This window comes from Anomaloglossus baeobatrachus, chromosome 10 (assembly GCF_048569485.1).
Source record: "Anomaloglossus baeobatrachus isolate aAnoBae1 chromosome 10, aAnoBae1.hap1, whole genome shotgun sequence".
NCBI lineage: Eukaryota > Metazoa > Chordata > Amphibia > Anura > Aromobatidae > Anomaloglossus > Anomaloglossus baeobatrachus.
Genome location: NC_134362.1, coordinates 61,419,120 through 61,707,477, shown reverse-complemented (window position 1 = coordinate 61,707,477; position 288,358 = coordinate 61,419,120). Strand labels below are relative to the sequence as shown.

At 47.8% G+C, this 288,358-nt stretch overlaps 4 protein-coding genes and 1 non-coding gene across 7 annotated transcripts in view; 1 reads left to right on the top strand and 4 right to left on the bottom strand.

Annotated features, from left to right (window-relative positions):
* Positions 1 to 8,975, bottom strand: part of CRACR2B (calcium release activated channel regulator 2B) — a 103,193-nt gene extending 94,218 nt beyond the window's left edge. The window contains exon 1 of the mRNA XM_075326376.1: positions 8,923 to 8,975. The gene's annotated coding sequence lies outside the window, so the exon portion shown is untranslated. The remainder of the gene's footprint in view (positions 1 to 8,922) is intronic.
* A 73,654-nt stretch (positions 8,976 to 82,629) lies between these two features.
* PNPLA2 (patatin like domain 2, triacylglycerol lipase) lies at positions 82,630 to 126,817 on the bottom strand. Its single transcript, XM_075326908.1, has 10 exons — positions 126,720 to 126,817; positions 126,432 to 126,644; positions 101,916 to 102,148; positions 100,254 to 100,319; positions 91,478 to 91,687; positions 89,680 to 89,740; positions 88,871 to 89,032; positions 87,318 to 87,450; positions 87,105 to 87,227; positions 82,630 to 85,656 (listed from the first exon to the last, which is right to left on the bottom strand). The coding sequence occupies exons 2-10, from the start codon at positions 126,616 to 126,618 to the stop codon at positions 85,365 to 85,367; spliced, it is 1,467 nt and encodes a 488-aa protein (XP_075183023.1). The 5' UTR covers positions 126,619 to 126,644; positions 126,720 to 126,817; the 3' UTR covers positions 82,630 to 85,364.
* Positions 126,818 to 141,040: 14,223 nt separating this feature from the next.
* On the bottom strand, positions 141,041 to 173,512 carry RPLP2 (ribosomal protein lateral stalk subunit P2). Its single transcript, XM_075326375.1, has 5 exons — positions 173,403 to 173,512; positions 170,355 to 170,478; positions 166,816 to 166,864; positions 142,468 to 142,566; positions 141,041 to 141,154 (listed from the first exon to the last, which is right to left on the bottom strand). Exons 2-5 carry the CDS (start codon positions 170,475 to 170,477, stop codon positions 141,078 to 141,080), a joined length of 348 nt encoding a protein of 115 aa, XP_075182490.1. The 5' UTR covers position 170,478; positions 173,403 to 173,512; the 3' UTR covers positions 141,041 to 141,077.
* LOC142255519 (small nucleolar RNA SNORA52) lies at positions 166,508 to 166,640 on the bottom strand. The gene has a single exon (XR_012727444.1). It is a non-coding gene; the product is annotated as a small nucleolar RNA SNORA52 (small nucleolar RNA).
* Positions 173,513 to 192,544: 19,032 nt separating the features above from the next.
* Positions 192,545 to 285,632, top strand: PIDD1 (p53-induced death domain protein 1). 3 transcript variants are annotated; one of them, XM_075326902.1, is made up of 16 exons: positions 192,545 to 192,653; positions 219,574 to 219,907; positions 225,811 to 226,224; positions 234,366 to 234,572; positions 235,355 to 235,409; positions 244,838 to 245,039; positions 249,078 to 249,212; positions 251,070 to 251,246; positions 251,525 to 251,672; positions 251,754 to 251,889; positions 253,588 to 253,738; positions 270,025 to 270,148; positions 272,276 to 272,394; positions 275,595 to 275,702; positions 276,831 to 277,036; positions 282,393 to 285,632. In XM_075326902.1, exons 2-16 carry the CDS (start codon positions 219,649 to 219,651, stop codon positions 282,634 to 282,636), a joined length of 2,685 nt encoding a protein of 894 aa, XP_075183017.1. In that variant the 5' UTR covers positions 192,545 to 192,653; positions 219,574 to 219,648; the 3' UTR covers positions 282,637 to 285,632. The 3 variants fall into 3 exon arrangements, with proteins under 3 accessions (XP_075183017.1, XP_075183018.1, XP_075183016.1); XM_075326903.1 differs by lacking the exon at positions 192,545 to 192,653 and adding an exon at positions 209,747 to 209,945 and having other exon boundaries at positions 219,574 to 219,796; XM_075326901.1 differs by lacking the exon at positions 192,545 to 192,653 and adding an exon at positions 209,747 to 209,945.
* The last annotated feature ends 2,726 nt before the right edge of the window (positions 285,633 to 288,358 follow it).

Genomic DNA, 288,358 nt, shown 5'->3' with positions numbered 1-288,358 from the left:
CGGATCCTGGATAATAAAGCCACATTTAAAAAGTCTGTTTTCCTCCAGCTGCAATCATTCAATAATGAGGAGGTCTTAAAAATATTTTTTATTTGCTGCAAAACATAATTAAAATCAGCACAGGCCTATGGGTTTGAGTGTAAAAAACAGTCTTAACCCTCTTTAATTTAAGAGCGTTTTTAAGCTTGAAACGCGTAGGCATGTGCAGATTTTAATTATGTTTTGCGCCCAATAAAATATATGCTTTTAAAACATCGTCAATATTTAATGTTTGAAGCTGGAGCAAAACAGACCTTTTCAAATTTGGCAGAAATAAATCTGCAACATGTCAAATCCTTCAGTGTTTTTGCACTCCAGGATGCATAGAAAAAATACATCAAAAAGTATAAAAAAAAAAAAAACAGGGTTTTTTTTCCTGCAAACAGATGGGGATTTGGAACAGATATGTCTGCAACCAAATACTCAGCGCACTTACACTGCCCTTGGAAGAAGTTCAGGCGAAACGTACGTCGGGTGTTTGATAAGGTAATATGGTATATGTCATAGCATTACATTTCAATATAGGTTTATTAATCTTTTTTTTTTCTGCTTTACGTTCACTTTTTGAGTAATAGGATTAGGTTTCCTGCTTTACACTATGAACACCATTATTTAATCTCATGAGGGTTTCATCTGGTTACTGCTGTTTGCACTGCAGTGTATATTGTACACTTATTTAACAATTCACACATTTCTATTTACCGTAATATGTAGTAGTCATATTTGCTTATGGTCACATCATAAGAAAGAAAAAAGATTTTGTTTTCTTTCCTATTCACAATTTAACAATTGGTATGTTGATCATGTTCTATAATATACTGTTTGGTGCATTCAGCCTTTGTCTTCATCCCTTCCCTTTTTATTGTTCACATGACAAATTTTGTATTGTTTTTATTATGTTTGAATAAAGACTTTTACCGAGATGTCATATTTTTGGGTATTATATTTGGCTGGTTTTTGACCACTCTGTTCATTTTTATCTACTGTTCTCGTCTGGCCCCTATGGTTCGCCTCCATATATATGTAGGTTTATAAATACTAGACATTTTTAACATTTTTGCCACCTTTGTTTAATGCACCTGTAATTAGCAGACGGCTGCCCTGACCTGAAAAAAATAATTACGGTATACATGTGAAGTCAAAATTAAAAGGTATCGCGAAAACATTGGCCAATTTAGTTTAAAACAGCATACAATGAGAATAAAACCCTATAAAATGTTAAGATCTTGCATGACCATGGTGGGATTTTTTCATGTCACTTGAAGGGTACCAATACTTAGTATATTTTTATTTAAAGGGAACCTGTCAGGTCCAATATGCACCCAGAACCACGAGCAGTTCTGGGTGTATATTGCTAATCACTGCCTAACTGTCCCTGTATACACTAGCATAGATTACAAATACTTTTTCTAAAGTTCTCTTAAAGATCATGTTATCATATGCTAATGAGCGAGGGGACTAGTCCCCTGGGCGTTAGTTCCACTGGCTAGTCGCCCCCATTAGCATGTTAGTACTCCCCTAAACATCAATTCAATACAAATCGACACCTTGCATACAGAAATGCTATGATTAGAACGTGTAAAACTCACAAGGCTGCTGACATGAAGCGCTACCTCATGAAGACCTTCCTACAAGTCATTGGGTATGGTGGCTGTGTGGAATGGCCTCCACACTCACTTGATGTGACCCCATTGGACTTCTTTCTGTGAGGTCACATCAAACAGCAGGTGTATGCGACCCCTCCACCAACATTACAGGACCTACGACGACGTATCACAGATGCTTGTGGAAACGTGTCACCTACCATATTGCACAACGTGCAGCAAGATGCAGTATGCTGTCCAGAGTCCAGATGTGCATTGCAGCTGACAGGGGACACTGAGCATCAAAGTTAAATGAGCGCCATATGCGTGACCAGCATTCAATGTTTTGGGGGGGGGGTCATGGGTTTCATATCACAGCATTTTTGCATGCAAGGTATTGATTTGCATTGAATAAAAAAAAAAAAAAAAAAATCACTTTTTTCTGTATCTCGTTCCGTTTGAGATAAAAAATGCTAAGTAACGCCGTTGTTTTACACCAGGTGGCGCTAAAGGTGGTTTCATAGTGCATGGCTACTTTACTATACCTAGACACCACATCTATGCCTATAGCTGCCGCCGTTTTCAAGTTAATGGCAGTGAACAGGATTTGGGTGGACACACTGAAATACATACTAATATATATATATATACACATATATATATATACACACACATATACATGCATACATATACATACATACTAACACACACACACATATATATACACCAGTATACAGGTGACTTGTGCTGCCTCTTCCTGCACTATGCCCTTATCGATAACTTGCCCCAGATATGAAGCAGCTTATGCTATTTTTTCAGATTCGTTTTTACAATGTTTTCTTTGCTGTGTCCATGGCATGTGTCTATTTATTAACATCTATAGACAATATTTTGTATCAGACGTAAATATTGCTGCCAGTGTGTAACAGTTATCAGATGCGTTGTCAGGGTGAGATGGAGGGGGGCTGCAACTGCTGAGAGCCCCCACTAAACAAAATATTAAAACTTTTTCCAACTATATTATTAGAATACAAAAGAGAAAAGATCTTGTGTTGCAGAACAGCTGGATGTCATTATTACCTGTCAATGCAGGTGCTGTACTGCAAATGTGACTAGTGCATATGATCCAAGCATCTGTAATACGGATCAATGATAAGTGCAGCAACAATAATTTTCAGAAACTATAAGAAATTTAAGACAAATAAGATCTGATATTTTAGAGCCGCTGTTAATCAGTAGGTATCAGAGAATGGGGCAATAAAAGTCTATGGATCCACTGCTCTGCTTGCACTTGGGCATAAGCTGTGCATATCTGCCCCTTGATTTCAAATATCAGCGGAGTTCTCATGATACCCCACCCCCATACCAAACAATAGTACTTAAAAATGACCCATAACATAAGAAATTATTAAAGTTTAGTTACCCAACATTTTTCTACTGGAATGACAGTGCCAACAAAACAAGTCCTTATTCAACCTCCTCACTAAAGTTGACAAAAAAAAACCCCCAAACTGTTTACTGCCATTACTGCAAAATTTGGGTGACAACCAATATAGTCCGCATTACAGTGCCCATAAGGATTGTCCCTCAGTTTACCCAAGTGCCGAATGCCTCTTAGGCTACTTTCACACTTGCGTTGTTTTCCTTCCGTTACAATCCGCCCTTTTGGAAAACAGCGGAATCCGTTAACGGATTCCGCTGTTTCCCATAGACTTGTATGGTTGACGGATTGTGCCAAAAGGACCTGCGTTGCTTCCGCTGGGTGACGCTCCGTTGCTTCCGCCCAGCGGGAGGAACGCAGCATGTAACGTTGTTTTGAGCAGCGGAATCCTCAGGATTTCACTGCGCATGTTTTTTTTTTTTTTTTTTTAAATCACAAACTTTATTTTGTCTCGCGGTGACCGAATGTTCAGCTGAGCGCCCGGCCGCCGGCAAGTGACAGCGCTCAGCTGAGCGCCCGGCCGCCGGCAAGTGACAGCGCTCAGCTGAGCGCCCGGCCGCCGGCAAGTGACAGCGCTCAGCTGATCGTTCATAATAGTCTGCTGCCGGTAAAACTGAAAGGAAAAAAAAAAAGCTTTCCGTTGTTTTGCTTCCGTCACACAACGCAATGCTACAGATCCCGTCCAACGCAAGTGTGAAACTAGCCTTAATCTCTTCCTTACCAGGACGAAAGATCTACTGATCCTCTACTCCTCCTACAGTTGGGGAATTACCAGTTTGGTCCCAAAGAAATCTGACAAGTTGGACTATCCTATTTAAAACACTTTGAAGAAAAAAAAACATATGTAAAAATCTGACTGAGAAATGTCAAAGGATTTCTAAATATTGGCATTATTTTCCCCTTTAGGTTGAAATATTTTTGGAGTTTTTTTTTTTAAGATACAGTTCTAAGGCTGTGTCATTTTGGACTATTTTGTTTTTAGTAACAGACACATGGAATTAAAGGGGTTCTCTGATCAAAGCACGTTATCACCTATCCGTTGGGATTTGTTGATTGGTGGAGGGTCCGAGTGTTGAAACTTGCACCGATCAACAGAACAAAAGACTTTAAGCCCCCTTATAATGGAGGAGTGCAAATGCTTAAAGGGAATCAGTCACCAGGTTTTTCCCTCTAATCTGAGAGCAGCATAACGTAGGGGCAGAGATCCTGATTCCAGCGATGTCACTTACTGGGCTGCTTAGTGTAGTATTGATAAAATCACTGATTAATCAGCTGTAGATTATCATTACAGGACTACTTGGCGTGCTGCAGGTAGTCCAGCATTTTCATGAGCTCTGTATAACTGCTAGATCTGCAGCAGAGAAAACAGTGATTTTTATCAAAATGACAGCAAACAGCTCAGTAAGTGACACATCGCTGGAATCAGGGTCTCTGTCTCTACATTATCCTGCTTTCAGATGGGAGGGGGGGGGGGCAGAAACTGGGTGACAGATTCCCTTTAACCGACGCTCCACTGATTCCCTATGGGGTTGCTGAACGCCAGTCGGCTTCCCAATCTGCTGCTCTGTTTTGTGACTGGGATATAAATGTGCTGATGGGTGTGAGTGTCCCACTGGCTCAAAGTGCAGATAGGATTTAATTTTTCATTGGACAATCCCTTTAAAAAAGATAAAAAATTGATCCATTGCATAACTGATTTGAATGAAACCAGAGGGGCCCATCAATTATGTTGTTTGTTTTTAGGGTGGGGGAAAAAAAAAGAAAAAAGAAAAGTTCTGTACTTTTGTTCTAAAAATAGACATATTGGAGCCCAGATGGACCCCTCCAAGAAGAAAAAAAAAAAAAGAAAGAAATCAATGGAGGTGTCTCTGTTTCCATTTCCATTTGTTGGGCGGCACGGTGGCTCAGTGGGTAGCACTGCAGTCTTGCAGCGCTGGGGAACTAGGTTCGAATCCCAGCAAGGACGACATGTACAAGGAGTTTATATGTTCTCCCAGTGTTTGCGTGGGTTTCCTCCGGGTTCTCCAGTTTCCTCCCACACTCCAAAGACATACTGATAGGGAGTTTAGATTGTGAGCCCCAATGGAGACAGTGTTTCTGATGTACGTACAGCACTGCGGAATACATTAGCGCTAAATAAAAATAAAAAATAAGATTAGTTATTTAACGGATATGTTTTTTGCCGCCGGTTGCATTTTTTCCGCATAGACTTTCATTAGTGCCGGATTGTGCCGCATGGCCTTGCGTTCGGTCCGGTTTTTGCCGGATGCGGCATATTTAGCTCATGCTGCGGCCGGAACAGTGCCTGGCACGTTTTTTGTCCGGCAAAAAAAACCTGCATCGCGCCGCATCCAGCCGATGCGGCGCTTTTTTCAATGCATGCCTATGGATGCCGGATGTGGCAAAAACCGCATACGGCTGCCGCATGCGGTTTCTTGCACTGCGCATGCTCAGTAGCGTGCCGTAACCGGCAAAAAACGGACGGGCCGCATGTAAAAACTTATGCAAAGGATGCATTTTTTTCGCCGCATCCGTTGCATAGGTTTTAGAGCCGGATTTAGCCGCACTGCTAAAACCGGATGTGTGAAAGCAGCCTTCGTGAGATCAGATTCTCCCCGATGAAAGAATCGGAGCACAGAAGATTGAGATTTATTTTTTTTTCTCCATTGCACCAGTGCGTGGGAATCGGACTGCACTCTGATGTCATCCAAGTGCAGTCTGATCTTTTCCATGCACCCATATAATTGAATGGGCGAGTAATCTGATTTCGGAGTGCAATTACAGCATGTTGCTTGTCAGTGACCATAAAAAAAAAAATAAAAAAACAAAAAAAAACTAATCAGCACTGTCCCATTGAATAACATTGGCCCGAGTGCAATTCTATAGAAATTCCGATGGCATTCGTCCGTTTCTAAAGTGGTGTGAGTGAGCCGGCTGGGTCCACACTCGCTGTGACCTTGTGTATTCCATTTTTAGGAACAGAGAAACAAAATAGAAGAACATGACAATCACAGTGTATGATCCTAATCTAACACCCCATGCAATCTCACACTGGCACCGGTCGCACATGAACGGAGGCTCTAGCTGGTTCCAGTCGCTTTACTAGAATATTTTATTACATTCAATGTTATGCCACATTTTGTGGAATCCAGAGCAAATAGCAACAATGAAAAATGGTTACAAGGCGCCAATACATGGAGTGACCACATACAGCCCTGGGGAGGAACCAGAAATGGAGCGTTTTTCAGCCACAGAGTTCTCCACATTGGATTAGGATTTGTGGCAATTCCACACCAAAATCACCGTATAAGTTTATGTGCATACAGTGCATTATTATTGCATTTCTTAGTGCACTTTTGACACAAATCTGCATGCAAATCCTTATGTCAGAAAAGTCAATGAGAATTCTGAAGTTTTGTGTACGTTGCTTTTTTTTCCCCATGCAGAAATAAATCTGCAGCATCCTTTCTGCATTTTTCCACACCAGCATGCATAGAAAACGCATGCAAAAAATGCACCAAACACGTCAAAACTGCACTTTAAGATATATTGATTTGGAGAACAAATTTCTGCAACCAAATACTCAGTATGCACAGAATCCATAGACACCGAGTCCTGGACGCAGTGACAGCCAAGTGTTGCCACAGGCGAATGCAGCGTCCATGTCCACGATCAGGATTCTGAGTGCAGCGTATTTTTGCTGCGCTAACCTGCATCTCCGCATGCATAAACTGACACGCTGCGGCTCGGAAAGACACGCCGCAGGACAGTTTACACTATGTAGAAAATAAGCCCAGTGGGCAGGAGATTTCTATAAATACGTCCATTGTGCTTGTACTGTACAACGCAGCATTTTTGATGTTGGCAAAACACACTACGTCCAAAACACTGCTACTCCTGATCGTGGGCACGCACTCAGCCTCTGGTAACAGCTGTGACACTGATATTTGGCAGGAAGAAAGGTGAAGCATGTAGTGCTATTCTGCCCATCAAACATAACAACAGACCCCATTATATCTCAGTTGGATTTGGTTGGTGTCCATCGTGCAACATCTCATTATCCATTAAAAGCAGAAATCAGGACGCAGATGGGATGAGAGAGAACACCTGGATTCTGCAGTGCACCTTGCAGGAGCCCACGCTTACTGAAAAGTGCATTATATATATATATTCACTATATGAAATAACAAGTCCCATCTCCTGTCATTAATCTTTTAAGTTACAGGCTCACAGTAGATCTGAAGCCCCCCCCCATAGAATGACTCCCTAGCACTCACAGAAGCTTCCCCCATACAATGAGTCCCCCAGCACGCACAGAAGCTTCCCCCATACAATGAGTCCCCCAGCACGCACAGAAGCTTCCCCCATACAATGAGTCCCCCAGCACGCACAGAAGCTTCCCCCATACAATGAGTCCCCCAGCACGCACAGAAGCTTCTCCATACAATGAGCCCCCCAGAAAGCACAAAAGCCCCCCCGAGAAAGCACAGAAGCCCCCCCATTCACAGAGCCCCCCAGAAAGCATAGAAGCTCCCCATACACTGAGCCCCCAGCACCCAGTGAGCCCACCAAACATAGAACCTCCAGCATGCACAGAAGCCCCCCATAAAATGAACCCTCCAGTATTCACAGAAGTCTCCCCCATAGAGAGCCCCCTGCACATTTAGAAGCCCCCCCAGCACTCACAGAAGCTTCCCCATACAATGAGCCCCCCAGCACTCACAGAAGCTTCCCCATACAATGAGTCCCCCAGCACGCACAGAAGCTTCTCCATACAATGAGCCCCCCAGAAAGCACAAAAGCCCCCCCGAGAAAGCACAGAAGCCAACCCCATTCACAGAGCCCCCCAGAAAGCATAGAAGCTCCCCATACACTGAGCCCCCAGCACCCAGTGAGCCCACCAAACATAGAACCTCCAGCATGCACAGAAGCCCCCCATAAAATGAACCCTCCAGTATTCACAGAAGTCTCCCCCATAGAGAGCCCCCTGCACATTTAGAAGCCCCCCCAGCACTCACAGAAGCTTCCCCATACAATGAGCCCCCCAGCACTCACAGAAGCTTCCCCATACAATGAGCCCCCCAGCACTCACAGAAGCTTCCCCATACAATGAGCCCCCGAGAAAGCACAGAAGCCCCCCCATACAGAACCCCCAGGAAAGCACAGAAGCCCCCCCATACACAGAGCCCCCCCATACAGAGCCCCCCAGAAAGCATAGAAGCTCCCCCATACACAGAGCCCCCCCATACAGAGCCCCCCAGAAAGCATAGAAGCTCCCCCATACACAGAGCCCCCCAGAAAGCATAGAAGCTCCCCCATACACAGAGCCCCCCCCATACACAGAGCCCCCCCAGAAAGCATAGAAGCTCCCCATACACAGAGCCCCCCAGAAAGCATAGAAGCTCCCCCATACACAAAGCCCCCCCCATACACAGAGCCCCCCAGAAAGCACAGAAGCCCCCCCCCCATACACAGAGACCCCCAGAAAACATAGAAGCTCCCCATACACTGAGCCCCCAGCACCCAGTGAGCCCACCAAACATAGAACCTCCAGCATGCACAGAAGCCCCCCATAAGATGATCCCTCCAGTATTCACAGAAGTCTCCCCCATAGAGAGCCCCCTGCACATTTAGAAGCCCCCCCCCCCCCCCAGCACTCACAAAAGCCTCCTCATACACAGAGACCCCATCAAGCACAGAAGCCCACCATACAATGAGCCCCAAGCACAAAATAAGCCCCCAAACATAGAACCTCCACCACGTACAGAGCCCCCCTCCGTACACAGAGCCCCCCTCCGTACACAGAGCCCCCCTCCGTACACAGAGCCCCCCTCCGTACACAGAGCCCCGCGCACTCACCTGAGAGCTGCACCTGCTGCTATCACCAGCTCCGCTCCCGGATCCAGCAGAGCACACACGGGGCGTGGCCTCCGGACGGGGCGGTGACTGCGGCCCCTCCCACCTGGTAGGTTTTTAACCTGTGCTGTACTGGATGGTTCTATCCCGGGACCCTGAAGGCGGCGATCATTCCCGCTCGGTGCAGACTGTGCTGTAGATCAGTGACACTGTGCAAGCCGCAGGAACACATTACAGCTGGTGACAGGGTAATGATGATACAGAAGAAGACGCTTACAATGTCTCCTGGACTTAACTTTGTGTTGCCTTCAAGCAGCAAATCTACAGAATGTGTCGCTGTTTATGGTAGCATGAGTGTGAGCTATGATTAGTGATGAGCGGAGCCATGGATGTTCTGCTTCGCTGGATTCGGCCGAACTGTAGTAAAAAATGTGGTTCGGTACCTGAACTTGAGTCCGATCCCCATAGACGTCAAAGGACCTGAACTTTAGTGCTGTAAAATGGGTCGTAGTAGGGTTAGGGGCTGCAAAATGTGGCAAGAGTAGGAAAATTGCCCTGCAAACAAATGTGGATAGGGAATGACTAAATTACATGCCCCCACAGAGCCTGTTTCAGAGCTCCCCAAAGAACAAAAAAAAAAATGTTTTTTGATGCGTATTTGACCCATACATTGCTGGATGCAAATGTTTTTGTGTCTGTAACCTTGAAGGGGCTGTCCCTTTTCAGAAAAATGTCATCCATGGCTGCAGTTTGTTCTAAAAACAAACAAGCCATGCTTTACTCACCGTCCCCAGGTCCAGTGCTGAGTCTCCTCTGCGGTACTGTGTGCGGCACCGAAATGCCGCCAATTATTGAGCCCAGCAGCTCTAAGGTGGTGTTCTGTTCACATGGGCAGAACCGCTGAGCTCAATTATTGGCGGCCCCGCAGTTGACGCTGCAGCCGAGACCAGGCATCGAGAGCAGCGGCAGAGACTCAGCTACACCAGGGGACCATGATCTGCTGATAGGGGACAACCCCTTTGAGGCCAGGTTAAGACGAGCATATGAAAAATCATCTAATTTACACCCAGAAAAAATGTATGATTTGCATCCATGTGTCTGCTTTTTACATCCATGTGTCTGCTTGTGACATCTGTTAAAAAATAACAAAATTTGCAAGACCAAAAATAGTTTTTCATGTTTAATAATCAGATTTTTTTTTTTTTGCACATCCATAGCTGTGAAAGAGCGAGTCCGATCTAATATACAGAAGAAACAGATAAACCCAACTGAATGAGGCACCTCCCATGATGGACCAGGAGACCGCTGCCCCTATTAACCAAATCCCTGTAATACCTGGGCAACCCTACCAACCCTAGGTAGTCCTCTTTAATCGAGGAGCTGCTTCGCAGCCTGACCCCTCACCGCGGATCTGTATCCAGATTCGCAGTGTCTCGAGGGGCGTCCGAACCTGTGGGTCGTGCGGCCACTCGAATTAAGGGGATAGTTACAGGGAACGGTGTATTTACAGTTTGTGACGCCACCCGTGGTGTGTGGTAATGTGGAGTACCATCGCTGCAGCTGGGGAGTACCCGGTGGTGATGGTGTGGGCAGCCAGGTGTTTAACCCCTCCACGGGTAGGGGGAATGCCCCGGGACTCGGTGATGGTGGCGAGGATGTGCCGTTGGGGAGGTAGGGGTCACTTGTGTACTCACTCAGTCCAATAATGCTGACACCGACAACTTAGTAAACCAAAGTTCTGGACAACGCTGCCGCTGAGGGGGGCACGTTTGGGTCCCGTTCCCACTGGTGTTGCCTGTTGATCTGTGACCTTTCCCTTGGCACCTTGTTTGTCTCTGGTTGGTCCCTGTAGCTTGAAACTAGTCGGGTCCCGCTCCCCAGTGTGGCTAACTGAGGGAGCTTGGTCTCAGGGTTCACGCTTGGGATTTCCTGGACCGTATGTGTGGAAAGTCCTATCCCCCTCATAGCACTAGTACCCCGATTTTGGAGCGGGTTGAGAGTGGCTCTTGAAGGCTCCATTCTCGTTGGATAAAGTGTCAGGTTGTCTGAAGCTACTCCCTGACCTAGGGTCCACGTACCCTGTCGTGCCCTGGTCCCAGCCCGGTGATGGTACAAGGCCGCCGGCTTTCCTCCACGACAATGCCGTGCCCCTTGTCACGATCCCCTGCGACCGGGGGTCCAGCTCCTACCAGGCCCAGACCAACGTCTGCCACCTAGTAACTCCAAGGAGCCCAGCTCCTGACCTCCTCTCTCCTTCACTTCCAACACTACACTGGCCTACTCCTGACACTCCTGACCTCCCCTTAACCAATCCCCCAAGTGGGCGACCCTATTCCACTCAGGCCGTCCACTGGTGTGTCTGGTGGGTGTGGTGCAGAGTGTTCCTAGGATTTTGATTAGCTGGTTTTGGCAACACCATTTATTAGGGACCCGTAACCAAGGAGGAGGTGGATATTGCACAGAAGGGCAGATTGCACAATACCCTGTGACTACCTGATAGGCCAGGGCGTCACAAGCACACCCTTAAACTTGCTTCACGTTTCCGAAATTCACAGTCCAAGTGCGGGCCTTCTGGCCTAGAAGCAGTAGGTGTATATGAGGCTGATGGTAGTAGCAGCTGAGATGTTTCTGCTCCCCACAGGTGGAGCGGGCCCCAGAGAGGATGATGAGGGGAGTACTAATGGCGCGCGCTGAAGCGCGAGGCGCCGGCAAGGACAGACGGACACAGTCTCTGCGGGTTCAAAGTTTTCTTTACTCACAGTCCTGGTTTTACCCGGAAGATGCCGGTCACCGCCGTGATGGGCCCCACCCAATCCCGAGCAATTAGAGGTCACCGTCGGTGTTCCCATTGTGAGTCCTTTCTGGTTGGGGTCCCTCCAATCCTGGTGTTTGTGGATTGTGGAACGGGCCGCGGGTGTTTCCTGCACTCACCGTAGACTTTGGAATCCTGTGTAGCTGTAGAGAACCTGGGCTGAGCTGTAAGTGTGTCGCCCAGGATTATGGGGTACTCGGTCGCTGGCAGTGTATAACTGGGAACGTCACTTTGGTGGCCGTTGCCCGGTCCCGTGTCCTGGGTGCTTTTTGAAAAGGGGAATATTTACAGGGGATTAGAATAATGTTCACACGTGACGCCACTTGCGGTGTTGCAGCTATGTAGATGGATAGATGGAGCCGCTGCTGCACAATGTTCCCTACTGGGGCTGGTGTTAATGGCCGCCTGGATTGTAGGCCCTCCGCAAGCAGGGCCGGTTCCCAGAGGGTAGGAGGTGTGACAGGTGTTGGAAGAAGGTAGTCCACACAAGGGTTCAGTGCAACTGGTTCTTTACTCACTTTCTGGTGGTAACTGGTCACCCGAGGCCAGCTGGTTTCACCTTCAGGTCCCCTTAGTCCCAGTGCCAGTTTAGTAATCTGGTGCCTTCTTCCCCTGCATCTGTCTCTTGTTGGTGGGTCCCCGTGGTGTAGAGCAGCTGGGTTCCCTTTCTGGTGGTCTTCCACAGCAGTCCGTATGACGGTAGCGTGAACCCTGTGGGGTTGGAGTCTCTGGTCCTGTCCCCGGTTCTCGCTTTGCTACTGAGTCCTGAACTTCAAGGTCAGTGAGGACCTTGATGGTCCCCTCACTGTGCAGGTGTTATCAGGCATGCCTGGGGCTTCTGCCTGACCTAGGGTCCTGTACCCCGTTGGTGCGTAGTTCCGGGAGTACTCCACTGTACTCCACCGGCAACTAACCGCCTGGGCACTCAGATTACTGTTCACTCCTGGTCAGTGAGTCTGCTGACTTCCACTGTCTCCTCACACTGTCTGACACTGACTCTCCACTGTCTGCCCCTCCCACCTGGTCAACTAGTGGACTGGATTGGCTCCACCTCTAGGCGGCAATCCATTGGTCCGACCCTAGCCTTGTACCATTCTATGGGGGATTGTTGGGGAAAACTGGGATTACCTGGAGTGATTGTGTGTTACCGGCACTGGTCGTCTGGGTCCCTAGGGGATAGGCCCTGCATCCCGGTGGGGATGCAGTACCTTGTAGCTCCCTGATGGCTTCATGGGTGCTACATAAGCTCCAAGCCACAGGTCCTATGGTGCTCCCAGAAGTGTGAGTCAAAAGAAGATTGGACCAAGGTCCTGACTGTCTCTCTCACTGTAAGCTGTGTTCGGGGCTAACTGACTATGTGTGAAGATGCTCCTTCCCTTTTTCCCAAGTGGTGCCCGCCCCCCCAGGTTGTTGTCCCAGTGACCGGGAAAGTCCCATGCTTCGTGATGGCCACCCCCTATCTACCCCAGGCCATCTCCCTGGTGGGAAAGCACCTAACTGTATTTTGTGTGTTAATGTGAGAAACCAAAGGGCGATTAACCTCTCCTTACCCAGGATGAATACTACATCTTAAGCGAGATGCAGTACCCTGTGGCGACTGAAGCCTCAGGGGCGCCACACATGCGTCCTCCATAGGGAGAACACAAACGAGAGACCGCAGCGCACTGAACCCTGATCGTGGGTACGAGACGCTGCGGTCTCCTGTGTTCTCCTGCGGAGGAGACTTGCAGCCCCGCAGGTCAGGGATGCAAAGAGTCCTGATCGTGGGCACATAACCTTAGACATCTGGTTTTTTTCATGTATGTGAAAAAAAACGGACAACATCAGAGGCTATATTCCCATGATGAGCATTTGGTGAGTTTTTTTCTGTTGCAGAATCTCTGCACCTGTTATATAAATTAGATTACTTGTGTTTTTATCACATTTTTGACTGTGTTTTTTGTCATGTTGTGTATTATGTCACGCTATAATCAAAGCTTCTTTGTTTTTGATACTGCCTGTTATTTGGCTTTAACAAAACCTAATTGATATACTTATGTGGGTTATATACTTTTTTTATCCGTTTCCGCTAAAAATATAAGTGTATTTTTTACTTGCATATTTTCTGCACCTAAGGGTACGCTCACACAAGCGTTAAAAACGGATGAGTGCAATGAGAGAAAATCTCGCATTACACTCTGACCAATGTTAGTCAATGAGGGCGAGCAGTTGGTCAGATTTTCTTGCATCCAGATTCTGGTTGAGAGAAAAGTCACAACATGCTGCGATTTTCTGCGAGTCTCGGATCACTGGCACCCATTCAAGTGTATGGGTGCGAGAGAAACATCGGACTGCACTCGGATGTTATGCAAGTGCAGTGCGATATAGGCTGACAATGGAGGGGATGGGGGGATTAACCCCTCCCTCTCCTCCGCAGCGCCCGCCCTCAGCTTCGCAGCTGTGACCCGATCGCCAGATCGGGTCACAGTTGCATGACACTCGGCTCAAGCTCACAGCAGAGCCAGAGCCGGGGGTCAATAGCATATCGCATCCGATGCCATATGTTCGTGTGATTCCAGCCTAATACAAATCTATGAGAAAAATCTGCACAGAAAACTCAGTGTACCTGCAGGAATGATCGACATGTTGCTGATTTGAAACCCGCACCGCAGGTCAGTTTATACAGAGTAAAAAAAAGCACAGTGCGCAGGGGATTTCTATAAATCCCATCCACCTTGCTGGAACTGTAAGATACTGCGTTTTTTACTAAGGGACAATACGGAGCATCAAAAACTCACTAAAATCTGATCATGTGCACACAACCTTAACCAGTGTTTCTAATCAGATTTTCACCAGTGTTTGGTTAGAGTTCGTTTTTACCATCAGTAATTTTCTTATATGCAAAAAAATAAATAAATAAATTGCTTACCATCCCCCAGTGGCATAACTAGAGTTTGATGGGCTCCAGTGCAAAGTTCGGACCTGGGCCCCCCCTCTCTACGTACACCGACACTTGGGGTACGGGACAATAACACTCGGGGTACAGGATAATGACGCTGATACTTGGCTCTTTCCCTTAGCACCCAGCTTCCCTATGCTCTGCTATACATCTTTCCTTCAGCACTCAGTTTTCCCATATCAGAGCATGGGAAAGCTGGGTGATGAGAGATGTATAGCAAAGCATGGGAAAGCCGGGTGCTGAGGGAAAGAGCCTTTTTCCCTCAGCACACAACGTTCCCATCCCCTGCTTGTATCTATGTCCCCGCTTGTATATAGTTCTCCAAATACTATAATGGCCCCCACATAGCCTTCCATGTTGTATAAAGGGTCCCACATAACCCTTCATATTAGAATGCAGCTCCATAGTCCTCCATGTATTATATATATTATAATGCATTTCCCATAGTTCTCCATGTATTATAATTCACCCCATAGTACTCCATATATTATACTGCACCACATAGTCCTCTATATATTATACTGCGCCCCATAGTCCTCCATATATTATACTGCGCCCCATAGTCCTCCATATATTATAATTCACCCCAGGCCTCCATGTATGATGCAGCCAGGCCCCCATGCTCCATGTATACTGCAGCCAGCCCCCCATGCTTCATGTATAATGCTGGGAGCCCCCCCATGCTCCATGTATAATGCTCGCACCCCCCCCATGCTCCCCCGGCCATCGTGTACGCACTGATTTTTTTAAAAAAAAAAACAAACAAACAAGTTTTTACCTCTCTCCTCGTTCCCCTGCTGCTGTCCTCAGGTCTCCTCATTCCCCTGCTGCTCCGTCCTCACCTCTTCTCCGTTCCCCTGCAGCTGCGGTCGGCGTCCTCCCGCCCTGCGCTCTGTGCTCTCAGTACAGCAGTCGCACAGGAGTGACATCACCGCTCAGGCTCAGAGGGAGAATGATGGAGCATGGAGCTGCACGGGCCGCTCCACGCTTCTTCATTGTTGCTGTGCGTGATGACGGGGTCCGGTGCCGCCGCTATATGGCCCGATGCCGCCGCCGCTGACAACGGGTAGGGGGGCCCGGTGTCAGCGGCGGCGGCATCGGGTCATATAGCAGCCGCATGGTCTGTGCCAGAACAGCGCAGCTCCTCTCTCAGAAAGGAGCTGCATGCTGATCTGCAGAGCAGGCCCCTAAGCTGCCGAGCCCGGTCGCAGCCGCGACCTCTGCGACCGCGGTAGTTACGCCCATGCCCCTATCCAATGCATTTTTATAGAATGGATAGCACTCAAATTGCATACAGTTCCATGTGCTGCCCGTGATTTTCACGGACCTGTAGCCTTGGATGGCCGATTTTGATTGTCCTGTCGTTAGTGAAAAAATACGGACGTGTGAATAGCACCGTAGACTATACCGGGCATGTGTTCTATCCGTAGAAAATAGACATCTGAATGAGGCATTCGTCTGCTAGAACCTCACCCACCTTCATATTTTTTTTTTAATTGTATTCCACCGCTTTATATCACCTCTATAAACTGGAGGATGCGGGGGTCTTTTTTTAGTGGTCATGTCTAGCCTTCTAGTGAATAAATTATTAACCATAAAAGCAGCTATATTCTTTTATTGAGCTCTCCAGTCCTAGATCTGGTTGACCCTGAGTTATGTTTCATCGCCACATTATTTTGTATACTTCTCCCAGAGATGTAGTTACACAGGAGCCCGGACTGTGGTTTATTAACCTGCTATTTTTAGTCAACACGTGCGTGGAGGCAAGCTGGATATTTTAGGATCTGGGAGGATCCAAATTTGCTCCCATAACAAATTAGTGGTTTGGTAATAATATTGAGCTGCCCTCGCCCACAGCAACTACTCATTTCCTTCTAACGTTCAGCTTTCACTGACTATTAAAATATTGAATTAGTAACAGTGAAACTTCAACATATGGGGGATGTCTAAAGGTGGTCACGATCAGACTCGGAGTGTGTTCACAGGTGGAATATTTCTTGTAGAAATTTTTGGCAACTCTATAAGCCTGTCCCGTATATCTGCATGCAGTTTTCTGCAGGAACAATGTATGGAACATATTTTTGTACTTGCAAAAAATTGCAATTATGAACATACCTTATGGAGGACCTGTCCCCTGCGCAAACAATTTGAGTCAAATGCCTTGAAAACATCCTTGAGCTCACCCCCTTTGACTTACCCATGAATAAGCGACCATAATCCTTTGCGAAACATACGTCGGGTCCTCCTCGCAGAGCTCCTCTTCCACGGCAAGCTGTGTGTACTGGCGCCTTAGGTAATAATCCTGCTGCCTCCAACCCCCTCCTGATATTTAATGCTAATCGCTGTAAAACCCGGGTACCTCTCTGATACGGGTCGTGCCAGGATAGGGTGTATATCCAGCCACTACTCTTTGCCTACCTACTGTACTTCTATACCTATATTTAATCTATATATCAACTAATTGTCGTGTTATGTTCAAATTGCACTTTATTATGTAATCTTTTTTTAAAAATACATGCCATAATAAAATTGTATTTTAACTTTTGTACCGTTAATACTCCATTGTTCCTCCTTTTTCTTATGGAGGACCTGTCCCTTGCGTAAACAATTTGAGTGAAATGCCTTGAAGACATCCTTGAGCTCCACTGATTCTGCCACTCTTTTCTGTTTCATGGTGCGTCGCTCCATCATAGAAATATTCACATTTGTTATTGTTTTTAAAGTGCGATATGTGAAATCTCTGCTTGTAGTCCAACTTGGAGTTTCATCCGAGTCTTCTCTGGGATGTGCGCTTTTACCCTTCTGTCCCAGACACTGCTGAGCTGTGACTGGTAGTGTCAGGAAGAGTGCATGCACCCAGAGAAGTCTCTGAAAATAATGACTACAAGCAGAGATTTCACATATTGCACTCCAAAAGCAACAAATGTGAATATCTCTGGAATGGAGTGCCACAATGCAAAATGGAAAAAAAAGCAGCAGAATTAGGGATGCTCAGAATTTTACAAGACATTTAATTCATTTTTTTTTAAGCAAGTGACAGTTCTTATGTGCAATAAATGGAAATTGTCCACACCTAGCAGGCACTTCTACATGTCAGATCCTTTGTTCCCACTAGTAAGTCACTGTCAGAGGAGTCTGGCAGCATCCTGTTTCCCTCTCCCTACTGAAAACACATGCATGTTCAGCAGAGTAATCACCTTCATACATGTACAGATACAGTATGGACCCCCATGCATTAGTGTTTAGAGAAAAAGTGCAAGCGATGGTGTACACTAAGTGCCATTAACCCCCTAACGACCACGGGTAGTAAAATTACGTCCTAAGCGGTCATAGTGTAATCCACACCGACTTCTGCCGGTAGCCGTCGGGGATCCGAGCACATGTCACCTGATTTGTACAGCTGACATTTGTGCCTTGTAGACAAGATTGGATCAGCTTTCCACCCGTACCTGCTAACCCCATAAATGGCGCTGTAAAAATGTGACAGAGCCATTTAATTCCCCACCGCGGTAAATCTTTACTCACTCGGCTCCATCAGCGTTGCAAGTGATGTGATCCCTGTAAGCCGATGATTGTCATGGTAGCACAGAGTCATGTAATGACTCCTGTAGCTAGCATGAGTCACTTCTTGTTTCACTCGGCCGAGTGCTGCCAGTGACATGAGTGTTTCTGGTGATCACAGCTGTGTAGCTGTGATCACCAGAAATTAATGAGCGATCAGACAGCTGATCCTTATAGTGCCCTAGGAGAACTTGTAAAATAAAAAAAAAAGTTTACATTTTTTTTTTTTAAAAAATATGTTTTGTCCTATTGATAATTAAACGGTTAAAAAAATAAAAAATATACACACATTTGGTATCGCCGCATTCAGAAATGCCCGATCTATCAAAATATAAACTCAATTAATCTGATTGCTAAACGGCGTAGCAGCAAAAAAAATCCGAACGCCAATATTACGTTTTTTTGGTCGCCACAAATTTTCTACAAAATGCAAGGTGATCAAAAAGTAGCATCTGCACAAAAAGGGTACCATGAAAAACGTCAACTCAAGGTGCAAAAAATAAGCCATCACTGAGCCATAGATCCCGAAAAATGAGAAGGCTACAGATTTCGGAAAATGGGGCAAAAAAGACACCACTTTTTTTTTTATAAACTTGATTTTTTAACCCCTTAGATAAAAGTAAACCTATACATGTTTGGTGTCTACTAACGCATACCGACCTGAGGCATCATACTGACATGTCAGTTTTACCATATAGTGAATACGGTGAATAAAATATCCCAAAAACAATCATGAAATAGCACTTTTTTTTCCAATTTTTCCGCACTTGGAATTTATTTGCTCTTTTCTAGTACACTATATGGTTTAGTTTAAAAGAACAACTCGTCCTGCAAAAAACAAGCACTCACATGGCAAGACTGAGAGAAAAATAAAAAAAAGTTACGGCTCTCGGAAGAAGGGGAGCAAAAAAACCCCCAGTAAAACAAAAAACGGAGTAAAATCGGCCGGGGGTGAAGGGGTTAAACATTTTTTAATAGAGATTGCTTGTCGGTGAAAGGTTAAGTCCTATAAGTGTTGAATGTTGCAGATCAATCATGCAGGAGCTGCCGACTATTTATATCTACTAGTCTGCTTTGTACACAGGATCAGATTAGTGCGTGCAGTGATTTGTTCCAGGTGGACCCATGGACACCAGCAGATAATACTGGCCCATGTGCGGTCCGTACACAAGACAGCAAACGGACCCCCCACCCCCCAAAATAAAAGTTCTTATGAATGTATCCAAAAGAGTTATTTCCGTCATTTGCATTGTATAGATTGTAACACAATTAAGAATATTTGTTATTTACATGGTGTTAAATAATTCAGTGAAGAGGCATGACATTCTCTTCTACAGTATAGCGCCACCTAGTTTTCAAAGTGTACATTACTGTGTAGACCTATTTAATGAGCTGAATGCTGCTCCATGATTTCTGCCCTGAGTGGTGAACTGACTGTGGTATGTGCCTGAGCATGTAGTTGCAGCACCCAGGGATATGGGGTACTCGGTTCCGGGCAGAGTCTCTACTGGAAATGTCACGGTGGTGGCCGTTACCTGGTTCCGTGCCCTGGGCCCTTTTTATAATGGGGATATTTACAGGGGAGATTTGGATAATGTTCACTTGTGACGCCACTTGCGGTGTTGCGGCTAAGTATAGGGAGCCGCGGCTGCAGTGTCTCTACTGGGGCTGATGGTATTAGCAGCTAGTATGGTAGTCCCTCCACAAGTAGGGTTTTGCCCAAGAGGGTGTATAGTGCAGTGGGAGTTGGAAGCAGGTAGTCCACACAGATGTTCAGTGCAACTGGTTTACTCATTGCTGAAGATGTTAACTGGTTGCCCGAGGCCGGCTGGTTTGGCCTCGAGGTTCCCTTTGTCCCAGTGCCAGTCTGGTTCTCTGGTACCTTCTATCTCTGCACTTGTCTCTAGAACAACTGGGGGTCAATGTTCTGTGGTTTGTCCACTTCTGTCCGCCTGACGGTAGCGTGAACCCTGTGGGGTTGGATTCTCTGGTCCTGTCCCCGGTTTTCCCTTTGCTACCGAGTCTTCGGATTCTTTAAGGTCAGCAAGGTCCTTCATGGTCCCCTTGCTGTGCAGGTGTTGGCTTGAAGCTCTTTTCTGTCCTAGGGTCCTATAACCCATCGGTTCGTAGTTCCGGGAGTACTCCACCGGCAACCACTTCTCCTGGGTACCAGGTCACTGTTAACCAGAGTCAGGATGTCACTTTGCTTTCACCTTCACACCTCTTCAGTCACTGCAGCTCTGACTACTGACTTCCTGTGTTCTCTCTGTCCACAGTCTGCCTCTCCCACCTGGTCAACTAGTGGACTGGATTGGCTCCACCTCTAGGCAGCCATCCATTGGTACCACTCTAGCTGGGTGCCATTTGTATGGGGGTTTGTCGGGGAAAACTGGGATTACCTGGGCTTTTGGTGGTACCAACACTGGGGTTCTGGGTCCCTAAGGGGGTAGACCCTGCATCCTGATGGGGATGCAGAACCTCGTAGCACCCTGATGGTTTCAGGGGTGCTACATAGTCTTATTAGATGGATCTGCATATTGTCCTAAGGGCTCTTTCACCCATCTGTGCAATGGATGGACTTGCTGCAGATCTCCTGACCACAGTGTGATAGCTTCATATATATCTATGACGTTGTCATGCTCAGATTAGGGGAGCCATGGCCAGTCCATGCATTGCAATCTGATATTGGGACGAATTGTATGGTCGTGTGAAAGAGCCCTAAAGGATGCAACTCATCTCCTTAGGCCGGAGTCATACTTGTGAGTGACTCGGTGAGTCTCGCATCGGCATCACTCGGTGCGGCCGCACACTCTCCAGACAAGAGCGTTTCAGCTGCATAGAAATACATGCAGCCGACCCGCTCTTGTCAGAAGAGAAGCCAGCCGCGCCGGATGATACGATACGATAATCGTGCGAGTCACACGTTCGTGTGAGCGCACCCTTAGGGCAATATTCTGTCCAATTGATAAGATGAAGGGGTGTTTTCTTGGATCTTCTTCCAATCAAACATGTGTAGACAATTTAGTGACTGAGGTTGGCTTGTGCTTCATCGAAAACGGGAAGGGAAATATAGAAAAATCGGTTATAGAGGTGGCCAATGGCCATGTAACCATCATAATCTGCTTTCCTTGGGATGGACTGACGAAACATTGAGGAAGCTTGAAAGAGTGATCCTTTAGATTAAAGGACAGCTTGAACAACCCCTTCTTAAATATGATTTCACTTTCATAAAAGTGGACCCCAAACACTGTAAAATACCAAGAATAACAAACAGAGCAGGTACTCACCCCCACAAGGTCCATTTACCCTCCTGCAACTCAGGTCTTTGGCTATGTATGAGCCAACCACCGCTGCAGTTGTGACGCCCTGGACTAGTCAGGTCGTCCCAGGCAGTCCCATGCACACACACCCCCTCCCTGAAAAGGTGACAGCAGCCAACCGAGAAACCCTTGTCGCCACCCTCCAGGTTTGATGTCCACACCAGGGGGTGGAGCCAGGTGGTTGGCTCCGCCCACCGAGGAATTCACGGGCCTGGAAGCGGGAAAAACACAAGTTCTAGGACACAAGTAGATGAGTCTTGACAGTGAAGGAGAGAGGTTGAGTTCAAGGGCAGACCTGTGACCAGGCCTGCCAATAGTCTACTCAGGTGGCCGGGTCGGAGCCCAGTCACCTCTGGCAAGGAGGCAGACGGTGGTGGCCGCCTGCAGGAGCTGGGATTACAGCCGGTGGAACCGTAGGAACCGGGGTCAGGCGGTGGCCTGCCGGTAGCAAACCGGGGAACCGATTGGAAACCGGAGCACCAGGAGGGGTACTCAGACCCAGTACAAAGCCCCGAACCGACAGGGCCGAGTCAAATCAACTGATTGAGGACTGGACTTAAGGACATATCCCACACAAGACTCGTTAGAAGACAACAGCCCAACCATACAGGGTAAAGCCACCGCCAAGACATAGAGGCCCAAAGGGCAAGCATCTGCGGGCACACAGGGCTTTTCCGACAACCAGCAAGCCGGGGAGCGGACTACTATTGCTTAGGCATAGGAGTTAAACATTCATATAAAAAGGTGCAGGAGAAAGGCGGAAACCACCAACCCGTTCAGGGAGAATCTGCAGCCGGCTGCGGGCCCCGTTCATCATCCCGTTTGGTTTACCAGAGACTCCAGTGTATTGTGTCATAGTGAGTACACCAGTGCCTCCGGGCCGCGCGCCGCACCTCGCCAGCATCCAGCCCGCACCCGCTCCCACGCCTCAGCACCTCCCTTGGGCCCCCGGGACCATCACTCCCCTACCCACGGAGGGGTCAACACCAAGCTGCGCAACACCGTCCCCGGGAGGCCTAGTTAACGGCAGTGGTGGTGTCCATCCATTCACCACAACCCATGGGTGGCGTCACGAACTTACATCCCTTCCAAACCACCGCGGCCCCCGGCCGTGGAACTCCCCACCGAAGTCCCTGCGTGTAGCGCCAACCCCCCTTGTAGAGCGACGTGACCCCAGCTCAAGCCACCACCCACCGTACGAGCACGGATCCGAGCGGCTCGGCGGTCGCAGCCGAGCCCGCGGGGCGGTACACAGTGACAATGCACCAGCAGAGCAGGTGACCTGGTACCTCACAACACCCATGCTGCAAGGCAGAGCCCCCATGACTCCAGGCCACACTGCCCAACCGACACAAAACCGCCACAGCAATAGCCACTACAGAGCACCAACACTCTGTGAAAGGAGCTGTACACTCCCCTTCCACAAGCTCCCAGTGTGTGAACTGAGAGCAAAAAAGGCAGAACCGCTCTTTGCAGTATCCTGCTAATTAAAACCAAGTGTGCCAAATGGGAGGAGTCCTGTTTCAAGTAACAAACAAAGGGGGATAGAATGCAAAATAGCACAACTGGAGAAGTAGAAATGAACCACACATCCCAAAATCACACTTTGATCTAAAGCCGCTAGGCAAAAATGAAACACCTGAACATGAGGTTCTTGGTTTAACATTCTGATCAGACTGTATGAAGCCCACTGCCACGTCACGGTGAACCTCTTGAATGGGTCCCTAATCTGGTGCTGTGCGGCGGCCATTGCTGAGGTAGTTTTGTATCGGTGGGGCAGTGGGGCCAGCATGGTTTTATGAGGCACCAGGTCACCTGCCCTGTTGGCGCACTGTTGCTTTCAGCAGTGGTTGGTGTACGGCGCTGCACCTTTAAGGCTTAAAAAATGTTACAGACCCACTCAAGACGTTCACCGTGACGTGGCAGTGGGCTTTATACAGTATGATCAGAATTTTAAACCAAGTACCTCATATTCAGGTATATACATTTTTGCCTAGATCAAAGTATGATGTTTGGATGTGCGGTTTCATGTCTTTTTCTTCAACTATTGCAGATTCACAGATATAGTTTCTGGTGATATTTTCCTTTATACTGTATAGGTCTTTGGAAGAAAAAGAGGAAATAGAATTATATGACTTTGGTATTTAGGTGGTAAGCCAGCCAGAGGAAAATGGTAAAGATCAAGTGAATAAAAGGCAAACAAGAGGAACCTCAACGAGCAAGTTGATCAAATGATCATTCGATATATGGGGAATGTAGTCAAAGCCAGGGAAACTAAGAGAGCACAGAGCAACTAGAAAGGTGAATCAGATTCTTGAAAAAAAAAACCTTGAAAATCCAGAGTGACAGGAACCAACAGCTTGTTTTCAAGGTAAGGAAGTGTCCCCTCAACCTTACTAGGCTATGCATGATGAACAGGAGAGTTGGCACACACGTTATTTTTGGCCACCATAAAGACATGAACATGGGTTTAAACAATAATTCCTTTCTTTCGGGAAAAAGGATATGCAACCCATCTGCATGTGAGCTTTTGTTACTGTGGTGGTGGTGTAGGAGGTGGTCAGGAACCCACGACCCCCTACTCTTTTATGCTATTTGTTTGTGTTGTAAAGATAATGTGTTTTAGGTGCCAAGTATGCTGGTAATGTATTTGATAAAATCACTACTGCTGCTAGTGAAGTGCGGGTGCCCGATGTAGCAGAGGAGGGTCTGTGCAGTGGCTGGCACCACCTAGCGGTCAGGCAATAGTAGTGGTGGATTGGATGTGTGCCACCCCAGCGCGGACTGGGGTGCTCAGATCCGGCGTGGTCGTGGCTCGAGGGGTCCGGACCCGAGCTCAGCAAACACTCTGATCCTTGAAAGGGTATTATTTACAGGGGAGAAATTTGTGACGCCAACTGCGGGTTGCGGTAATGGGAGTACCTCCGCTGCTGGAAGGAGTACCAGGGCAGATGGAGTGGAGCAGCAAGGTGTGAGTCCCTCCACAGGTAGGGAAGGCCCCGGGCTCAGGGGTGTTCGTGGTTACTTAGGAGCGCAGGGTGCAGGGGACAAAAAGTACTCACTGTGGGGAGTCGTGGTGCTGGATGAGGTTTATAAAGTAGACACACACACTGTAGGTAAACAAAAGTCTATGTCACTGCGGGGAGCCCGTCCAGGTACCCCGCCCCCACCGGTATCACTGAGTAATCCGGAGCCCACCTCCGTGCACAATTTAGTTGTCTGTTGTGGCCCCTTGGCTTGAAGCTGTTAGGGCCCCGCTCACTAGGTTTTGTGTAGCTGTGCTCTTGATGGCTGGCACTTGGGATTTTAGTTGGCTGCTTTACTGGAAAGCCCTATCCCCTGCAGTGTGCTGACACCTTCAATCTCTGAGCTCTTAGGGAAGTTCATGAAGAGACTCTCCCTCCCAGGTTAATTATCAGGATGTTGAATCGATTCCTGACCTAGGGTCCTGTACCCCGTTGTGCTCCGCACCGGTCAGTTCTTTTGGGTTTCTGATGCCGACAGTCCTCCTAGACTATGTCCGTCGCACCCTTTTCCAATGTCCCTGCCACCGGTCCCCGACTCCTCTGGTCTTGGACCACCGTCTGCGACCCAACCTTGGTCTAGCTCCCCGGGAGCTACTACTCCAACTCCTCACTCTTTGAGGGCTCTCACTACTCTGCTTACTTCCTCCCACCAGTCTGCCTGACCCCTAGGTGGGTGGTCCTATTCCAGCTTGACCAACCCACTGGTGTGTCTGACAGGTGATGATGTGAGGTGTGGTTGGGATTTGTGGTGCTGATGGTAGTGACACCGGTTGTTGGGAACCTGGAACCATGGGGAGTAGGTCCTGCACCCTGGGTGAAAGGATGCAATTCCCTGTGGCACCCTGATATATTCAAGGGCGCCACAGATGTGAGATAAGTTAGAGGAGGAGTAACAGATGGCCAGTGGGATGGTTAGAAAAATGGGCCTTGTGAGGGCAGTTCTGCAGAAGGTTTAAATAGTTAAGATGTGGCACAGTGTCAGGAGCCAATCAGGGAACCCTGAGGTAATCTCTTAAAGGTCAGGAGCCTACGGCTCACCCTGACGGGCTAAGGGAAGTCATATGACTGGACAGCCGTCGGGGCCCAGAAGCGGACAGCAGTGAGAAGCATGGGGGAATGGAGACACAGGTGCCTGGCAGCTTGCGGACGAGATCCAAAATAGCGGGGATAGGTCCAGTGAGAGTACCCCAAAAACACAGTAAAAGCAGAACCGTCAGGAGTGAGGCCATGCCTGTCATATTGTGGAAAGAATAAACTGTTCAAGTTTTGGTCTGCCAAGGGTACTCTGTGTCACGTGTTTGTCTACTGCATCTATGATGGGAACCAGCTGCAGGGTGATGGACACCGCCCTGAAGAGAACAGTAAGTGTCGCACACCCTGCCCGAAGTCATACATACACTGAAGGAGTGCAGAGACCCCACGGCCCGGCGTTCGTACCATCCTTCAGTAGTACAAATATTAAAGATGACAGTCAAGTGAGGATGCTAGCGGGTAAATTTGCCTTCTTGAGACTTTTCCAAAAAATTGAAATCAGCTCTGGTTATGAGAGAAATCATAACTTACTAATTCATCCTTGATGTGGCTGGACAGTATTTCAGTGAAAGCTACCACTAAATCCTCATTGACTCATGCCAACTTGATGATCTATTAACCAATTGTGAAATTCCCTTGTTTTATAAGACTTGTGATCACCATCAAATTATAGACGTGTTTGAAGATAAAGTGAAAAGACCGCAGCAGGTCGGAGAGCCTGGATGATAGCCTGTTGGACCATGTGTCTAGCCAGTTCTTAGACATCCATATTTCCAGAATAGTTATGGATTTAAAGGGGTATTGCAAACAGAGAGAGAACAGTGGCAGCAGAAGATGGATGTAGAAGAGAAAGCGTCCGGTTGCCTAGCAAGTGTATTCCATCATTGGCACCGGCGGCTTGCTGAAATGTAGGGCTGGAAACAGGTGGGGTAAGTACTGCAACAATAAGGGCTAAGCTGAGCTTAACTCTTGTTACTGTAAACTGTTTGGGTCTCGAAACCCGGACCTCTACAATTTTTCAATATGATAGCTATCTTGTGGACTTGAAAGGTGCTACACACTTTTGACACGTGGGTAAAACTGAGGATGAAAGTGTCTCTGCTTTTTGCCCAAATTCTCCTAACATGCAGATTTACTAAGATCTTTTTTAAAAGGCTAATTTCATATTATACGATTGTGCCAAAATGTTTAGGCTCTGTTCCATTTATGGTTAGTCTACTTTTTGTTGGGCTTTGGTTGCTTTTTTTTTTGGTGGCAAGAAAATGTAGTCTGTTGAGCCCTCAAAATAAAGCAGAAACACAATGGAACACTGATGGAGCCCATTATAAGGATGATTCATTGGGATCCCTTTCCGAACAGATCCGTCAAAGCTATCATAGCTTTGTTATTATTGGGGGCCGTGACAAAAATGTGAACAGAGCCTTCACTGGCCTGCAGAAGAATTGACTGTATGCGGTCTCTGACTTATCCCAAATGAAATGAAAATAGTGGATTTTGAGAAGGAAATATAGTATCCCATGAAGTGACAGTGTCATGCAGTGTTCGGTTCCACATTTGCAGGGTGTCGCTACAGTGTCGGTCTCTGTTAACATTTTGGCAACCTTAGGTCTTCTAGTTGCTCAGCCTGAGCCGTGCATCAGCTGATTAATTTCCATTCCCAGCCCTGCAGGAGTTAAATCTTGTGGATTTGTGTGCAGCTCCTAGGAGCAGGTTTCTAATTGTCACCCCACAGCTATCCCTTTCCAATTTAAGGTTCTAAGCTGATAATAGTTCAGTGTTGCTGCAGTGATACCGGGCCCATTGTAGTGATCCAGAACCTGGTGATCTGTTGTTTGCTTTCCTTTGTAGAGATATTCCTGTTGATAGTTTATTTCCTCCCTTTGTTTTATTTCAACTTGGGCACTTATTGTCTCTTCCCTGTGTCTGATAGCAGTGTACATGTGTCGCGGGCGGAGGAGGGGACGCTGCGCTCACCCACTGCTCGGGTCCGGCCGCTGCTGCTGCTCGGTGGTGGCTCGAGCGGTGGGCCAGATCCTGGGGACTTGAGCGGCGCTCCTCGCCCGTGAGTGAAAAGGGTGGGGATTTCATTGTGGGGATTTGGATATTGTCCGTGACGCCACCCACGGTTGTGGTGATATTGGTGACACCACCACTGCTCTGGACGGAGATCCTGGGAGCGGTGACAGGGAGCAGCTTTGTTGTTAGTGCTCCCCTCCGTGGGTAGGGGGTTGGTTGTCCCGGGGCCCGGTGATGGGGTAGGGATGGATGGCAGGCGGGTTACAGGGCCTGGTGAGGTGCAGGGTCGCGGGGGCAGCGCTGTGCCCCACGGCACGGTGGTACTTGTCGCGGGCAGAGGAGGGGACGCCGCGCTCTCCCACTTCTCGGGTCCGGCTGCCGCTGCGGCTGCTGCGGCCTGCTGCTGCCGCTGCTTGGTGGCTCGAGCGATGGGCCGGATCCCGGGGACTCGAGCGGCGCTCCTCGCCCGTGAGTGAAAGGGGATTGGGATTTGGGATAGTTTATTGTCCGTGACGCCACCCACGGTTGTGGTGATGGAGTGGACACCACCGCTGCTCTGTTTGGGGGAGCCCGGGAGTGATGGTACGGAGCAGCCAGTTGTTGATTTGCCCCTCCGTGGGTAGGGGTCTTGGTGCTCCCGGGGCCCGGTGATGGGATTGGAATGGTGGACAGGCGGGGATGGGGCCTGTGGAGGTGCAGGGGCGCAGGGGCAGCGCTGTGCCGCACGGTACGGAGGTACTCACTCAGCCAGTAAACACGACACAGTTCTCGGTAAACAAACGGCTGGTTGGACGGGTCCCTCGGACGGTTCACGGTGCTGATGTTCCCTTCAGTTAGCGGTGACGGTCTCTTCCCTGTACCTATGAAAGTCTCTTTGGTAGCGATGGGTCCCCACCGGTAACCCGCTCCCCAGCTTGGATATGAGCCGGAGGAGCTCCACTCTTGCCCGCAGGCGCTGGCCCTGGGAAACTGGTGCCTTGGCGGTGGCGGTGTCTTCCCTTAACGGTTGGACTGTTGCCTTCAACGGGACTTGGTTGTTGGGAGACAGTCGTCCCCTTTACTGACGGATTTGGCAAATTCGGCGACTCCAAGCCTTGCCGGGATCCGAAAGGCCCCTGCCCTGGTGCTGACTAATCTTCGTATACCGCTCCGGTACCGCCGGGTCACCACCTGTCCACGGTCCTTTCGGCAACCTCCAATCAGTCTCAACTGCAGACGGTCACCGCCGTCTGCCAACCTTGCTGTCTCAGTCCGGGGCACACACCCGGACCAACTTCAGGCTTGCTTAACTGTTTCTTTTTACTTCTTTACTCCTCTTACAAGCTCCTCTCCTTTGCTCCACTACCACTTCACTTCCTTCTACCTCTTCCTCCTAAACTGCACTGCCTGGTTCTCCCGCCTCCAGGGCTGTGAACGCCTCGGTGGGCGGAGCCAACCGCCTGGCCCACCCCCTGGTGTGGACACCAGCCCCTGGAGGAAGGCAACAAGGATTTTAGTTTTGACCTTGTGTGTACCTGCAGGGAATGTGGGGTGCGTGTGGCGTTGTGACCTGTGACCCCTGGCTTGCCCAGGGCGTCACAGTACTCACTCAGCCAATGATAAGGACACAGTTCTCGGTAAAACACACGGCTGGATGGACGGGTCCCACAGACGGCTGCGGTGTTGTTTCTCCCGGCAGGTTGATGGTGACTGCCTTTCCCTGCACCTATGTACTGTAAACGGTTCCAATGGGTTCCCACCAGTAACCCGCTCCCCAGCTTTGGATATGGGCTGGAGGAGCCCCTTTTGCCCGCAGGCGCTGGCCCTGGGAACTTTAGCCTTGGCGGTGACTGTGTTTCCCTCTCTCGATTGGACGGTTGCCTTCTGTCGGGACGTCGCTGCTGGGAAACCCAGGAGGTTCCCTTCGCTAACGAATTTGGCAAATTCACGGCGACTCCTAGCCTTGCCGGGGTCCGTAAGCCCCTGCCAGATGGTGCTGGCTTCTCCTAGCGTACCGGTCCGGTACCACCGGGCCACCGCCCGTCCACGGTCCTTACAGTAAACTCCGATAGGCCACTCCTGCAGATGGTCACCACCGTCTGCCAACCTTGCTGTACCGCCCGGGCCACACACCCGGACGCTGTCAGTTAGTTGCTCCACTACCACTTTCCTTCCTCTCACTTTCCACTCTCAAACTGATCTCTCTGCTTTTCCCGCCTCCAGGACTGTGAACTCCTCGGTTGGCGGGGCCAACCGCCTGGCCCACCCCCTGGTGTGAACGTCAGCCCCTGGAGGAAGGCAACAAGGGTTTGTGTCTGACTTCGGTGTGCCTGACCGGGAGTGTGGGGTGTGTGGGTGTTGTTCTCTGTGGCCCCTGGCTTGTCCAGGGCGCCACATTCCCCCTTAGTAAAATACAGACCGTCCGCGGGCTGCCCGTCCATCACCGGTTTTATTTTCACAAACTGAAAAGATAGAAAAACGGTAACACATTACAATTAAAATAACATCTTCCCACATCGGGAGGTACTCTTACTTTATTGTTCCGTAACGGTTACGGCTTCCGCTCTCTCCCACCCAAGCAACCTGGCCCTTATGCTGTTGTCGCGGGCGGAGAAGGGGACGCCACGCTCTCCCACCGCTGCTCGGGTCCGGCCGCCGCGGCTGCTGCAGCCTGCTGCTGCTCGGTGGCTCGAGCGATGAGCCGGATCCTGGGGACTCTGGCGGCGCTCCTCGCCCGTGAGTGAAAGGGGGTTGTTGGGTGTGGGGATGGTTTATTGTCCGTGACGCCACCCACGGTTGTGGTGATTTGTAGCACCACCGCTGCTCAATATGGGGATCCCGGGAGTGGTGATGCGGAGCAGCCAGGTGTTGTGTTGCCCCTCTGTGGGTAGGGGTTGGTGATCCCGGGACCCAGTGATGGTGTGGAAGGTGCAGGGCCTGGTGGGCGCAGGGACGCGGGGGCAGCGCTGTGCCTTGCGGCACTGTGGTACTCACTCAGCCTGAGACGTTGACACAGTTTTACGGTAAACCACACGGCTGGAAAGACGGTTCCCACGGACGGCTGCACTTGCTCTCCCAGTAGGTAACGGTGATGTCCCTTTGACCTGCACCTAGTGTTTCTGTGTTGGTAGCGATGGGTTCCCACCGGTAACCCGCTCCCCGGCTTGGATATGGGCCGGAGGAGCCCTCTCTTGCCCGCAGACGCTGGCCCTGAGGAACTGGTGCCCTGGCGGTGGCGGTGTTCCTCCTTAATGGTTGGACTTTTGCCTTCAGTCGGGACTTGGTTGTTGGGGGATCGACGTCCCCTTCACTGACGGATTCGGCAAATTATGGCGACTCCTAGCCTTACCGGGGTCCGAGAGGCCCCTGCCCTGGTGCTGACTGTCCTTCGTATACTGCTCCAGACCGCCGGGCCACTACCCGTCCGCGGTCCTTCCAGCAACCTCCGAGCAGTCCCCCTCCAGACGATCACCGCTGTTGCTGACCTTGCTGACCTGTCCTGCACTTAGCTGGACTAACTTCAGGTCTTTCTACGCTCACTTTTGCTCCTTCTCTTCTTTGCTCCACTACCACTTCACTTTCACTTAGCTCCTCTACTACTTCCTTCTACTTTCACTTCGCTCACTTTTCTGACTGGTTCTTCCCGCCTCCAGAGCTGTGAACTCCTCGGTGGGCGTAGCCAACCGCCTGGCCCACCCCCTGGTGTGAACATCAGCCCCTGGAGGAAGGCAACAAGGATTTTAGTAACTTTGGTGTTCCTAACTGGGGTGTAGGGTGTGGTGGTGTGATGACCTGTGACCCCTGGCTTGCCCAGGGCGTCACACTGCCCCTAAGCAAACAGGCAGCACCCCTTGACCCCAGTCCAGCACAAGTTGCCCGAGCGGGTTCTGTGCTTTTCATGGGACCCACGTCCATGGGGAACCCCTGAAACCCCCAGAGGATCGCCACCGGTGGTGGCTGGGCCCCAGCCTGCTCCACTGCGGGCCCTTCCTCCAATCTGCCTCTCCGGAGGCGGTAACGGTGAAAGCCACAACAACATTATTTACATGACACAAGTTTGTGGTTGCCCTGCTAGTTCTCGGGCCTGTTCGTAGTAGTTTCTACGCATAATTTGAAAAAGGGGGTCCCAACGGGGACCAGTTGCCGGCAACGACCGGTTCTAATCAAGCAGCAAATCAAGGCTTCAATCAGGTGACTCTCAGTTGATTATTCTTATCATTCTCTTAAACGGTACTCTGGTGGTCCCAACGGGGACAACTTCAACGGGACTCCGCTGCCATTATTCCGATTCTTCAGATGAGGCGGCCCCATCCTCCGCCACCAGCATATCAAACATGCAGTGACATGCCTGCTGTGACAGGGGTGCCCGGTATCCGTTCCCACCATTGCGCGCGGTGTAATAAACTACCGGTTCTCCCACGTAGCGGAGACGCTCACTTGCCTCCTCACTTTCAAGGGTGGGCTCAGCACCGGAGCTGGAGTCACTATCACTTGTCTCTGCGTCAGGCGGGTTGCCGCCAGCTGCCGCAGCCTCCCGGCTCCCAGTAGCCAACACCTCAGAGTCTTCTGCGGGAGTGTGGGGCAGTAGGTCAGGTGGATTCACGCTGAGGCGCCCCATAAGTAATTGTAAAGGCGATGCGTGGTTCGAGACTGGGCCGGGCCCCTCAGCCGCAGTGGCGGTCCTGGTAGGACATAGGGACGTGGGTCACCTGTCGGCTCCGTCAAATCTCTTCCCATCCCGTACATCGGGGCAGTCGCAATCAGCATCTCCACCTCATGGGTCCACTGCTCCATCATAAGGCATATCTGGTTCTGCTGGCGTTGGTTGAACTCAATTATTCTGGCCTTCTTCCACTCCACGGTCCCGGGCTCTGGGTCTGGCGCAATCACTGCCGGGACTTCTGGCACATTTTCGTTAAGGGGCCGCGGTCCCAGCGGCTCTCACGGGAGCGATTCAGGGGGGTCCTGAGCGTCTGCAGCCGGTTGGTCCGCCGGGGCGGGTTGGCAGGGTATCGCTACCGGTTGGACAGGTAGCGGGCCTAGTGGCGGGGCGGGAGCAGCTAACACGGGTAGCGGGGAGGGAGGCAGGTTGAGCGGGTGCAGGCCGGGCTCCTCAGCCGCAGTGGCCGATCCCTCGGGAATACAGGGGCGTGGGTCTCTTACCCGCTCCTCCAAATCCTCTTCCACCTCGCGTCTCCGCATAGCAGCCACCACGTCCGCCATGTCGGTCTCCCACTCCTCCAGGAGGAGCTGCATGTGGGCTTGCAGATGGTTATTCAGTGGGGCAGTCATACAAGGCGCACTTCCACCAGTTGGTAGAACGGTAGGATCCTGTTCGTGACGCCAAGTTGTCGCGGGCGGAGGAGGGGACGCAGCACTCTTCCACTGCTCGGGTCCGGCCGCTGCTGCTGCTGCGGCTGCTGCTCGGTGGTGGCTCGAGCGGTGGGCCGGATCCTGGGGACTCAAGCGGTGCTCCTCGCCCGTGAGTGAAAAGGGTGGGGATTTGATTGTGGGGATTTGGATATTGTCCGTGACGCCACCCACGGTTGTGGTGATATTGGTGACACCACCGCTGCTCTGGACGGGGATCCCGGGAGCGGTGGCAGGGAGCAGCTTTGTTGTTAGTTCTCCCCTCCGTGGGTAGGGGGTTGGTTGTCCCGGGACCCGGTGATGGGGTAGGGATGGATGGCAGGCGGGTTACAGGGCCTGGTGAGGTGCAGGGTCGCGGGGGCAGTGCTGTGCCGCACGGCACGGTGGTACTCACTCAGTCAATGATGAGGACACAGTTCTCGGTAAAACACACGGCTGCATGGACGGGTGCCACAGACGGCTGCGGTGTTGTTTCTCCCGGCAGGTTGATGGTGACTGCCTTTCCCTGCACCTATGTACTGTAAACGGTTCCAATGGGTTCCCACCGGTAACCCGCTCCCCAGCTTTGGATATGGGCTGGAGGAGCCCCTTTTGCCCGCAGGCGCTGGCCCTGGGAACTTTAGCCTTGGTGGTGACTGTGTTTCCCTCTCTCGGTTGGACGGTTGCCTTCTGTCGGGACTTGGCTGCTGGGAAACCCAGGAGGTTCCCTTTGCTAACGAATTTGGCAAATTCACGGCGACTTCTAGCCTTGCCGGGGTCCGTAAGCCCCTGCCAGATGGTGCTGGCTTCTCTTTGCGTACCGGTCTGGTACCACCGGGCCACCGCCCGTCCACGGTCCTTATGGTAAACTCTGATAGGCCACTCCTGCAGACAGTCACCACCGTCTTCCAACCTTGCTGTACCGCCCGGGCCACACAACCGGACGCTGTCAGTTAGTTGCTCCACTACCACTTTCCTTCCTCTCACTTTCCACTCTCAAACTGATCTCTCTGCTTTTCCCACCTCCAGGACTGTGAACTCCTCGGTGGGCGGGGCCAACCGCCTGGCCCACCCCCTGGTGTGAACGTCAGCCCCTGGAGGAAGGCAACAAGGGTTTGTGTCTGACTTCGTTGTGCCTGACCGGGAGTGTGGGGTGTGTGGGTGTTGTTCTCTGTGGCCCCTGGCTTGTCCAGGGCGCCACACATGTATTTTATTTTTTTCCATCTGTGTTATTTGTGGGGTTTGCTTCTCCGGTCCCGGCCCTTTCCTGGGATGGAGAAGAGGGGTTCGGACAGGAGTTAGGGTCATGTTGGCGGTCCAGACCTGGCTACCATCAAGCCTACCTCTGGGATAAGGGACAGCGCATTACACTCCTGTGATACCCAGTGCATTACTCCTGTGATGATCTTTCATATGACTATTCACAAAAAGCGGTCATGTCTCTTAAGTGTGTTCATGAGAAACACTATTTCTGGCCATTATATGATGTGGCTTTGTCTCTAATGTTCAGTTTGCTCTGAGCTAGTAGGTGGAGCATAGCTGTGGTATGATGAGTGTCCAATACACAGGGTAGGGATTCCTGCTCCTCTTTTTCTACATAGTACATGTTCACAAGCAGCAGCATGATAAACATTATACAGATGTACTGAGCAGTGTGACTGTGAATCCAACAATAGGGTGAATTAAAATGCCATAGTCTCCCATTTCGGTAGACTATAATAAGCAGTTGCAATCTCATCCCTCATTTCGGCTGGCTGTCTTGTCTTGTCTTGAGCATGACATGCTTTAGCCGTTTTTCAGATATTGATGACTTCAAGAGCCAAATAGAAGAAATTACATTAGTCATGAGAAATGAAAATAGTGTATTTCTCTGATTATTTATACTACTAAATTTCTTCTTCATTGCTTGTACTTTTGATTTATGCACAGTTTCTTGACCATTTAAGTCTTGTATGTGAATATTTTTGCATCTGGGCTATTTTACATAGCTTAATGTGTGAAACTAGAGTGGAACGCGGAAGTAACAGGGGGAATCTAACATGTCGACATATGGCGAGAGGTAGGAACATAATTAGGATATCTCTTTGATTATTGGATGAGATTTGGATCTGAGGACACCTATGGGGCTATAAGGCAATTTCATCAGCCTGGTGGCCCCCTAGCACCATGAAAATCTGGCAGCATGGTGGCTGCTCCTTGATGTATCTTGCCACATAAACTGGCCTCCTGATGAACCAAGCTTGGAGAAACGTGTCGAGGCATGAGGCGGATTAAGATAAGTGGTATTTAGTTGTCCCTGCTATAGGTTCTCTTTGAGAACACCGATTACCTCCTGAAAATTTAGGAGGTATATGTGAATCCAGATATCGCACTTTATATTTATGTGCGCTGCACTTTATCTTTGGTTATAGGGGTTTACAGGGTAATAGCAGGGATAGCCATTGGTGAGTGGGGGTGCCATATCGTAATATTAGGGTGCCAACCTCCACGGCCAGGTAGGGCACAGGAGGGAGTGTACATTGTAGGGATTGTTTTTCCCTCTCTCTGCTGTGCACCGGATTGTATTATTGAAAATTATTGTGGTTTGCATTTTTAACAGTATCAATTAATGTTATGTTTTAGTTGGGGTTCTATGCTTGTTCTGTTATATACCTAATAACCAGTGTTACCATTTCATATAATGCAAGAATTATTTTATTTCTGTAGTGCAGTTGTTTTTTCCTCTCTAGGTTGGACTTACTATATACACTGAACAAAAAATATAAAACCAACACTATTAGTTTTGCTCCCATTTTTCATGAGCTGAAATCAAAGATAGAAAAAGTTTTCAATCTACACAAAAGGCCTTTCTCTCAAAAGTTGTTCACAAATTTGTCTAAATCTGTTTTAGTGAGCATTTATCCTTTGCCAAGATAATCCACCCACCTCACAGGTGTGTCATATCAAGATGCTGATCAGACAGCATGATTATTGCACAGGTGTGCCTTAAGCTGGCCACAATAAAAGACCACTCTGAAATGTGCAAAGCAGTCTGATAGAGCATGGACATGCAGAGCAGTCTCTGAGAGAGGGAGGACTATGTGGAGCAGTCTCAGAGAGGGAGGACTATGTGGAGCAGTCTCAGAGAGGGAGGAGTAGATAGAAACTCCAGCAGCAAAGTCCAATGGATAATAAAATCAAATTTTCTTTATTAATTCATTTTAAAAAAACATAAATAAAATATCCAGACAGGGTCCTATGCAAGAGAGGACGCGTTTCGAACCAGATGGTTCTTAGTCAGTCTCTAGGGAATGAATGAGACGTGGGTTGATTTAAATAAGCTAAGAACCCAGTAAGGACAAGATGGGCGGAGAGAGAACACCAGGAGGAAAAGGAGGGGCAAGAAGAAAGAGAGAGGAAAAAAAACAAAAAAACAACCGGATTTCATACATATATGTTCAATAAATAAAATACAAATCACTCTTGCGATTCATACCTAATGGAAATCTAGTATTCATAGTAAAAATCCAAAAAGTCTCTCTATGCAACAATAATTCTTTCAAATTGCCCCCACTTTTAGGCAATCTAACTTTTTCTAGTGCAATAACCTGCAGTGTATCCGTATTACCGGCATGTTTGGAGAAAAAATGGTGTGATGCTCCAGATAAATTTCTAGTGGTTGTAGTATGACCAGAATCATACACATGTTCTGATATCCTTCGTCTTAGGGGCCGGGTCGTACTACCAATATATTGGAGGCAACATTCACTGCAAGAAATACAGTAAATTACATGATCGGTGCCACAATTAATCATATTATTGATTTTAAAAATCTTTCCATTTACAAAAGAAGAAAATTCTTGCGCACCGATCATGAATTTACAAAGACCGCAGGATCTACTACCACATTTATATGAGCCACATGTAGGGAGCCAATTTGAACCTCCACTAAGAGTAATATTTTTCCGAGCTGGAATGGTATGATCGCTAGGGGACAGTTGGTTGCCTAGAGATGCATTTTTCTTTGGCACAAACTTTACACCTTGGTCAAGAATTTTATGCAATATTTCGTCTGAAAAAAGGATAGGGAGAAATCTTTTAATCACACCTATCACCTGAGGGTAATTCCTGCTGTATTTGGTAGAAAAAAACACTGCAGATTTTTTGTCAAAGGCAAGGGGATTTTTTCTCCCTTTTACTGGCATTTTGAGATATTGTTCTCTATTTTTGAGAACAACTCTGTCCTTAGATTGATCCAAATGGGCTTGGGAGTAACCCCTTGCCCTGAATCTCTCATCAATAGTGGTGAATTCATTAGCCAAATCGACAGCAGTATTACAGCATCTAATGGCCCTGACATATTCACCCGACGGTATGTTACGTATTACATGACGGGGATGGCAACTTTTAGCATGCAATAATGAGTTTCCAGAGCAAGATTTGCGATATAATTTACTCTCAATAACACCCGTGATGGAATTGCCGTATAGGGACATATCAAGGAAACTGATCTCCACAGTATGGTGTTGGTATGTAAATGAAAGATTATGTGCATTATTGCTGATATAATCAACAAAATCCACAGCTGTCTCCTGAGTTCCCTGCCATATAACCAAGACATCGTCCAGATATCTCAGATATATGGCAATGTCAGACAAAAAGGGATTAGAAGAACAGAATATATATTGTTCCTCCCACCAGTGCATGAATATACATGCTAATGAGGGTGAAAATTTTGCACCCATCGAGCATCCTTGCAACTGGAGATAAAAAACCCCTAAAAATGAAAAATAATTATTTTTCAAAAGGAACTCTGTCACCTCAAGGATGAACAGCTGTAGATCCGATGAGTAACCAGTATATTTCTCAAGTAGACTCCTGAGAGCCAAAAGAGCCAGATGGTGTGGAATACTGGTATATAAGGTCTGCACATCGCAGGAAATCCAACTAAATTCATTACACCATCTAATACCAGAAATGATATTCAAAACATGTTTGCTGTTGTGGCGCCCCTGACCTGGTCAGGCACCACTGAGTACTGCACCCATGCTGGGGACAGTACAATACAGGTAATCCAGAAGGCTGACCGAGGTGTGACTACACAGGCGCATAGTGATCAGGTCTCACACATGTACCTTTGGGAGGACCCCTGGGGATCCCAGGAGGGGGCAAAGCCTTCACCTCCACTTGAGGAGTGGAGGGGGCGAAGCCTCCATCTCCACTCAAGGGGTGTGGTAGAGAGCCTGGTTGCTAGGTGGCGTAGGCAGGCACAAAGGGAAAAGAGGAGGAGGAGTAAACAGTCTGAAGCAGAGTGTGGAGGAGTGAGGAGCATGGAAGTGGAGCTCAGACAGGAGCAGCAGTGCAGGTCCCACGAGTGAGCCGGTTTAGTGTGCAGCTCAGGAAGAGCAGAAGCAGACCCTGGAGCTGTTGCAGTCTAACAGCGTCCGCGCAGTGACTACCGACGGGGGAGAACGGTCACCTGGTAGTGCTGCCCGAACCCCACACACAGCTAGAGAGAGCAGCGTAGTGGAAAGTACGGAGACTGTCAGGGAGTACCAGGCCCAAACGGGCGGCAGATCCCGGTGCGGGGATAGATCCACCTTTCCTTGCTAAACCTGCCGGTGTGGGGCCCTTAAAGCCCACGCCACAACACCACAAAAGCCGCAGCCACGTAGCCACAGTTAGGGCCCATAGTTCACAGGAGGCAAGCAGCTGGAGTGATCTGGTCCAGGCGACAAGCAAACGGCAAACAAACGAGGGGAGCAGTTACTTCCCTGGGTGACCCCCATAGGGACTAAAAGTCGGGGTTACCACAAACCACAGAAGGGCTAAGGAAGGCGAGTCGGTAGCCACCCTCATCAGTCAGCCTGAAGGATACCTGGTTCCAGCCTGGTTCATCCCAGCTACGCCCGGGTTACTCACCCTGCCATCAACAGTGAGTAAAACCCCTGAAAGACATTCTGCTTGTGTAGAGTTATTCTGCGCCTTGTGGTTCTACACACCTACACAGGTCCCTGGGGCTTGCCTCACTCTCAGGAGGCTATTACAACCGACTGCACCCACCATCAGCCCCAGGCATCCCTTAATCTGCAGTGGCGGTCCCCACTGACCGCAATTCTGAGAGTGGCGTCACGACAATCCTAGAAGAAGATCTCCTACCTGTGACAAGATCCAGCTACGTGGAGTCCCTGAAGGTAATGCACCGACACAACACTGGAGGGGCTACATTTCTGGCGTCACGAACAGGATAAGGACTAGACCTGTTCAGACAGGTGACCATGTGCCTGGGCGGTCCGCTTGGAAAATTGGAAGCGCCGCCATATTGCCACCATGAAAAGCGCGCTGAAAAACAACAGCAGCCCGCGCTGGGAGAAGTTACCGCCCACAAAGAGGTGTGGCTACCCAGAGATCCCCTGCAGAGTCCTGACCTCGCAAGTGAAGAGAGCGGAGGCGTTCAGAGACGTCGGGACAGAAAGGGAGCCAGAAGCCTGCTGTTGGAAGAGGCAGAGCAGAAACTGAAGAGCCTGCTACTGGAGGCAACGACGAGTCCACTGCTGGGAAATCGTGCAGAAGAAGGCGCAGAGGAAATGGCGTCTGAACGCAGAAACCCAGAACCAGGCTCCGCTGCCTGGTGGTATCGGGAGCTTGCCCAGTTCTGCGACCGACTGGAGACCCGGGTCGTGGAGCAGATCAGAGAGGAACGCATGGAGCTTCTGGAGATGGCTGCCGCGGTGCAGGCCTATGAGGAAAAAGCTGCGCGACGAGTGCCAGACCGAGCGGCGACGACTCAGACCCCGATGGTGCCACCGATGGGTGAGTCCAGTGTTGCCCCTGCCAGCGCAAGTGCCCCGACCCCTGCTGCCACGCCCGCGGTCCCTGAAGAGGCGCCCGGCGCGGCGACGCTGGACCACGCCGCAGCAGCGATGCCCTGCCCGGCCCGCCAAGCCCAGGCCGCCGCAGCGATGCCCTGCCCGGCCCGCAAAGATCCGGCTGCCACCGCGACCCTCATCCACACCGCAGGCGAGGTGCTGAACCAGGCCGCAGCCACGCCAGGTGCGGCCCGCCAAGCTCCGATCGCTGCAGCGACGCCCAGCCCAGCCTGCACAGATCCCATCGCAGCTGCGACGCCAATTCAGGCCGCCGCAGCGATGCCCTGCCCGGTCCGCCAAGAACCGGCCACAGTAGCGATGCCCGCTAAGACTGCGACAGCGACGCTGATCCAGGCCGCCGCCATGCAGGGCGCGGCCCGCCAAGACCAGGCTGCCGCCATGTCGGGCGCGGCCCGCCAAGACCAGGCCGCCGCCATGCAGGGCGCGGCCCGCCAAGACCAGGCCGCCGCCATGTCAGGCGCGGCCCGCCAAGACAAGAATGTACCTCTGTTTACCCCGGCCTGCAAGGCCAGAGCAGACACCGCTCCCCAGTCTAAGGAAGTCCCTGCTAGGAGGTCCCTGATAGGAGAGGACCCCGAATACTGGAAGCTGAAGGCTGACCTAGAGGCCCAGTTCCCACAGGAGATGGTGGATCGGTACCTGCTCCCTCCGCACACCCCCAAGGCGACTTCTGCAGTAACCACGCCAAAGAGTCCTCCGCCAGGGCCTGCTGATGACCACCCATCCCCGGCGCTGCCACAACAGGAGTGCTCAGAAGAACTAAGGGGGAGAGGAGGCCAGGAAGCTGAGAAGCTGACCCCGGAGCCATCAGCAGTGGATCCATGCCCAGAGCCAGAGATGTTGCCATACTCCCGCTGGGAGGAAGATTTGTCCAGAAACCTCACCTGGGGGCCTGCAAACAGTGAAGCCGCAACCCAGCAGAACCCAGCCCGTAGGACACGGCGCCGTAGCAGAACCAAGCTTTCCCCTGCACCGCAGTCTCCAGAGCAGAAAGACGAAGTCATGGCCAGAGACTTGGAAGAGAAACGGTTCCTGAGAAGGGCCAAATCCCAGGTTAGAGGTCCACTTTGTCGTGGTGTAGTAGAAGACTTCAGCTTGAAATCAGGATATGGCTTCATAGTAGCTCCTGGTATGAAGGAAGGCATCTTTGTTAATAGAAGAGACGTTAGAGCCCATTTGCCCAGAGGACATCCAGGAAGGAACTTACAGATGGGGGATACAGTGGAATTCACCATGCACCAAGGAGAAAGAGGATGGTATGCACTTGACGTTACGCCATGTACCAGAGATTCCTATAGAAACCCAGTTGTCTCCATACCACAAGAAAAAGAAACAGATACAGAACAAGAAACAGATGTAGAAGAAGAAGGAAAAGACAAGGATGGAGAAAACAACAGGTGCCGCAGCCCTACAGGCCCAAGCCCTGGTAAGGAGGAATCTGCAGAAAGTAAAGTCAGAAGTACAACAAGTTACTGTTTTGACCAGTTTGAAGTTTTTTGCAACGTTTATAAGTTTAAGTATGTGCCCACATAAACTAATGTGAGAAATGAACCTTAAGGCTATGAACTGGCTATAGCCACAAACTCTCGCAGTGTAAATAGTTACACCAGAGGGTACCACCACCAGGGCCAGCCTGTTTAGGGGCCTGGCTCGCCTGCAACCAGGGAGCACGTCCGTTATGGGGCCTTGGCTTACCTGCAACCAGAGAGCATGCCTGTTTATGGGGCCTGGCTCTCCACCACAAAGAGGGTACCTGGTCAGCACCAACTGTGGAGGCCGCCTCTACATCCTGCCAGAAGAGGCTGAAGGCGCGGATCTACCAGGCCAGGTATACCCTGAAAACCACCAGACCCTGGAAGCCGCCTCTACATCCTGCCAGAAGTGGCTGAAGGCGCGGCCAACGGGAGAGGCAGATTGGAGGAAAGGTCTGGGGAAGTAGATGGCCCAGATCTGGTTACCAAAAGGACCGGTGACCTGCCTCCTGAAAGGGTTTGGGTGGGTTAACGGACTTGTGGGTGGAGGGTGGTGATGTATGGTACCTGGTGGTTTTAAAATGTTTTACCATGTTTTAATGTTTTATGCATTTTAAAATGTTGTCTTGCAGCCCGAGGACGTGCTGGTGATAACTAAGGGGGAATGTGGCGCCCCTGACCTGGTCAGGCACCACTGAGTACTGCACCCATGCTGGGGACAGTACAATACAGGTAATCCAGAAGGCTGACCGAGGTGTGACTACACAGGCGCATAGTGATCAGGTCTCACACATGTACCTTTGGGAGGACCCCTGGGGATCCCAGGAGGGGGCAAAGCCTTCACCTCCACTTGAGGAGTGGAGGGGGCGAAGCCTCCATCTCCACTCAAGGGGTGTGGTAGAGAGCCTGGTTGCTAGGTGGCGTAGGCAGGCACAAAGGGAAAAGAGGAGGAGGAGTAAACAGTCTGAAGCAGAGTGTGGAGGAGTGAGGAGCATGGAAGTGGAGCTCAGACAGGAGCAGCAGTGCAGGTCCCACGAGTGAGCCGGTTTAGTGTGCAGCTCAGGAAGAGCAGAAGCAGACCCTGGAGCTGTTGCAGTCTAACAGCGTCCGCGCAGTGACTACCGACGGGGGAGAACGGTCACCTGGTAGTGCTGCCCGAACCCCACACACAGCTAGAGAGAGCAGCGTAGTGGAAAGTACGGAGACTGTCAGGGAGTACCAGGCCCAAACGGGCGGCAGATCCCGGTGCGGGGATAGATCCACCTTTCCTTGCTAAACCTGCCGGTGTGGGGCCCTTAAAGCCCACGCCACACCACAAAAGCCGCAGCCACGTAGCCACAGTTAGGGCCCATAGTTCACAGGAGGCAAGCAGCTGGAGTGATCTGGTCCAGGCGACAAGCAAACGGCAAACAAACGAGGGGAGCAGTTACTTCCCTGGGTGACCCCCATAGGGACTAAAAGTCGGGGTTACCACAAACCACAGAAGGGCTAAGGAAGGCGAGTCGGTAGCCACCCTCATCAGTCAGCCTGAAGGATACCTGGTTCCAGCCTGGTTCATCCCAGCTACGCCCGGGTTACTCACCCTGCCATCAACAGTGAGTAAAACCCCTGAAAGACATTCTGCTTGTGTGGAGTTATTCTGCGCCTTGTGGTTCTACACACCTACACAGGGCCCTGGCGCTTGCCTCACTCTCAGGAGGCTATTACAACCGACTGCGCCCACCATCAGCCCCAGGCATCCCTTAATCTGCAGTGGCGGTCCCCACTGACCGCAATTCTGAGAGTGGCGTCACGACAATCCTAGAAGAAGATCTCCTACCTGTGACAAGATCCAGCTACGTGGAGTCCCTGAAGGTAATGCACCGACACAACACTGGAGGGGCTACACTGTCAATTACATGGCTTGGAGAAGCCTTGGCCAATTCCTGCAGGTGATCATCTAACCATTCTGATAGATGTTCTGTGATTGACCCAATACCAGAAACAATGGGACGAAATTTTGGGGGGAAGGAATTCTTGTGGGATTTGGGGAGCGCATGTAATAGCGGGGTCAATGGGCAAGATGGAAGAAAATACTCCTGCTGCTTCTCATTGAAAAATCCCATATATAAACCTTCCTGTATCAATTGCTCCAAGGAATTTCTAATATCCTGTACAGGATCCTTATGAAGCCTTTTATATACATTCTCATCATTAAGCATTTGGCACAATTCTGACTCATATAGACCAACATCTAACACTACCACAGCGCCCCCCTTGTCCGCATTTCTAATAATGATGTTAGGATTATTTTTTAATGACTGTATAGCAATTTTCTCCTGTTTAGAAAGATTAGTAGAATAGCTTTTCGGCTGCTGCTGCAGTTTAGTTAGCTCCCTCTCTACCACCATTTGAAAGTCAGACATTTGTTCACAACGAGATTGCATGGGGTAGAAGGAAGGATTAGGAATCCTTCTGGAAATAGATGAATCATCAACCAATTTACATGTATTTTGAGAAAGATCCCGTAAATTTTGTAATGTTATTTGTTCCTGGAAAGATGACAGAAAAAGGGGGGTCTGTTCAGAGAGGGAGGACTATGTGGAGCAGTCTCAGAGAGGGAGGACTATGTGGAGCGGAGCAGTCTGTGAGAGAGGGAGGACTATGTGGAGCGGAGCAGTCTGTGAGAGAGGGAGGACTATGTGGAGCAGAGCAGTCTGTGAGAGAGGGAGGACTATGTGGAGCGGAGCAGTCTGTGAGAGAGGGAGGACTATGTGGAGCGGAGCAGTCTGTGAGAGAGGGAGGACTATGTGGAGCGGAGCAGTCTGTGAGAGAGGGAGGACTATGTGGAGTGGAGCAGTCTGTGAGAGAGGGAGGACTATGTGGAGTGGAGCAGTCTGTGAGAGAGGGAGGACTATGTGGAGCAGTCTGTGAGAGAGGGAGGACTATGTGGAGCAGTCTGTGAGAGAGGGAGGACTATGTGGAGCAGTCTGTGAGAGAGGGAGGACTATGTGGAGCAGTCTGTGAGAGAGGGAGGACTATGTGGAGCAGTCTGTGAGAGAGGGAGGACTATGTGGAGCAGTCTGTGAGAGAGGGAGGACTATGTGGAGCAGTCTGTGAGAGAGGGAGGACTATGTGGAGCAGTCTGTGAGAGAGGGAGGACTATGTGGAGCAGTCTGTGAGAGAGAAGGATCCATGTGTATCAGTCTGAGAGAGATGAGACCATATTGAGCAGTCTATGCAAGTGGGAGACAATATGGAGCAGTATGAGAAAGGGGAACCATACAGAGCACTCTGTGAGAGAGGAAGGACCACACGGAGAAGTCTGACAGGGGATCAAGCGGAACAGTCTGTGAATGAGGAGAGACTATGCAGAGCAGTCTATGAGAAAGGGGGACCATATGGAGCAGTCTATCAGATAGGGGAGACCATATAGAGAAGTTATGAGATAGGGTGGAACATATAGTGCAGGCTATGAGATAGGGGGACCATAGAGAGCAGTATATGAGATAGGGGGTACCATATGGATCAGACAGAGATGGGGGACCATATGGAGCAGTCTGTGAGATAGTAGGAACCATATAGAGCAGTCCATGAGATAGGTGGGACCATATGGCTCAGTCTGTGAGAGAGGGAAGACCATATAGAGCAGTATGAAATAGGGGGACCATATGGATCAGACTGAGAGAAGACAATATGGCGCAGTCTGTGACAGGGGGAACGATGCGGTGCAGTCTGTGAGGCAGAAGGGACTATACAGAGCAGTCTGTAATGGAGGAGGGACCATGTGGAACAGTCTATTTTTAAAAAAGGTTATTAAACGCTTTCACTGTAATTTTTAAACAACTTAATGAAGACATTGCAGTTGCACGTGGTTGTAAAACTTGTGGGTGATTAATTATGGTTGTGGAGCCACAGTTTATAAACCAGGTTTATATTACAGTATCATCACAGGAACGTCTAACGTCATTCAGCTGAGATGTAACATTGTGAATCACTGTCAGCAGCTGCTCATAGAATCTTACCCGATGTCATACATTTCTGGGACATCATCCTCTGCCATTATATACTATATACTGTACAATAATATATGGGATATCCCGGTAGAGATCAAATAATTCCATAACCTCATGGATGAGGTAAGTAATTTTCATCCAAGAGGTTGTCTCTACACCAATTATGGTTAAAATTGCAAAGTCCTTGCAAAAACAAGATATTTTACATTAATCTCATTAAAAATCAATTCATTTCTCAAAAATGAATCTTTATTTGTATTCTTTACTGATCATTGTTTAGAATACCTGCCACTGTTCCAGCCTCCTGCATTTGCAGTGCTTACAAGCTCTATTCCTGGAGCTTGTAAGCACTGATCTATAGCATGCCGGATCACTAAAGCGCACAATCCAGCTTTCTTAAGGCCACCATTCTTTTAATCAAAACAGATGGAGGCAGACATAAGAAAAACCTGTGTGAGTAATGGTGCATTGTTGCTAGTTCACATCAAGGGGTCCATATTTTCATACTTGATCAAATAATATTTACTGGAGAACGGAGGAGTTGATTAGAAAACTAAAGGTATTATTTTATAGATTGCGGCATCCTGGTCTCAATGGTGTAGTGTAGGCTGCTGGAGCAAGGCAAATATTCTGTGTCCTGTAATCAGTAGATCGTTATAAAATAATTTTCAAAAGTAACACATACACGATTATATATTTTTTTCACTTGAATATTTAATACATTTTTGTGTTTGCTTTTTTATATAACTACTTTATTACCTTAGCCATAAACATAACCCTAGTCCTAACTCTAATCCTTTTTTAACTTATAAAAAGTATGTAAAAAAGTAAAATGTCTGACTGTGAGGCAAATCCTGGGATATGAAGAGGAATTATGATTTCCAGTCATAATCGCTCTCATCACTCCATGGCCGTGCCCCCTCCCTTCTTGTTCTCAATGTCCAACATCTTGGAAGGTGTCACATCCTAGCAACACATCCCATGGCCATCTCCTGTGATATGGAGATTAGATGATGTGGGAACAATGGACACAGGATGACTCCCTGCCGTGACCCTGTGGTAGGGGCTGCTATCTAATTAGCAAGGCTATGGAAGTATCCAGACAGGACGACTCCAGTAAAATATGGTTCATATCTCGCAAGCCATATTTCCGATAAATATGGCAACCATAAAAATGGTGTTTGCGCATGCGGACGATGTTGGCACACCTTTTTTTATGGAAGTGGGAGCTTGGGAAGTACCCCAGGCGTGATATCAGCCAATGGGGAACTAGTAGACAAGGCATGAGTCCTCTCGTTCTGTAGCTAAATTCATAACTGTCACAATGAGAGCGTTGGCGTCCGTCTACGACGCTCCCAGGCAAAGTTATGGCCAATATCCCCTTTCTGGATAGTTCTGACTCAAAGCGGGGGGAGTGGCAGTGCTTCCCTGTGAGGTCACTAAGGTAGGAGGGGACCTGGATTTGCCCAGGTTGATAACCCTACTTCGGCCATTTTCCAGTGTTCTTTCGCCAGGGGTCACGTGTAGGAAACATCTGTGGGAAGGATCCTAGAAACCTGGTCCACGGCGCCCCCCTGTGGCCAGACGCACAAGGTAACTGCTGGAACTGTGTATGCCTGTTTGTAAACCATGCTTTATCTGTAACTGTACTCTGACATATGTATATTCTGTAGATTCCCTATTGTATATATTGTAGTTTCTAGTGTGCTTTAGGCTGATTAAATTATATAATTAATCTTGGGCTGTTCTGTTATCTCGATCTTGAACCCCACGTTTGTGTGTTCGGCTAATAGTTACCGTGAAGCGGTTGGTGGCAGCGAGTTGTGCCAAGGATTATTGTGGGGAGGCCAGTGAGATTCGGGGAGGTTTTATATATTCCGCCCGCGGAGGTCGGGGGAATATATACCCTACTCTCACCGGGGAACCTTCAATAATCGGCATAAGTAGTATAGCGGCCTCCTTGCTTATTGTCGGGCAATTCCATAATTGGCCTGACTATAAGAGGGGCGCTAGAGAGCGCGTCACGTGCTCTGTCTGTCGGTCGGGAGGTATAAAGGAGGGGTGACCCCCACTTGTTACCCCCCGATTGTGACGTACTGGTAGCCAGCGCGGGGGATTTTTGAGTGACCCCCCCCGGTGGTTCGTGACATATTGGTGGCAAGCGGTGGGATCGAGATAATAGTGTGTGTGAGTGTGAGACCCATACTCCCAGACACTAAAGACTGCCTGCAGCAGCTGTGGCTGCTGGGGTCTTCAGACTAGCTCAACACTAGAGTGTCAGAGTGCAGATACTGTAAGGTGTGTGGAGGCATCAGGTGGCAGTTCTGTGTCAGTGACCAAAAGTCTGCAAGAATGGCTGATGGCACCAGGAGCAGAGCTATGCAACTGGCCAATGCTAAGGCAGGAGCCGAAGAGAGGGAGGACGGTGCTGTGGACAGCAATGAGGAGGTTGACCACGAGTCCTCCAGGAGCCCGACGCCAGAGAACCGTGCTGCAGAGGACAGCGCACAACCTGGCAATTATGGACAAGATGAGGAGGAGCTCGCCCAAGGGTCCTCAACGAGCCAGATGCCAGTCCTCCGCTCTGAAAGGGACAGTGAATCGCCTAGCTCTGCAGCGTGCCGCAGATCACCACGTGCCATTCCACCGAGCCTGGGAGGCTCGGATAGCCTTCTTCAAATGGCTATGGCCCTACTCCAGGCTGGAGACCGGGAGAGCTACAAGGAACTCATGGCAGAGCGCAGGGCAGCGTTTGAGGCTGAGGCTGCGGAGCGGCAGGCAGAGCGTGAGGCTGCGGAGCGAGAGCGGCAGGCAGCGCGTGAAGAGCGAGAGCGACAGGCAGACCGTGACCACCAGCTGCATCTAGCCAAGCTCTAGCCCTCATCAGCCACACGTGACCTTCAAGACACCAAACTTCCAAAGGTCCGTGTTGAGGACTTCCCAGTGCTGGAGAAGGATGGAGACTTGGACTCTTTCCTGACTGCTTTTGAACGGACTTGCCTGCAGCACCATCTGGACAAGGATCAGTGGGCCAAATACCTGACCCCCCGTCTAAGGGGTAAGGCCCTGGATATCCTTGGGGACTTGCCTGCTGAGGCAGATCAGGACTACGACACCATCAAGCGGGCCCTGATCCAACAGTACAACCTCACTCCGGAGTCCTACCGCAAGAAGTTCCGGACCCTGCAAAAGGGACCAAAGGACTCCTGGGCTGACCACCGGCGGGCACTTGCCCGAGCTGCCGACCACTGGACCCAAGGCCTGCAGCTTTCCACCGGACCGGAGATCCTGGACTTGTTCATCACGGAGCAACTCTTGTGGAACTGCCCTGAGGATCTCCGCCATTTCATCCGAGACCAGAAGCCAAAGGGGTCCACGGCTACAGCTGCCCTGGCCGATGACTACACCAACAATCGGGCTCCTGAGGCCAGGAGAGCAGCCACCAGCAGCACCTGGAGAGGGGGTAAGATGAACTCTGCGACTGCCCCACCTGCCCCTAGACTGCAGGGGGTGTCCCCCTCAACTCCCCTCTCCAGGCCCGTGGCAGAACCAAGACGGTGCCACCAGTGCAACCTACCTGGACACTTCAAGGCCATGTGCCCTCAGCGTCCCAAGGCCCCGGCTCCGTCCCCGTCCCAAGGGCCGCCCAAGGTGTATTGTGTGGGTGGGGGTGGTGGTAGGTCCCTGGACAGCTTCCAACCTGTCACCGTCGGCCGGTCTGTGACCATAGGACTGCGAGACAGCGCCTCGGAGGTGACTCTGGTGCGGCCTGAGATGGTGTCCCCCCAAGACTTGATCCCTGGAAAAACCCTCGCTGTCTCCGGGATTGGAGGCATTGACCCGGCGCTGCCTGTTGCTGGCATTTATGTGGACTGGGGCGCAGGGCGAGGGGTGAGAGAGGTGGGGGTAACTGATCGGATCCCTGCAAACGTGCTACTTGGGACAGATTTGGGGCAGATAACCTCCCAGTTTGGGCCCCCCCCCAAGGGCTGAACCTTCAGCCAGTACTGACAGGCCTCCGGACAATGTTAATGTGTTATCTATGAATGATGTAAGGGAGGAGGGAGTGAACTCTGATACTTCTGCTTGCATAGACACCATAGACACACACACAGCTGCAGCTGTGACAGGGGAGGGGGTCAGAGAAAGGTGTGACCATGCCTCTACAAGTGATCAGCCAGTGAGCTGGGATCTGCTGCCCTCTGCAGGGATAAGCAGAGAGCAGGGTGCTGCAGGGGGAGGACCAGTGTGTGGGGTGGGGGCTACCACAGCCAATGTGGGGTCCCCAGAGATTTCACAGCGGGGTTCTGTTGCTGCAGGGGGGGAACAGGCAGGTGAGATTGGGGCCGGTCCAGGAGCGGAAGTGCTCCCAGGTAAGATCTCGGTACATGGTTCCCCCACAACCGGGGTGTCAGGAAGCCAGGTAGGTCTGCCTGAACCGGCGACTTGGTCAGGAACGGAGGAGGAGCAGGCACGACCCACGGTCGCAGCGGCTGTGGCCGCTGTCACCCGCAGTGGGAGTGCTGGAAGCCAAGGGGCCTCCCGGAGGTCCGATAGCTCTTCCCCTTCTGACCAAGTGGCAGCCGAGTCAGGTGGAGGCCAGGACACAGGTCCCGGGGTACTGACCGAAGATGTGACAGTCTCGTCGATTCTGGCCACATCTAGTCAGGGGTTTCAGGCAGCGTTAGAAGCTGACGACAGCCTGAAAGCTCTAAAGGTGCAGGCGGCACAGCCTCCCTCGGACTCGGACCCGGAGCGAGTGGTCTGGGACCAAGGACGGCTGTACCGGGTCACGGTCCAGCAGGGTTCACCGGAGGCGTGGCCCAGGGACCGACAGTTAGTGGTACCCTATCCGTTCCGGACGGATGTGTTGCGGATCGCACATGAGATTCCGATGGCCGGACACCTAGGGATCGCTAAGACCAAGGCCAGGTTAACCCAGCATTTCTACTGGCCAAAAATGGGGGCCGATGTGGCTGCCTACTGCCGTTCGTGTGAAACCTGTCAGAGAGTGGAGAAGGCGGGGCCACACCCCAAAGCCCCACTGGTATCTCTGCCCATCATCGATGAGCCTTTCAGGAGGGTGGCTGTGGATCTGGTCGGCCCGCTGGCCATCCCCAGCAGCTCCGGGAAACGCTTCATACTGACGGTAGTGGACTATGCCACCCGGTACCCTATAAGCAGTGGCCTTGTCGTCCATTCGGGCTGACAAGGTGGCCACCGCATTGCTGGAGATTTTCTCCCGAGTGGGTTTTCCCCAGGAAATGCTCACTGACCGGGGGACCCAATTCATGTCCCAGCTGATGGAGGCCCTCTGTAAGCAAGTCCAGGTGCGACATCTGGTGGCCAGCCCGTACCATCCACAGACTAATGGCCTGTGCGAGCGGTTTAATGGCACCTTAAAGCAGATGCTTAAGATGTTGGTCGACTCCCATGGGCGTGACTGGGAGCGGTATCTCCCACACCTGTTATTTGCTTACCGGGAGGTTCCACAGGCCTCAACAGGATTCTCACCGTTTGAGCTCCTGTACGGGCGACGTGTGCGGGGCCCCCTGGCTCTGGTGAAAGAGGCTTGGGAAGGGGATTTGGCCACCCCTGGAGTGTCGGTTATCGAGTATGTCATGCGCTTCCGGGACAAAATGCAGGCCTTGACGCAACTGGTACACGACAATATGGCTCAAGCCCAGGCCGATCAGAAGCGTTGGTACGACCAGAACGCTTGTGAGAGGACCTACCAAGTGGGTCAAAAGGTGTGGGTACTGGTCCCCGTACCACAGGACAAGCTTCAGGCAGCCTGGGAAGGCCCATACCTCGTGTACCAGCAGCTCAACCCGGTGACGTACCTGGTCACCCTGGACCCTGCCCGTGGAAGGCGGAAGCCCTTCCATGTGAACATGATGAAGACACATCATGAGCGGGAGGCATGTGCGCTCCCCGTGTGCAACCTGCCCGAGGAGGGAGAAGCGGAAACCCTCTTGGATATGCTAGCCCAGGTTAGGGCAGGCGGATCCATTGAGGATGTGGAGGCCACCAGCTCTTGGAGGACCAACGGTCCCAGCTGTGGGCCACCCTACACCCCTTCCGGGGGTTGTTTACCAACCAGCCCGGAAGGACTGACTGGGCTGTCCATCACGTGGACACTGGGGATCATCCCCCGATCTGGCGTTCAGCATATCGGGTCTCCCTGGAGGTGCAGCAACACATGCGCCAGGAGATTGACGAGATGCTGAAGCTGGGGGTGATCCAGGCATCCCACAGCGCTTGGGCCTCGCCTGTAGTCCTCGTCCCTAAGAAGGACCAAACCACTCGGTTCTGCGTGTACTACATGGGGCTCAATGCTGTCACGGTCGCCGATGCGTACCCAATGCCACGCATCGATGACCTGCTCGATCAGTTGGCCGGGGCTCAGTACCTGACCATCATGGATCTGAGCCGGGGATATTGGCAGATCCCCCTGACTCGCAAGGCCAGGGAACGCTCTGCCTTTATTACCCCATTTGGGCTGTACGAGTCCACGGTGATGCCATTCGGGATGAGGAATGCCCCTGCCACTTTCCAGCGGATGGTCAACACCCTGCTCAAGGGACTTGAAGGGTACGCGGCCGCGTACCTGGATGACATTGCCGTCTTCAGTCCCACCTGGGAAGATCACCTAGAGCATCTAGCACAGGTGCTCAGGCGGGTCCACCAGGCAGGTTTGACCATCAAGCCGGGAAAGTGTCAGCTGGCCATGAGCGAGGTCCAGTACCTCGGTCACTGGGTAGGCGGGAGAACACTGAAGCCCGAGCCTGAGAAAGTGGAGGCCATCGCATCCTGGCCCACCCCCAGGACCAAGAAGCAGGTGATGTCCTTCTTGGGGACCGCTGGGTACTATAGGAGGTTTGTTCCATGCTATAGTAGCCTGGCAAAGCCCTTGACGGACCTCACCAAGAAGAAGCTGCCCTCTGCAGTCGATTGGACAATGGACTGTGAGACAGCCTTCCGGGCCCTAAAGGACGCCCTGTCCAGCCCGCCCGTGCTACAGGCAGCCGACTTCACGCGGCCGTTTGTAGTACAGACCGACGCCAGTGACTTCGGCCTCGGTGCGGTGCTCAGCCAGGTGGACTCTGCGAGCCAAGAGCACCCAGTCTTGTACCTGAGCAGGAAGCTGTTACCGAGGGAAGTGGCCTATTCCACGATGGAAAAGGAATGCCTGGCCATAGTGTGGGCCCTGTAGCGTCTGCAACCCTATCTATACGGGCGCCACTTCATCGTGGAGACGGACCACAATCCCCTCAGCTGGTTGCACACCGTCTCTCGGACGAATGGACGGTTGTTGCGATGGAGCCTTGCGCTCCAGCAATACAACTTCACCATTCGCCACAAAAGGGGCCGGGACCACGGTAACGCAGACGGGCTGTCCCGACAAGGAGAGGTCGCGGACGGGCGCACGGGGGAACACCGGAGTGTGCTGCCCCCTAGCGCCCTCAAAAGGGGGGAGGTGTGAGGCAAATCCTGGGATATGAAGAGGAATTATGATTTCCAGTCATAATCGCTCTCATCACTCCATGGCCGTGCCCCCTCCCTTCTTGTTCTCAATGTCCAACATCTTGGAAGGTGTCACATCCTAGCAACACATCCCATGGCCATCTCCTGTGATATGGAGATTAGATGATGTGGGAACAATGGACACAGGATGACTCCCTGCCGTGACCCTGTGGTAGGGGCTGCTATCTAATTAGCAAGGCTATGGAAGTATCCAGACAGGACGACTCCAGTAAAATATGGTTCATATTTCGCAAGCCATATTTCCGATAAATATGGCAACCATAAAAATGGTGTTTGCGCATGCGGACGATGCTGGCACACCTTTTTTATGGAAGTGGGAGCTTGGGAAGTACCCCAGGCGTGATATCAGCCAATGGGGAACTAGTAGACAAGGCATGAGTCCTCTCGTTCTGTAGCTAAATTCATAACTGTCACAATGAGAGCGTTGGCGTCCGTCTACGACGCTCCCAGGCAAAGTTATGGCCAATATCCCCTTTCTGGATAATTCTGACTCAAAGCGGGGGGAGTGGCAGCGCTTCCCTGTGAGGTCACTAAGGTAGGAGGGGACCTGGATTTGCCCAGGTTGATAACCCTACTTCGGCCATTTTCCAGTGTTCTTGCACGGGGCACTAGTGCAATGCTCACATGACACTCGGCTCGCGCGGGCAGCACAGCAGGAGCCGAGTGTCATGCTAGTGTCCCTGCGACTGAGGTCCGACTGTACAAGCGGACCTCTGCTGCGGGAGACGGGTTGGCACGGAGGAGGGGCGGGAGGGATTTCTCTCCCTCTCTCCTCCGTAGCTTGCTATTGCGATTCTTGCTCTGCACGCACGGTACACCGGTGTACCGCGACTGCAGTGCGATTTTTCTCTTTCCCCATTCACTTGAATGGGTGCGAGAGAAAAGAGTCTCGCATTACACTCTCAGCATTCTGCTATTATTTTCTCGGTCCGATTAGGGCTGAGAAAATAATCGCTCATGTGTGCTGATGTAACGGGGGCAGGGGGCGCCTCAGGGGGTGTAGTCGGGTCCCCTCGCCTTGTGGGCCGCAGGCTGAACCCCGGCCCGGCCGTCACTTGCAAAACAGGTGTGTTGTTGGGGCAGAGTGTGGATGCATGGGGCCCATTCATGACAGCATTCTTTCTGTGCTCTCCAGCTCCTTCTTCACTTTCAGGAAAGAGACAATTGCAGGCAGCAGATAAACCAAACACCGATTTATTAAACAAAGCTTCCATCTTTTTATTTGCAGCAGGTTTACTTTAGTACGTTACAAGTTACAGGTCCTTTTCTACAAAAACGGTTTCCTTTTTCTCTACGGGCACTTTCCTTTGCCTGCAGGGGACATACGTTAACCCCCTAGTAGCTGCGCTCTAACCCGGATTTACTGTAGGGCAGATCCAGCACACACTACCAGCTCTGGATAAGTTCTCAGCTCTCCACTTCTTTGTCAGGGCACTAACCTTCGCCTGCAGGGGCCACTTGTTATCCCCCTGATAGCTGCACTCCACTCTAGTCAGGGCCGGATTATAGGCGGGGCAGGCGGGGCTTCAGCCCCGGGGCCCCCACCATAAGAGCTTCCAAGGGGGCCCCCACCACCAGGGCCATACTTGCCACCCGTCAGAATTTTTTTTTTTTTTTCACACCCTCTCCCCCTCCGTAAAGACAGTCTAATACATCAGCTGTGTTTTCGGGGGGGGGAAGGGGGGGGGTGTGCACACCTACATTTATTTGTATCTGCGTCTCTAAGACGCAAAAACAAACTGCGGGCGCAGGACGCTGATTGACCCCGGAAGTAGTTTGTACTTCCGGGGTCAGAGGTATGCCTGCTCCCTGCTCTGCTGCGGGGTCCAATGCCGCGGCCGTCACAGCAGGACGCCGCCCAGGCCGCGGATGAGAAGACCGGCGCCGCGGCCGCGGATGAGAAGACCGGCGCCGCGGCCGCGGATGAGAAGACCGGCGCCGCGGCCGCGGATGAGAAGACCGGCGCCGCGGCCGCGGATGAGAAGACCGGCGCCGCGGCCGCGGATGAGAAGACCGGCGCCGCGGATGAGAAGACCGGCACCGCGGCCGCGGATGAGAAGACCGGCGCCGCGGCCAGGAGAGGAGACTCACCGGAGCAGGAGGATGGCCGCGGCACCGGAACAGCAGCAGGAGGACGGCGGCCTATACCGGAGCAGCAGGAGGATGGCATCAGAGCAGGTAAGGGCAGAGCTGAAGAAAAATGTGTGGTGTGTGAAGCAGAGCTGTGTGTGTGTGTGAAGCAGAGCTGAAGAAAGATGTGTGGTGTGAAGCAGAGCGGTGTGTGTGTGAAGCAGAGCTGTGTGTGAAGCAGAGCTGTGTGTGAAGCAGAGCTGTGTGTGAAGCAGAGCTGTGTGTGTGTGAAGCAGAGCTGTGTGTGTGTGTGAAGCAGAGCTGTGTGTGTGTGAAGCAGAGCTGTGTGTGTGAAGCAGAGCTGTGTGTGTGTGAAGCAGAGCTGTGTGTGTGTGAAGCAGAGCTGTGTGTGTGTGAAGCAGAGCTGTGTGTGTGTGTGAAGCAGAGCTGTGTGTGTGTGAAGCAGAGCTGTGTGTGTGTGTGTGTAGCAGAGCTGTGTGTGTGTGAAGCAGAGCTGAAGAAAGATGTGTAGTGTGAAGCAGATCTGTGTGTGTGTGTGTGTGTGTGTGTGAAGCAGAGCTGAAGAAAGATGTGTGGTGTGAAGCAGAGCTGTGTGTGTGTGAAGCAGAGCTGTGTGTGTGTGAAGCAGAGCTGTGTGTGTGAAGCAGAGCTGTGTGTGTGAGAAGCAGAGCTGTGTGTGTGAGAAGCAGAGCTGTGTGTGTGAGAAGCAGAGCTGTGTGTGTGTGAAGCAGAGCTGTGTGTGTGTGAAGCAGAGCTGTGTGTGTGTGTGAAGCAGAGCTGTGTGTGTGTGTGAAGCAGAGCTGTGTGTGTGAAGTAGAGCTGTGTGTGTGTGTGTGTGTGTGTGAAGCAGAGCTGTGTGTGTGTGTAGCAGAGCTGTGTGTGTGTGAAGCAGAGCTGAAGAAAGATGTGTAGTGTGAAGCAGAGCTGTGTGTGTGAGAAGCAGAGCTGTGTGTGTGTGTGTGTGTGTGAAGCAGAGCTGAAGAAAGATGTGTGGTGTGAAGCAGAGCTGTGTGTGTGTGTGAAGCAGAGCTGTGTGTGTGTGAAGCAGAGCTGTGTGTGTGTGAAGCAGAGCTGTGTGTGTGAAGCAGAGCTGTGTGTGTGAAGCAGAGCTGTGTGTGTGAAGCAGAGCTGTGTGTGTGTCAAGCAGAGCTGTGTGTGTGTAGCAGAGTGTGTGTGTGTGTGTGTGTGAAGCAAAGCTGTGTGTGTGAAGCAGCTGTGTGTGGGAGAAGCAGAGCTGTGTGTGTGTGTGTGTGTGTGTGTGTGAAGCAGAGCTGTGTGTGAAGCAGAGCTGTGTGTGAAGCAGAGCTGTGTGTGAAGCAGAGCTGTGTGTGTGAAGCAGCTGTGTGTGTGTGTGTGTCTGTGTGTGAAGCAGCTGTGTGTGTGTGTAGCAGAGCTGTGTGTGTAGCAGAGCTGTGTGTGTAGCAGAGCTGTGTGTGTAGCAGAGCTGTGTGTGTGTGTGTGAAGCAGAGCTGTGTGTGTGTGTGTGAAGCAGAGCTGTGTGTGTATATGTGAATCAGAGCAGTCAGTGCGGCACCCCAGAGCGCTAAGCCACCCATCCCAGTAATGTGTACGCCACCAGAGCTGTTTGCCACTCCAGTAACATCTATGTCCCCTCCTGTAATGTATATATTGTAGGCCCTAGCCCCTCCTGTGATGTATATACAGCAGTGCTGTGTCAGTGTGCATGGTGTGCAGTCATGTTAGTGATGGCCATCATGCAACACAGCCACATGTCCTGGAGGAGCTGGACGGAAACAAGCGGGGGAGGTGAGTGATGCTGCTTGTGACTTCTCCATATTAACACCTGTAATGCGTCTGTGTCTGCATGTGTGTCAGTGTATATGACTGTGCATATATTTGTCTGTTTAAATGTATTTTTGTGAATTTGTCTTCAAATATGTATATGTACGTATGCCTGTATGTGTATGTGCGTGTCTGTGTGTGGATGGGGCCCACTAAGACTCAACCGGGGACCACAAAAACCTGGAGCCGGCCCTGGCTGCCTTAACATTGGGATGAATAAAAAAATATGTGAGCAACTCTACTTTCTGTGTATAAGTGATGGCTGTGAGTGATCCTGGACTGTGTCTGTATTGTACTGTGTATAAGTGACAGCTGTGAGTGATCGTGGACTGTATCTGTATTGTACTGTGTGTATAACTGACAGCTGTGAGTGATCCTGGACTGTATCTGTATTGTAGCACTGTAAATCTGAATGTGGCAGAACAGGAGAAGATAAATGTTCATTAAATTTATATCTAAATGCTACAGTTCGCGCTCTACTGTTATGGCTAAAAATGTTAACGTTTATGGGGCCCCCACCAGATTTTCTGCCCAGGGGCCCCCACCAACCTTAATCCGGCCCTGACTCTAGTACACACCACCGGCTCCGGACTAGTCCCAATTCTTCCACCGTTTCTCATGGGTTTCCTCTGCTTTCTAGCCAAGAGTACTCACTCAGGCTGACTGCCTCGTCTCACTCCCACACTCTGCCCCGTCAACTCAGACCGAGCTTGCTCGCCTCTCACATCTCACTGCACACTGGACTCTGCATTCAGAACCCTTCCTTCCCCACCTAGGCTGCCCTGCCCCTTCCTTCCCTGCCACTGTTACCAGGGGAACCACTGCTCTACACTGGCACCTAGTGGGGAAACAGTTTATGACAGGTAACATTTTACCATCAACATTTACAATTTGCCACCATACTACTGTGGCGTTTTCAGGGGGGAAAATACGCTCCTTTACTACCAGGGGTCCGAATACCCCTTACATTCCTCCCCTCTTTAACCTCAGCCTCCTGGCGAGGTTCGTAACTGCAAAACAACACATGTAGGAAAACACAATACTTAAAACACACAGACTGGCACACAAGTTTGGTGCCCGGAGTCCCTCCAGGGAAGCTCCCGGTCTTAGTCGCACATCTTCCCGGAGGCCCTCCTCAGGCGCTCCCGGTCTTAGCTGACCTTCTGCCCGGAGGCTATTTCCAAGCGCTCCCGGTCTTTGGGTGGGCAGAAAACAACAGGACAACAAGATTCCTTCTTAACAGTCACGGAAGGAGTCCACGCACAGTTCTGCATTAAGCTCCTCCCGGGTTCAGTACTTTTAACGTTGCTTGAGCTGTAACATTCGCTGGCTCCTAACAGCAAACAGACGTCTCTTCCGGATGACCACCTCTTCACGCTGGGTGGTATGCACGCAGCCATTCGGCCCGCTGGGCCCTCACATGGTCGGAGACGGACTGTCCAGGTAAGCGGGGTAGCCTACGAAACGGCTCATAACCCGGTGGCTCCGGTACTTCCTTCTCCGGTTCAGGCCCTTCAGCCTCCTGCGGGGGTGAGGGGGTAGCTGGACGGGACCGCAGTGGGCTGCCGACAACAACTACCGGGTGCGACACCATACTCTGATGTATCACCAGTAATGCCAATGCTTCTCTTGGCTTGTCTCCAGCCGTAGGTTCGGCGGCCGCTTTTGGCGCGACCGTCGGGGTACTCTTCAGCCCACAGGCTTCAGCGAGCGCTTGCTTATGCTGAGCGCGCCACGCTCTGTTCTCCATTCTGCTTGGTCCAGGTATTGGAGTTTGCTTCTTCTTCCACTGCCGGGGTTGCAATCGCGCCGGGGAAGGTGGAGGCGGTTCTTCTTTTCCCGCTTCTGCCCATACTCCGCCCCCGGCCTCACCCACCAGGTTGGCACAGCGTTTGTGACGCCTCTTCTTTCTTGCGGCGCCGCCCACGTCTCTAGACCTCTGCAGTATCTCGGGGCAAGCACCTCCCCTCTTTGGGCGGTGCACTCCGGGCTTCTTCCTTACAGGCCAGCCCAGCGCTTTTCGTTTGGCGCCCACTTTTCGCGCCTTCACTAAATCCATGAGGACGGCCGCCATCTTGCCGCCATCTTGTGGCCTGTTCAGTACATCAGGCACCACTTGGTCTCTGCTCGGGGTTTCTCTTCTGCGGGCTTGATCCTGCCGACTACTCCAAAATGTAACGGGGGCAGGGGGCGCCTCAGGGGGTGTAGTCGGGTCCCCTCGCCTTGTGGGCCGCAGGCTGAACCCCGGCCCGTCCGTCACTTGCAAAACAGGTGTGTTGTTGGGGGGAGTGTGGATGCATGGGGCCCATTCATGACAGCATTCTTTCTGTGCTCTCCAGCTCCTTCTTCACTTTCAGGAAAGAGACAATTGCAGGCAGCAGATAAACCAAACACCGATTTATTAAACAAAGCTTCCATCTTTTTGTTTGCAGCAGGTTTACTTTAGTACGTTACAAGTTACAGGTCCTTTTCTACAAAAACGGTTTCCTTTTTCTCTACGGGCACTTTCCTTTGCCTGCAGGGGACATACGTTAACCCCCTAGTAGCTGCGCTCTAACCTGGATTTACTGTAGGGCAGATCCAGCACACACTACCGGCTCTGGATAAGTTCTCAGCTCTCCACTTCTTTGTCAGGGCACTAACCTTCGCCTGCAGGGGCCACTTGTTATCCCCTCGATAGCTGCACTCCACTCTAGTACACACCACCGGCTCCGGACTAGTCCCAATTCTTCCACCGTTTCTCATGGGTTTCCTCTGCTTTCTAGCCAAGAGTACTCACTCAGGCTGACTGCCTCGTCTCACTCCCACACTCTGCCCCGTCACCTCAGACCGAGCTTGCTCGCCTCTCACATCTCACTGCACACTGGACTCTGCATTCAGAACCCTTCCTTCCCCACCTAGGCTGCCCTGCCCCTTCCTTCCCTGCCACTGTTACCAGGGGAACCACTGCTCTACACTGGCACCTAGTGGGGAAACAGTTTATGACAGGTAACATTTTACCATCAACATTTACAATTTGCCACCATACTACTGTGGCGTTTTCAGGGGGGAAAAACCGCTCCTTTACTACCAGGGGTCCGAATACCCCTTGCACTGACACACAGGCTAGAATTGGTCCGAGTGGAATGTGATGTTTTATCGCACTCCACTCGCACAGATTTTCTCACCATGTGGCTTAGGCCTAACCCTTGATTCTGCTCTCTCCTTTAAGCCACATATCCAAGCCCTTTCTACCTCCTCTCAGTTAAAACGCAAATATGCGCAGGATCCGTACATTCCTTGGACCTGAGGAAGGCGTCCCGCCAAAACGCGTAGTGGTATACATTTGCCATTCATCAGTGTGAACAAGCCGGTGTCTTTACTTGAGAAATGGATATATATTTTTAATCGAATTGATACAAATAAAGAAGCATTTTTATTTATCCCTTTGGAGTCCAGCTGGATCCTGTCTATTGTTTTGTTCTAGTACATTCCTTAAGGATTCCCCAAAAACACTACTGCATGCCCTCATCTTCTCCAACCTCGACTACAGCAACCTCCTGCTCTGTGGTCTCCCTTCCAAAACTTTTTCACCCTTCCAATCTAACCTAAATGCTGCCGCCGGATTAATCCTCATCTCCCGTGGCTTCTTCTCTTTGCCAACCCCTTCATTGGTTTCACATTGCCCAAAGACTCCAGTTCAAAACTGTATCCATAACATACAAAGCCAGCCACAACCTGTCTCCTCCCTACATCTGTGACCTAGTCTCCCGGTACTTACCTGCACGTAACCTCCGATCCTCACAAGATCTCCTACTCTACTGCCCTCATCTCCTCTTCCCATAATAGCATACAAGATTTCTCCCGTGCCTCCCCCATACTCAGGAACGCTCTACCTCAGCATATCAGACTCTCACTACCATGGAAACCTTCAAAAGGAATCTGAAGACCCACCTCTTCTGACAAGCCCAAAATCTGAAGTAACCCTCAGTCCTCTATAGCGCTACCCGACCAGCTCTGCCCTTATCTACTGTATCCTCACCCATCCCTTGTAGACTCAGCCCTCGCGTGTAGGGACCTCTCTCCTCCTGTACCTGTGTGTCTTGTACTGTTCATGATTATTGTACTTGTTTTTTATGTATACCTTTTTCACTTGTAAAGCGCCATGTAATAAATGGTGCTATAATAAATACAAATTCATTTTGACTGTTGGCTCTGCATAGGAACTTTTGGCACAGACCTATATGTCAAGGCTGCCCCTGGCTGCTTTAATCAGTTTGTTGTCTACTGTATGAGCACTCACTGTGCCCCTGCACTGCTCGAAGCAGATGCAGCAGTGGATGGATTTAACGTTTTTGCTCCCACACAATTTGTAGCCGTGGACCCCTGTGCCCCCCATACTAAGCCACTGCGTTGTCCAAAATTCACATCAGTAGCCAGGGACGGAACGATCGCGGTCGCAGGGGTTAACACTACGACCAGGCTGGGGGTTCAGGAGGCCCGAGGAACTCAGCTCTTGGTTTGGCTGAATGTGAATTTGCGTGTGACATCAGCTGAAAAAGTATTGCAGCAGAGACCTGCGCTGAAAATTACAGCATCACAGGAGCCATCTCTGGAGCTAACATGTCCCAGCTACTTAAGAAAGCGCATATTCACTATTCTCCACTCCCATATTCCCACCCACCTCTTTCCACTGAAGCCGCCACTGAGAGGTGGGCGGGCTTATGGGCGGGGTGAGTAGTAATAGCAGCACAGTGATCACCGGCCGTCAGCTTTGTGCATCTGCTGGGCAATGGTGTCCAACCATCTGTGAATCCCCCGCTGGGCCCCTGACTGATAGTCTCTCCTCCCACACAGATACTCTGCCCCTCCCTGTCCATCAGAAGAGGGGAGAAATGCTGAGCGTATGCCTATCCTCAGCACAACTGTCCCCTGCACTCACTGCTCCAGAGACCCACTGGAGTAAGCCCCGCCAACCAGCATGGACCGAGTGCTGCAGAAATAGAAGACACTCCTGAGAAGATGGTGTCCCCCCCTCTCCTGCACCGCCATAGCTCTGTAGTTGGCATTAGCAGGAGGGGGAGCACAGTGTGACCTGAATGATGCCTGTAGCTCCCTGAATGATGCCTGTAGCTCCACTCCCCTCTTCCAGCTTCCTATTTGCCCTCAGCTGCATTCTCCTGCCTCTCCCCAACTGCCCTGTAGCGGATTTATCTTGTCTCACTGCTGTCCTTTGATGGTGGCCAGATCTCCTCATCTTCATAGAGTTTTCTATCAGACATTCAATTTTCTTATTTCTTGTGTATAAAGTGTGTACAAAATGCAGACATTATCTCTAATATATATATATATATAAACAAAAATCATACATGAACTACACAATACGTAAATTCTAGAATACCCGATGCGTAGAATCGGGCCACCTTTTTATTTATATATATATATAAAATGTTGTTGTGTACAGTTACCAAGTGTTTGTGTAGGGCGCTGTACATGTTCTGGGTGTTGTCTGGGTGTGGCGGGGGGTGTAGCGGTGGGTGTGTGTGTGTTGCGCGGTTTGTGTGGGTGTGGTGTGTTTTGGGGGGAGGTATGTTTTGTGTAATGTGTGTGTGTTGTGCAGTATGTGCGTATATGTATGCCGTGGTGTTTGTGTGTTGGGTGTGTGTGCGGCGTTGTCTGTGTATGGCGGTGTGTGTGTGTGTGTGTTGGGGGGAGGTGTGTGTGTGTTGGGGGGAGGTGTGTGTGTGTGTTGGGGGGAGGTGTGTGTGTGTGTTGGGGGGAGGTGTGTGTGTGTGTTGGGGGGAGGTGTGTGTGTGTTGGGGGGAGGTGTGTGTGTGTGTTGGGGGGAGGTGTGTGTTGGGGGGAGGTGTGTGTTGGGGGAGGTGTGTGTGTGTGTTGGGGGGAGGTGTGTGTGTGTGTGTGTTGGGGGGAGGTGTGTGTGTGTTGGGGGGAGGTGTGTGTGTGTGTGTTGGGGGGAGGTGTGTGTGTGTGTGTTGGGGGGAGGTGTGTGTGTGTGTGTGTTGGGGGGGAGGTGTGTGTGTGTGTGTTGGGGGGAGGTGTGTGTGTGTGTGTTGGGGGGAGGTGTGTGTGTGTGTGTGTTGGGGGGAGGTGTGTGTGTGTGTGTTGGGGGGAGGTGTGTGTGTGTGTGTTGGGGGGAGGTGTGTGTGTGTTGGGGGGAGGTGTGTGTGTGTTGGGGGGAGGTGTGTGTTGGGGGGAGGTGTGCACCTCCCATTGTGCTCCATCCCCCATGCTGCGCACCCCCCATCGTGCGCCATCCCCCATGCTGCGCACCCCCCATCGTGCTCCATCCCCGATGCTGCCCACCCCCCATCGTGCTCCATCCCCGATGCTGCGCACCCCCCATCGTGCTCCATCCCCCATATCGTGCTCCATCCCCTATGCTGTGCATTCCCCATCATGCTCCATCCCCGATGCTGCCCACCCCCCATCGTGCTCCATCCCCGATGCTGCGCACCCCCCATCGTGCTCCATCCCCCATTCTGCGCACTCCCCATGCTGCGCACCCCCCATCGTGCTACATCCCCCATCGTGCTCCATCCCCCATACTATAATAGTTCTCCTATTATACTCCGAGAGGAGTATAATAGGAGGACTATAATAGGAGTAGTAGTCCTGGGGGGAGAGGAGTATAATGCCGGCTCCCTGCACATGCGTACCGGGAGCCGGTGTACGCTGGTAACTATGATACACATCGGGTAATTAAGGGACCTTAGTTACCCGATGTGTATAATGGTTACCAGCGTTCACCAGCTCCGTCACGATCCCAGCAGCGCAAGGTTATGTCTGGCGATGCGTGCGGAGGGCCGGGGCAAGTGGCCAATCCATGCGGAGGGCGGGGCCAGGCCGAGGCAAGCGACCAATCCGTGGGGGGGGGCGGAGCCGAGGCGAGCCCAGCGGCCAATCAGCTTTGTGTCACCGTAAGGACACAATTTTGGAGACAGACAGACAGACAGACTGACTAAGGCAATTATATATATATATATATATATATATATATTATATATATATATATATATATATATATATATATATATATATATAGATTATTGTATAAAAATAAAATCTAGTGCATGTCTGCATTTGTGTGAATGTATACATGTGACATTTTTAGTGATAAAATTCAGACACTAAAAATTACTAAAAGTGCCAAAAAAGCCTTCTTAAAAATACTAAACATGTGTACAATAAAAAAAAAAAAAATTTTTATGCAAAATAAATCTATAATGCTGTTAAAATCACAAATATACAAAGAAAAAAATTGATGCGGCTATATACCAAGATGGCGGACAAAGATACAAACATGGGATGGGAAAGATGGGTACTGAGGGAAAGAGACCCTTTCCCTCAGCACCCAGCTTTCCCATGCTCCGATATCCCTCAGCACCCAGAATTCCTGTATTCGGATATCCATCTTGTCCTCAGCATCCAGCTTTCCCATACTCTGCTATGCATCTTTCCTTCAGCACCCAGCGTTCCCATGTTCCGACATCAAGGGCAAGGAAGAAAGGGAAGGATGTATAGCAGAGCATTGGAAACATGGATACTGAGGACAAGATGGATAACAGAGCAAGTGAAAGCTGGGTTCTGAGGGAAAGAGCCAAGCATCAGCGTAATCATCCTGTACCCGGAGTGCGGGTGGCGTGGGGGGGGGGGGGGTGTCGGTCCAAGTTTTGCACCAGGACCCAATCGAACTCTAATTATGCCACTGCCCACATCTTAAACAGATTAGGACAGGGAACTGATTAGTGCTCTCCTGAATCTGCAGGATTAGGAATACAATTGAAAATATGCACACTATGTTAAAAGATGCAAACAGAATTGAATGTAAGAAGCTGAGAACAATAGACCGCAATGAACCATATCGGCATCCTGCAATTCTACTGGCTTGCCAAACTAGCTTCCATTTTAACAATGTGGTGAATCTGTGGGGACAATTTTCATCCCTACTAAAACTACCGTAATTAGCCACTTTGTGTCAAATGAAAAGTGTGCATTTATGACACTGTATGCCCTTAGCTGAATGTACAGTCCGAGCAGCAGCAGCTCTCCCTCTGGATGAAACTGATCCTGAAGAATGTAGCAAGAGTAAAGTGGTCCATTATGGCTGCTGGCTGAGCGCAGGCTCATAGCACCCATTACACCAGCGGTGGATGTCACAGTCTGCACATAGCACCCGACCATCCTGATGCCAATAATTAAACATGTCCCTACACTGATGAAGGTCGCCTGACCGAAACGTTTGTGCCTGTGTAATTTCTGCATAATTAAAATACCACTGAAAAGACCCAACATCACTGGGAAGGTGCTGGCATCGGAGGGTAGTATGGGCAGTTTTCTTTCCAATTTAAGATTTTATTAAGTTTCAAAGGAATTACAAAATTAAAACATACATCCATATTGTACCAAATGATACAAATCAGAAATCCCAAGTCACTGCTATACCATGCCTTCGCAGGCTTCGTGATATTCTATGGATAGTAGAAATAATACCTGGGTAAACATTTAAAACCTTAGATGAAAATGTAACAAGACGAAGAGATTAAGTTGAGTGATAGTCACAGAATCCAAAGAAGGAGAGGTAAGTCAGAGGAAAGCGGGGAGAAATAGAAAGCAGGGTGGGGCGACCGGGGCTGATACCTCATCTATGGAGCTAAAATTTGTCGAGAGGATGGTGTGTACTGTCTAAAAGAGAAAAAGCCAGGGTGCCCCCAATCCGGAGATTAAATTAGTTCAGGAAATTTCTCACTGGACAGGAAAGACTCCCACTGGAACCACTTAGTGGCTGTCTCCACTGATTGCCCTCGTGATTGGGCCATCACCATCTCCATGCGATGGATCACATTTACCTCTGTTACCCACTCATCAAATGTCGGGGGGGTAGAGTCTTTCCATCGCCGTGGGACCACTGTCTTGGCGGCCTGAAGAAGGTGACCCAAGATAGATTTTTTAAAAACCTTTTCCGGTACGTTAAAGATATACAGTAAAGCTGCCTCCGGGCGGCTGGGTACTACGATCCCTGTAACCTCTTTTATGGCTACCAGTACTTTGTTCCAAAAGATCGACAAGCCCGGGCAGTGCCACCAGATGTGAGACATGGTGCCTCCTGAGGCCCCGCAACGCCAGCACGTGTCCGGTATTTCGGGGCACCACGCATGGAGAGACGCCGGTACCCTGTACCACCTGGAAAGTATTTTATAGCTGGTTTCTTGCATCCTAGTGGCAACTACCGACCTGTGGGTCAAGCGGAAACAACGCTCCCATAGCTTCCTGGGAATCGTTTGGTTGAGTTCCAACTCCCAAGCTCTACAAAAGCGAGGAAGCGACCCCTCTGCTGCACTAGTCATAAGCTTATACACCCTTGATATTGCATGACGCGTGTCGGAAGGCCCAGTGCAAAGGTTTTCAAAAGGAGTTTGGGGTAGGGAAAGAGCCCTGGTAGAGTCCTGAGAGGTTAGGAAATGCTTGAGTTGAGCATACTCAAAGTTAAATCGCATTTTGAAATTCCGGCCCTCCACTATCTCCAGGAGTGGGATGAGAGACCCGCCCGGAGCCACCCGATTTAATCTTAAAGGAGTCAGTTTCGTGCTTCCCAGGAAATTATTAGATGACGCTCCCGGTAAAAACCCCGGGTTATCGGTTAGTGGCATAAGGGGCCCTCCCGGCTGAATCATGAGATTGCGTGATGACACAGAGTGGACCGTTTTCAATGTTTGTTTAGTACTATAAGACATCTCAATCTTATGTCTGGTGAGGAGCGGCCAGGTCCATGGTAGGGTCAGTAACGATAAGGGGCACATATCCTGTGCCATGCAGACCCAAAGCTTAGAACCAGTATTATGTAAAAGGTCCAGGATCCTGGCATAAGCGGCTGCTAAGTAGTACCGCCTACAGTCAGGTAGTCCTGTCCCTCCCGTATTCTTGGTCCTAGTCAGGACGCTACTCCCTATACGGGCACGCCTTCCGGACCAAACAAATTGATTGAATATGCGCTGCATCTTGGCCCAATAGGATGCTGGAACATAAACCGGAGCTGTCTGTATCAAGTACAGCAATCTCGGCAGCGCCGTCATCCTGAGTGCGCTGATCCTGCCGAACCATGAAAGAGTGCCTCTATGCCACCGGGCTAAATCACTCTCGAGTCGTGACAGGAAACTTTGGTAGTTTAATTGAAAGAGCTTGGACAAGTCAGATGGGATCTTGATGCCCAAGTACCCAATACTACCATGGGGTGGCCATCTAAAGGGAAAGTTTGGTTTTATAACATTCACAGTTGTTTGGGGTAGAGAAATATTTAAGGCTTCTGATTTATCAAAATTGATTTTAAAATTGGACCATTTGCTAAAGCGGTTCAGCTCCACCATTAAGGATGGGAGAGAGGTGATGGGGTTACATAGATAAATAAGGAGATCATCAGCAAAGGCAGCACATTTATGCTCCCGGTTGGCGATTTTAATTCCCTTTATGTCCGGATTGGCCCGGATGGCTGACAACAAGTGTTCCATGACTAAAACATACAATAAAGGTGACAAGGGGCATCCCTGTCGAGTCCCGTTACGAATGGAAAAGGGTTTCGATAGAGTGCCATTGATCTTAAGGTGAGCAGTCGGGGCATGGTATAAAGCCATAATTTTGGATGAGAAAACCGGTCCCAAGCCTATGTGGTCCAAGGTCTGTGCAATTGACTGCCAGGAGACTCTATCGAAAGCCTTTTCAGCGTCCAAAGATAGCAACATCATCGGCAGTTGTTTAGTATGTGCGTGTTGAATTAAATCCAAGGTTTTTATGGTGTTGTCCCTAGCCTCTCTACCCGGGACAAACCCGACCTGGTCCAAATGGATCAAGTCAGGAAGCAAAGGACCAAGTCTATTTGCCAAAAGCTTGGCATAAATTTTTAAATCTACATTAAGAAGTGATATTGGTCTAAAACTACCACACACCGTGGGGTCCTTTCCAGCCTTACTGAGTAATGAGATGTGTGCTGTGGTGGAATGGGGTGGAAAGTGGACAGAGTCCGAAATCGAATTAAAGGAAAGGAGCATTAGGGGTGCTAACTGATCCGAAAAGGATTTATAAAATTTGGCGGGGAATCCGTCGGGGCCAGGGCTCTTGTTTCCAGGTGTGTCGCGAATCACTGCCAGCAAGTCCTCCAGTGTAAATAGGCTTTCCAAGTTGTCAATTATAGAGCTATCGAGACGTCCAAAAGGTGAGGGCACTAGAGGGCCCTCATCACTCGACCTAGGGGGCTCAACCGGTAAATTATATAACTTGGAATAATAGTCGTGAAAAGTATTCGAGATTTCTGGGGTGGCATAAAGTATTTCGTCGCGTGGGTTCTTGATGCAAGGTATGAGGGTATGAGCTCTTTCTTCTCTCAGCGCGTTGGCCAACAATCTGCCGGGTTTATCCCCAAACTCGTAAAACCTCCCCCTTCCCACCTGAATTAGACGCTGGTATGAGGAATCGAGCAGTTTTTTAACCTGGAACCTAGCTTGTAAAAGGGCTTGTAGATTTGTGGCCGATAAGGCTCGCTTGTGGATGAGCTCCAGTTCAGAGACCTTCTGGAGAGCTTTTACTATGCTTTGGGCCTTTTCTTTCTTGATTCGGGACCCGTGTTTAATAAAAATGCCTCGTAGGACACATTTCAGTGCTTCCCACTTATATGTGGGGGCTGTGTCATCTACTGAGTGGTCCTCCATGAACCTAGTAATAGAGGTCTGAATGTCAGTGACACAAAGCTCATCCAGTAGCAACGACTCATTCAGCCGCCACGACCCCCTAGGAGCCGAAAGAGAGGGGATCTCTATTGTGCAATACACCGGCGCGTGGTCTGACCACAATATATTATCCATTCCCGTATGTTGGATCCATGGGAGAGCGCTATGTTGAATTAATATGTAGTCAAGACGACTATAAGAGTCCTGAGTGTGTGAATAAAAACTATAGTCTCTGTCCGAGGGGTGCTGTATTCTCCAAGCATCAAACAATTGAATGCGCAGTAGAGCTTTTTTGATCCGTTTAATGGTGGTGTATGCAATACTAGATTTTCCTTTGGAATTATCTAATGTGGGGTCGAGGGTGACATTTAGGTCGCCACATAAAATCACCGTGCCCTGCAGCAAGGGGATCGCGACGTCAATCAGACGGGAAACAAAGCTGTCCTGTTTTTGATTTGGGGCGTAAGCATTAATTATTGTGAAAATGTGGGTTCCCACCCTCAGTGAGAGTATAATATATCTTCCAAGACTATCTGTCGTGCACTTTAAGATTTGCATATGTCTCACTGTCTTACAACCCCACTGGTGAATTCATGGCTGAATTGGTTGGTGTGCTGGATATGGCTTTATCCCGGGGAATTATTACCAAAAGAGTGTATGAGGGGCTCCACATCAAATTTCCAGTAACTCCAACTTTTTATCTGCTGCCCAAGATACATAAGAACCCCCGTTGTCCCCCTGGACGTCCTATTGTCTCTGGCATAGGAGGGCTATGCGACCCAATTTGTAAATTTATTGAATATTATCTCCATCCATTGGTTGAAACGCTCCCCTCCTATGTCAGAGACACGTCGGACGTCCTGAGGCGGATTGACGGATTGTATCTTGATCCTGGTTCTATCTTGGTGGCAGCTGATGTGGAGTCCCTTTATTCCTGTATCCAGCACAAGGATGGGCTGTTGGCAGCTAAGTTTTTCCTGCGAATGAGCCGCTGGGAGACATCTATGCAGGATTTGGTCCTCGAACTCCTGGAGTTCATCTTGACACGGAATTTTTTTCTTTTCAAGGATCGGTTCTTCCTCCAGAAGCGTGGCACTGCGATGGGCGCGGCGTGCGCGCCGTCGTACGCAAATCTCTTTCTCGGCTATTGGGAGAGGGAGATTTTCGGCGACGGCGCCTGCGCCGCTTCCCATTTGCAGTGCTGGCTAAGATACATCGATGACGTGTTCATCATCTGGGGGGGAACCGACCTTGAATTATCTTCTTTTATTTCCGTTTTGAATTCTAATGATCGCAATGTCAGGATGACCTTCAGGAGTAATTCGGAGTCCATGGACTTTTTGGATATTAACATCTCGATTCAAACTGATAGGTCTGTTCAGACTGATGTCTTCCGGAAGGAGACGTCGGTGAACAGTCTACTACATGCATCATCCTCCCATTTGTCCTCAACCATCAGGGCTATTCCTGTGGGACAGTTTTTGAGGATTAGGAGGATATGCTCTTCTAATGAGTCCTTTGCTATACAGTCCGGAGATCTGTCCCAGCGGTTCAGGGACAGGGGATACAGTGCTCGGAATGTGAAACGAGCTCACTCCAGGGCCAGAGCCACTTCTAGACACCAACTTTTATCTATATCCAAGAAAACGGAGCCTAGCGTTGGACCAATACGGTTCATATCCACCTTTAATAACCAGTGGGGTGAGATAAGACGCATTCTTGATAAGCACTGGTCTGTTTTGAAAACGGAACCTTCGTTGGCGAAGGCTCTCTCTGACCGTCCCCTCATGACGGCAAGGAGGGGTAGGAATCTGCGTGACATCCTGGTGCACAGTCATTATGTGCATCATGATGTCCTTCCATTTAACATCGGGAAACCAAGATGGGGTTGTTTCCCCTGTGGTGCGTGTATGGCCTGTAAAAACATTGATAGGGCCTCCTCTTTTTTGTCGGCGGATGGTACGAAAGAGTTCATAATTAGGCATTACATCTCGTGTAGTACCGACCATGTAATCTATGTGGCAAAATGTGGATGCAATTTGTTGTATGTCGGTTTAACAACTCGGCAGTTTCGGGTGCGTACACGCGAACATGTCAGAGACATTGTGGCGGCAAAGGATGTTGAAGATTTGAACTCTCTTCGTACCATCCCTCGACATTACAAGACACATCACGATTGCAATCCGGCATCCTTCAGAGTGAAGGCTATCGACAAATTACATCTTGGTTCAAGGGGCGGCAATTACCAGCAGGCATTGTCGCGCCTTGAATGCAGATGGATTGTCATTTTGGGCACCATGACACCTGGGGGACTCAATGAGAAGTTGTCCTTCGCCCCCTTTCTATGAGGTCGGGCTCCGTTAGCGTTTAGAAATCGTTTCCACCCGACTCAGTTTTTTCTGATTCATTCATCTGTGATGTTTTAGTCACTTGCCTCAGTGTCTTTGGTTTTAAAACTGTGTTTATTCATGTTGGTGTTTGTCTCTTGTTTTTTGATTTGTTCTTTCTACAGGCTTATTTTGTCTGCGTTTGGAATTTTGCCGTTCCCCCTTCTGCTAATGGGAACATGGATGTATCTATTAGTGCATGAAATATCTTGGTCACATTGAAAATATTCACATCTATGGACCCATACTGTGGACGGATATACTCCATCTCTAACTAATGTTTGGCATTAAAAGATGAAGTTGGCATGAAGGAGGAGGGCATTGAAGATTGAATCGTGCATGCCCCCCACTTATGGATTGCTGATATACATATCTGGATCTTATCCATAACTCTATCTTACGGACTAGACTGGTGTGTTTAAATTATTAGGGTTGCTGTTTATTTGATATCACCATGGGTACTGTAAAGTGACCATGATATGGTTATCTCTTTTACTATCTATTATTACAATAGCGGCTGCCCTGGAATGTATATCTGGGTCTGTGCTGGTGTATGATTATATTCGCTGGTTTTAGCGGACTCTTTGATGTTGCCCGGTTATGTATGTAGGCTTGGGGTAATGTAGGAGGAGATTGTCTCCTGCTCTATATTCAGCCCCCAAATATCGGGATCTATGGTCTTAGACGCGCATATGTATATCGCCAGCCCCTTTTGCCCTTTTCCTTGCCCTCTCCTCTAATGGCCGCGGCTGTGGAGCGCGTGCGCGCTGTGAATCCGGGCATGTTCGCGTTGGCCGGCTTCCGTACGGAGTGACGCGTGCGCTCTGTGTGACGACACAGGAAGCGCCCGCGTCAGTTCCGGGAATGCCCGATGACGCGGCCCACTGCCGGATCCCCACCCCGCACGCGACCAATCGCTGCCCGGCTGACATGGGAGCGGTATATTTAAACGCAGTTTTGTTATGTGACAGCACACCACGGCCCCCCGAAGAAGACATCGAAACGTGCGCGTCGGGGCACGTTTTACTCGGGACCCTCCTTCCTTATTATGGGTGAGTGCAGCACAGGGACTTTGTGTATGATAATGTGATGTATTTTGATTAATGCCTGTCTCTGCTATTATTGTGGTGTGGTAAATGGTCTGACTCTTTGGATATTGGGCCCCCTATGTATGTTGATCCCTTTTGGTGCACACTATAATAGGTGTGCACACTCTGGATCATGGATGGTTATTCGGGCCCAGTGTCCAATGTTTTTTCTGGCCATGTCCCACCTATCACTTTGGTGATCCTGCTTCCCCAATGAAGGGTGGACTCCTGGTTCTTTTGTGTCAGTGACACCTCCTTGCTCTAGCCTGATCTCTATTTAATGTTGTTGTCATTATGTCATGTCACTTTTTTGCTATTTATTATATTAATAAAACACTTGTTATATTTTTGCAAAAAAGCAGTAATTGTTGTCATTTTGAATTGGTCATTTTATGACCTCCTGACTACTATTCCCACAGTCCTCTTGTCTCTATATCAAACAAAAGGGTGTAGTCTTTGTTGATGCCTTAACTATTGGTCACATTTTGCCCTCATCCTCCTATATTCATGTCTCTTTTCTGTGTTTTTCACAGCAGTTTCTAGAGGGCAGATGGACTCAGGGGCACGTGAACTTGCATGGCTCCAAAAAATTGATCAGGTCTTCAAGGAGGGTCCTGTCGCTGGTTTTAATCCAGACACTGAGGCAACTATTCCACTGACGAATAAATTGAAATCACTATTGAATCAGAAAACGAGAGTCTGGTGGAATAAGACTTTTATGGAGCGGTATGTGGAGAAGGGCTTGATTCCCCGTGGATTGCGGATCCAATTGTGCCCCTCTTTTGAGATTGAGGAGGCAACCTTTAAGGAAAAATGGGAAGCAGCCTCCAATATATGCTCTGTAACATACATGAAATTGCTGATTGAGCATAACATGAGTACTCTTAGCAAATTGGAGTTGGAGATTAACTCAATCTATGAGAAACTCACTCTGGTGCTATCTAATGAGGGGCTCTCCTCTTTGAATGAGGACTTAGAGAGAGATTTCGCCAAATGGGAGAAGGAGATAATTGGAGTTAAGACCAAAAAATATCAGAGAGATGCATCCGACTATAGCAGTGGTTATGTATACAGATGGAGACATAATCGTCCATTAAAGAAACAAGGCACACGCTCTCGCTCTGGCTCCTTCTCTTCAATCTCCTCAACTGAAGAGATGCAGCCGGTGGGGAACAAGGCTAACAAATTTCTTGAAAGATTCCATTTACCACTGAGAACGGAGAGTCGGGGGGGAAAAGGCCCCAACCAGAAACGGAAGTTGACCCCTCCACAATCACTTGACAAGAAGAGTAAAAACGATCTCCAGGTGATAAATTTATCTAATATTTCTCTGAGTAAAGAGCAGGTGGAAGTTCTTAAGTTGGGGCTTACTTTCTCCCCCGACTCTAATGTTGATCTCTTTACAGTGATTAAAGATCTTCACTTATTTTCAAGAAAGCTAGTCCTCCACAAGCTGCATTCACGAGGCAATGGTGACTCCCAACAGTTAACATCTAGAGAATTGGAGGCAATTGCCACGTTGGAGGAATTGGAGGAGGAGTCTATGAGCACCTTAACAGGTAAATTTCCACCTAAGGTGTATTCTAAATCAACCACGTTCCCCCCTATTGCCCTCTGCCCGCAGGTGGAGATTTTTAACAAACTTGTGATGGAAGATCTGAAAAAACTTGATCGATCGGGGTACCATCACAACCTCTCCATGAAACAGAGAAACGCTTTAAGCGAATTGAAGTCCATGGAGGGGATTGTAATCAAACCTGCGGACAAAGGCGGGAACGTGGTCATCTGGCCAGTCCAGATGTATGAGCGTGAAGCCTTTAAACAATTGAGAAATCAGGATGCATATGTCTCACTGTCTTACAACCCCACTGGTGAATTCATGGCTGAATTGGTTGGTGTGCTGGATATGGCTTTATCCCGGGGAATTATTACCAAAAGAGTGTATGAGGGGCTCCACATCAAATTTCCAGTAACTCCAACTTTTTATCTGCTGCCCAAGATACATAAGAACCCCCGTTGTCCCCCTGGACGTCCTATTGTCTCTGGCATAGGAGGGCTATGCGACCCAATTTGTAAATTTATTGAATATTATCTCCATCCATTGGTTGAAACGCTCCCCTCTTATGTCAGAGACACGTCGGACGTCCTGAGGCGGATTGACGGATTGTATCTTGATCCTGGTTCTATCTTGGTGGCAGCTGATGTGGAGTCCCTTTATTCCTGTATCCAGCACAAGGATGGGCTGTTGGCAGCTAAGTTTTTCCTGCGAATGAGCCGCTGGGAGACATCTATGCAGGATTTGGTCCTCGAACTCCTGGAGTTCATCTTGACACGGAATTTTTTTCTTTTCAAGGATCGGTTCTTCCTCCAGAAGCGTGGCACTGCGATGGGCGCGGCGTGCGCGCCGTCGTACGCAAATCTCTTTCTCGGCTATTGGGAGAGGGAGATTTTCGGCGACGGCGCCTGCGCCGCTTCCCATTTGCAGTGCTGGCTAAGATACATCGATGACGTGTTCATCATCTGGGGGGGAACCGACCTTGAATTATCTTCTTTTATTTCCGTTTTGAATTCTAATGATCGCAATGTCAGGATGACCTTCAGGAGTAATTCGGAGTCCATGGACTTTTTGGATATTAACATCTCGATTCAAACTGATAGGTCTGTTCAGACTGATGTCTTCCGGAAGGAGACGTCGGTGAACAGTCTACTACATGCATCATCCTCCCATTTGTCCTCAACCATCAGGGCTATTCCTGTGGGACAGTTTTTGAGGATTAGGAGGATATGCTCTTCTAATGAGTCCTTTGCTATACAGTCCGGAGATCTGTCCCAGCGGTTCAGGGACAGGGGATACAGTGCTCGGAATGTGAAACGAGCTCACTCCAGGGCCAGAGCCACTTCTAGACACCAACTTTTATCTATATCCAAGAAAACGGAGCCTAGCGTTGGACCAATACGGTTCATATCCACCTTTAATAACCAGTGGGGTGAGATAAGACGCATTCTTGATAAGCACTGGTCTGTTTTGAAAACGGAACCTTCGTTGGCGAAGGCTCTCTCTGACCGTCCCCTCATGACGGCAAGGAGGGGTAGGAATCTGCGTGACATCCTGGTGCACAGTCATTATGTGCATCATGATGTCCTTCCATTTAACATCGGGAAACCAAGATGGGGTTGTTTCCCCTGTGGTGCGTGTATGGCCTGTAAAAACATTGATAGGGCCTCCTCTTTTTTGTCGGCGGATGGTACGAAAGAGTTCATAATTAGGCATTACATCTCGTGTAGTACCGACCATGTAATCTATGTGGCAAAATGTGGATGCAATTTGTTGTATGTCGGTTTAACAACTCGGCAGTTTCGGGTGCGTACACGCGAACATGTCAGAGACATTGTGGCGGCAAAGGATGTTGAAGATTTGAACTCTCTTCGTACCATCCCTCGACATTACAAGACACATCACGATTGCAATCCGGCATCCTTCAGAGTGAAGGCTATCGACAAATTACATCTTGGTTCAAGGGGCGGCAATTACCAGCAGGCATTGTCGCGCCTTGAATGCAGATGGATTGTCATTTTGGGCACCATGACACCTGGGGGACTCAATGAGAAGTTGTCCTTCGCCCCCTTTCTATGAGGTCGGGCTCCGTTAGCGTTTAGAAATCGTTTCCACCCGACTCAGTTTTTTCTGATTCATTCATCTGTGATGTTTTAGTCACTTGCCTCAGTGTCTTTGGTTTTAAAACTGTGTTTATTCATGTTGGTGTTTGTCTCTTGTTTTTTGATTTGTTCTTTCTACAGGCTTATTTTGTCTGCGTTTGGAATTTTGCCGTTCCCCCTTCTGCTAATGGGAACATGGATGTATCTATTAGTGCATGAAATATCTTGGTCACATTGAAAATATTCACATCTATGGACCCATACTGTGGACGGATATACTCCATCTCTAACTAATGTTTGGCATTAAAAGATGAAGTTGGCATGAAGGAGGAGGGCATTGAAGATTGAATCGTGCATGCCCCCCACTTATGGATTGCTGATATACATATCTGGATCTTATCCATAACTCTATCTTACGGACTAGACTGGTGTGTTTAAATTATTAGGGTTGCTGTTTATTTGATATCACCATGGGTACTGTAAAGTGACCATGATATGGTTATCTCTTTTACTATCTATTATTACAATAGCGGCTGCCCTGGAATGTATATCTGGGTCTGTGCTGGTGTATGATTATATTCGCTGGTTTTAGCGGACTCTTTGATGTTGCCCGGTTATGTATGTAGGCTTGGGGTAATGTAGGAGGAGATTGTCTCCTGCTCTATATTCAGCCCCCAAATATCGGGATCTATGGTCTTAGACGCGCATATGTATATCGCCAGCCCCTTTTGCCCTTTTCCTTGCCCTCTCCTCTAATGGCCGCGGCTGTGGAGCGCGTGCGCGCTGTGAATCCGGGCATGTTCGCGTTGGCCGGCTTCCGTACGGAGTGACGCGTGCGCTCTGTGTGACGACACAGGAAGCGCCCGCGTCAGTTCCGGGAATGCCCGATGACGCGGCCCACTGCCGGATCCCCACCCCGCACGCGACCAATCGCTGCCCGGCTGACATGGGAGCGGTATATTTAAACGCAGTTTTGTTATGTGACAGCACACCACGGCCCCCCGAAGAAGACATCGAAACGTGCGCGTCGGGGCACGTTTTACTCGGGACCCTCCTTCCTTATTATGGGTGAGTGCAGCACAGGGACTTTGTGTATGATAATGTGATGTATTTTGATTAATGCCTGTCTCTGCTATTATTGTGGTGTGGTAAATGGTCTGACTCTTTGGATATTGGGCCCCCTATGTATGTTGATCCCTTTTGGTGCACACTATAATAGGTGTGCACACTCTGGATCATGGATGGTTATTCGGGCCCAGTGTCCAATGTTTTTTCTGGCCATGTCCCACCTATCACTTTGGTGATCCTGCTTCCCCAATGAAGGGTGGACTCCTGGTTCTTTTGTGTCAGTGACACCTCCTTGCTCTAGCCTGATCTCTATTTAATGTTGTTGTCATTATGTCATGTCACTTTTTTGCTATTTATTATATTAATAAAACACTTGTTATATTTTTGCAAAAAAGCAGTAATTGTTGTCATTTTGAATTGGTCATTTTATGACCTCCTGACTACTATTCCCACAGTCCTCTTGTCTCTCTATAAAATCACCGTGCCCTGCAGCAAGGGGATCGCGACGTCAATCAGACGGGAAACAAAGCTGTCCTGTTTTTGATTTGGGGCGTAAGCATTAATTATTGTGAAAATGTGGGTTCCCACCCTCAGTGAGAGTATAATATATCTTCCAAGACTATCTGTCGTGCACTTTAAGATTTGATGTGGGAGGGATTTATGAATGGCTATTGCCACGCCTTTAGAACGGGAGTCCGGGTTGTCTGAGGAAACCCATGTCTGGTAATACTTATTTTTAAGAATAGGGGCATGTCCTTGTTTGAAGTGTGTCTCCTGGAGGCACGCTATGCTCACCTTCCGTTTATGAAGATGATACAGTATCTGTGTCCTTTTCTCCGGAACATTGAGGCCCCTGGCATTGAAAGAGGCAATGGTTAGATCCGCCATCTATAAAAGAGTAGTACATTAGAGATATATAAGAGAGGGTAACGAACCCTATCAGCCCGGCCGCTGAGAATAGAAAGAAGGGAAGACTGGAGGTAGGTAGGATATAGTGAGGAGAAGAGGAAAAGAGCAACGAAAACAGGGAGAACAGCAGGCAAAAAAAACCTTGTACAGTAAACTAAATCCGAACAATTGTTCCTAGGGAACATATCCGCCTGATCTAGGCAGGACAGAGGATCCCGGCCTATTTGGGGAAAAAGGATGTCAGACATAACCAAGCCGAGCTCCGTGCATGCAAGAAAAACATTAAAGATAACCACAGGAACCGGCAACAATATCAAATGTTCATGTAGTACGGGCGATGAATAAACTTAAAGGCAGCATACATTCCGCCACTGAGCACATCTATATTGGTCACCGAGGACGACCCGTCCCCCGACCCCGCCTTTCTCTCGGGGGCAGCCCCCTGCCGGACACATGAGGTGTAGACCGTCCAGAAGAGGCCTGCCGTCCCCTAGGTACCCACTGCTGGAGTAGGGTAATCGGCCAGGTTGCAATAGTGATTGTAGGTAAATTCAGGCTCTTAGTAAAGGCCGGGAGGTCTTCTGGGGATCGCAAGACCATCCATCGGGAGTCCTTCCGCACCGACAGGGAGAATGGAAATCCCCATCGAAACGGTAGACCCCTCTCCTTCAAGGCATCAAGGAGGGGCTTAAGGGTCGCACGTTGGGCCAGGGTGTGGCGTGAGAGATCCGGCATTATGCGTATGGTAGAGCCATTAAACGACAAGTTTTGTTTCCCCCTGGCTGCTTGTAGGATGGCCTCTTTTACAGCGAAAAAATGCACTCTGCACACGATATCCCTCGGGCGGGGGTCCTCTGGATCCGGGGGACGTAGGGCTCTATGGGCTCTATCGAGCTCGAGGGGGGCCCCTGGTGGCCTCTTTAGCAGATTGTTGAAGATAGAACGGAGAGCATTAGGTATATCAGGAGCGGCAATAGATTCCGGGATACCTCTAATACGTAAATTGTTCCTTCTATTTCTATTCTCTAAGTCGTCTACATGTTGTTGAAGGGCAAATAGTTGCTTGGATTGGTTTTCTACAGTCTCTTGAATAGATTGAATAGACGTCTGAGAATTCGATTGTTTCTCTGTCAGGGAATCGACTCTGTGAGTAAGTGAGGAGAGATCTTGCCGTAGTTGGATAAACTCTTGTTTACATTCCGCCACCACTTGATTAGCCAGTGCTGCAATGTCGTTCTTGGTGGGGATCGCTTGCAACAGTGACCGCAGGTCTGCCAGGGAGGCCGGGCGATCCTCGCCCATCGAGGTGACAGCGTGAGACGTATTGGGGTATGAATAGAAAGAGTCCTGTATAGCTGGACCGTATATTAGTGTTTGCGTTTGCATGCTTTGGGTCCATTGCATTATGGAACTAAAGACACTTCTGAAGAAACGCGCACAACTGGACAGCGACATATTTTTCTTATCCAAATGCAAAAATTTCCAGACCCCCCACTTCTGTGTTTTAGACAGCCCCCAAATCTAAGAAGCATCATTGTCAGAAGCTCCCTGTCCTCTCCAACACCAACAGGAACATTTCCCTGCAACCAGAAAAAATGCAAGACCTGTGCATTAATATTGACAACGGACAAGATAAAGATTCCCAGATCACATCAGGACTACAAGATCCCAGGTACGTTCAGCTGCACCACAACCAATGTGGTGTACTTAATTATATGTACCAAATGTCCAACTGGGGGTCTGTATGTAGGGGAGACAGGACAACAGCTCAGGACAAGGATGAATTCTCACCGCCACACAATTAGAGAAAAAAGGATGGATCTACCTGTGGCCAAACATTTTTGTAACCCAGACCACAGCATCATGGACATGAAATTGCTGGTATTGAAAGGAAACTTCAAGTCCCAGAGAGACAGGAGACTATGGGAGTACAAACTTATGATGACCTTTGACACATTCAGAGAAGGAATGAATGTGTCTCATGGATTCATGTCTTTTTACATCAGTTAAAAGATGTGCTCCTCTGACCATCCGAGCATGTCACAGCCCTGGACCAGACCCTTATCAAAGGACAATAAAACTTTCACACTGAACTGCAGCAGTATTTATGGCTAGAACAGCTTGTCCCCCTGCCATAGAGATAGTTCTGTTTCATATAACTTGTTCTTTTTTTTTTTTTTTTTTTACTGCACTATTCTAAGTCCTGTTGTGTATAAATATGTGACTCTTCAGATTTTGTGTTATACCATGCCTGATGAAGAGACCTGAGTAGTCTCGAAAGCTTGCAATTATTACCATCTTTTCAGTTAGCCATTAAAAGGTATCAACCACTGAGGACTCTCTGTTCTTTTAAACAATTTTTTTTGCATGCTTTGGGGGTTTTTCATATCGTCCCATATTAGTGGCATGGACATATGGCGCATTGGGGGTGTTCCCACTGCTCTTGGCCCTCCATCTCTGGGAATCAAGATGCCCTTTTCTCTGTCCGAGACTGTCGGGCTCTCACCCCAGGAAGAGCCAGTGGACCATCGATCTGGAGAGGGAGGGGTTGCTTCCCTCTGAGGTGTCCCCCAGGATTTGTTGGCTGCTACCCAGGATTCAGATGACTCCCCTGCATTTCCAGCTTCCCCTGCAGGTCTTTTAACCCCTGGTGCATACGCCTGGCTGGTTACTTCACCTCCCTCTCTGGCTGGAGTCCCGCTCCCCAGGCCTTCCTGCGGTCCCCGTACCTGTGTCCTTTCTCCCAGCAGACCTTCTGGGCAAATCGCTGCTCCCTCCTTTCCTCTGGCTGCCGGGCCATTGTATGCAGACAGGGGCAGTAGTGCCTGCAGCGCGGCTTCCCCGTGCAGCGCCTGCTTCTCCCGTGCCCGGGCCTGCCACGGTGATGCTTCTTCTGGGCCCAGGCACACGTGCACTCCGTGCACGCACGCCGCATTACTCTCCGCTCCCCTGATGCCGGCCGCCGGTGAGTCATCCGGATTACCCGGCTCCAGCAGAGATGTCGCGGGACGTGAGGCAGGTAGGACGCCTGCTGCGGCCGGCCCATCTTCCTTTCCCAGTCTGCTGGATGGCGTCTCCGTGGCGCGGCCGCCATCTTGGAATGGCGCCGCAGATGATGCCGCTTCCTCCACCGCAGGGGGTCCACTGATTCCCGCCGTCCCCGGGTGTGCTTTGGGAGGTCCGTCCTCGTCATGTGAGGACCCTGCCGCCTCACCCCTTCTCTGGGTCTTCGGGCCCATCGCCCCAGCGGACACCGGTGCAGGGGCCCCTTCAGGCTGTAGTTCTCTCCCAGGCTGAGAGGCAGTCCCAGGCTCCCGGGAACGGGTGAGGTACACCCCAATCGTGCCCTGAGATGCAGAAAGTTGCCCTGATGTGTTGGGCTTGTTTTTCTTGGAGGATTTGCCCATTATATATATAGTAAACCGGCCCTTTGGAAGGATATTTAGAGGAGCTCAAACAAACAGCTTCCTCACTCGGCCATGTCCAGCTCCGCCCCCCGTATGGGCAGTTTTCATTTTACATGGGGGTGGTATGGGAGATATATTAATGGAGAGGAGGTTGTCCAAGCAGTGCATACAACTATTTTTTGTGTATAACTGAAAACAGAGTGATTCTCCTGACCTGCACGTGACAGCACTTCCGGCATAGAAGAGGCCATCATGGTTCTGGTCAGGGGACCTACATACTCATACCATGTGGATGTGACCGTTTGGATGACTAACAAAGCTGAATGAGTGAGTGTGTCCGCAAAAGGAATCCGCACTGTCGCATGTATAAATCACAAAATTTTGTACAGACACCGCATGTGACTCAGGGATTGTCATAGATCATATTTTGAAGGGGAAATTTTAACACCGCGCTTTAGTCATTTGCCAAAAAACCTGCCTTCATTAAAAAGTCAATGGAGCTGGGAGCTACAATGCAGCCAGAACTTAAGAATGTTGTCATGTCACAATGCAGCCAGGGAAAACAAGAGGATAGATACTATCCCAGGCAATGCCAAGTACTACAGCTAGATGTAAATATATTGGCTCTTGAAAGCATGGTATTGGCAAAGGAAAGCCTAAAACATTAGTAAGCGTGCCCATAACTGGACATTTAGGGTTTGTTCACATTGGGGTTTTTTTGTCACTTTCCTCATGCAGTTTTCCTGCAAAGAGACTTTGAAGCAGAAACTTCTGCAAATACTTAAGTACTCACTGGTGGACACACAAGACCCAAAAACGGCCCCTGTGGAATAAAAAGTACATTGGCTCTTTATAGGTCAAAGACACAAAATGCACAATCTCTCCTGCTTTGACGGTAGTTGTGCCCCCCCCACCCACCCCCACCCCTACTCCTGGGCCCCTGTATGACTGCACAGGTTGCACCAATGATATGTCCATCACTGTATATACTCATACCCATACAGTGGGAAACCAGGTAAATGTAGTAGAGCCGGGTTACTTGCGGCCCAGGTTTTAATCTGATCGGTGGTAAATACAGCTTCTTCCCTTTTCTTAAGAAATCAGTTCTACTTCCTGGGTTTTAATCTGTAGTGTGAGAATTTACCAATGAATTTCAGTAATTTAGATTTATAATCAATAACTCCAGATAAGATTGTACACAAAGGAGCTTTGCTGGTACTTTGACATATCACATACCATGCACGGCCCTTACTCATTGAGCCGCAGCCATGAGTCATTATTTTTACAGATTTGGACTATATCTCTGCAGATTGTACATGGGAGATACCAGGACAAGGAGGATTGTGTAATATCTGGAGGAAATGCTTGAATATGGGCTCTGAGGATGGATGGTAATGTGATGGCCACAGCAATGCATATGCGAAGAGTTCAAATCAGGGTCTCTTCAATATTATTCATCAGTGTTTGATGGGATAACACAGCCAGCATGTGATTTACATAGATGTCACCCATTTTGCTGGATTATGTGAAATATGCTTTTTTTTGGCGACCTGTGCATAAAAATATGGCAGAAGCACTCATTTATGTGCACATGTACCATCAGTAGTCCATCATCCATGCAATGCAGCCACAGATGACCTGACCTCGAGTGACAAGTCTGAGGCAGTGATCTTATGCAATCATAAATCCTTTTATTATACATATATAAAGCGGTTATAGTTACATTTCACCAACCGTCAGTGCCAGCAAGAAAATAGTAGAAAGAAAAAAAAAAGTGCAGTAAATGCCATATCTATGTACAAACATAATACAAAAGGGCCATTTCAATGTATGTAGGTGCATCAGGATTAAGGGTAGTAATTTCCTATGGTAAGATTGTATCCGGCAGTAATGGGCTAAGAAAGGCTGGGTGGCAATCATAACTAGCAAGAAACACTGTAGTCTGTTAATTGAAATCTTAATATGATGCAACATTATGAGCATCATAAGTGTGTTGAGATTGTTGGCCAGTAGTGCCAAGGTCCCGAAGTGTGAGATTTTGTCCTTAGGCCCCCTTCTAACGTCCATGATAAAAACACATTTTTTCATGGTCTGAAGTGGGTGCGTATGTGCGCACGTTTTGCATCTGTGATAGCACACGACAGCAGGAACTTTATACTCACCTGTCCCCGCTGCTGCTGTTGCTGTGAATATTCATGAGCATAATGAGCGGGCCCAGAAGCAATTGACAGCAGCGCTGGAGACAGGCAAGTATAGAAAAATCATTGTATTTCAAAGAAATGGTTCTCTCATGTACATGTTACACTTATCACATCAGTGTGTGGTCCGTGTGACACCTGTGCTGCCAGAGAAAAATGGACATGTCACCTTGTGGAGCACATGGACACGCGTCTGGGAGAAAAACAATGATTTGTGCACAGACCCATTGATTTTAATGGGTCTGCATATGTCCGTGTCTGGTACGTATGAAAACGAACATCATAGGTACCGGAAGCACAAACATGTGAAGGGGTTCTTATGAAGTTTTGTGCCATAAATCTAAATGTTACATCAATGCAAGCTTTCTTTTTTTGCAAAAACTGGAGTTAGACTGAAAAGATTCTGGAAGCTACTTTCCCACCAGAAGGGAAATAATTTGTATTAAATCAACATCACTCAAGATACAAGATATATTATGTAGAAAGCAGCATAGGTCAGAAAGTACTAAAAGCTTACAGAAGCCCGGACAGCTGAGCACAAGATAAAAGCTAGATACAAAAGTAATAAATTAATAGGGAAACCATGTGTGCTCAGGGTACGGATCCTGCAGGTATCGAGCCGTCGCTCCAGGAAGCACAAGCCACGCGATGTACGTCCGTGAGGTACAATGCGATTTCTACTGAGCGGTGGAGACAGCATGGACTTCACATCCCAGGACGACAACAACCCTGTCTATGTCCTATAGGCATATGAACAAATATTACAGTCTCCCCTATATGGGCTAGGAGAGGGGATCTGAATGAGCAGCTGTAGATATGGCGATTCCATAGACCGCCATGAAAAAAAGTGAAAAATAAAAATGCAGTTTCACCCAGTGGATGGGTGCTGATCAGATGATCCCTGCACTAGCTTCTTATCAAAGACATACTTCGTAAGAGAATAGGAACGACTGCGACCAACACACCAGGCACCGGAACCGGACCTGGTGCCACAAGTCCCCAATACGTTGCATAAGATTTGGCAACTTCTCACTCTCGATTTCTCAGCCAAATTCAGCACTTACCAACCAAAATCTCAGCAGTAATCGCTCGACAACTAGGAGCTTAGGTAGTAGGTGCTTTATGCCAGGAGGAGCAAGCGACTCCTGCCCAACTAAAAATTACACCCCAGCAAAAGAAATAAGACCAAATTAGATTCAGCCTTCAGTTTGCTATTCCTAGTCATCCCTCGATGCCGCACATGTACTTACCATCAATAATCACTTACAATCCCTTCCTCCATTGTTAAAGTATACTCCCCACTTACTCCTTCCACTCCCAGTGATGGATCCTCTTCCAGTCTACAAGAGCCCTCAATGGCAACGTGCCATAACCCATCTGTGGTCGCTGCTACAAACTATTAGTTGATTTTTATACTCTACTGATCAAAAAGATATTAAACTGATTCTTCTACACTCAGTAAAAATCGGTACAAGTCTATAAAATCAAGTGGTAAACTGTATTAATCCGGTGAGATGATGATTGTCTCACCATGTCTATATAGCTACAAGTACACTCTGGAAATACTACAGGTCATCCCACTCACTAATAGGTTTTTGGTTGAATAGCTTCCCCCATCTCCCTCCCTCCCAGTTATACAAAAGCACTCTGCTTCCGTCTTATGGGATAATACGAACTCAATATTGACCCTGTGGTAGGGGATATATAGGCAGCCGTCCAGGAAATGAGGTCTCGGACCCAGCAGCTTCATGTTTGTCTACACCATCTATGGTCTGGATGGCAATTATGATTGAAGCCTTTATATGCGGAAGTATTTTTTTGCAGGTTTCTCTGGAAGGAGAGGAGAAGCCGATCTATGACGATATACTGATCACTTCTCAGGTATTTGTTGAGTACCATCTTTCATCACTTGCAGCTTTCAGTCCTCCACTTACAAAGAAAAGTGTCCTATTTCCCATTACCTCCTCCCAATAACACTGCTACTCAGGAGTATCCCATTCTGGTACATCCATTGGTTTTATAGGCTCTACAGATGGACATTCGAGCCCCATTATGAGTTGGTCAGACAGGAGTAGCATGTATTTATAGTATTCATAATACATGTACAGAGGACCATGACCACCCGTCATTATCACTCGGACAGAAGATCCTATACCAAACAATAACTGGTTCTAGGCAGCGGAATTTTTTTCTAAAGGTATTGTGTTCATGAGGTCTTTGAGACATCAGCTTTGGTCGCCTCCAGCATAAGAAGGCTGTTCGGGTCCATGGAGATCTGGGGCTGCTGTGGTTGCTGATGGTGGTAGAGCGTGGCCTGCATGTCAACATTAATACAGAAAAGTCCAGGCATCAAATGCCTTTGATAGTCCTCCCATTTTTGCACCATGTCCATTAAGGAGGCATTACTCCTAATCCACCTGGGCAAAGACTCGCTGGTGCTAAAAACTAATGGAACAGGTAGGCTTTGTGATCTCCGCAGCTCCAAGTGGTAGTAGAGCCTGAAACAAAAGCAAAGCAGTTTAAGGGCAGTGGTCTCCAACTTGTAGCAACACTACACTCACTTTAGGCTGCAAGTTGTGATAGCTGTTCTAGAAAATAGAGTCCAAGGCTGGAGTTACATTAGCATATGGCATCCGATGCAAGAGCATTGGATGCAATATGTTTAACGACCCTCGGCTCAGGCTCTGCTGTGAGCATGAGCAGAGTGTCATACTGTGATCTGATCTTGCGTTCGGATCACAGCTGCAGAGGAGAGGGCGAGCGCTCTCGGTCTCCTCCATTGTCAGTCTATGTGCATATTGCACTGCACTCTGATGTCATCAGAGTGCAGCACGAGGTTTCACTCACACCCATAGACTTGTATGGGTGCGAGTGATCTGAGACTCACAGACAATCAAAGCATGCTGTGATTTCCTCAGTTCAATTAGGGCTGAGGAAAAACTTGCAGATGTGAGCTGCAGCATTAAATAGGGCCAAGTGCAATGCCAGATTTTCTCACACTGCACTTGTGGGAATCATACACCAGTGTGACTCTGCCTTACTCACTCCCCAAGTCCAGTGCAGAGACTGCCGCTGCCTGTCTGCGGTGCTGTTGTCATGTTGACAGTACTTACTACAGCCACTATTGAGGTGATGTCAGCAATGCAGGCAAACTAAGGCTATGTGCCCACGGGACAATGTACCTGCAGAAAATCTGCAGATTTATCTGGATTTTCTAGATAAATCCGCAGGTTTTAGCAAGCACAGTCACTCCCGATGTTATCCTATAGGACATGGGGAGTGTGTGTCCATGCTGCGGTATGTGCGGCTGCGGAATATGCTGCGGATGTCCCGCAGCCGCACATAACTGCATGTCAATTATTCCTGCAGAATGCCCAGTCCTCAACTATGGAGATAGAGGCCGGGACGTCCGCAGGTAAGTTGCACGAATGTCCGCAAGTTTACTGCAGATATTTCACTGGCAACACAAAGCAATGGATAGCTGCGGGAAGCCTGCGGATATTTCCGCGGGTACATTGTCCCGTAGGCACATAGCCTTAGGCAGTGGAGACTTTGTATTGGATCTGGGGAGGTGAGCAACACCGCCATGAAAACGTTCTTTGAAAAGAGGACTACTGATGAGAGCACTACCACGATAGAGTACTCATTAACAGCAGTTGGATGCTTGGATGGGTGAGACTCGATTTTCATTAAACCCGGGTACCCAATGCGAGATTCAAGCATTTCTCTGGAAAAATGCTTGAGTCCTCATTGATTTCCATTATACTAGGATACTCGAGTCTCACTCAATCCAACTGCTCTTAAAAAGTACCTGAGCATGGTGGTGTTTGTGCATCACTAATGATAACCCCTTTAAAAAAAAGTTGCTAAATGCAACTTATGCATGTTCTAGTAATACTAATGGAGAAAAGGTAAAAACTAAAGAGATCATCACACAAGTGTGTACCTGGCAGATATTTGGCTCCCCAGCTTCTTCTTCGCTTTCCTCAGAACATAGCGACATATTTTTCGGGTTTGATCCTTAATCCATCGGATATCCTCTGGAACGTCAGGAAGCCATTCCAGAAGCCTGAAGCACAGAACAGGAAATTTGAAAAGTTTTAAAACACAAATACATTACATAGTGATGCCAGGTTTAACCCTCGGGCCCATTTCATACCTGACTGTGAAGGATACTGCAGATTCCAGTGGTAAAGTGTATGGCAGCATTAATACAGATGCCAGACGCACAGGCAGCAGGTTGGCTATGGAGAGGTATACGCTGCGCTTCTCCGTACAGGCCTCCAGAAGAGCTGATGAGGGAAGGGAGCTTGTGAGTGGTCTGGTCCAAGACATTTTATAATATGGGGCGGGCGCTACAGAGCCGCCATCTGCACCTAGAAATGACATGTCGCATCGACACATCCAATGCAGTTACCACCTCACACATGGAATATACGAGGGGCTGCTGAGAAGTCTGATCTTTTTTGTGTCTGTGGTAATGAATGTTATATTACACAAAGCTTTCATGTGATGTACGTTTTCAAAATTTTGTGTTTGTTGCTTATGGCCAGCACCACACGTCGGGGAAAAAAAAAATAAAAAAATGGTTGAGTCTAATGCAATATTCACAGAAACTGAACAGAGGAGGGATAAAAATTCTTGTTTCTGCAAGGAACGTCCGCAAAGGATAGTCATGGTGATATGTTGCAGACATTTGGGAGGGGGGAATTAATGCCCTTCATATTCCACAGTTAAGAACTGGGTTGCCAAATTTAAAACTGGCCACTTCAGCACCAATGATGAGGAACGTCCTGGACGACCGGGAGTGGTTGTTCCAGAAATAGTCGATGCTGTGCACAACCTCATACTGGAGAAATCAACAGATTTCAGCTAAAGCAATAACAGACGACATGGGGATTTCCTGTCAAAATGTTTGTCATTATCCATGAACGTTTGGACATGAGGAAGCTATCTGCAAAGTGGGTCCCCAAATGTTTGACAACAGAAGCATGCGAGTGAAAACTTCCCTGTCCATTTGTCAGCGTTTCCGGACTGATAACTTCCTGGATCGACTGGTCACTATGGATGAGACCTGGATTTATTTGTAGGACCCTGAAAACAAGCAGTCAAAAGAAGTGGAGGCATAGTGGTTCTCCTCATCCAAAGAAGTTCAGTGTGCAAAAATCAGCCACTAAAGGTGATGGCATCTGTGTTCTGGGACATTGAGGGCATGCTGCTAGTGGACTACCTTCAAAAGGGTTGCAACATCAATGCAAGGTATTACATTGAACTTTTGGACCAACTGAAGGCAGCTCTGAAGGCCAAAAAGGTGCAGCAAGCTGTCCAAAGGAATCTTATTCCCGCAAGACAACATCTCCGCTCAGACTGCCTAAGTGACCACGGCAAAACTGGCAGAGCTGATCTTCCAGCTGGTTGACCACCACCTTATTCAGTAGATCTCGCTCCCTCCAAATATCATCAGTTTCCAAAATGTGAAGAAACACCTCAACGGTACCAAATTTCACACCATTTCTGATGCCATGGCTGCTACGGATACCTGGTTTGAGGCACAACCGAAATCCTTTTTGCTAGGCTTACAGAACTTTGAATACTGATGTAAGAAGTGTGTGGAATAAATGTAAAGTTTCCTCATCCTCTCGTTTCTTTCTGGGTAAAGCCAAAGACTTATCAGCTGCCCCTCGTAGCAGAGATTTTGTGGAGTCATCTTACCTTGGTTCAGTCTCTGAGGAAGATGCTCGAATACATGTTGTTCGGCCTCCTCGGCCGCAGCGCTCTCTGCCACCTGATCCTCTTTCTCACTGGCCTCTTCATTCTGATTGTCAGGCGCTGGCAGGGCCAGGCACCTCATAGCCCGTGGCCGGTTCAGCAGCCCTATGGTCAAAGAAGAGCCATAAGGAATTTAAGTTAATACAAGTATACGACAAAAAAAAACAAAAAAAAAAAAAAACCCCAAACATTTGTCATATTACCACATGCATATTCTCTTTATAAAAGCAGGAAATTGCTAGACTCCCCCAGTTTTTCCTCCCCAAGAGCCATAACTAAAATTTTACTCTTACAGTAAGTGCTGGTTAAGGAGGGAGGAGGAAGGGGGGGGGGGATTTTAGTGTCGTTATTTTTAATGACCGTTCACTTTAAAACTAGTTTACTGAAAAATAAGTAAAATAAAAAGTTTTGTGACGCACATGTACCTAGCCATGCAGTAGTCTCTAGCCCCCTTCTTGGGGGTCATGACCAGCAAGACCCACAATGGAAGCACAAATGTTCTAGATGCTTGCATCTGTCATTTCTAGACATCAGTGCTGAGCTCATTGATTTAGGGATCATTAAAATAAAATAAAAAAAGTGTTCTTTACCGTTCGAGCAGTCCGACTGAGGAATGCCCCAAGGCAAGAATTACTAACAGCAGAATGTGTTTTACAATAAGCCACTTGTTGCATGCTGCTATAGTAAGTATTCTAAATCTAGTAAGAAATATTGTATAATTGATATGTGCATTGAAATGCACCAACACATACCATTCTTCTTTAAGAAACATAGAGCATCCCTGTATCCCTGCTTGCACATGTCTTTCAAAACCTACAGAAGTAGTAAATAAATTGTTAAAGATCAGCTATTTTATTTTTAGCGATTTTACTACACGTCAGCTTGTGACCGAGACCCATTACGAATTCCTAGCAAATGGTTCTCTCTAAAACTTAAAAAAAAAACAAAAAAAAAAAAAAAAAACCCCTAAACCCAGTATTCGAATTTTACAACACAAACCTGAATTACCCCTTTTCTACCACTAGGTGGCAGTACAGGACAGCAGTGTTTCAGGATAGCCTTAGGCTACTTTCACACATCCGGCTTGAGGTCTGCGGCTCAATCCGGCTGTGCAAGCTATGTAACGGATGCGGTGAAAACACCGCATCCTTTGCATAAGTTTTTCCTTTGCGGCCAGTCTGGTTTTTGCCGCTTGCGGCATGCTACTGAGCATGCGCAGTGGCAAAAACCGCATGCGGCAGCCGGAAGCGTTTTTTGCCGCATCGCGCCGCATCCGGCCGCCATAGGCATGCATTGAAAAATGCGCCGCATCGGCCGAATGCGGCGCGATGCGGTTTTTTTTTGCCGCACGAAAAAAACGTGCCAGGCAACGTTCCATCCGGCCGCCGCATCGGCTAAATCTGCCGCATGCGGTAAAAACCGGACGGAACGCAAGGCCATGCGGCACAATGCGGCACTAATTAAAGTCTATGCAGGAAAATCGCAACCGGCAGCAAAAAAAACGGTTGCGATTTTCCTGCAAAGTGCCGGATTGTGCCGCATAGCAAAAACCGGAGGTGTGAAAGCAGCCTTAGCAGAGCAAAGAATGTGATACCAAACCCAGGCTTCTAGCTGGGTTTTACATTGGTCGGCCACAGTGTGCACAGAAAGATCACCATTATATTCTATAGGCACAGAATGATCGAATTAGCACAGTATCACCTGTCTATCAGGGGCAATAGGCTGCTAATTTAGACAAACAAAAAAAAATAAAAAAAATGCACCCAAATACACATTTGGAGTGCTGACCAGGCAATTACCAGCATGTTTAGATGTTTGACAGCTATTGGCTAGTCTAAAGTGGCCATTACATTACTCAAGCAAAACTAGGTCTAATAGACTAACAAGCTTTCCAGTGTACGAAAATTTTAAAGGGAACCTGTCACCAGTTTTTTGCTCAATAAGCTGTGGTAACAACCACTGGGCTCTTATATACAGCATTCTGCGCGGCTCAGGGTAGATCAAAGTGCGCCTGCGCACCTCAATGCTGGCGCATGTGTATGACGTAGACTCGTCATGCACCGCGGCTTCAGAATAAAGGAAGTCCAAGATGGCTGAAAGGGGAGGCACCAGTCCTGGAGAACAGCACCACCCATCCGACCGTTGTGCACCGGAGCAACCTTCTAGGTGAGTATTATAAAGTGTTTATGTTATACCCAGCGGCCTGGGCTCCTATATACAGCATGTTAGCATGCTGTACTTAAGAGCCCTGTGGTGGTGGCTGCAGCAGCTTATAGAGCAAAAAAACAAAAAAAAAAAAACAAAAAAACAAAACTGGTGACAGGATACCTTTAATTTTGATAAAATTGTTAAAAACACATACATATACATATACATATATACACATATACATACACATACATATAAAAACCAAACCCCAAAAAGAAAAAACAAAACAAAAACAGGAATTATACAAATGCCCATCCCAATACAAAACCCCTTGAATCTCAGCCTGGTTCCATGCACCAAATAGATATTGGACATGGCAGTGTCTTATCAGTGTCCACGTACCTGCGGTTCTGGAGGGAACAGGGCTTTAGACAGGCGGTACAAGTTACTGAGGTTAAACTGGATGCTTGTGTTGGTGACCCTGAGCTCGTGGATGTTGGTGCAGCCATCACGGGGACAAATGTCACTCTCACCGGAGAAGGGAGAGACGGTAATTGTGTTCTTCAGCTCATACTGGGGGAGGTTATCAGAAATGCCACCATCAACATACCTCTGAAACAAAGAGGAAACTGGTTAGAAATGAGTACATCTGTAAGTTTACGGACCATAATAAACGTGTGACCTAATCCATCACCGACCAGCCACCAATTCTGGCAAACCACCACAAGTGCCACCAACAGAAGAAGTACTGGTCGATGTTAGCGCACATTTACTTTACAAGCCAAGATAGAACGTTAACCAAACTATTCAAAAATAAAAAAAAAGTTTTTGATCTATGACGAAGGGGGAAGAATGTGTAGAGAATTGCTGGCAGGAGGCATATTATATAGTTAACAGGCATGCAAAATGTGGGTTTATGAAAATTGTTTTAAAGCGAATGACAGTTTTTATACACTTTATGGCTGAATTTACACGAGAAAAAAAAATAAATAAATAAAAAAAAAAAAAAAAAAAAAAGGCGGTGGCTCGTTGGGACTAGCTTGAAAGTCTTCATCAGAATCCTGCTCCTCATGTTCTGAATCCAGTGCATCTTCAAGTTTCTCTGGAGATGAAGTCACAGGTATTCCTGGACAGTGAGGCACAGGGCGAGTCACTGATGGGAGGTTCAGGTATATAAATTCTTATTTTTAAAAAGGTTGAATCCCTGCACATATAAAAGTGGTCATCAACACGAAGATTTTACAGTTCCCTCTAGATAATAGGCACAGCAACACAAAAGTTTGCCTTCTTCCATTTAGACCACTGTCAGTTCCTCTACACAAACCAAATACTCTACATGTGGAGCCCATGACTTGTCCCGATCACCTAGTTTTACACCCTAGTAATTAGCAAAGTCCAAAACTAACGAAGTCAATAATGTTCCTTCAATACAAAACAACTAGAAGAGTAGCAAAACGTTGTTGGGTAAAATACAACACCCCTTTGTAGCCATTTTAATCATGCTGTTAGAAACAGAAGCTTAAAAGCATGGTGGCTCAGTGGTTCGCACATGGCTCAGTGGTTAGCACTGCAATCTTGCAGTGCTAGGGTCCTGGATTCAAATTCCAAGAAGGACAACATCTGCAGGGAGTTTGTATGTTCTCCCTTTGTTTTGAGTGTGGGAGGAAACTAGAGAACCCGGAGGAAACCCACACTGATAAGGAGATTTTGATTCTGAGCCTCATGAGGGCAGTGTTTCTGATGTATGTAAAGTGCTGTGGAATTAATGGTGCTATATAAAATAAATAAAATATATATTAGTCCACCCCAAACACTAAATACAGAAAGGAATCATGGGAACCACACTCTTATGAACTCAGTCTAAAGAAAATCTGCCTTTGCTTCCCATAGCAACCACAGTGCAGCTTCCAGTCCTTCTGCTAAGGTAAAATGAAAGCAGCGATCTGAGGTAAAATGAAAGCAGCGATCTGAGGCTACTTTCACACTTGCGCTGAACGGTATCCGTTGCATTGCGTTGTGTGATGGATGCAATGGATGTGTTGCATTTAGTGGCACAAAAGATCGTACAAAACGGAATCTTTTTTTTCTTCTTCTTTAGTTTTACCTGTGGCAGACTATTGTGAACGATCAGCCGATCGCTCACAGCAGCCGGTTGCTGGGTGATCAGCTGATCGTTCGGCCGCCGAGAATGTGTGAGGGGGCGGAGTGCGGGGTTGGTGGAGCCGAGCAGGACCATGGCGCTGAGGACGTTAGTGCAGCAAGGAATGCAAGGCTGGGGACAGGTAAGTGTGTACGTACGTGTGAAGTGGAGTGCGGGAGGGGGCGGAGCCGAGCGGGAAAGTGTCAGGCTCCCTGCACCCATAGCCAGGGTAAATATCGGGTAACTAGGCAAAGCACTTTGCTTGGTTACCTGATATTTACCTTGGTTACCAGCGTACACCGCTTAGCGCTGGCTCCTTGCACCCGTAGCCAGGGTAAATATCGGGTAAGTAGGCAAAGCGCATTGCTTTGCAACCCGATCTTTACCCTGGTTACGTGTGCTGGGAGCCGGAGAGCATGCGCAACGAAATCCTACGGATTGCGCTGCTCAAAAAAAAAAAACAAAAAAAACCAAAAAAACAACAAACACAAAAAACGCTACATGCAGCGTTCCCTCCGCCCGGCGCAGCGTCAAAACAACAACGCTGCGTCGTGCAGCGGACGCAACGCAAGACCATCCGTAGCTATCCGTAGCTAATAGAAGTCTATGAGGATATAACAGTTTCCTTCAACGGTTACCGTAATTCCTCAAAGCTGCGGATAGCAACGGAAGTGTGAAAGTAGCCTGAGGTAAAATGAAAGCAGCGATCTGATTGGTTGCTATGGACGGCACCACACTTCTGAACTGTGGTGACAAAAATATAAATCTGTCTCTACTGCACATAGCCAATCACAGTGCAGCTTAAGTTCTTATACTACTGAGGTAAAGTGAAAGCTGTGTTCCGAGCATGGACACCACCACACTCCTTGGAAACTGGGTTAAGAATATATTCTCTACCCACAGCAGCTAATCACAGCATCCATTAATTTCTAACCAATCTAATCACAACAAATCATCCAAAGGGGTCAAACTATGATGCAAGGAAAAGCCTACAGTGTGAAGCTTTGGGGGAGGTTACTCTTACAAACCTGTGTAATCCCAGGGACAGCACCAATAAACCCTGACAGCATTATCTACCATTGTAAATGTTGTTGTGGCGCCCCTGACCTGGTCAGGCACCACTGAGTACTGCACCCATGCTGGGGACAGTACAATACAGGTAATCCAGATGGCTGACTGGGGTGTGGAACACAGGCGCATAGTGATCAGGCCTCACACATGTACCTAAGAGAGGACCCCTGGGGAACCCAGGAGGGGGCAGAGCCTACGCCTTCACTGGAATAGTGGAGGGGGTGAGAGCTTCCATCTCCTCTCAAGGGGTGTGGTAAGAGAGTCTGGTTGCTAGGTGGCGTAGGCAGACACAAGTGGGGAAGGAAAGAGAGATAGGAGGAGTTAGTTAGAGCTTGGAGCTCGGACTGAGGAGATGTCAGCAGAAAGAGTAGAGATGGGATAACCCACCAGTGAGTCAGTTAGAGCAGAACTCCATAGGGCTCAGTGAGGAGCAGACCTGTGGGGCTGTTGCTGTCTAACAGCGCCCGCGCAGTGGCTATCGACGGGGGAGAACGGTCAACTAGGAGTGCTGCCTGAAAGCCAGCTTCAGCTAGAGAGTGCACGGAGTGGGAAGTAAGGAGACTGCTAGAGAGCACCAGGCCCAACCGGGCGGCAGATCCCGAAGCGGGGATAGATTCAACTTTCTTCTGCTAAACCTGCCGGTGTGGGGCTCTTAAAGCCCACACCACAACACTACAAAAGCCGCAGCCACGTAACCGCAGTGAGGGCCCATAGGTCATAGGAGGCAAGAGGCTGGAGTGGCCTGGTCCGGGGAACAAGCACACGGCAAACAACAAGGGGAGAGAGGCTTGGAGCATCTTCCCTGGGTGACCCCCATAGGGACTCAAAGTCGGGGTTACCCCAAACCACCAAGGGCTAAGGAAGGCGAGTCAGTAGTCACCCTCATAAAGTCAGCCTGAAGGATACCTGGTTCCCATCTGGTTCATCTCAGCTACGCCCGGGCTACTCACCCTGCCATCAAATGTGAGTAAAGCCCTTGAAAGACATTCCTGCCTGTGTGGTCATTCTGCGCCTTGTGGTACTACAAACCTACACCGGGCCCTGGGGCTTGCCTCACTCTCAGGAGGCTACTACATCCGACTGCACCCACCATCAGCCCCAGGCGTCCCCTAACCTGCAGTGGCGGTCCCCACTGACCGCAATACTGAGAGTGGCGTCACGATCAAACAAGAAGATTTCCTACCAGTGACGGAGATCCAGCAACGTGGAGTCCCTGAAGGTAATGCACCGACACCGACACAACACCTGCGGGGCTTCACATCTGGCGTCACGAACAGGATAAGGACTAGACCTGTTCAGACAGGTGACCATGTGCCTGGGCGGTCCGCTTGAAAAATTGGAAGCGCCGCCATATTGCCACCATGAAAAGCGCGCTGAAAAACAACAGCAGCCCGCGCTGGAAGAAGTTACCGCCCACGAAGAGGTGTGGCTACCCAGAGATCCCCTGCAGAGTTCTGACCTTGCCAGCTATGAGAGTGGAAGCGTCGAGAAACGGCGGAGCAGAAGGGGAGCCACAAGCCTGCTGCTGGGAGAGGAGCTGCTGAAAGAGGCAGAACAGAAGCTGGACAGCTTGCTACAGGAGGCAGCGACGAGGCCACCGCTGGGAGATCGTGCGGAAGACGGCGCAGAAGGAATGGCGTCTGACAGCGGGAACCCAGCACCAGGCTCCGCTGCCTGGTGGTATCGGGAGCTGGCCCAGTTCTGTGATCGACTGGAGACCCGGGTCATAGAGCAGGTCAGAGAAGAGTACGCGGAGTTCCTGGGGATGGCTGCGGCGGTGCGGACCTACGAGGAGGGAGCCGCGCGACGCATGTCAGACCGAGCGGCGACGACGCAGACCCCGATGCTGCCACCGGTGGGTGAGTCAAGTGATGCCCCGGCCAGCGCGAGTGCCCCGACCCCTGCAGCCACGCCCGCGGTCCCCGAAGAGGCGCCCGGCGCGGCGATGCTGGACCAGGCCGCAGCCACGCTAGAAGCAGCCCGCCAAGCCCAGGCCGCTGCAGCGATGCCCCGCCTGTCCCGCAGGGCTCCGACCACCACGGCAGTGCTCATCCGTGCTGCAGGTGTGACGCTGACCCAGGCTGCCACCCTGCTGAACCCAGCCCGCCAAGACTCCAACGCAGCAGCGACGCTCGTCCGCGCCGCAGGTGATATGCTGAACCAGGCCGCAGCCCCGCCGGGTGCGGTCCGCCAAGCTCCGACCACCGCAGCGATGCCCTGCCCGGCCCGCACAGACCAGGCCGCCGCAGCGATGCCCTGCCCGGCCCGCACAGATCAGGCCGCCGCAGCGATGTCCTGCCCGGCCCGCACAGACCAGGCCGCCGCAGCGATGCCCTGCCCGGCCCGCCAAGACCAGGCCGCCGCCATACAGGGCGCGGCCCGCCAAGATAAAAGAGACATACCATTTACCCCGGCCTGCAAGGCCAGAGCTGATACCGCTCCCCAATCCACGGAGGTCTCTGATAGGAAGCCCACGCTGGAGGAAGAATACTGGCAGATGAGGGCTGACATGGAGGCCAAGTTTCCCCAGTGGTTGGTGGATCTGTACCTGCGCCCCCCATGCACCCCTGAGGAGATTCAGGCAACCCCTGCAGCCGCGCCGGAGAGTCCCCCGCCCGGGCCAGCAGAAGAAAGTCCATCCCCAGTCCTGCCACCAGAGGAGTGCCAGGAAGAACTAAGGGGGAGAGGAGGCCAGGAAGCAGAAGGGCTAACTCCGACGCCAGCCGCAGCAGACCCCTACCCAGAGCCGGAGATGCTGCCCTATTCCCGCTGGGAGGAGGAAGACTTGACACCGTCAGCAGACGAAGATCAGCCCAAAGACCTCACCTGGGAGCCTGCAGGCATGAACCCAGCCCGCAAGACACGGCGCAGCAGATCAAAGCGTCCTCCGACACCACAGTCCCCAGAACAGAAAGAGGTTACAGCCAGAGATCTGGAGGAGAAAAGGTGCCTAAGAAGGTCCAAAGCCCAGGCTAGAGGACCCCTTTACAGAGGAATAGTAGAGGACTTCAACCTGAAAAGTGGATACGGCTTCATTGTAGCGAAAGGAATAAAAGAGGGCATATTTGTTAACAGGAGAGATGTTCAAGCCCACCTGCCCAGAGGACATTCCGGCAGAAATTTGAAAATTGGAGAAGCAGTACAGTTCACTCTGCATGAAGGTGAAAGGGGATTGTATGCGCTCGATGTAGCACCATGTCCAAGACAAGAAAGACAAGAAAGACAAGAAAGACAAGAAAGACAAGAAAGACAAGAAAGACAAGAAAGACAAGAAAGACAAGAAAGACAAGAAAGACAAGACAGAGATAAAGAAACAGATACAGAAAAGGAATCAGATGAAGACCAAGAAAGGAAAGACACAGAACCTATAGATGAGGCAACCACAGATGAAGAAAGAGACAAGGAGCAGGAAAGTCACAGGTGCCAGTGCCCAACGTGCCCTCGCCCTAGTGAAAAAGAGGAGTAAAGTAAAGTACAGAAAAGAAGTTTTTGATCAGTTAAAGTTTGAAAGTTTTGTTTTGCAACGTTTAAGCATGTGCCCACAAAAACTATTGTGAGAAACAAACTTAAGGCTATGAACTTGCTATAGCCACAAACTCTCGCAGTGTAAATAGTTACACCAGTGGCACCACCACCAGGGCCAGCCTGTTTAGGGGCTTGGCTCGTCTGCAACCAGGTGGGCCCGTCCGTAGAAAAGGGCCTTGGCTCACCTGCGACCAGAGAGCACGCCTGTTTATGGGGCCTTGGCTCACCACCACAAAGAGGGTACCTGGTCAGCACCAACTGTGGAGTCCGCCTCTGCATCCTGCCAGAAGAGGCTGACGGCGCGGATCCACCAGGCCAGGTATACCCTGAAACCATCAGCCCATGAAAGCCGCCTATACATCCTGCCAGAAGTGGCTGAAGTCGCGGCCAACGTGAGAGGGTTTTGGGTGGGTTAACGGACTTGTGGGTGGAGGGTGGTGATGTCTGATACCTGGTGCTTTTAAAAATGTTTTACATGTTTTAATGTTTTATGCATTTTAAAATGTTGTCTTGCAGCCCGAGGACGTGCTGGTGATAACTAAGGGGGAATGTGGCGCCCCTGACCTGGTCAGGCACCACTGAGTACTGCACCCATGCTGGGGACAGTACAATACAGGTAATCCAGATGGCTGACTGGGGTGTGGAACACAGGCGCATAGTGATCAGGCCTCACACATGTACCTAAGAGAGGACCCCTGGGGAACCCAGGAGGGGGCAGAGCCTACGCCTTCACTGGAATAGTGGAGGGGGTGAGAGCTTCCATCTCCTCTCAAGGGGTGTGGTAAGAGAGTCTGGTTGCTAGGTGGCGTAGGCAGACACAAGTGGGGAAGGAAAGAGAGATAGGAGGAGTTAGTTAGAGCTTGGAGCTCGGACTGAGGAGATGTCAGCAGAAAGAGTAGAGATGGGATAACCCACCAGTGAGTCAGTTAGAGCAGAACTCCATAGGGCTCAGTGAGGAGCAGACCTGTGGGGCTGTTGCTGTCTAACAGCGCCCGCGCAGTGGCTATCGACGGGGGAGAACGGTCAACTAGGAGTGCTGCCTGAAAGCCAGCTTCAGCTAGAGAGTGCACGGAGTGGGAAGTAAGGAGACTGCTAGAGAGCACCAGGCCCAACCGGGCGGCAGATCCCGAAGCGGGGATAGATTCAACTTTCTTCTGCTAAACCTGCCGGTGTGGGGCTCTTAAAGCCCACACCACAACACTACAAAAGCCGCAGCCACGTAACCGCAGTGAGGGCCCATAGGTCATAGGAGGCAAGAGGCTGGAGTGGCCTGGTCCGGGGAACAAGCACACGGCAAACAACAAGGGGAGAGAGGCTTGGAGCATCTTCCCTGGGTGACCCCCATAGGGACTCAAAGTCGGGGTTACCCCAAACCACCAAGGGCTAAGGAAGGCGAGTCAGTAGTCACCCTCATAAAGTCAGCCTGAAGGATACCTGGTTCCCATCTGGTTCATCTCAGCTACGCCCGGGCTACTCACCCTGCCATCAAATGTGAGTAAAGCCCTTGAAAGACATTCCTGCCTGTGTGGTCATTCTGCGCCTTGTGGTACTACAAACCTACACCGGGCCCTGGGGCTTGCCTCACTCTCAGGAGGCTACTACATCCGACTGCACCCACCATCAGCCCCAGGCGTCCCCTAACCTGCAGTGGCGGTCCCCACTGACCGCAATACTGAGAGTGGCGTCACGATCAAACAAGAAGATTTCCTACCAGTGACGGAGATCCAGCAACGTGGAGTCCCTGAAGGTAATGCACCGACACCGACACAACACCTGCGGGGCTTCACATTGTCATCCTGGAGTTTCCATTTTTCCTCAAAAGGAAGCCTGAAAACGCAAAGTGTCCTTCTCATGTACAACAACTGCTAATAGTTTTTAGGGAATTTCACCCTCTTTTCATGTGGAAATGACTAGATATGACAGTAATGGCCGGCAAACCACGATGAAGCAATAACTTGTCAAACTACATTCCATCAGCCGTGCACAGAACCATCAATGACACGGTGCAGTAATGGAGCCGGGACAGCCATGTTCACATTGTTTCATCACTGACCATGATTATTGGGAAGCTGCAAATACAATTGACTTTTAACTGGGTCATGAACATTTTACCAGGGACATCAAGGAAGACAAAGCAATCCAGCCTGCACAATGTCCGCTCTAATATTAGTCAGTCTGTGCCCAGCATTCATCAAGAAAGCTGCCAGTTTAGAAAGCTGCAGCTGGCACATTCACTAAACCTCATGGCTGCACATGGTCCATCAATAACATCCAGATCTGGCACCATCGCAGACTGGACCTCAGCTTTTGGTTTTCCGGGCAGAGTACAATAGAGGCATTTATCAGTGGGTTCTCGTAAACATGGACAAACAAACAAACAAACAAAAACACAAAAACAAAACAAAAAAAACACACACACACACACACACACTTTATACTCACCACTCCTTGTAGGCACGGAGGGATGAGTCCGCAGTACACAGGTATAAAGGTGCTGCACACACAGGCCTGAAAGACAGGATTAATGCAAATAAATAAAAACATCAGCTCATCCAGTGTAAGTGGAAATTGTATGAAGTTGCGGTGCATGAAGGCTACCTGGGCTGGCTACCAGGCAGGGTAAGAAAACAGTGCATCCATCTTCCACAGAAAAAAAAAAAATATGAGAGCACTTCTATAAAACCATCTTTTATTGGTACATTAGAAAAGGCCGTGAAAAAAAAAAATATTTTAATCTGCACCTCAAAATGCATTAGCCAGGTCTCAGAATTTTTAATGTACCAATAAAGGCTGTTTTTATAGAACTCTTGTGGAAGCTGGATACACCCTTTTCCTTTCCTGAAAGACAGGATACATTAGTGAACGTTACTAAAAAAAATGAAAGATTCTGGTTGGTAGGTGTTTTTACACTTTTACCCCCTCTATACAAGATGAAGAGAAAAAAAAAACCAAAACAAAATTAAACTCAGGAAGTGCAGCCTAGAAACAATACCTAAAGCACCTAAGCTGTCAGTTCAATGGGTGCTACTGAGGTCACAGAATCCTCCGCGTCGCACACCAGTCACTTCTGGTAATATGAAGGGTCTGGGTACACAGTTTACAAGGAAACCTAGACATAGACTATAAGCACAGGTCCTCAAGTCACCTGAATTGATAAAACCGTATTGCGAAAGTACACCGATAGGAGTCCTACAGCGCAGCTATTCTCGCCAATGTATGCCTCCAATGACAGAGTGCACAGAGCCCAAGACTATTGCTACATTTTCAACATGGAAGAATTTTAGACCTAAAGACTTTTGTGAATCATTAACAGGAAAATGTAGTGGAAAGGAAAAAAAAAAAAACAAAAAAAAAACAAAAAAAAACAAAAACACCAAAACAACAAACACCTTCACCACACACAAACTTTATAATCTATAGGAGAACACCATTTATATTGTAGTTTTTGCACTGATGCCAAACTTTGCAGAGACATTAGGTTCACCCTCAAATTCTAACTTGACAGGTGTAAATGCAGAGCTCAGCAGGGTTTTAAAGAATGTCACCAGGTGAAAAGAGGCCAGTTTTCTCATTTATGTTTGTTTTAAGTCCCTCGTACTGTTCCTGAGATCTGGGCCTTTTTAGCACAAATTCTTGTGGTGTGTGCTCAGTAGATAATACAGTAAGTCTAAAGATACGCCCCTGAGGATCCCATGAGCTACACCCACAGGGGAAACCACCTAGCATCAAAACACACGCTAAAAACTGGCCCCATTTAACTGCCAGTTTTAAATCAGAAGCACTGGAACAACTGCCTCTGAATAAGCGTCTTACTACAGGGGTATTATCTTAGTGATGGCACAGTCTCCTGATTTGATGTAAAGCGGACACCCACCACCAACCTAGCCATCTCTTGTGCAGGGAGAATGTAGAAAGCATTGCGGTTCAGAATTTTCCATTGTTCCCGAAGTGATGATATGGTCTAGAATTTTATAAGATTGGAATGGCCAATTAATAAGTATTACTCTACATTGTGACTGGAGGAAGCAGAGAGGAGAAACCCCATAATACAGAAGGCGGATCCTACGTTCACATCTGAATGAATCACATCGGACAGGCAATTACCTGTATAAGCTCTTCTTTGGTGTTGAATTGAGTCAGCAGCACATTCTCCCCATCGGACACCCGTGTCAGAGATATCCCTAATCTTCCACAGGAGTGCTCATGTGCATCGTCCGGTAAGGTCTTGTATAGGCAGTTCCGTATAATCTTCACCAGATTAAACGATGGATGCAGGGGGCCGAGGAACCGCTTTCTCGCCTCCTTGGAGACCTCAATTATGTTAGCACCCGCCTCTCCTAGGAGGTAAAAAAGTATTGCCACATTCAGTACACATTTTAAACAGGTTAACCAAATATTTGGACATTAAAACATATACTCCTTAGTCGTCACGCCATAATGGTACTTTTTTGGTAAAGAAACCATGACAGCTCCCACATAATCTAGATGCATAAAAGGAAATGGTCCAGAAACAAAAGGATGTATAAAACTGTATACCCAGGCAGATCTGCCATTCAGGGACAACCCACGAGGGAGCCAAGATCGGAGAACTGTGGTTCAAATACTTACTGGAGAATTGCGGTTCATCTTGGAAGGCAGAAAACACATGACTGGTTTCCTGGATAATGCTACGCTTGTCAATGGTGAAACGCTAAGGGAATAGTTCACATTGGCTTTGGCAAACAACAAGGTTCTGGCATTATGATAAATGGTTTCACATTGTTCTTGGGAACTTTTGCACACTTTTTATACAGTTTCTCTGAAAAGAGAATGTTCTTTAACTGTCTGATTTCCACAACTTCTATTTACTGAGGAAGTGGGTCTCTTGCACAATAGATTTCTAGCGCTATGGTCGGGTTTTACAGTAGAAACATCCAAATGGATTTTTTTTTTTTTAAGTTCCACATCCTAGTCACATGTATGAACAAATGGAGACTTTATAAAAGTAAAACCTTAAAAATCCAAATATTTCCGAGAAAAACCCGCAAATCCAGCTTAACATCAAGATAAAACAAACTTCCCTTTTAGTAGCAACCGCTTAAGAAAAAAATATTTTCTATATATTTTTTTTTTCTTTTATGACAATTTATAAATACACCTCAGAATCAACAAAGTTTTACAGGTATGCCATTGAAAAGCTAAAGAAACCCAAAGAGGGAGGGGGAAAAAAAAAAAAAAAAAAGTGGCAATTAGTAAGAGGTAGACTGGATTTTCAATTTGGATACAAGAAGTTCAAGATTTAAGATGGGACATTGTCCGATTCCTGGAATAGACTTGCTGCAATGTGAATAGGAGCAGTTGCAATCAAGTGATCAGTCTTGATAGGTTGATATACCTTAACTAGCAAATTGGGTGATCTGATGCTTTAACAAGAGTTTTATATCCAATCACACAGTAAAGTCAGTTTTCAGTAAAAAAAAAATAAAAAAATAAATAAATAAATAAATAGTGTAAGATGTTCAAGACTTGGCAGCAAAAATGAAGGGTAGTATATTTAGCAAATGAAAGCAGATGAGTGATAGAACCCCAATTCTGAAACAATGCCATGAATTGCACACAACACCCTCCATCAATAGTTGGCCAATATGAGACATAAGGCCGCTTTACACGCTGCGACATCGCTCAAGCGATCTCGTTGGGGTCACGGAATATGTGACGCACATCCGGTCACTTTAGCGATGCCGTTGCGTGTGACACCTTTGAGTGATTTTGCATCGTTGCAAAAAAAAAAAAAAAAAAAAAAAAAAAAAAAAAAAAAAATCGCTCATCTGTGACATGGGAGTCCAATCTCTAATATTGTTGCTGCAGCAGTAACGAAGTGGTTCCTCGTTCCTGCGGCAGCACACATCGGTACATGTGACACCGCAGGAATGAGGAACCTCTCCTTACCTGCCTCCCGCCCGCAATGCGGAAGGAAGGAGGTGGGCGGGATGTTCGTCCCGCTCATCTCCACCCCTCCGCTTCTATTGGGCGGCGGTTCAGTGACGCAGCTGTGACGCTGAATGACCCGCCGCCTTAGAAAGGAGGCGGTTCGCCGGTCACAGCAACGTCGCAGGGCAAGTAAGTAGTGTGACGGGTCTGGGCGATGTGCACCACGGGCAGCGATTTGCCAGTGTCGCACAACCGATGGGGGCGGGTACCCACGCTAGCGATATCGGTCACAATATCGCAGCGTGTAAAGCGGCCTTTAGTCCTGGTAGCAGACTGTACCCACCCAAACAAGGTATTTATATAAAACTTGTTTTCTGCGCCTTATTCCTATGATTGTCAGACTATGTAGTATGAGGTTTGGTTTTATCCAGATATTGGGACACTTTTTGCCAAGTGTTGGCAGGAACAGTGTCTGTGCCTCCAGTGATGAAACCATCCACCTGGTCTAACCTGTTGTCCTTTTATTACCCCTTACAAATATCCCATCTCAAAAAAGGAGATTGTCAATAGGTGCACATCTACCCTGCTCTACATTAAAGGAGTGCGATTAGCTTTCCAATGGCCAAGATCAGAGTGATCTCTGCCGTAAAAACAGTTTTATTGCCTCAGCGAAGAGTGACCACAAAATGATCTAAAAGGGAGTTTTATTAGTTTGTAAATAATTGCTAGTAGAAAATATCACAGAAGAGTTGAAACTGGGACACAATACATTATACCAGTGCATGTTCACCTTAGAGCTCTATTAGATTGCATGCAAATAGAGATCAGATGCTGCAGAATCACGACTTGCTGGGGAAGAAAAAAAAAGTCAGACTTTGAAACGCGTACGCCCTAATAAAAATCACTTATTTCACAAAACTGCATGGTTTGATCTCCCGCACCAGCACAGGACTATACCACACCATTCCCTCTACTAAAGTTTAATAAGTTACATTTGGTAAAATGCTGAAAGGCAAAAAACAAACCACTTATAAAGTAAGACACTCAAGTGGTTAAGGCTACTTTCACATCTGGTTTTTGCAGTGCGGCTCAATCCAGCTCAAAAACCTATGCAACGGCGAAAAAAAAACAACAAAAAACGGATCTGTTTCATAAGTTTTTCCATGTGGCCCGTCCATTTTGACAGATGCGGATTGATACTGAGCATGCGCAGTGCAAAACAAAAAAAAAAAAAAACCACGTGCCAAGCAACGTTCCATCCGGCCGCCGCATGGGCTAAATATGCCGCATCCGGCAAAAACCGGACGCAACGCAAGGCCATGTGACACAATACGGCGCTAATGCAAGTCTATGCGGAAAAAAAAACGCAACCGGCGGAAAAAAAAAAAAAGCCTAAGAGATGGAAGAATAATAACTTAGTGTTTTGATAATGCATACCGAATATTCCAATGTCACAAGAAAAACATTCGCGTTCCCCATTGACATTGCATTAGGTTGGTTATTCGTGACGAATACCGGAATGGTACTTTAGGATTCGTTATGAATAATCCAAACACAAATCATTACTATTCGCCCATCACTAGTGCTTAGATCCCCAAAGTAGTTACTGTCAATACCAAGAATATCTAGATTAACATTACTATTCTTAGGAAACATGCTGGATGAGCTTGTTCGGCATTTCAGAGGATGCGAGACAGAATATACTGGTGACACCTCATTATATAACACGCCTGGACTTGTTCATAGAAGACTAGGCTGAAGGCCAGCAATGTCCCCGTGCTCCGAGCGGCTGTAAATGTGACAACTCTGCAATGTGCACTGCCCTTTTCAACAATCAGGCTGATGTCCCCATCATGTGAAAGACTGTTTTTCCCCTCCTGAATGACATGTGACCTAGAGGATATGGCCACAGATCTACACCATATGCACAAAGGTTTTGGCACATCCCTTATCCTCGAATTCATAATCTCTCCATTCAGTCACATCGACCCCGGTGTATAGCACCAGCCCCCCACCCCCATGCCATCTGCCTTTACCAATATGTGAGAATGGCTGGTGGTAAAGAGCTCAGCGATACCAGAGTAATCCTACAATAAGGAACCACCGGTGTAACAAGCCAGTTGCACAAATTGTGCTCCGGGAGCTTCATGCCATGGTTGTCAACGGGTAAGAAGGTGCATGCAGCATCATCACAAGCCGATAGGCAACGTGGTGGCTAAACCGGTTAACCTTCTGTAGGACAAAATGCAAGAGGTATGTATATATAAAAAAAAAAAAAAAAAAAAAAAAAAAAAAAAAAAAAAAGGGGTAGGCATAAAGAATGCTGAAGAGCAAAGTAGAAGGGCTTGGTGCGTTGCCCAAATCCACATATGGACCGCTTAGAACGATCCCACAAAATGTCAGTTAACAGTAAAAGGTAAATATGCCAAGATTTTAGACAATTTGCCAAAGTTTTAAATCATGTACCCTTTACGCTCAGCTTGTAATGCGATGTGCTAGGGAACTGGCTCTGCTCCATGTGTGAGCAAAGGGCAGGCAGCTTTCCAGCGTTCGCCCCTGTGACAGCGCATCATACCGGTCATGGTGGAAAAGCGATCTGGAGAATAGACTCCAGGATATTTAGGAAAAGCCTGCAAGTGCTAGAGAGTAAGTTACAGTGTGCCCTAGCACAGGACAGCAGCATGATCAGGGTATGGAAATATCAAGCATGGCTGTACTGTACCGCAGACTTCATGATAAGAGGTTAAGTGGAGAAAATACTTTATACAATTGCTCAGACTGGGGTCCAAGATGTAACCACTGGCAAACAGATGGAAAAGGGACCCTGTGCAAAAACTGTAAATGGGACCTTTTCAGTCCAATCACTCAAACAGTACAATTCCACCGACTAGGTAGAAATAGGATTCCTAACTCTTGTGACACTTGTGCAGCTGCACCGATTATGTCTGCACCTGGAGGTAACGCTTCTCCTTGTTTGGTGTCATGCCTGTGTAAGTAGGTTTATGAGCCATGCAATGCTCCTCTGGGAAACAATCTGCAAATTGCTTCTTCAGAGAGGAAGAGGACTTTTGCTACTTCCAACTGGTGGCACTAGCGTTAAAGGGAACCTGCCACCACTTTCTTGGACTATAAGTGTGGCGCCCTGGCCTAGCCAGGTCATCACAGATAACACACAAACACCCCCACCCCTAGGACAGCAACATTAGTCAAACAAAACCCTTGTTGCCTCCATCCAGGGTCTGATGTCCACACCAGGTGGGGCGGAGCCAGGCGGTTGGCCCCACCCACCGAGGAGTTCACAGGCCTGGGAGGCGGGAAAAGTGAGAGATAGCGTTTGGAGGTCAAAGTGAGAGGAGAAAACACTTGTCTGGGTCGGAGCCCAGGCACTGACAGCAAGGTTGGCAGACAGTGGTGGCCGTCTGCAGGAGTGGTGGAGCAACGCGGAACCGTAGGACGGGGTTAGGTGTTGGCCCGCCGGTACCGACCGGGGAGCGAAGTGAAGCCAGCACACACAGGCAGGGCCATCGGACCCCGACCAGGCTTGGAGCCGCCGACAACAGTCAAATCCGAATGTGACTGGAACCCCAGGGGTTTCCTAACAGCAAAAGTCCCGATTGAAGGCAACCGTCCACACTGTGAGGGTATACAGCCACCACCAACAGCTAGAGACCCAAAGGCCAGCGCCTGCGGGCACAACGGGCTCCTCCGGCACTCATACACCGGGGAGCAAACTACCGCTGGGAAGCCACAGTCGTCAAACAAGAACACTAAAAGGTGCAGGGAGAGACAGCCATCATCACCTGTCCAGGGAGAGATACAGCAGCCGGCTGCAGGACCCGTCCATCCAGCCGTTTGGTTTACCGGAGACTTTGTGCCTAATTTGCTGAGTGAGTACATCTGTGCCATCCGGCACTGAACCATGCTGCCCCTGCAACCCTGCACCTCACCGGCCCTGCAGCCCCATTACCTCATCGGGCCCCATGACCACTCACCCCTACCCACGGAGGGGGAAAACAACATCCCAGCTGCTCCCCACCATCGCTCCCGGGATCCCCGTTACCAGCAGCTGCGGTGCCCATCTTCACTGCAACCCGTGGGTGGCGTCACGGACTAAATCCCTCAAACCAACCACCCCTTTCACTCACGGGTGAGGAGCGCCGTTCGAGTCCCCGGATCCGGCCCACCAAGGAGCAGCCGCAGCAGCGCCGGACCCGAGCGTTAGCGAGCGCAGCGGCGTCCCCTCCTCCGCCCGCGACATAAGCTGCAGCCACCACCGGTCTCTTATATACAGCACGTTATATACAGCATTCTAAGCCCAGGCCGCTGTGACAACAAACACTTTATAATACTTACATAACGGTCGCTCTGCGGTGGATGAGGGCCTAATGGGAGTCTCCGTTTTCCGGTGCGGGCACCTCCCCTTTCGGCCATCTTCGGCTTCTTTCTGAAGCCTGTGTGCATGACGCGGCTACGTCATACACACTCGCTGGTCCTGTGCAGGCGCACTACAATACTTTGATCTGCCCTGCTCAGGACCGGAATGCCGGCGAGTGTGGATGATGTCGGACACGTCATGCACCGCGGCTAGAGGAGACCAAAGATGGCCGAAAGAGGCGGCTCCGGCACCGGACACGCCCATTAGGCCCTTATCCACCACAGCGCGATCGTTATGTAAATATTATAAAGTGTTTGTTGTCACAGCGGCCTGGGCTCTTATATACAGCATGTTAGAATGCTGTATATAAGAGCCCGGTGGTGGTGGCCGCACCTTATAGTCCAAAAACGTGGTGACAGGTTCCCTATAAAGTCAATAGTGACCCTTTAACAAGTCTTGACAATATGACTTTGGATACAAAGCTAAATCAGAATCTCAATTTGCAGACATTGTTTCAGGGCATTTTCCCTCATCAGTGCAAAGTAAGAGACTTCTGACTAGAAACAATGTCTGCAAATTGAGATTCTGATTTGGCTTTTATCCTAAGTCATACTGCCAAGGTTTGTGGTACGGTAGATATTGACTGAGGATTGCTACTGCCAATAGGTGGCCCTAGAGTTAAACTAAAACAGCTGCACTCAGACGCTAAGGTATACAAAATATTGAAAATAGGAATTTTGACAGTCGTTACCGCTAAGGAAATATGTTTAAAAATGTAAGACACTTCGGTCAGAAAATAGGCCAGTTTTCTGAGCCCAGAAGCCAGCATCAAGGCGTATCTCTTTGCTGGGTTCCTACCTAAATGCTACTTCCAGATCTGAAAAGCCTACAGTTTTATGGGCGGTCAAACCTGCTCACAGAAAATTAAAGATAGCTTCTTCAAAAGAGACTTCAGGCTATTTGCATATTTAATTAAACATAAAATGGCAAGGTTGCGAAGAAGCTTGTTTATATTGGTGGCTGTGCCTGGTACAGTGCTGTTTCTATTGTCTCTGCTTCTCCTCTCCCAGCTGCTGTGAATATCAGAGGTTAGATCCTAAATATTTTGTGGAAAAAGTTTCTTTAAAATGTTTATCAACTATGCACAAACTAGGGTCCCCGACACCCCCATTGTGGATGAATTAGGCAGCATAGTACGAGAGTCAGCACGAGACAACCCCATTTATAAAAGAGCATTCCCAACAACCTGCATGTTCCAGTACAGAGGGGAATACTATTAATACGGAGTCTCATTGTGCCAATGTGTTTACATTCTAAAATTATATAATATGCAAGTAAACAGATATGTAGCTGTTGGCATTGTATAAAAGGCAGTAATGCGAGGTAAAGGTCCTCATTCCAGGCGAAATCTTCTGTCCCGTAAACATTTCTAGGAAGCACATTTCCAAGAAAATGTCCAAGTGTGCTGGCCGAGTGCCAGGAGCGGGCGGTATATACACCCACGAGCGGGATCTCGCCCCCAGACAAGTGTAACCTATAGCTCACATACACGTCAGAGCCACACTAGTTTTCCAGAAAGCTCTGGGTAAATATATTGCTCTCCAATACCAGAGTCAACCCCGCTTATATAGGATTAATCCTCAGAACAAAGGAATCTATTATGAATGAGGAGTATATTTTCAGCCGATTTTGTATTAAGCCAATAAGCCAGATCTGCAGACCCAGCAGCTCATAATGGGAGAGCTGAAAAAGCGCTGTGGGGGGGGGGGGGTAACATATCTGCTCCATAATATCATTAGACAACGTCCATATTACAAACATTAGCTCTTGTACAAAAGGCATTAGATAATGTGCATCCCCCCCCAACAAACCTCATCACCCCCCCAACAAACCTCACCCCCCCCCCCCCCCCCCAACAAACCTCATAAGTGCTCCAAGACTGGGGACTTCAGAAAGTAATTAGATGGAAGAGTTGTGGTCATGCGACCAAAGGCTTTTTTTTGACACTTGTTATGTTGCAGGTTTGCTGCATAATCCTCCCCCAAGACAAGATTGGGTCCCATGCAACTTGCATTGAGTCCATCTCAGAAAAACACTTCAGCATTGTTGTATTGCAACTTAGGTAAATAGATATCATGTTGCCAATTAATACAACTGTTGAGGATGGCTTTTCCATCAAATACTTAACCTCTTGACATAGGGGATTGTGGTAAGGGCCGTTTCAGATCAGCGGTATTCTGCCGCACTCGCAGATCCGGCATAAGGGCAGTACAGTACTTTACAGTTCACTGGCAAGCTCCGGGCACATAGGGTCATGTGACCGGGGCTTGCCGCACTGTCTGTGAACTGTAAAGTACTCTACTGCCCTTGTGCCGGATCCGCGAGTGCGGCAGAATACCGCTGATCTGAAACGGCCCTTAGTGTGTCAATTTGCCTTACATAAGTCAGAGAACCCAAGATGGCCGCCGATTGCCATAGACCCTCCCTTCAGTATCACCGCAGATCGGACCAGAGGACATCATAGACCTGCTCATCAGCATCACCACAGATCCCGCTGATTAAGTCATAGACCCTCCCATCAGCATCACAGATCCACCCATTGACTGTCCCACTGACCAATGGGCATGATCGAACATGCCTACGCCCTTAGTCTATATAAAATGCCACATGTCTAATAAAAGCTCTTCAGTGCCATTTTTCTCTGATCGAGAGTTCACATCTGACCCTTTGTCCGGTGTAAATTCTTTTAAGCATTAGTGATGGGCAGTCCGGCTCTTTTTGGTGATCCAGTTCCTATGGCTCCGTTCACCAAAAAGAGCCGGATCTTTCAGCTCGTTCTTGGCTCCTTATTAAATATGTGTTCACTGCAGTGAACACATTTAAGATTATAATAATGCCGAGAAAAGCCCCACCCACCCGTGGCTAAGCCCCGCCCAATTACAAGCACCCAGATTGCTGAGTAAGCGGAGTTTAGCCGTGGGTGGGCGGGGTTTTGAAGGCGAAAACAGCCTTTTAGATATTTTAGCGGCTCACAGTGGTGATCCGGCTCCTGTCGTTCACAGCAGGGAGCCGGATCTTTGTGTCGGATCGTTCACGACCGACATCACTATTAAGCATTTACTTTATCATTAATTAGAATCCGGCAGTAGGCAACATGAGTGAACCCTGGTTAAGTGTTCACCTTAACACAACAAATCAGCGACACACAGCTAGGACCCAACTGATCACCAATGGCGCACATTTGATTTTACCGAAGGAAGATGCTACTACAGGGCATATGAGTGTAATATACCAGCAGAGCTTCCTGCTGGCTCCGAGAGGACTCCTAAAGTAGCGAACCCCCTAGAAAGTTGTCAAAAAGGGATAACTAGGACACCATGACTGCAAGGCTGAAATTTCAGATCAGTCCAGCCCAGCTAGAAGAGTATTCAGTATCTGATAAACATATAGTACAATGTGTTCATATACTGGATATTTGGCAAGACAGCACTGCATGCCTAAGGGGAGATAACAGAAATATGACCAAAGTGCCTCTGCTCATTTGACAGATGAACGCCTCATTTAGAAGTATGCTTGTTATTTATTAACCTTCTCCCCACCGCCTACCTCAGGAATTCGGGAGAGGGATGTAAATAGAAGCCACGTGATCATGACAAAGATCTACAAAAACTGTACAAGTCATAATAAAAGCTTTGAGAAATCCATGCCCTATAGAAGGGGCAGATGCTATAAGAGTGCAAAGCAGAGGTGCCACCACCGCACATCACCAATGTAAAGAACAGAAGAAAGCTGCTCACCTGATGGGGTCATACTAGGTGCAGGACAACCGTAGAGAGATGAGAAATGGTAATTGAGTGTTGTAGCCTATGGTCCCTTTCACAATCCAGCCATTGGATGGAGTCTCAAGAAGTATGAATGCAACAGTGACCACCTTGCTTTGTGCAACCTTCCAGAAATGTAAAAAGTCACTGGTAGTGGTGTCCAAAATAGAGAATCGTTTATTGACGTGTCACATTTCGGAGTTGGACCAGCTCTGATCAAGCCTATATAGAAGAGTCAGGGGCTTGTAATGTGTGTGCAGACAGGCCAACTGGAACATTATAACCACCAGTTTCATATGGTACAAGTCCATGCTGCAAGAGGTCTTCTGGAGTCTCCATGAGCATCTGTGCCACCCCCGTGTCAGCAGCCGCGCTGCGCAGATCCGGATCCACGGAGGCTCGAGGGGCATCCGTCTCATGGCAACTCGAATGAAGGGCGGTATTTACAGGGGATGGTGTATTGAATGTTTGTGATGCCACCCGTAGTGTGTGGTAAGGTGTAGTACCACCGCTGCAGCTGGGAGTACCCGGAAGAGATGGTGTGGGTAGCCAGGTGTATAACCCCTCCACGGGTGTGGGAAGGGGGGAGGGGGTAAAGCCCCGGGACTCAGTGATGGTGACAGGAACGTGCCGTTGGGGAGGTAAGGGTCACTTGCGTACTCAGTCCAATAACGCTGACACCAACAGCTGAAGTAAACCAAAGTTCTGGACACCGCTGCCGCTGAGCGGGGGGGGGGGGGGGGGAAAGCACGCCTGGGTCCCGGTTCCGTTGGTGTTGCCTGTTGATCTGTGACCTTTTCCCATGGCACCTTGTTTTATCTCTGGTTGGTCCCTGTAGCCTCAAACTAGTCAGGTCTCGATCCCCAGTGTGGCTAACTGAGGGAGCTTGCTCTCAGGGTTCACGCTTGGGATTTCTTGGACCGTATTGGTGGTCATATACCTCTCGTTGAGCTAGTACCCAGATTTTGGAGCGGGTGGAGAGCGGATCTTGAAGGCTCTGTTCTTGTTGGGTAAATTGTCAGGTTGCCTGAAGCTACTCCCTGACCTAGGGTCACGTACCCAGCTGTGCCCTGGCCCCTGCCCGGTGATGGTACAAGGCCGCCAGTTGTCCTCCACGACAATGCTGTGACTCTTGTTACGATCCCCTGGGATCGGGGGGGTCCAGCTCCTACCAGGCCCAGACCACCATCTGCCACCTAGTAGTTCCAAGGAGCGCAGCTCCTGACCTCCTCTCACTTCCAACACTACTCTCGCTCTGACCGACTCACCTGACCGCCCCTTAACCAACCCCCCACGTGGGCGACCCTATTCCACTCAGGCCGTCCACTGGTGTGTCTGGTGGGTGTAGTGCAGGGTGTTCCTAGGATTTGATTAGCTTATTCTTGGCAACACCAATTGGTTAGGGACCCATAACCAAGGAGGAGGTGGATATTGCACAGAAGGGCAGATTGCACAATACCCTGTGACGACCTGATAGGCCAGGGAGTCACACATCCACCAGACTTCCTTGGAGCAATTTTGGTAGGGAGACACTCTTGTAAACTATCAATGACTAGGCTTTTCTGACAGAGTTGCAATAATGATCAATTTCCCATATAATATATCTATCTATCCATCTATATATATAAAAAAAAAAAAAAAAAAAAAGAAGAAGAAGGACACCGTAAGGAAGCGTCGTCGGGTTTGGTAAAATAATGGGCATCCTAAAAGAAACCAGACTGACCTCAGTCAACATAGCAGATCCAGTTTCTCTGTTCCTGGAATATTCACATCTGCATTTCACTGTTACAGGGCCCAACATTAGTCAGACCTAGTGGCTTGTCACACGACTATCCATACTAGGCTATCCATTTATAAGGAGGGTTCAAAGAGGGACCTAAAACAGGTCAGTCTGTAGCCAGCAAATTTGTAATGTTGAGTGTGATGACCATGAAGTAGGTTAATACAAGGTCTGGTTTTGTGCATTTTTTTGTTACCATGTTATGTTAGGGCCAAGTCACACAGGATTGTAGAATGTTAACCAAGAATGGTGAAGCTGTGATGAAAAGGCTCCGCGTAGGAGTGGCTTGGAAGGAACAATCCCTTGCAACAAGAAGTTTTATAACTGGAAGCTTCCTTCATTGCGAGGTCAGACCTACAGTCAAGTGAGCGAGAAGAGTGGAAGGATCATTGGTGCTGAACAAAGCGGGGCTTCGCAATGGGCAGTCTGCCTCCGCTTAAGGTTTTGAGCTGGCATGGCACCTGACTCAGGTGAGGGACTAGGAAGCTCCACCTGTGAGCAACAAACTACCCGGTGAGGAGGGTTGAGACAGTGGAACCACGCAAGTGCAGACCCAGAATGAGGCCTATGGGTAAGGGTTCAGGGAGAGAACAGTTTTACTGCACCACAAGTTAGAAAGTCCCCAAAAGAAGCCAGTAACTGGTTTTGCCAAACCATCAGGTTTAGTCATGGACGGCTCTCCATCTTCTGCATGTGATGTTTGCTCTCCCACAATTCCCTCTGCATTTTCGAACAGATCATTACACTGCTAATTGAGGGGTTCTGACTACACAAGTTGTAATTATGATATGGCACATAATAAACATCTATACAATGTTTTGTAAGTTTACACACTATTGGAAAAGTTGAACCCTGAGATAATCATACTATGACCCAGGAGAACCCTGAACAGACCAGAGAGAGGTCTTCAGAATATGATCAAGTATATACATACGGAAGTGGATTATGCTTCATGTATAGGAGACGGATTATTACGGCTGGTGCAGTGTCGCATGGACTTCGCTACTAAAGCTGGGTTCACACTAAGCGACAGCGACAACGACGTCGCTGTTACGTCACCATTTTCTGTGACGTAACAGCGACCTTGTAAGTCGCTGTTATGATCGCTGTCAAACACAGCAGAAGCAGCGATCATAACGTTGCTGTGCTACATGTGCAGAGAGCAGGGAGCCGCGCTTAGCGCTGGCTCCTTGCTCTCCTAGGTACAGTACACATCGGGTTAATTAACCCGATGTGTACTGCAGCTACATGTCACAGTGCAGAGAGCAGGGAGCCGCGCACACTGCTTAGCGCTGGCTCCTTGCTCTCCTTGCTACAGTATACATCGGGTTAATTACCCGATGTGTACTGCAGCCACATGTGCACAGAGCAGGAGCCAGCACTAGCAGCAAGAGCGGAGGCTGGTAACGAAGGTAAATATCGGGTAACCAGGGAAAGGCCTTCCCTTGGTTACCCGATGTTTACGCTGGTTACAGCTCACCGCAGCTGCCAGACGCCGGCTCCTGCTCCCTGCTCGCTTCATTTCGTTGCTCTCTCGCTGTCACACACAGCGATGTGTGTGTCACAGCGGGAGAGTGACGACCAAAAAATGAAGCTGGACATTCAGCAACGACCGGCGACCTCACAGCAGGGGCCAGGTCGTTGCTGGATGTCACACACAGCGACAGCGACGGGACGTCGCTGCAACGTCACAGAAAATGGTGACGTAGCAGCGACGTCGTTGTCGTTGTGTGTGACACCAGCTTAAGACTTGGTAGAGCCAATACTGAATATAAACAATAACTACGGTACATACATGAAATCAACAAGATTCCAAAAATCCATTCCCATTTGAATACATCCAGCCTCCAGTACATTTGATCAATAAACGCATTGATATTGATGCAGTTTGGCATTGCAGGGGTTACATTGCCTCATTTGCTGTTCCATTAATGGCATAATACTGCTTGTTCCAAAACACGGTGTTCTAGAGAGCAGAGACTTCACATGTTCCCCGCATGTGCTGCTGCCCCCTGCCAATAATACCGCAGGGTCACAATGCTATTCTCAGCTGCTTCTACGACGCCAGGCACAGGGGGGCGCCAACAAATCACTAAAATAAAGAGTCAAAAACACTTTAGGGCTTCATTAGTGTCCACAGAGAGACTCCCAACTTTCCAGGTTAGATTAAGACAGTCTACAGGTTTCTTGTAGTTCAGCCCCAATAACTGCAATAGGACCAAGATGCAATACCATGCGCAGCACAGATCATGGATTTCTATTCAGATAGACAACCAACTTTCCTAACCCTGATGATCACCAAGTAGTTACAAAAAAAAAAATAAATAATTGACTCACCGATATGGATCGTAAGCCAGCCCCTCTTGTCTGATCCTACAGAAAAACTACTGTGGCACAACGTACTTAATACATAACCCTAGCTCTAGTGAAAAGATGTCAGAACATACAGGGCATTATGGTGGAGGCCTGTAGTGACCACTCCTTACCCCCCTCCCCCCATGCAGAAAACTATTACCTGACTTCAACTGTGAAATAACCACATGCCTTCACCAATACCAGTCATTTCATTCATTGAAAGGTCCCTCTGGCACATTAGTACATTGTGTCCCAAGAACTGTACTAAGTTAAAGTCCACTTGCATGATGACTACTCGGCAGATAAGACCCGCGTCCTTGGATGGAATACTATTTAAACTGCCTGGAACAGATTGTGTCTTATAAAATAGTAACAGGGCCGCTGAAGGTGGAGGTATCCCAATTGACGTAGGACTAGTTGGCAAAACTACTCAACGGCAAGCAAAGTGTGTGATTCAGAGGTGAGGAATGACTGAAGAGCACTTATATATGGAGAGTAGTATGTGTAACCATGCCAGAGAGTCACATCGTGCGGCCATCGAGTGCCTCTCCTCAATCACCAGTCCTGACATGCAACATTAATGGCAACATACACCACTATGCTATTCTTCATACTTCAAGAAGAATTGCATGGTCATGCCAACATAGGTCTCAACCACATGACCGTGTGGCGTACCTTGAAGGTCATGGATCTCAATGCAAAAAGCTTCAAGGCAGTCCTCAATTATTGCACATCTAATAGGATTGGTCTTTTCTTATAAACCTAAAAAGGTACTTTTTGGACCCTTTAGGTTCCAGGTGCAATTGAAACCCCAGCACCTATTATTATTATTACTACACACCACCTTTGGCGAGGCCTATCAATTTTGGTACAATCCTGCAGTCAGACGCAACGTTACCCAGTGTAGCGGTTTAGGGTCAGATCTTAATAGAAGACGATACAAAGAAAAAATGTCTGCATACACACTATGGACCAGGAAAAAAAGCCCCAAACACCTTATATTATTATTATTATTATTAAGTCTACATCTCAGCCATACTTTGTATATACATGGAGGATATAACTCAGGATGTGTTTCCTCCGTTAACAGGAAATCTGCATAGAAGTGTTAGAAAGTAACCGAACAAAAGACGTGAGTGAAAGCTAAATTTGGTGTCACCACCCTCTGCCTTCAAATAGCAGATACTTATCCCATCATCTAACAATATCAGAGGTGTTTCATCAGGGGCAGTATATATTAAAGAGTCAAACATACAGCCAGTTTCATGTGTAAGGATTGGAACAAGTGGATTCGGTCCCCAAGAGCCCCTGGATCTAGACAACGCATCTTTATGAAACTACCTGAAGACACAGAAGGATCTGCAAAAGCAACAGAAGATCTGTGGTCAGTTCTCAAAGATGTTTGGAACAACCTCTCTGCAGAGCTCCTTCAAAAAGCTGTGTTAGGGTACTTTCACACTTGCGTTTTTTTTTTTGCGCAATCCGCAATTCCGTTGTTTCCCATAGACTTGCATTGATGACGGATTGTACCAAAAGTACCTGCGTTGCTTCCGTTGGCCGATGCTCCGTTGCTTCCGCCGAGTGGAAGCAACACAGACTAACGTTGAATGCTGGCGTCAAAATGACGCCAACCAACGGATTCCGTTGGTTCCGTTAAAATTTATAATGGTTCCCTATGATAGCGGATTCCGTTGCTAAGTGCTTAACAACGGAATCCGCTGCTGGATTCCGCTAATTTCTACTGAGCATGCCCAGAATGAAAAAAAATGAAAAAAGAAATAAAACAGAGCCGATGGATTCCGTTAGACGGACGCCAAACGGATGCAACGGTCCGTTATTTCACAGGAATCAGCTAACGGATTCCTGTGAAATAACGGACCCGTTGCATCCATTTACACCACAAAAATAACGGATGCGTCAAAACGACGCAGCAACGGACCCAGCGGATTCAACCCAACGCAAGTGTGAAACTAGCCTTAGCCTAGAAGAATTGATGGTTTGGGAGGAAAAAGGGTGATCACACCAAAAAAAATTGAAGGTTTATGAGATTCCAAAATCCAAACTATAAACGCTTACTTTGCAGCATTCCGATTCCCCCACACACTTTACCTGCCTAAAACGTATTCACAGTACTGTATTTGTAAAAGTTTCAGTGGTTGTTTTGGCCAATGCTGATGATTAGGGCAAGAATAAATGAACGACAAGGAGCCGAGTGATCTGCCTTGTGCATGCCGCAGCCATATTGACTGGAGTGCACAGCAGGGCTCAGCCTGGTTATATAGCACCCTGCCTAAGCACTTAGGTTACTCAAGTTTAGTGCCTTGTAATGACCTTCCATATAGATAAGACAGCAGGGCCCCAGTCTACACACAAACACTGCGTTGGCCCCACACAGCCTGAAAAAACAAGCCGGCATTGCTCGCTCAGAGCAGCAATGTAGAAATCCACATTAAAATTAAAGTGTAAAGCTCCGGATAGGGGGGGTGGGGGGGGGCCTTTTTTTTTTTTTTTTTAGAGAAAAGCACTTCAGGACGCCAGGTGGTTTACAGATGAAAACATACGGCAATCCAGATGGACAGTATTTAGAGAGGTTTCTCACAAAGTGGATATCTCCCACACACATTCGGATACACTTAAAATGAGTGACATACACATATCAAAAAAAAAATAAATAAAAATTAAAATATATTTATTTTATTTCTTTTTTTTAGTCCTTATGAATAGAAAAGTGATTTCCCCATGGCAAGGAACCAAAAGGTTTCCAAGTTCTTTTTTTTGTGGGATTAGGGACTACATAGGTAAGGATTGTTGACCTCGGAGAGAACCATCGTTACCTATGTAGTCTTTTACTAGGCATTGCTCCCACTAGCCAGATTCCTACTCCACACTGATGAGGGGCAAATACCCCAAAGCAGCTGTCTGAGGATGGATACCATGTTTGGCATAGGTGGTCTCCTTGACTGGAGGCTGCCCTTCTCTTGGTTGCTCCTTCCCGGTGAAAGACCTGGCTAGTTTCCTGCCAGCGTTGAGAAACACGTGATGGTGTCTCCGCGGCATTCTTGCTCTGATGCAAAAGTAGAGAAGTAGTCGTCAGCTGCAGTGGGCTCATACCCAACCTGAACAGATAATGAAAATTAAATACAATTTGAGGGGGGGGGGCAACCTCTAAGCATGGCCTTGCGGGGGAAGCTTCTCAGGTCCAGAAGCAGACAAGTAAAGTAGTGAGGGTGTGCTCAAAGATACATATGGTTTAGCTTTATGGATCCATAGAGCCAACATGAGGATCTTAAAGATCAGACTGCCCCTTATGGAAACCACGCACAGGAATGCCTCTTCAGGCCAGGAAACATGGGACACTTGCAACATTGCAGTTCAATGGTATACAATACTGATCACACAATAGGTTATCAATATAAGATGGTGAGAATCTAGAGATCGGCACAGCTCTGTACATTGTGTAGTGGCCGCTGCCGTGTACTGCAGAACAGATCAGCAGTGCTGAGGAACAGCCACTGGACACTGCAAAGGTGAAGCCAGAATGAGGGTGCACGGATGTCACTGGAGCCTGTAGATCATCAGTGGGGGAGAGGTGGCAAATGTCAGACCCCATTGATTGGTCATTATCATATGACCCAAAAAGAACCCGTTTAATCGCTTTACCCTTCATGTATTGTAACGGGTAACAAAAGCTCCACATTTGTATCATGCAGACTGTGTGGATTTAATCATCTGCAGGAAATCTGTTACATGTGATCTTGGCTCAATGGATCCATGGCTCACTTTGCTTTGAAAGTAGTCAGATCATTGTTGCAGGGAAGTGGTTACAAACAAAGAACTTGTTGTGCTCTGCGTTTGGTTCCTTTCCTTCCTCTTTTTGACCCTGGCAAAGAACAAATTCAGACACTGGCAACAACTTGCAACTTCTTCAAACAAATCTTGCCAATGAGTAGCTGCAAGAGGGGCTGCAAATCCTTCCACTGACGAGACTAAAGAGGTTCAAAAGCAAAACTTATGCAATTTGGAAGTTGATTTTTAATCGCCACACGTCACATCAGCTCAGTTTCTCACCATTTACATGTGGCCTTACACTTCACCCCCTTTTCTGGTTGCATGGTGGTCATCAGCCATGCAAACACCTCCTGTTAGAGGAAGGCTTTGTGTGTTTTGCAGGAGTTAATCCACCAGTCAAGGCCACATAATGCAAATCATCTGAGGTCATGTTGTGGTCGGAGGACGTTTTTAGCCGCACTTGTCACCTGGCTTCTAGGAACAGGCAGGTGTAGGTTACAGGCAGGTGACAACCGAGATTAGGGACTGTGTCCAGCTACCACCTGTTCCTCTTCATCGACCAGCAAAGCCTGCAGGTTACTGGTGCACAATGCCGATCTGACAGTATTGATTGCTGCATTAACCCATCTGTTGCCATGTGATTAGATGGTAAAATAATGGGAAATGCTGGACCACCAAATATAACTCAATAAATGAGATTTTTTCCTGTACTTTGCACCATGTTCCAGTCCATTCTGGAGCTGTAAAATCTGCAGGTGAGTGTCCTCACTTGTGGTGTCAGCAAGTAATATACAGTGGCAATGGAGATTAAGAGATAGAACACAACACTAGTTTAGGGGTTTTTTACCCCTCTCCCCCGACTCGATTTGGGTCACTCTCCCAATCCTACGTTATGTGACGTCACTACAGGAGTGTCTTCTGCATATGTTTTGCAGGTTACATCAGCTGCAAGTTCTGCAACTGGAAAATACTCCCAATATGTTTCAACAAGTCACTTGTGAGTGAGTATTGTCCACATTATTATAAAGACATGTTCGCCCGTGCAGGTTCTCCCCACTATTCTTCATTGCACATTAACGTTCTGGCTTCTACTGAACTCTGATCCTACACGTCTCTACACCACAGTGCCCTATTAGTCATAGTCATAATGTAGCACAATTACCTTGTAGCATGAATGCCACAGCTCTGCAAGTACGGATGCCGGTCATTTACGATAGTTGTACATTTAAAGGGGTTCTCCACTAAATCAGACAACCCCCTTGTCGTCAATCACCGTTTCCACCTTGTAAAAAGAATAAACAACACTTATCCCCTCCAGCAAGGCCAGCACTGCCTCTCCTGGGGATCGCATGACATTGTGCCAGCAGAGAGTGCAAGTTATTTTATAAAAAGGGAGGAGGAAGCTGATTGGGAAGGGGTTGGCCGAGATGTGAACAAGGGTTCAAGAATCAAGTAGTTTTAACCAGAACATGTCAGCTAGGAAGACTTCCCCCAACAATAGGTGATCAAATTGGCTCAAACAGCAAAACAGTATCAAACTGAAAAATTGGCAAAGTTACAGGTCCGTTTTAGTCAGAGGCTTCCGGACAACTGCCACCTCCTCCTCCTCCTCCTGCCTCTTCTGATTAGCAAGCTCAGTAGAAGGAGGTATGGCAGCCATGGACCAAGGGTGGACATATCATTGGTGCAAAGATCAGGGGCCCATTTCTACTTCCAAAATAGGTGGAATTGTGAATTTTGATGAGTTATTGGACCAAAAAGGTCCCCTAGTGTGTTCTTGCACAGGGGCCCTTTTCTGTTTGTAACCACTGGTGTCATGGACCATCAAAGATCAGGATTCTGCAAAGCTTTTGCCCAACTCTTGCCCGTAGCCAGATACTGCAAGTTAAAATATGAAAATTCTGTAGGGAATCAAGAACTAATTTTGGAATACACATGCTGTGTGCCACATTTATGAAGGCTTTTCGGTCCCTCCTAACTGTGTAGATGCCCATTTATATTAATAGTGTTCCTGCCATGATGTGAATCCTTTTATCGGCCCATATATTGGGTCATTTAGTTTATCTGTTTACAAAACAAAACCCAGCAAGTTTCCGTCTAACGTATTGACAGTACAGGGAGCCTTGTAAATTGGCTGCAAAGAAATCTGCTGCGTGAAGCATTTGACTAATCACAAAAGCAATTCCGGACAAACCTGTCACATAGATGCATCACAAGTTCAATAACAGCGACTATGATGGACGTCTGGTCCCAACGCCCCACCTAGGACTGTAATAAGACCTGACTCAGCCCTTGTAGGAGCACCACACTCATTGTGACACTGGCGGTGGGAAGTGGAGTATTATGAGATGTAAGGAATCGCACGGCATGTGCAGCCGGTATATAGATACATCTGCTTAGGCAGCAGGCCGCACGGTCACATGCTCCATAGACTTCAGTCTACAATGCAAACAGAATACAGGCAGCGTTAACAGATGGCTGATACATACACACCGCATAGGAAAACAATAGATAGAATAATAGAAAAATGGCTCAGCAGCCGGAGCGCAGAGGTCATGGCGCTGTGCACACTTCTGTCCCATAGACATTTCTGTTCAATGCTGGTATCACATAAGCCGAAATGTATCATTGTTTACAGCCATTTACAAAACACACTACTGTTAATTGGCCAAATCAAGAGTCTAAAAAGAGGGTTCTCTGCTCTGCACAATCCTTTTGCTAGAAGATTGCCTCTAGAATATTAGAACAAAAGTGTTTTGTAGTGGAAATCTATAAAACTTAAAAAAAAACAAAAAAAAAAAACAAACAAAAACACCCACAAAACTACAAGTAATGTCAGTACACAATAAAAGAAGCGTTGTACAGTCCCCATTGAAATCAATAGGTGCCTGTCCCTCCATGTGATCACGCTGGACCGGTGGATTCATCAGCTCCTGAACGAGTCACTATCCATGTTTGAGAGGAAAATAAAAAAAAGATAGATTGATAGATAGATCTATCTATCTATCAATAAATGACTGAAGAAGGCGGCTTTCACCACCGAAACGCATTGTCCGTGATGTATTCGTCCTGCAATTACTTTATGTCCTCAGCTCTGTTATATCTTTTTTTAATTTATTCTACAAATAAATTTACAAGTTTTATGTCACCTGGATTCACCGATTTTTTTTGCTAGATCTCTTCTATACAATATATTTTTTTTTTTTTCTCTTCATAGCAGTTTTAACAAGGACATGTTTAGTATAAGAGATGTAGATCTATCCCCTATATCTATCCCCTATATCCCCAAAAAAAAAAGAAAAAATCCCTCCCATCCCCACCTATGCCATATCTAAAACATGCATTTTTGTGGGTAGCTTGTAGTTGTTCAGCTCAGGACAAGGTCTGAACTCAAGTTTACTGCCAAGACGACCTTTGGATTTTGCTAAAGTTGCAAAATCTTGTTAGGAGACCTCAGCATAAGGAAGAAGAAAAAAAAAAAACAGTTTGAAGATTACAAGATGTGAAAGGCAATTTCCCAGTGACTGGTTGCAGATCCATCCAGCCAGGGGCCATTTAATAAATCAATAATACGCTTATGCCAGACAGACCTCGCCACAACTCCTGGGCAGAGCTCAGTGGACAGGAGTGGGCCACACTAATGCCAACAAGTTTACACCACTTTCCACATACATTATGTGCCCCTGACAGCCCTCAGCAGTCACTGATCTGATTTTCTGATGCCCACACGGGGTAAAGCAAGTCTGAGCCTCATCTAAACTAAAGAATAGAAAACCTGCATTCGTTGCCCACAGCAGCCAATCACAGCAGCTTTCATTTTTTATTATAAACCGCTCTAGCAACAAAAGCTGCTCTGTGATTGGCTGCTACAAGTAGAGGTTTTCTTAGGCTAGATTCATATTGCCGTCAATTTGTATCAGTCACAATCCGCGGCTCTGGTAAACAACGGAATCAGTTTGGCGGATTCTGTTGTTTCCCATAGACTTTTATGAGTGGCGGATGGTGACTGATGAACTTGCTTTGCATCCGCTGCGCGGCGCATCAGTTGTCTTTGGACTGACCGCCAGGTGATACAACGCAGAATGCAACGTCTTTTTGGGATGTCAAAATTAACACACCACGCAGGAATCCGGCAAACTTGTAATGTTTGTCTATGGTGCTGGATTCAGTCATGCTCTACTGAGCATGCCCAGCATGTTTGGCTCACCCACTGGGCTGTCCCAAACACAAACAGATCACGATGGATCCGTCAAAAAACGGACTCACAGCGGATGTAATGGACGCAACAGATCCGTTTTTCACAGGATTCCTGTGAACAGAATCCTGTGAAAAACACATCCGTTGAGTCAGTTGACATCTAAAAAACGACTGATCTATCCCTGACGGATTTAAAACAATGGAAATGCGAACCTAGCCTTACAGTTTTTCATAATCATAATTTATCAGCAGACATCAGTGAGGACGGTGTGTGGACTTGGTTTTGCTCCTGTGGTGCAGTAATGCTTGGGGGTTGTGCCTCTTTTTAATCACACAGAAGCCTGTTAATATGACAGAGTGGGTAGAGTGCAGACACTGCAGAGTGCCCACCACCTGCACACTACAGCCACCATACACACCGCAGCACTCACCCAGACTCAGCTTTCCCTGTATACACAGGGGTGCAGTCGCTCAGACTCCGCTGTATACAGTATACACCGTGGTGCACTCACCTAGGCAGGCTCCGCTGTATACAGTATACACCGTGGTGCACTCACCCAGGCAGGCTCCGCTGTATACAGTATACACCGTGGTGTACTCACCCAGGCAGGCTCTGCTGTATACAGTATACACCGTGGTGCACTCACCCAGGCAGGCTCTGCTGTATACAGTATACACCGTGGTGCACTCACCCAGGCAGGCTCTGCTGTATACAGTATACACCGTGGTGCACTCACCCAGGCAGGCTCTGCTGTATACAGTATACACCGTGGTGCACTCACCCAGGCAGGCTCCACTGTATACAGTATACACTGTGGTGCACTCACCCAGGCAGCCTCCGCTGTATACAGTATACACTGTGGTGCACTCACCCAGGCAGCCTCCGCTGTATACAGTATACACTGTGGTGTACTCACCCAGGCAGCCTCCGCTGTATACAGTATACACTGTGGTGTACTCACCCAGGCAGCCTCTGCTGTATACAGTATACACTGTGGTGCACTCACCCAGGCAGCCTCCGCTGTATACAGTATACACTGTGGTGCACTCACCCAGGCAGCCTCCGCTGTATACAGTATACACTGTGGTGTACTCACCCAGGCAGCCTCCGCTGTATACAGTATACACTGTGGTGTACTCACCCAGGCAGCCTCCGCTGTATACAGTATACACTGTGGTGCACTCACCCAGGCAGCCTCCGCTGTATACAGTATACACTGTGGTGCACTCACCCAGGCAGGCTCTGCTATATACAGTATACACTGTGGTGTACTCACCCAGGCAGCCTCTGCTGTATACAGTATACACTGTGGTGTACTCACCCAGGTAGCCTCTGCTGTATACAGTATACACTGTTGTACACTCACCCAGGCAGCCTCTGCTGTATACAGTATACACCGTGGTGTACTCACCCAGGCAGGCTCTGCTGTATACAGTCTACACCGTGGTGCACTCACCCAGGCAGGCTCTGCTATATACAGTATACACTGTGGTGCACTCACCCAGGCAGGCTCTGCTATATACAGTATACACTGTGGTGTACTCACCCAGGCAGCCTCTGCTGTATACAGTATACACTGTGGTGCACTCACCCAGGCAGCCTCTGCTGTATACAGTCACCCAGGCAGGCTCTGCTGTATACAGTCACCCAGGCAGGCTCTGCTGTATACAGTCACCCAGGCAGGCTCTGCTGTATACAGTCACCCAGGCAGGCTCTGCTGTATACAGTCACCCAGGCAGGCTCTGCTGTATACAGTCACCCAGGCAGGCTCTGCTGTATACAGTCACCCAGGCAGGCTCTGCTGTATACAGTCACCCAGGCAGGCTCTGCTGTATACAGTCACCCAGGCAGGCTCTGCTGTATACAGTCACCCAGGCAGGCTCTGCTGTATACAGTCACCCAGGCAGGCTCTGCTGTATACAGTCACCCAGGCAGGCTCTGCTGTATACAGTCACCCAGGCAGGCTCTGCTGTATACAGTCACCCAGGCAGGCTCTGCTGTATACAGTCACCCAGGCAGGCTCTGCTGTATACAGTCACCCAGGCAGGCTCTGCTGTATACAGTCACCCAGGCAGGCTCTGCTGTATACAGTCACCCAGGCAGGCTCTGCTGTATACAGTCACCCAGGCAGGCTCTGCTGTATACAGTCACCCAGGCAGGCTCTGCTGTATACAGTCACCCAGGCAGGCTCTGCTGTATACAGTCACCCAGGCAGGCTCTGCTGTATACAGTCACCCAGGCAGGCTCTGCTGTATACAGTCACCCAGGCAGGCTCTGCTGTATACAGTCACCCAGGCAGGCTCTGCTGTATACAGTCACCCAGGCAGGCTCTGCTGTATACAGTCACCCAGGCAGGCTCTGCTGTATACAGTCTACACCGTGGTGCACTCACCCAGGCAGGCTCCGCTCACCAGCGCGGTGGCAGTCAGGGCACCGGCGGACGCTCCATAGATGTTTCTGGCATTCTCTACCAGGAATGGTGCGTGCTCCTTCAGACAACTGGCGACTCCGATGTGGTAGATTCCCAGGAACCCACAGCCCGCAAAGGAGATGTTCCAGGGGGAGTCCAGGGGGAACATGTCCGCCCGCGCTGCTGTCCGCTATTCTGCACAGGAGAGAAGCCACAGATCAGCCCCGTCCTCAGCCCCCGCTGTGCCGCGCTCCGGCTCCGCGCCGTTACCTCTGTCAGTGTCCGCAGCCGCCGCGTCCTGTCCGTTCCCGTCTCCGACACTTTATCTTCCGTCCAATTCCTGCTATTATGTTATTATAGGCGGCAGTTCTGACGTCACTCCGCTCAGACACCAATCAGTGCGCATTGCCGGTGGAAATGTCAGAGCAGATAGAGAGCAGCCTGACCAATGAGCGGCGGAGTTGGAGCTACACCCTCTGGTGTGGGCGGAGCGCTGCCTCCTGATCTGCCGCCGGCCCGCACTGACCTCTGCTGTCACTGAGCGGACAGTTCTACAAGGCGGCCGGGAGGGGGCGCTCACTAGCCTGAAGTGCACGTGTCTGCAGACGGAAATAAGAGATAAAAGGACAGCCTCAGCTTCCTCCAGCAGTCCCATAGACAATGACTGGAGAAGAAGCCGAGCTCCCACCTCTCCTCCATTCAGGACAATGTGGCAGAACTTGCACCTCACTGGGAGGTGGAGCGCTGTATCCAATCCAGCCAGTATCGCAGCAATATGTCAGGCAGAACATTAGGTGCACTATTGGGTTTTTAGCGCCATTCTCTGTGGCAAAAGTATTGGGACATCTACACATTACACCTGAAGGAGACTTTATAATATCCAATACTAAACATAAAGGCAATTATGGGCAGCCCCTTAAAGCTTGAAAGGATAGGGGATAACTTTTGTATGCTGGGGGTCTGATGGCCGTAGCCCCCCCAACAATGATGAGTGAAGAGTGGAGATTTACTATGTCCAAGGCCTCTCTGAAGATCAGCCTAGCCCTAATCTCCAGTCACTGGGTCAGTAGGATCTATCCTCCTAAGGCTAGGTTCACATTTCCGTTAAATGTATCAGTCACAATCCGCGGCTCTGGTAAACAACGCAATCCGTTTAGCAGATTCCGTTGTGTCCCATAGACTTGTATTAGTGGCGGATTGCGACTGATTACCTTGCATTGCATCCGCTGTGCGGCGGTCAGTCGTTTTTGGACTGACCGCGGGGCGGAAACAACACAGAATGTAACATTTTTCTGGCCGTCAAAATTGACACACCGCGCAGGAATCCGTCACAGTCCATCACGCTTGTAATGTATGTCTATGGTGCTGGATTCCGTCGTAATTCGTCTTACGACAGAATCCAGCGCTGGATTCCGTCATGCTCTACTGAGCATGCCCAGCATGTTTGGCACACCCACTGGGCTGTCCCAAAAACAAACGGATCGTGACTGAGCCCTCAAAAAACGGACGCACAGCAAATGTAACAGACGCGACGGATCAGTTTTTTCACAAGATTCCTGTGAAAGGAATCTTGTGAAAAAACACATCAGTTGCGTCGGTTGACAACTAAAAAACGACTGATCCATGGCTGACGGACCTGACGCATTTAAAACAACGGAAATGTGAACCTAGCCTAAACCATCTATATGGGCATGTAGGTCATAGGAAGCTAAATAAAGTGCGATCTGATGTTTTATTATCAAGAAATCCAGGTTTTGCTTATAGGTTAATGAGCTGTTAAGATCTATGGGCCAGATACTAAATCACCTCCAGAGATTACTGCAAATAAAAGGGGACGTTACCAGTTTGAGACATGTAATGACTGACAGTCTGCTGTCATAATCTACATGTCTCATACTGGTAATGTCCCCTTTTATTTAAAATAAGCCCTGGACGCCGATTCTTGGTGAGATCTATGTCCGGCCCATAGCACTTAACAGCTCATTTACATATTAAGAATAACATGGATTTATGTGGAATAAAACTGCGGATAACAGATCTCAATATAGAATTTTATTCAACTTCATGCCCACATGGACGTCTTAGGGAGGGTTCATCCCATTGACGGATCCTTTTAAGAATGAATGGAGTGGTAGTGAACATGGTCGACCTCCACTCTATTACACCAGAGCTTTTCGAACGCCCATTTTCATTGTGCACCGTTTTCAGGCATATGTGCCTATTGGAGGCACACACTCAGATATAGTAGACTACGTCCAGGTGTCTATTTCCAGTAAGCGTATACCCCCAAAAATGGTGCATGATAGAGCACACAGTGACTCCGTCTGCTCCATTATAGTCAGTGGCCCCTTTGGCGCAAACATCCGACTCCCCTCTTTGGCAAGGGTTTCGGAAGGAAGACCTGACGGGGCCACTGAACGGGGAGAGGAACGCAGTGTTTGGCTGAGTGTACAATCCGTCTCATCTGGCAGGAACTTGTCTGGCTAGAGAAGAGCACTGGCCTTTTGGATTCAAGCTGCCAGACCGTTATCCCCATGGACATCACCTATAGGGAGAGAGTTGACCGATCCCACCGACTCCAATTAAGTGTGTATGTAGGTCAATAGAGGACATTTAAAGGAATTGTCCATAACTAAAGCTGGTGTCACACATAACGACGACGACAACGACGTCGCTGCTACGTCACCATTTTCTGTGACGTTGCAGCGACGTCCCGTCGCTGTCGCTGTGTGTGACATCCAGCAACGACCTGGCCCCTGCTGTGAGGTCGCCGGTCGTTGCTGAATGTCCAGCTTCATTTTTTGGTCGTCACTCTCCCGCTGTGACACACACATCGCTGTGTGTGACAGCGAGAGAGCGACGAAATGAAGCGATCAGGAGCCGGCACTGGCAGCTGCGGTAAGCTGTAACCAGCGTAAACATCGGGTAACCAAGGGAAGACCTTTCCCTGGTTACCCGATGTTTACGCTGGTTACCAGCCTCCGCTCTTGCTGCCAGTGCCGGCTCCTGCACTGTGACATGTGGCTGCAGTATGCATCGGGTAATTAACCCGATGCATACTGTAGCAAGGAGAGCAAGGAGCCAGCGCTAAGCAGTGTGCGCGGCTCCCTGCTCTCTGCACTGTGACATGTAGCTGCAGCACACATTGGGTTAATTAACCCGATGTGTACTGTACCTAGGAGAGCAAGGAGCCAGCGCTAAGCGCGGCTCCTTGCTCTCTGCACATGTAGCGACGTTATGATCGCTGCTTCTGCTGTGTTTGACAGCTAAGCAGCGATCTTAACAGCGACTTACAAGGTCGCTGTTACGTCACCGAAAATGGTGACGTAACAGCGACGTCGTTGTCGCTGTCGCTTAGTGTGACACCAGCTTAAGACAACGACTACTGATTCCACGTTTCCCTCAAGTAAAATAATAAAGCATATACTCACCACCCGTGCAGGCGCTGTTCCAGCGGTGCTGGTGTCGTGTTTCCAGGGCGGGGAGACAGAAGCTGGTGGTGATTCGATGCAGGGCTCACAAGCAATCACAACATCAATGAGCCCTAGCATTGAGAGTCACGACACAGCTGGAATGGCACCAGCAGTGGATGTGAGTACAGGCTTTTCTTTATTTTACCTGGGGGAAACAGGTGTCCTAGTAGTGGGCAATCCCTATAAAGGATGTACGTTTCTACAATCAGGAGCACACCACTCTTCAGCCTGCGTGAAGATTGACAACTGCCCACTCTTTCATACTGCAAGCTGCGGCCACTATCAGAAGATGGAGCAGCTCCAGAGCTGAGCATTTCCGGCTGCCTGCTGCTGCCGACACTGGGACCAAAAACAGCTGATCAGGTGTTGGACTTCAGCCGATTAGAGATTGATGACCTATCCTAAGGATAGGCTATCAATGTAAAAGTAGTGGACAACCCCTTTAAATGTTGTCAATCCCAGGTCAAGTGTTTGTCAATCACTGGAGCCTGCCCAATACTAATAATGTGTGAAAAACCTCAATGTAAGGATTTAGCTCTGATTATTAATTGAAGCGTTTGTCACATGAATGCAAGTATGTTCTTTTGAGCGAAGCTAGTCGTCACATGACCACAAGCAAAGCCAAATCCTAACAGTGTAAATATTACGCACTGTTAGAATGTGACAAGCTGCAGTGCTTGCTGAAAACTTGCAGTGGGCAGATCCATCCCTTTAAAGAGAACCTGCAGCATGTAACATCCACTCTATGAGCTGCATTGTACACTCGTTGGCCAGGAGAGTCCCCAGCGGCTTCTCCCATCCGCAGCCCTGGATGGACAAGACTCCGCCTATTAGGCCCATAGGCAGAGACCAGTCAATGTCAGTGTGGCGCCCCTTACCTGGTCAGGCACCACTGAGTACTGCACCCATGCTGGGGGCAGTACAATACAGGTGATCCAGAAGGCTGACCGAGGTGTGACTACACAGGCGCATAGTAATCAGGTCTCACACATCTATATTTGATAGGGACCCCTGGGGAATCCAGGAGGGGGCATGGCATCCATGTCCACTCAAGGGGTGTGGTGGAGAGCCTGGTTGCTAGGTTGCGTAGGCAAGAACAGGAGAGGAGGAGTAGTGAGCCAGTTAGTAAGTGCAGCTCAGGGAGAGCAGACGTGAGGAGCAGACCCTGCAGGCTGTTACAAGCTGACAGCGTACCCGCAGTGACTACCGACGGGGGCGATCGGTCACCTGGTAGTGCCACCCGAAATCCACCCAAGGCTAGAGAGAGCAACGGAGTGGCAGAGTAAGGGGACTGCCAGGGAGGTACCAGGCCCGCAAGGGTAACAGGTCCCAGTGCAGAGATAGATTCACCTTTCTTCTGCCAAACCTACCGGTGAGGGCACTTCAGACCCACACCACACCACCACAGAGTCCGCAGCCACGTAGCAAAGAGAGGGCCCATAGTTCACAGGAGGCAAGCAGCCGGAGTGACCTGGTCCAGGCTACAAGCAAACGGGCCGAATTGAGGGGAGAACAGGCAGCAGCAACTTCCCTGGGTGACCCCCGTAGGGACTTCAAGTCGGAATCATCACAAAAACACACAGGGCTAAGGAAGGCGAGTTGGTAGTCACCCTCATCAGCCAGCCAGAAGGATACCTGGTTCAAGCCTGGTTCATCCCAGCTACGCCCGGGTTACTCACCCTGCCATCTACTGTGAGTAAAAACCCTGAAAGACTGTCTGGACTGTGCCTGAGTCATTCTGCGACCTGTGGTTTCACACACCTACACAGGGCCCTGGGGCTTGCCTCACTCTCAGGGGGCCACTACAACTGACTGCACCCACCATCAGCCCCAGGCATTCCTTAATGTGCAGTGTCGGTCACCCTGACCGCAATACCGAGAGTGGCGCCACGAAAATCCTAAAAGAAGTTTCCCTACCTGTGACCAGACTGTTCCTCCACGTGGAGTCCCTGAAGGTAATGCACCGACACAACACCTGTGGGGCTTCACATCAGTGGGTGGAGAGAAGCCATTGGGGACCCTCCTGTCCGACTATTGTACAACGAGGCTCTGTCCCGCAGCTATTAATGAAACACTGCAGACACAACTTTTCTTGCCTGTTTTTATACAACTGATTTCAGCTGGATCTGTTTTTTTAACATTGGAGTCTATGGAAACCGGATTCGTTAACGGATGGCTATTGATCTTCCATTTAAATCTGATCCAGTAAGCAAAAAACGGATCCTTTACAAATGAAAGAAAAACAGATGGCTAAGTAATGAATCCGTTTTCCATAGACTTCAGTGTTAAAAAAAGAACGGATCCAGCTGAAACTGATTATTTAAATATTGGTAAAATTTGGGTCTGCACAATTTTAGGGGCCATTGGATTACTGCTGGATCCTAATGGATGATCCTGGATTCTATTGGATGATTACTGGACATGTGAACTCAGCCCTAGCCTGTTTGCTTACTGAATTAAATAGCCCACAATGACAATGGGTGACTATGGGCTTTGATCTTCGATTGCAGTAAACACAACATATAGGTTGGCAAGTGTGGTGCTGTTTACTTGGTGTTGGGGTTTGTGCGCTCAGACTGCCCATCCATACACTGTTTGTGCCAACTAAGGGGTCTCTCCTGTGTCCTAGGTAATAATTATACTGAATTACATTAGATCACCATTGTTCAGGTCGTATACAGGGCAGGTGTGAGCTGGTAATGACCCCATAAACCTGGCAGGAGCCATCTGCCTATATTTGCTCACACGCACTTTTACCGATGGATCAATCCTAGTTTTATGCTTGTTCTGCCAATGCCGGGATACAGTACTCCATCTCATATCATGGTAAAGCCGACCTTGATGTTACATTTCACTTTGGACTAATTACTGCACGGTGGATTACTAGAATCAGGCCTGAAAATAATAATCCAACAGCATTGCAAGGGTTAACCCGATAATTATAGGGGTTATAATTACAGGTAGGCTATTAGCCCCTAGGCATTGTCACAACCGTGACCTCAAAGTTTACATGTGAAAGAATAAAGTCACAAGCTGCCTGCAACAATTCTTTGTGATTCTCGCAGCATTTTCTCTTTAGGTGGAATTACTAATCCAGAGCAATAGAGATGGGATGAATTTAGGTGTTAGGGAGGGGGGGGGATTCAAAAGTTGACTTTTTTTTTTTTTTTTTTTTGCACACAGTCAAGTAGGAGGCACCTTACTTAGTTTGGTGCAACCTACTCCAACCAGACCCCTGGATCAGTACTGGTGCATAAACATCAGTCTTGAAAAATATTTCCCATAATGGGAATCCATCTGCAGTAGTGATGAGCGAGCACGATCATGCTCAGTACAAGCAATGAGCGGGCACTACAATGCTCGGTACTCGTAACTAGTGATGACCGAGCACTACCATGCTCGGAAGCTCGGTACTAGCAACTAGTGATGAGCGAACACTACCATGCTCGGGTGCTCAGTACTCATAACTAGTGCTGAGCGGGCACTAACATGCTCAGGTGCTCGTAACTAGTGATGATCAGGCACTACCATGCTTGGTACTAGTAACTAGTGATGAGCGGGCACTACCATGCTTGGATGCTTGGTACTAGTAACTATTGATGAGCGAGCACTACTATGCTCAGGTGCTCGTAAATAGTGATGAGCGGGCATGACCATGCTGAGGTGCCCTGCACTCATAACTAGTGATGATGATTAGAGGGTACTACCATGCTCGGTATTTGAAAGGAGTGGGTAGACACTCGCAACTTGGGTGCTGAGCATAATGGATGTCAATGGCAAGATCATCAGAAAAATACTTGAGTTTCCCATTGACTTCTATTTTACTCAGTACTCAAGACGAGCCTGTCCAACCTACTTGTTTCAAGTACTGAAAATAGTAGTACTCGTTCACCACTAGTCGGGCAGGATTTCACCCCCCAAACTATTTATATGTGCCTGTAGCTCTTTCAAAGACAAGTCCAGCAATACTTTTACATGACCAGGCTGTTCCTCTGTTAGTAAGAAATCAGGATTTACATTAATATGCAAATAGCACTAAAGGACTATGGTACATCTGAAGCCTCAGTCACTCCAGCTCTATGCCCCACCCAGCCCTGCCCTCTCCTCCAGTTTGACCAGTCATTCATGATTATCATGGTGTATATGCCCCTTTAGATTGGATAGTCTTAAAACACATCAAGCTTATCATGGTGGTTCATGCTGGGTAATAAACTGAGCTCATTTTTTACACATTTGTCTTACCCAGGGTTCCCAAACTCCAGTCCTCGAGGGCCGCCAACAGTGCATGTTTTCAGGATTTCCCTAGCATTGCATGGGTGTTGGAATCAACTGTGCAGGTGATTAAATTATCACATGTGCAATACTAAGGAAATCCTGAAAACATGCACTGTTGGCGGCCCTTGAGGACTGGAATTGGGGACCCATGGTCTAACCTTAAAGAACCTTTTGGTTGGCTCAGAATAGATACATACTGCATCTGTACTAAATGGTGGACACATACATTCAGGAGGTATTCACCCGACAGTGACCAGTCAGGATGGAGTGAGGACAAAGCATCTGTCCACCATAGGAACCCATTGTTATAAAACACACACAGAACTATGCATTTATTTACAATGACCCTCTACATAGGAAAGCATACACCGTGTGCACTTAGCCTCATTTATCTACTTCTTTGTTACCACATTTTAAGCCATGACCATTTTTCGTACCAGTGATTCTAAGATCCAATAGGTTCTCTGGTGACCCAAGTTCAGGCTCCATAAAGTCACACACGCCATTATCTTAAGTTACTAAAAATTTGCTGTAAAATCCAATCCAAGCTCTTGTTATGTTATCTGAAACCAGCATGATATAGGCACACAGAACTGGATTCCAGCGGTGTGTCACTAACTGAGCTGCTTGCTCTAGTTTTGATAAAACTCACCATTTTCTATTTTGCAGATCTAGCAGTTCTCTGAATGCTGAGCTCTGTATACCACTGATTTGTACACTCAGAATCATAGAATGGTAGAGTTGGAAGGGACCTCAAGGGCCATCGCGTCCAACCCCCTGTGAGTGCAGGCTTTCCTAAATCATCCCAGCTATATTTATCCAGCTTCCGCTTGAAGTTTTCCATTGATGGAGACATCACTACCTCCCGTGGTAGCCTGTTCCACTCTCTGACTACCCTGTCAGAAAGTTTTTCCTAATGTCTAATCTGAATCTCCTTCCTTTTAGTTTCATCCCATTGCTTCTTGTACTTCCCTGTGCTAATGAGAATAGGGTAGTTCCCTCTGCACTGTGACTTCCTTTCAGATATTTGTAGATCGCTATTAAGTCTCCTCTCAGCCTTCTCTTTTCCAAACTAAACATCCCTAGTTCTTTTAGGCTACTTTCACACATCCGGTTTGAGCACTGTGGCTCAATCCGGCTGTGAAAACTATGCAACGGATGCGGCGAAAACACCGCATCCTTTGCATAAGTTTTTACATGCGGCCCGTCCGTTTTTTTCCGGTTGCGGCATGCTACTGAGCATGCGCAGTGGAAAAAAACGCATGCGGCGGCCGGATGCGTTTTTTTCCGCATCGCGCCGCATCCGGCCTCCATAGGTATGCATTGAAAAATGCGCTGCAGCGGCCGGATGCGGTGTTTTTTGCCGGAGCAAAAAACGTTGCAGGGAACGTTCGATCCGGCCGCGGCATCGGCTAAATCTGACGCATGCAAAAACCGGACCGAACGCAAGCCCCTCCGGCACAATACGGCACTAATGTAAGTATATGCAAAAAAAAACCCGCAACCGGCATTACAAAAGCCGGTTGCGGTTTTTCTGCAGAACGCCGTATTGTGCCGCAGAGCAAAAATCCGGATGTGTGAAAGTACCCTTAGCTGTTCTTCATATGACATGGTTTGCAGACCTTCTCCCATCTTGGTTGCTCTTCTCTGGACTTGCTTCAATATATCGATGATATATTGGAGCAAGTCCCATCAGAAGAAAGCTGCTTATCAGTGGTGAGGGCCAGTTTACACAGAGCAGGACTACATGGCACAAGACAACTAGTCCTCTAGTTATGGTCTGCTTATAAAACACTAGTTTGGAATATTCACACGGTATCAGCTGGTATTGGAAATAACGTCCATTTATATGAAGGTGACTATTACTACGGAGTGTGCACAGAATGTTAACATCACTATTCACATGAATGAGGTGGTCATACATGTCAACACTTGTCTGGATTAATAGATTGCACAAGTCTCAGCATTCACCTTTGATAGATTTATTCATAGTTACTAGGTCAGTCCTAAGCCACTGTCCAGGGTCTTCTATTACACAAACAAACTTCTGAAACATTAGTAGAGCAGATATTTATTTCTGCAGACAAAAAAAAAAATTGTACCCCTTGTACAAGATAACAACTTTAAGGGGGGAGGGGGTGAGCAATAAAGGATCTTGGAAAAAAAAAATTATACTAGAAAGTGGTATGTAAAAGCAAATTGGGAATAACAGACCTGAGTAGGGAGCTAGTATTATTTGGGCTCGCTCACATTGGCGTATAATACAGAGAAGCGGAACGTCAGAAAATCTCACATTGCACCCAGACCAATGTTAGGCAATGACGCAGGTCAGATCTGAGATTTGCCTCCGCTCTCAATGGACTGAGGGAAAACACAAAAAAAAACAAAAAAAAAACCACAACATGCTGCGATTAGCAGCTTGCAAATCAAAAAAGGTCCATGGAGCCCCTGTTAGGAGTCTCGACACAGAAAATAGCCAGATATCCCTCCGTGAAGGACCTAGCCAAGAAGTGGCTCTTTTTAAGGAAACCACCATAACCACCATATGCAATTAGCAGCTTATCTCAGATAATCTCATGCGTATCTATACAAGTGTAGGAGTACGTGTTAAAAATCGGACTGCACCAATGTAATCTGATATACGCAGAGAAAGGCAACAGAGAAGATTGAGAAAATAGGAATTACCACCTACCGACAAGGTTTCCAGGAGCCCATCATGACAGCACCACCGGAGTTTCCCTTTGACCTCTACAGGGACAGGAAACACACAGAAGAGGTTAAAAAGGTTATAGTCTCCAGTGACCTCATTACCCTACCACAACCGGAGCTGCTGCCTCACCACCGTGCGGAGCTGCCGCCCAATCTACACCCCACCTACTGTCTCCTCCCCAAAATCCTATAGAATGTAAGCCCGCAAGGGCAGGGGTCCTCTTCCCTCTGTACCAGTCTTGTCTATTGTAACTTGTATATGTATTCTGTATGTAACCCCTTCTCATGTACAGCGCCATGGAATCAATGGTACTCTATAAATTAATAATAATAATAATAATAATAATAATAATAATAATAAAAGCCCCTCTCACCCCAACCTCCACAGTGACTTTTCAAATACCAGACCATGATGGGTGCAACACAATTTTATTTTCCGTCTTCTTCATATAAATGTTAACTTCACACAGGCATAAAGAAGCATTAGGGGGGATAGACTGATGCGGTCATGATGGGCTCCTGGAAACATCATTACCGGCAGGTAGTAATTCCTACTTTCCAGGACACCACCACCGGAGAATACCAAAGAAATCAGCACTAGGGTGGGATTACAGCCTGAAGGACCGTCCTACTATAGGTGGTCTGGTGATTGGATAGGACATTAAATTTATAGTGTCTATGAAATGTATTTGGTCCAATCCAAGTGGCTGCTCTATAGAGGCCCCTGCTTTCTCTGCCCATGAGGTAGATAACGCTCTAGTGGAGTGAGCCCTAATTTCTACTGGGGGAGCCTGATCTGCTAGAACGTAGGTTGACTGGATGGCGGACTTGAAGCATCTGGCTAAGGTTGATTTTGAAGCTTTTCTGCCCCTGTTCCTACCTCTATATTGAACAAAGAGATTAGGATCCAGCCTCCAGTTCAGAGTAGTATGCTAGCACTGTCCTTCTGACATCCAGGGAACGAAGGCAACTATCTTTCTGATATCTGTAATCCTGGCAGAAAGAGGGCAGGATGATCTCTTGCTCCAGATTCATACACTAGACCACTTTGGGGCAGAACGCTGGATCCAACCTTAAGACTATACAGTCCTCCAAGATCCGGTGATATGGGTCCTTTGTAGAGAAGGCCTGAATTTCTCCGACCCGTTTTGCGTTATTGCTACCAGGAATACGGTCTTGGCAGATAGTTTTCCAATTGAGATCTGGTCCTATGGTTTAAATGGGGAATCACAGACTATTGAGGACCAGCCCAAGGTCCCATGGAGGTACAGAAGCCCTCAGGGTAGGTCTTAGGCTCTGGGTGGCTTTCACAAACCTCACAATCCAGGGGTGAGATGTGAGCAAGACGTCAAAAGGTGGTGCTGAGAGCCACAATCTGAACCTTCAAAGTGTTTGTTTTTAGGCCTTTATCAAACCCTGCTCGCAAGAAATCCAGAATTCTTGGAATATCTGGATGCGCAATGTCTGTTGGGTCCGTGCCTAGAAAAGTAAAGAATTTCCTCCAGGCCTTCTTGTAGGTGGACCTCATAACCGGCTTCCTGTTTGCCTGGAGAATAGAGCTCACCTCATACAACAGGCCCTTTTGTCTCAGGAATTTCCCCTCAGCATCCAGGCTGAGTGGTACAGCTGTTTTATGTCCTGGTGTACTAATGGACTCTGGTGTAGGCGATCTGGTACTAGAGGGAGGAAGATTGGTGCTTTCCAAGCTAGGCTCTTCAGCAGGGAAAACCAGCTTTGTCTGGGCCAAGAAGGAACGATCATCAACACCTTGCATCTGTCCTCCTTGATCTTCCTGAGCACTCTGGGAATCAGAAAATGGAGGGAATGCACAAGGGCACTCCATGTTCCAGGGCTGTGACATTGCATCCAACGCTATGGGGTTGTCCCAAGGATTCAGGGAAAAGAACCTAAGTTTGTGTTGCTCCTTGAAGCGAATAGATCCACTTGCGGAAGGCTCAATCTTCTGACCACCTCCTTGAATAAATTCTTGTTTAGTTGTCACTCTAATTGGTCTATCCTTTGCTGAGATAGTCTGCCACTTCGTTGTCTGCTCCTTTTAGGTGCACTGCTGTGATAGTCGAGACTGACGTTTCTGCCCAACGAAAGATCTCTACTGCTAGCGATTGTAGTGGGGGATGTCTTGACCCAGCTTGATTGCTTATGAAGGATACTACTGTACTGTTGTCTGAGAAAATCCTGAGGTGATACTTTTGTAAAAGATCAGTTTCTCTTGAGGGTTTCACAAATGGCTCTGATCTCCCTGTAGTTTGAAGATCTGCCTTGTATTTCTACTGGCCAAGAGCCCTGAAAGAATCTGCTGTCCATGTGAGCACCCAATCCTGACTTGCTTGCGTCGGTAGTGAGAGTAATACATTGTGAACAGTCCCAAGGAACCTACCCAAAGATAATTACCACCATCAAAGGGATTCACTGAGGAAGGAAGATCTAGTTTAAAGACAACCAGGAGCTGATTGTGACCGACTGGACCAACTTCTGGAGGTCCCTGAAGTGGGCCTGACTCCACCTGTCAGGACGCAAGATGTCATCAGCACCAGGACGCTCATTGCTTCACAGACTATGGTCCTTTGGTTTGTCCTGAAAGTACATATATTATGGATCACTAAGGAGGTTGGGAGTAGGAGGGCCTTTTAACTTCTTGTGTGTTTCCTGTCCCTGTAGAGGTCAAAGGGCAACTCCGGTGGTGTTGTCATGTGGCATCCTGGAAAATATGTCCTCCTTACCCATGCTCAGATTCTGCTCTCATACTCATAGCAGGATTTTGAGGAAAGTGTCATTAGCATATAACATCTGATTTTCTTGCATTGGATGCTGTACACTAGTGTGACCCCGGCCTAACGTGAAGACTATTCACTGGACTCAGTTTGTTGGCCATAACCGTGATCTGTAGAATGGGAACCCTGAATATTGCCCACCCCACTACCTGATGGCATGTGCAGCTCAAGGCGATGTCACATGTGTATCACAGCAGGCCACCAAAATAGAAACCACAGCTGTTCGACCAAAAGATAAGCCAGGAGTGTCACCAGGTAACAGGCCATTCTCACAGTTCCCATGCAATGGCTGATGGACTAGGTCTGTTCAATTGATTCACACCAACTCTAGTCTCTACCTATACCATAAACAGGAGTGTCAAACTCATTTCTACCAAGGGCCACATGAGCATTATGGCTTCCTTCAAAAGGGCCACTTGTAATTGTAAGGGCTCATGTTACTCTCTATGCAACACCGCACACGTATGGACTGCAATGTACAAATGAGCCAGGGGCTGTGCAAGAACCGTCCCCCGGGGTATAAATATCACCACAAACTTTCCCCACCCCAGGCATCTCCAGCTTCACACCCACCCCTCAAACTGCCATGACAGACATCACAACATAGAGTAGTAGAGAAGGGTTTTTTTAGCCACGCTATTCACCAGGCATCAGGACAAGAAGATATTCAATGTTCCTTTATTGTAGCTTGTGTCTACGCGTTTCAGGAGCCCTGCTCCCTTCATCAAGACATATAGCACAAAAAAAACACCTCAGATGTTTTTTTGTGCTATATGTCTTGATGAAGGGAGCAGGGCTCCTGAAACGCGTAGACACAAGCTACAATAAAGGAACATTGAATATCTTCTCGTCCTGATGCCTGGTGAATAGCGCGGCTAAAAAAAACCCTTCTCTACTACTCTGTTAACTACCACGGGGGCTGCAGCAGAATTCACCTATATACCACATGCTTATACAGGAGTTGTGACTGGCACAACTCCTTGAGGCGAGTGTAAATCTTCTACTTCTCTCGGTATAAACCGGGTAAGACCCTATTGCACTTTCTATTCCCACAGTTTAGACATCACAACATAGCATAGCATACAAAATGATGTGATGGGCCAGATTTAACCCGCTGGCCTTTAGTTTGACACCCTTGCAAGGAAAGCTAGCATGAACCACCAACCAAATTGGCCAAAGTGGAGTAGAACAAGGTATATAAAAAAAAAAAAATATATACACTGCTATATTAGGGAGATACGTACCAATTCTGGGCCCAAGGTTGCATATTACACCGTTCACAGATTAAAATGTATCACTTTTTTTCCCTATGTCAAACCCAAATTCCAGAAAACCACCACAATTTAAATAAAGATATTTTATTTAATCCGCCACAAGTTCTAATCAAAGAGACCGAATCCCATGTCTTCATCGGATTCCTCAGACTCTTCCTTCTTTTCTTCCTTCTTCTCTTCAGCTGAAAAACAAACAGTGATCACATTTAGACATTGGGTAATCACATGTGTAACTATGATCTCTCCAGTCCGCGAATAACATGACAGATATACGACAACTGTTTTTACTATCTAGGCAATTGAAAACAAGATCACAAGAGCTCATCAGTGCCACGGAGGCCGTCCATGTGATACCAATGAGCCGCACAGCAAACAATATATAAATTTAGATATGGAGTGACACACAAGATTAAATGTTTTTAAACCTGACAACCCCTTACCATTGATCCACAGGACAGGTGATAAGTAATCGATCGGTGTGGATCAGCCTGCTGTGAGCTGTACAGCTTAGCAAAAAGGGACACTTATGCTCTGAGAGTGGAGCGACCGCGACTTATTTATTTCCAATGGGGCTGCGCAGTGCTGTCCTCTGGTTTTTCCAGCAGTCCCATAGAGAAGAAATAAGAGGTGGTTGTGTCTGCAACAGTCACTGCCTCTAGGTGTTTTTTCTTCATCCCGCTATATAAGTTTTGCACTGGCCAAGCTTTGTGCTGCGGTTGCGCAGATACGGGGTGGTACGGTGGCTCAGTGGTTAGCACTGGAATCTGAGTTCAAATATCCCCCACGACAACTGCAAGGAGTTTGTATGTTCACCCCCGTGCTTGCGTGGGTTTCCTCCAGGTACTCCACTTTCCTCCCACACTCCAAAGACACAGATAGGGAATTTAAGATTGGGAGTCCCAATGGGGGACAGTGTTGCTGATCTTATGTAAAGTGCTGCGGAATAGGTTAGCGCTTTTTTTTTTTTTTAAAAAAAAGAAAAATCATATTGCAGACTTCAGTAAAATGGCACTAATCAATCTGTGCATGCGCAGCCGCCATTTTCCAGAAGACTGACCTTATCAATCTGTGCCAGCACCCCCCACAGTAAGGACAGCGTCGGTGCGATAATTAAATAAGGATGGGCGGTGCTTGCGCAGAGTAATCTCTCAGCAGTTTCCAGGAAAATGGTGCCTGCCGCTGTGCATGCGCAGATAACTCAATGATACTGGTGCCATTTTACTGAAGTCCACCATGAGATTAATCCTCGTAAATGCAACCATGAGATTTGGGTGCCTTTATTGCATCCTTACAGGGAACGGGATTCTGGATGAGCATTAACCCTTTGCCTGCTACAGTAAACCACCATGGATTTTACCTTTGTAAAATCTGTAGCAATGGTGTCAGCCTGTGGCATTGTCATTCAGGCACATTAATCACAAATATCCTATAATTGGTACATGTTCTATGGGACAGTTCATATATATTTTGTTTTTCCCCCGCAGGTGAAACTTACCTGGTGCAGCAGATCCTCCAGCGGTGGGAGCACCTGATCCACCTGAGGCGGCAACAGCAACGGCTCCTCCAGCAGGCATACTTGCCAGTTTGGTGTTACCTACAGAAAAACAAAAACATTGAGTATTAACATGACATGGGAACAAATCCTCTGTTTACAGAACAGTACATAAGAATTACATAAAGACTGGCATCTAAAGCTCCGAGAACAGAGATCCCCCGGGAGCCTTCTCAGAAAAACTCAGCTCCTTAGGAACATTATCAAGGCTTGAGCTGAAAAGCTTTGTAGCCTTGACCTAGAAACGATGTGAAAGGGTAAATCAGTGACTGTACTACTGGCTGTATTTAGTGAGCATTCACAGCAGGCGTTATATAAAAAGGGAGGTAAACTTTACACAGAATACGGAAAAGTGATGAGCTGCAAAAAAAAAAAAAAAAAAATAAGATTTTCCTTATCAATTCTTTTCTTGGAAGGAGCCAGGGAAATGCTGATACAACACGTACTCAGATAAGTGCGGAGATCGATGCTCTCTACCCCGAGAGTACAAACCAGAACACCCACGGAAAAGGCACCGCAGCGTTCAGAAAACACCATGTGTGAAAGCTTTCCTTGCTTTTAGTGCAGCATTAACTGTTGGTTACAGGCTTTCTTAACACCGGCAGGTCATAGGTGACAGCTTTAGAGAAATTAAACTATGACTACCTAATTCAGTAGTTATGAGGACCCAATGATGCCGGATTAAAGCAATATTATGTATATGGTTAATATATCCATTAGCCTTTACATTGGAGCGATCACCAGATTCCATAAAACAAAATGCAGACCTGATGAGGCTGGTGTACTTAAAGGGAACCTGTCATCAGAAATTTAGCTTGAAACCTAAATGTTTCCGCCTCTGCAGCTCCTGGGCTGCATTCTAGCAGGTTCCTGTACTTTTTGTGGCCCCTTTTAAACCAAATTAAATACTTTATAAACCTGTACCTTTTGCTATGCAAATTTTGTAAATTATCCATGGGGGCGGGCTGCCTGGTGTCCATTACTGTCCTCCTGCCGATTTACGCCGCCCCCAATGCTGAATTTCATACCTCAGGATGCCGCCCCTGGGCGCCCGATGTCCCGCGCATGCGCTGACTGTGCAGTGTGTGCACGTGTGACCGCTGGTGACGTTTTGCGCAGGCACGAGGTTATGGGCGACGCTGTGATTTGTCCTCAGCAAGTGCCGCCCATAACCTCGTGACTGCACTTTCCCCTCTTCCTCCAGCGTTCTGCACAAGCGCTCGCTGGCCAGATGACCCGACGTCACCTCTTTCCCATCTTGCCCTGCTTCAGGGTAAGATGGGAAGGAGGTGACGTCTGGTCATCTGGCCAGCGTGCGCTTGCGCAGAACGCTGGAGGCAGTGGGGGAAAGCGCGTCCACGAGATTATGGGTGGGCACACGTCACCAGCAGTCCTGGCGTGGGCGGCACCTCGGGCGCAGTGGGCGGTGTCCTGATGTACGAAATGGAGCGTGGGGGGACGGCGTCAATGTGCAGGAGGGACGGCGTCAATGTGCAGGAGGGAGAGCAACGGACACCAGAGGGCCCGCCCCCATGGATAATTTACAAGATTTTCATACCAAAAAGGTACAGGCTTATAAAGTATTTAATTTGGTTTAAAAGGGGCCACAAAAAGTACAGGAACCTGCTAGAATGCAGCCCAGGAGCTGCAGAGGGGGAAACTTTTAGGTTTCAAGCTAAATCTCTGCTGACAGGTTTCCTTTAAAGAACCTCTGCAGAATGGCTATATATTTAACTAGTCTGATTTGATTGTCAGCTCCTCAGTGTGCCTCCTCCCGATTGAATCTCACACTGCTCAGTACAAGCTGCAGCTGGTAGTCAGGCTGCAGACACTGTCTCATGAGCCAATTTGTTCTTTTAACTGGATTCTTTCGAAAGAACGTATAATTTGAGTTAGGATGAGGGTTTTTTTTACATAGAATTTCAATGTACATACACCGTCCTCTTCGTTACCAAGAGATCTATGTAATAACTCTACAGCTCATACTGCGAAATATGGTGACAGATCCATTTAAAGGGAATCTGTCACCAGGTTTTTGCTCCCCCAACTGAGAGCAGCACAATGTAGAGACAGAGACACGGATTCCAGTGATGTGTCACTTGCTGAGCGGTTTGCTGTAATTTTGATAAAAAAAATAAATAAAATCGATGTTTTCTCTGCTGCAGATCTAGCAGTTCTACAGAGCTGATGAATATGCTGGACTACTTGGCAGCATGCCAAGTAGTTAGGGCTGTGGAGTCGATAAGCCAAACCTGTGACTGACTCCATGACCCCCACATATAATGCTTATATTTAAGTGAAAAATTTATTGTAGTACAATGTGAACATGACATGTAATCATTTTTATGATGCAATAATCAAGATATTTCGATAGAACAAAATATATTTATTGGATACAACTTTAGAACCCAAGTCCTCTTGCGCCTGGCAGTCCTGTAGCCGCTCATCCTAACTGCTACCTCAGTCAGAGCTTCTTTTCCTTAAGCTGTTGATCATCTAGCAGTATACGATGACTTGGGTCCACAAACAGCTGCCAGAAGAATTTTATTTTCCAATAGTTGTGTCTCTCTCCGTTTCATTGAAGCAGAAATGCCATCTGCGATTAAACCTCCTCTTTGGGACAGGCAAAATAGCAAGTTCTTCCACGCGCTTATAAAAATGCCCGGAGTTAAATCCTCAGCTTGTAACTTTTTAGGCACGGTAAATGGGTGATTAAGCAATTCCTTCAATTCAGCCACCTGTGTCCATTGACCTTCATTTAGGGTTACCTTAGGGTTCGCCATATCTGTAGAAACAGTTTTAGTTCAAGTAATCGCTCAATCATTAAACAAGTGCTGCCTCACCGAGTGGCGTGATCGACAATTGCCCCTTTCCTAGCACGTCTCTTCAAAATGGAATCAATTTTAGGGGTTCTGGCAGCAATAACCAATTTTCTCACTTTTCCAGTCAGATTTTCAGCATGTCCCTCTTGCAGACTCTCTCTTATTGCCAGCTGCAGCATGTGCACAACAACACATGTGATGAATATGAAAGTGTTTTGAAGCAGCTTCAACAAGATCATCTAATCCTAAAGTATCATTTTGCTGTTCTTCTGTTGTAATATCTATTTGTTCCTCAGTTACATGAACAGCGCTGTGGCCTTCCATCTCACACATACTGAATCCTAAATTTTCTTCTAGCTGTTGTTCATTACTCTCATTCATGAGTTTAATTCTACTTATGTTTGAAGCATTGTCTGTTACAATAGCAAGAACCTGTTCTTTTTTGAGTTCGTAGTCTTGCAAAACATTTTCCACTGGAGAAACTGGAGGCCTCAAAAACGGATCCTCACAAAGATTGAGCATGTCAGTTTGGCGTATGGCGTTTTTCTAATCTGCCTTTGAAAACATTTATGAGCTCAAAAACCTTTCAGGTGATGCGTTTTTTTAAAAAGCTAATCTGCTTTTGCAGCTGACAAACGTATCCTCAAAAAAATGCAGCAAAAACGCCGTGTGTGAATGTAGCCTTACATCAGGAATAGAACAGACATTTAAAGGACATTTCATAACTTTCCCAAATTCCTATGAAAAAATATTCAGCACATTCTGCATTGAACTACTGGACCCAATTGTCGTTTTCGCTTTATAAAAGACACACCTGATTATAAGACGCACCCCCAAATTTGGTGAAGAAATAGAGAATTTTTTAATAAATGGGGTCCGTCTTATAATGCCAGTGTCCCTCTAACAAATCATATAGGGTATATGTCCCTCATAGCCCCCCATCCTAAAATTAGCCCCCTTAATCTGGATATGGCCACCTTATATTTAATATAGCCCCCCTTGGGCTGGCATACGGCCCACTGTGTTAGATATCGCCCCCAGGCTGCTGCTTTTAGTAAAAAACTCTTTCCTTACCTTCTGCAGCGGTGTCTTCCTCCTTGTGGTTGAGCTCCTCCTCCACTTCCTGGTTCTCGGCCGGTCATGTGATCGGCACAGCAGAGTGATATCTCTGCGTGCATGATCACAGCAGCAGGAGGGAAACTGGGAGATCAGTGCTGGAGGAGGTGAGTAGTGTTTATTTTACTATGGGCGGCAGCATGGGGCCATATCTAACACAGGTGGGCATGTGTCATCAAAGGAGGGTGCAGGCAGATACAGTTAGGTCCAGAAATATTTGGACAGTGACACAATTTTCGCGAGTTGGGCTCTGCATGCCACCAGATTGGATTTGAAATGAAACCTCTACAACAGAATTCAAGTGCAGATTGTAACGTTTAATTTGAAGGTTTGAACAAAAATATCTGATAGAAATTGTAGGAATTGTACACATTTCTTTACAAACACTCCACATTTTAGGAGGTCAAAAGTAATTGGACAAATAAACCAAACCCAAACAAAATATTTTTATTTTCAATATTTTGTTGCGAATCCTTTGGAGGCAATCACTGCCTTAAGTCTGGAACCCATGGACATCACCAAACGCTGGGTTTCCTCCTTCTTAATGCTTTGCCAGGCCTTTACAGCCGCAGCCTTCAGGTCTTGCTTGTTTGTGGGTCTTTCCATCTTCAGTCTGGATTTGAGCAAGTGAAATGCATGCTCAAATCAATTGGGTTAAGATCTGGTGATTGACTTGGCCAGTGCAGAATGTTCCACCTTTTTGCACTCATGAACTCCTGGGTAGCTTTGGCTGTATGCTTGGGGTCATTGTCCATCTGTACTATGAAGCGCCGTCCGATCAACTTTGCGGCATTTGGCTGAATCTGGGCTGAAAGTATATCCCGGTACACTTCAGAATTCATCCGGCTACTCTTGTCTGCTGTTATGTCATCAATAAACACAAGTGACCCAGTGCCATTGAAAGCCATGCATGCCCATGCCATCACGTTGCCTCCACCATGTTTTACAGAGGATGTGGTGTGCCTTGGATCATGTGCCGTTCCCTTTCTTCTCCAAACTTTTTTCTTCCCATCATTCTGGTACAGGTTGATCTTTGTCTCATCTGTCCATAGAATACTTTTCCAGAACTGAGCTGGCTTCATGAGGTGTTTTTCAGCAAATTTAACTCTGGCCTGTCTATTTTTGGAATTGATGAATGGTTTGCATCTAGATGTGAACCCTTTGTATTTACTTTCATGGAGTCTTCTCTTTACTGTTGACTTAGAGACAGATACACCTACTTCACTGAGAGTGTTCTGGACTTCAGTTGATGTTGTGAACGGGTTCTTCTTCACCAAAGAAAGTATGCGGCGATCATCCACCACTGTTGTCATCTGTGGACGCCCAGGCCTTTTTGAGTTCCCAAGCTCACCAGTCAATTCCTTTTTTCTCAGAATGTACCCGACTGTTGATTTTGCTACTCCAAGCATGTCTGCTATCTCTCTGATGGATTTTTTTCAGCCTCAGGATGTTCTGCTTCACCTCAATTGAGAGTTCCTTAGACCGCATGTTGTCTGGTCACAGCAACAGCTTCCAAATGAAAAACCACACACCTGTAATCAACCCCAGACCTTTTAACTACTTCATTGATTACAGGTTAACGAGGGAGACGCCTTCAGAGTTAATTGCAGCCCTTAGAGTCCCTTGTCCAATTACTTTTGGTCCCTTGAAAAAGAGGAGGCTATGCATTACAGAGCTATGATTCCTAAACCCTTTCTCCGATTTGGATGTGAAAACTCTCATATTGCAGCTGGGAGTGTGCACTTTCAGCCCATATTATATATATATAATTGTATTTCTGAACATGTTTTTGTAAACAGCTAAAATAACAAAACTTGTGTCACTGTCCAAATATTTCTGGACCTAACTGTATAATATGCACCGCTCCCCCAGCCCATCGCCGCGGTTTCAGAACCACGGTGATGGACAGCGGCAGTGCATATTATATATGAGCGGGAGCAGGAGATCTAACGCAGCCGCCCGCAGCCATCACCTGCCCCCAGCACCGCTCCAGAGCTGCCCCCACCTCCCCTGGACTCTGTAGTGTAGTGTAGTGTAATAATATACACACACACACACACACACACACACACACACACACACTTGGATTGTAAGACGCACCCCCTACTTTCCCCCAAAATTTGGGGGAACAAAAGTGCGTTTTATAAAGCGAAAAATACGGTATATATTTTAGGAGTCGGTCCATTTTATACCGACTCCACCAAAATGAACACCGACTAACTCCACAGCCCTGCAAGTAGTCCTGTAATGATAATCTACTGCTGATTAAACAGTGATTTTATCAAAACTACGCTAAGCAGCCCGGTAAGTGACATCCCTGGAATCAGGATCTCAGCCCCTACGTTATGCTGCTGTCAGATTAGGTGGCAATACAAAAGCCTGGTGACAGATTCCCTTTAAACCGCAGGACAATTTTTTTTTTTTTTTTCCAAAACGTTTTTTATTGATTTTTCAAATTTGTAAAAACATGACAAGTATCATTGCAAAAAAAGAACATTCGTCTGACAAAATGTGACATAGAGGTGGGTGATACCCCAATTTGGAGTTCCATGTTGCTGTTCGATTTAAGATAGTATACAGTAACATTAAACCAAAACAGAGGTAATGAAATATAATATAACATATGCAATACAATTCGTTAAATCTCTGTGTCGTCCCTGAATGATTTAAATTTTGCTAGCGTGTCTTGGTATTCCCAACCGTCTCGTCTCCCCCTCCCGCCAGAGCCCCCTCCTAGGTGATTCTCAGTTTACCCAGGCTGTCCTGGATATCGCTCAGGATATACCACTCCGAGTGAACAAAAGGTGCCATCAGGTTAATTATTTCTCCCTGTGTGAATTGGCTTTCAATAAAATGTCTCCATCTCACAAAAAACTTGGATGTCAACCCATCTTTATCCCTCTCCGCTTCTAGTTTTTCCCACTTCAGAAGGTTGTGTAATTCGCCCACAACCTCCTTTATGGATGGGCCCTCCCTTTGAATCCAGTGTTTTAAGATGCAACGCTTAGCTATCATGGCTATGTCATGCGTTATTGCGTATTTCCTCTTTTCCTGCGTGCTCGGTCCTCCTCCTACTCCTCCCTCAAAGGAGTGGAAAATCCACACCATTAAGTCTAGTTTGCTGAAAATTCCCCATGTTGACTGGGCAAATAGTCTGACTTGGTTCCAGAACCTAGCGATTGTCTCACATTCCCATAGCCCATGCAGCATATCCGTTTTTTCTTTTTGACACTTAGGACACCACCTATCCCTACCTGGTATGTTGAAACCTATAATGGCCCTATGTAGAATTCTGAATTGAGTGTCTCTCCATCTCTCATTGGTAATATGTTTCCGCACTTGTACCCATCCTCTCAGTATATCATCCACCACTTCTTCCCTTCCCAATTGTTTCCCCCACGCTTTTAAAGTCCGACTATCCTCCCGTGAGATAAGCACCCCCCTTAGCGATCGATATATTTTAGAGACATTTATACTTGTTACATCACATTCCAGTAACTCATCAATCGAACTTCTGTTCAGCTCTCTTCCAACCACACCCAGGTCTCCTATTATTCCATGTTTCAATTGTTCATACTGGATGACATGTGAGCTATTAAGGTTGTACTTATCCAACACTTCCCGACCTGTCATCCACCTCCTGTCCTCCACATTCATAACATCTATCATTCTCCTGACTCCCCTCTCTTTCCATCTAGTAAATAGCTTGTTTTCTCGTCCCAGGGGAAAATTTGGGAATGCCCAGGGGTTCAAGTACTTGGACACTTTCCATGAGAGCCCCAGTTTTTTCCTTACCGACTTCCATGTTAGCATGGTGTCTCGGAATATAATTGAGTTCCTTATGTGCCCTTCAACCCTGGATAGTGGGGAGTGCAGAATGGACGTCAGATCCCACGGTGACGCATATTTAGTTTCCATCGCATGATCTGAGTGCCTACTCGTTCCTCTCACACAATCAATTACATGCCTCATGATACATACAAGATTATACCCTTGGACATCTGGAAAGTTTAGACCTCCCTCCTCTGCTGACTTCATCAGCGTACGCAGCTTTATTCTGGGTTTCCTTCCCCTCCACAGAAATTCTGTATACGCGGAGTTGAGCTTATTCACATCCTTTAGTTTTAGCAATAGCGGGATTGTCTGGAAGGGATACAGCAGCCTAGGAAAGCTCATCATTTTTATCAGGTGACATCTTGCCAGTAATGGAAGTGGCAGACCTTTCCATCCCTTTAATTGAACTATAATTTTCCTGATTAGCGGTCCATAATTCAAGTTATAGATTGTTTCCACCGATCTTCCTATATGCACTCCCAGGTATTTAATTGAAGATTGTGCTATAGGAATTCCACATAGACAGCCATCCCTTATTTGTCCCCCCATTGTCCCATGATGCCCCTTTAGGAACATGATCTCGCATTTTTTTTTGTTCAGTTTGAAACCGGAGAATGAGCCAAATTTTTCAATCAAGGCAAGAGTCTGTGGCAAATCCGCACCGGGGTCCCCCATATAAAGTATGATGTCATCAGCAAAAAGCGCTGTCTTTACTTCTGAACCCCTTATCTTGATTCCTTTAAAGCTATTTTGTCCCTGTAGTATTCTTGACAACGGCTCGATTGCCAGGTTGAATAAAAGAGGAGATAATGGGCAGCCCTGTCTTGTTCCCTTCATCAAAGGGAACACGTCTGATAGAAAGCCCGGAGTGTGTACCCTAGCTCCCGAGTTGGCATAAAGGTTTCTAATGTAAAGTCTCATCTTGCCTACAATCCCTATGGCCTCCATTACCCTGTCTAACCACCCCCAATTTACATTATCAAACGCTTTTTCTGCGTCAAGTGTAACTAGGGCAGGTCTAGCCCCTCCCTCAGTGAGACCCAGTCTAACCGCGTCTACCACTAGAATTGTCTTTCGGATATTGGTAACGGCATTTCTCCCCTTAATAAACCCCACCTGGTGATTCGTAATGATCCTAGGTAAGATCTCGGCCAGTCTATTAGCCATGATCTTGGACATAATTTTTAAATCCTGATTTATGAGCGATATAGGTCTATAACTAGAGGGATCATCCAGGTCCTTGGTTCCCTTGGGGAGTAATTTAATATATGCTATGTTGGAATTTTTGGGTATTTCCGCCCCTCCCAGGAAAGCATTAAAGACTGAGGTTAGATCCGGCGAGATCAGATCCTTCAGAGCCTTATAGAATTCACTATTGAAACCGTCAGGTCCCGGTGCCTTGTTGGTGTTAAGCTCCCCAATTGTTCTCGTCACCTCCTCTACTGTGATATCTGCGTTTAAGGCACTCAAATCTTCCTCCGTCAAGCTAGGCATTTGGGCTTGTCTTAGCCACTCTGCCTCATCAGTCATGTCGTTATTCCCTGACCCATATAGTTTTCTATAGTAATCTCCCAACAGTTTATTAATGTCCTTAGGATCCGTAGTCACCTCTCCCCCCTTTGTTTTCAGTTTAGAGATCACTGTCATCTTTCTGCTGCCCCTTGCCAGATTGACCAACATCCTTCCCGCCTTGTTGCCAAACCTATGTAAGTCAACCTCCTTGTGCGACCAGAATAGTTGTTCCTTTTTTTTGGCCCATTCGTCAAATCCCTCTTTTGCCTCCAGCCATCTGCCTTTTGTCATGGGAGATCTATTTGTCACATAATTTGTATATGCTACCCGTACTGCTTCACTATGGAAATTATAATTCTCATTGGTTTTCCGTTTGATCATGGCTGCGTACCCCACCAGACGGCCCCTTAGGACCGCTTTTGCCGTTTCCCAAAATATCACTGGGGACTCTCTATGTTCCTTATTGTCCTCTGCGAATTCTCCCCACCACTCCTGTAGCACCTTATGGAAATTATCTTGCCTGAGAAGGAACGATGGGAATCTCCATATGATATCTGTACCTCTCCTGAATTTCTCTCTAATGCCCAATCTCACCGGACTATGATCAGAGATCACCATATTCTCTATCACACAATCTTGCGTACCACTCAGTAAGTCTTGCGAGATCCAGAACTGATCAATACGTGACCAGCTATCATGAGGGTGAGAGAAGTGTGTATACTCTCTGTCATGTGGGTGAGTTAGTCTCCAGATGTCTTTCAGTCCTACGTCTTCTAATGTTACATCCCTATTGTCTAAACTCCTGCCCACATTAGCTGTCCCCTCCTCGCCCCTCCTCCTATCTTCAGCTGAGTCTGGGACGGTGTTAAAATCGCCTCCCACTATAATGTTAGCCTCCCCATCTGCTAATATGATGGCCTTTATGTCATCATGAAATGTGATTTGTTGTGAATTTGGGCCATAGACATTATAAATACTGAGTTTACCCGCTGGACTAACGATTGTTAAGTGCTGCCACCTTCCATGGTCGTCTGCCTCATGTGCCACTACCTCATGACTGAATTGTTTATTTATTAGAATCATAGTGCCCGCTTTTCTACCTTGTGCCGCTGCCCCGTAAACGGTGCCCACCCAATGTTTCTTCATGCGGAAAAAGTCCTCCCCCCCCAAGTGGGTTTCCTGTAATAAGGCAATGTCTGTCTTTAGTCTTTTCAGATGTCTCAATATCATTGCTCGTTTGTTAGGTGATCTCAGCCCTTTAACATTCCACGTAGTTATCTGTATCATGTTTACCTGTGTATTCTGCTTTTACTACTCCCTCCCCTATGGGCCCCTGCATCAAGGAAGACGAGATGTTCGACACTAGAATCACAGTTGGTACCCCAAAATCGACACTCCCTTTCCCCACCTTGCAAATATAACAAATACAACAAAAAGCATGTAACTGTAAAACATATTTTCCCTTCCGAGAAATCCACGGCGCTTCCCGCCACGTTGGTGAGCTCCCCTATTCCTAGCCAAAATATGTAGCTCCCTAATCACCCCCCAAAAAATATATGTTCTATCCCCGGACAAACTTGAATAAGCCTTTGAAAATTATGCAAAAATTAGCACAGTATGTCAAAACCTCAGCAAGATTCTCCAGTCCTACTTATCTCTGACTCCAGGTAGCCATCAGTCCGCCCAGAACAGGCCCACTTCATTTGAATTTGGATGATGTTCCTGGACAAAGGAGAAAAAGAAAAAAAAAGACCAAGGGGAGAGAAGATGGAGAAAGAAAGAAGAAAAAAAAAAAAAAAAAAAAAGAAGAGGGGGGGGGGGAAGAGGACCCAGACTTTGGGATGTTTTCCTCTCTTTTCTCCCTTCCCCCTCCTCCTCTCACCTCCCCAACCCTCTCTCCGTAATGCATCCTCCTCAACGCCTCTCCCTGTTTGGGAAGAGAAAAAAAAATAAAAAAAAAAAAATAAAAAAACAGGCAAAAAAAGAAAAAACAATGAGCGAGTTCCAGTTCAGGTATCATGGTTTCTCTCCAAGGGTTGGTTCCTGTGTTCCAGGCGAGAATTATGCTGTCGACCCGGGCTTGGCCTCCTTTCCTCCCTGGTCTCGACTTGCTTTTGTCCCCCAAGACGTCCCACACCTCTTCCTGAGCTTGTGGGGGATCCTCTTCTATTATTCCCTTCTCCACTAGCTCCTTTTTCTTGCCTTTCTGACCTGGTCTTGTTGAGCTCTGCCATGAGAATGTTTTCTGCTTCTTTGTAGTCCTTGTAGTATACAAACGAGCCATTGGGGTTTCTAACTTTCAGTGTAGCAGGGTATAATAGCTGGCACTTTACTTTTTTGTTGTACAGAAATGAGCAAATTTTGGTAAATTCTTTTCTCCTTCTGGATACTTCCGCTGAATAATCCCCAAAAATTAGCAGTCTGTTGCCTTGATATTGTAGTGGACGCTTTCGTTCTCTAAAGGCCCTCAATATTTCCTCCTTATGCTTATAATCAAGGTACTTGACAATCACCTGCCTGGCTCTTATCGGGGTATTCTTGTTTGAGTTTTGGCCCTCTCCCTTATTCGCCTCCTGGTGTCTCAGTGGACCCACTCTGTGGGCTCTTTCAACTCTGAATTTCGCCTTTATGCCCAGGGCCTGCGGTAGCTCCAACTCGCATATATTATCCAACTGTCCAATCGACACAGACTCTGGCAACCCGACTATACGTAGGTTGTTTCGTCTCGATCTGTTTTCCAAATCGTCTGCTTTATCCTTCAAGTATTCATTAGATTTTGCTAGAGCTGCTATTTGTGCTTGCATAGCCAGTATTGTCTCCTCGGAGTCAGATATTCTCTGCTCTGATTCTGCCAGTCTAGAGGCATGGGCATTTATCTGTTCTTGCATATTAGCTAATGATGTTTGTATGGCTGCCTCAATAGCCACTTTAACCTCTTTTGACAAGTGTGATGTCACTTCTTCAGCGAGTTTTTTATAGTCCACATTAAGCTTTTGTGTGTACTTGTCTTGGCCTGCAGGTGGTGCTGTTTTCTTAGTTCTCTTTGTCTGGACTGGGCCACCACCTCCATCCCCCAATAGCTTGCAGGCTTGTGATGTTGGTGTAGTAGGCTGCTTTTTGTTTCCTTTGGAAGGGGTACTATGAATTCTTGCCTTTGACTTCCTGTGAGTCTGAGTGGGATTAATCTCCCTGTGCTGTTTGTCAGTTTCATCCTCCAACACTGCTGTGTCTCTGAGCTGCCCTGCTTTGTCTGCATCTTCTCTCCCCTCTGCCTCCATATCTCCTTCATCCTCCCATTGCGATCCACCGTCATCAGTCCCCTGCATCCACCTCTCTCCTGCTGTGTCCTCCTGTGACTCCTAGCTCATATCTTCCTTATCTCCTGTCTCCTTGCTCATATCTCCCTTATCTCTCCCCTTCCAGCTCTGTGTTTGCTTTTCTGTGTCTCTCACCATGCGTTCAGGCTCCTCCCCCATCAGGCTCGGCGCCATTATCTTATCTTCTCCCCTGTCCATATCAAAGCTTCTCCAGGCTGACTCACCGCTCCCAGAGCTTCTCAGGAGGTACCTTTCCATAGCTGTCTGCTTTAGGTAACCTCCTGTGCTGCTCTCTGTTTGGTGGCTCGTCCGGGGGGGTCTGTTTTTAGTCGGTTTCTGTGAGGGGTGGCAGGAGATTCTCCTCTAAGCTTCCACCTCAGCCAGGACAGGAACAGGAAGTCAGGACAATTTTTCTTTGCACTTTTTCTACTCTTGTTCCAGGAGTCATAATTCCTTATTAACCTATGCATATGAGGCATAAAAAAAACAAACCACACACACAAAAAAAAGGAATTACGGAATTAAATCCTCCAATAGCTAAGCAATTACTCATAAAAATGGCAGTAGATATAAACTGCCCAGGCCAAAACAACGAATGCACTACAAGGATGCAGCAAGACCTCCAATAAATGGAGGCATCACAGGTGCAAGAGGAGTGAATCACTACGGTTTCCAATGATGGAGGGGAGCGATTGCTTGATGGTAAAATTGTACACTTATGGCTTGCATAGGGTACCGTGTAAGGGTATGTGCGCACGTTGCTTTTTACCTGCTTTTTTGCTGCTTTTTCTTCTGCGCTGTTTAATGCCAAAATGGATGGGTTCTTCTAATCAAGCAAAGTCTATGGGAATTTGGGCTTCTTGTTCACACTATGTTGTTCAAAATGCTGCCTTTTTGTGGCAGAACTTTGGTCAAAAACTCAGCTTTTCAAAGAAGCAACATGTCAATTGTTTTTGCCATTTGGGTTTTGCACTGCAAAGCTGAGTTTTTGACCAAAGTTCTGCCACAAAAAGGCAGCATTTTGAACAACATAGTGTGAACAAGAAACCCAAATTCCCATAGACTTTGCTTGAATAGAAGAACACATCCATTTTGGCATTGAACAGCGCAGAAGAAAAAGCAGCAAAAAAGCAGGTAAAAAGCAGGTAAAAAGCAACGTGCGCACATACCCTAAGATTGTTTACTATAAGACACCCCCAGCTTAATCAAAGCATTCACGAGCCATTCCAATAATGCCTGCACTGCTGCTCCTAGAGGCGACATCTGCCTTGATCACATTTTGATGTGTTGCTGAAAAGAGCAGCTGCTGATCCAACTGGCTGCAATCTGCGCGTGATACTGACCCATCACCACTGGTAATAACAGCGCTGACATCAACCGAACGATGCAGTTGGCTGCAGGAAGTCACTATTCACTGACTAACTCTGCTCCTGATTTTATTTATCTGTGGATGAACAGTAGTGGATAACCCATTTTAGGCTATGTGCGCACTGGGAAATGGAATTTTCTTGTGAAAATTCCGCATGCTCTCAAAGATTACCGCACCCGCGGTAAAAAAACGCGGGAAACCGCACCCGAAAACCGCATGCGGTTTGCCGCGGTTTTACCGTGGTATTGCCGCGTGCGGGTTGGGATGTGCTTTATTGCATTCAATGCAATAAAGCACATTGAAGAAAAAAAAGAAGGGAATTTTGTTTACTTACCGTAAATTCCTTTTCTTCTAGCTCTAATTGGGAGACCCAGACAATTAGGGTGTATAGGCTATGCCTCCGGAGGCCGCACAAAGTACTACACTTAAAAGTGTTAAGCCCCTCCCCTTCTGCCTATACACCCCCCGTGCTCCCACGGGCTCCTCAGTTTTGGTGCAAAAGCAAGAAGGAGGAAAAAGAATTATAAACTGGTTTAAAGTAACTTCAATCCGAAGGAATATCGGAGAACTGAAACCATTCAACATGAACAACATGTGTACACAAAAAAAACAGGGGCGGGTGCTGGGTCTCCCAATTAGAGCTAGAAGAAAAGGAATTTACGGTAAGTAAACAAAATTCCCTTCTTCTTTGTCGCTCTATTGGGAGACCCAGACAATTGGGACGTCCAAAAGCAGTCCCTGGGTGGGTAAAATAATACCTCGTAAGAGAGCCGTAAAACGGCCCTTTCCTACAGGTGGGCAACCGCCGCCTGAAGGACTCGTCTACCTAGGCTGGCATCCGCCGAAGCATAGGTATGCACCTGATAGTGTTTCGTGAAAGTGTGCAGGCTCGACCAGGTAGCCGCCTGACACACCTGCTGAGCCGCAGCCTGGTGCCTCAAAGCCCAGGACGCGCCCACGGCTCTGGTAGAATGGGCCCTCAGCCCTGATGGAACCGGAAGCCCAGCCGAACGGTAAGCTTCGATAATTGGCTCCTTGATCCACCGAGCCAGGGTTGATTTGGAAACCTGTGACCCTTTACGCTGGCCAGCGACAAGGACAAAGAGTGCATCCGAGCGGCGCAGGGGCGCCGTACGAGAAATGTAGAGTCTGAGTGCTCTCACCAAATTTAACAAGTGCAAATCCTTTTCACATTGGTGAACTGGATGAGGATAAAAAGAAGGCAAGGAGATCTCCTGATTGAGATGAAAGGAGGATACCACCTTAGGGAGAAAATCCGGAACCGGACGTAGAACCACCTTGTCCTGGTGAAACACCAGGAAAGGGGCTTTGCACGACAATGCTGCTAGCTCAGTCACTCTCCGAAGAGAAGTGACTGCTACTAGAAAAAACCACTTTCTGCGAAAGTTGTGAGAGGGAAATATCTCTCATTGGCTTGAATGGCGGTTTCTGAAGAACCATCAGAACCCTGTTTAGATCCCAGGGTTCTAACGGCCGCTTGTAAGGTGGAACGATGTGACAAACCCCCTGCAGGAACGTGCGTACCTGTGGAAGCCTGGCTAGGCGCTTCTGGAAAAAACACAGAGAGCGCTGAGACTTGTCCCTTAAGGGAGCCGAGCGACAAACCCTTTTCCAGTCCAGATTGAAAGAAGGACAGAAAAGTGGGCAAGGCAAAAGGCCAGGGAGAAAAAACCCTGAGCAGAGCACCACGACAGGAAAATTTTCCACGTCCTGTGGTAGATCTTGGCGGACGTTGGTTTCCTAGCCTGTCTCAGTGGCAAAGACGTCTTGAGATAACCCTGAAGACGCTAGGCTCCAGGACTCAATGGCCACACAGTCAGGTTGAGGGCCGCAGAATTCAGATGGAAAAAACGGCCCTCGAGATAGCAAGTCTGTTTGGTCTGGTAGTGTCCACGGTCGGCCGACCGTGAGATGCCCCAGATCCGGGTACCACGACCACCTTGGCCAGTCTGGACGAGGATGGCGCGGCGGCAGTCAGTCCTGATCTTGCGTAACACTCTGGGCAACAGTGCCAGCGGAGGAAACACATAAGGGAGCTGAAACTGCGACCAATCCTTAACTAAGGCGTCTGCCGCCAGAGCTCTGGGATCTTGAGACCGTGCCATGAACATTGGTACCTTGTTGTTGTGCCGGGACGCCATGAGGTCGACGTCCGGCACCCCCCAGCAGCAACAGATCTCCTGAAACACGTCCGGGTGAAGGGACCATTACCCTGCGTCCATGCCCTGGCAACTGAAATAATCTGCTTCCCAGTTTTCCACGCCTGGGATGTGAACTGCGGATATGGTGGATGCCGTGGCTTCCACCCACATCAAAATCCGCCGGACTTCCTGGAAGGCTTGCCGGCTGCGTGTGTCGCCTTGGTGGTTGAAGTATGCCACCGCTGTGGAATTGTCCGACTGAATTCGGATCTGCTTGCCCTCCAGCCACTGCTGGAACGCTTTCTGGGCAAGATACACTGCCCGTATGTCCAGAACGTTGATCTGAAGCGAGGACTCTTGCTGGGTCCACGTACCCTGAGCCCTGTGGTGGAGAAAAAACGCTCCCCACCCTGACAGACTCGCGTCTGTCGTGACTACTTCCCAGGATGGGGGTAGGAAGGATATCCCCTTCGATAATGAAGTGGGAAGAAGCCACCACCGAAGGGAAGCTTTGGTCGCCTGAGAGAGGGAGACGGTCCTGTCGAGGGACGTCGGCTTCCTGTCCCATTTGCGTAGGATGTCCCATTGAAGGGGACGCAGGTGAAACTGCGCGAAAGGGACTGCCTCCATTGCTGCCACCATCTTCCCCAGGAAGTGCATGAGGCGCCTCAAGGGGTGTGACTGGCCTTGAAGGAGAGATTGTACCCCTTTCTGTAGTGCCTACTGCTTGAACAGCGGAAGCTTCACTATCGCTGAGAGGGTATGAAACTCCATGCCAAGATATGTCAGCGATTGGGCCGGTGTCAGATTTGACTTTGTAAAATTGATGATCCACCCGACACCCTGGAGAGTCTCCAGGGTAGCGTCGAGGCTGTGTTGGCATGCCTCTTGAGAGGGTGCCTTGATCAGTATCCAAGTACGGGATCACCGAGTGACCCTGAGAGTGGAGGACCGCTACTACAGTAGCCATAACCTTGGTAAAAACCCGTGGAGCTGTTGCCAGGCCGAACGGCCGTGCCACGAATTGCAGGTGTTCATTTCCTATGGCGAAGCGCAAGAAGCGCTGGTGCTCTGGAGCAATCGGTACGTGGAGATAAGCATCTTTGATATCGATCGACGCAAGGAAATCTCCTTGGGACATTGAGGCGATGACGGAGCGGGGGGGTTCCATCCTGAACCGTCTGGTTTTTACATGTTTGTTGAGCAGTTTCAGGTCCAGGACCGGGCGGAAAGACCCGTCCTCCTTTGGGACCACAAACAAGTTGGAGTAAAAACCGTGGCTCAGTTGCTGAAGAGGAACCGGGATCACCACTCCTTCTGCCTTCAGAGTGCGCAGCGCCTGCCGAAGAGCCTCGGCTCGCTAGTGAGGCGGGGATGACCTGAAGAATCAAGTCGGGGGACGAGAGGTGAACTCTATCTTGTAACCGTGAGACAGAATGTCTCTCACCCAGCGGTCTTTTATTTGTGGCAGCCAGGTGTCGCAAAAGCGGGAAAGCCTGCCACCGACCGAGGATGCTACTAGAGGAGGTCGAAAGTCATGAGGAAGCCGCTTTGTTAGCGGCGCCTCCGGTGGCCTTTTAAGGACGTGACTTAGACCGCCATGCATCAGAGTTCCTTTGTACTTTCTGAGACCTTTTGGACGAGGAGAATTGGGACCTGCCCGCGCCCTGAAAGGGCCGAAACCTCGACTGCCCTCTCCTCCGTTGGGGTATGTCCTGTTTGGACTGGGGTAAGGATGTATCCTTTCCCTTGGATTGTTTGATGATTTCATCCAGACGCTCGCCAAACAGCCTGTCGCCAGAAATTGGCAAACTGGTTAAGCGCTTTTTTGGAAGCAGAATCTGCCTTCCATTCCCGTAGCCACAAGGCCCTGCGGAGTACCACCGAATTGGCGGCCGCGACTGCCGTACGGCTCGCAGAGTCCAGGACAGCAATAATAGCGTGAGACGCAATTGCCGAGGTCTGGGTGGTAATGGATGCCACTTGTGGCGCGGCCGTGCATGTGGCTGCTTCAATTTGTGCTTGACCTGCTGAGATAGCTTGTAGCGCCCATACAGCTGCGAATGCTGGGGCAAAAGAAGCTCCGATAGCTTCATAGATGGATTTCAACCAGAGCTCCATCTGCCTGTCAGTGGCATCCTTGAGCGAGGCCCCCTCGTCCACTGCAAGTATGGATCTAGCCGCCAGTCTGGAGATTGGAGGATCCACTTTGGGACACTGAGTCCAACCTTTAACCACGTCAGGGGGAAAAGGATAACGTGTATCCTTAAGGCGCTTAGAAAAAACGCTTATCTGGACAAGCATGATGATTCTGGAGTGCCTCTCTGAAATCAGAGTGGTCTAGAAACATACTCGGTGTAAGAGAAGCTGACTCCTCCGCCGGAGGAGCTGAGGGAGAAATATCCAGCATTTGATCGATGGACGCAATAAGAACGTTCAGTATGGCGTCCCCGTCTGGAGTATTAAGATTGAGAGCGGCCTCAGGATCAGAATCCTGATCAGCTGTCTCCGCATTATCAACCAGAGATTCCCCCCGCTGAGACCCTGAACAATATGATGTCGATGGAAATTCTAAGCGAGCCCGCTTAGTCGGTCTGGGGCTGGGGTCTAAGTCAGAACCCTCAGCCTGGGATGCATGAGATACCCCGGGAGGACATTGTTGGTCCAACTGAGGGGGTCAGGGAACAATGATTCAACAGAGTCCCTTTGCTGAGATACCGGCCTGGACTGCAAGCCTTCTAGTATCTTAGCCATAGTCTCAGAGAGTTTTGCAAACTCCGTCCCCGTCACTAGGACAGTGTCAACAGGTGGCTCCCCCTGGGCCCCTCTTAGCAGAGGCCCTGGCTGAAGAAGTGACACAGGGGCCGAAACATTGCACACAATGAGGGTCAATGGAACCTGCCGGCAGCTGGGTCGTACAAGCGACGCAGGCAGCATAATAAGCCTGTGTTTTTGGCACCCCTGCCTTTTGTGGGCGCCATGCTATTGTTTTCCCTGAGTAACACACTAGGGTATATAGCCAGAATGAACTGTGCTCATACAGTGTAAAATATATACTAAAAACAGATAATGTATCAGTACACTACAGCACCATGAGGCTAGCACCACAGGTGCTGCTTACCAGCCGCCTAAAGCGGTTATGAGGCCACCAGAGACCGTGTCTGGGTCTCTCAGGGTTTGTCCCTCTCTGCAGCGTCGTAGGAGCTGACAGGAAATGGCTGCGGCGTCCTGACGAGAGGAGGGAGCCGTGGGCGTAGCCGAGGTGCTCACACTGTGCACAGTGAGGGGGGTGGAGTATGGAAATCATACTCCAGCCCTCAGTGCTGCTCTTCCGTGCAGCGTCCCGCCCTTCCCCTGCCTGTCAGGGCTGAGGGCGGGAGAAAAGGAAACTAGGCCACAAGCCAAGCCGGGGACTCGAGTATAAGCGTGGCCGCCGTAAAAGCGCGGCCAACGCCGAAGTCCCCGGCGAACTACAAGTCCCAGCCGCGCCGCAGTTTCCCATGGCAGCGGCGGTTAGCGCGGTAGCCCCTACATATAAACACACTCAGCGACGCTGAGTGTGTAATGGCACAGTTTAACCCGGTCCCCCGGTGCACTAGCACACCCAGCAAAGCTGAGGTGTTGCCGTGCGCGGTCCCCACAGGGATACAGAGTACCTTCACGTAGCAGGGCCATGTCCCTGAACGGTACCCGGCTCCTATCCATCAGGCTCCACAGGAGTTGTGGATGAAGCACGGTCTCAGTGCCTGGAAACCGATAGGATCCCACTTCACCCAGAGCCCTGAGGGGGATGGGGAAGGAAAGCAGCATGTGGGCTCCAGCCTCCGTACCCGCAATGGATACCTCAACCTTAACAACACCGCCGACAAGAGTGGGGTGAGAAGGGAGCATGCTGGGGGGCCCTATATGGGCCCACTTTTCTTCCAACCGACACAGTCAGCAGCTGCTGCTGACTAATCTGTGGAGCTGTGCTGTGCGTGTCTGACCTCCTTCGCACAAAGCAAAAAACTGAGGAGCCCGTGGGAGCACGGGGGGTGTATAGGCAGAAGGGGAGGGGCTTAACACTTTTGAGTGTAATACTTTGTGCGGCCTCCGGAGGCATAGCCTATACACCCCAATTGTCTGGGTCTCCCAATAGAGCGACAAAGAAAAAGTCATTTAATTCTGAGATAGTAGATAGACAGAAGAATAGATAGAGGGATAGATAGACAGAGGGATAGATAGACAGACAGAGGGATAGATAGATAGATGACAGATCGCTGCATTTCCCACGGTCGGCAGTGAGTTCACATTACCGGCCGTGGGAAATGACCGGTAATTACCTCTGCTGTCTGCTGCTTTCATTCAGGGCTGTGTGTCAGTCGCGGCTGGATGGAAGCAGCGCAGGACCTGTGGATTACGCCGGAGCTTTGTTTGGGGGGGGGGGGGGGGGGTTAATAAAATGGTGAACGAGGCTGGTTTGTTTTATTTAAAAACAAAGGATTTTTCTGTGTGTGTGTGTTTTATTCACTTTACTTACGGGTTGATCATGTCAGCTGTCTCAGACGCTGCCATGATCAAGCCTGGAGTTAATGGCGGTGGTCCCCCACCACCATTAACCCCTTGTATTACCTTGCTACCACTGCTACACGGTGGCAAGAAGAGCCGAGGACACGCCGGTATTGCCGCATAATGCATGCGACAGTGCCGGGGCAGCTGCGGCTGATATTCTCGACTGCCGGAGGGGGAGTGAGGCAGGGGACATTATCCCTGCCCCTCTCCCTCCCCAGCCTGAGAATACCGGGCCGCCGCTGTGTGCTTACCTCGGCTGCAAGGTGAATATGCAGCGGAGCCCACGTTCTTTGTTTTCTATATTTCCGTTTTCTTTCTATGTGTGTTCTATGTGTCTGTGTCTATGTGTTCTATGTCTGTGATGTGTCTGTGTGTGTGATCTGTGTGTGTGTTTACTCTCTGCACGGCTTCCTCTTCCTGTAATGACATCACTTCCCTGCAAAACCGCAGACAAGCGATGCACATTACCGGAGGTAAACCGCGAAATACCGCAGGGAATAACGCAGGAAAACGCAGTGAACCGCACAGAATTTGCTGCCTGCGTTTTTCCCTGCGGGATTTCATGATTAACATTGGAGGCAATGGAGTGAAATCCCGCAGCGATGTGCGGAAAAGAAGTGACATGCACTTGTTTTTGCTGCGGGATTCCCACAGCAAAACATGCAGCTGTCAAATTCCGCCCAGTGCGCACAGGATTTTTTTTTCTCCATAGGATTTGCTGGTGATTCACTGCAGAGATGTTATGAACATTTTCTGCAGCGAAACATGCAGCAAATCCGCGGAAAATCCGCGGCAAAATCCGGTAAGTGCGCACATAGCCTAAGGGGTGAAAAAAATTTCCAAAGTTGGTTATTAAAAAAAACAAAGCAAAAACCCACTACATTTAAAATAATTGGGATTTTGTTGCCATTTTCCAAAACTTGTTTATTTTTCTTTCTTTTTTTTTTACACTATTTTTAGTTTCCTGCAGGGGATTTGAACCTGAGAGAGTCTGATCGATAACCACAGTAGTGTAGTATATAATACAAACCGCGGTCTGCTATGACGCTCAGCCTCAGTGGCCTTCAGTAGTTTCCTTACGATCACAATACAGGGAGCTGATTAAGTCGGTGCACGCGGGCACTGGCAAACAATCGTCGAGTAACCCTCGACTCTGCTCTCTCCTTCAAGCCACACATCTAAGCCCTCTTTACCTCATGCAGACTACAACAACTCAAAAATATCTCCCGGATCCGTGCTTTCCTTAACCAAAAATCAGCAAAAAGATTAGTGCATGCCCTCATCATCTCCAGCCTAGACTACTGCAACCTCCTGCTCTCTGGCCTCCCTTCCAACAGTCTTGCACCCCTCCAATCTGTCCTAAACTCTGCTGCCCGCTTAATCCACCTCTCCCCTCGCTATTGCCCAGCCTCGCCACCCTACCAATCCCTTCACTGGCTTCCCATCGCCCAACGACTCCAGTTCAAAACATTAACCATGACTTACAAAGCCATCCACAACCTGTCTCCTCCTTACATCTGTGACCTAGTCTCCCGGTACCTACCTGCACGTAACCTCAGATCCTCACAAGATCTCCTTCCCTACTCCTCTCTTATCTCCTCTTCCCACAATCGCGTACAAGATTTCTCCCGTGCCTCCCCATACACTGGAACGTTCTACATCTGCATATCAGACTCTCCCCTACCATGGAAAGCTTCAAGAGGAACCTCAAGACCCATCTCTTCCAACAAGCCTACAACCTACAATAGCCCTCAGTCCAGTACACCACTGCGCAACCAGCTCTGTCCTCACCTATTGTACCATCACCCATTCCCTGTAGACTGTGAGCCCTCGCGGGCAGGGTCCTCTCTCCTCCTATACCAGTCTGTTTTGTACTGTTAATGATTGTTGTACGTATACCCTCTTTCACTTGTAAAGCGCCATGGAATAAATGTCACTATAATAATAAATAATAATTTAAATGCAGCTGGGAGAGATCGATAGCAGCATCTGAATGGTTAACAGCAGCGGGCGACACTCCGCTCCATTGACAGCTGTAAAGGCACACATGCCGGCTATTTAAATTTACCCAACACCTGGTGCGTGTTGAGCAATTCCTGAGCCTACTTTGTGATGGATATGGGGCGTTAAGGGGTTAATCACGCTATATACACCAAGTGTCCCCTTTCCCCAAGTTTAAGTGATCATGACATGGACTGGCTCGCTCTCGTGTCCTGAAATAAACCATCCTGTAAAGTTAAAACCACAAGTACTGTTCATTTCCACAGAAAGATGACGACATTTCTGTCCATTTTCTCTAAATGCTGAATGCCCAGGGGGGCAACTGGTAACAGGACGTTTCTCGGGACAGCAAAACAAGACATTTCCCCTTGTGTAACTTTAGTTTTAAAACATCAATCTAATCATGGTGGGACAGCCAGTGACGACAGCAGCATTACAGCACCATCGTTACCTTATTATGATCCATACCAGGGAGCGAACAGCACAATACACCAGGCTTCATGTTGCTGAAGGTTCACCGCTCCGCTTGTTCTGGTTACATGTATTCATCATTGGCAATTTGTATTTATTTTTAATTCTAGACTATAATGAGTTTTAGTCTAAAATGCTGAAAGTCTTTCATGTGTATGGAGTCTGGTCAGATATTCTGACCTTTTGGAGCAAAACAAAGAAAAACGCAGAAAATAAATACCTCAATGATTGGGGGGAGAAATAAATAAATCTACACCAAGTAAAAACCAGGGCCCTACAGTAGAGCCATTGACTAGAGCATAAACAATGGGAACATTACTGCAGGGCACATTACTAAATAATCGGCACATAATGGCGGTAAAAAAAAATAAGTTTTAATTTCACTTCATTAGTTTGAATGAGGAAAGCGCTGTTTTTTTTTGTCTCCATATTTCACTGAATGAAAGCTTGAAGGGGATAAGATTGAGATCACTTAGTGTCTGAGCACCGCTCCATTAATTGTCTAAGGGACTGCCGAGTGCAATGCTCGGTGGCCATTTCCAATAGTCCCAAAGACAATGAATGTCGGCTGTAGAGCCCAGTTGCTCAGGGTCCTTGAGCCCCAATCTCAGGATTCCTAGGGGTCACAGCAGTCAGACCTACAGCAAGTTATACCTTATCTTATGGTTCCTATAAAATTGCCTAAAATGTAAAATAACCTGTGTGGGACAAGGGAACTAAACCACAAACGCCTGATTAAAATTTCCATCAGAAAGCGATAAGAAGAAGAATACAAGCCAGTGTTCAGGTCTTCACATACTCCAATAGAAGACATAATATAAGACAAGAATGTGTCCAGAGAAGCTTATATAATGAGAGAGTGGAGCAAAACTCATTTCACGAAAAAGCTTCTCCAAGTTAATCTGGTCCACAAGCGAAACCCAGCAGGTACAGAGGAACCTCCAGGTATTAGGATGGACCGCTCACCAGCAGCAAACACCACCGTCTGGTGCCAGATGTCAGGTGAAAGCTCCCAAATCTGCCACCTCTCCCTGGTCTCATCTCAGAGACATTATACCTCTATAAAATCACACCCTCTGTATAATAGGCTGGAGAGCAGGTCGATACAGAACTCCATTCAATAGACGTAGTCTTACCCTGAGCGATCACATCATCGATTTTCTTGCCCTTAAGTTCACTGACGACCTATCAAGAAAAAAAAAAAGTAAATAAAAAAAAAAACCCATAAAATTCTGATTCTATCCAATAAACTGGCTGACATACTACAGCCAAAGCAGTGCAGCTCTACATGGTGGTACTGGTAGCACTGATTGGGCGCCTAGCAGCCAATATAATGTATTTTCCGGCATATAAGACGACTTTTTAACCCCTGAAAACCTTCTCAAAAGTCAGGGGTTGTCTTGTACGCGGGGTGTCGTCTTATACGGCGGTGCATGTGTAACGTGGTGTGGGGTGGTAGTCGTGGGCGAGGTATTTGTCTGCCGCACCCCGGCACGCTACATGAAAATGGAAGTCCTGGCTGGGTGTGTGGGTTTTGCATTCTGGAGGCGATACGCCTTTGCAGGCCGCATGTTGCTGATGGTTTGGGCCGGCCAGGACCAGATGGTACACAGCTCATTGAGGGGGACCACAAGTTCAGAAAAAATGTCATTTTACTGAACATAAACTTGTCAACACCAATGTACATTAGATAGTGGACATAAATCTTCTTACATGTGTCAGTGTCACAGAGGAGCATACAACCTTCAGTTCAGTTGTTCCAACCTCCATAAGTCCTTTTCTTCCCTTCACTACCCAGCCTAGTATCACATCACAGTCCTTGGAAGACTTTCTCCTCCTCAAGCAGTTCCACGTCTTTTCCCTCTTAGAGAGATTTTGACAATATGGCTGGACCGAGCTATAAGCTACTCAAGACGCCTCAGGGACACCTGCTTAAGACACTCACGTCGTTCCTTGTCCCGCTCTGTCTTGCACCAGACTTGTCATTCTCTGTCAGTCGTTCCTTCTTTTCCTCGGTCACACTATTCTATGTAACGGTCTCCCTCTTTTCTTGTCACCCATATCATGCGGCTCTGCTTCTCCTCAGACCTGACGTCTGTTCCTGTCACAGGCTGGGCCCTAACTGACGTTTCCACAGCAACCGTTTCTCTCCCTCAGCAGTAGCTCTTTCCCTATTGGCTAATCCTAGAATCCCAGCTGTCACCTGTCTGTCACCGGGCAGATTTCACTTTTCACCTGCACCTATAACACTAATAATACCTTATTAAGCATTATTCATTATATACTACATAGCATTACACCTTATACAAATACACATAATGTACATTACATCTTCAATACTGCTACACCGCTACATAGTAACATTCTGTACTCTGCTACATCTTATACATTACAATATGCATAAAACTAATACATCCTTATAAAATACTATAAAGATTAATAAACACCTTTTACAACCATGTTGTGTCTTCTGGGGGGTTTCTTCTCACGGGGGCTCGACCACCCCCTTACACATGGTGCTGCTGTCTGGCGTCATGGCTTTATTGCAGTTGAATGCTTTATGGTGGCGGCGCCGCAAAGCATTCAACCGCAGTAAAGCCATGATGGCAGCCTGCAGCAGCGGCTCCGTGCAGCAGACAAGATCACTGAGAGGTCTGTGTGCCTGCGGTCTGCAAGAAGCAACAGAGGACACCGCGGGAACGGAGGACAGGTGAGAATAATTTTTATTGTGTGTAAACAAAGGCATAATAGGAGACAAGAAGGGGACCGGTAGGAGGGCATTACTAAACAATGGCCACATCACCGCGGGGGACATTACTAAACAATGGCCACATCACCGCGGGGGACATTACTAAACAATGGCCACATCACCGCGGGGGACATTACTAAACAATGGCCACATCACCGCGGGGGACATTACTAAACAATGGCCACATCACCGCGGGGGACATTACTAAACAATGGCCACATCACCGCGGGGGACATTACTAAACAATGGCCACATCACCGCGGGGGACATTACTAAACAATGGCCACATCACCGCGGGGGACATTACTAAACAATGGCCACATCACCGCGGGGGACATTACTAAACAATGGCCACATCACCGCGGGGGACATTACTAAACAATGGCCACATCACCGCGGGGGACATTACTAAACAATGGCCACATCACCGCGGGGGACATTACTAAACAATGGCCACATCACCGCGGGGGACATTACTAAACAATGGCCACATCACCGCGGGGGACATTACTAAACAATGGCCACATCACCGCGGGGGACATTACTAAACAATGGCCACATCACCGCGGGGGACATTACTAAACAATGGCCACATCACCGCGGGGGACATTACTAAACAATGGCCACATCACCGCGGGGGACATTACTAAACAATGGCCACATCACCGCGGGGGACATTACTAAACAATGGCCACATCACCGCGGGGGACATTACTAAACAATGGCCACATCACCGCGGGGGACATTACTAAACAATGGCCACATCACCGCGGGGGACATTACTAAACAATGGCCACATCACCGCGGGGGACATTACTAAACAATGGCCACATCACCGCGGGGGACATTACTAAACAATGGCCACATCACCGCGGGGGACATTACTAAACAATGGCCACATCACCGCGGGGGACATTACTAAACAATGGCCACATCACCGCGGGGGACATTACTAAACAATGGCCACATCACCGCGGGGGACATTACTAAACAATGGCCACATCACCGCGGGGGACATTACTAAACAATGGCCACATCACCGCGGGGGACATTACTAAACAATGGCCACATCACCGCGGGGGACATTACTAAACAATGGCCACATCACCGCGGGGGACATTACTAAACAATGGCCACATCACCGCGGGGGACATTACTAAACAATGGCCACATCACCGCAGGGGACATTACTAAACAATGGCCACATCACCGCAGGGGACATTACTAAACAATGGCCACATCACCGCAGGGGACATTACTAAACAATGGCCACATCACCGCAGGGGACATTACTAAACAATGGCCACATCACCGCAGGGGACATTACTAAACAATGGCCACATCACCGCAGGGGACATTACTAAACAATGGCCACATCACCGCAGGGGACATTACTAAACAATGGCCACATCACCGCAGGGGACATTACTAAACAATGGCCACATCACCGCAGGGGACATTACTAAACAATGGCCACATCACCGCAGGGGACATTACTAAACAATGGCCACATCACCGCAGGGGACATTACTAAACAATGGCCACATCACCGCAGGGGACATTACTAAACAATGGCCACATCACCGCAGGGGACATTACTAAACAATGGGCACATTACTCTGGTCGGCTTATACTCTAGTATATACGGTATATCCCAAACTTATTTTAATTGGAAAAGTTGAAACCGGCCTTAGGCAAACTGACCCCAAACTGGAGAGCTGCTTGTTAAACTTTGCAATGTACAAAGAATTTACAAAAATGTTTGCAGTTACTGTGGTGAGGCAATGAGCGATATATCTGTATAGTACACAGTATGCACATCTGGTGGTGACACTGAATGTGGGGTGTTATAGGTTTCTTATAGGGATTCCCTTTAATTGGCTTCTACATGGCAGATTTTGCTTTGTGCAGAATGGTCTTTGATACCTTTTCTGCCCGCTCCTTGTCCAATTCAATCCCCACACTTTCCAGGATCTTCTTCAGGTCACCAATGGAAGGGTTGTCATTACCGCCGAGCAAGGCCAAGAGGTAGGAAGCTACGTAACGCATTCTGTAAAGAAAAGGAAGATAATGAAATCAGAAGTTACAGCTCAGCCCTATACTACATCCAAATGTTTATTAAAGATTGTCCACAGGATAGCTCACAAATAGGAGACGGGCCGGCACTATCATAATCGCCAAGGGGCCGCAGCTCTCCGGCACGTGGTAGACCATGCCCAGCTCCATACATGTAGTGGTTGTGCCCTATGCTCCTGCCATGATTGCCTGCCCAGAACTGATCGCATCTGTGATATACCTGCATGCAGTAGACACCTGGTGAACGATACATAAAGTGATTTTTGGGAGCATGAAAACGGCATTTTGGGCATTTTCCAATTTTGACAGCCGCTGCATTGTCCATCAGAGCCCAAGTTCACGGAAACTACAGTAATCGTTTAGTTGACTAAGCTGTAATAATAAGAACTGCCTGTAGAAAATGCTGTGCAAAAGTAACAATGCAGGAGAGTAGCGCGTGCGGCAGGCCCTTCTATCAGATCGGTGGGGTGCCGGGAGTCAGAACCCCATCTGATGATATCCTGATTACTTGCCCCTTTAAAGACGTCCAGTTCCACACAAGGTGATGGCCGAAGAGCTGTTTAATGATGAAAAACTGCAATTCCACCATTGTCTATCACTTTTTATTGTGTGCGTTGAAACCAATCGTCAATGGCACGGTCGCTCAGTGGTTAGCATTGCAGTCTTGCAGTGCTGGGGTCCTGGGTTCAAATCCCACCAAGGACACCATCTGCAAGGAATTTGTATGTGCTCCCCGTGTTTGCGTGGGTTTCCTCTGGGTTTGTCCGGTTTCCTCCCACACTCCAAAGACATACAGATAGGGACTTTAGATTGTGAGCCCCAATGGGGACAGTGTCCCTGATGTATGTAAAGCGCTGCGGAATATGTTAGTGCTATATAAACATTTATATTTAAGTTATTTATTTAGTCAGATCAGCATGGCGAAGCAAAACTTAGAGTTTTCCCCCCATTTTATTCAATTTTGGAAAATAATTCAGAATTGTGTAGCTACGTATATCTCGATCTGTTTCCTCAGCGGTCAGGTTTTTTTTCTTCCTGTAGATGGAGCTGAGGCTTTGCTGACGTTTTTGTTGGTGCAGTGTTGATTATTTTTGTATTGCATTTATTTGTTGATCTCCAGTAACTGAAAAATGGCAATTTTGGTCTTTTGGATTAGTTTTACAGCCTTTTTAACTTAGGAGGTTAATCATATTATATTTTAATGGATTGGACTATTATGGGCAGGACCGTATCGAATACACATTTTTTTAGGCAGTGGGAGGAGGGGCTATTTTATTTTTTTGTAAATATTTTTTTATTTTAGGTGTGTTAGTAGTTATAGGGGACTTGAACTTCTGATCATAGGATTGTTTATACTATATGCTGCAAATGAGTGCACCTTAGCCTGCGGCAGGGTTTCCCAAAACAAAGGGCCAGCGTTGACTGCCATAGCAACCCTTCAGCCCCCTACAATCGGATCACAGGGGGCTGATTGGCACCAGAATGAATGTCCCTACCGGAGAGTGCTAATGGCATTCAAAGAGAACCTGTTAGCAGGATATAGCACTACAAAATAAATACATGGCCATTGGGGACATGGTGGCTCAGTGGTTAGCACTGCAGTTTCCAGTGCTGGGGTCCTGGGTTCAAATCCCACCAAGGAAACATCTGCAAGGAGTTTGTATGTTTTCCCCGTGTTTGTGTGGGTTTCCTCTGGGTTCTCCGGTTTCCTCCCACACTCCATAGACATTGTGAAAGGGAATTTAGATTGCGAGTCCCAATGGGGACAGTGTTGCTAATGTACATACAGTGCTATGGAATTAATGGCGCTATATGAGTATTATTATTATTATAATGGTGCTGTGATGTTACTTAAATCGACCCCTGCAGTGAAGAAATGATCTGTGGTTGGTGCATAATCTTATAAACATTTCATGGTGACATCAATGCATCAAGATGGACCTCAGGCAGAGGGCACAGAATGTCAAAAAGGAGGCACATCAGTCAACATTAGTGACCTGTAGAAGAGAGACGGAGAAGAAGCAGAAGACCTTACCCCTCCCCCACAGAGTCCCACCCCAATGCACGGGTGACATCACAAAAAATGTAGAGGAGCTATTCAACCACAGATTGGATTTCTACACTGCAGGAATCCATTAATCACCATCCCAGCTCCATTGTGGTTGTGTATTTATAGGGCTGCAGATTCCCTGTAAGTGGTTAAAAAGCCGTGACGTGGCTGGCTCTGATCCCGGCTATGAATCGTCTGCAGCGGTCTCATCATACAGGATCTGTGTAGGATTTCTGCTGACCTGTGTCTCACAATTACCCATAATGCAAAGCAGTTAATAAGTAAGTGCCCCCTTGCTCTGTGTGCTCTCCACACTGATGTGCACGTGTAGCAGAGAGGAGTGTGCTGTCCCCTTCTCTTGCTGCTTCACGCACAGTCCGTCAGCACCCCAGCCCCTCACAGCACACGGACCGGACTGTTATGGGGCAGGTGGAGAGGTCAGCACCGAGCACCTCAGGTCGGTCACCCTAATAGACACGGACCGGACTGTTATGGGGCAGGTGGAGAGGTCAGCACCGAGCACCTCAGGTCGGTCACCCTAATAGACACGGACCGGACTGTTATGGGGCAGGTGGAGGGTCAGTAGTGAGCACCTCAGGTCGGTCACCCTAATAGACACGGACCGGACTGTTATGGGGCAGGTGGAGGGTCAGTAGTGAGCACCTCAGGTCGGTCACCCTAATAGACACGGACCGGACTGTTATGGGGCAGGTGGAGGGTCAGTAGTGAGCACCTCAGGTCGGTCACCCTAACACACGGACAGGACTGTTATGGGGCAGGTGGAGGGTCAGTAGTGAGCACCTCCCCCTCCAATACCTGTACCCGCCATTACTGACACCGCCACTCACCTCACGGGTCACTATAAAGCACTCAGCAGCAGACGGACACTTAACGCGTGCTTCCTCTATGGAGGCCGGGAGGGAAAAGGCCGCTCTCAGGGCGGGGCTACGCACAGGAAAATCCGGAACCAATGCATTATGGGACACAGCGCCATCTTGCTATACTCACAGTGCGGCGCAGGCGCAGTACGGTACTACAAGCGGCGCAGGCGCAGTACGGTACTACAAGCGGCGCAGGCGCAGTACGGTATTACAAGCGGCGCAGGCGCAGTACGGTACTACAAGCGACGCAGGCGCAGTACGGTACTACAAGCGGCGCAGGCGCAGTACGGTACTACAAGCGGCGCAGGCGCAGTACGGTACTACAAGCGGCGCAGTACGGTACTACAAGCGGCGCAGGCGCAGTACGGTATTACAAGCGGCGCAGGCGCAGTACGGTACTACAAGCGGCGCAGGCGCAGTACGGTACTACAAGCGGCGCAGGCGCAGTAAGTACGGTACTTCAGGTGTTCCGTGCTCCTCTCTACCAGTGCCTTTGTGCTGCGTCACACCGTGGGCTTTTAGTCACTGGGTGTCATTGCTGTGGTATTATTTTCTTCTCAAGACTGGGCCATAAGTAGCAGAGTATTGGCTGCTTCTCCTTTCACCAGAGGTTCATCTAAATTTGTAAAACCAGAACTTTTTAGGTGTTCAGCTAAGACTTGGAACAGCCGTGCTCTTGTATGAGCATAGTGTGTCTCCCATTGACTTCACCGGTGATACGCTCTCAGCTTTTCTCCCTTTTACATTAAAAAATATCTAAAAAGTAAGAAAAATGCGGTCCTACGGCCTGTGGCCACCAAAAACCATTTTAGCTTCGATAAAGGGGGGGGATAGGGGTTAGAGTACCCCTGTTCTCCTGAAAGGGGACTGTCGACACTGGTGGAGATGTTGTGAATGTCTGAAGTGGAATTTCCCCTTTAACCCCTTCACGACCGGCCGATTTTTCGCTTTCCGGGGGTTTTTTTCGCCATTCTTTTTCTGAGAGACGTAACTTTTTTATTTTTCAGTCAATATGGTCATGTGAGGGCTCATTTTTTGCGGAACGAGCTGTACTTTGAAATGAAACCATCAGTTGTACCATATAGTGTACTAGAAAACGGCAAAACAATTCCAAATGCAGAAAAATTGCAAAAAAAGTGCGATAGCACTGTGGTTTTTGAGATATTTTACTGTGTTCACTATATGGTAAAACTGATGTGTGGGTGTGATGCCTCAGGTCAGTGCGAGTTCGTAGACACCAAACATGTATAGGTTTACTTTTATATAAGGGGTTAAAAAAAATCAGACGTTTGTCCGAAAAAAGTGGCGCACGTTTTACGCCATATTCCGTGACCCATAGCGTTCTCATTTTTCGGGATCTATGGCTCAATGACGGCTTATTTTTTGCGTCTCGAGCTGACGGTTTTAACGGTACCATTTTTGCGCAGATGCTACATTTTGATCGCCTCATTGCATTTTGTGCAAAAGTTGTGGCGACAAAAAAACATCGTTTTGGCGTTTGGAATTTTTTTGCCGCTACGCCGTATACTGATCAGATTAATTGATTTTATATTTTGTTAGATCGGGTGTTTCTGAATGCGGCGATACCAAATGTGTGTATATTTTTTATTTTTTTAACCCTTTAATTTTCAATGGGGCGAATGGGGGGTGATTTGAACTTTTAGGTTTTTTTTGTTTTTTTTTTTAATTTTTTAAAACTTTTTTTTTTTATTTTACTCGTTTCTCTAGGGGGCTATTGCGATCAGTATTCCAATCGCTCTGCAGTATCTGCTGATCACAGCTACAAGGCTGTAAACAGCAGATACGCTCTCTTTCTCTTTTGCTGTGCCCCTGGCACAGCGAAAGTGAAAGCAAGTCAGGTGTAGTACAGGAGTCATCACATGACCCTGTGCTACCATGACAACTATCGGAAGTCACGTGATCGCGTCACGTGACTTCCGGTATCGGGCGGTAAGTAAATGTTTACCGCGATCGCGCTTATAATGGCGCTGTCACATATTGACAGCGCCATATAAGGGGTTAAACGGCACGAGCAGATAACGATTCTGCTAGTGCCTAGCAGGCACACATCTCAGCTGTGAAAATCAGCTGAGATGTGCGCCGATCGCAGCATGATGCTGCCAGCAGACCGCGGGCAGTAACATTATGACCGCAAGGACGTAATTTTACGGCCCGCGGTCGTTACGGGGTTAAGGAGGTCTCAGAGACTTCTAGCTGTGTTCACACTTCAATTTCCATTTTTTGATCTACGTATAACGTTCCAGTTTTGTCTCCTGGTTTCATCCGTTTATAAAAACTGAAATGGGAAGAGAGTCTGATCCTTCATATCAATGGCTCAGTTAGGGTAAACCTGACCCATATTTAGTCAATCTGCCTAATTTCTACACAGCATTAAAGGGAATCTCACCTAATTTGAAAGTAGCATAATGTAGGGGCAGAGATCCTGATTCCAGCGATGTGTCACTTACTGAACTGCTTAGTGTAGATTTGATAAAATCACTGTTTAATCAGCAGTAGATTATCATTACAAGACTACTTAGCGTGCTGTAGATAGTCCAGCATATTCATGAGCTCTGTATAACGGCTAGATCTGCAGCAGAGAAAACCGATTTTATCAAAATGACAGCAAACAGCTCAGTAAGTGACACATCGCTGGAATAAAGGTCTCTGTCTCTACATTATACTGCTCTCGGATGGTAGAGCAAAAACCTGGTGACAGATTCCCTTTAATGTTCCTAGACATATTAGATTCAAGTCAACCGAACCTGGCAAAATGGATCTGATGTTTATAAAATTCTTCTGACAAGTCCCCAATGATAATGTCAGGAGGAATAAATATTGGATACTTTGAATTTAAAGGGAACCTGTCATCAGAAATTTAGCTATAAAGCTAAAAGTTTCCCCCTCTGCAGCTCCTGGGCTGCATTCTAGGAAGCTTCCTATAGTTTTTTTGGCACCTTTTATACCAAAATAAACACTTTGTAAACTGGTACCTTTTCGTATGCAAATTTCTAAAATCGTCCATGGGGGCGGGCTGCCTGGGGTACGTTGCTGTCCTCCTGCAGATTTACGCCGCCCCCGAACGCTGAATTTCAAAAGCTCAGGACGCCGCCCCTGGGTGCCCGTGGTCCCGCGCATGCGCTGTTCCACTGTAGCGGTGCCGTGCACTGCGTGCACGTGTGACCGCTAGTGACGCTTTGCGCGGGCACGAGGTTATGGGTGGCGCTGTGAGTGTCATCAGTAAGTGCCGCCCATAACCTCGTGACCGCACTTTCCCCTATGACTCCAGCGTTATGCGCAAGCGCTCGCTGGCCTGATGCCCGGACGTCCCCTCCTTCCCATCCTGCTCAGCAGCAGGAAATAGATGGGAAGGAGGGGACGTCAGGGAATCAGGCCAGCGAGCGCTTGCGCATAACGCTGGAGTCATAGGGGAAAGTGCGGTCACGAGGTTATGGGCGGCACTTACTGATGACACTCACAGCGCCGCCCATAACCTCGTGCCCGCAGAAAGCGTCACCAGCGGTCACACGTGCACGCAGTGCACGGCACCGCTACAGTGGAACAGCGCATGCGCGGGACCACGGGCACCCAGGGGCGGCGTCCTGAGCTTTTGAAATTCAGCGTTCGGGGGCGGCGTAAATCTGCAGGAGGACAGCAACGGACCCCAGGCAGCCCGCCCCCATGGACGATTTTAGAAATTTGCATATGTAAGACCTGTTAACATTTATATGTATATATATATATAGGTTAAAAGACTGTTTGGTGGACTTCCTTGTGTTATGCTGCCACCTGCTGCTCAAGTGACTAGATTGAGTCTGGAACAGGAGGAGGAGGAGTCTACATGTGGCTGTGTTTTTGGCAGAGAGGAGTTTGCTGGAGTGGGCTGTAAGATAGAAGGCCTGAGTCTGCCCTGTTTTTCCGAGGTCCAAGTACCTCAGAGTGTTGCGTGGTGTCCCCCCCAAGACACAGATCCAAAGAGGCTGGATGTGGAGCGAGGAGCCAGGCAGCACGTGCAAATTACAAAATTACAGATCCAAAGAGGCTGGATGTGGAGCGAGGAGCCAGGCAGCACGTGCAAGTTACAGACCCGGGACAAAGACTGAACTTTAGAGGTGTCTGCCAGCGGAATACGGGCCCCAACGGTGACGAGGTACCCCACGCTGAAATCTGCAGTTAAGTGTGCACACTACTTTTAGTTAGGGACAGATAGGAAAAGACTCTGCCCTGTGTTATACGAGTAAGATAACAAGGACTCTGCGGTTTTTTGTTTAATAAGGATTTCTGTGTTTTGCTTTTGGGAGTACAATCTGAGGCTTCCTATCCTTGACAAGTTATTCAAAGTGGTTGTATGTATATTGCATTATCTCTACTGCTGTGCTCCCTTCCCTCACTTTTCCTCCACCTGTGTTGTGCAATACATTATTAAATTTGCATTGATTAACCCCCGTGGTTCCGTGCAGTCCTTGCGTATCCCGTTACCTGCAGGTTATTACATTTGGCGTAGTCGGCAGGATACGCAGGCTGGTACGGAACAATGGACGGACAGGGGGGTGTCGCTGATGGAGGTGTTCTAATACAACCTGATGGGGGAATACCAGCAAGGCAGCTGTCCCTGGGGGCTATGCTGACCCATATACCAAAATTTACTGGCAACAATGTACCTCTCCATGACTGGGCGCAGAGAGTGAGGGGCATGTTGAGAGTAGCAGGAGTGACTGCAGAAAATCAAGGGGAGATATTGTTGATTGCCCTTGAAGGCCATGCTCAAGAGACTATTTTATTGCGCCCTGAGAGTGAACGAAAGACGTTAGAGCAGGTGGTGAAGATTATTGAGAGAGTGTATGGCGGGAAACCAGAAGCAGGAGATTTACAGACGCAACTGTTCTACAGGCTGCAGGGTGAAGAAGAAGGTCTGCCACAGTATGCAAATGCACTCCAGAGAATAATGAGACAAATGCTTACAGCAGAGCCAGAGCTAGCACAAACCCCCGGTTATGCTGACCGTACCCTGCGAGATCAATTCCTCCGCGGATTACATAACCCCAAGATCAAAGGTGCCCTCCGTGAACGGCTCAGGGTAGAAAAAAAACTAACTTTCCAGGAAATATTGGAAGAAGCAGTCTCCCGCACACAAACTGAAAATTGCGACCCGCAGAACGCCTGGGGTGAAGTTTGTATGCATAAGGTAGTCCCGGGTGAGAAAAACCGAGAACCGAGCCAACTTGAGGCTAAAGTGGATCAGTTACAAGAGACTGTTACTGCTCTACAAGAGTTGCTGAAGAATATGCAAGCCCCGGCGTCAGAAGTAAGAACGACAGCACCGCGGCCAAATACCCGCACGCATACCTATCAAGAAGAGAGGGGACAGATCGAGCAGAGACCGAGACCCGCTGAAGACTACCAGTGTTGGAACTGTGGAAATCGGAACCATTTATTCCGACACTGTCCGGAGAGGAAGACTTCTCAAGAAAGACCGCCGTTAAACTAGTGCCTCCCTCCATGGATGGGCACATGGTGGGGAGACCAACTGAGCTTAGAGAAAACCAACGCCCTGAAGATATAGCAGCCTGCACGCCGACGATCACGGCCAAATTTGAAGGGAAAGAAGTAAAATGCCTGATGGATACTGGGTCCCAAGTGACCACCATGCCAGAACAGTTCTTCTACCAACATTTTGGACAAACTGTATCCATTGACAAAGGGGCACATATCAAACTGAGGGCTGCAAACAATCTTCCCATTCCGGTTGTAGGGGTCGTGTGGATGAACATACGTGCCTGTGGCCAGAACTTAGGCAAAAAAGGGATTGTGTTAACGGAGGGCCGGTACGACAGAGAGGTGCCAGCTATCGTGGGCATGAACGTCCTGAAAGAATTAGACCAGTTGCTCTTCAACAAGGGGGGCTGTGATTACTGGAAGACGACAGTTGCTAACAGGCCTGCCCAAAAGGTCTTCCAACACCTTATCCGTGCCCGAGGACTGTGGAAGAATGGTGGGAGCCGCTACCCGGTGGGGAGGGTTCGAGTCCCAAGACAGACAACAATTACTCTACCTCCAAATCGTGAGACAGTCCTCACCTTGCCAGTCGGGGCCCACCGTACACTCGAGGGGATGGAGGTGTTGGTGGAGCCTTACCGTGGTGAAGAGAACGGAGACGAACCGTTGGTGGCTCGCACTTTAGCAACAGTAAGAAATGGAAGGGTCCCTTTCCGTTGCGTGAACACCGGTGAACAGGCCTACACCTTGACCTCGGGAGTTGTTCTGGCCCATGTCTACCTGGCGCCTGAAGAGGTGGCGGCTGCAGAATCGATTGAATTGCAGCCCATGGCAGGGGAAGCCTGGACTTGGGCTCTTTCTATGGAAAGAAAAGAGAAACCCACTGATCAATGGAACAGTCGCGTCATCTTAGGGCAGATGGGAGTGGACCTGAGCCCCTTCGATTCGGAGCAAGCCCAAGCCATAGAGGACTTTATTTGGGAGAATCAAGCCACGTTCTCCCGTCACGCAGAAGATTTCGGCTGTACTGACAAGATTCAGCACGAAATACCCACAGGAGATGCCCCACCGATCAGGGAAAGGTACAGGCAAATACCCCCAAAGTACTACCAAGAGGTAAAAGAGCTTTTGGCGCAGATGCTGAAGAGCGGGGTGGTAAGAGAAAGTCAGAGTCCATGGGCTGCCCCAATCGTGCTGGTCAAGAAAAAGGATGGGTCTACCCGCTTCTGTGTTGACTACCGCAAGCTTAATGGATGCACGGTTCGTGATTCCTACCCTCTGCCCCGGATAGAGGAGTCCCTGTCGGCGTTGGGAAAGGCACGTTACTTCTCCTCCCTCGATCTGGCCAGCGGATATTGGCAGGTCCCTGTGGCAGAGAAAGACAAGGCCAAGACCGCATTTATTGTACCCATGGGACTCTTCGAGTTCAATCGCATGCCGTTTGGACTAAATAATGCCCCAGGAACTTTTCAGCGCCTCATGGAAAGTTGCCTTGGAGACATGAACTTCGAGGCCACATTGATTTACCTGGACGACATAGTAGTATATTCTGCAACCTTTGAGAAACATCTAGAAAACCTGGGCCAAGTGTTTCAGCGGTTACGGGCCCATGGGCTTAAACTAAAACCAAAAAAATGTCGGATCTTTCAGGAAGAGATTGAATATCTCGGACACAAGGTGTCGGAAGCCGGCGTACAGCCCTCCGATGGGAAAGTGAGAGCAGTGCTAGAATGGCCCACACCCAGCACAGTGCGGGAGGTTCGAGCTTTCCTGGGGCTAGCCGGATATTACCGTCGCTTTATCAAAGATTTCGCGAAGGAGGCAGAACCTTTGCACGAATTGCTCCGAGGCACTGCGAAAGGACCAAAAGCACAGAAAATTTGCTGGGGACCAAGACAAGCAGAAGCCTTACACCGATTGAAAGAGGCCTTGGTTAGCGCCCCTGTGCTTGCCTATGCAGACTATAACCTCCCCTTTCGGTTGTATACAGACGCGAGCCTCTACGGCCTGGGTGCAGTTCTGGCCCAGGTACAGAATGGTACTGAACGGGTGATTGCATATGGAAGTCGGACGTTGCGAGAAGCCGAGCGCAACCCCGAGAATTACAGTTCCTTTCGGTTGGAGTTACTGGCACTAGTATGGGCAATAACCGAAAGGTTCTCGGAATATCTCACGGGAGCTCAAATTGAAGTCTATACGGATAATAATCCCCTGGCTCACATCTCAACCGCCAAACTGGGAGCAATGGAACAGAGGTGGCTGGCACGACTGTCCAGATACAATTATCATGTGCAGTACCGCTCTAAGCATGAAAATCAGAATGCGGATGCCCTTTCTCGTGTTACCACCGAAGCCCCAGTGGGGGAGAGAGATGAACAGTTGGAGGAAGACGAAATTCCGGACTTTAGTAAATTCACCGCTCAAGTGGTAGAGGCTCGTATGCTGGAAATTACGTCGGGCACGACATCACGCCTGCTTGGCCAAACCAGAGAGGAATGGGTGAAAATCCAGTCATCTGACCCAGAACTGCTTCAAGTGAAAGAGTGGGTGATCCAGCAGCGCAAGCCTAGAAAGGAAATACGGGCCACGCTGTCGCACGTGGCCCTCCAGATTCTCAGCCAGTGGGATAAGCTGTCGGTGCAAGAAGGGATGCTGTATCGGAAGGTGCACCTAGCTACAGAGTTGGAAGTACGGTGGCAAGTAGTGATACCCCAGAAGATGGCAGTACCATTGGCCCGAGAGGCGCATGAGAAGGGAGCCCATTTCGGACCGGACAAGACTTACCAGTGGTTGCAAAGAATAGTATACTGTCCTCAGATGCTTCGGGCAGTAGAGAAGGCCTGTAAACTGTGCCGTTCCTGCGAGTTAAGTAAGGCTCCTCCACAGCAAGCACCAGTACAGACTATTGTAACCAAAGAGCCGTTGGAAGTACTCATGATCGATTATCTCAAGATTGGCCACTCCCACCGGGGCTATCAGTTCTGCCTTGTGATGACAGATCACTTCTCCAAATTTGCGGTGGTGACGCCCACCAGAGATCAGACGGCTGAATCAGCTGCTCGAGCCATCAGTGATGACTTTATCCGGGTGTACGGCTGCCCCAAAAGAATACATTCTGACCAAGGAGCTTGCTTTCAGGGCAGTGTCATGAGAGAGCTGCAAAGGATTTACGGAATGCAGAAGTCAAGGACTACGCCTTATCATCCACAGGGCAACGGAGCCTGCGAGAGATTTAACCGGACCCTCCTACAAATGCTACGCACGTTGGAGGATGATCGTAAGAATCACTGGCCCGGCTATCTCGCAGAACTCGTGTGGGCGTACAATAATCGTGTCCACTCCACCACTGGGTACACCCCATACATGCTACTGTTTGGAAGAGCCGGAAGAGGCATTGAAGAGCTGAACCTAGCTCCCCCCGAGATCAGTGAAGGTCAGAGCGTAGGTTCCTGGGTTGATTGTCACCGTCGACGGCTGGAGACTATCCATCGAATTGTCACCAAGCGGTTGCAAGAAAAGACACACCCGCAGCGGAAACCTGTGTGTGAAACCCCGTTCTTACCAGGAGACAGAGTACTAGTTGCAGAGAAACACCCGAGACACAAGTTGAGCGAGCGCTGGAAAACAGAGCCGTACATTGTGATCAGAAGAATCTCGCCCCATGGATCAGTATACGAAGTGAGAGGCGAGCAAAGAGGCGGCACCCTCATCCTGCATCGTAATATGCTGAGGCCCTGCTATTCAGAAGACAGGACCAGACAAAGTACCCCGGAGACGGTGCCTGTGCCTGTTCCTGTTACCTTCGAAGAGGGCTCTGATGATGAAGAATGGTGGCGGGCCCCGACCAACCCAACAGACTGGGAGAGATCCACACCCCCATCCGTTCAAGACACAGGTGCCACCCCTGCAGAGCAGGAGTCACTAATCTCCAGAGATGGGGACGAGAATACTGTACTCCCTGATACGGCGCCGACGTCTGGCGAGTTAGCTGTGGTGCCACGCCGGACTGAGTGGGCTAATGCTGGTATTCCCCCTGATCGGTACTTGGCAGATGAATTTGTGTGTTCTGTCACTGAATCCTGTTTTACGACATTGGCTCCCAAGCAACAGGTTGTGAAGCAGGGCAGGAGTTGCCACCGTGTGCCCCTTTGCAGAGTGCCTCAGGAGTGTATCGGCCGGGACGGCCGAGGTTAAAGAGGGGGGGAAATGTAAGACCTGTTAACATTTATATGTGTATATATATATATATAGGTTAAAAGACTGTTTGGTGGACTTCCTTGTGTTATGCTGCCACCTGCTGCTCAAGTGACTAGATTGAGTCTGGAACAGGAGGAGGAGGAGTCTACATGTGGCTGTGTTTTTGGCAGAGAGGAGTTTGCTGGAGTGGGCTGTAAGATAGAAGGCCTGAGTCTGCCCTGTTTTTCCGAGGTCCAAGTACCTCAGAGTGTTGCGTGGTGTCCCCCCCAAGACACAGATCCAAAGAGGCTGGATGTGGAGCGAGGAGCCAGGCAGCACGTGCAAATTACAAAATTACAGATCCAAAGAGGCTGGATGTGGAGCGAGGAGCCAGGCAGCACGTGCAAGTTACAGACCCGGGACAAAGACTGAACTTTAGAGGTGTCTGCCAGCGGAATACGGGCCCCAACGGTGACGAGGTACCCCACGCTGAAATCTGCAGTTAAGTGTGCACACTACTTTTAGTTAGGGACAGATAGGAAAAGACTCTGCCCTGTGTTATACGAGTAAGGTAACAAGGACTCTGCGGTTTTTTGTTTAATAAGGATTTCTGTGTTTTGCTTTTGGGAGTACAATCTGAGGCTTCCTATCCTTGACAAGTTATTCAAAGTGGTTGTATGTATATTGCATTATCTCTACTGCTGTGCTCCCTTCCCTCACTTTTCCTCCACCTGTGTTGTGCAATACATTATTAAATTTGCATTGATTAACCCCCGTGGTTCCGTGCAGTCCTTGCGTATCCCGTTATCTGCAGGTTATTACACATACGAAAAGGTACCAGTTTACAAAGTGTTTATTTTGGTATAAAAGGTGCCAAAAAAACTATAGGAAGCTTCCTAGAATGCAGCCCAGGAGCTGCAGAGGGGGGAACTTTTTAGGGTATGTGCGCACGTTGCTTTTTACCTGCTTTTTACCTGCTTTTTTGCTGCTTTTTCTTCTGCGCTGTTTAATGCCAAAATGGATGTGTTCTTCTATTCAAGCAAAGTCTATGGGAATTTGGGTTTCTTGTTCACACTATGTTGTTCAAAATGCTGCCTTTTTGTGGCAGAACTTTGGTCAAAAACTCAGCTTTTCAAAGAAGCAACATGTCAATTGTTTTTGCCATTTGGGTTTTGCACTGCAAAGCTGAGTTTTTGACCAAAGTTCTGCCACAAAAAGGCAGCATTTTGAACAACATAGTGTGAACAAGAAACCCAAATTCCCATAGACTTTGCTTGAATAGAAGAACACATCCATTTTGGCATTGAACAGCGCAGAAGAAAAAGCAGCAAAAAAGCAGGTAAACAGCAGGTAAAAAGCAACGTGCGCACATACCCTTAGCTTTATAGCTAAATTTCTGATGACCGGTTCCCTTTAAAGGGATTTTGCCAGAAGGATCAATCTTCCTGAGACATCAATATGGCATGTGCATCATATGAACCTTAATAACATGATACTTTGATATCTGCGATCTAATGTCTATTCTAGAGAAATCCATGTTTTTCTTAATATGTAAATAAGCTGTTAAGATCTATTGGACGGGCAGATTTCCTTGGGTAACTGTCTCCAGAGCTTATTGTAAATCAATGGAGGTGTAACTGGTATGAGACATGTAATGACTAACAGCCTGCTCTCCTCATCTACATGTCTCACACTGGTAGCATCTCCTTTAATTTGCAATTATTTCTGGAGGCAGATTCTCATGAAGATCTATAGAGCATGACAGCTTATTTACATATTAAGAAACACATGGATTCCTTTGGAATAAAACATCTCAGATATCAAGCTATTATGTTATTCAGCTTCCTATGACCTATATGCCCATGTGGTTGGCTCAGGAGGGTTCCATCCTACTGACAGATCCCTTTAATCAACCAATTCTTTTATCCTATATGCAGATAATTTGGCAGCAGGTGACTTTTGCCTAACTTTACACCTATTAATCGTGTTACTTTTAGACTATTTTTTTTTTTACTAATTTACAGGCTAGTGATGAGCTAGCACTACCATGTTCGGGTGCTCAATACTCATAACTTCTGATGAGCGGGCACTACCATGCTCAGGTGCTCAGTACTCATAACTTCTGATGAGCGGGCACTACCATGCTCAGGTGCTCAGTACTCATAACTACTGATGAGCGGGCACTACCATGCTCGGGTGCTCAGTACTCATAACTACTGATGAGCGGACACTACCATGCTCAGGTGCTCAGTACTCGTAACTAGTGATGAGTGGGCACTACCATGTTCGGGTGCTCAGTACTCATAACTACTGATGAGCGGGCACTACCATGCTCAGGTGCTCAGTACTCATAACTAGTGATGAGCGGGCACTACCATGCTCAGGTGCTCAGTACTCGTAACTAGTGATGAGCGGGCACTACCATGCTTGGGTGCTCTGTACTCGTAACTACTGATGAGCGGGCACTACCGTGCTCAGGTGCTCAATACTCATAACTACTGATGAGCGGGCACTACCATGCTCGGGTGCTCAGTATTCGTAACTAGTGAGGAGCGGACACTACCATGCTCGGGTGCTTGGTACTTGTAACTAGTGATGAGCGGGCACTACCATGCTCGGGTGCTCGGTACTCGTAACTAGTGATGAGCAGGCACTACCATGCTCGAGTGTTTGCTACTTGTAGCTAGTGATGAGGGGGCACTACCATGCTCAGGTGCTCTGTACGTACAACTAGTGATGAGCGGGCACTACAATGCTTAGATGTTCAGCACTTGTAACTAGTGATGAGCGGGCACTACCATGCTCGGGTGCTCAGTACTCATAACTTCTGATGAGCGGGCACTACCATGCTCAGGTGCTCAGTACTCATAACTACTGATGAGCGGGCACTACCATGCTCAGGTGCTCAGTACTCGTAACTACTGATGAGCGGGCACTACCATGCTCAGGTGCTCAATACTCATAACTACTGATGAGCGGACACTACCATGCTCAGGTGCTCAGTACTCGTAACTAGTGATGAGTGGGCACTACCATGTTCGGGTGCTCAGTACTCATAACTACTGATGAGCGGGCACTACCATGCTCAGGTGCTCAGTACTCATAACTAGTGATGAGCGGGCACTACCATGCTCAGGTGCTCAGTACTCGTAACTAGTGATGAGCGGGCACTACCATGCTTGGGTGCTCTGTACTCGTAACTACTGATGAGCGGGCACTACCGTGCTCAGGTGCTCAATACTCATAACTACTGATGAGCGGGCACTACCATGCTCGGGTGCTCAGTATTCGTAACTAGTGAGGAGCGGACACTACCATGCTCGGGTGCTCAGTACTCGTAACTAGTGATGAGCGGGCACTACCATGCTCGGGTGCTCAGTATTCGTAACTAGTGAGGAGCGGACACTACCATGCTCGGGTGCTTGGTACTTGTAACTAGTGATGAGCGGGCACTACCATGCTCGGTTGCTCGGTACTCTTAACTAGTGATGAGCAGGCACTACCATGCTCGAGTGTTTGCTACTTGTAGCTAGTGATGAGGGGGCACTACCATGCTCAGGTGCTCTGTACGTACAACTAGTGATGAGCGGGCACTACCATGCTCGGGTGCTCAGTACTCGTAACTAGTGATGAGTGAGCACTACCATGATCTGGTGCTCGGTACTTGTAACTAGTGATGAGTGGGTAAAATTGATTGGGACATGATAGGGCAATGGGGGACATTAATGGGCAATGGGGGGACATTATTGAGCAATGGGGAATATGATACGGTAATGTGGGATATTATTGGGCAATGGGGAACATGATAGGGCAATGTGGGACATTATTGGGCAATGGGGGACATTATCGGGCAATGTGGGACATTATTGGGCAATAAGGAACATTATTGGGCAATAGGGGACATTAATGGACAATGGGGGGGGGCATTATTGGCAATGGGGAACATGATAGGGCAATGTGGGACATTATTGTACAATGTGGGATTACTGTGCTCAGTACTCGTAACTAGTGATGAGCGAGCACTACCATACTCAGTACTCGTAACTAGTGATGAGCGGACACTACTATGCTCGGGTTCTCGGTACTCGTAACTAGTGATGAGCGGGCAAAATTGATTGGGACATGATAGGGCAATAGGGGGACATTATTGGGCAATGGAGGACATTACGGGCAATGGGGGACATTATGTGGGAGTTTTATTGGGCAATGTGGGACATGATAGGGCAATGTGGGACATTATGGGGCAATGTGAGACATTATGGGGCATTGGTGGGCATTATGGAGCAATAAGGGACATAATGAGGCAATTAGGAAGGAGATTGTGATAGGTGGCATAGTATAATGAGGAGTGGGGTGGACTTTATGCAGAGATGTAGTATGGGGGAGATATTATAGAAAGTGCAAGTTTTGGCGGACATTATGGATAGGGGCACTTTGTGGGGCTATTTTGGAGAGGAGTTGTTTCCCCCAACTAAAATAAAAGACCCCACTGTATTCACCTCTGCTGCTGGCACCCACCATTCCAGCGCTGTCAGTAATCGCGATTAGTGGCTCACGTTACATTGTGACATCACGGGAGCCCTACGTCCAATCACTGCCAGCTTCTGTCTCCCCACCTCAGGAATGAGGAATCATTTGAAGGAACATCGGGGCCCAGGATGGGAGACTTCATTAAATATTATTACTATATGGGGTCAGAGTGAGAAAATATACATTATTGGTTTATGGTGGCAAATGGTGGACATAATTACTGTAGGGGCAAATTAGAGGACATTATTACTGCTGTAATATAATTTAATTTTGAGGATAGTGTCTTCCATGGGGGGGAACAAAAGGCTGACGTAATGTAGAAATTGGGGAAAAAGTGCTCTGGGAGTGATCGGCTATAGGTGACTGTGTGTTATTTTCTCTAGAGTCAAGTCATGGCAGAACATTTGAAAGCCATTTCAGGATACGGTAGTCAGCATGCAAGAACCTTCTTCATCCACTTTTAAGAATAATGAAAACTATGTTTTTTAATGGAAATCTATGTCATCAAATTAAGACTGCAGCTTTATTTTATTTTAGAATGGCTGCTGTATGTGAGCCGCAGCTCATCAGTCAGTGTGTGCTGAGATAATCTGCAATACAGAAAGCGCAGGATGGTTGTAAGCCACATGCATCTCACTGGCTAGTGAAGAGCCACACTTGTGAGTCTCACATCACCCGGCATGGCTGGACGCTCTCCGAACAGGAGCGTCTCAGGTGCATAGAAATACATGCAGCCGACCCGCTTCTGTCAGGAAAGTTTTTTTTGATGTACTGGAATTTTTTTTCCAGTACATCACATGATAAAAGGAATGACATAATTCAAAATTACAACTTATTGAATAAAAATCAAGTCTCACACATCTAGATTAATGGAAAAATAAGAAATGCTTGGCTTGCGGAAGAAAAGGAGAAAAAGAACTAAAGCGCGCCCGGTCGGGAAGGAAGTGAATTCTCAGAGGAGCATTGGGTGGCCTGTAAATCTCACTATGCCTGCTTAGCACTCTCTACAAGGAGAAACATTGTTCCTTAGATCGCCCTGTCCAAAGTGTCCTAGGAGCTGTTTTTCAATATGGCAACCCCAGGCCGCAAGTTTCTCGTTCTTCTGTGTGCAGCCTGCATTGCCTAAATGTGCTACCATGTACTCCAGAGTCTCCGGACTTGTCAGAGGGAGATACTGGCTGTTTAATCCAGCTCGCATCTGCCCTGTGTGGCACTAGCTCAGCTTATGAGCCCACTCCATACACCCTGACCCACTCTATGACACATATATCTGTCTTGGAGCCTGAAGATGTTGAATAGAACCATTCAGTACTTTTCACCACACTGCTGGTTTATAAAGCAGGGAATACTAGGAGTCATCATGAACTTCAGATCAGCATTCATGAACATGTCTTGATTAAAACATCACTAGAGTAAGGCTAGGTTCGCACACTGCGTATTTTTGACGCTGCGTTTTTGTGCGTTTTTGGCCGCTAAAAACGCACAAAAACGCACCTGCGTCAAAAAAACGCATAAAAAAACGCATGCGTTTTTGCCGCGATTTGGTGCGTTTTTGGCTGCGTTTTGCTGTGTTTTTGATCTCTGCGTTTTGCTGCGTTTTTCAAATGCATTGCATGGGCGGAAAACGCAGAAAAACGCAGGAAAGAACTGACATGTCCATTTTTTTTTTTAACTCAAAAACGCAGGTAAAAAAAACAGATGTGTGCGGACAGCAAAAATGAAAACTCATAGACTTTGCTGGGGAAGCAAAGTCCTGCAGTTTTGAGGCCAAAAACGCACCCGAAAAACGCGCAAAAACGCCGCGAAAAACGCACTGTGCGCACATAGCCTAAGGCGTCTTCAGACATCAGTTCTTCTTGTACTAGTTTTATCTGTTTCTCACGGATATAATTCGTGCCTATCATAATCTATGGGGCAGTTCACATGTGCAATATGTTCCTCTGACCGAGTGGTCGGCACAAAAGTGCAGAGATTTGTCTGATAATTATCCATGTGTTGGAGAATCAGGCCAATGATTCTGTGGATCAGTGAAATCATCAGATAGCACTCAGATGTCATGTTTGTGCTGTCCAATTTTCATGGACTGTTTGATAGGAGAAGCTGGAGAAACATCTGTCGGTTATGGGTTTTTTTCATCCAAAGTAAACTGATGAATCTCTGACCAACTCTGATGGTTAAAGCTGACACTGACTAAACTCTGATGACTCTGATGGAAAATACTGATCAAACTTGGATCAACCACTGAGGACTCTCAGTTCTTTTAGACAATTTTTTTCTATCTATTGGCTAAGGCTAGTTTCACACTTGCGTTGAACGGCATCCGTTGCATTGCGTTGTGTGATGGATGTAACGGATGTGTTGCATATAGTGGCACAACGGATGCAACGGATACTGCAAAACAACGGAATCCGTTTCGATTTTTTTTTTTTTTACAGTTTTACTAGCGGCAGACTATTGTAAACGATCAGCTGATCGCTCCCAGTAGCCGGCCGCCGGGTGATCAGCTGATCGCTCCCAGTAGCCGGCCGCCGGGTGATCAGCTGATCGCTCCCTGCAGCCGGCCACCGGGTGATCAGCTGATCGCTCCCTGCAGCCGGCCGCCGTGTGATCAGCTGATCGCTCCCTGCAGCCGGCTGCCGGGTGATCAGCTGATCGCTCCCTGCAGCCGGCCGCCGGGTGATCAGCTGATCGCTCCCTGCAGCCGGCCGCCGGGTGATCAGCTGATTGCTCCCTGCAGCCGGCCGCCGGGTGATCAGCTGATCGCTCCCTGCAGCCGGCCGCCGAGTGATCAGCTGAGCGCTGTCACATGCTGGCGGGCGCTCAGCTGAGCGCTGTCACTTGCCGGGCATGCCGGCGGGAGGGCGCTCAGCTGAGCGCTGTCACTTGCCGGCGCCCGGGCATGCCGGCGGGCGCTCAGCTGAGCACTGTCACTTGCCGGCGCCCGGGCATGCCGGCGGGCGCTCAGCTGAACGTTCGGCCAGCGCGAGCCAAAATAAAGTTTGTGATTTAAAAAAAAAAAAAAGCATGCGCAGTGAAATCCAGAGGATTGCTCAAAACAACGTTACATGCTGCGTTCCTCCCGCTGGGCGGAAGCAACGGGGCGTCACCCAGCGGAAGCAACGCAGGTCCTTTTGGTACAATCCGTCAACCATACAAGTCTATGGGAAACAGCGGAATCCGTTAACAGATTCCGCTGTTTTCCAAAAGGGCGGATTGTAACGGAAGGAAAACAACGCAAGTGTGAAAGTACCCTAACACGGTACAAAGATATATTTTACTTGGATGACATTCAGAGAGTTTTTTGTGTATGAGAAAAATCACTGACATGTGAAGGAGGAATAAGATTCCGCAAATTTGTTGAAAGGTGGATGACTCTTGATATATTTAGCACATCTCAGGCAGTGTTCACACCAGTGACTGAAATCTACTCCAGCCATCAGCTGATACAGACATTTGCTATATTTATGCCATTTCTGCTGCAAGATGAAGTGTATCCATTGGGCTGTGATTTGTCTGTAAAGTTTGTGCTTCTTATCTTACGGTAAATACTTTTATGCCAAAACAGACAAAAGTTTTCTTTACCGGCCAATCCAAAAAATATTTGCTTTTGGAGCTCAGAAGCTTCTTCATCAAGCAAATTTACAAATCAAACGAAAGCTCACTTCCGGATTATCGGCTGAATTAATAGGCCGCCAGTCACCCGACTAAGGAGCAAAACGTTGTCCACCGGGTGACAGATGATTGAGCTGATGATTGTTCTCTGATAGAGTTATAGAGAATCGATTCACAGGATCCGGTCTATTGAGCTCGTCAGTAATCTGAGAATCATCAGTAATCTGAGAGCCCTGAGATCCGCAGAGGAGGGAAACGGTTCTCAGGGCGTTCAGCGGCTGTAGATTACTGACATGGCCGATATACTGGTTCGTGCAAATCGATTTGTACCAACTGTATTCTGTGCGTCTGGAAGTGCGATGGTCGGCCGATCTAGTAAGACCATTAAATGACGGACGATCGACTGGATGTGGCCGATCAGTGGACATTTAACAGACTTGATTGGACATTGTAAGCGCACTGTGCATCCCACTGCCTATAAGAGTATATGCAGATGAGAACAACTGGACTCATCATTCCCATAGCTCACAATTACTAGCTGATCGGGCACCAGTGGTACACTTTACATTAGGACTACCTAGCGGCATGTGTGGGCATCATCTAGATCATGCGTTTCATTGCTACAATGAAAGACAAATGTTTCCTAATGTGTTTGATTTTCTGTTTTTCTTTATTGCAGGAAAATAAAAGACATGACACAAAGTTATATTTACAATATTCTACCTTTTATTACTGCCATATTTACTATACTTATAAATGTGAGGTTCTTAGTGCACATTTTAACCAAATTGTGCAAGCCCATCTGCCAACAACAAGGCGACCTCATCAGATGGGGCCCTACACTAACCTATTTATTGTATTTATATTATTCTTATTATTATTATCCTAGTAAGCTATTCATTACTATTACAATATTATTATACTTATCATTACTATCATTACTCTAGTACTATAAAATCACTAGAATTGAAGCTGTTGATCAAGAAAAAGGTGAAAAACCCCCGGACACATCCAGCCAATTTGTGTCAAGGGGAAAAATTCCTTCTCGACCCCTTGAAAAGGCGATCAGTCCAAGAACCTTGGATCAAACCTGCTGGTGCCTAATAATGTATTATGTTGTTATTATTATATTATTCCTAATAATGTAATATAATTTCTATTACTATTATTTTTTAAAATACTATATGCTTTTCAATTTATTCTTTCTAATATTATGATTATTATTACTATTATTTTTATTATTTCTCTATTTACTATTAATTAGATCCCTATTCCTAAAGCTGTTGATCCAGAAGAAGACAAAAACCCCTGGACACATTCAGCCAAATCATGTCATAGGGGAAAAATTCCTTCTCAACCCCGTGAAAAGGCGATCAGTCCGAGAACCCTGGATCAAATCTGACGGTACCTAATAATGTATTATGTTTTTATTATATTATTCCTAATAATAATGTAATATTATAAGTTGTATTACTATTTTATTAATACTATTTTTATCCTTTGTAACTTATTCTTTCTAGTATTCTGATTATTAGTACCAATATTTCTATTATTGCTCTATTTACTATTAATTAGATCCCTATTCCTAAAACTGTTGATCCAGAAGAAGGCAAAAACCTCTGGACACATTCAGCCAATTCATGTCACAGGGGAAAAATTCCTTCTCGACTCCGGAAAAAGGCGATCAGTCTGAGGACCCTGGATCAAATCCCCTAGTTCCTATTAATTATATACTAATTATTGTAGTCATTACTATAAATACTGTAATATTATTATTATTATTACTACTATTATTTATGCTATTTTTAGTTTGTTGCTATTTTACTGATCTTATTACTATTCTATTATTATTATTCTACTTTGTAATATTTTATTCTAGATATCTTTGGATTATTGCTATTTTATTATTACTAACATTTGTATTAATACTTTACTAAAATTATAACTTAGATTTGTATTACTAAAGCTGTTGATCCAGGAGAAGGCAAAACCCCCAGACACATTCAGCCAATTTGTGTCTCAGGGGGAAAAATTCCTTCTCGACCCTAGGAAAAGGCGATAAGTCCGAGAATCCTGGATCAAACCTTGTGAGATTATTTTTATGGCTCTAATTGTCATAATTTACAATTAATGTTAGAGTTACTGCTCTTATTATGATATTAGATACTATATTACTGCTCCTACTATATAAGTCTTTTTAATGTTTTTACTACATTTTTAACCTATTTCTAAACCTAATAATTGCTATTTTATGTTTTTTATTATTATTATACTTACTAGATTTGATGCTGTTGATATTCTTGCAGCTTGTATGTTGGGGCCACACAGTCCATCAGCGTCACATCGGTTTGAGGAGGATGTTCCACATGATGTTTCTTAATTTTCTGAGGTTGCTGCTGATGTATTTGAACATGGACTGCTGGCTGATCATCTATCTCTATGGCGGCTGATTCTGAACTTGTTGACTCTGTGCCGGCTGGTTCTAAACTCATTGAATCTGTGCCAGTTGGTTCTGAAATTGTTGACACAGTGCCAGCTGGTTCTGAACTCGTTGACTCTGTGCCGGCTGGTTCTGAACTTGTTGTCTCTTTGCCGCTGGCTCTGAACTCGTTGTCTCTTTGCCGGCTGGTTCTGAACTCGTTGACTCTGCGCCGGCTGGTTCTGAACTCATTGTCTCTTTGCCAGCTGGTTCTGAACTTGTTGACTCTGTGCTTGCTGGTTCTGAACTCGTTGACTCTGCGCCGGCTGTTTCTGAACTCATTGTCTCTTTGCCAGCTGGTTCTGAACTCGTAGACTCTGTGCCGGCTGGTTCTGAACTTGTTGACTCTGTGCCGGCTGGTTCTGAACTCGTCTCCGTGTCAGCTGGTTCTGAACTCGTTGTTTCCTGGCCGGCTGGTTCTGAACTTGTTATCTCTTTGCCGGCTGGATCGGAAGTCTTTGTCTCTTTGCCGGCTAGTTCTGAATGCTTGTTGTCGTATTTTGCACCATTCTTCGTTTAATTCCTGAATCTTTCTTTTTTTTCTTCTTAGTGTCTTCTTTCTCATCTTCTTCCAGGTCTTTCACCTCCCGATACTTCATAGGTTCCGTTATCACCAGTTCATTCTGCTGCTCTGGTGTTTTCTTAGTGTTTTCTTTCCCATCTTCTACCTCTTCATTCTACTCTTCTGGCGTCACTGATTGCGGCTCAGGTCTTTTTTCATATAAAGGAAACGGCAGATATTTTTCCTGGGCTTCGTGGATGGTCTGCATCAGGCGCTAAGAAAAGAAGAGTCAGTTAATTGCATATTGAGATCTTTACATCTATGGACAGAACATGAGGACATAATATGCGGTGTGATCAGTCACCTCCATCTTGAAGATCGGTGATGCGAGGAATCTGGTGCAGTAGATGAGAAGCTGATCTTCTGCCTCTTCCTTGGTGCTGGGACAAGCTGGAGAGAAAACACAAGCAGATAATGGGATCAAACATACAATATCCAGAAGGCATCAAATCCTTAAAGGGAACCTGTCATCAGAAATTTGGCTTTCAACCTAAATGTTTCCCCCTCTGCAGCTCCTGGGCTGCATTCTAGTAAGGTTTCTATACTTTTTGTGTCCCCTTTTGAACCAAAATAAATACTTTATAAAGTTATACCTTTTGGTATGAAAATCTTGTAAATTCTCCATGGGGGCTGGCCGTCTGGCGTCCATTGCTGTCCCTTACGCCGTCCCCCCACGCTCCAAATCATCCCTCAGGACGCCGCCCACTGAATCCGAGGTTCCGTGCACGCCGGGACACCTGGTGACGTGGTCGCAGGCACGAGAGTATGGGCGGCGCTGTGATTGCATTGCAAGTGCCCGCCCATACTTTCGTGGCCGCGCTCTCCCCTCTGTACGTCGCTCAGATCCTCTCCGCTCCTCCCATCTATTTCCTGCTGCAGGGTACGATGGAAAGGAGGTGACGTCTGGTCATTTGGCTGGCGCAGAACGCTGGAGGCAGAGGAGAAAGTGCGGTCACGAGGTTATGGGCGGCACTTGCTGATGACACTCACAGCACCGCCCATAACCTCGTGCCTGCGCAAAACGTCACCAGCGGTCACACGAGCACGCAGTACGCAGTCCCGCTACAGTCGCACAGCGCATGCGCAGGACCTCGGGCGCCCAGGGGCGGCGTCTTGAGATATGAAATTCAGCGTTCGGGGGCGGCGTAAATCGGCAGGAGGAACAGCAACGGTCAGCAGAGAGCCCGCCCCCATGGATAATTTACAAAATTTACATAGCAAAAGGTACAACTTTATAAAGTGTTTATTTTGGTATAAAAGGGGCCAGAAAAACTAGAGGAACCTTGCTAGAATGCAGCCCAGGAGCTGCAGAGGGGGAACTTTTAGGTTTATAGCTAAATTTCTGATGACAGGTTCCCTTTAAAATTACAGGGAAACTCCTTTAACCCAAATCACTGTGACCTGCTGGATTCTGAATTATTCTGTGCACAGAAAATCACACAAATTACTATAGAAAACTATTTTTTAACTGACTTTCTGCTCAATCTGCAATGCGCTGTAATTCTGTGCTGGACTAATACATGTTCTGGATTATTAAATGCCGGCTATAGGAATGATACTATGATTCTCAGATTAACTGGAAATTCTCATTATATAAAATAATAATCTCACATGAGAAATATCCAGAACCGAAGACGCATTCCCGGCGGCGGTAGACATCCTAAAGAAAACAGAATCCGGTGAGTGTCCACTCATCACTCATCAGGGATGGACAATAGGGCGAGGGTCCGTGTATAGTAAAGCTGCGGACCTCCAGAGAGCTGCAGCTCGCTGCCATCCTGTAAATGTCCTGTACTGACGAATCCATAGGAAAATCTGTAAATCCAAAAAAGGTTTAGGTACAGATCTATTAACCCCTTAACGACCCATGACGTACTGGGTACGTCATGGGTCGTGTGCCGGTAAGCCCCGCCCCCCTGCTGCTGGCAGGCGGCGGCGATCCGCGCACATATCAGCTGTTATCAACAGCTGACATGTGTGCCTGCTAGCCGCGGGTGGAGTCGCTTCCACCCGCGGCCATTAACCCCTTACATTTTGCTGCCAAAATCTGGCAGCGATATGTATATGGGCGCCACCATGAAAGTCACTAACCCCGCCCCCACCGGAAGTCACGTGACATGATCACGTGACTTTTGATGGTTGCCATGGTAGCACAGGGTCATGTGATGACGCCTGTAGCTAACATGACTCACTTCCTCTCAATGCTGGAATACAGCCGGCATTGAAAGTAAAGCAGCAAATCTGCAGTTCTCAGCTCTGTAGCTGAGATCTGCAGATAGTGCAGAGCGATCGGATTGCTGATCGCTATAGCCCCCTAGGGGGACTAGTAAAATTAAAAAAAAAAGTAAAAAAAAAGTTTTAAAAAATTAAAAAAAAATAAAAACCCCTAAAAGTTCAAATCACCCCCCTTGCACCCCATTGAAAATGAAAGGGTTAAAAAAAATAAAAAATATACACATATTTGGTATCGCCGTGTTCAGAAATGCCCGATCTATCAAAATATAAAATCAATGAATCTGATCAGTAAACGGCGTAGCGGCAAAAAAATTCCAAACGCCAAAATTACGTTTTTTGGTTGCCGAAAATTTTGCGCAAAATACAATAAAGGGCGATGAAAACGTAGCATCTGCGCAAAAATGGTACCGTTAAAAACATCAGGTCGAGACGCAAAAAAGAAGCCATCAATGAGCCTCAGATCCTGAAAAATGAGAACGCTACGGGTTTTGGAAAATGGCGCAAAACGTGCGCCACTTTTTTTGGATAAGCTTGTGAATTTTTTTTTAACCCCTTAGATACAAGTAAACCTACACATGTTTGGTGTCTACAAACTCGCACTGTCCTGAGGCATCACATAGATATTTCAGTTTTACCATATAGTGAACACAGTGAATAAAATATCCCAAAAACTATTGTACGATCACACTTTTTTTGCAATTATTCCGCACTTGAAATTTTTTTGCCGTTTTCCAGTACACTATATGGTAAAACTTATGGTTTCATTTAAAAGTACAACTCGTCCCGCAAAAATCAAGCCCTCATATGGCAAGATTGACGGAAAAATAAAAAAGTTACACCTCTCGGAAGAAGGGGAGCAAAAAACAAAAACGCAAAAACGGAAAGTGCCCGGGGGCTGAAGGGGTTAAAGACAAAAACACTGCAGCTTCCCACACATATTCATAGTGAGCGTCCCCCCAGGTATCGGACCCCATTACACCCATACATGGAGGCAACATGAGCAAATCAAGTCTTTACTGGGTGTTTGTAGTATCCAGTATAGGTAATACCACATAGAAAACATTGTGCATTGGATTCTACTGGGGCCTGTATATAAAGATATATGGCATACATGGATTTCTATGTTCTTCATGCAAATAAATACAGGTAACCCCACAAAAATGACAGCGAAAGTGACTTCATTACCAGCACATAGAGCCGGACCCCCAATAACAGGACACTAATTCCACTGACATTAATGGTAAATAATGCCCCAATAAATAAGACCGGCAGAAGTGTCCTGTGTAACCTAAACATAATATTCTGCTTTCCTGCAGCCACTAGGGGGAGCACAGTGCACCAGTAAATACAGATTGTACTGAATAGCGCCCCCTGGTGGCCGGTGACAGCAGCTGTTGTGGCAGAATTCTCTGCTGTGTCCGCTGTTCTCGCCTATTTTGAGTTTAGGTGAAATGATAAAATCATCAGCGGATTCCAGATAACAGGAAAGAAGCATCGAGGAGATCAGTGTCAGGTCATCAGGGGATGTGATGGCGGCTACTCACCGATATACACCTCCACTGGTCACTGTCTGCAACAGACTGAGGACGAGTGACAGTTTGCTTGTGTTTATTCTTTCAAATACAGCAATCTTATTGGCTGCTGACCAGTTGTCATGGAACACACTGAATTTAAAGGGACAGGACGCTGTTATTTCGTCACAGTGCATTTCATATAGACGTGCTATAAGGCTATGTATATAAGGCTACAAAGCGCAGCGTAACTGCATGTATTTACGCAACGTGCGCACATAGCCTAACTCTGCTTAATATATGAAGCTGGGGAGATAATCTGGGGGAGCAGCTTTATGTTTTCATACACAACAATTAAAATGTCACTATCAATATTGTCAGAACATTATATTCTACATATTATTAGAGTATCAGTGCATGAAGGAGTTAATTATAAATTATATAATTTTCAATTACCTCTTCCTGAACAGGGTATTTTATAACATTTTCTTTTATCACACGGCTGATGGTTATTTCTACATTACTGACCTTTAAATGAATGAACCTGACTGTAGCCGAGGTGTCAGCCTGACTCCAATACCATCACTGGGATCTATTGGTTGTAATAAGTGCTGAGCTGATGGCGCTGAGGGAGATTTTCTGATTCATGTTCTGTCTTTCATCTGCTGCACTGTTTCCTTCACGGCATGTTCAGCTCTCAATGTAGCCCATTTCTTGGTGCATCTTTAAAATTCCTTGCACAAAAATTCTTGAAGCCCCGTCTGCTTGAAATTGTTGCACCTTTTTGCTGTGCTCTGTCTTGACATGAAATTATCTTCATCAACCTCACCTTTGTAGTTGAGTTTGGCTTTTCCTCACCCAGTTTTTGTCTATTTACTCACACATCTGACTATAACCCCTTATAATCCCTGACTTTATGTTATGGGCAGCACAGTGGCTCAGTGGTTAGCACTACTGTTTTGCAATCCTTGGTTCAAATTCCTCCAAGGACTTCTGCAAGGAGTCTGCAAGGAGTCTGTATATTCTCCCCATGTTTGCATGGGTTTCCTCCGGGTTCTCCTTTTTCCTCCGACACTCCATGATATCAACTGGATTATCATACCTTGTACAGTGATGGTCAGAACCTGGGCAATCATTAATCAGCAGTTCCCACTGGAGCACAATTTTTTACAGCAGAGTAATTTTCTATCTAAAGAGTCAATGGGTAAGTCTCCTTCTTCTGTAGAGTGCAAGCTCTTGTGGTCAGTGGGGTCCTTTCTCTCTTCGGTAGAGTGTAAGTTATTTTGGTCAAAGGGGTCATTTCTCTCTTCTGTAGAGTGTAAGCTCTCATGGTCAGTAAGGTCCTCTCTCTTCTGTAGAGTGTAAGCTCTTATGGTCAGCAGGGTCCTCTCTCTCCTATAGAGTATAAGCTCTTATGGTCAGCTGGGTACTCTCACTTCTGTAGAGTGTAAAGGCTGCTTTACACGGTACGACCAATTGTGCGATTTCACAATCGATCGTACCCGCCCCCGTCCTTTTTGCGTCACGGGCAAATCGCTTCCCGTGTCGCACAAAGTCGGTAACCCCCGTCACACGTACTTACCTCTTGTGCGACCACGCTGTGGGCGGCGAACGTCCACTTCCTGGAGTGGGAGGGACGTTCGGCGTCACAGCAACGTCACACAGCCGCCGGCCAATGGAAGCGGAGGGGCGGAGATGAGCGAGACGTAAACATCCCGCCCACCTCCTTTCTTCACATAGCCAGCGGCGGCCGCGTGACGCAGGTGAGCTGCTGTTCATCGTTCCCGGGGTGTCACACGGAGCGACGTGTGCTACCACGGAAATGATGAACAACTAAATTAAACGATATTATGGAACCTAGCGACCAGTACACGACTCACGATTTGTGAGCGATACTGCGTGGCTAGGAGGTGTCACACAGGCCGGCATTGCCAGCGATGCCGGATGTGCGTCAAAAAAACCGTGACCCCGACGATCTATCGCACGATAGATTGTCTGGTGTAAAGCAGCCTTAAGCTTTTATGAGCGCTGACAGCAGCGGCAGCTCCATGCACGGACGTGATCATCAAGGGGTGGTTTTTGCGGACCTCAGGCAAATAGACCCCTCCATGATCGTGTCCAATAAACAAGGCCGCCGCTGCTATCAGCGCCTTACTGCAGTTGGATGCTTTACGCCGCTGCCGTAAAGCATTCAACTGCATTAAAGCCATGATGTCAACAACAGCACCGTGCACCACCCTACAAGATGGCACCCGCCGTATAAGACGACCCCCTACTTTTGAGAATATTTTCAGGGGTTAAAAAGTCATCTTATACGCCAGAAAATACGGTACATATATAGTAATGTCACAGTGAAGGGATAATTAGCACAGGAATAATATAGACAGTGATATTATCATGTAGACAGAGACATCACAGTGCAAGAATAAAAACCTATTTAAATAGCCTCCTACAGAAGAAGAGGATGGGAGCTCAAGTGCAACCTATTGGATGTATTATTCAGCTCAATCTCAAACAGTGGTGACTTGATGGATGAACGCTCTGTAGGAAGATCGATCTTGTGCAGCCTAGATAGATTTATTAGGTTCTTCACCATTATTTTAATTGTATCAAGCCATCACATTGCTGAGCTTCCTCTTCATCTTGTTCCTTCTATTCTTCTGACCATAATTGCTTTCTCCAGTGATTGCTCTCTTCGTATGATGTGGCCAAAGTAGACAAGTCGTAGCTTGGTGATCCTACAAGTTAATATCAACTCTTTAAAGGGAACCTGACAGCTTATACATACTGCCCGATCCACGTATTAGATGCTGGATATGTTTAACTGTAAAATTTTGCGGAGTTTCAGAAAAAGACATACTTTAATAGCCTCCGGGGACCGAGCTGCACAGAAGAATAGAGGCATAGGCGGATGCACGGCGGCTTCTCCAAGCCTGCTGTCCTGGAGTGGTAGGTCTACTACGATGTTCATGTATAGGGAGAGAAATATCATTCCAGGGCAACGGGGGGGGGGGGGGGGGGGAGAGGAGCCGCCGGGTATCCACCTGTCCCACTATTGTTCTGTATGGCTCAATTCCTGGCAGCTATTAAACGGTGTTTCAGAGTTGAACATATGTGGCTGAAATAATGTAGCCAGAGCCTGACACATACTGCCTGTGGGTCGGGCAGCACATTTGAGATGTCAGGTTCCCTTTAAAGGGCGTTGTCATATTACATACAATAAAATTCCAAACCAGAAACTCCTAGTCCTTCTCTGATGAGGCTATTTGCACATTTAAATTCACAGAAGAACATTGCATGACCTATAAGTCTCTCTGAGATGACTTGACACTCTCCACAAGGATAAACAATCCCCCGTAGATCTCTAGTTAGAGGCTTCTCTCCCAACGACACCTGTTCTTTAGCCTTGCACTGAAGAGGGTTAAACACACAGAAACATGTGTCTGGAAATGTAATTTCTGTTTTGTTTTGTTTTTTTTTTTATCCTAAGTCACGTAGCAAAGCCCCTTAAAGAGTGCTTGTTATTTGAGTCAAGCAGGTCAGATGCTCAGATGGGCTCGATTCGAGTAATGAGTATAATGGAAGTCAATGGGGAACTCAAACATTTTACCAGAAGACCCTAATAGAAGAGCTGGGTGTCATGGAAATCACTGAAATAGATGGGAACAGCATGGGGAGTATGCATGGACTCCAGTGTTTCTACTGGGAATTAAATAAACAAATAATTAATTTAACAAATGATGTTAGGTGTCCCCCTTCATTTTAGATACCCAGCCAAGGTAAAGCAGACAGCTGGGGGCTGACATTATCAGACTGGGGAAGTCCATGGTTATTTAACCCTTCCCAGCCTAAAAATACCAGCCTGCAGCTGCCACAGATTTGGCATATAAGAATTCTGGCACTTCATCTTGGCTATTGCCGATTTATTCTGGTGTGGTTGTAATCGGGGTAATATTTTTGAGAGTTTATGTCAGCTGTGTAATGTCAATTGGCATCAAGCCCTGGCGTTAGTAATGGAGAGGTGTCTGTCAAACACCTCTATTACTAACCCAGTAAATGGAAAGAAAAAAACACACACCAATTTATTATCAAAAATGTTCCAACAAAGTTCCTCCATCGTAGCATAGCACAGGATAAAATAATGGTGACATAGTATGTGCATTCAGATGTCTTCAGCTGGAGAGAAAAAAAACAACATAATTATTGGGATATGTGAGGGGCTGTTTTTGAAAAGACAGCCTCTCATCAGTTGGACAAGGGGCTGATGTCATCACTCATCATAAACTTTGAGAATTGTTTTTTTCTCTATCACTGTGCTTGACTAACATAAGTCAAACAGAAGAAAAAAATCACAAAGGAATAGATTCAGCTCATGAAATCTCAACCAGTGATCATTCCAAATTCCTGTTGTTTTCAGACCAAAGCTGCACTTTATGGCATAACATTGTCTGAAACCTTGCTGACCTCATGGTCACACAAGTGATTATTCTAAGAAAACACACAATTTTTGTTTCGTTGGACTTTAGTTGTCTTATAACATTACATGGTAGTGCCCGCTCATCACTAGTTACGAGTACTGAGCACCTGAGCATGGTAGTGCCCACTCATCACTAGTTATGAGTACCGAGCACCCGAGCATGGTAGTGCCCGCTCATCACTAGTTATGAGTACTGAGCACCTGAGCATGGTAGTGCCCACTCATCACTAGTTACGAGTACTGAGTACCCGAGCATGGTAGTGCTCGCTCATCACTCATCACGAGCACCGAGCATCTGAGCATGGTAGTGCCCACTCATCACTAGGTATGAGTACTGAGCAACCGAGCATGGTAGTGCCCGCTCATCACTAGTTACGAGTACTGAGCACCTGAGCATGGTAGTGCCCGCTCATCACTAGTTATGAGTACTGAGCACCTGAGCATGGTAGTGCCCACTCATCACTAGTTACGAGTACCGAGCACCCGAGCATGGTAGTGCCCGCTCATCACTAGTTACTAGTACTGAGCACCCGAGCATGGTAGTGCCCACTCATCACTAGTTACTAGTACTGAGCACCCGAGCATGGTAGTGCCCGCTCATCACTAGTTACGAGTACCGAGCACCCGAGCATGGTAGTGCCCGCTCATCACTAGGTATGAGTACTGAGCACCTGAGCATGGTAGTGCTCACTCATCACTAGTTATGAGTACTGAGCACCTGAGCATGATAGTGCCCGCTCATCACTAGTCACGAGTACTGAGCACCTGAGCATGGTAGTGCCCGCTCATCACTAGTTATGAGTACCGAGCACCCGAGCATGGTAGTGCCCGCTCATCACTAGTTATGAGTACTGAGCACCTGAGCATGGTAGTGCCCGCTCATCACTAGTTACGAGTAGCAAGTTCTCAGCATGGTAATGGCTGCTCATCACTAATACTAACAGTTAATATATCTGGTATAGCTTACAAACATCCTCTTTCCCAGACACTTTATTAAAGCATTTAGTGATATGTAAAAGGTATCTAACCCCTTAATAAATGTGGCACCTGCCACGTACATCATTTTTGTGCTTCCTCTAGCTTGGTACATTTGCCTCTTGTCTTATCTTAGGAACCTGCTGTTGTAGTAGGATCTAGTTGTGTCACAGTACTGGGCGTGAATATGATCTTACAGTCACTTGCAGTACGCATTCTCTTTTATTCTTTTAACCACCAGATGGCAGAAAAGTAATGCATTTCCTATTATTTCCAGTATAAAAAAACAATGACTTCCCTCTATAAATGATGATATGTAAATATTTATGAGGTTTACATAACGAACAATATAATGGGGTCCATGTTTACTGCTAAAGAACAGAAAAGGCTGACACATATGCTTAGACGTTCACACACATGTAATTACTGTGCGGTGCTGTAATGTCCTGGGATCTGGGTAATTTACTTGTTACCATGATTGCAATCTATAGGGACTTTATCAGCCTCTAATTTAATAATACCAAAGCTAAGAAAAATAATGGAAGTTCAGTTGATGCTAGAGATTCATCCTCTGAACCCCTCTAATCAGAAGGGACCCTTGAAGGGATAAAGATATAAAGAAATGACAAAGCTTCTCCTACACTTTCAATGTTAAAAACGTAGAACATATGAACTGTACACTGACGCCATTTGTGTGCTGAATGTGTTTTTCATAGACCCATAGACTTTTATAGGGACTTGTGATCGGACATATAAAGAGCGCCATAGCTTATTATGGGTATGTGTGGTATCCGTGGAAAAAAATGCCACATGTAGCGGAACCATGGACATGTGAAGAGGGCCTAACACTGAAGTGTATACCACTGGTCATAATTAATTGGCCTCTTCTTCTGTTTTTTTTCCACCATTAAAGTCAATGGGAAACAGATCATAATGGATGGGAATCTGTTATGCTTTCTGTTTATGGGATTCTTTTTAGGGTATGTGCACACACTGCAGTTTTGTTTCTCCAGCGAAAAACGCACCCGCTGGCAGAAAAACGAACCTCTGAATCAAAAAACGCATCAAAAAAGGCAGCGTTTTCGGTGCTTTTTTTGCCAGCCTTTTGGTGCTTTTTTGCCTGCATTTTATTGATTTGTTGCCTTCATTTTTGCCTGCATTTTTGTGCGTTTTTGCCTGAGTTTTGTGCGTTTTTGCATGTGTTTTTGCGTGCAGTTTGGTGCATGTTTGCCTGCGGTTTGGTTCGTTTTTGCATGTGTTTTTGCCTGCGTTTTGTGAAAACAAGTGACATGCTGCTTCTTTTTTCTGCAACCAAAACTGCAGGCAAAAAAGAAGCAACGTGTGCAAAGCCGTTCGGATTTCTCATAGACTTTGCTGGGGATGGTCATACATGCAGTTTAGGATCACAAACTGCACCAAAAAAGCAACAAAAAAAGCAGCGTGCGCACAGGGCCTTAAGTGTTGAGTATGCTCAGAAAACTAGAAAAAATAATTGGTGCAAACGGATAATAATTGGATACTAAAGTTTCCATATTTAAATGGGTACTTCCAATTGGGGCCATTTAAAAACAGAAACTCAAGTATCTGTTTAGTATCCTTTTTTTCTTGGAATTTGTAACCAACAGATCCCAAATGGCCATATGAACACAGCCTAAGGCCCCCTTCACACGTCCGTGAAAAACACGCACGTGTGTTACGGGCCGTTTTTCGGGTCCGTGTCCCGTTTTTGTGTCCGTTTTTATGGTCCGTGTGGCACCTGTGTGAATTGCGTATGCTAGCCGTGTTTGTGTGTAGAACGTCCGTGTGTGCGTGTGGAATTAACGTGTATGTGTACGTGGAATGTCCGTGTGTAATGTCCGTGTGTGTGATGCACAATGTCGTTTATAAATGTCGGCTGACAGCAGACAGAGTTGCGCGATGAGAATGAACTCGGGTGAACTTCACCCGACTTCATCCTCATACCGCGGCTCTGTCTGTGTCGAGTACTGATTAGCGGTCACCTGTGAAGGATTCACCGGTGACCGCTAATCCCCCGAGTGACTGAAGTTTCCCCCCCTCTCTCATACTCACCGTTCCTCGATCCCCGGCGCTGCGCTGCACGGCGTTCACACTGCTGCGGCGGCTTTTACTATTTTGAAAAAGCCGGCCGCTCATTAAACAATCTCCTATTCCCTGCTTTCCCCGCCCACCGGCGCCTATGATTGGTTGCAGTGAGACACGCCCCCACGCTGAGTGACAGGTGTCACACTGCACCCAATCACAGCAGCCGGTGGGCGTGTCTATACTGTGCAGTAAAATAAATAAATAAATAATTTTAAAAAAACGGCGTGCGGTCCCCCCCAATTTTAATGCCAGCCAGATAAAGCCATACGGCTGAAGGCTGGTATTCTCAGGATGGGGAGCTCCACGTTATGGGGAGCCCCCCACCCTAACAATATCAGTCAGCAGCCGCCCAGAATTGCCGCATACATTATATGCGACAGTTCTGGGGCTGTACCCGGCTCTTCCCGATTTGCCCTGGTGCTTTGGCAAATCGGGGTAATAAGGAGTTAATGGCAGCCCATAGCTGCCACTAAATCCTAGATTAATCATGTCAGGCGTCTGTGAGATTCCTTTCATGATTAATCTGTAAATTACAGTAAATAAACACACACACACGAAAAAATCCTTTATTAGAAATCAAAAACACACTCATATACCCTGGTTCAACAATTTAATCAGCCCGAAAAAGCCCTCCATGTCCGGCGTCATCCAGGATGGTCCAGCGTCGCATCCAGCTCTGCTGCATGGAGGTGACAGGAGCTGCAGAAGACACCGCCGCTCCGGTCACCTCCACACGGCAAATGAAGACAGCCGCGCGATCAGCTGAGCTGTCACTGAGGTTACCTGCTGTCACTGGATCCATTGACAGCGGGTAACCTCAGTGACAGCTCAGCTGATCGCGCTTCTCACCTCAGTTGCTGCGTGGAGGTGACAGGAGCGGCGGTGTCTTCTGCAGCTCCGGTCACCTCCATGCAGCAGAGTTGGATGCGACGCTGGACCATCCTGGATTACGCCGGACATGGAGGGCTTTTTCGGGCTGATTAAATTGTTGAACCAGGGTATATGTGTGTGTTTTTTATTTCTAATAAAGGATTTTTTCTGGTGTGTGTGTTTATTTACTGTAATTTACAGATTAATCATGAAAGGAATCTCGGGGAGACGCCTGACATGATTAATCTAGGATTTAGTGGCAGCTATGGGCTGCCATTAACTCCTTATTACCCCGATTTGCAAAGCACCAGAGCAAATCGGGAAGAGCCGGGTACAGCCCCAGAACTGTCGCATATAATGTATGCGGCAATTCTGGGCGGCTGCTGACTGATATTGTTAGGGTGGGGGGCTCCCCATAACGTGGAGCTCCCCATCCTGAGAATACCAGCCTTCAGCCGTATGGCTTTATCTGGCTGGCATTAAAATTGGGGGGGACCGCACGCCGTTATTTTTTTTAATTATTTATTTATTTATTTATTTTACTGCACAGTATAGACACGCCCACCGGCTGCTGTGATTGGGTGCAGTGAGGCACCTGTCACTCAGCGTGGGGGCGTGTCTCACTGCAACCAATCATAGGCGCCGGTGGGCGGGGAAAGCAGGGAATAGGAGATTGTTTAATGAGCGGCCGGCTTTTTCAAAATAGTAAAAGCCGCCGCAGCAGTGTGAATGCCGTGCAGCGCCGCGCCGGTGATTGGGGAACGGTAAGTATGAGAGAGGGGGGGAAACTGACTGACAGACTGTGAGAGAGGGACAGAGAGACCGACAGAGAGACCGACTGACGGACTCAGGGAGATTGACCGACATACACAGAAATAGAAAGAATAGCCGACATCACTAGAAATAAAAACACCAAACGGACACGGACTATAGGTAGATGCATACGTGTTTACTAACGTGTGTGCACATACCCATAGACTTTCATTGTGTCCATGTGTGCGTGCTCCGTGCAGATAACGGACATGCATCCGTGCAAAACGCAAAAACATACGGATCACGGACACGCACACACGGACATAATGAAATAACGCACGTGTGACCACAATCATAGATTAACATTGGTGCACGTTTGGCCGTGTCTCCGGCATATACGGAAACGGACCAAACACGCACGTGTATCACGGACGTGTGAAGGGGGCCTTAGGCTGGCTTTGCACACTACGACATCGCAGGTGCGATGTCAGTGGGGTCATGTCGAAAGTGACGCACTTCCTGTGTCGCTCTCGACATCGTAGTGTGTAAATCCTAGATGATCTGATTAACGAGCGCAAAAGCGTCGTAATCGTATCATCGGTGTAGCGTTAACGAATTCCATAATTACGCTGACGCGACGGTCCGATGTTGTTCCTCTTTCCTGCGGCAGCACACGTCGCTGTGTGTGAAGTCGCAGGAGTGAGGAACATCTACCTGCGTCACCGCGGCTCCCGTCGGCTATGCGGAAAGAAGGAGGTGGGCGGGATGTTTACATCCCGCTCATCTCCGCCCCTCCGCTCCTATTGGACGCCTGCTGTGTGACGTCGCAGTGACGCCGCACGCCCCGCCCCCTTAGCAAGGAGGCGGGTCGCCGACGAGAGCGACGTCGCAGGGCAGGTGAGTGCATGTGAAGCTGCTGTAGCGATAATATTCGCTACGGCAGCTATCACAATGATATCGCAGCTGCGACGGGGGCGGGGACTATCGCGCTCGGCATCGCAGCATCGGCTTGCGATATCTTAAGGGTGCTTTACACGCTGCGACATCGCTAGCCGATGCTAGCGATGGCGAGCATGATAGCACCCGCCCCTATCGTTATGCCGATATTTTGTGATCGCTGCCGCAGCGAACATTATCGCTAAGGCAGCGTCACACGCACTTACCTGGTCGGCGGCATCGCTGTGACTGGCGAACAATCCCTCCCTCAAGGGGGAGGGACGTTCGGCATCACATCGACGTCACCGCGACGTCACTAAGCAGCCGGCCAATAAAAGCGGAGGGGCGGAGATGAGCGAGACGAACACCCCGCCCACCTCCTTCCTTCCTCATTGCTGGCGTGTGGCAGGTAAGGTGAGGTTCCTCGTTCCTGCGGCGTCACACATAGCGATGTGTGCTGCCGCAGGAACAAGGAACAACTTCGCCCACGCGACAGCAGCGATATTTGAGAATGGACCCCCATGTCAACGAGGAGCGATTTTGGACATTTTTGCAACGATCCAAAATTGCTCCTAGGAGTCACACACAACGAGATCGCTACAGCGGCCGGATGTGCGTCACAAAATCCGTGACCCCAACGAGATCGCTGTAGCGATCTCGTAGCGTGTAAAGCCCGCTTTAGTGTGCAAAGTACCCCTAAGGCTATGTCCGCACTTTGCGTCGTCGTAGTTGCAGTTCTAAACGCATCCTCTGGCAGAAATTGCTTTTGCCAAAGTTGCTTTTGGCCACAGAAACGCGATAAATACGTGTACGTTTTTACCGCGTTTTAGCCGCGTTTTTAGTGCTTTTTACATGCTTTTCCATTGCATAAAGACAGGTGCATTTTGAACATAAAGACACTGCTAAATAAAGTTTAAACAGTCAAACATTATGAAAAAAGGAAAAAACAAACAAATATAAATTATTAAATCATAATGAAAATAGTTATATTTAATATAATTATAGCGGGTTTTATACTATTTATGGCTAAAATAACAATAAATTAATATTTTTGATTAATTTAATTGTCGGACTATGTGTGTGTAAAGGGACATATCATTCCATTATTCTGATGTCATAAACGCATGTTTTCTGCAGCTAAAAAGCAGTAAAACGCTGGAATTTTGATGTTTCTTGCTTTTTGCAACTTCTCATTGACTTCAATGTTAGCAAAATGCAGCCCAAATGGCAAAAACAACTGACATGCTGCTTCTTTGAACGCTGAGTTTTTGCCCAAAAATATGCAAATTAAACGCAGCGTTTTGAACAGCAAAGTGCGGACAAGAAATCCCCATTTCCCATAGACTTTGCTTGAAAATCAAAATGCATGCATTTTGGCATGAAAACGCTGCAGTTCAAAACGCAGCTGAAACGCAGGTAAAAACGCAAAGTGGGCACATAGCCTAACAATGTCACCATGATCACATTTGCTGTGGGGGGCTCAGGTTTTGCGGCAGCACATTTGGTTCTGGGATCTGAATAGGGAAGGGAGGGGGAGGGGGCAGCTCTTTGCTCCTGCCCACATTTCGTCACCCAAGCCTCATGTAACCAGGAAGTTAAAAAAAAAGGGACTCTACTGAAACACATAGATCAGCTGCAGAGATCATGAAATGTGTGCAAAATGGCACATTTAACCCTTAATTGTTACAGAAAAATATGTGACCCCTGCTACTCTGCACGCTGCATGTGAGACGGCTTCAATGAAGAACAAAGGATACCTTCAGTGAGTCACACCGGCCACCAACCCTCCTACTTTGTGAGTAGTCAAACTTGCATCTATATTAGCTCCTCCAGCTAATAATATATCAATATATATATATATATATAATATATATATACTGTATATTATGTAAAAGGGGTTTATTGTCAGCTATAAGTAGTGCAAATAGTGTGTACGTGCACGATCATGTTCCCACTCCTTACTTTGTATCGTATAATGGTGTGCACCCCAAGGGCTGATCTTGCGGACCATAGTGGGAGAAGGATTGTTTATTAAAATGAAGAAAAAAGTTCAGCTCACCGAGTTGCTGTTCACCGCTGTCTTTGTGGACCCAGTGCAGGGAAAGCTTGGCAGCCAATTCTACAATATAGGAAAGAAGTCCAGCGCAGTCCTCAGGATGTAGACTTTAAAATCATCAATATTTATTTATGAAATCCAATAAAATCCATAAAGTGAAAAGCGGTCAGCAAAAAATATACAGGGGATACAGATATGGAGACCACACAGAACTACGCGTTTCGACACATAGTCTTACTCATGTTCCAAACATGAACATGAGTAAGACTATGTGTCGAAACGCGTAGTTCTGTGGGGTCTCCATATCTCTATCCCCTGTATATTTTTTGCTGACCGCTTTTCACTTTATGGATTTTATTGGATTTCATAAATAAATATTGATGATTTTAAAGTCTACATCCTGAGGACTGCGCTGGACTTCTTTCCTATATTGTTTATTAAAATGGCTCCATATTGTGGTCTTTACAGACAAGATAAGCGGGTTATGTCTATAGAAAACGATTGTGCTGTGATGCAGCGATCAGCCAACATTTGCGCAATACCCTTGTATTAACATCTTTTATACACCCTAAAAAATAATTGTTGCGCTCAGCATTTCCTCGTGTAATCAGGGAATGTGCTGATGTCGCGGGCAGGAAGGGGACGCTGCGCTCACCCACTGCTCGGGATCGGCTGCTGCTGCTCGCTCAGTCGGTGGCTCGAGCGGTGGGCCGGATCCCGGGGATTCGAGCGGCACTCCTCGCCTGTGAGTGAAAGGGGTGGTTTGGTTTAGGGATATTGTTCGTGACGCCACCCACGGTTTGTGGTGAGGTTGGGGCACCACTGCTGCTCTGTACGGGGATCCCGGGAGCGTTGACAGGGAGCAGCTGAAATGTTTTCTCCCCTCCGTGGGTAGGGGGTTTTGGTGGTCCCGGGGCCCGGTGGTGGAGGTCGGAAGGTGGGTTGCGGGGCCTGGCCGGGTGCAGGGTCACGGGGCAGCGCGGTGCCAGACGGCACGGTGGTACTCACTCAGCCAGTAACGTACACGGAGTCTCTGGTAAAACAAACGGCTGGATGGACGGGTCCCACAGACTGCTGCGGTGTTTTTTCCCCTGACCCCAGTTTGGTAGTGTAAGTCCTTTCCTGCACTTTCTTGTACGCTCTTCCTGCGCTCTGGTTTCCAGCTGGCTCCCCGGTTAGGTACCGGTGGGCCACCGCCCAACCCCGGCTACCTACGGTTCCACCAAGACTGTCATCCTGGCTCCCGCAGACGGCCACTACCATCTGCCTGACTGTCTACACGAGGGCCCTAGGCTCCAACCTAGGCCCCAGTCTGCGTCTGCCTCTCTGCAGACCTCTCTCTTCCTCTGCCTGGACTTCACTGCCTTGTTTCCTGCCTCAGACCAGCTAGACTCCTCGGTGGGCGTGTCCATCTGCCTGACTCCACCCACCTGGTGTGTCTGTCTGAACCCGAGGGAGGAAATCAGGTCTCACTGGGTATGACTGCTGTAAACTGCTGGGGGTGGGGGTGTGTGTGTGTTGTTACCTGTGGCCCCTGGCTAGTCCAGGGCGCCACACTGACATCAATTTCCAACTTCTATGGAGACCGAGTGGTCACATTAATCATTTTTTTCATTATATAGTTTGTATTAGTGCATGTAAACGGGCCTAAAGCCTGCTTTAGCCTGCTTTACATGTTACGATTCTGCATACAATATCGTATGCGATCGTAACCGCCCCCATCGTATGTGCAGCACGTTCAATTTTGTTGAATGTGCCGCACAAACGATTAACCCCCGTCACACGTACTTACCCGTCCATACGACCTCGATGTGGGCGGCGAACGTCCACTTCCTGGAGTGGAAGGGACGTTCGGCGTCACAGCGACGTCACGCGGCAGCTGGCAATAGAAGCGGAGGGTAAACATCCCGCCCACCTCCTTCCTTCCGCATTGCTGGCCGGGAGCCGCAGGACACAGGTAAGATCTGTTCATCATTCCCGGGGTGTCACACACTGCGATGTGTGCTACCCCGGGTACGATGAACAACCTCACGTTCAATTTCTGAGGAATGAACGACGTGCGTGCGATGAACGTTTTACCGTTCAATCGCAATTACACGTAGCTGTTACACGCTACAATGTACCTTACGATGCTGGATGTGCGTCACTTACGACGTGACCCCGCCGACACATCGTAAGATATATTGTAGTGTGTAAAGCAGGCTTTAGGCCCTGTGCGCACTTACCGTTTTTTGCCGTGGATTTCCTGCGTTTTTGCTGCATGTTTCGCTGCATGTTATGTTCATAACATCTCTGCAGTGATTCACCAGCAAATCCTATGGGAAAAAAAATGCTGTGCACTATGCGGATTTTGACAGCTGCATATTTTGCTGCGAGATTCCCGCAGCAAAAACAATTGCATGTCACTACTTTTCCGCACATCGCTGCGGCATTTCACTCCATTGACTGTAATGTAATCGTGAAATCCCGCAGGGAATAACGCAGGTAGCAAATTCTGTGCGGTTCATTGCGTTTTCATGCGTTATTCCCTCCAGTATTTTGCGGTTTCGGGACATAATGTTCATCGCTGCCTGCGTTTTGCAGGGAAGTTATGTCATTATGACAGGAAGAGGAAGCGGAGCAGAGTAAACACACACACATCACAGACACAGACATAGAATACACACACATTACACTAACACACAGACATAGAATACATATAGAAATCAAACGGACATATAACAAAAAAAACACGTGGGCTCCGTCATATTTTTACCATCCAGCCGAGGTAAACACACAGCGGCGTCCCAGTATTCTCAGGCTGGGGAGACCGAGAGACAGGGTTAATGCCCCCCTCCTCCCGCAGCCGAGAAGATCAGCCACAGCTGCCCCGGGAATGTCGCATCCATTATGCGGCAATCCCGGAGTGTCCCGGCTCTTCCTGTTGCCGTGATGCGGTGGCAATCAGGGTAATAATGAGTTAATGGCAGCGCATCGCTGCCACTAAGTCCAGGCTTTAATCATGGCAGCGTCTATGAGACAGCTTTCATGATTAACCCATAAGTAAAGTGAATAAACACACACACCGAAAAATCCTTTATTTTAAATAAAACACAAAAAAGCCCCTCTTTCACCATTTTATTAACCCCTCCCAACACACAGCTCCGGTGTAATCCACAGCGATGTCCCACGTCGCTTGCATCCAGCCGCGACTGACACTGTACTGAATGCAGCCTCGTAACGAGCCTGCAGAGAGGTAACCACAGGTCATTTCTCACGGCCGGTAATGTGAACACACTACCGCTGGGAGAAATTCAGCGTGTCGATTGTTGATTGATCTGTCCTCTATCTATCCCTCTATCTATTCTTCTATCTGTCTATTTATCTATCTATCTACTATCTATCTAAGAAGGAAATGACTTTTTTTTCTTTTTTTCAATGTGCTTTATTGCATTGAATGCATTAAAACACATGTACCAACCCGCGGCAAAACCGCGGTAAAAATACCGCAGCAATAGAGGCCAAGTCTATGATAAAACATGTAAGGACAGGTCTGTGCCAAAATACATCACAAGTTTAGGGATTTAAAAATGACATCATTGCCAAATTTTATACATAATATATAAAGTGTTTATAAATCTATCTATCTATACTCCAAAGACCTACTGATAGGGAGTTTAGATTGTAAGATTGTGAGCCCCAATGGGGAAAGTGCTGCTGATATATGTAAAGCACTATGGAATTACTGGCACTATATAAGTGAATAAATAAATAAATATATATATATATTGGTGATATAGTCAATTGGTCAATACTTATTTCACCCTCTACATATATAGGTATGTATAAAAAAAAATTACCTTCTCACCCCCTGAGGGTGGTTATTTGTCCTTCCTCATTCTCGGGTCCTCTACCAGAGGCCTGGGAGTTTGAGGGTTCTGCGCAGGATCTTAGTTGTTCCCAGCACTGCGCTTTTCTGGACAGAGAGCTCAGATGTTGCTCCTGGAATCTGTTGCAGCCATTTTTCCAACTTAGGGGTCACTGCTCCAAGTGCTCCTATCACCACTGGAATCACTGTTACCTTCACCTTCCACATCTTCTCCAGTTGTTCTTTAAGGCCCTGGTATTTCTCCAGCTTCTCATATTCTTTCTTTCTGATGTTACTGTCATTAGGCGCTGCCACATCTATTATCATTGCTGTCTTCTGACCCTTGTCTACTATTGCGATATCTGGTTGGTTAGCTACCACTTGCTTATCTGTCTGGATCTTGAAGTCCCACAGGATTTTAGCCCTTTCATTCTCCACCACTTTTTCTGGGGTCTCCCACCTGGACGTAGGGGGACTTAGCCCATACGCTGTACAGATATTCCTGTATACAATTCCCGCTACTTGGTTGTGGCGTTCGGTATACGCTGTTCCTGTTTGTATTTTGCATCCTTCCACTATATGTTGGATCATTTCCGTGGTTTCTTTACATAGTCTACACCTTGGGTCTTGTCTTGTGTGGTAGAGCCCTGCTTCTGTGGATCTGGTACTTAGCGCCTGCTCTTGTGCTGCTATGATTAGTGCCTCTGTGCTGTCCTGGAATCCAGCTTTCTCCAGCCATTGATATGATTTCTTCATGTCAGCCGCCTCCATTATCTGTCTATGGTACATCCCATGCAGCAGCTTGTCTTGCCATGGCACTTCATGTTCTTCCTTCTCGGACTGTTGTTGTTGCTGTCTTAGGCTCTCCTTCAGCATTTCATCTTTTGGTGCCATTTTTCTGATGTATTCCTGGATACTTCTTGTTTCATCCATGATGGTGGCTTGGACACCTATCAAGGCTCGACCACCCTCCTTTCTGTTGGTATACAATCTTTGGGTGTTTGACTTGGGGTGGAGACCACCATGCATTGTGAGGAGCTTCCGGGTCTTCACATCTGCAGCTTCCATTTCTTCTTTTGGCCAGCACACTATGCCAGCAGGGTATCTGGTAACTGGCAGAGCGTATGTATTGATGGCGAGGATCTTATTCTTCCCATTGATCTGGCTCTTTAGGACCTGTCTTACCCTTTGATGGTATTTGGATGTTGCTGCTTTCCTTGCCTCCTCATCGTGGTTACCGTATCCCTGTGGGATGCCAAGGTACTTGTAGCAGGTTTGTACATCTGCTATGTGCCCTGCCGGTAGTTCTACTCCATCAGTCTTTACTAGCTTGCCTCTCTTTATGACCAGCCGGCCACACTTCTCCAGTCCGAAGGACATCCCAATGTCTTTGCTGTATATCCTGGTCAGGTGTATCAGTGAACTGATGTCTCGTTCATTTTTCGCATACAGCTTGATGTCATCCATGTAGAGTAGGTGGCTGATGATGCTTCCACTCTTGAACTTGTATCCATAGCCAGACTCCGTTATTATCTGACTGAGGGGATTTAAGCCTATGCAGAACAGCAATGGGGATAGTGCATCACCTTGGTATATGCCACATTTGATGGACACTTGTGCTAGTTGCCTTGAGTTGACTTCCAGTGTTGTCCTCCATAGCCCCATTGAGTTGCTGAGGAAGGTTCTTAATTTCCTGTTGACATTGTAGAGAGCCAAGCATTCACAGATCCATGTGTGTGGCATTGAGTCATAGGCTTTCCTATAGTCAATCCAGGCTGTGCTGAGATTGGTCTGTCTGGATCTTGAGTCTTGAGCGACTGCTCTATCCACTAGCAGCTGGTGCTTAGAGCCTCTGGTGTTGTTCCCAATGCCTTTCTGAGCTGGATTATATATATATATATATATATATATATATATATATATATATATATATATATATATAGTGAAATAAGTATTGACCACGTCACCAATATTGTAAGCAAACATACCTCCAGGGGCATGTGCTGTGCGCATGTTGCGTAATTACATGCATTTACGCTGCGTATTGCACTGCAGCGTAAATGCATGCGTCCTGTGTCCCCTGAACAATCTATGTAGATTGTGTATGAGACGTGCGCATGTTGCTTTTTTGAACGCAGCGATTTGGATGCTAACATTTTTACCCAAATCCGTGCGTTCAAAAAAGCAGCATGTCAATTATTCCGTGCGCTTTGGATGCAGCTCCCACTCTGTCTATGGTGGGGGCAGCAGCCTTAGCGAATGAAATCAGCTTTTTTTTCTTCTGAAACACTGCATCCATTACGCAGTGTTTCTGCAGCGATTTGAAGCGCACATGTGCTGTCAAATTGCTGCAGAATATTCAGCATGTACATGCGCACGGCCCTAAGGCTGGATTCACACGATGTTATGGCATCCAATGCAAGCGCATTGGATGCGATATGCTAATGACCCCCGTCTCAGACTCTGCTGCCAGCGTGAGCCGAGTGTCATGCAACTGTGATCCCATCCTGCAATCGGATCACAGCTGCGGAGGAAAGGGAGAGATTATTCTCCCCATCTCCTCCATTGTCAGCTGATGTGATTAGCGCCAATATCATCCGAGTGCAGTGCAATGATTCTTTCGCACCCATAGACTTGTATGGGTGCAGGTTACACAGCTCCTGCAGACAATCGCAGCATCCTGCGATTTTTCTCTCATGCAGAATCTGGATGCGAGAAAAGCTGACCATCTGCTCTCCCTCATTGAATAACATTGGTCCAAGTGCAATGCGAAATTTTCTCTCATTGCACTCGTCCGAGTCATACACTCGTGTGAGCGTCCTCTAAAAGTGCCATTGACATAACTTCTCACCCATCCAGTGCACACAGGAATTAAATCAAACCATAGATGTCCATCAATTTAGTGATGTTAAATAACGAGAAATGACACAGGGAAAAAGTATTGAAGACGCTTACTGAAATGTCATTAATACTTTGTGCAAAAGCCTTTGTTGGTGATGACAGCTTCAAGATGCCTCCTGTGTGGAGAAACTAGCCGCATGCATTGCTCAGGTGTGATTTTGGTCCATTCTTACACACAAACACTCTTCAAATCCTGAAAGTCCTGTGGGCTCCTTCTATGAACTCTGACGTTTAGTTCCTTCCATAAATTTTCTGTTGGATTCAGGTCAGGGGATCGGATCAGCCATTGCAGCAGCTTTATTTTCTTTCTCTGGAACCAACTGAGAGTTTCCTTGGCTGTGTGTTTGGGATCATTGTTTTGCTGAAGTGCCACCCTCGTTTCATCTTCACCATCCTGGTAGACGACAGCAGACTGTAAACAAGAATGTCTCAGTACATTTGTCCATTCATCCTTCCTTCAAGTGAACTGGTCAGGTGCAATATGCATTCAGAACCACAAGCAGTTTTGTGCATGATGCTAATCCCTGCCTAACCGTCCCTGTATACACTAGCATAGATAAAGAGATCTTTAGAAGAAGTATTTCTAAAGATCTTTTATCATATGCTAATGAGCGCAGGGACTAGTCACAAGAGCATAATATTCCCCAAATAGTCCGCCGCCTTAGCATGGCAGCACACCCACAGGGGCGTACTAATATGCTATTCAATGCAACATCACGAGCGGTGCAGAGCGTACTTGTGTTCGATATGACCGCATTTCTGAATGCCCGGCACTTCCAGCCATGCGCAGTATGAAGCTGGGTGCACGCGTCCTGGCTTCAGAGAGGTCTACTGGACTGGAAGTGCTCGGCAGTCAGAAGTGTGGTCACAGCAAACACAGGTACGGGCGTCAACGCTGGTGATGCTAAATTGAATAGCATGTTAGTATGCCCCTGTGGGTGTGCTAACATGATAAGAGGGTGGACTAGTCAGGGGATATAACACCCTCGGGACTAGTCACTGGCCTCATTAGCATAAGATAAAAGTTCTTTACAAATATTTTATCTACAGATCCCAGATACAGGGACGGTGAGGCAGGGTTTAGCAATATGCACAAAACTGCTCGTGGTTCTGGGTGTGTATTGTACCTGACAGGTTCCCTTTCAATTATATGAAATTTGACAGTGTTGTAGGCTGAAAATCACAGCTGCTCCCACTGTCTGTTATTGTGTGTGTTGCTGATATCATGCAACAATCTTGAAGCCAATTGGTGAGCTCAACGTCTAAGCGTACTGATTAGCTGCAGTGGTGTCAATGTGATTTCAGCACTGCAGACAATAACAGACACCAAGAGCACCATTGAAAACTAAGTGCTGGACCCAGGAAGGGTGACTAAGCGGTACTTTGCACGCTGCCACATCGCTAGCCGATGCTAGCGATGCCGAGCGCGATAGTACCCGCCCCCGTCGCACATGCGATATCTTGTGATAGCTGCCGTAGCGAACATTATCGCTACGGCAGCTTCACACGCACTTACCTGCTCTGCGACGTCGCTCTGGCCGGTGACCCACCTCCTTCCTAAGGAGGCGGGGCGGGCGGCGTCACAGCGACGTCACACGGCAGGCAGCCAATAGAAACGGAGGGGCGGAGATGAGCGGGACGTAAACATCCTGCCCACCTCCTTCCTTCCGCATTGCTGGTGGAGGCAGGTAAGGAGATGTTCCTCGCTCCTGCGGCTTCACACACAGCGATGTGTGGTGCTGCAGGAACGAGGAACAACATCGTATCTCCTATTGGTGCGACATTATGAAAATGTCCGATGCTATACAGATCACCGATTTACGACACTTTTGCAATCGTTTTTCGGCGCATCTAGGCTTTACACGTTGCGACGTCGTTACCGGCGCTGGATGTGCGTCACTTTCGATTTGACCCCGACGATATTGCAGTAGCGATGTCGCAGCGTGCAAAGTACCCCTAAGGGTCTGTTTAAATGGACCAACCGGAGGCATGATATGACTGCCGATTAGTAACCTTTTACCGATTAGCGTTCTTTGACTGCCTGTTTACAGAAGAAGACCACGGTAAACAATGTCCACTGAGCAATCAGTAATAGATGTGTAATAGATCGCACAGTGCACACAGGCTGCCATTGTTCTTGCTAATGTGAGCCCTGTTTACACCGCATGATACACTGAGAAATACAATTTTTTTGTGCTGCACAAAAGAACATTTTGCTTGTTCATCAGTTGATCGGCAGCCTGTTTACACAGCAAGATAATTGTGAAAGAAGCCTTTTAAACAACACTCATTCATGATTATCTTGCCTTGAAATGTAAATTCCCCTTAAATCAAACTGCACATGAGCACAAAGGTTTTCCAAAATTGGAAAAACCCTCTAAATATGTAGCATAAGAATACTCTATGTAATGAGACGTAGATATTAAAAACAAACTCCTTACATCCACCTTTTTGGACACCCAAAATTGAAAATGCACTTTTTGAATACAATCAAGCCCCTTTTGGTTGTGATACATTATGTTTATTTAGTTCCTAAAATAAATGTTTGATATTTTGAAATATGTAATTATTTTTGTACATTTTGAGTTGATCCTCACCCATTGCGCTCCTTCTTCACAGCTTGGTATAGCTGATGTCTCCTCGGCGCTGGGCGAGCTGTGACATGCCGGTGTTGCCACACTTAGACAATGAGAAATGGAGCATCTTCTGGACCCCCAGAGGGAGGGAACCAGCACAGAGGAGCCAGCCTCTCCCATGCCACATATCGCAGGCAACAGACTCATCCTCGATGTTTACCTGGACGGATGCGAGAGGTTCCTGCAGGTGACAGAGAAGCTGACAGGTAACCCGGTGGAGGTGGAATTTCTTCGACTTGGCAGCAATGAATCAATGATAACATCAGTGGTGGCTGATCTGCCAAGGTTCAGCCGGCTCAGATCTCTGGTCCTGAAAGGTACAATATTCTCGTAAATTTATTACTTTTACCCATCATATTGCATGTACGTCACAAATGTTTGCTTCTAGTAGACTCTAGATTGCCAATCGATGTTCGCGCTGTTCTCAAGTTTTGCGTTAAATTTGCTCATACGCAAAAGAACTGTCCGATTTTGCTCAGTGCCATTTTTTACCAAATTTTCCTCAGTTTTTCACGTAAGTAAAAAAAAAGCCACTGCAGATTTCTGATTTTTTTTCCTCTCAAGAAGTTAGCGAAAAACGAACAGCATATGGATGGTATCCGAGTGCTCACCTATTTTGCCACAGACCCATAGTCTTACACTGATGCCTTTAATCCTTGACTCTGACCAATATCGGACATGTCTACATGTTGTGGTGTGGACCACTCGGTCCTCAAAAATACATAGCTCTATAGACTATAGCGAGTTTATGTGAAACAGAAAGCATTTACACATTAATATTTTTAAGAGAATCTGTCACCTGAAAAAAAATGCTATTTACCTGCAGATATATTGTGAATAGTGTTTAAATTATAGAATAAAGCACAAATGTTTGAGCACTTCAGGTTACCTGTGAGTAAGGGGTACTTTGCACACTACGACATCGCAGGTACGATGTCGGTGGGGTCAAATCGAAAGTGACGCACATTTGGCGTTGCTGTCGACATCAGAGTGTGTAAATCGTTTTTGATACGATTAACGAGCGCAATAGCGTCGAAATCGAATGATCGGTGTAGTGTCGGTCATTTCCATATTTTCAGAAGGACCGATGTTACGATGTTGTTCCTCGTTCCTGCGGCAGCACACATCGCTGTGTATGAAGCCGCAGGAGCGAGGAACCTCTCCTTACCTGCGTCCCTGCTGCAATGAGGAAGGACGAAGGTGGGCGGGATATTTACTTCCCGCCCATCTCCGCCCCTCCGCTTCTATTGGCCGCCTGCCGTGTGACGTCGCTGTGACGCCACACGACCTGCCCCCTTATGAAGGAGGCGGTTCGCCGGCTAGAGCGACGTCGCAGGGCAGGTGAGTGCATGTGAAGCTGCCGTAGCGATAATGTTCACTACGGCAGCTATCACAAGATATCGCAGCTGCGACGGGGGCGGGGACTATCGCGCTCGGCATCGCTACCATCGGCTTGCGATGTCGTAGTGTGCAAAGTACCCCTAAGGATCAAATTTGTTAGATGTGAAACATATCAGGTTTTAATATACCTGTCTATGGATTTTAATTTATGATGAAGCCTTTTTCCCCTGGTTCTGGATTATTGTCTTATGGTGTCTGAAACTTCAGGTAGAACCTTGAATCCATACAGCAGACATGTAGTCAAGCAAGGGGGGATGCATGTCAAATCCAAGGAATCCACTTGGGTCAAAAACAGTACAGCATCCAGGCAGGTCAGGAGTTCTGTCATAACAGTTGATCGAAATATCGCTGTTATCGTTTAAATCATATCTAGCATTGGCTACAGGGAGAAAATAAAGTTATTTCCTCCCTGCAGCAGCTTTCTTCCAGTCATTGGAGTGGTGAAGGGAGCTGTAAAAGTCATCAATACAATATGAGAATTAGATCGATAAAGGAAGCAGAGGAAAGGGTAATAGACAACTTGTCCAAAGGATGGAGAACAGAGATAAGGAATCCCTTATCCACTGTGGAAGCAAATAAGTATTCAGGACTGTGCATATGAAGTCCTCCACATCCAGCACGAAACTAAGGGGTACTTCTAAGGGGTACTTCTCACACAGCGAGATCGCTAGCGAGATCGCTGCTAAGTCACAGATTTTGTGACGTACCAGTGACCTCATTAGCGATCTCGCTGTGTGTGACACTGAGCAGCGACCTGGCCCCTGCTGTGAAATCGCTGATCGTTACACACAGCTCTGGTTTATTTTTTGGACGTTGCTCTCCGCTGTGAAGCACATATCGCTGTGTTTGACAGCGAGAGAGCAACGATCTGAATGTGCAAGGAGCAGGGAGCCGGCTTCTGCGGACGCTTGTAACAAAGGTACACATCGAGTAACCAAGCGAAGCGCTTTGCTTGGTTACCCAATGTTCACCTTGGTTACAAGAGTCCGCAGCTTCTAGAAGCCGGCTCCCTGCTCCCTGCACACGTAACCAAGGTACACATCGGGTAACCAAGCGAAGCACTTTGCTTGGTTTCCCGATATTTACCTTGGTTACTAGCGTATGCCGCTCTCAGGCTGCCAGTACTGGCTCCCTGCACACGTAGCCAGAGTACACATCAGGTAACTAAGCGAAACGCTTTTCTTAGTAACCCGATGTGTACCATGACTACGAGTGCAGGGAGCCAGCGTTAAGCGGTGTGCGCTGGTAACCAGTGTAAATATCGGGTAACCAAGCAAAGCATTTTGCTTAGTTACCCGATATTTACCTTGGTTACCAAGCGCAGCATCGTTTCCACGAGTCGCTGCTGGGTGGTGGCTGGTCACTGGTCGCTGGTAAGATCTGCCTTATTGACAGCTCACCAGCGACCATGTTGCGACGCACCAGCGATCCTGACCAGGTCATATCGTGGTCGGAATCGCTGGTACGTCGTTTAGTGAGACGGTACCCTAAGTGAACCAACAATGGTCTAATCAACTGGATTTCACATAATTAACCAGTCGGGTCACTGTTTTTAGTGCTCATTGTGAATCCGGAAGTTAGTCAGGGCTTTAGAGCACTTCTTATAACGTCCGCATTGGTAAGGCTATGTTCACAAGTCCAGTAGTCATCCATTAGGACGGATCCAGCAGCAATCCTTGTGCAGACCACTTTTTTGTCCATTTTTAAAAAACTGATTTCGGCGGAGTTCACATGTCCTGTAATCATCCATAAGAACTGATCAGGCAGAGATCTGTTGGGGAAAAAAATTGTGCTGCAAACACAACTTGTCTGTTGTTAAATAACTGATCTCTACTGGATCCCTTTCTTTAACATTGGAGTCTATTGAGAACAGATCCGTTAACGGATAGCTATTTAGCCATCTGGTTTTTTTGCACTTATAATGGATCAATTTTTTCTTACAGAATCCCTTTCAAATGGAAGATAAATAGCAATCCGTTAACGGATCTGTTCTCCATAGAGTCCCATATTAGAAAAATAGATCTGGCAGAAATCATTTTCCTAACGGATCTCAGCAGGATCCAGTCTAATGGATGATTACAGGACATGTGAGCTCAGCCTTCCTCTATATCCATTTATTTAACATTCAAGTCTATGGAAAGCGGATCAGTTAATTAGCCAGTCATTTAATATCTTCCCTTTGAAACTGATCCAGTAAGTAAAAAAACGGAACCTTTTTGCAATGAAAGAAAAGTGGATGACTAATTAATGGATCCGTTTTCTCTAGACTTCAATGTTAAAAAAAAAACAGATCCAGCTAAAATCGTTTTTTTTTGCCAACGGATTGCTGCTGGATCTGTTCTAACAGATCATTACTGGACATGTGAACGTTACCTAAATCAGGTAGAAATGGGACGCTCATTGTTTTGCATACATTTATATCTTTAGCACTTTATTAGGAGGCATCTGCCTGAAAAAGATGTCTTGCACACATACAGTGCCTTGCGAAAGTATTCAGCCCCTTTGAATTTTTCAACCTTTTCCCACATTTCTGGCTTCAAACATAAAGATAAAAATGTTAATGTTCTGGTTAAGAATCAACAACAAGTGGGACACAATTGTGAAAGTGAACGATATTTATTGCTTATTTTAAACTTTTATAAAAAAAAATAATAAACTGAAAATTGGGGCGTGCAATATTATTCGTCCCCTTTAAGTTGATACTTTGTAGCGCCACCTTTTGCTGCGATTACAGCTGCAGTCGCTTGGGGTATGTGTCTACCAGTTTTGCACATCAAGAGACTGAAATTCTTGCCCATTCTTCCTTTGCAAACAGCTGGAGCTGAGTGAGGTTGGATGGAGGCATTTGTGAACAGCAGTTTTCAGCTCTTTCCACAGATTCTCGATTGGGTTCAGGTCTGGACTGTGACTTGGCCATTCTAACACCTGGATACGTTTATTTGTGAACCATTCCATTGTAGATTTTGATTTATGTTTGGAATCATTGTCTTGTTGGAAGACAAATTTCTGTCCCAGTCTCAGGTCTTTTGCAGACTTCAACAGGTTTTCTTCAAGAATGGTCCTGTATTTAGCTCCATCCATCCTCCCATCAAGTTTAACCATCTTCTCTGTCCTTGCTGAAGCAAAGCAGGCCCAAACCATGATGCTGCCACCACCATGTTTGACAGTGGGGATGGTGTGTTCAGGGTGATGAGCTGTGTTGCTTTTACGCCAAACATATCGTTTAGCATTGTGCCCAAAAAGTTCAATTTTGGTTTCATCTGACCAGAGCATCTTCTTTCACATGTTTGGTGTCTCCCAGGTGGCTTGTGGCAAACGTTAAACAAGACATTTTATGGATATCTTTGAGAAATGGCTTTCTTCTTGCCAATCTTCCATAAAGGCCAGATTTGTGCAGTGTACAAGTGATTGTTGTCCCATGGACAGACTCTCCCACCTCAGCTGTAGATCTCTGCAGTTCATCCAGAGTGATCATGGGCCTCTTGGCTGCATCTCTGATCAGTCTTCTCCTTGTTTGAGATGAAATTTTTGAGGGACGGCCGGGTTTTGGTAGATTTGCAGTGGTATGATACTCCTTCCATTTCAATATGATCGCTTGCACAGTGCTCCTTGGGATGTTTAAAGTTGTGGAAATCTTTTTGTAACCAAATCCGGCTTTAAACCTCTCCACAACAGTATCACAGACCTGCCTGTTGTGTTCCTTGGTCTTCATGATGCTCTCTGCGCTTTAAACAGAACACTGAGACTATCACAGAGCAGGTGCATTTATACGGAGACTTGATTACACACAGGGGCTTATATTTATCATCATCTGTCATTTAGGACAACATTGGATCATTCAGAGATCCTCAATGAACTTCTGGAGTGAGTTTGCTGCACTGAAAGTAAAGGGGATGAATAATATTGCACGCCCCAATATTCAGTTTTCTTTTTTACAAAAGTTTAAAATAAGCAATAATTTTCATTCAACTTCACAATTGTGTCCCACTTGTTGTTGATTCTTCACCATAACATTAACATTTTTTTACCTTTTATGTTTGAAGCCTGAAATGTGGGAAAAAGTAAAAAAATTCAAGGGGGCCGAATACTTTCGCAAGGCACTGTACAGTTAGGCTATGTTCACACAGGGTGTTTTGGTGCCTTTTTGATGTGTTTTTTAGCTGCAGTTTTATGCAAATCCAATGCTAATAAAACGCTGCTTTTTACGATATCAGCAAAGTCTATGAGACTTCTGAAATCTCTTGCACACACAAACAACTGCAGACTTTTTCTTGACTGTCTTGTCAAATACTTGCGTTTTTGCTGCAGATTTCAAAGAATGAGCATGTCCATTCTTTGCAACGTTTTTTCATTGATACAACCCATTTTGTAGAAAAAACGAAGCAAATCTGCACCAAAAACACCACTAAAAACGCACCAGAAACGCACCAAAAACACCATTAAAAAATGCATCAAAAACGCAGACGACTCAAAGGAGATTTCCTGCCACAAGATCAGGTTTTGGTCAGGAGAAAAATGCACCAAAAAAGCCCTGTGTGAACATAGCGTAACTGTACCTTTATGGCCACAGTGTCACGGTCAGATTTCAGCAGGCTAAACTCCATTTTTAATGCTGTTGTGAAAGAAAACAAAGTGTGAAAAAGGTTATTTAAATCCTTTTTTAAAAAAAAAAATTCTAGTGACACAAGGATAGTAAAGCGCCAACTAGGGAGTATTTAGCATTGTCGGTATTGATGTTGTGCACCTATGTATGATTTTATGCAATGAGCACATTTGTGTCTGTGCGTTGCCGTCATACCTATTATATCGCACTCCTCAGGTGGACACCTCCGGGATGATTATGGACGCCCTCAGAATGGATTGCTGACCACTCTTCCATCAGATATCGCTCGGCTCTCCTCGCTGCGACACCTGGATCTCAGCTTCAACAGCTTTTCTGAGCTGCCATCTTGTATCAGTGGCCTTTCCCTACTTACCACTCTCCATCTTGGCTACAACCAGCTCAGGAGTCTTCCAGATGACATTGGTGACCTGAAATTCTTGACAGATGTCTCATTAATGTCCAACCAACTGACTGAGCTCCCTGCGGGCATCGGGCAGCTGAAAAATCTGGAGAAACTGGACCTGTCCGAGAACCGGCTGGCGTGTCTGCCGGAGGAGGTTGGAAGCTTGCAGCAATGCATAGATCTAGATCTGTCTGGGAACAACCTTGTCACTCTTCCCGAAACACTGTGTAGGTTTTGGCCTCATTTTTCCATATTTCTAATTTTAATGCCAAAAATACATAAATGACTTAGTGTATTAAAGAGTTTGGCATTTTTTTTTCTTAAATACATTTATTTGTGACTTTCCTCTGGATCAACGTATTAGGCTATGGGTTGAACTCAATGGACTTAAAGGGGTTGTCCACTACTTTTACACTGATGGCCTGTCCTTAGGATTGGTCATCAATGTCTGATCGGCCAGGGTCTGACACTTCGCACCCCCATTGATCAGCTGTTCTTGGTCCTGGCAGCAGGCAGTCGGAAATGCTCAGTTCCGGAGTTGCTCCGTCTTCTGATTGCAGCCACAGCCGGGTACTGCACATCCACCTCCTATTGATTGGAATAAGAGGTGGATGTACTGTACCCGGCTGCGGCTGCTATCAAAAGACGGAGCAACTTCGGAGCATTTCCTGCTGCCGCCGCCGGGACTGAAGACAGCTGATGCATGGGGTGAGGGGTGTCGGACCCTGGCCGATCAGACATTGATGACCTATCTTAAGAATAGGCCATTAATGTAAAAGTAGTGGAAACCCCTTTAAGTCTACCTTTAACCTTAAGAACTAAGAAACTAGGAAATATAAATTTCTTTGCCGCTCCATTGGGAGACCCAGACAATTGGGTGTATAGCTTCTGCCTCCGGAGGCCACACAAAGTATTACACTTAAAAGTGTAAAGCCCCTCCCCTTCTGCCTATACACCCCCCGTGCATCACGGGCTCCTCAGTTTTTATGCTTTGTGCGAAGGAGGCTGACATCCACGCATAGCTCCACATCTTAGTCAGCAGCAGCTGCTGACTATGTCGGATGGAAGAAAAGAGGGCCCATAACAGGGCCCCCAGCATGCTCCCTTCTCACCCCACTCTGGTCGGCGGTGCTGTTAAGGTTGAGGTACCCATTGCGGGTACATAGGCAGGAGCCACATGCTGTTTTCCTTCCCCATCCCTTAAGGGCTCTGGGTGAAGTGGGATCCTAATCGGTCTCCAGGCACGGGGACCGTGCTCCCTCCGCAGCCCCTGGGGAATCTGCTGGACAGGAGCCGGGTATCGTCAGGGACAAGGCCCTGCTACTGTGAGGTACTCTGTGTCCCCGTGGGGACCGCGCATGGAGCGCTTGTGCCATACATCACTGCAGCACTGCTGGGTGTGTTAGTGCGCCGGGGACTACCGCGCCGGCCGCGCTTATTTGCCGGCCGCGCTTATAACTTTAGTCCCCGGCTTTTGCGGCCTAGTATCGCATATTCCCGCCCCCAGGCCTGCCAGTCAGGGGAAGGGCGGGACGCTGCACAGGACGTCAGCGCTGAGGGCTGGAGCATACTTTGTATCCTCCTCCCCCCTCACTCAGCACAGTGGGGCACTAGATTCCCGCACTTTCTAGGGCACGCCCACGGCCCCCTCCTCTCCACAGAACGCCGGCAGCCATTCCTGTCAGCACTTCTGACGCTGGAGTGGAGAGACAACACGGCTCTGGGAGGCCCAGGCAGGGATCTGGTGATCACACAACCGCTTTGAGCGGTCGGTAAGCAGCACCTGAGGTGCTGGCCCCACTGAGTGCCGAAGTGTACATATATATATATATATATATGTTTATATGCTATACATTTACACTGTACGGTCGCACTGTTGATTTTTGGCTATATACCCTCCTGGATTGTACTCAGAGGAGACAACAGCATGTCGTCCGCAAAAAGCAAGGGTGCCAAAGCACAGGCTTACTTTGCAACCTGTACCTCATGTGCGGCTATACTACCGGCAGGTTCCACTGACCCTCATTGTGTGCAATGCTCGGCCCCTGTGGCACTTACTCAGCCGGAGCCTCTGCTACTGGTGGCCCAGGTGGAACCACCTGCTACCACTGTCCAGGTGACAGGGACGGAGTTTGCAGTATTTGCTGACAAACTGTCTGAGAGTATGGATAAATGGTCTGCTAAGATACTAGAAGCCTTACAGTCCAGACTGGTGACTCAGGCCCCGGGCACTGTTCAATCATTGACCCCAGGCCCCCCTCAATTGGAGCAGCAAAGGGCTCCTGGGGTGACCCATAGGTCCCAGGGTGAGGTTTCTGACACGGACCGTAGTCCCAGGCCGCCTAAGCGGGCTCGCTGGGAAATTCCCTCTACTTCATCACACTGTTCAGGGTCTCAGCAGGAGGACTCTCTGGAAGATGAAGCGGAGGTAGCAGATCAGGATTCTGATCCTGAGGCCGCTCTCAACCTAGATACACCTGAAGGTGACGCCATAGTGAATGACCTTATAACGACCATCAATCAGGTGTTGGATATTTCTCCCCCAGCTCCTACAATTGAGGAGTCAGCTTCTCAGCAGGAGAAATTCCGTTTCAGGTTTCCCAAGCGTACATTGAGTACGTTTCTGGATCACTCTGACTTCAGAGAGGCAGTCCAGAAACACCGAGCTTGTCCAGATAAGCGTTTTTCCAAGCGCCTTAAGGATACACGTTATCCCTTCCCCCCTGACGTTGTCAAAGGCTGGGCTCAGTGTCCTAAGGTGGATCCTCCAGTCTCCAGACTGGCGGCCAGATCCATAGTTGCAGTGGAAGATGGGGCTTCACTCAAAGATGCCACTGACAGACAGATGGAGCTATGGTTGAAATCCATATATGAAGCTATCGGCGCGTCTTTTGCTCCAGCATTCGCAGCCGTATGGGCACTCCAAGCTATCTCAGCTTGTCATGCGCAGATTAATACAGTCACACGTACATCTGCTCCGCAAGTGGTGTCCTTAACCTCTCAGGCGTCGGCGTTTGCGTCCTACGCCATTAATGCTGTCCTGGACTCTGCGAGCCGTACGGCGGTAGCATCCGCCAATTCGGTGGTAGTCCGCAGGGCCATGTGGCTACGTGAATGGAAGGCAGACTCTGCTTCCAAAAACTTCTTAATCGGTTTGCCATTTTCTGGCGACCGCCTGTTTGGTGAGCGATTGGATGAAATCATTAAACAATCCAAGGGAAAGGACTCATCCTTACCCCAGTCCAAACCAAACAGACCTCAACCACGGAAGGTACAATCGAGGTTTCGGTCCTTTCGGCCCGCGGGCAGGTCTCAATTCTCCTCGTCCAAAAGGCCTCAGAAGGATCAGAGGAACTCCGATTCATGGCGGTCTAAGTCACGTCCTAAAAAGACCGCCGGAGGAACCGCTCCCAAAGCGGCCTCCTCATGACTTTCGGCCTCCTCACACCGCATCCTCGGTCGGTGTCAGGCTTTCCCGCTTTTGCGACGCCTGGCTGCCACAGGTAAAAGACCGATGGGTGAGAGACATTCTATCTCACGGTTACAGGATAGAGTTCAGTTCTCGTCCTCCGACTCGATTCTTCAGAACATCTCCGCCCCCCGAGAGAGCCGATGCTCTTCTTCAGGCGGTGTGTACTCTGAAGGCGGAAGGAGTGGTGATCCCTGTTCCTCTTCAGCAACAGGGTCACGGTTTTTACTCCAACTTGTTCGTGGTGCCAAAAAAGGACGGATCCTTCCGTCCTGTTCTGGACCTAAAACTGCTCAACAAACACGTAAAAACCAGGCGGTTCCGGATGGAATTGCTCCGCTCCGTCATCGCCTCAATGTCCCAAGGAGATTTCCTGGCATCAATCGACATCAAAGATGCTTATCTCCATGTACCGATTGCACCAGAGCATCAGCGCTTCCTGCGTTTCGCCATAGGGGATGAACACCTTCAGTTCGTGGCACTGCCTTTCGGCCTGGCGACAGCCCCACGGGTCTTCACCAAGGTCATGGCAACAGTGGTAGCAGTCCTACACTCTCAGGGACACTCGGTGATCCCTTACTTAGACGATCTGCTTGTCAAGGCACCCTCTCAAGTGGCATGCCAACACAGCCTGAACATTGCTCTGGAGACTCTCCAGAGTTTCGGGTAAATCATCAATTTTCCAAAGTCAAATCTGACACCGGCCCAATCACTGACATATCTTGGCATGGAGTTTCATACTCTCTCAGCGATAGTGAAGCTTCCGCTGGACAAACAGCGTTCACTACAGACAGGGGTGCAATCTCTCCTTCAAGGCCAGTCACACCCCCTGAGGCGCCTCATGCACTTCCTAGGGAAGATGGTAGCAGCAATGGAGGCAGTTCCTTTTGCGCAGTTTCACTTGCGTCCACTTCAATGGGACATTCTCCGCAAATGGGACAGGAAGTCGACGTCCCTCGACAGGAACGTCTCCCTTTCGCGGGCAGCCAAGGCTTCCCTTCAGTGGTGGCTTCTCCCCACTTCTCTGTCGAAGGGGAAATCCTTCCTGCCCCCATCCTGGGCTGTGGTCACGACGGACGCGAGCCTGTCAGGGTGGGGAGCGGTTTTTCTCCACCACAGGGCTCAGGGTACTTGGACTCAGACAGAGTCCTCCCTTCAGATCAATGTTCTGGAGATAAGGGCAGTGTTTCTTGCCCTAAAGGCGTTCCAGCCGTGGCTGGAAGGCAAGCAGATCCGAATTCAGTCGGACAACTCCACAGCGGTGGCATACATCAACCACCAAGGCGGAACACGCAGTCGGCAAGCCTTCCAGGAAGTCAGGCGGATTCTGCTGTGGGTGGAAGCCACAGCCTCCACCATATCTGCAGTTCACATACCGGGCGTAGAAAACTGGGAAGCAGACTTTCTCAGTCGCCAGGGCATGGACGCAGGGGAATGGTCCCTTCACCCGGACATGTTTCAGGAGATCTGTTGCCGCTGGGGGATGCCGGACGTCGACCTAATGGCGTCCCGGCACAACAACAAGGTCCCGACATTCATGGCACGGTCTCAAGATCACAGAGCTCTGGCGGCAGACGCCTTAGTTCAGGATTGGTCGCAGTTTCAACTCTCTTATGTGTTTCCTCCTCTGGCACTGTTGCCCAGAGTGTTACGCAAGATCAGGTCCGACTGCCGCCGCGCCATCCTCGTCGCTCCAGACTGGCCGAGGAGGTCGTGGTACCCGGATCTGTGGCATCTCACGGTGGGCCAACCGTGGGCACTACCAGACCGACCAGACTTGCTGTCTCAAGGGTCGTTTTTCCATCTGAATTCTGCGGCCCTCAACCTGACTGTGTGGCCATTGAGTCCTGGATCCTAGCGTCTTCAGGGTTATCTCAAGAGGTCATTGCCACTATGAGACAGGCTAGGAAACCAACGTCCGCCAAGATCTACCACAGGACGTGGAGGATATTCCTATCAGGTTTTTCTCCCTGGCCATTTGCCTTGCCCACTTTTCTTTCCTTCCTTCAATCCGGATTGGAAAAAGGGTTGTCGCTCGGCTCCCTTAAGGGACAAGTCTCGGCGCTCTCTGTGTTTTTTCAGAAGCGCCTAGCCAGACTTCCACAGGTACGCACGTTCCTGCAGGGGGTTTGTCACATAGTCCCTCCTTACAAGCGGCCGTTAGAACCCTGGGATCTGAACAGGGTGCTGATGGCTCTTCAGAAACCACCTTTCGAGCCAATGAAGGATATTTCTCTCTCACGCCTTTCGCAGAAAGTGGTCTTCCTAGTAGCAGTCACATCACTTCGGAGAGTGTCTGAGCTAGCGGCGCTGTCATGCAAAGCCCCTTTCCTGGTGTTTCACCAGGATAAGGTGGTTCTGCGTCCGGTTCCGGAATTTCTCCCTAAGGTGGTATCCCCCTTTCATCTCAATCAGGATATCTCCTTACCCTCTTTTTGTCCTCATCCAGTTCACCAATGTGAAAGGGATTTGCACTTGTTAGATCTGGTGAGAGCACTCAGACTCTACATTTCTCGTACGGCGCCCCTGCGCCGCTCGGATGCACTCTATGTCCTTGTCGCTGGCCAGCGTAAAGGGTCACAAGCTTCCAAATCAACCCTGGCTCGGTGGATCAAGGAACCAATTCTCGAAGCTTACCGATCTTCTGGGCTTCCGGTTCCCTCAGGGCTGAAGGCCCATTCTACCAGGGCCGTGGGTGCGTCCTGGGCTTTGCGGCACCAGGCTACGGCTCAGCAGGTGTGTCAGGCGGCTACCTGGTCGAGCCTGCACACTTTCACGAAACACTATCAGGTGCATACCTATGCTTCGGCAGATGCCAGCCTAGGTAGGCGAGTCCTTCAGGCGGCGGTTGCCCACCTGTAGGAAGGGGCCGTTTTACGGCTCTATTACGAGGTATTATTTTACCCACCCAGGGACTGCTTTTGGACGTCCCAATTGTCTGGGTCTCCCAATGGAGCGACAAAGAAGAAGGGAATTTTGTTTACTTACCGTAAATTCCTTTTCTTCTAGCTCCAATTGGGAGACCCAGCACCCGCCCCTGTTCCCTTCGGGCTGTTGTTCTTTGTGTACACATGTTGTTCATGTTGAATGGTTTCAGTTCTCCGAAATTCCTTCGGATTGAATTTACTTTAAACCAATTTATAACTTTTCCTCCTTCTTGCTTTTGCACCAAAACTGAGGAGCCCGTGATGCACGGGGGGTGTATAGGCAGAAGGGGAGGGGCTTTACACTTTTAAGTGTAATACTTTGTGTGGCCTCCGGAGGCATAGCCTATACACCCAATTGTCTGGGTCTCCCAATTGGAGCTAGAAGAAAAGGAATTTACGGTAAGTAAACAAAATTCCCTTCTTTTCTATCATGGATTATTAAAAATGTTACACTTTTTCCTTTTTATAGGCTTTTTATCTCCATGTACATTCAATTTTGAAGTGGTCATAAATTAGCTAAAAAAAATACATAGTCATAGTGGCTTACTGATAGATTCTCAGTTAGCTCATTCTGCAGCCAGCTTTAGCGTAACCCAGAGGCTATAGAAAGCATACAGTGCACAATTTTTTGTGAAGCCCAATTGCAAATTTTTTTTCTTTCATCCTCAACTACAAGCATTGAAGTAAGAAAAAAAAATACTCCAAAGATGGACAACCCCTTTAATTAATGTGTATTTTATACTCAAGGTTTTTTATTTTGCTTAAAGCGTTTTCTGGCCTCCATTCTCAGAATAGGCCATTAATATTAGATTGATGGGGGTCCGACTCTTGAGTGCCCTTCATTGTTTATGCCACACACTACATTTCCTGGTGGCAATGCTGGTTATTGCAACTTTGTCTTTTTGTCCCATGAATGGGGCTGAGCTGCGTGCGCAGCACATCCACTACTGAATATTTGTTGAGGCTGCAGTACTCACAGTAATGTTGTACACTTTCCAGAAATTGATCGGCGGGGTGCAGAGAGTTGGTCCCCACTAATCTTATCCTAAGGAAAGCTGAACTAGAAAACCCCTTTAATATGGGCCATGTGGTCTGTAATTGTGATATTTAGAACCTTTACAATATATCTTCATCATCTTATTTGCTGCCACGTGAAAATTGTCTACAAGCTGCTCTTGAGGGATCTCCTATTATTGTCTGTCTGTTAAAGTGTAGCTGTTACTTCAGGTGAACAAACAGGGAAGGCACTGCCACTCCCCAGGTCCAGTTTCGGATCTCTGTTGCTGCTTGAGTCTTAGTGCTTTGGATGCAGCGGTGACATCAAATTTACTGCTCACATCACCGCTGCAGCCAGTCACTGAGTACAGCGGCTTACGGCGTCTACCTGCTGAGCTCAGTGATTAGCTACAGTGGTGATGCTCACTGTTGCCAAGACTCTTGGAGCAGCACTTGACCCATGGAGGAGAAGAACCTGCCCTGTTTGTTATTATAGGCATTGTAGAGCGTTTGGAGTCCTCTTTCCTGATAGTCAAAAACACCTTTAGGTATAAATAAGTGCTGTGATTGTGCTATGAATTTGTAGAATAACTACCAGATGACTGAAGCTCATATTTTAAATCCAAAGTGACGGACTGCATCCCATCTATTTTCATATTTTTGTTCTGTCAAAACATATGCAATGTTTTGCCCCACAAACAGGTTTTTTCAAGCATACTCTTGACAAAGCCTGTTTGTGGGGCGAAACGTTGCATATGTTTTGACAGTATAAAGATATGAAATAATCCCATGGGATGTTGTCTGTCACTTTGGATATACTATAAATGCCAAGTAAATCCCTTGGACCTGACTTACGCCCCTACTCCTTTGAGAGAGGATTCTATCGGAGGTCCTGCAAACAATCTTGTTTTCTGTATGAAGCTTATATTGTGTGATTACTAATAAAATAGAAGTATGTTTGTGTTATCTTCTATAGGTAATATGATGTCTCTCCAGGAGCTTTCCCTTCACAATAATGCCCTTGTGGTAGTACCAGCCGGCCTGGCTCGTCTGCCTCTCCTCTCTCGTCTGGACTTACGGAACAATAGGTTACATGCTGTTCCTATAGAAATCATACAGTGCTCTTGTGCCTATCTCCAAGGGAACCCCATAGGGGAACCAGAGTCGCCCCCTCTTTCTGAAGGTAAATTACTATCCTTACAGCCTACCTGTACTTTGAGAAACGTTTTGAGACAGGTCAGAAGTTTTAATTAGTGGCAGAAGGGCTTAGACGAGTGCTGCTTTCTTCCAAAGCTGAAGGAGGCTCTTTTAAAGGGAAAATTACCTACTGGTTAAATCATGTTTTTATGGTAAATGTGTCTGGGGTTTTTTACATTTTTCGTAATTATGTATAGTGGGTTTATGTACTATGGTGGGGATACGCGCTCAGCTTGCTTCTCAAGGTAATATCAGGACCACTCTCACTTTAAAAGCACAACAGGTTTATTTCACACACACAAACTTGTTCTCCAACAACATAATACATGCCCTCCTCTGGCTTCAAAGAACACAAACATGGAGTTCCAGTCTGTTCCACTTCTGGTATGCCTACACAGGTTTGGATACAACTTCACCCCAGGAGCAGTGAAGTGGAGATGTAATAGTCTCCACACACTGACCTAGCCTGGTCAGGTTAAGCAAATCCTTTCTCTCTATGAGGTTTCTTCTAGAGATAAAGCAACCTCCACACACTGACTCCTGCCAGTACAAGCTAATTCTCTCTCAGAGGATCCTTTCAGAGGCATAACAACCTCCACACACTGACCATGTGTCAAACAAACAGACACCATTCTAACATCTGAGACACACCCATGTGTGGAGGTATGTGGATAGCCAAATACACCCTAATGAGTCTCATAGTACTACAGGTACCAGACTTACCATCTTTCAGTAAGTATGTGACACTTTTGTTTTTTTTTTCCACAGATGAAATTCAAAGCTTAGACATAAAGGAGCTTTACGTGAAACCAGAAGAAAAGAGGTAAGTAATGTCAGTCTTCGTAGTTTTCCAAAGACTTACATTTACACATGCTGAAGATCGGTGGAATTCACATCCATAGGAACCATCAGTCTTGACTAGTGATGGGCAGACTCGCACATAATCGGGACCGGCAGATCTAACTAGATTAAAAAAAAATCTGGTTCCGACCCGGAATTGATCCTGGATATCTGGCCAGACGCCAGTCCCCATAAAAGTCTATGGTGTCCAGAATCTGGCGCGTAAAAATGGTGTTAGAAGGGATAAGGGAATTGGGACAAGCACATCATACTTACCGAGTCTCCGTCATGGCTGTAATGGCTCCCGGGTCGCTTATTACACTTCTGGAGTCACTTATTGTTGCTAATCCATATTCACCGCAATCTCTGCCCACCGCTAGTCCTGGCGTCTGTGATTGATTGCAGTCAGTTGTGCCCCCAGCCTGTGTAACAGCGTCTGACTGCAACCAATCACATACCCTGTCTGCGGATCACTGTAGATTGGAGTAAAAATAAATAAATAAAAAAATTGTCTAAGGCCCTGTGCGCACTGGAAAATGGAATTTTCTCAAGAAAATTCTGCAAATGTTCAAAAATTACCGCACCCGCGGTAAAAAAAACCGCGGCAAACCGCACCCGAAAACCGCATGCGGTTTGCTGCGGTTTTACCGCTGTATTGTTCGCGGTATTGCCGCGGTTTTGCCGCGTGCGGGTTGGTATGTGCTTTATTGCATTCAATGCAATAAAGCACATTGAAGAAAAAAAAAAAGTTATTTCATTCTGAGATAGAGAAATAGACAGAAGAATAGATAGATAGACAGAGGGATAGATAGAAGGATAGATAGAAGGATAGATAGATAGAAGGATAGATAGATAGATAGATAGATAGATAGATAGAATCCCTGTGAGCACACTCTGCATTTCTCACGGTCGGCAGTGAGTTCACATTACCGGCCGTGGGAAATGCCCTGTGGTTACCTCTGCTGTCTCGCTGCGAGGCTGCATTCAGCACTGTGTGTCAATCGCGGCTAGATGCAAGCATCGCAGGACGCCAGAGCTGTGGATTACGTCGGAGCTTTGTTTCGGGAGGGGTTAATAAAAGGGTGAACGAGGCTTATTTGTGTTTTATTTAAAATAAAGGATTTTTCGGTGTGTGTTTTTTCACTTTACTTACGGGTTGATCATGTCAGCTATCACATAGACGCTCACATGATCAAGCCTGGAGTTAGTGGCGGCGATCCGCCACCATTAACTCCTTGTATTACTCTGACTGCCACTGCTACACGGCTGCAGGAAGAGCCGGGGACACTCCGGTACTGCCGCATAATGCATGCGACAGTCCCGGGGCAGCTGCGGCTGATATTCTCGGCTGCGGGAGGTGGGAGGGAGGCGGGGGACATTAACCCTGCCCCTCTCCCTCACCAGTCTGAGAATACCGGGCCGCCGCTGTGTGCTTACCTCAGCTGGACGGTAAATATGCAGCGGAGCCCACGTGCATTGTTTTCTATATGTCCGTTTGCTTTCTATGTGTATTCTATGTGTCTGTGTTCTATCTGTCTGTGATGTCTGTGATCTGTGTGTTTACTCTCTGCTCCGCTTCCTCTGTCATAATGACATCCTTCCCTGCAAAACCGCAGGCAGAGATGTATATTAACAGAGGTAAACCGCGAAATACCGCAGGGAATAACGCAGGAAAACGCAATGAACCGCACAGAATTTGCTGCCTGCGTTATTCCCTGCAGGATTTCACGATTACATGGCAGTCAATGGAGTGAAATCCCGCAGCGGTGTGCGGAAAAGAATTGACATGCAATTGTTTTCTTTTTCGCTCCTAATTGGGAGACCCAGACAGTGGGTGTATAGCTACTGCCTCTGGAGGCCGCACAAAGAACTACACTTAAAAGTGTAAGGCCCCTCCCCTTCTGGCTATACACCCTCCCGTAGGAGTACGGATTCCTCAGTTTTAGCTTTGTGCGAAGGAGGTCAGACACGCACGCATAGCTCCATTGTTTTTAGTCAGCAGCAGCTGCTGACTATGTCGGATGGAAGAAAAGAGGGCCCATACAGGGCTCCCAGCATGCTCCCTTCTCACCCCACTGTATGTCGGAGGTGTTTGTAAGGTTGAGGTACCCATTGCGGGTACGGCGGCTGGAGCCCACATGCTGATTCCTTCCCCATCCCTTTTTACAGGGCTCTGGGTGAAGTGGGATTTACTGGTCTCCAGGCACTGAGACCGTGCTCCATCTACAGCCCCTGGAGAAGATGCTGGATGGAGCGGAGTACGTCAGGGACATGGCCCTGCTTCCTCAAGGTACTCTGTGTTCCCGTGCATTTGGCGCTCACACCGCAGCATGCTGGGTGTTGTAGTGCGCCGGGGACATCAGCGCTGCGGCGCTTGTGCCATGGCCTCATTCAGCTTCGCTGAAGCAGGCACACTTTTGGGAAACGGTCGCGCCGGCCGCTGGGACTGCGGCGCGGCTGGCACTTGTGGTGCGCCGGGGACTTCAGCGCGGGCCGCGCTTTTACGGCGGCCGCGCTGATAACTCGAGTCCCCGGCTTTTGCGGCCTAGTTCCGTTCGTTCCCGCCCCCAGACCTGCCAGTCAGGAGAGGGGCGGGACGCTGGTCAGTGCATCAGCGCTGAGGGCTGGAGTCGTTTTTACATACTCCAGCCCTCACAATAGGCACAGAGGGGACACTGTTTCCCGCACTTTTGTTTGGGAACTCCCACGGACCGCCCCTCTCCACAGACGCCGGCAGCCATTCCTGCTGACACGCTGAGCTGCAGAGGGGAGCCGGGGAGACCCAGACAAGGAATTCTGCGCCTCTTACCCGCTATTCAGCGGGCGGTAAGCAGCCCTCCGGGCTCTCCCCCTCTTGTGCCAGTAGTAATCTTAGTATTTTGTTCCTGCAAATACTTTGTACTGCATAGCGCTGGTCGCCCTTTGGCTATAGACTCTCTCACATTGCAGAGAGCCAACAGCATGTCGTCCACAAAACGCAAGGGTGCCAAGGCACAGACATTATATGCTTCCTGTACCGCATGTGGGACTTTTCTACCGGCAGGCTCCACTGACCCCCATTGTGTGCAGTGCTCGGCCCCTGCGGCACTTGCACAGTCGGGACCTCTGCTGGACGTGACCCAGGGTGTACCACCTGTGAATGCTGTCCAGGTGACAGGAACTGAGTTTACAGCTTTTGCTGACAGAATGTCTCTCACTATGTCACAAATTCTTGACACATTGCGAGCTAGGCCTGTACTTCAGGCCACGGACACTGTGCAATCATTGCCCCCTGGTCCCCCTCAGCTGAATTACCTCCAAGCTCCGGGACGGGCACATACACCTCAGGGTGAAGACTCTGACTCGGACGATGGCCCCAGGCAACCTAAGCGGGCTCGCTATGAGGGGCCTTCACATTCATCTCAATGGTCAGGATCCCAGCGAGATGAATCTATGGGTGATGAGGCGGACGTAACTGATCAGGATTCTGATCCTGGGACCGCTCTCAATCTAGATACACCAGATGGTGACGCCATAGTTAATGATCTTATAGCGTCCATCAATAAGATGTTAAATATTTCCCCACCAGCTCCTCTTGTAGAGGAGTCAGCTTCGCAGCACGAGAGAATCCATTTCAGATATCCTAAGCGTACATTAAGCACTTTTCTGGACCACGCTGACTTTAGAGACGCAATCCAGAAACCCCACGCTTATCCGGAAAGGCGTTTTTCTAAACGGCTTAAAGATACACGCTATCCTTTTCCCCCTGAGGTGGTCAAGGGTTGGACCCAGTGTCCAAAAGTGGATCCTCCAATTTCCAGGCTTGCAGCTAGATCCTTGGTTGCAGTTGAAGATGGAGCGGCACTTAAAGATGCCACTGACAGGCAGATGGAGCTCTGGCTGAAATCCATCTATGAAGCGATTGGAGCGTCGTTAGCGCCATCTTTTGCTGCCGTATGGGCACTCCAAGCTATCTCAGCCGGGCTTGTGCAAGTCGACTCAGTCACACGTGCATTTGCCCCGCAGGTAGCACCATTGACCTCGCAAATGGCGGCATTCGCGTCGTACGCGATTAATGCTGTTCTTGACGCTACAAGCCGCACGGCAGTGGCGTCAGCCAACTCCGTTGTTTTGCGTAGGGCCCTGTGGTTGAGACATTGGAAGGCAGATTCTCATTCCAAGAAGTGCTTAACCAATTTGCCTTTTTCTCGTGACCGATTGTTTGGAGAGCGTTTGGATGAAATCATCAAACACTCCAAGGGTAAGGACTCATCCTTACCGCAACACAGACAAAACAAACCCCAACAGAGGAAGGGTCAGTCTGGTTATCGGTCCTTTCGAGGACCTGGCAGGTCCCGATTCGCCTCGTCAAAAAAGACTCAAAAAGACCAGAGACGCTCAGATTCTTGGAGGTCTCAGTCACGCCCAAAAAGGACAGCCGGAGGAACCGTTGCCAAGACGGCGTCCTCCTGACTTGCAGTCTCCGATTCCCACACCCTCGGTCGGTGGGAGGCTTTCCCACTTTGGCGACATTTGGCTGTCACGCGTCAAAGACCGTTGGGTGAGGGATATTCTGTCTCACGGGTACAGGATAGAGTTCAGTTCTCGTCCGCCAACTCGTTTCTTCAGAACTTCTCCACCACCAGACCGAGCCGATGCTCTGTTGCAGGCGGTGGCCGCTCTAAAGGCGGAAGGAGTGGTGACCTCCGTCCCTCTTCAGGAACAAGGTCACGGTTTTTACTCCAATCTGTTTGTGGTCCCAAAAAAGGACGGATCGTATCGACCCGTCCTGGATCTAAAGTTGCTCAACAGACACGTAAAAGTCAGGAGGTTCCGGATGGAATCCCTACGCTCTGTCATAGCCTCAATGTCTCAAGGAGATTTTCTAGCATCAATAGATATCAAAGATGCGTATCTCCACGTGCCGATTGCGCCAGAGCATCAGCGTTTCCTACGCTTCGTCATACACGACGAACACCTGCAGTTCGTAGCGTTACCTTTCGGTCTGGCAACAGCCCCCCGGGTCTTCACCAAGGTCATGGCAGCAGTAGTAGCTGTTCTGCACTCGCAAGGTCACTCGGTCATCCCGTATCTAGACGACCTGCTTATAAAGGCACCCTCTCAAGAGGCATGCCAACACAGTCTGAAGGTGGCACTAGACACTCTCCAGAGTTTCGGGTGGATTATCAACTTTCCAAAGTCTCATCTAACCCCGACCCAATCTCTGACTTATCTTGGCATGGAGTTTCATACTCTCTCAGCGATAGTGAAGCTTCCACTGGACAAGCAGTGTTCGCTACGGACAGGAGTGCAATCTCTCCTTCAGAGCCAGTCGCACTCACTGAGGCGCCTCATGCATTTCCTAGGAAAGATGGTAGCAGCAATGGAGGCGGTCCCGTTCGCGCAGTTTCATCTGCGCCCTCTACAATGGGACATTCTACGCCAATGGGATGGGAAATCGACGTCCCTCGACAGGACTGTCTCCCTCTCTCAGACTGCCAAGGACTCTCTGCGTTGGTGGCTTCTCCCCACCTCATTGTCACAGGGAAAGTCGTTCCTACCCCCATCCTGGGCAGTGGTCACGACGGATGCGAGCCTATCAGGGTGGGGAGCGGTGTTTCTCCACCACAGGGCTCAGGGGACGTGGACTCAGGAAGAGTCCACCCTGCAGATCAATGTTCTGGAAATCAGAGCAATCTATCTTGCTCTGCGAGCCTTCCAACAATGGCTGGAAGGCAAGCAGATTCGGATTCAGTCGGACAATTCCACGGCGGTGGCGTACATCAACCACCAAGGGGGAACACGCAGTCGCCAAGCCTTTCAGGAAGTCCGGCGGATTTTGACGTGGGTGGAAAGCAAAGCGTCCACCATATCCGCAGTTCACATCCCAGGCGTGGAAAACTGGGAAGCAGACTTTCTCAGTCGCCAGGGCATGGACGCAGGAGAATGGTCCCTTCACCCGGACGTGTTTCAGCAGATCTGTTGCCGCTGGGGGACGCCGGACGTCGATCTGATGGCGTCACGGCACAACAACAAGGTCCCAGTTTTCATGGCACGGTCTCACGATCACCGAGCGCTGGCGGCAGACGCCTTGGTTCAGGATTGGTCGCAATTCCGACTCCCCTATGTGTTCCCACCTCTAGCATTGTTACCCAGAGTTCTCCGGAAAATCAGGTCCGACTGCCATCGAGCCATTCTCGTCGCTCCAGACTGGCCAAGAAGGTCGTGGTACCCGGATCTGTGGCATCTCACGGTAGGCCAACCGTGGGCACTACCAGACCGTCCAGATTTGCTGTCTCAAGGGCCGTTTTTCCATCTGAATTCTGCGGCCCTGAACCTGACTGTGTGGCCATTGAGTCCTGGATCCTAGCGGCCTCAGGTTTATCTCATGAAGTTGTTGCCACAATGAGACAGGCTAGAAAACCATCCTCAGCTAAGATCTATCACAGGACGTGGAAGATATTCTTAGCTTGGTGCTTGGCTCAGGGGTTTTCTCCCTGGCCATTTGCATTGCCAATTTTTCTTTCCTTCCTGCAGTCTGGGTTGGAAAAAGGTTTGTCGCTTAGCTCTCTTAAGGGTCAAGTCTCCGCACTATCCGTATTCTTTCAGAAGCGCTTGGCACGGCTTTCTAAAGTACGCACGTTTCTCCAAGGAGTTTGTCATATCGTTCCTCCTTACAGACGGCCATTGGAACCCTGGGATCTAAACAAGGTTCTCATTGCTCTCCAGAAGCCGCCTTTCGAGCCTTTGAAAGAGGTTTCCCTTTCTCGGCTTTCACAAAAAGTAGTTTTTCTTGTGGCGGTCACGTCTCTTCGAAGAGTGTCCGAGCTAGCGGCGTTATCTTGCAAATCTCCCTTCCTGGTGTTTCACCAAGACAAGGTAGTACTGCGTCCAATTCCAGAGTTTTCTCCCAAGGTGGTTTCTTCCTTTCATCTCAATCAGGATATCACTTTGCCATCTTTGTGTCCGCATCCAGTTCACCAATTTGAAAAAGGTTTACATCTGTTGGACCTGGTGAGAGCACTCAGGATTTACATTTCTCGCACGGCGTCTCTACGCCGTTCTGATGCGCTCTTTGTCCTAGTCGCTGGTCAGCATAAGGGATCGCAAGCTTCCAAATCCACCCTGGCGCGGTGGATCAAGGAACCAATTCTTCACACATACCGTTCTGCTGGGCTTCCGATTCCATCTGGACTGAAGGCCCATTCTACCAGAGCCGTGGGTGCGTCCTGGGCATTACGGCATCAGGCTACGGCTCAGCAGGTGTGCCAGGCGGCTACCTGGTCGAGTCTGCACACGTTTACCAAACACTATCAAGTGCATACCTACGCTTCGGCAGATGCCAGCCTAGGTAGACAGGTCCTTCAGGCGGCGGTGGCCCACCTGTAGGAAAGGGCTGTCTGACAGCCCGTTCATGTGGTATCTTTTTACCCACCCAGGGACTGCTTTTGGACGTCCCACTGTCTGGGTCTCCCAATTAGGAGCGAAAAAGAAGAAGGGAATTTTGTTTACTTACCGTAAATTCCTTTTCTTCTAGCTCCAATTGGGAGACCCAGCACCCGCCCTATTTGTTCTTAGGGTTTCGTTTTTCGGGTGCACATGTTGTTCATGTTGTTTCTTAAGTTCTCCGATCTTGTTATCGGATTGAATTTGTTTTTGAAACTGTTATTGGCTTTCCTCCTTCTTGCTTTGGTACTAAAACTGAGGAATCCGTACTCCTACGGGAGGGTGTATAGCCAGAAGGGGAGGGGCCTTACACTTTTAAGTGTAGTTCTTTGTGCGGCCTCCAGAGGCAGTAGCTATACACCCACTGTCTGGGTCTCCCAATTGGAGCTAGAAGAAAAGGAATTTACGGTAAGTAAACAAAATTCCCTTCTTTGCTGCGGGAATCCCGCAACAAAACATGCAGCTGTCAAAATCCGCATAGTGCGCACAGGATTTTTTTTTCCTATAGGTTTGCTGGTGATTTACTGCAGAGATGTTATGAACATTTTCTGCAGTGAAACATGCAGCAAATCCGCAGAAAATCCGCGGCAAAATCCGGTAAGTGCGCACATAGCCTTAGGGTCCCCCCATATTATAATACCAGCCATGATAAAACCCACGGCTACAGGCTGCAGCCCCCAGCTAAAGAGGGTGGGTTTTTTTGTATGTTATTTCAAATAAAGGATTTTTTTCGGTGTTTGTGTTTATTTCTTTTCACTTACAGATTAGTAATGGGGGGTCTCATAGACACCTCCCATTACTAATCTAGGGCTCAGTGGCAGCTGTGGGCTGTTAACCCCTTATTAGCCCGATTACCAGGACAATCGGGAAGAGCTGGGTAAAGTTTTGGGACATCTAATAGATGCGGCAATTACGGGAGCCTGCAGGCTGCTAGTTTTAGGCTGGGGGCTCCAATAAGCATTGGGCTCCCTAGCCTATGAATACCAACCCAAAGCCCTCAAAATTGGGGGACCACACACCGTTAATTTAACTATTTATATAAATAATGAAAAAAAAGCCACATGCGGTTCCTCTTATTTTGATACACAGCCAAGATAAGCGCACGGCTGGGGGCTGCAGGATGTAGCCATATGCTTTATCATGCTGTGTATCATAATATGAGGGGACCCTAAGCCATTTTTTTTTTTAAATTAATTTATTTTTATACCACGATAGTGAACCGCAGGGTCTGTGGTTGGTTGCAGTCAGATACTGTCACACAGGCTGGGGGCGCGTCTGACTGCAACCAATCATAGATGCTGGGACTGTCTGGGACTCATAGATGCTGGGACTGTCGGTGGGCAGGGAAAGCAGTCCATGTGGATTAGTGATAATGAGCAGCCCCGGAAGTGGAATGAGCGGCCGCGGGAGCAGTTACAGCCGCCCCGGAGACTCGATAAGTATGAAGCACTTGCTTCATTCTTATTTTCTTTATTTTTCTTTCTTTTTTTTTTTTTTTATTTCCCGAGTGCCAGACCCATATTATTAGCAGGAATTGTGTCTCTGCTGTTGCTCTTGAGGTCTGTTATTGTCTGCAGCGCTGAAGTCACATAGCATGGCAGCCACTGAGTGAGCTCAGCGGACAAGTCATCAAGTCAGGCAGAGCAACAAGCTCACTGATTGACCGCAGAGTTGTCCACATGACGTCAGCGCTGCAGAAAATAATAGGCACTGGAAGCAGCGTTGGAGACTTACGCCGGACCAAGGGAGGATGAGTAAAGAATCAGTTTGAGGTTTTTTTCAGAAGAAGCTCCTGCCAGGGAAAAAGGGTTAACCCCTTTAAGTAAACCTATTTTGTACTTCTGATTAACTGTATAAGCTAAAAAAAAAGCAGTTCTCTTACATAACTCTATATGTAATAATATTACAATACGGCTAAATACATGCAGTTTATAGACACCAGAAATGACACTACCTGTAATAACCCTTTTTTACATATGTTTTCAGTTTTTGTGTCACACCGGATGGATGCTGGATATTCCTCCCACACGGTTTTCATCTTTGTTTTCCTCCTGGGGCTGTATCATGCACCACAAGAATACATTTCCAAATACTGCTACCAGACCAGCAACATGTGAGGCTCGGGCACCATGATGTGCTGCTCAGCAGCACTTTGGAGCTACAGCCTCACGGCATACAGTTCCATCAGGTAAGGTTATCTAAAAGAGCACATGTGCCATAGAGGCTGGTGGAAGGAACTGGTGGAGCCCTCTCTTGAAGTTGCTTTGGTGGCTGCAGGCTTCAGCCTGACTGCAGCAACCTGTTGTTGTGTTTTCCCCCTGGTGTGTTGATTCAGTGCAGCGGTGGGACTAGTGATCCTTACCTACCCACTCCCTAGCCAGGGCTATTGTAGGGTCACTCAGGGTTTCAGATTCCTGCTCGGCGACAGGTGAGTGAGGAAACTGTATAGGGACTGGCTAGGAGTGCAGGGTACAGCAGCAGGTAAGTGGAAGGGGTGTCCATCTTCCCTCTCATTAGTGCTAGGGCTTACTGTTATTAAAGTGTCCCTTGTGTACCCCTTGTTTGTCGTGTTGTTACCCCTGTTAAGTTGTGTGTTTGGTCTCTCGCTGGACCTTCTAGTCGGTGTCGTGAAAAAATAAGAGGAACACATCACGGGTCTTACTGTTTTGGAAGTCTAATTTTTTTATTTTGCTATGGGGTCCTCTCTCTTATTAGTACACCAATGGTGATATCTGCTTTATTAACCCTTTCCAGCACAGCTCCTTCTATTTATAGGGCTGATACCATGTAATGGGTTTCATATGGGGAAAAAAAATGCACAATTGGTATTTCTGCATCCATTATGACCAGTACTATAAAATTTAACAACCGTTTTATTACACATGGTGAACACAATTAAACAAAAACTGCATTAGATATTTCATTAAATACGTTCTCTCACTAACACCTCCTGACTTTTATTTCATTCTAGCACTTCTGCCGGTTATCGCTCATTAGCCTTGCCTATATTTCTGATTTATAGGCCCATATGTACCAGCCTGCAGGGGATACTAAGCTACCATTCTTGCTTCATTGGGTATCCATATGTACTGTAGACTTGCTGGACCACCGGGAGTCCGATGGTAGCAGATTATCCGATACAGCAAGAGACCAGAGAGAACTTGGAGAAAATAGAACATGGTTTTAAGGGATTGGTTTACAGAGAAGGTGGTGAGGGGACCCAAAGGGTCATGGTGCAGAGCACCGCCGGAGGAGCAACCGGCGAGGGAACCCTTATACAGGGATTGGAACGACAAACGTAATAGAATCTCTAAACAAATTCTCACCACTGATAGACTACAAGGAGGTCTTTTGGTTCCAGATGTCATAAAAGTATTACTGGGCAGTTCACCTTAGGAGGATTCCTTCCGGGGCTTCATTGTGGGCATATAATAAATGGGCATAGATTGAAAAGCTTTGGATAGCACCTGTCCACCCAAACTCCCTATTATGGACAACTCACCAGTCTAAGTTAACTACACCTCTTTTAGGACCCATGCAGTTTACAAGCGAAAAATGACACACATGTATGAAACGTTTTGGATTGGCTTCAGCTAACTCCCCGATGATATCTTTCATCTATCAAACCTTAATCCCAAACAGCATGGAATTCAACATGGTCCACCCATGGATCTCAGCCGGTTTTTTAGACATGCGGATGTGATGGACAAGGACACATTGAAAATACACTCATTTGATTTTCTTACATCCAACTTCTCCATATCTAACCACGAGTTCTTCCAATATATTCAGATAAAACATTTAGCGCTATTGCTTAATGGTTCATCGGGAGTTTCTCAGCCAGCTGAATTTGAAAAGGTTTGTAGGACAGGCCCGTCAACAAAATGGTTAATATCGGATATCTATAGGTTAATTAATTCTCCTCAAGCCGATCCTTTAAAAAAACTTTCATATGTGGCTAGGCGGGAGTCTTTCCTGGGGAGGGAGACATTGCAATATATTTGGGATAAGGTGGATAAAACCTCCATATGTACCTCATATAAGGAAAATAAATATAAGCTCATGATGTTTTGGTATCACACCCCAGAGGTGCTAAATAAATGAAATCCTCACTCCCAAGTGTATGCTGGTTTGTCGGTTGGGTCACACTTTCACATATTTTGGACCTGTCCCAGGCTGTACGAGTTTTGGACCTCAGTGAAAAGACTGATAGAAGAGGTTCTTTTTGTAGAAGTGGGGCTTGATCCGGCAATTTACCTTCTTAATGTCACTCCTAGAGGGTTGGGGAAGAATTCAGCTAAAATGTTACTACACCTAACAGCAGCCAGATACATGATTGCTCTCCACTGGAAAAAGTCCAATCCCCCGCCCTATCGGGAATTACTAACCAGAATTTTGGACATTTGCAAAATTGAGTATTTGAATGCTAAAGTTGATCATTTTGAATCCCTGAGATTAGTTTTGGGCCCAAGTTAATAAATAGGTTTTACTCAGCCTTTGTCCCCCCTTTCTTTAGTCCTAGTGTGTCAGTCCTCTCTGTTTGTCAATTTTTGAATTTATATGTTTAAGGTTAACTGTTTAAGAATAAAGGATGCTTTACCCGCTGCAACATCGCTAACGATATATCGTTGGGGTCATGGTGTTTGTGACGCACATCCGGCGCCGTTAGCGACATCGCAGCGCGTGACAGCTAGGAGCGACGATTAACGATCGCAAAAACGTCAAAAATCGTAGATCGTTGACACGTTGCTCCTTTTCATAATATTGTTGATGGTGCATGCCGCTGGTTCGTCGTTCCTGCGGCATCACACATCGCTATGTGTGACACCGCAGGAACGACGAACATCTCCTTACCTGCGTCCACTGGCAATGAGGAAGGAAGGTGGTGGGTGGCATGTTCCGGCCGCTCATCTCCGCCCCTCCTCTGCTATTCGGCGGCCGCTTAGTGACACCTAACAAATCTCCCCCTTAATGGAGAGATTGTTTGGTGTCTCCAGCGACGTCGCTAAGCAGATATGTGCGTGTGACGCTGCCATAGCGATATTGTTCGCTACGGCAGCGATCACCCCCATGGCGAAACAGCGACGTGGGTGGGCGCTATCGTGCATGACATCGCTAGCTATTGCTAGCAATGTCGCAGCGTGTAAAGCACTATTAAGGCCGGAGTCACATTTGCGAGTGATTCGCATCGGTATCACCCGGCACGGCCTGATGTTCTCCGGACAGGAGCGTCTCACCTGCATAGAAATATATGCAGCCGACCCGCTCCTGTTAGGAGAGTGTGCAGCCGTGCCGGGTGATGCCGATGTGAGACTCGCGTAAGTCATTTGCAAGAGTGACTCCAGCGTAAGATGTATAAAGGCCCTGTAGTCATTCGGCTTCACAAGTCTATAATTCTTGCAATGATTTGCAGTTAATTCAGGAGCCGCTAGAGGGTCTAAAGTTTTATGGATAAGTTTCAGTGTTTTCTTCTTTCATCTATATACTTTTTTTATAGTGTACAATTACATTGGGCTTATGCTAACTGATGAACTTTACATAATTCAATAAAAAATACTAAAATACTAAAATATAAAAAAAACCCTTACATTTCTCTTATTTATTTTTTTATTATTAAAGCGAATCTGTTTTATGTACCCAAAAACTATCCAATCAATATGCGGCCTTTCTTGTAACTAAAAACAAGCACTCAAAACTTCTTTGATGGAAAAAGTAAAAAAACTTAGTTTTTGGAATGCGGAGAAGAAAAAGAAAATGCTGCATAAACTAACACAAGAGTTTAAAGAGTAACTAAACTCTTGTCACTTTTTTATATTTTTGTGTCTTTTTTTTATATTTTTGTATCATCTTTTCAATTGTTAGCAGGCCAGTGGGGGTCCAGGTACTAAGACGTCCACCAATTGATCAAAATTTCCTCCCGACAGGTGCAGAGTTCAGGCCTGAGTATACACACAGATGGGAGTACGGATTCAATGGAAAAGCAAAGGCGTTCTATTGTAGGCTCTGTATTGTATCCGTACCCCGCTCTGTGTGTCCATTCAGGCAGGAGCTGTAGGGGGTTTTAAAAGATCAATGGGAACCGGACCTGGGCCGATTTGCTTGCAATTAAAATGACACAAAAATATAAAAAAGGGTAACAATAGTGTAGTTACTATTTAAGCATATCCATATGAATGTAGCTTCCCAATTGGCAATATAGTATATTTACCGATACTTTCTTTCGCAGGATGTAGAAATCAGCATCCCATTTGCCTCCCTGAAGCCTGTCCCAAAGCGAGAGGTGGTCATCAGGACCTTTAGGGACCATTCTGGAACATGGATGGACCTGAGCACCACAACAAAGGAGAAGTCATTGCATGAGGTAGGACTGGGAAGAAGCACAATATCAGCTTCTGCAGTATTACAATAGAAATGATGTACTTGACATTTTATCACAACAAAATGACTACGTTACACTACATTACTGAATGCTAAGAGGCCAATAGCATCATTATCTGGCATAGTAATAATCATGGGTTGATGGCTACACAGGGCTGTCCAATTACATCCATTCATAAGAATAAACCAACCTTCGTGTAACTGTGTGTGATTGTCTGCGTGCAAAAAATTGCTGCATGCAGTATTTTGGTTCAGATTCTCCCATTATAAGTCAATGAATGCTCAAAAAAACAGATCATATATGGGTTACCACTAGTGATGAGTGAGCACTACCGTACTCGGGTGTTTGGTACTCGTAACTAGTGATGAGCGAGCACTACCATGCTCAGGTGCTCAGTACTCGTAACTAGTGATGAGCGGGCACTACCATGCTCGGGTGCTCAGTACTCGTAACTAGTGATGAGTGAGCACTACCATGCTCGGGTGCTCAGTACTCGTAACTAGTGATGAGCGGGCACTACCATGCTCGGGTGCTCGGTACTCGTAACTAGTGATGAGTGAGCACTAACATGCTCGGGTGCTCTGTACTTGTAACTAGTGATGAGCGAGCACTACCATGCTCGGGTGCTCTGTACTTGTAACTAGTGATGAGCGAGCACTACCATGCTCGGGTGCTCTGTACTTGTAACTAGTGATGAGCGAGCACTACCATGCTCAGTACTCATAATTAGTAATGATGAGCGAGCACTACCATGCTCGGGTGCTTGGTACTCGTAACTAGTGATGAGCGGGCACTACCATGCTTGGGTGCTCAGTACTTGTAACTAGTGATGAGTGGGCACTACCATGCTCGGGTGCTCGGTACTTGTAACTAGTGATGAGCGAGCACTACCATGCTCGGGTGCTCTGTACTTGTAACTAGTGATGAGTGGGCATTACCATGCTCTGTACTCATAATTAGTAATGATGAGTGAGCACTACCATGCTCGGGTGCTCAGTACTCGTAACTAGTGATGAGCGGGCACTACCATGCTCGGGTGCTTGGTACTCGTAACTAGTGATGAGCGGCACTACCATGCTCGGGTGCTCAGTACTCGTACCTAGTGATGAGTGAGCACTACCATGCTCGGGTGCTCGATACTCGTAATTAGTGATGAGCGGGCACTACCATGCTTGGGTGCTTGGTACTCGTAACTAGTGATGAGCGGGCACTACCATGCTTGGGTGCTCAGTACTTGTAACTAGTGATGAGCGGGCACTACCATGCTCGGGTGCTCAGTACTTGTAACTAGTGATGAGTGAGCACTGCTATGCTCAGTACTCATAATTAGTAATGATGAGCGAGCACTACCATGCTCCGGTGCTTGGTACTCATAACGAGCAAGTTGGAAGATCTCCGGAAAAATGCTTGAGTTTCCCATTGACTTTCATTATACTCAGTACATGAGTATATTCCATCTGAGCATCCGACTTGCTCGTTTCAAGTACCGAGCATCAGAGCAGGATAGTGTTCGCTCATCACTAGTTACCACCCATTGATCTTTATTATTTATGAAACTGTTTCCATAAATAACAGATGCCATACACTTTGACTTGACTTTAAGGCCGGGGGTCAAACAGCCGTATAACTCGGACGAGAATCGCAGTGCACTCCCTGGCAGCAGCTCTCCTGACCTGAGCATGACAACTTCATGCATTGTTATGCAGCTCTCACGCTCGGATCAGGAGAGCTGCCAGCCAGTCCCGGGCATTTTGATGTGATTGTCATCTTTGTTATATTACCTTTTTGACCCCGACCAAATGGTACAATACTTACCTATTCCTTTCTCTACTAAAATAGATGCAGGCCTGTTGTAAGACCACTCACTTCTCCTGGTTCCTTGTGGTGTCACGTTTAGTTGAAGATTGCCGTCAAGTTCCGAAAGAGGGGGAACTCCTGTTCTCTAGTGTGGACCAAAACATCCGGGTTGAGTTTCCACCAGGTGCAACTGCAGAGACTCGTACGGTGCGAATGCAGGTCAGTAACTTCTCTTATTCCCTCATAAATCAGTAGTATAATGTGAAAATGAGAAGTTTTGTAACCTTGATTGCACTGTTCTCTGGGACGGTTTCTCGGATGGTTATGCCGTTTTTAACTGGACGAAAATAAAAGTTTACATTTTATCAAAGTGCTGGATTAACAACTATTTGTCATTTAAAATGTAATGTGGAATGACTACAGCCAAACCTGATGGTGTAATTAAATCTTGTTCTCTAATTTCCATTTATTTTTCTCATTTACTCCCATTTTTTTAGGTTTTACCAGTCTCCCAACGAATGCTGGAGAAGATCACTGGAGACTCGGAGTCCTCCACTAGTCCCCTCTTATGTCTGTCACAAAGTTCAGCTGCCAACTTTCTGAGTCCTGTCAAAATTCAGTTGCCGCTCCCTCCTGGTGTGACAGGTCAGATACTAAACTAGTTCTTCTGGGTCCAGTTTTCCGTTTTTGGTCCAGTAGCAGCTTTTTAACTTTTGTTGTTCGCAGGTGATACCTTGGATCGGTCCCATCTGTTTCTTTTGCATGGTGATCCGCGGGCACAGACTTGGACCGACATAACCAATCAGGTTGTGTTGCAGATCACTCATATTTATGCCCATTTCCAGGTGGATCACTTTTCTTGGTGAGTTCTTATAAGAAGCCATGTTTAGGATAAAATAAGTAAATCTTTTTCTCAACAATTTCCTAAAATATACAGATGCCTTTTAACTTCTTTGGTGTATATCCTACATGTATCGCTTCATTGGGGGACATAGGAAGACCATGGGTGTATGCTGCTGCCACTAAGAGGCTGATACTATGCAAAACGTGTTGCCTCCTCCTCTGCAGGGTACTCCCACCAACTGGTGCAAAGCTTATCAGTTTTAACTCTGTGTCAGTAGGGGAGCATACCGGACAAACAATAGAACTCTCCCTTCCTGGATGTCGGCTCATTGAACTTGGGCAGTGGGGGTTTCTTGGGCCATTCGTCATCAAGCTTCTGGTTAGCTGGTTTGCAAAGCAGATACCTGGTCTTCTGTACACATGTTTTCAAAGTTTTACCAGGTTTATACCTATGCCAGCCTTGGCAAGAAAGTGTTGCAAGGAGCAGAGGTTTGACCGGCATCCTGAAGTTCTTCTATCTTCATGTGTTTTTTCCATTTATTTACTTACCTATTTTCTTACCCATGGGAACTGCTTTGGGACATCCCATGGTCTTCCTATGTCCCCAATGAAGCGATACAGTAAATAGAATTTTGGGTACTCACCTTAAATCTCATTCTGATAGCCTTCATTGGGGGACACTCTACCTTTCCATGCTTTAGAGTTTGTGTTATTCCATTTTTATTCTGTACTAAGTCTGTTGCTTGTCCTACTGCTTCCTCAGTAACTGAATAGCTTTGTGTCTGTTGGTGTACCTTGCTTGCTGAGGAGGAGTCAACTTTTTTTTACATAGTGCCAGCCTCCTAGTGGCAGCAGCATACACACATGGTTTTCCTGTGTTTCCCAGTGAAGGCTCCAAAAAAGGGATTTTGCAGTGAGTACCTCCGAGTGGCAGCAGCATTCACACATGGTCTTCCTGTGTCCCCCAAGAAAGGCTCTGAGAAAGAGATTTGGGGGTGAGTACCCAAAATCCACTTTTATATATTCTGCTGCAGTTCGGCAGAGCTATTATGGCTATATAGCGTTCACACAGCATCAACTAAGAGGAAGCTGGAAGGAAAGGCACATTGGCTATGATTTTCACAGTTTATATTTATGCTTTGGAAACTTTATCACATTGGTGCATGCTGTTTAATTGATCTCTTGGGTGGAATACTTTAGACCAATAACTTGTGCTTAAGAGTAAGAAATGTGACGCATCTTACAACGTTGAGGCCTCTTTTTAGTTACAATGCCAATATCTGCACAAATTGTTCATAAATCTGACTGAGATGATCAGTGTCCGAATTTTGGAGCTGTTAACACCTGAATTCTGCTACAGTAGTAATAGTAAATCTTCTCCAGTGTATTTTGCTGACTGTCTCAGACCTCTTGTATTAGGTGCCCATAGAATTATATGGATTCTTGTCATAACTCTGATTTTAAGAAAAAAAAGGTGACCTGCTCCAACACTTTACGGAGGCATTCTCACCTATAAGCGATGCTCTTGGGAAGAATGATTCTATACAGAGACACCATATGGTGCCACACAGTGCAGTCCGTGTCACCACAATTTATGTGCTCATGACTCATGATACCGTGTGCTGTATATATCTGAAATACTTGGAATTAAATCACTCTTTAAAGATAACATCTGTTTTCTCTTACTTAAATTATCTAAATTATCTTTTTTTTCCAGGTACTGGTTATGGTATACCACAAAGTCCTATGTGGGTGAACTGGCCAAAAATGTATACAAGCGGCTACGAATGTACCAGGTCAATTTTGTTGCTTTGCAAAGGAAACGGGATCCAGAGCAGGTGCTGCTGCAATGTGTCCCTAAGCACAAGGTATGCTCCATAGTTATCATTTCATGTCCATTTTGCTCTATTAGGGTACGTGCCCACGATCAGGGTTCACAGTGTTTTGGACATAGTGTTTTTGCTGTGTCCAAAAAGCTGCGATGTACAGAACAAGCATAGTGGATGGGATTTATAGAAATCCCGTGCCCACTGTTCTTGTTTTTCCAATAGCGAAAACTGACCTGTGGTGCTGCTTCCCGAGCCGCAGATTGTCAGTTCTTTGTTGTCGAGACGCGAGTCTTCTCTGCAGGGAGAACACAGCGAGAGACCACAACTGCTTGAGCCTGGATCGTTGGCACAAGCGGCTGCGGTCTCCTGCGGACTCGCGGCCCCGCAGGTCAGGACCCGTCGCATCCAGGACACAGCGGGTCCTGATCGTGACCCCGTACAATTAGGGTATGTGCACATGGAGTCTTTTTCAGGCAGATTTGTCCCGAAACCCACCTGAAAATTACTCAAAAATGCTCAAAAGAATAAACATATGCATTTCTATGTAAAAACCACTTGCTGTGCATATGTCCAGTCTTTTGAGCTTTTTTTAATCGCTCAAGTCTCCAAAGACGCCAAGCTGTTAAATTAAGTGATGTAAACATTCTATGGACATTTTCCACTTTGAAGACGCTATATACTTTACAATGTATGGTAAGTCAATGGGAAGGCTAAAAAGGTGCCGAGAAGACGCCCAGGCATCTCTGGTGGTTTCGTCCAAGTGAGAGAAAAAAGACAGTAAAAAAAGATGCTGGAAAAACCCTATAAAAAATATTACTGGTCAAAACTTAAAGAAGCAAGCACTCAGGAAACAACCCAGAAAATGGCGACATCCTTAGGCGTCTTCCTTTTGGAAACTCCACTGGTTCGTCAGCGTGTAGAAGACGTCTTGTGCACATACGAGAAATATTCTTATTTTGCTTGAACATACCAATATGAATTAATATAGGTTTAAAGCTTCCATCACAGAAAGTAATAGCGCATTGCTAGGATATGCCTCCACTCCAGGTGAATGGGGCAGTTTGCAGATAAAGTATTGAAGGGAAGCGATGCTAAAGCGGTGTTGTCTCCCCAGCATCGGCCGGTCCTGGCTGTGTTACCCTCTATGACTAGAAAGTAAACACATCACTTATCGACACTTTCTGGGATGGAAATAACCCTTCACCAACACTGAAATTGGATTGCAGAACTATAAAAATAGGGCAGTATAATATATATATCGGCTGACTTGTGCACATTGTACTTCAGATAGACATTGAGAGCGTCACAACAGCTCGGGTGAAAAATCCATCTTTTCCAGCTAAGTAATGGCATGTGAGATTATCTGCATGTTTTTTTTCTGTATGGGATTTTTGTGTTACTTTGTACTAAATACCTTTGAGTGGATAACTAAGGATATAGCGGTAGGACAGACTAAAACGCTACATTTCTGGGAACATATATTGATGGACAATCTATAAGCCATCATTATCTCATTTATGGTCGACCAACTTCCAAGACCCCTACAGATCAGTATAACAAGGCCATGGCGCTCCAGCGGGCATTGCCTTTCGGTGAGAATCCTGGCACAATTGTGCGTCTGTTTTTTGCTGATAGACTTGATATTGCAACTCCGCTCCATAAATGTGAGGTTGGCCAGGCACTAACAAACAGGAGAAGATACTGTTATATCACGTTTATTTTGCTGATCAAGGACAGACCCCCGCCATATTATGTATCAGTGGCTTCTCCTTAGAATAGACCATGATTGTAAACCCCATGCAAATTCTTTTAGGGCTCTAAGGAGATTTGTTGCAAAATTTTAACTTGCATAGTGATAAGTTTACTATACAGTGTATTTTTTTTGTTTTCTTATAAAAAAATTCAGTTATCAAAGGTTTATAGTGTATATATACCATCGGTGGAGACAACATCAGCCTGGCTACTCTTGCTGCCAGATAGTAATTAATTAACTAACAGAGGATGTACTACTTATAGCCAATTGTCATGCGATGTTCGGTTCTAAACTCATTAAGTGTCACGGCAGTGTCGGGCTCTGTTCACACTGTAGAGTCTAACAAGCAACCTGATGTCTCCTAGTTGTTCAGCCAGTGCCGGGCGTCGGCTGTTTCATGTGCTCTGTTCCTCAGTTGTGCAGGAGTTCATTCCTGCTGATCTGGGGAACTCTGCTAGAAGCTCAGGATGCTTATTACCAATCTCAGCTGTCTCCTTCCTATATAAGATCCTGGAACCTGCTATTCAGTGCCGATAATAGTTCAGCATTGCTGCTACAAATACCGGTCCCATTGTAGTGATCCAGAGCCTGGTGGTCTGTTGTGTGCTTCTGTGTGGTGTGGAGATATTCCTGCTGTTAGTTTATTTCCTCCCTATGTTTCATTTTTTTCCTGAGTTCGTATTGTCTCTCCCCTGTGACTAATTGCAGTGTGCATGTGCTTTGGTTTTCCCCTTGTCTGTGGTATTTGTGGGGTTTGCTTTTCTGGTCCCGGCCCTCTCCTGGGGTAAGGGAGAGAGGGTGTTAGATCAGAGTTCGGACAGGAGTTAGGGTCCCGCTGGCGGTCCAGACCTGGCTACCATCAAGCCTACCTCCAGGATAAGGGACAGCGCAGGGTCCCTAGTCTGAGGGCCAGTTACCCCAACACTCCCATGACACCAACACCAGTGACAATTTCAGATGACTAGAAACACTGAAATCTGCAAACAATGGGGCTAAAAAGAAGGGAATTTTGTTTACTTACCGTAAATTCCTTTTCTTCTAGCTCCAATTGGGAGACCCAGACAGTGGGTGTATAGCTACTGCCCTCTGGAGGCCGCACAAAGAACTACACTTAAAAGTGTAAGGCCCCTCCCCTTCTGGCTATACACCCTCCCGTAGGAGTACAGATTCCTCAGTTTTAGTACCAAAGCAAGAAGGAGGAAAGCCAATAACAGTTTCAAAAACAAATTCAATCCGATAACATGATCGGAGAACTTAAGAAACAACATGAACAACATGTGCACCCGAAAAACGAAACCCTAAGAACAAATAGGGCGGGTGCTGGGTCTCCCAATTGGAGCTAGAAGAAAAGGAATTTACGGTAAGTAAACAAAATTCCCTTCTTCTTTTTCGCTCCTAATTGGGAGACCCAGACAGTGGGACGTCCAAAAGCAGTCCCTGGGTGGGTAAAAAGATACCACATGAACGGGCTGTCAGACAGCCTCTTCCTACAGGTGGGCCACCGCCGCCTGAAGGACCTGTCTACCTAGGCTGGCATCTGCCGAAGCGTAGGTATGCACTTGATAGTGTTTGGTAAACGTGTGCAGACTCGACCAGGTAGCCGCCTGGCACACTTGCTGAGCCGTAGCCTGATGCCGCAATGCCCAGGACGCACCCACGGCTCTGGTAGAATGGGCCTTCAGTCCAAATGGAATCGGAAGCCCAGCAGAACGGTATGTGTGAAGAATTGGTTCCTTGATCCACCGCGCCAGGGTGGATTTGGAAGCTTGCGATCCCTTATGCTGACCAGCGACTAGGACAAAGAGCGCATCAGAACGGCGTAGAGCCGCCGTGCGAGAAATGTAAATCCTGAGTGCTCTCACCAGGTCCAACAGATGTAAACCCTTTTCAAATTGGTGAACTGGATGCGGACACAAAGATGGTAAAGTGATATCCTGATTGAGATGAAAGGAAGAAACCACCTTGGGAGAAAACTCTGGAATTGGACGCAGTACTACCTTGTCTTGGTGAAACACCAGGAAGGGAGATTTGCAAGATAACGCCGCTAGCTCGGACACTCTTCGAAGAGACGTGACCGCCACAAGAAAAACTACCTTTTGTGAAAGCCGAGAAAGGGGAACCTCTTTCAAAGGCTCGAAAGGCGGCTTCTGGAGAGCAATGAGAACCTTGTTCAGATCCCAGGGTTCCAATGGCCGTCTGTAAGGAGGAACAATATGACAAACTCCTTGGAGAAACGTGCGTACTTTAGAAAGCTGTGCCAAGCGCTTCTGAAAGAATACGGATAGCGCGGAGACTTGACCCTTAAGAGAGCTAAGCGACAAACCTTTTTCCAACCCAGACTGCAGGAAGGAAAGAAAAGTTGGCAATGCAAATGGCCAGGGAGAAACCCCTTGAGCCACGCACCACGCTAAGAATATCTTCCACGTTCTGTGATAGATCTTAGCTGAGGATGGTTTTCTAGCCTGTCTCATTGTGGCAACAACTTCATGAGATAAACCTGAGGCCGCTAGGATCCAGGACTCAATGGCCACACAGTCAGGTTCAGGGCCGCAGAATTCAGATGGAAAAACGGCCCTTGAGACAGCAAATCTGGACGGTCTGGTAGTGTCCACGGTTGGCCTACCGTGAGATGCCACAGATCCGGGTACCACGACCTTCTTGGCCAATCTGGAGCGACGAGTATGGCTCGATGGCAGTCGGACCTGATTTTCCGGAGAACTCTGGGTAACAATGCTAGAGGTGGGAACACATAGGGGAGTCGGAATTGCGACCAATCCTGAACCAACGCGTCTGCCGCCAGTGCTCGGTGATCGTGAGACCGTGCCATGAAAACTGGGACCTTGTTGTTGTGTCGTGACGCCATCAGATCGACGTCCGGCGTCCCCCAGCGGCAACAGATCTGCTGAAACACGTCCGGGTGAAGGGACCATTCTCCTGCGTCCATGCCCTGGCGACTGAGAAAGTCTGCTTCCCAGTTTTCCACGCCTGGGATGTGAACTGCGGATATGGTGGACGCTCTGCTTTCCACCCACGTCAAAATCCGATGGACTTCTTGAAAAGCTTGGCGACTGCGTGTTCCCCCTTGGTGGTTGATGTACGCCACCGCCGTGGAATTGTCCGACTGAATCCGAATCTGCTTGCCTTCCAGCCATTGTTGGAAGGCTCGCAGGGCAAGATAGATTGCTCTGATTTCCAGAACATTGATCTGCAGGGTGGACTCTTCCAGAGTCCACATCCCCTGAGCCCTGTGGTGGAGATACACCGCTCCCCACCCTGATAGGCTCGCATCCGTCGTGACCACTGCCCAGGACGGGGGAAGGAACGACTTTCCCTGTGACAATGAGGTGGGGAGAAGCCACCAACGCAGAGAGTCCTTGGCAGTCTGAGAGAGGGAGACAGTCCTGTCGAGGGACGTCGATTTCCCGTCCCATTGGCGTAGAATGTCCCATTGTAGAGGACGCAGATGAAACTGCGCGAACGGGACTGCCTCCATTGCTGCTACCATCTTTCCTAGGAAATGCATGAGGCGCCTCAGTGAGTGCGACTGGCTCTGAAGGAGAGATTGCACTCCAGTCCGTAGCGAGCACTGCTTGTCCAGTGGAAGCTTCACTATCGCTGAGAGAGTATGAAACTCCATGCCAAGATAAGTCAGAGATTGGGTCGGGGTTAGATGAGACTTTGGAAAGTTGATAATCCACCCGAAACTCTGGAGAGTGTCTAGTGCCACCTTCAGACTGTGTTGGCATGCCTCTTGAGAGGGTGCCTTTATAAGCAGGTCGTCTAGATACGGGATGACCGAGTGACCCTGCGAGTGCAGAACAGCTACTACTGCTGCCATGACCTTGGTGAAGACCCGGGGGGCTGTTGCCAGACCGAAAGGTAACGCTACGAACTGCAGGTGTTCGTCGTGTATGACGAAGCGTAGGAAACGCTGATGCTCTGGTGCGATCGGCACGTGGAGATACGCATCTTTGATATCTATTGATGCTAGAAAATCTCCTTGAGACATTGAGGCTATGACGGAGCGTAGGGATTCCATCCGGAACCTCCTGACTTTTACGTGTCTGTTGAGCAACTTTAGATCCAGGACGGGCCGATACGATCCGTCCTTTTTTGGGACCACAAACAGATTGGAGTAAAAACCGTGACCTTGTTCCTGAAGAGGGACGGAGGTCACCACTCCTTCCGCTTTTAGAGCGGCCACCGCCTGCAACAGAGCATCGGCTCGGTCTGGTGGGGGAGAAGTTCTGAAGAAACGAGTTGGCGGACGAGAACTGAACTCTATCCTGTACCCGTGAGACAGAATATCCCTCACCCAACGGTCTTTGACGTGTGACAGCCAGATGTCGCCAAAGTGGGAAAGCCTCCCACCGACCGCGGGTGTGGGAATCGGAGACCTCAAGTCAGGAGGACGCCGTCTTGGCAACGGTTCCTCCGGCTGCCCTTTTTGGGCGTGACTGAGACCTCCAAGAATCTGAGCGTCTCTGGTCCTTTTGAGTCTTTTTTGACGAGGTGAATTGGGACCTGCCCGGTCCTCGAAAGGACCGATAACCAGACTGACCCTTCCTCTGTTGGGGTCTGTTTTGTCTGTGTTGCGGTAAGGATGAGTCCTTACCCTTGGAGTGTTTGATGATTTCATCCAAACGCTCTCCAAACAATCGGTCACGAGAAAAAGGCAAATTGGTTAAGCACTTCTTGGAATGAGAATCTGCTTTCCAATGTCTCAACCACAGGGCCCTACGCAAAACAACGGAGTTGGCTGACGCCACTGCCGTGCGGCTTGTAGCGTCAAGAACAGCATTAATCGCGTACGACGCGAATGCCGCCATTTGCGAGGTCAATGGTGCTACCTGCGGGGCAAATGCACGTGTGACGGAGTCAACTCGCGCAAGCCCGGCTGAGATAGCTTGGAGTGCCCATACGGCTGCAAAAGAAGGCGCCAATGACGCTCCAATCGCTTCATAGATGGATTTCAGCCAGAGCTCCATCTGCCTGTCAGTGGCATCTTTAAGTGCCGCTCCATCTTCAACTGCAACCAAGGATCTAGCTGCAAGCCTGGAAATTGGAGGATCCACTTTTGGACACTGGGTCCAACCCTTGACCACCTCAGGGGGAAAAGGATAGCGTGTATCTTTAAGCCGTTTAGGAAAACGCCTTTCAGGATAAGCGTGGGGTTTCTGGATTGCGTCTCTAAAGTCAGCGTGGTCCAGAAAAGTGCTTAAAGTACGCTTAGGGTATCTGAAATGGATTCTCTCGTGCTGCGAAGCTGACTCCTCCACAAGAGGAGCTGGTGGGGAAATATTTAACATCTTATTGATGTTAAATATAAGATCATTAACTATGGCGTCACCATCTGGTGTATCTAGATTGAGAGCGGTCCCAGGATCAGAATCCTGATCAGTTACGTCCGCCTCATCACCCATAGATTCATCCCGCTGGGATCCTGACCATTGAGATGAATGTGAAGGCCCGTCATAGCGAGCCCGCTTAGGCTGCCCGGGGCCATCATCCGAGTCAGAGTCTTCACCCTGAGGTGTATATGCCCGTCCCGGAGCTTGGAGCTGAGGGGGACCAGGGGGCAATGATTGCACAGTGTCCGTGGCCTGAAGTACAGGCCTAGCTCGCAATGTGTCAAGAATTTGTGACATAGTGAGAGACATTCTGTCAGCAAAAGCTGCAAACTCAGTTCCTGTCACCTGGACAGCATTCACAGGTGGTACACCCTGGGTCACGTCCAGCAGAGGTCCCGACTGTGCAAGCGCCGCAGGGGCCGAGCACTGCACACAATGGGGGTCCGTGGAGCCTGCCGGTAGAAAAGTCCCACATGCGGTGCAGGAAGCATATAATGTCTGTGCTTTGGCACCCTTGCGTTTTGCGGACGACATGCTGCTGGCTCTCTGCAATGTGAGAGAGTCTATAGCCAAAGGGCGACCAGCGCTATGCAATACAAAGTATTTGTAGCAACAAAATACTAAGAATAGTACTGGCACAAGAGGGGGTGAGCCCTGAGGGCTGCTTACCGCCCGCTGAATAGCGGGTAAGAGGCTGCAGAATCCTTGTCTGGGTCTCCCCGGCTCCCCTCTGCAGCTCAGCGTGTCAGCAGGAATGGCTGCCGGCGTCTGTGGAGAGGGGCGGTCCGTGGGAGTTCCCAAACAAAAGTGCGGGAAACAGTGTCCCCTCTGTGCCGATTGGGAGGGCTGGAGTATGTAAAAACGACTCCAGCCCTCAGCGCTGATGCACTGGCCAGCGTCCCGCCCCTCTCCTGACTGGCAGGTCTGGGGGCGGGAACGAACGGAAGCAGGCCGCAAAAGCCGGGGACTCGAGTTATCAGCGCGGCCGCCGTAAAAGCGCGGGCCGCGCTGAAGTCCCCGGCGCACCACAAGTGCCAGCCGCGCCGCAGTCCCAGCGGCCGGCATGACCGATTCCTAAACGTGGCCAGCGTCCCGCCCCTCTCCTGACTGGCAGGTCCGGGGGCGGGAACGAACGGAAGCAGGCCGCAAAAGCCGGGGACTCGAGTTATCAGCGCGGCCGCCGTAAAAGCGCGGGCCGCGCTGAAGTCCCCGGCGCACCACAAGTGCCAGCCGCGCCGCAGTCCCAGCGGCCGGCGCGACCGATTCCTGGAAGTGTGCCTGCTTCAGCTAAGCTGAATGAGGCCATGGCACAAGCGCCGTAGCGCAGATGTCCCCCGGCGCACTACAACACCCAGCATGCTGCGGTGTGAGCGCCAAATGCACGGGGACACAGAGTACCTTGAGGAAGCAGGGCCATGTCCCTGATGTACTCCGCTCCATCCAGCATCTTCTCCAGGGGCTGTAGATGGAGCCCGGTCTCAGTGCCTGGAGACCAGTAAATCCCACTTCACCCAGAGCCCTGTAAAAAGGGATGGGGAAGGAATCAGCATGTGGGCTCCTGCCGCCGTACCCGCAATGGGTACCTCAACCTTACAAACACCTCCGACATACAGTGGGGTGAGAAGGGAGCATGCTGGGAGCCCTGTTTATGGGCCCTCTTTTCTTCCATCCGACATAGTCAGCAGCTGCTGCTGACTAAAAACAATGGAGCTATGCGTGCGTGTCTGACCTCCTTGCGCACAAAGCTAAAACTGAGGAATCTGTACTCCTACGGGAGGGTGTATAGCCAGAAGGGGAGGGGCCTTACACTTTTAAGTGTAGTTCTTTGTGCGGCCTCCAGAGGGCAGTAGCTATACACCCACTGTCTGGGTCTCCCAATTAGGAGCGAAAAAGAAAGGATCAATTACAGAGACCCTTTGGCACACTACAATGTATCAGTGGGAAACACCAGCTCACCTATTTTCTTTAATTGGTTCTGGAGAGCAGAGACTTTACTTTTTACAGGGTGATTATACAAACTGGGAAAAAATGTAGTGACTACTCCAGCTCGTTCCATAATTAATATTCAGCTTATTTATTTACCGTAGATACAATTAACATCCATATTTGGTACGGTGTAATGATTCATATGGTTATTATACCGCTGCACAAAATATGGATTTAATATGTATCTAAATAAGTTGAATTTTAATTGTGGATCGCACTGGATAACTTTTTTTTCATGGCATGCAAAAAATACCCAATTAACTTTAGTAATTGAAAACACAAAGAGTTAAATGCTTACTATCAATTTTTATTGTACTACAAATTACAAAGTGCATTCAATAAGAAGCAAAATAGAAAGGAGAAAACAAGGACGAATGACAATGTGAGCAGATGAGATCCTGAGAAGGGCACAACACTTCTGGTTTCCTAGCAATGTAAACAGCTACCACGGTGTCAGATAAGTAATATAATTAGAGAGGCACATTTACCAGGAAAATCGTTACAATAGTATCTCTGACATAAATACATCTTACACATATAGGTAGAAACATAAATAATCCTATCAATATTGAAGGGAACATACCCATAAATAGTGCCCAGAAGAATCACCCATCAGGATCTCCAACGCATGTTTCGCTGATATTAAGTGATTCGCTTCATCAGGGGGAATTATTGTGTAGCCGATCGTTTGGCTAGCAGCTATCTCCACATTTCCTACATACATAGGAGTGATTGCTACCGTCTTCCGTATAAGGCTTCATTTAGTTGTCTCATTTTTGCCTACAAGTGTTATCAGTGGTTTTCATGGACAGCATTTGTACCCATGATAGTCTACAGTGCCATTCACATGTCTGGAATTTTTTGCGGTACATGAGGCCTGTGGAAAATCATGGAGACATGTCTGACTTTGATCTGATGGTTGGATAAAAATTGGCAATGCAAATCTATGGGTCTGTGAAAATATTGGACCGCACTCGGATGACATCCAAGTGTGGCCCAAATTCACAAAATGTCAAAATGGGGAATACAAAAAATTGTTTTTACATGTAGGATAAAAACTAATGACGCCTGGACCACACTCGGGGTAAAGCCTGGTTCAAAAACGTCAAAGTCGTTTTTTCTCTCACATGGAAAATTCAGAGCTCTAAGAGAGTCGCTGCCAGACATCTCTGGCAGTGGCTTATCTCTTGGAGAACAAAAGAATTGTCAGTCCGAAATCGGACATGCCGAATCCTTCTCTCTCTCAAAAATTATCTTTCAGAGGTCCCCATATACAGTATAGACCAAAAGTTTGGACACACCTTCTCATCTTTAGAACAATTGTTAAGAGGAGACTTTGTGCAGCAGGCCTTCATGGTAAAATAGCTGCTAGGATCCACTGCTAAGGACAGGCAACAAGCAGAAGAGACTTGTTTGGGCTAAAGAACACAAGGAATGGACATTAGATCAGTGGAAATCTGTGCGTTTCTCTGATGAGTCCAAATTTGATATCTTTGGATCCAACCACCATGTCTTTGTAGAAAAGGTGAACGGATGGACTCTACATGGCTGGTTCCCACCGTGAAGCATGGAGGAGGAGGTGTGATGGTGTGGGGGTGCTTTGCTGCTGACACTGTTGGGGATTTATTCAAAATTGAAGGCATACTGAACCAGCATGGCTACCCCAGCATCTTGCAGTGGCATGCTATTCCATCCGGTTTCATTTAGTTGGACCATCATTTATTTTTCAACAGGACAATGACTCCAAACACACCTCCAGGCTGTGTAAGGGCTAATTGACTAAGAAGGAGAGTGATGGGGTGCTACACCAGATGACCTGGCCTCCACAGTCACCAGACCTGAACCCAATCGAGATGGTTTGGGGTGAGCTGGACCGCAGAGTGAAGGCAAAAGGGCCAACTAGTGCTAAGCATCTCTGGGAACTCCTTCAAGACTGTTGGAAAACCATTTCCGGTGACTACCTCTTGAAGCTTATCAAGAGACTGCCAAGAGGGTGCAAAGCAGTAATCAAAGCAAAAGGTGGCTACTTTGAAGAACCTAGAATATAAGACATATTTTCAGTTGTTTCACACTTTTTTAAGTATTTCATTCCACATGGTTTAATTCATAGTTTTGATGCCTTCAATGTGAATCTACAATTTTCAGAGTCCTGAAAAAAAAGAAAACTCTTTGAATAAGAAGGTGTGTCCAAACATTTGGTCTGTACTGTACATTAGACCTTTGGACAAAACCCATCTATATCAGCGGGTTTGACCAACTTTATGTATGAGAGATTCACTTTAAACCAGATATGTCCCCAATATGCCGCCCCCTGAACCAGCCCTTTTGCCACCCAACCACATTAACCTTTTCAAGGTCATAGAGTGAGATTATTGTAATTTCTCTGCAACTTTCAGCTAATGAGCACCTGGTGGACGGATCCTGCAAAAACGAGGATGAGGATGAGGATGACCATCCAGTATGAGGCTGAAGTATATATGCATGTGATATTTGCTTGTTCAACAACCTTGCATGTGGTGCCATATTATGAGTCCGCAAGTGCCAAAACCTCATCAGGAGTAACAGATTTTGAAGATGATATATCAGGAATTGACTTATATAGTCAACTTCTGGCAGTGAGAAGTCCATCGTTTTATTAATAGCGAGGATAATATCCTTTCTTTGTGCTTGCTAAACAATCTTTCCCTGGGTTTCTTCTTAATCTCAAACTTACAAAATTTATTTTTGCAATTTCCTCCTTATTTTGTTTGTTGCATGTAAGTCTAAACGCCCCCAAACAGAATAGAAGAAAGTTGGCCAAAAACCTGTTGACTTCTGTGAACCTGGATGACCATTCAATATGTCTGGGAGCCTCCTGACTCTCCCTTGACAGTCGATCTCGGGGTACAGAACTTGAAGAATCAAAAAGTTAGAATTTCAAGGCCATAAATGTCTGAGAGCAGCTTTTTCCTCTTTCCTTGTTGTCAAAATAAGGACGGCCGTACCCTCATGAATGGAGGAGTCAGGAGACGCAGCTGTCAGCTGAACATTGGTTCTGCAGCCATCGATCTGATGCATATGACCAGCTTAAAGGGAATCTGTCACAAGTCAAAATAAGCTGTTTTTGCTCTTACTTTATGCCTGCTGTTCCAGTGAGTTTTCCAGTTTTTGTTTTTTTGAAATCCGTCTTACATATCCAGAGATATGGGCCTTTAGATTTAGTACTAACTTTTACTGAGGGGGTGTGGTTCACAGGATCCTTTGTCAGCCACACCTTCTTGTAAACAACCATAACAGTTAGAGCTAAATAAAAAGGTCCATATCTCTGAAACCGTATGGTGGATTTAAAAAGAACAAAAAATGGAAAACTCGGTGTAACAGTGGGAATAAAATAAGAGCAAAACTGTTCTCTTTTTGTCCTGGTGACAAGTCCCCTTTAACATACCTCCCAACCGTCCCGGATACAGCGGGACAGTCCCTCTTCTGAGCCTTTGATCCCGGCTCCCGCCCGTGAGGCTGTTTATCCCGGCTCCACCCACCCACTGTAGCCCCGCCTCGCTGTTTCTCCCTTCTACTATTCATTACAGAGCCGAGCGCGCACCTACTCCTGTGACTGCTGCTGAGGTATGAATCACCCCCTGCAGCAGAGCGACCCCCCCCTGCAGCAGAGCCCCCCCCCCTGCACCAGAGCCGACCCCCCCCAGTCCCGGAGCCTGCGTTTGTCTGCAGCTGTTCTCTCTGATTCCCCGTGTGCGGCTTCTCACTGCTGCAGACACGCGGGGAGTCAGGAAGCTGAGGAGACCGTGCAATCAGCACTTATCTCCTGCAGATAGCAGTGACAATAACCTATGCAGAGTGGCATCTGCAGGCTTCTATTACCGATCAGTGGTCTCCTGCCTGTGGAGCAGAGCTGCTGGGTCCTAGCTTCCCAACAGCTTCAGCTCTGCTTTATCCTGGCTGCCCTACCAGTTAAAGGGAACATGTCAGCAGAAATTTCACAATAAAAGTAATAGATTCCCCTCTGCAGCTCCTGGGCTGCTTCTAGAAAGGTTCCTGTTGTTATTGTGCCCCCTTTGAGACCTACAAAAATACTTTATGAAGTCTTACCTTTTTGTATGCAAATGTGTTTTTATGATCACGGGGGCGGGCTGTCTGGCGTCCGTTATTCCCCCTCCTGCCGCTTTACGCAGTCCCCCATTGCTCATTTACATACACAAGGACGCCTTCCTCATGTAACTGTCCTCCCGAAGTTTTGCGCATGTGAACGCTTTTTCAGGTGATTGCGCAGGCACGAGATTATGGGCAGCGCTGTGATTGTCATCAACAGCGTTAACCAAGTACCCGCCCATAATCTCGTGCCCGCACTTTTCCCTCTGACTCCACCGTTATGCGCAAGTGCTGGCCATATGAACCATGTTACCTATTACTGCTTGCACGAGATTATGGGAAGGTACTTGGATGACGCTGCTGATGACAATCACAGCGCCGCCCATAATCTCGCGCCCATGGTAATAGGTAACGTGGTTCATATGGCCAGTGCTTGCGCATAACGGTGGAGGCAGAGTGAGAAGCGTGGGCACGAGATTATGGGCAGGTACTTGGATGACTTTGCTGATGACAATCACAGCGCCGCCCATAATCTCGCGCCCATGGTAATAGGTAACGTGGTTCATATGGCCAGTGCTTGCGCATAACGGTGGAGGCAGAGTGAGAAGCGCGGGCACGAGATTATGGGCGGGTACTTGGATGACGCTGCTGATGACAATCACAGCGCCGCCCATAATCTCGCGCCTGCGCAATCACCTCAAAAGCGTTCACACTTTGCACAGTGCTCACTCCCGCGAGAGTGGCACTGGGCATGCACAAAACTTCAGGAGGACAGTTACATGAGGAAGGCGTCCTCATGTATGGAAATGAGCAATGGGGGACGGCGTACAACGGCAGGAGGGGGAATAACGGACGCCAGGCAGCCCGCCCCCGTGACCATAAAAACAGATTTGCATACAAAAAGGTAAGACTTCATAAAGTATTATTTTAGGTCTCAAAGGGGGCACAATAGCAACAGGAACCTTTCCAGAATTCATCCCAGGAGCTGCAGAGGGGAATCTTTTATTTTTTTTGCTAAATTTCTGGTGACAGGTTCCCTTTAAAGGGAACCTATCAGGTGCAATCTGCACTCAGAGCCAGGAGCAGTTCTGGGTGTATATTGCTATTCCCTGCCTAACCGTCCCTGTATACACTAGCATAGATAAAGGCATCTATAGAAAAAGTATTTTTAAAGAGCTTATATCTTATGCTAATTAGCGCGGGGACTAGTCCCAAGGGCGTTACTTCACTTGGCTAGTCGGCTCATATAGCGTGTTAGTACTCACACAGGGGCGTAATAACATGCTAACATGCTATGCGAGCCGACTAGCCAAGTGAAGTAACGCCCTTGTGACTAGTCTCCGCGCTCATTAGCATAAGATATAAGATCTTTAAAAATATTTGTTCTTGATCTCTTTATCTATGCTAGTGTATACAGGGACGGTTAGGCAGGGATTAGCAATATGCACTCAGAACTGCTCCTGGCTCTGAGTGCATATTGCACCTGACAGGTTCACTTTAAAGGGAACCTGTCACCAGATTTGGGGCCTATAAGCTGCGGCCACCACCAGCGGGATCTTATGTACACATTCTAACATGCTGCATACCTCCCAACCGTCCCGGATACAGCGGGACTTTCACGCTTTACGTTGTTTGTCCCGTTGCCACGGGCGGGACGGCCGGCTCCCGGGCTCCGCCCACCCACTCTCTCTCCGCCTCCCTGCTTTTCCCTCCTACCATCCTAGTAGACGTGGCATAGAGAGGAGCGCTGCCTGTGCTGCTGCTGGTACAGTAAACTAATCTCCCCAGCGCTGATTTCCCTCCCTCCCCCCTCACCCCCGGCCGGAGCCTGTCTGTGCGGTCGGCCGGCCGCCTGTCTGTGCGGTCGGCCCGCCACCTGTCTGTGCGGGCGCCCCCCGCCGCCTGTCTGTGCGGGCGCCCCCCGCCGCCTGTCTGTGCGGGCGCCCCCCTGCCGCCTGTCTGTGCGGGCGCCCCCCTGCCGCCTGTCTGTGCGGGCGCCCCCCTGCTGCCTGTCTGTGCGGGCGCCCCCCTGCCGCCTGTCTGTGCGGGCGCCCCCCTGCCGCCTGTCTGTGCGGGCGCCCCCCGCCGCCTGTCTGTGCGGGCGCCCCCCTGCCGCCTGTCTGTGCGGGCGCCCCCCTGCCGCCTGTCTGTGCGGGCGCCCCCCGCCGCCTGTCTGTGCGGGCGGCCCGCCGCCTCATTGTGTGGGCGGCCGGCCGCCTCTCTCTGCGGGCGGCTGGCCGCCTCTCTGTGCGGGCGGCCCGCCGCCTGTCTGTGAAGGCGGCCGGCCGCCTGTCTGTGAAGGCGACCGGCCGCCTCACTGTGGCTGCCTGCGTGTCCGTGCTGGAGGCCCGCCGGCTGCCTGCGTGTCCGTGCTGGAGGCCCGCCGGCTGCCTGCGTGTCCGTGCTGGAGGCCCGCCGGCTGCCTGCGTGTCCGTGCTGGAGGCCCGCCGGCTGCCTGCGTGTCCGTGCTGGAGGCCCGCCGGCTGCCTGCGTGTCCGTGCTGGAGGCCCGCCGGCTGCCTGCGTGTCCGTGCTGGAGGCCCGCCGGCTGCCTGCGTGTCCGTGCTGGAGGCCCGCCGGCTGCCTGCGTGTCCGTGCTGGAGGCCCGCCGGCTGCCTGTGTGTCCGTGCTGGAGGCCCGCCGGCTGCCTGCGTGTCCGTGCTGGAGGCCCGCCGGCTGCCTGCGTGTTTGTGCTGAATGGGTGTGGATGGGGAGTGGATATGGGCGTGACTGTGAAATGGGTGTGGTTAGGGGGCGTGGCCTAAAAATTTGCCGCGGCGCGCTACGCGCGCCGCAAACTTTGTCCCTCTTTTCCTTCTTTAAAAGTTGGGAGGTATGCCTTTAATACTGTGCAAAACCACACTGCTTTTTTACTAACACTTCAGTAAGTGTAGCTACATAATATAGTAGTCATCTGAATAGAAAAGTCAGTGGCAGCTGTGTGATGGCAGACAAATACCGTAGCTGGTGGCTACAGGAAGGTAAGAAAAATATCATCATGAATATTATTAATTCAGCAGTGCGTGGAGATTCTGAAAATGGAAATTGGTTGTGACCTTAACTTTTTGGAAAAAGTTGGATTGGTAAATATTTCAGACAAAATGTAACTATCTCTTCTCAGCGCTTTACACATTTTTCTTTCTTACTTAGGTGGAGTCAACAGTTAAAAGACTGCAGGATAGATATAAGGGCCCGGAGCCGTCTGACCTGGTTGAACTTGTAGAAGGGGAACAGTTCTTCGCAACATTCGAACAAGGCCTAAAGCTGTATTCAGGTATAGTGCATATACATTTACCGTATTTTTTGTTTTATAGGATGCACCGGATTATGAGACGCACCCCAAATTTGATAAAAAAAAGGTAAAAAAATGGTGTCCATTTTATAGTCCGGTGGTGTCTTACCGGGGACGTGGGGTGGCAAGAGGCAGGGGTGGTGCTACGGGCGGTGCAGAGGGGGGCTTAGATGCTCGCTGCAGGCTGCGGCGCTGTGCTTGGGCAGCGGGTGCTGCTCTGTGCTGGGGCGGCGGGTGCTGCTCTGTGCTGGGGCGGCGGGTGCTGCTCTGTGCTGGGGCGGCGGGTGCTGCTCTGTGCTGGGGCGGCGGGCGCTGCTCTGTGCTGGGGCAGCGGGTACTGCTCTGTGCTGGGGCAGCGGGTACTGCTCTGTGCTGGGGCAGCGGGTGCTGCTCAGTGCTGGGTCGGTGGGTGCTGCTCAGTGCTGGGGCGGCGGGTGCTGCTCTGTGCTGGGGCAGTGTGTGCTGCTTTGTGCTGCGGCGGCGGGCGCTGCTCTGTGTTGGGACTGGGACGGCGGGCACTGCTCTATGCTAGTGCTCGCTGTGGGCGGTAATGCATTGGCCATTCTGAAGATGTCGGCGGGCTTCAAAGAAATGGCGGCCGGAGTCGGCGTGTGCGCAGATGAGAGCTGGAGCCGAGAGCTCCATCGGCACATGTGCAGACTCTGGGTGCCATTATTTGAAGCCCTTACTGCCGACATCTTCAGAATAGCCTGTTCCTGCTGCACAGAGCCTCGCTGCCTGCCACACAGAGCAGCGCCGTCCGCCACACAGAGCAGCGCTACACAGAGCAGGACTGCCCGCCACACAGCGCTGCACAGGGGAGGGCTGCTAGTCGCACAGAGCAGAGCCGCAGAGAGCAGCAACCGCAGCACAGCATACAACATTGCCCCTGCCTCCTGTGACCCCTCTCAACCACCTCCCGGTAAGCTACCATATTTTCCGGTGTATAACACTACTTTTTAACCCCTGAAAATCTTATCAAAATTCGGGGGTCGTCTTATACGCTGGGTGTCGTCTTATACGGCGGTGTACGGTGCTGCATGAGCCCATTGTTTAGTAACAATAAACATTATTCTCACATGTCCACCGTTCCCACAGTGCCTTCAGCTTCTTCTGTGAGACCACAGGCCCATAGCCCCCTCCGCGATAGCGTCCTGTACATGGTGCCACCGCCGCTGCCGTTATGGCTTTACTACAGTTAAATGCTTTGCGGTGCTGTAAAGAATTCAACAGCACTCCTCCATGATCGCATCCCATACACGGGGCCGCTGCTGTCAGCGCTTTACTGCAGTTGAATGCTTTACGGCACCACAAAGCATTCAACTGCAGTAAAGCCATGACGGCAGACAGCAGCCCCGTGCATCGGACGCTATCTTGGAAGGGTCTATGTGCCTTGCTGTGTACAAGAAGCAGCTGTGAACACTGCAGGAATGGAGGAGAGGTGAGAATAATGTTTATTGTGTGTAAACAACGACATAATAGGGGACAAGAAGGGGACCGGTAGGAGGGCATTACTAAACAATGGGCTCATTACTACAAGGAGGGGACAAGGATGTGCACATTACTAAACAATGGGCACATTACTGCAGGGGACATTACTAAACAATGGTCACATTACTGCAGGGGACATTACTAAACAATGGGCTCATCACTGCAGGGGACATTACTAAACAATGGGCACATTACTGCAGGGGACATTACTAAACAATGGGCACATTACTCAGGATATACTCCATTATATACGCTATATCCCAAACTCTATATTTTAACTGGAAAAGTTGGGGGTCGTCTTATATGCCGGAAAATACGGTACATTCGGATTTTAAGACACACCCCTCATTTTCCTCCCAAATGTTGAGTCTTATAATTAGAAAAATACGGTATATGTCTTTTTATATATATTTACGTTTACTTTTTTTTACAAAAATAATGTATCCTCCATCAGGAATATGGTGCTCTATTGGTACATTCAATGCATGTGCTGGAAGATCTTCCTGCACATATGTTGAAGGTAGGATCTATGCATGGTGTGAACACTGCCTAGTAATAATATTTGTATACGGTGGAGCAAACTTTTAGTCATTGTTCTGTTATTTTTGTTTCCCTCAGATCGTCCTGATTGCATGGATGGCCGCATATGTTTTGTGTTTTACTCACGCATGAAAAACATAAAGGAGGTGTACGTTACATCATCCACTGACAGGTTAGAGAAGGATGTTAAAGGACAGGTGAGAACATCCATATGATCTAGAAATAAATTTGTATTGAATGTGGGTAATATTCAGCAAATGTTCTACATGTACAGGGGTGATTTTAGGTTCCTCAGTTTTGCATATGTATTTTATCGTGGTCCTATTCCTCTCTACAATCTCCCCATACACATGTACACTCGCTCCATGTTCATCTTCCTAGGAAGAGGGGAAGAATACATTTAGAAATCTGCCAGTGTGAACAAAGGTGGGGCATATTAAAATCCAATATGTCTGATCTTTCCACCACACAACAGATTCACATTAGATTCAATGTTTATGCCCAGTTTTAGATGGGCTTCTTTTGAATATTTTTATGGAAAATATAGGCATAGGAGTTGTGCCGCCCCGGCAGCGGATCGAACTGCTCGGATCCGTGGGGTGCTTGTTCGTGGCTCGAGGGTCTCCGGACACGGGGACTAGGGGTATATTTACAGGGGAGTTATAGTTCGTGACGCCACCAGTGGTGTACGGTAATTAGGGAACACTGCCGCTGCCGTTGGGAGTACCCGGGGTGATGGAGTGTGGCAGCAAGGTGTTGTTGCCCTCCACAGGTAGGGCAAGGCCCCGGGACTCTGGATGGGACTATGGGCTGCCATGCAGGGGGGTCACTCAGGTACTCACTCATCAAATAAGCAGACACTGACAACCGGGTAAACCAAGTCTCTGGATACCGCTGCCTCTCAAAGAGGAGCTTGTCCAGGTCCCGTCCCCTGCAGTACTGCCTGGTGTTCCGTGACCTGCCTCCTGGTACAAAGTTTAGATTCTCCGTAGTGGCCCGATAGCTTGAAACTTGCCAGGCCCCGCTCCCCACTGTGGCTAAGTGAGGGAGCCTGCTCTCAGGGGCTCACGCTTGGGATTTCAGTGGGCCGCTTGTGTGGAAAGCCCTATCCCCCTCGTTGCACTAGTGCCCCGATCTCTGAGCTGGTGGGAACAGTCCATAAAAGCCCTGTTCTCCGCAGGTTAATTGCTGGGTTGCTGAAGCTTCTCCCCGAACCTAGGGTCCGTGTACCCCGCCGTGCCTTCGGCACTGGACTGGTGATAGGACCAGACTGCTGACCGTCCTCTTTGACAGGTCCCAGGCACCTAGCCTCAATCCCCTGCGACCGGATGTCCGACTCCTCTAGGCCCAGACCACCGTCTGCAACCTAGTCTGCTTCACCTGGGAGCCACTACTCCCAGCTTCCTTAGAGCTGCTCACAGCTTGAGGGCTACCACTTCCCTCCTCTAACACCTCCCACCTCCCCTCCTGACCCCTAAGTGGGCGGCCCTATTCCGCTTAAGCCAACCACTGGTGTGCCTGGTGCGTGTGGTGCAAGGTGTATCTAAGATTTGATTTGCTGTTGGAGGCAGCACTGTAGGATAGAGACCCAGAACCATGGGGGGTTGAATACTGCACGGGGAGGGCAGTTTTTGCAGTACCCTGTGACGACCTGAATAGTCCAGGGGCGTCACAGAGTCCTTATCATTTTTCCCTTTCACTCCCCTGCCCTCACAGGTGCAGTATGTGGACATTAGGCCTCCTTCACATGTCCATTTCCACACGTACCAGAGACACGGACACATGTAGACTCATTAAATTCAATGGGTTCATGTTTTGACATGGACTGTGTGTCTGTATGAAGCACACGTGTGTCTGTGTGGTCCACACGGCAACATGTCCGTTTTCTGCCAGCAGCAAGAATGTCACACGGACTGCACACTGATGTGATCCGTGTGACATCAGTGTGGCACATTCTGGAGGAAACATGTCACTGAGAATTAAATGTATTTTTATACTTACCTGTCTTCGGCACTGCTGTCACTTGCTTCCGGGCCTGCTCATTAGGCTCATGAATATTCACTACGCTGACTGCAGAAGCGGAAGCAAGTCTGATAACAGCGCTGTAAACAGGTAAGTATACAAGTTTGTGCTATCCGGATGTCACACGGATAGCACATAAACAGCACACGGAACACACACAGATGGACATACGTACCTACAACACGGACCGTGTAAAACGTTCGGGTTTTGTACAGACGTGTGAAGGGGGCCTTAGTGTTTTTTGTGCTTTTTTGTTTGAACCCAATTCATTTTTTTATTTATGCCTTTTTTAAAGTTTAATCTATATGTGTTTATCTGTTTTTTTTTTTCTTTGTGTTTTCTCCTTTTGTGGGCAGAATTTAATCATTCCAGATGTTTTAGTTTTGATTCATCTTTTTAAACAGGCACAAAATTTGGCACAACTCTGCTCCAGTCACCCCTTGAAGTAGTTTTATGCACATTTTCCAAAAAGTCGCCACTTTGACATCATTTTGAAAAGAATGTAACTTTTTGTTCAAAAAGTCGCAAAAATGGTTAATGACGACAGATGCCTTTTTTTTTACGTTACCGTAAATTCATGAACCACGTACACCATTTGGATGAATTTGGCGCAATAAACATCAGCGAATACCTCAATGGAAAAAGAAAAATGATGTAAAACACCTGCAAATGATGAATCTGGGCCATAGGCTTAGGGCGGCTTTGCACACTACGACATCGCAGGTGCGATGTCGGTGGGGTCAAATCGAAAGTGACGCACATCCGGCGTCACTTGCGATGTCGTAGTGTGTAAATCCTAGATGATACGATGAACGAGCGCAAAAGCGTCGTTATCGTATCATCGGTGGAGGCTCTGACATTTCCATAATGCCGGTGCAGCGACAGGTACAATGTAGTTCCTCGTTCCTGCGGCAGCACACATCGCTGTGTGTGAAGCCGCAGGAGCGAGGAACATCTCCTTACCTGCCGCTAGCGGCTATGCGGAAGGAAGGAGGTGGGCGGGATGTTTACATCGTGCTCATCTCCGCCCCTCCACCGTGTGACATCGCTGTGACGCCGCACGACCCGCCCACTTAGGATTAATTATCGCTACGGCAGCTATCACAAGATATCGTACCTGCGACAGGGGCGGGGACTATCGCGTGCGACATCGCAGCATCGGCTTGCGATGTCGCAACGTGCAAAGCCCGCCTTACTCTTCAAGGGCTGCACTCTTCAGAGCAGTGTATTGAGCAATAAGTGGGATGACCGAGATCCAGACCCCCACCGTTCAGCAGCAATGTGCAGCCCCTATAGTGTATAAAACCTTTTTTTTTTTTAAATGATAGTTACCCTTTAATCTGTGCCTAACTATATATGTCTTTTTCTTCTATAGGTTTCCTTTTACCGTGGATCGGTCCCAGAGGGTCTTCCTGAGGAAGTCACTAAACACAGGAAGGGCTCCCGATCTGATTGGATGGCAACTTTACCTATCAAATTGCCTGTAAGATGTTTTTACAAAAAAAACCAAAAAACTGAAAAAAATGTTTTTTGGGGATTTATTTTTAAGTGCGCCTTTCAGATCATTCATGTAGCCCAAACCATGGGCAGCATAAATGAAGGACGGGCTCTGTTATTGCAAAAGAACTACTGTATGTTTTACAGAGAAAATGTACATTATACAGGAGATGGGAATGAGGAGACTATTCCCTGGGGCAGGATCCCACCAACGTCTCCCCACCCAGCTCTGCTTGATTGGAAGGTCTCTCCCTATGTCTGTATAGAGAAAGAGCTGTCAATCTGTTTTTGATCAATTTGTTTATTTCATGATCTTTATTAAAAAAAAAAAAAAATTTGCAAAATTGCAATTTTTACACTGGTCAAAGAAGCTGTCCTTTCTGTAACAGTTTTCAGCAGACTCCTTTGTCAGCAGAGGCAGGATTACAATGACAGGTTACAGCTCTATACATAGCTGATAACACAGAATCCACCAATCACAATAAGTGATGTCATACCTGTCCCTGCTCCCCACCTAATCACAATGACCTTTGAACACGCTGATTAGATGCTTCAATGTAAAAATATCGGGATTTGACCATTGTGGCTAATGTACACGTGTCATTTCCTAAAACAACAGGAAGTTAGACTGTAAAAAAACAGCACCAGTGGCCAGTTTGAAAATTTAAAAATTTCTATTTATTACACAAATTTTGATATAAAAATAAAAAAACAACATTGGCAAGAAAAAGAAAAAAAATGCAGCACAACAGCCTTATATAAACAATAGGTCATTTTTGGATTACAGCTTCCCTTTAATCTCAAAATGATTATAAAAGCTATCCGTTGCCACTGATTTTTTAAAATTGAGTGGGTTTTACATTGCTTATAGGGGGTCTCACAACCCCCCCATGATGGCAGATCTTAAAGGGATAAAATGTATTAGGTATTTTGGGCCTAATCCTTGTGTCAGTGGGATGTGCTCCACTGTTAGAGGGCTCGAGCGGTGGCATACTTTACTTTTCTATTGTAAAGACCAGTGTTGACAGATATCCAAATTGATGGCCAGCTATACCTTACAAGGAGAACATATACATCATATTTCTAACATTTTTCCTCTTATTTTCTCTACCAGAGAACTAAATACCCAAATGGAGAAAATGACAGGCAGAGAAGTAATCACTCACTGCCTCCCTTGAATATAGGCAATCCTGAGATGGGTTATCTGACCGAAACCAATCTACTCAGCATCGCCAGTCAGATAGGATCAGATTGGATGAACATTGGTTTGAAATTGGGTCTGCCGTATAACGAGCTAGAACGGATTCGCTTTGACAACAGGTGAGAGACATAGCACATAAAACAACCAGGTCTGTCGTTGCCATTAAAGGGAACCTGTCAGGTCCCATATGCCTTGTAACCTACAAGCAGAGTGATGTGCGGCCTAAAAACCCCTTCCTACCCATCCCTGTGTTATAATACTGTGTAAAATGAATTTATAAAAAAGTTTTATAACTTACATGTTCCATATGTAAATGAGCAGTGGGACTAGTCCCCTGGGCGTCGCTTCGCCCCACTTAGTTTACCCTCTTTCTGTGGTATCATGCCCCTGTGGGCGTGATACCATGGATTTACATGAGCGACATCACCATCAGCTCCTGGAGATCCCACGCGTGCACGCTTCTCATTCGCGCAGCCTTCTTTGCCGGGTGTTTACTTGGCGGCTTTAGGCCTCTTTCACACGTCTGTGAAAATCACGCACGTTTTTTCACTAACATGTCAAAGGTGCGTATTGCCCTCCGTGTGCCGTGTTTATGGCACACGTGTGTTCTCCATGTGCTATCCATGATAACACACGGAGAACGGGAACTTTCTGCTCACCTGTCCCTGGCGTTGCTGTCCGTGGTGCTGATCTATGGTCTCCGGTCCTACCAACTCCCAGCTGCTGCTGCTTCTGGCCCTCAGCGGAGTGAATAAGCGATGAGCTTAATGAGCGGGGGTCGGAAGCGAGTGACAGCAACGGCAGAGACAGCAGGGCTGGAGAAGGTGAGCATAGAAATTATTTTTTTCACAGACGTGTGTTTTCTCTGGTGCGTGTCACAAGGATCACATCCATGTAGTCCGTGTGCGGTCCATGTGACATTTGTGATGCCGGAGAAAAACGGACATGTCTATGTGTGGAGCACACAGGCACACATATGCTTCACACGGACACATGGTCCATGGCAAAACACGCATGTGAGTGCAGACCCATTGATTTTAATGGGTCTACGTGTGCCCATGTCCCCAGCACGTGAGGAAACGGACCAAACACGTACCGGAGACTTGGACGTGTGAAGGAGGCCTTAGACACACTCTGCGCATGGTCAGAACCGCAGGAGTCTTCTGATCACTCGCAGTGCGCTTGTGAAGCCGACAAGTAAACACCTGGCTAGGAAGGCTGCGTGAATGAGAAGCGCGCATGCGTGGGATTCCAGGAGCTGACAGTGATGTCGTTTATGTAAATCCATGGTATGACGCCCAGAGAGGAATGATACCCCGGAAAGAGGGCAAACTAGACAGGATGAAACAACGCCCAAGGGACTAGACCCTCTGCTCATTTACATAGGGAACATGTAAGTTATAAAACGTTTTGTATAAATTAATTTTACACAATATTACAATACAAGGATGGGTAGGAAGGGGTTTTTAGGCCACACATCACCCTGATTGTAGGTTAGAACGCATATGGGACCTGACAGGTTCCCTTTAAGTCGGTGTCCACACTGATCACTTCATCAATTCCATCAATAATATTGAATTAGTGGTTTTATGAATTCTATGGAGGCAGAAAGATATCATCACCCAGAAGAACAGATTTCCACGTGTGTTTGCCTTCACCATAGATAAAAGGTGGTTTAACAATTAGAATTTCAGGGTTGGGTTCAACCAATCAAAATCTGTTATCAGGATAGTTTTTCAGGGAAAAATCTGCCCAATCACAACTTGTAATTAACAATTTACAGTTATTATAATTAAGAACTTCCCAAACTTTCTTCAATGACCTCTCAAACCAAACATTAGGAATGTTTGTGCTTACCATGCCAAAAAGGACATATGAGGTTTGTGTGTTGCTGCAAATGTGCTACACCATTCTGCAGTGCCGCCATAACAGTATCATTGGCATGCTAGAGTGCCTTGTGATGCAGTAATGTGGAAAAGATGTATCTGCCAAGACAGAAGTATGATAAGACTTTCCTGCTGAATGCGGAACCGGGGCTACACGCTGCCTTTGGCCACCACACCTGTTGTGTGACCAAACTTTGCTAAGTGTCCCTGCTACATTGCAGCACAAGACGTTAGGTTAGTGGGGTCGCATTGTGACCCTGAGGGTACTGCGACTGCAACAAGCAAGTTCCTAAAAATCTCATCTGTTTTTGTAAATGCACTTACAATGTTTCCTCAAAAATAAGAAGGGGGCTTTTATTATTTTTGGCTGCAAAAGATGCACTAGGGCTTTGTCATGGGTGTGTCATGGATGACAGACAACCCTGTGGTGTCCGGCTGCAGAAGGCCACTGCATTTGGCAGCACAAACTGCTCCTTAATTTTCCATTTTTTCCTCTGTGCTGTGAAAGGAATTGTGTGTGTCTTCTCTGTTAGGGTTTACTCTTCCCCCTTTAGGACCCTGGGAAGAAGTTTTTTTTTTTTTCCAGCTTCAATCATTATCCCTCTGTATCTTTATATACCTGCATTTCCCCTTGGTATGTTGCTGGTGATAGAGTTAAGTTTCTATAAGGTCTTGATTGCAAGCAGTTGGCTTGTAATCATCGGGAGAAAGGGTGTGTATGTTGCTGTTCCTCTCCCTAAGTCACCTTGGAGGCAAGTTTGTTTGATTTCCAGTGTTTGTCTTTCCTGTGCCTTCTTTAGGACTTAAGGGGGCTTTACACACAACGACATCGCTAACGAGATGTCGTTGGGGGTCAAGGAATTTGTGACGCACATCCAGCCTCGTTAGCGACGTCGTTGCGTGTGAAACGCACGAACGACCAAAATTACTCACCTAATTGTTGATATATTGATATTGTTCGCTACGGTAGCGATCACCCTGTGACGCACTGCCGATGCGATGTCGCAGCGTGTAAAGCCCGCTTTAGTGGGGTTGACTAGAGCTCATCTCGCCAGGGCTAGGTATGCTGCTTGGTGCATAAGTGCAGAGCCTATCTAAGGACGTCAAGGGAACCAGGGGCCAGCGGCAGGTTTTATCAGGGGTCATCATCTCCCCCTCCCCTAGACACAGGGTTTCCCTCCTCTCCTTTTTCGCCATTCATTCGATATTTCTCCATACATAGCATGACAGGCTTATTTTCAGGGGATGTTTGATCTTTTTTTTTCTTTTGCTGTATGTTGCCCCATTCTGTTGCTCTAAGCCCCGGAAAATTTATACTTGCGCGCCCACCGTTGGTACACAATGAATATTCACCGCTTCCCTGCCCACCCCTTTGTGCCGGCATCAGTGATTGGGTGCAGTCATTTTCCATTAACTGCGGGCGAGTACAGCAGCCTCACTGCACCAATCACTGATGCCGATACAGAGGAGTGGGCGGTACAGGGGTAAATAGTCATTTTGTAATAACAGTGGGCACGCAACTGTACATTTTCCAGGGCTAACAGCAACACAACAGGGTGACATACAGCAATAAAAGTTACATATCCTGAAAAGGCTGCCCAAGCCTTATTATAGGATACTATTAGTATGATGTACCGCAACTAGGGCTTATTTTTGGAGAAAGCCTTATATTTTAAGCATACTTAAAACAGGCCAAAATAAATCCTGCTAGGGCTTATTTTTAGAGTAGGTCATATTTTCAGGGAAACGTTAATTGTACGGACACAAGCAATTGACAAGGGGAAAGTAACTGTCAATTTATTCACATAGTTCCAAAAGGAACAATATAGCAATAAAACAACTCTGAGTTCAAAGAAAAGATATCCGTGTGCAGGGTTAGCAACTGATGGCACATGTGCTACAGCTGGCAGATGGGTCATATTTGCCTAGGACACTTTGTCCACATCCCTTTAGTCAGCATAGTGGATGGATGGAGGAGCAGATGGCTGCTGGAGAGTGGGAGCCTCCGGAGCTGCTGATGGGAAAGGAGCAGGCTGCACATAAGCCTCGTTGCATCAGTATTTGTCAGCCAAAACCAGGAGAGGGTCCAAAATATGGAGCAGTTGCAAATCTTACCATCATAGTTTTTTCTCTTTAAGTTTCAGCCCTGGTATTTCTCACAAACACAGATATCTCTCTTTTTTTGCATATGTGAAAAATGAACCACTTTTCATAAGTGTTTTAGATTAGATTTTCTTCATCGTTTATGTGCCCACTTTTACAAATATCAGTGTTTCGCATGCTCCAAAATAGAAAACTGATGGAGATTGCTCAATATTCTCCTAGCAAAAAGCACATAGATGCAACTAGGAGGGCATCAGTGAGCTTTCCAAGTTTTTCACTAACCCACATATTGCAATGATCAAAAAGTAGGAAAAAGAGATTGTGAAGGGAGAAGAGCACAACAGGGTAAAACCCTAATATAAGAGATAATATAAACAATAGTGTTTCTCATCTTGGGTGGTTTTGTGAAGTCACAACCACTGTACTGGCACCCTGTTGGGTTTTTACACTTAATAAAGATGCCACAACGGCATTGAAACGCTTCGTGGATAATAAAGAACCTTCAAAAACATATGAACAGTCCTGTAGACTATAGTGGGTACATGTCTATCCGTCAAAATCCGTCAGAGTGATAGAACCCGTATGTGGAAAACAGATGTCTGAATTAGGTCCTATTTGTTGTACATTGCAGTATTGAAGGGGTTGTCCAGGCTTGGGGCGCAAGTCTATGACTTTAAACTTATGAATCCTCACAGTGCCCACTGTCTGGAGTCTCCAGTGCTGGGAGCATGCGATTTGCATACTTCCGGTCACATCCTGACTAGACATGTATGGCCTTTTGTATTCAGTGAGGCTGCGCATGTCTAGTCTGCATGTGACTACATGTATGCAAATCACAAACTTACAGTCATATGACCACTAGCCCTTGATGACAGCATCAAAGAATCCTGACATCGTGCACTGTGCACACTATGAGGATTCACAAGTCTAAAGTCATATAGAATGACTGCAGATTTTAACGCCAAACCTGGACAACCCCTTTAAGCTCAGTCTTTCAGTACAAATGTGTATCGAGTCCTTTTATTTGTGCACTACATATATTTCTATATGTGACATTGATTTTACAGGAAACTAGTTATTTGTGCCAAAATTGCAAGGACGATTATAACAACTGCATGGGTTTAAGGATGAAATAGCGATTTTGCAGCAAAATCATGGTCCTATATAGCAATGCGGGGTAACTGGGGTTTTCAGACATTTTTTGGAAAGGTCAGTTAAGCCCCATCTGGCCTTACTTTTTGGCTACCTTTCGCCTTCACAACAAACTAACTTTTGATATCAATGTAATACCATAGTAAAACGGTTGCATACCTAATGTTAGTGCCATAAGTGTTTCCTACATCAGACATGTTAGGAGAATGGAGAGGACCTCATTAAAGCAAAATAGAAGTGTGAATTCTTCAGTAGTTCAAATGTATTTTAACACAGAATTGTTGATATCTGATGTAGATAATACTTCCGATATTCTTATGTTGTGTCTTCCCAGCAAAGACTTGAACCAGATAATCTTGGATATGATATTTCTATGGGCCCGTAATAATGCTGTGCAGCCGGACTGCGTGCAGAAGTTGGTACAGGCCATGAGAGACAGTAAAAGGAACGACATCGCTGATGAAATAGAAGATGTGATCACACTGGGGAAGGAAAAGTACACACAGTCCATCCGAAGAGTCGGCCTGGACCAAGGCAACAGCAGCGAAGACTCTGCCATCGCCATGAGCCAATCGTGAGGTCAGAATGGACACAAGCCGGAGGCTAACACCTACACGGACTAAACTGAGCCACGGCCGTCTCATAGTGAGGTCAGAATGGACACAAGCTGGAGATTACCACATATAAGGACCAAACTGGGCCACGGCCGTCCCATAGTGAGGTCAGAATGGACACAAGCTGGAGATTACCACATATAAGGACCAAACTGGGCCATGGCCGTCCCATAGTGAGGTCAGAATGGACACAAGCTGGAGATTACCACATATAAGGACCAAACTGGGCCACGGCCGTCCCATAGTGAGGTCAGAATGGACACAAGCTGGAGATTACCACATATAAGGACCAAACTGGGCCACGGCCGTCCCATAGTGAGGTCAGAATGGACACAAGCTGGAGATTACCACATATAAGGACCAAACTGGGCCACGGCCGTCCCATAGTGAGGTCAGAATGGACACAAACTGGAGATTACCACATATAAGGACCAAACTGGGCCACGGCCGTCCCATAGTGAGGTCAGAATGGACACAAGCTGGAGATTACCACATATAAGGACCAAACTGGGCCACGGCCGTCCCATAGTGAGGTCAGAATGGACACAAGCTGGAGATTACCACATATAAGGACCAAACTGGGCCACGGCCGTCCCATAGTGAGGTGAGAATGGACACAAGATGGAGATTACCACATATAAGGACCAAACTGGGCCACGGCCGTCCCATAGTGAGGTCAGAATGGACATCCGCTTGAGACTACCAACTACGCAGACCAATCTGCCACATCCATCCCACCATAGTGAGGTCAGAATGGACAAGAGCTGGAGACTCGCTAACACCTATATGAACCAAGCTGCACCAGGGCTATCCCATAGTGAGGTTAGAATGGACACGAGTTGGAGACTACCACATACAGGGACCAAACTGAGCCACAGCCGTCCCATAGTGAGGTCAGAATGGACATGAGCTTGAGACTACCAACTACATGGACCAAACTGTGCAACGGCCATCCCACCATAGTGAGGTCAGAATGGATATGAGCTGGAGACTAACACCTACACAGACCAAACTGTGCCACAGCCATCCCATAATGAGGTCAGAATGTACACGAGCTGTAGACTCGCTAACACCCACACGGACCAAATTGTTTCACGCCATCCCATAATGAGATCAGAATGGACAGGAACTAGAGGCTAACACCTACACGGACCAAACTGTGTCATGGCCGTCCCATAGTGAGGTCAGAATGGACAAGAACTAGAGGCTAACACCTACACGGACCAAACTGTGTCACAGCCATCCCATAGTGAGGTCAGAATGCACAGGAACTAGAGGCTAACACCTACACGGACCAAACTGTGTCACAGCCATCCCATAGTGAGAATGGACATGACCTGGAGACAAACACCTACACGGACCAAATTGGGCCATGGCCATCCCATAGTGAGGTCTCGCTGCCATATTCATTGTCATCTTTAATAACTGTAGTTAACTAGGAGAGCTGTCTCACTAGTCATCTCACTTGCTTGGTTTTCTAAGAAAACATGTTAAAGGGGCAGGAGATGTTAACGTGAGCACAGGGCCTTACACTGTGAATGCATGACAAATCCTTTATATGATTTCTAAACTAAACTTTTTCATTTAATATCAGTCTCGTATCTCAGAGAAAAGGTTTATTTTTACCTTTGTTGGTGTTCTTTTGCAGTTTTTTTTTCTGTATGTATTGAAAGAGATTGAGAATTTTCCTCCCAGCTTTAACAGTTGTGCTAATGGGATTAGACTGAAGCAATACACAAAAAATGTGACCTAGCCATATTACTTATATTATTTAATTTAATACTATTTATATATAGATATTAAAACATACAAAAATACTTATAAAAATTGTCATTCACATTAATGGGATTGTCCGGGATTAATTAATTTCTTGCATAGTGTGCTCCACTCATCATCCCCAGGTCCAATGCTTTTTCTCTGCCGCTGTCCCTGCTTTGCTGTACTCATCATCCCCAGGTCCAATGTTTTTTCTCTGACGCTGTCCCTTCTTTTGACATCACGCCTGCAGCCAATCACTGGGCTGGAGAAGTCACATGCTCTGTAGCCATATTATCACCCCTTCAGCCTGTCAATAAAGAGTGGAGCAGCGATGGATCTGGAGAAGTTGTGCGGGGCAGTGTTTGTTATTTTCTATGCTGTAAAGCATATGCTGAAATCAAAATGGATCCTTAATAATCCTCTTAAAGTGGATCTATCACCAGATTTTCCAATACAAATGACATTGACCTGATGAGGCTGTTCTATTTACTTTGGGTATTCATGTCAGAATGGCTGCATATTCCGCAAATTAAAATTTGCACTTTAGGAGTCCTGCTAGTGATGGATTAAATAATAAGTTTATTTTAATATTAGGCAAGGGAAATTTTCAATAATGATTTGTATTTTCAAAGTAAGTACAACAGCTTCTTCAGGTTTAAGATATATATAGTATGTAGTTTGTATTGTGAAATTTGCTGACAGGGCCAGTTTAGTATTTGCATGCTAGCAGAATCCAGAATCAGGACTTTGGTGTGTTGTCATAGGAGCGCTGGAACCTAATTACTGTAAAATTAATTTTCTTTACAGTAATTTTATAGGCTGTGTTAGAAATTGGATTCAAACCTTTTAGTATGAATTTGGGATAATTTTAGCCAGGGAAGAAATCAAATATTGGTCTATATAGGACTGATTCCCCACTATTTTGTTGACAGTGAGTTGTATGTTTAGCTGTATACTTTTTGTATAGTTTTCTGTATATTTGTGTAAATATATTTATAGAAAAGAGTTTTAAAAAAAATGTCTGAGCGGTAAAATAAAATAATTGCCCTGTTCTAAGCAGTCTAATGCAGTCACTTCCACTCACTGTGCGGTCATAAAACAATGAAAACAATGTGTCAATTTTTCTTAAAATATTTCTTTAAATATAAAAATGAAATTTTGTATACATACAATAAATGCTGTATATTTGTAACAGTATAAAACGTTAATAAACTAAATTTAATACAGTTTCTCCTGCTTTTTTTTTTTTTTTTGCTTGCTTCATACGATATACTGTGATATATGTGTTGTTCCCATAATATTGTATATTCAGCTGTAAATCAAGCAGTGCCCGGCAGTGGAAACCAGGGATACATACGGTTTTTATTTTGAGGAGCCATATTGTCAGATTGTATTATGTGCAGAAAACTAATACAATGAAATGAGAACCTGACATGTCCAGCCCGGCCGTGCCTCCAGCCTCAGCTACCCCAGTGGCCTTGCTATACCAGAGACTGTGTCTGTTTTGCCCGGCCGTGCCTCCAGCATTAGCTAACCCAGTGGCCTTGCTATACCAGAGACTGTGCATGTCCAACCCGGCCGTGCCTCCAGCCTCAAGTTATGCCAAGAAACTGTGCCTGTCCAACCCGACCATGCCTCCAGCCTCAGCTACCCCGGTAGTCCTTACTACACCAGAGACCCTTCCTGTCTGTCCTGGCCGTGCCATCTGCCTCTGCCACTCCGGTGGTCCCTGTCTACACTTTAGGTTCAACCCTGTCTACTCCTGTGTCTGCCCCTGCCTTGGGGGTCAGCTGCCACAGTCATGGTCCCTGCGTTGGGAGTAGCACCTGGCGTCCACCTCGCGGTGGGCGCTTAGTCAAGCCCCTCCCACTAAAGTGTAAGCCTTGGGTCCCCCTGTGGTCCAGTGGGTCCACCTTTGCTTGCCGCAATACTATCCCCCGGCGGCAAGCGTGATAATAATAATAATAAGCAAAATTAACTTCAGACCGGTTGGTTCAGCCCTCCAGAAAATTCAAGGTCTCTCATATGGCCCTTCGGAAAAATTAATTGCCAACCCTTGGAAAAAGTAAATGATAAGGTTATACTAGAGATGGCTGCAGCCACAAAGGACTGTGCAGTGTATAATAATTTTTATAAATAACAGTCTGCTCCGCTGCACCTCACCAACAATTAGGGGGCGCCTCACTGGTGCTTGTTGGAAGACCCGATTGCACTGCATAGCAGTATTATTATTTATATATATTATTAATATTTGTATTTTATATTATCATTACTTAGTATTATTTACACAGTTTGTTGTATTAGGGTATGCATACTAATATCCTCTGTGCAGTCTACACATGCCCTCTAAGTTAAAGGGAACCTTTCACCAGATTTGGGGCCTATAAGCTGCGGCCACCACCAGTGGGCTCTTATATACAGCATTCTAACATGCTGTATAGAAGAGCCCAGGCCGCTGTGTAGAATATAAAAATCACTTTATAATACTCACCTAAGGGTCGGTGCGGTGCAGACTGGTCAGATGGGTGTCTCCGTTCTCCAGGTGCGGCGCCTCCTCTTTCGGCCATCTTTGTCCTCCCTTTTCTGAAGCATGGGTGCATGACAAGTCCTACATCATTCACGCTGGCCGGCATTGATGTCCTGGCAGGCGCACTTTGATCTACCCTGAGCAGGGCAGATCAAAGTATTGTAATGCGCCAGCGCAGGACCTCAATGGCGGCCAGTGTGGATGACGTAGGACGCATCATGCACACAGGCTTCAGAAGAAGGAGGACAAAGATGCTGAAAGAGGAGGCGCCGCACCCGGAGAATGGAGACACCCATCTGACCAGTCTGCACCAAACCGCCCCTTAGGTGAGTATTATAAAGGGATATTTATGTTCTACACAGCAGCCTGGGCTCTTATATACTGCATTCTAACATGCTGTATATAAGGGCTCACTGGTGGTGGCCACAGCTTATAGTCACCAAATCTGGTGACAGGTTCCCTTTAAATTAGATCTTACTGGCAATTCTAAAATCAGCTCCATCTTGCTGCCTTTGACATTCATTGTGATACATCAGCGGACGATCATCTTATTTCTGTAGCCAACTTGATAAGAATTGAAGAGAGAAAATTGGCAACAAGTGGACCAGGGGGGTAATTAATACTTTTTATTATCACAAAACAGATACAGCGGGCAAAATAAGTATTGAACACATTATTAATTTTCTAATTAAATTTATTTCTAAAAGTGATATTGACATGAATTTCTCATTACATGTTGGTACAACCAGTCAATTCACACAGGCAAAGAAATAAAATCATAGATGTCCATAAATGTAGTGATGTGTAATAATGAGAAATTACACAGGTAAAGTAATGCGCACGTGAAGAGTGAAGAAAAAGAGGTGCAAAAAGCCATGGAAAGTCATTATACCAGCTGAAATCTATCAGTAATTAGAAAGCAATCCTGTAACATAGTGAAACATAATATCAGCTGGTTCATCTGACGGCCTATGAAAAGTAGTCTTATTTTCAAGGTGCCACACAAGAAACATCTCATGATGGTTAAAACCAGTCAGCTGTCTCAGGACCTTTGTAATGTTATTGTTGCAAAACATACCGATGGCTTTGGTTACAAACAAATTAATAAACTAATGAAGGTTTGCAGGGGGGCCATAATCCGAAAGTGGAAAGAACATCATTTAACTATAAACCGGCCACAACCAGGTGCTCCCTGCAAGATTACAGACAGAGGAGTGACAAGAATTGTCAGAAGAGTTGTCCAAGAGCCAAGGACACCTGTGGAGAGTTACAGAAAAACCTGGAATCAGCAGCTACAATTGTTTCAAGATAACAATAAGTCATGCACTCACCGTCTATTGCCTGTATGCACGCTCACCACACAAGACTCCATTGCTGAATGAAAAGCTTGTCAAGCGCATT

Excerpts from the sequence above, each read along its gene's own strand:
- PNPLA2 (XM_075326908.1), bottom strand. The coding sequence starts at position 126,618 with ATGTTCCCCCTGGACTCCCCCTGGAACATCTCCTTTGCGGGCTGTGGG. Across the intron at positions 102,149-126,431 it reads GGTGAGCGGAGCCTGCCTGG|GAGAGGCGGGTGCTAACATA; the intron begins GTGAGTGCACCA and ends TTTACCTCCTAG. Across the intron at positions 89,741-91,477 it reads TGTTCCCTCCAGAACCGCAG|GTTTTGAAAGACATGTGCAA; the intron begins GTACGTGGACAC and ends CTACTTCTGTAG.
- RPLP2 (XM_075326375.1), bottom strand. The coding sequence starts at position 170,477 with ATGCGTTACGTAGCTTCCTACCTCTTGGCCTTGCTCGGCGGTAATGAC. Across the intron at positions 166,865-170,354 it reads ACAAGGAGCGGGCAGAAAAG|GTCGTCAGTGAACTTAAGGG; the intron begins GTATCAAAGACC and ends TTTTCTTGATAG. Across the intron at positions 142,567-166,815 it reads CGATGATGTGATCGCTCAGG|GTAACACCAAACTGGCAAGT; the intron begins GTAAGACTACGT and ends GTTTTTCTGTAG.
- PIDD1 (XM_075326902.1), top strand. The coding sequence starts at position 219,649 with ATGGAGCATCTTCTGGACCCCCAGAGGGAGGGAACCAGCACAGAGGAG. Across the intron at positions 272,395-275,594 it reads AGAAGGATGTTAAAGGACAG|GTTTCCTTTTACCGTGGATC; the intron begins GTGAGAACATCC and ends TTTCTTCTATAG. Across the intron at positions 275,703-276,830 it reads CTTTACCTATCAAATTGCCT|AGAACTAAATACCCAAATGG; the intron begins GTAAGATGTTTT and ends TTTCTCTACCAG.